At 42.8% G+C, this 285680-nt stretch overlaps 4 protein-coding genes and 1 long non-coding RNA gene across 14 annotated transcripts; 3 read left to right on the top strand and 2 right to left on the bottom strand.

The window, feature by feature from the left end:
* Positions 1-63625: 63625 nt before the first annotated feature.
* On the top strand, positions 63626-218798 carry LOC116277790 (adhesion G protein-coupled receptor B1-like). The gene is made up of 14 exons (XM_072951702.1): positions 63626-63818; positions 65800-65853; positions 71189-71243; positions 82487-82700; positions 100993-101053; positions 149501-149590; positions 151066-151213; positions 152422-152440; positions 152525-153212; positions 158116-158814; positions 181423-181551; positions 214191-214334; positions 215760-215886; positions 218517-218798. Exons 10-12 carry the CDS (start codon positions 158291-158293, stop codon positions 214195-214197), a joined length of 660 nt encoding a protein of 219 aa, XP_072807803.1. The 5' UTR covers positions 63626-63818; positions 65800-65853; positions 71189-71243; positions 82487-82700; positions 100993-101053; positions 149501-149590; positions 151066-151213; positions 152422-152440; positions 152525-153212; positions 158116-158290; the 3' UTR covers positions 214198-214334; positions 215760-215886; positions 218517-218798.
* Positions 114460-133693, top strand: LOC140690220 (uncharacterized). 7 transcript variants are annotated; one of them, XM_072951705.1, is made up of 12 exons: positions 114460-115299; positions 119855-120210; positions 120683-120895; positions 122974-123064; positions 123368-123545; positions 123729-123807; positions 124810-124949; positions 125272-125361; positions 128574-128618; positions 131680-131852; positions 132673-132864; positions 133567-133693. In XM_072951705.1, the coding sequence occupies exons 1-2, from the start codon at positions 114814-114816 to the stop codon at positions 120008-120010; spliced, it is 642 nt and encodes a 213-aa protein (XP_072807806.1). In that variant the 5' UTR covers positions 114460-114813; the 3' UTR covers positions 120011-120210; positions 120683-120895; positions 122974-123064; positions 123368-123545; positions 123729-123807; positions 124810-124949; positions 125272-125361; positions 128574-128618; positions 131680-131852; positions 132673-132864; positions 133567-133693. The 7 variants fall into 7 exon arrangements, with proteins under 7 accessions (XP_072807806.1, XP_072807810.1, XP_072807804.1 ...); XM_072951709.1 differs by lacking the exon at positions 128574-128618 and having other exon boundaries at positions 119921-120210; XM_072951703.1 differs by lacking the exon at positions 128574-128618.
* On the bottom strand, positions 181673-189656 carry LOC102543115 (rho GTPase-activating protein 20-like). The gene is made up of 6 exons (XM_072951701.1): positions 189582-189656; positions 188066-188227; positions 185016-185125; positions 184309-184498; positions 183032-183128; positions 181673-181940 (listed from the first exon to the last, which is right to left on the bottom strand). Exons 2-6 carry the CDS (start codon positions 188222-188224, stop codon positions 181786-181788), a joined length of 711 nt encoding a protein of 236 aa, XP_072807802.1. The 5' UTR covers positions 188225-188227; positions 189582-189656; the 3' UTR covers positions 181673-181785.
* LOC140690173 (uncharacterized) lies at positions 190801-195499 on the bottom strand. Its single transcript, XR_012065346.1, has 3 exons — positions 195027-195499; positions 193318-193384; positions 190801-191003 (listed from the first exon to the last, which is right to left on the bottom strand). It is a non-coding gene; the product is annotated as an uncharacterized lncRNA (long non-coding RNA).
* Positions 218799-219464: 666 nt separating the features above from the next.
* Positions 219465-267444, top strand: LOC116277347 (ankyrin repeat domain-containing protein 26-like). 4 transcript variants are annotated; one of them, XM_072951698.1, is made up of 27 exons: positions 219465-219582; positions 219734-219907; positions 222821-222927; positions 224238-225906; positions 227980-228132; positions 228743-228794; positions 229173-229242; positions 231879-231939; positions 232027-232214; positions 233492-233618; positions 234026-234087; positions 236568-236661; positions 239084-239112; positions 239296-239368; positions 241110-241364; positions 242970-243040; positions 243531-243672; positions 245839-246049; positions 247204-247387; positions 248232-248369; positions 249813-250325; positions 251751-251903; positions 258250-258615; positions 259195-259400; positions 261002-261254; positions 265961-266006; positions 267169-267444. In XM_072951698.1, exons 5-27 carry the CDS (start codon positions 228102-228104, stop codon positions 267222-267224), a joined length of 3381 nt encoding a protein of 1126 aa, XP_072807799.1. In that variant the 5' UTR covers positions 219465-219582; positions 219734-219907; positions 222821-222927; positions 224238-225906; positions 227980-228101; the 3' UTR covers positions 267225-267444. The 4 variants fall into 4 exon arrangements, with proteins under 4 accessions (XP_072807799.1, XP_072807798.1, XP_072807801.1 ...); XM_072951697.1 differs by having other exon boundaries at positions 242967-243040; XM_072951699.1 differs by lacking the exons at positions 219465-219582; positions 219734-219907; positions 222821-222927; ... (5 more) ...; positions 232027-232214; positions 233492-233618 and adding an exon at positions 238374-238455 and having other exon boundaries at positions 234027-234087; positions 242967-243040.
* The last annotated feature ends 18236 nt before the right edge of the window (positions 267445-285680 follow it).

Below are 285680 nucleotides of genomic sequence, written 5' to 3'. Positions count from 1 at the left end.
CTGTATTGGAATGAAGTCTGATACACAGTGTATAAGAATACCAGTACAATACGCAGAACACTTGCCTTTGACCAAGAAAAAGAAACTATTTACATTAGTATATGCCCAACCACTGCTTTTTACAAAAGAATAATGATGTCAGGAACTACAGGGTTTTTGTTGAAGAGTCTCTGGTCAAAAGCAAAGGACATTTGATAGTTAAATCCAAGGCGGGGACAGGAAATGAATGAAGACAAACAAGAGGAAATGATTATTTGATTGTGGCTGAAAGATTAGAGCACACAAAGCCACACAGATTAGCAAACCAAAGTGCCAGCATTCCTTCTGAGCTGTAATTTGCTGAGAACAAAAGAGCACTAACTGGGTAGCCTTAAATCACAATGCCTGCTAATTGCCAGTGACAAAAGTAAGGCTCCCGCTTCTAACCCCCACACCTCCTACCGCAGTTCTGTGAACATCACTCGTGAATCTGCCCACTCTGCTTCCCTATGATAAAGGCACTCCGGGAAGTAGCAAAGGTGTTTTGGATGCTTCTGTATTTAAAGATAGACAGATCTAATCAAAGCAAGGAACAAATGAATCAGAAAACTTTTTTTTTAACGAGTTATTTGTATTATAACTTGTCGGTCAGTCTTTCTAAATTATGCACCCATGGAGACACTTTCTTTCAATAAAAGCTTTATGATTAAACACCTGATAAAGTGCCACCACATGGTACAACCAATGCTTAATATTGTGGTAAACAGAAACACCTCATAGGCTTCATGGGATTTGAAAACAAATCAGGGAGTGCAATTAAATTTTTGTATGGGGCCCTCCTATTATGTTTCAGAATTCCATACTTACTACTTGTTCCTTTTAAATAAAGGGTACACTTTATCTAAATTAATCAATATACTTGTTTTTGGTAAGAAAATCTGGAGATACACGACAGGAAACTAACAAAAATGATTTTTTTAAGGTCTTAATATATACTCTAAAACTCTTCCTTGTGGTTGCTACTTATAAGTTAATAAATATTTAATAATCAGTTTTATTGTAAAGTCAGGGAAGTCTATACTCCCATTTAGGGAAAAATGTTCACTTTTCTCTTTTATTCCCTCAAATCTCAGATACTCCTTTTCTTTTTTCTGCCTCTGATAAGTATCCTACAACGTCTTATTGGGTTTCTTTTCCAGTATTGGTGCTTTTGTTTTTGGAAGTTTATTAATTACTAATTATAATTCTTTCATTGGCAAACGGCCATTCAGGTCATCTTTTTCCTCTTTGTATGCTTTTGTAGATTGTGTCTATCAAGACATTAGTTCATATCATCTAAGTTACCAAATTTGTGGGCAAAGAGTTGTTCATAGTATTTCTGTATTATACTATTAATGCCCATGGAATCAGTAGTGATGAACAATCAACTTTCTAACATTGGCAAAGATTTTTTATGTTCATAAAATCATGACATTTATCCATATGATAAAAATCACAAGAAGACCAAATAGGACCAAAATGGACTAATACTTAAAATTGTGCAAAATTTATCCAAATACATTGTCGAGTATAAACTCAGAATTATTCATTAAAGATCACTTATCATCCTCATTTTAAAGGTGAAGGAGAGGAGACCCAGAGAGGCAGAGACCTTACTTTGGTTCAAATAGTGATTAAGCAGTAAAATCAGGATATAGATTCAGATTTTTTTTTAATTGTTAATACTATGTGTGAACTTAGATTTTGTAATGCTGATAAGAGGTTTATTCACATTATTTAAACTGGAGATAAATAAATAACTGTATCATACTCCTTATTTTTCAAAGAAAGAAAATGAGGCCCAAAGATCTAAAACAATATGAATAAGGCCCAAAGAACTTTTCTAACACTGAGTGTTCAATAAATTAACCCACTCAATTCTACAACTAAAACTAACCCTAAACTTACCCTTGACAGTTTCTAACCCTTAGCTAAAACTGTATCTTTCTACAGCAATCTTAAAAATGGTGTCTAAAACAATCAAGTTTTCTACATCAAATCAAGTTTAGTGACTTTCTTAATGGAAAACTGCTTCAGCAGTTAAGCTTGCTTAAGCTCTTTCAACATAGGATGAAAGTTAGTATTAAAATATTTTAGTATTTTGAAATAAAATATCCAGATGACATTAGAAATGAGTTTCACTTTTGTTTACCCAGATTTCAGACAAATCAGTATTATAACACAATTTTAGCCAAAAAAACCCACAACAAACTTATCAAGTTGTATGTTTAAGTAATATCTAAAACTAATATTAATCAAGTGTTTTTTTTCTAAAAACTTAGTTAGGAGAAAATATCCTTTTATCTAGAAAATCTGCATTAAATAGATCATATTCAAAAGTACAGAATTTGAGGAAAGCACTATTTTTAAAACTTCAAAAAATATGCATGGGTTATAAAATATTTTTTATAGTTCTCATTTTTCTCTAACTTTGAAACAATATTTGATTTTTATATCAATGCCAGAAAAAAGTGGCCCATGATATTGTCATCTAATAATCTGAGACTTAGTCTAAAAACTTAATAGAAACTTGGCCTTTATAAGAATTATTTTCCTCCCAAGTTTTCTAATTGTGTTTCACTCACTGATTACTTAAAGTTAACCAATTATTTTTCCCAGAGCAAAGACTCATTTTGTTAATGGAGTTAAGACTCAGCCTTTTAAATACTGACATCAATATTTCTTACAATTATACTGAGCTATTTTTAAGTACTAATGTCCCTCTTGTCAATAACTTTAATCTTAGCTCTATATTAATGGATAAGACAATAGTGATAAAGGAAACTAGTTGCTCAAATCTGTCTTGATTCTTTGACTTGATCATACGTAGTTCAAATACAACTATAGCCACAGAAACTGAAAACAGTAAGATTTTAGTTATTAAAAGCTTGAAATGAAATACCACTCCTTCCATCTTGGTTTATTTCCTAACTCTTAGATAGGCTGAAAAGAATAAAGAGACTTCGTCACTCCCTTAGTTCACCTGAAGGGAATCCCTTTGTACCCAAACCAAACAGCATTAGATGAAACCAAGCAGAGAAAGTGCATGGACTGTGGCTGATTCAGCAGATAGCTTTCACTTCCATAAGAACAATACTCTGGCTCTCTGCCTTCCAACTTCTGAATCCAATCATGGCTCCTAGGCACTAAATCCATCTCCTGCAATTTTAAAGATGGAGAACCACATATATAATTGATAGCTTAATAACAAATGCAGGCCTCACAAACAGGTCCATCAGATGAAGAGTCACTCCTGAGATTCAGTCAACAAGCAATTTATTGCATTCAAATGCCTCTGCTTGTTGACAGGTTTCTGAGAACTCAGGAGCTATTTGGGATTCAAAATTTAATCTCCTTACGTGATGAAACAAGTAAACAGAATACAGAGGGATAAAAATTCTCTGAGTTATTTATTCAGTGAGGGCTAAGAGATATTCAGAAGACAACTATGGATGTAATTAATCATAGCATTATAAAAACTTGCAAACTTTAGATATGTGGACTTTTCTTTAAATAATGACAAACAGCTAATAAATGGAATAAACCCAAATCATGGGCTTAGATCTTTGCAGTCATTTCAACTAATACCAAAAGAAAAGATTATAGAAATCTAAAAATATCAAATTTGGATAAATAAGAAAGCTTTTCACAAATAATTTAAAAATTTTAAAAAATTGGAAAAATTGATCCTTGTATGCAGCACTTGGAAAAAAAGTTGTATTCTCAAAGGGATGGCATTATCCCTAATTAAATGAGAAAAAAATCAAAGTGCTATGTAACAGGCAAATGACTCAAAAGGTAACCCATATTTTAACACTGCATAATTATTTTATTCTCCTCATGTGAATGCATATAACTCTTTTTTTTAGTAAAGGTTTATTAAAATGATACTTGTAGAGTACTCTTGGTACATTATAAAATTGATTTGTAGGGCTAGACATGGCTATTAGGTAATTGCTAGTCTGCTTTTTTCAGAACATTTCATTTTTATCATTGTATTCTAAGATGAAGATTATACTGTTCTAAAATTCTAGAATGCATTTATTACTTCTCAAATGCATAATATGTTGATATTTTGTAGACATTAGGACACAGGGAAATAAATATTCAGGGAAATTAAGAAAAAAGTCTGTTTAAAGTATTAAAAACCAAATTCATTATGAAATTTGAAATATCTGGAATATTTTCTTAATATAACTACCACTTATCTTATTAAATCTCTTCTATAATTTAAACACAGGGTTACTCGAACATACACTAACCTCACTTTCCAAAAAGCCAGAACAATGAAGAGAAATTGAGATGTATAGCTAAGTACATTTTCTTCCAGAAATGCACTTATGAACAGCTGGCTGTGTTTACAAAATTAAATGAAGTGCTTCAGTGCAGAATATTGTGAGTCTTCACAACATTTAAAGGTGATAAGAAAAGTGAAAACTATTGGCTCAGTGACATAACTACACATATATTGGTTAGAAAATAAAAACAAATAAATAAAAACAATGATGCTGTGTTTTTAAACTTTGTCCTCTTTCAGATTACTCAACCAGAAATTTAGGTTGTTTAGAGAGCATCAGTAAATGTTCTCAAACTATGAACATGAATAAAATCTTGAAGTGGAATGCATAGTATAGAGGGTTAGATGGGAAACTCCAGGTATTTCCAGCTGAGGGATGGATGAACTGCAGGATCAGTGATCTCTACCATTTAAGGAAGTAAATAAAACATGGCAATGGTCAGTTACGCAGAAGTGCAGTTGTGGAGGTCTCTGGGAGAAGAGCTGATGACATTAGGAAATGAGTATAACATTTCTCTTACTATTAGACAGCAGCAGCCTTTAGGGGCATCCATGCACTGTCAGAACACAGTGAATAATCCACGGAATAGAGGTCAAAGTTTACTCAGTTGCAAAGACATCAACAGAAAATGGAAAGCAAGAGCAAAGAGTTTTTAAAATTAATAGGCCTGATTGTGTAAAGAGAGCAAATGCAGGGTAAACAGATGAAATAGAAGCAAAGGTCTTTGGACTGAGCCAATATCCTCTTTTTTTTGACTCTCAAGCTTCTATTACTTGGCAAATTCAATGCACGGGTTCCTTCCACTTGGCTTAATGCCATAAGCAGATTCACAGTGCAGTTGGATTAATGTGAATGGGGAACTCTACAGCAGAAAGCCTTCATTACATAAGTGGTGATATGCAAGTACCAGTGTGCTGATGAAATCAGAGTTGCCATAACACTAAAATATTTATGAAAAACTGGACTATTTATGAAACTAATCACTTCTCAATCATTTCTCCCCTTACTCAAACTGAAAATATAACCACACTTTCCAGTAATTTATACCTAGGTCATTTTCTACCTTGTTTGGAGAAACTACAGAAACAGGAAGAAAAAAAAACAACAAAACAGCAACGGAATAAAATTACAAATACCTGAAAAAGGTTTTGGATAACTTGAAATTTGCTGAAATGGTTTGAGGGAACAGACTATACCACATACAGATTTTGGCAAATGAACATCTGATGATGAAAAGAGTAGCAAAAATGAATATAAATAAGGATAGCTTTTCAAAAGATGGTTTGACTATCAAAAATTCGAGGAAATTCATTGATAAAATTGTGAAAATTCTGCACTTTAATTAAACTGATATCAAGCTATAAAAATCAACTATACAAGTATCCTGATACTATCATAAATTTTGCCCAAAAAATGCTACCACAAAAAAATCTATTCTTTGTTTGTGTTAAATATACATTTGTAGTTATAATCTTGACTTTATTTTTACTAAAGACCAATTTATACTTGTTGATTTTTTTCTAAAGTTAATTCTCAATACTTAAAAAAAAATTCTATTTGTTTAGCTTCCTCTTCCACCTTTTTTAACCTTTTTTTTTTTAAGTCACTTTGGATTCCCTTTTTGGCCCTTTATTCTGATATTGATCACAGGCCAATAAGGAGCTTTCTGTACTTTAAAAAATGATTATTTCACTGGTTAGAACCTAATTACATTTGATATAGTTTTGCTTATATTTATTTGGAATGGGAGTCTGGGACATTTATTTATATGTATTTACCTTTATAACTTTTATTTTTAAACTAACATTATTTGGTAGCTTGTTAGAAATGCAGAATAGCAGGGGCCACACCAGACATACAAACTGAGATTTTCCATTTTAAGTATATTCTCCAATGATTCTTGTGCACACTAAAGTTTGATACTCTGGATCAACCCAGAAGGCATGCAAGGCAAATCAGAATCCTTGTTAGTAGCTGGGCGTTAGTAGGTTTCATAAGCTATGCAGGTGATTCGAATACATAGCCAGTGGGTGAACCACCTGCAGGCAAGACCACACATTGGTTAATGTTATGACTTCCTCAAGGGCTCAGTAAAATATCTTGGTGTATATCAGTGGGTCTTTGTCAGGCCCGGAATGGCATTTCCTATACCTCAAAGGCATGATTTGATACAACACGAATTACAAGTACTTAACTTAATTTTGGGATTTCAATTCTGAAATGCCTTCCTCAGTTATGTTCTAAGGCAGATGCTATAATGAAAACATAAACCCCAGTGACCATGAATAAAGCACAGTGACCTTGAGTTAAAGCTGACAGTGGCCTTTTCTTTATGAAAATAATAGCTTTTCTCACTCACCTTATGAGATGAAATCAAACAAACAAATAACCAAGGAGTCTGCAAATATAAAATGTTTTGTATGGATAGAACAAAACTACAACCTCATCAATACTGTTCCACAGAACAAAGTACATTCTGACCACAGAAAATGGAAACTAAAATCAACAGAACTATATTTGTAAGGGTCCAAAGCTGGGTTCTCGTTGTCCTTAATTCACATGTGTTCCTCATTCTTGAGAAATTCTCAGCATGCACAATGAAAGACACATGTAGCTCTTCGTTTCCTTTCTCAGTAACTTTTTGACTAAGGGAAATTAAATTTCAACTTTAACCTAAGTTGAAATAAAATATTACTTATTTGAGTTTTTTTTCAAAATCACTTATAAATAATGCATTGACTTTAATTGGTTAAGATTCTTGGGCCAAAGGGCTGAGGATAAAACTAGAGCTAAAAGACAGCTCTAGATTATCACTATGCTACATAATACACAATTCATATCTTCTTTATATCACACAGCTGGCTGTTCCTAAGTATACCTGTAGATAGTACAGACTTAGAACAAACTGTAAAAACACTTTCTGTAATTTTTCTGCAAGTCTCTCTTTCTTAAAACTTAGTTAATACAGTAATACCTAGGGCTGCCTCACTGACATGATTTATGCTTTGCAATCATAACATATTGTATCTAGTCAACTGAATTTTAAGCAGCTAAATGCTAGTCAGAAAATTTTATCCCACTTAGGAATAAGTTCACAGTGACAGAATGTATTTCCCTTGCGAGTCCAGACATTGTCAGTGAGGAAATGCTCTTAGCTGCTTCCGGTCTGGGCTTGAATCTCTAAAGAAAAAGGCACTTACTAAAACTATTACGTGAGTCACTTAAGATATATAGCCCTGACTACCAGTACTTTCTCTATTTTTCACTTCAAAGATGAACAAATGAGAGCTATTCCTCTCCCAGAAAATCTAGGAATGTTTCTTAAAGGTGGGAAGAGCTGAAAGAGAAAGAAAAATCACTGATCACTCAATTTTTGTTGAAGGAGGGGGTTTATTTCTTCTGTTCTGACTTTTAAATATCTGTCCTCACTTAAAATAGCCACTCAAAGACAAGTCAAAGTTTTTTTCCATACTATTAATGCCATCATATGGAAATCCTGAAATTTGATGGAGACCAGAGAATGAACACTCTTTCATTTGTGTTTCTTTCCAGATAAACACTCTTCCAGTGTTTTACGGAAGAAAACTGGTCTTCCATTGAGTAGACCCAAAGTGCCTCAAACAAAATGGATATTTATGAATATAACCTCTTAGGGCGAGAGATTCATCATTTTGCTTTGTTTCTCTGAGAAGCTCAAGAGAGTTTTGTGATTTACTAGCCGGGGAGTAATTTATTTACTGCTGACAGTTAGGCCCTGAACAAGGAACCAGCACAAACAACAATGTGGAATGGCACTAAATACAGACTGCTAGGATATTATGTCTTCCCTCATGATATCTGGGGGATGACTAGTCAAAAACTGATTTGAATTAGTGTTTTGTTTTCTTTTTTTTAAATCAGGTTATCATGTCAGGGACACTGAGTCTTCAGAGTATTCCTAAAGATTCCTATATTAACTTGACTTCCAAAGAAGAAAACAAAAGAAAACAGAGATTACTTAGGTCTAAAGCTGTACTAGCTGGAAAGAGGTAAATGATTTTGTTGGAAGGATGAAAAAATAATCACGAATACTGACACTCTTACAGCACAGTGCAGGTTTACCCTAAAGAAAGTCCAAGTAGATGCAGGTAAGGGCATCAGGATAAGAAGAAGCACAAACAAGCAATTACAATCTTAGCGTGTACTGACTCGGTCACACTCAGGCACAGCTTCAATAATACGCTGCCTCCGCACTTCCGTGAGCAAGTTCTAATTTAGAAACTCATCTGTGTAACTAGGTCAAGGCTTGATTCCAGAATGACCCTGAAGTCGTCTTGGCAGGAAGCTCTAAATTACAAGGTATCTACTGTGTAGAGACATCAAGCGAGAGAAATGACATTAAAATAAAAATAAATTGTTTGATGTATGGGACTTCTTTTTAACTTTGTGTTGTTTGTTGACACAGCCATAGGTTTTTGTTTTATTTTTCAAATATCCAGCGTAATGGCCTTTATTTTTTCAAAGAATGGCTATAATTCAAGAGGAAATTACTCTCCTGTTTTTCCTCATTACTTTTCACTAAAAGTAGTAACTTATTATGTAAAAAATGTGGAAGATTTTGTTCAATCACTTCGGTTTCTCTCTAATGATATGAACAGCTGTTTTTGTTCGTATTTTATATTCCTAACTTTTTCTCCATAGGATTTTTTACTGAAGGTCGTTAGCAACTTCATTATTCAAATTCTGCAATAGTTAAAATATATATTTGAATAGCTTATATGCTAAAATGTCCTTATTCATACATTATTTAACTTTGGCACACAGAATATTGGTTTTATTTCTCTTAAATTTTTTACTCTTTTGTATTTTTTAACTATTGATGAATTACTGACAAATATAATTGCATATGTTTAAAGTGTATAATGTGGTAATTTGAGAAACATCTCTCTCTCTATATATATATCTCTATCCCATAGGGCATTTTAAACTTTAGATTCATGAACTTGAAAACAAGCAGGTAACAATTAACTGCAACTGATTTCGGGTTTTATATGTGCATGTACAATTAATCTGAATTTATCTTCAGTTCTTCATTTATGCATTGTGTGGCCTTAAAACTACTTGATCTCATTGATCTTTACTTCCCTCAATTACTATGTCATAAATCTTTTTTTTTTAACCATATTATTCTTCAAAGACATAATTTTATGGCCACATATAGTCCAACTGTGTACTTCTGTCCTTTCATATTAAATTGATCCCTTATTGCTGAGCATGTAGCTTTTCCCCCCACTACATAAAAATGTTACAATAAACATTACTGGACTTGCATCTTTGAATGTATATTATACAATCTTCTTAGGGTAAATTTTAGAAGTGGCATTACAGGATCAATGGATATGAAAATTGATTCTTTTTAATAGATGCAAATTTTTCATAAATTTAAATTTGTGTTTGTTCCTAATTGCTTGGCTATAGGCAGCATCTCAAACATTTAATGAATTAGACAAGATATTTTATGTACCTCTTTGTAGTTCTAGGAATATTTTGATATGTATAGAATATATATATATAATATTCTTTCTTTTTTCCCTTTATCCCTCCTTTATTCACACCTTTCCTTTTCTAGTTCTTTACACTTTTACTTTCAGAATATTTTATAGTATTTACTGAGTATCTATAATATTTGCAATTATTAGAAGATTACAAAATGAATATCATTTGACTTCAAATTGCTACTTATCTGGAATATGAAAAAAAAATGTTAATGGACTATTGTATCTCCCCGAAATTCATATGCTTAAATTCCAACCTCCAGTGTGATGGTATTAGGAGGTAGGGCCTTTGAGAGGTGATTAGGTCCAGAGGGTACAGTCCTCCAGAATAGGATTAGTGGTCTTTAAAATGTAACCCCAGAGAGCTTGCTAGCTTGCTTTCCGCCACGTGAGGATACAGTAAGAAAATGACCATCTACAACAGCAGTGGGCTCTCGTAAGAACCTGGCCCTGCTGGCACTCTAATCTTGAACTTCAGCCTTCAGAACTCTGAGAAATAAATTTCTGTTGATTATAAGCCACCTACTCTATGGTATCCTGCTATAGTAGCTTAAACTGTTTAAGATGATATAGATACATACCTACAAATAGCTACATTATAGGTAGAAGTGCTAAGCACCTTGAAAAAGGTTGTACCCCTCCAAATACCACCCTCCAAGAATGCTTGTTTTATTTTTAATAGTAGGTTCAAGACAGCACAGCAGTTTTACTGAAAGCCCCATCAAATATCCAGTGTCAGTGTAAAATGATACCAGACTCCTGACAGTCAGCTCCCACCAAAACTTAGCCAGGCTTCCTCTGATGAACACATTGTCTTTCTTACAGTTCACCCTGGTAGATACCTTCGGGAACCCTGCCATCTTTACAAGGACACCATGCCTTCAATCAGAAACTCAGAAATCATTTTAAAAGGTCAATGAGACAGGGTTAGTATTTCAGCCCTATTTCATACTGATAATGTTATCAAATATAATTCTCTGCAGAGTTAAAAAAAAAAAAAGAATGGAAATACTTATCTGAAACACTGTGTACAGTCAGGAAACACATATGCATGAGAACCAATGTAACTCCAACCAATACACATGCACAAGTGGATAAAAGTAATATTCACACTATTTAGTATATTCAAATTAAATGATTAAATCTATTAACATTTATATATTGAGTTAATTATTTTCTAGCTAAACAAAGTCATTTCATTATTTTAATGCTTTGGACTCAATTCCTCCCAGTGTCTGCTTTGTAACTGCCATTAACTCAGTCACTGAGGGCAAAAGTATTAAACTGTTTAAGGAGTTATCAGATATAATCACATTGGCAAACTTCTGGGTAGATACTACTTGTATTTTTAAAAGTTGAGTAACTGAACTTTGGTTAATTTAAGTAATTTCTCCTAGTTTATGAAGTTAGTAAATGTGAGAAAATTTGGCCCAAACCAGTCATTTGACTAAGGCAAAAGTTAACATGGGAAGGGTGGCATTCGGGCCTCAATCTGGGAAGCTTGATTTCTTAAAGGACAGCAGTGAAAGTCTCCTATAATGATTAGCTTATCCAATTGAGCATTTATAAATATAGATAACTCCTTTTTTAGACACTGAAAAAGTACTTTACAAAAACATGTTTTTATCTGTTACAGAAAAATGCATTAGAATGCTAAAATATTATATGTATGTTTGAAATTACAGAAACTCTAAACTTTTTTTTAGTTATTTTTGAATCATGTACTTACTTATCCACTATCAGGTCATCTAAAAAGCACAAAAGTAAGTGATGAGACAGACATATTTACCATGCTCATGAATGTCCAAGGGACATTAAATAAGGACTTTGAGTAATTTTAAAATAAAATAATACTAAATTTATATTTTTAAAAGTTCAATATAGACAGTAAAACAGCAAAACAAAATATGGTTTATAAGTTGAGAGAGACTTTTTCTAGGTTCAAAAATTCTAAAAATAACTAAATAGAACTTGTTTGTAAATAGCAAATTATTAACTGTATTATGTGGGAACAGCTATACACAAATGTAATGCATCATTCTCATAATTCCTAGTGCTATTTTACACATTAACATGGTTATGAGAAAAGATTAGCTCTGCTGCTGAGGAAGGAGTTGACTGAAGAGGCGGAAAAAAACGAATGCAGAAAGCAGCGAGTTAGGAAACTTCTAAACACTAAGGAAAAAGATAAGCTATGTTAGGGGAGATAACTTTTCTAAAAAAATCCTTTATATAGTTTCAAAAATACAATTAAAAAGTGCAAGAAGAATAAGAGTGTTAATAATCTGCTAAGATTCTTTAAAGTGCCTAGGAAAAAAAAAGTTGAATTAAGTAGAATACAAGCAGGTGCTTACTTTAAAAAGTGTATCAGAAATAAGGACTAATATTTTTAACAATGTGAGTATTTCTCTTTGTGGCTTCCAGGGAAGCTAGATGACACTGGCTGTATGAGTCCCAAACACCACGACAGCCATCTCCCTGACTAATGAAGGGATCACGGTATGACTGTTAAGGTCACTAGAAAACGTGAAACCACTGCCAATCACGCTGCTCTCTTTTTTTTTTTTCCCGATGAGCAAACATTCTGTTGTGTACTGAAGTTGTCCACCTAGAGGAAACTTCAACAGAGCTGGGCAGCATCCACTAATTTTAGATAGAAAACATATACTTCATACTTGATCCTGGAATAGGACCACATTAATTCTTTATGTTATTTACAAAAGGAAAGACAAACACGGAGCTCACTTTCACAATGTTTCAAATTCACTTCATATCATGGAAAGCAAGAATGTTGTGCTACATTTGGTACAACAGAAATTACTCAAAATCAACTGAACATGATTGAAGGAATCTGAATAATTATTTTCATGTGTTGTCTCCATAAAAAGAAATGTTCCAAGTAAAGGCCAAGGGTTAAAACTTTATTTCTCAAGTAACTTAATCTAAACTATATGAAGCAGATTTGGAGAAAACTATAGTGGCTACATCATTCTTTATACTTTCTGAATCTTTAAACTCAAACAGAAAAACTAAATGGAACAAAACAAAATTCATGAAATGTTTCATATAGAACTAGATGACAATGAATCACATAAACTCCAAATTGCAAGTAGGCAGAGAGAAGCACATGCAGCCGCAGATGCAATGTCGTCAGCCACAGTGCAGGAAGAGGCAGGGAGAAGCGGGCTAACATCTTATGCACCTGACAAAAAAAGGAGGCCCCTAAACAGGCAATAGGAATTTGTCAGTTTTAAAACATCACAGGTGGATTACAGAACTGCAGCTGCAACTGAGGAGGCTTCTCTCACCCTTTAGATGGTAAGTATGAAGCTTTCGGGTGATCATAACAGGGCTGGACCAATCTAACCCTTAAAAGTCCCTTAAACTGAGCTTCCAAGGCTCTTTCCAGGACCAGGCAAAACAGTGGGAAAAATATCTTTTTGAATGGAATCAACTAATCAATATAGAAAAAACAGAGACAAAGGAGTGCCACAGAAAGAACTTGGGAGATGCCTGAAAATAAAAGAAAAATCATTCCAGAAATGTAAACTTTAATAGCAACAGAGAAGTGCCTAAATACAACAGTAACAACAAAATGCCAATGCCTTCAGAAAAATAGAAGGTAGAAAGGAAAAAAAAATCAAGTAATACAGAGATAAAATAACTTAAGAGAAAGTGAAATACTGAATACAGACAACATGGAGATAAAAGGAGATCCTGAAGAAGAGATCCAAAGTACTGTAGTTAATACTAAAAATCATAGTAAAAAATAGGCTTTTCTGAAATACTAAAGAGTTGAAAGTACATGTTGAGAAAGTACACTCTATACTTGAAAATAAAAATTCAGAATAAACAAGATATTGTTAATACAGCAAAACTCCTGAATACTAAAGGGAAAAATAATTTCTATCTCTAGGCAAAAAAAGCAGATGACATAGACTTATAAACAATGGCCACATATAGCAATGAGCATTTGTGATCTAAAGACTGTGATCTGAAGTACCATTTCCTATTAAATAAAGATGGGGATTCTTGGAAAAATAATTATAACTTGCACAAGATAAGCTGAGAATTCTGACAGCCTAGGTAGTAAAACTGGCAAAGTAGCTTCCCAGTTTTTCTTTCAGATTAGAACACTGCATCAGAGCCAACTGGGTAGTGAAGTATCCTGCTCTGTCCCTTGCTGTCTTTTAGAAGTATTCATTATCACTCTCCAATCAGATTTCAAAAGCAACAGATTTATCACACTTACAAATATTCAAACCCTAGATCAGCACATTTTAGTGTATTTTCTTCACTTTTAATGCCTTTTTATGTGTCCATATACATATTGAATATGTGTACCATTTTGCAACTTGCATATCATGCAAATATTACGTCTTGGATATTCTTTGAATATAAAGATTTTTAATGGTCGTATTGAATTACATTACATGCATGCATTTTTAAACTAATCTCTAATTGTGTAATTGTCCTGTCATAAATTAGGCTTAAAAGAGTATTCTTATCTCTTGATTGTCTATGTCAGGGAGTCTATTACATGCATCAAAAGGATTATGTGATTTTCTTGTCTAACACTTTTTATATAATATAGTTATTACAACTAAAGTTGCCTATTCCACCATTAAATGAGAATGGTTAAAAAATGAAGATAATCTTGGAGATAATACAATTAAAATATTTTCCAAAGATCCAATATTACCTAATAGCCTGATCATATACATAAGCCTTTTTAAACTGGTTCCACCAATATTGCATTAATGTTAGAAAGAAAGGGCGGGGCAGGGGTGGAATAGGGACGGGACAGAAGAAAGAGAGAAGGGAGAGAATTCCTGCAAATAAAATTAAAAAGAAATAGGAGACCTGGTCATCAACTCGCAATACCTCACAGAGTGAGCCCACATCCCACTCTGGGCTCCTGCTGGAAACACTGCTCTCCAAGCTGGGGGTTGTTGGGGAGAGTGGCAAAGGTGGCTGGTCTCTCCTGCCAGGACATCACTCAGGCTTTGGCATTGACAGAGTGGCTGACAGTTCTCTTCCAACATGACCATTCCGGGAATGGGTAACATCTGAATCAGGAATTCTTATTTTCCTGTGGTTCTTGGACCTGGCTCTGTTGAGGCTTACCTTCTAACCCCTGACTATTTCTAGTTTTCTATATTTATTCCTTTCTCCTATTTCTTTTTTTTTAACATCTTTATTTATTTTATTTCTTTACAAGTTAAAGATGCATTGAAAAATAAACCAGTGAAGAGAAATGAGAGGGCCAGAGCAGGGGCATCCCAGGCTGGGAGCAGGCAAGCATAGCCTCCAAGTCTAGCCCTTGTCCTGCCTCAGCCAGGTCATGTTGGAAGCTCATTACATGTGTTAATTTTCAACACACAAACAGCAGACACTCATTTCCTTTCTACCTGTGGGAGGAGGGACTATGGCTCTGTTATTTAGCAAAGACACATAGAAGAGGACTGCTGTTCTCTCCCAAGAATAACTACACTAATTAAACTGAGGGAAACATCTAATCCTGGCAAACATTAATCCCGTCATCTACTAATGACTTTTCTTGTCAGAGGAAGTCATCCAGAGGATGTGACTGCCAGGTGACCCGAAAGCTGGACCTGGGCAATTGGAGGCTCCTCACCTCCTCACCCACTCTTCAGTCGTAGGAATGTACATTCTGCCCACCACTGCCACACTGGGAGCTGTTTCAAGGACGTGGCTTTGAGAGCGTAAGGTGATGCTGAGACCGTCTGGACTAAATACGTGGCTGAGCCCCAGTTAGGCCTCTAAATAAACTTTAAGATTCTGGCCTGGTGTGTAGAGATCTACTTGTAGCACCCAAGATAAGCCTTGTATGTAAGTTCCCATGCTTGTTAGACCTGCCATCTACTAGTCTGTGGTGGCGTGCCTCTTCCTTCGATCTCTCCTTACCCTCTGTGTTTCAGTTTCAGATTTCACCCAGGGGACTCCTGAGGCTGCAAAATAACACCCTTTCAAACTGCTTAAAAATTATCGAGGACTATAAGGAGATGTTGTTCATGTGTGCTATACCTATTAGTATTTATCATGTTATGTATTAACACTGAGGGAAATACTTATAAAATAATAACTACATTATATATTTGCATACATATTTTTAATAAAAATAATTATTTCTCAAATAAAAGCCTTTAGGGAAGGTGACACTCTATTAAATACTTTCACATATCTGTAATGACTGGCTAAACAGAAGACAGTCTCTTTCTCATATCTGCTTCTACATTCAATCTGCAGGAGGATGTGGTTGTCTTGGTTGAGGTAAATACAGAAACTAGCCTCACATAGATACTAGAGGTATGAAAATTGTGGAAACGTGATAATTGATACCACCATGAAAGTCAGCAATCTAAAACTCCATGAAACTGACTGATGTGTCTTGCACTTTACATGGATCTTTTATTCATGCATAATTTTGGTAACATCAGACATTGATTATTTTAGAAATACCGGTTCACTGAGTTATGCAGATCTTCCAAATGTTTGACACATTTCATTACACAGCAACAAAAAGCCATATTCTAAATATTACAACCAATCTTATTTGTCAAGTATTTAAGGTTCTGGAAGCTTTCAAGCCCCCAGGGAATAATGCAAGTTTTCCAAAACTCTAATTTTCACTTGAAGGCCCATATTTTATCATTGAAAAAGATACTGTCAGTTATTTTCCTTGAAGTTACAGACTCTTTGTTCATTGCTGAGAAAATGTATGTCAAATACTCAAGTCTGGTTAACCATGGGTTGTCTGTTAGTTTTCCTTTTTCAAGTAAAAACAACTTTTCATGAAAAAAAAGCAGTTATATAAGCTACTATTACAACTGCACAAGTGCTTGTCCTTGAGTTAGGCATCACACTTCATTATGTAGTAGAAATGATTTATGCATATTTTTCATTTTGTCACAAAATATTAAAAACGCAGGAATACAAACACTGAGATTTAATAAAATTGTTTTTAGTGTATCTTTAAGGACAATCTTAAGTGAAACTGAGTTTTAAATTTTTCATAGCAAGTTTAGGTTGAGGAAGAATATATAACACTAGTACATTTGGGGTCCACTGCCTTGTTTTGGGCTAATTTATCAGCAGGTTTTTCTACCACTGTTGTTTCACCATCAATGGAATTATCAAACAACGAAAAAGGCACAGAGAAAAGGTAATATAATGTCATCATATTACTGTATAAATAATTTTGACATTGCAGACCCTCTGAAAGTATTGCAGGAACCACCAGAAGGCTACAAAATGCCCTCTGGGGAATGATATCATAGTGAAACAAAGTTCTGAAAATACAGTTATCACCAACTGACAACTATTCATGAGATGCCTTCAGTTGTCTTTAAAGAATGCTACTTTGATATGTTTCCCTATTCCTAACAAAGATCTGAAAAATATATTATTATCACAACAGGACTGAGGTAAGAGCAGCTAACTGTGCCTCTGCTTCGCCCTGCTGTGAAAGGTGGTATAAGAGTGTTTGTAAGGGTCTGGGTGTTACACTGCATTCAGATTTTTTTCTTCAATTCCATCAAGGCTGTAATACATACAGCCTTAGTGTCTGATAACAGGCATTTAATAAATAATTATTAATTAATAAATATGCATTATCAATATCAATGTGAATTACTTATTACTATTTATGAGTATCAATTAATGAAGATGCATACACATGATTTGAGTCTCGGTTATGTAACTCTCCAACTGTATGACTTTGGGGAGTTTCCTTAGCATGTTTATTTCTCAGTATCAGTATATGTAAAATACGCATTCTATGAGTACCATCATCATAGACGTGTGATACTGTATGCTTATCTCAGTGCCTAGTTCATGGGAATGTCTCAAATATTTGTTCAATGTATTTAACCCATTGTCAATCAAACTCTTGAATCATTTTATTATATTAATTTGCTTCTCCTTATTTCCTAAATGTTATCACTGAGAAGAATTTTAAATCTGTGAGATGTTTCATACTAGTATTGTGTGTCATAGTTCAGTTACAGAAACGAAAGGAGGGAAAGAAGGAAAGAACCACGCTAAGGTCAAAGAGCAGAGAGAATTTAATAATAAGATTTAGGTCTAAAAAATGATAGAAGGACTAAAAGAATCAATGGGCGATCTGAGAGGCAGCCCTGAGATGGGGAACTGCAGAAAGCAGCTCTCAGCCTTTTGAACAAGAGAGGAAACAATCCTGAGAGAGATCACTCACCATGACACTGGCGGAGCCGTACTCCTGCTGTGGGAAGCATCCTGCGACGTGGTCAGTATGTACAACACACGCCTCACCTCCACCGAAAATAAACTTGCTTTGACTTGTTTCTGCCCAGCTTTGTCAAATTGTAATCATGTTTTTATTAAGAAATGCTACAAATATATTTATGGAAACTTCTACTTGAACATGTTTTTGAGGATTGTTTTCTGAAAAAAGAAAATGTCTTTACCCTCAAAAACAAGCAATGTAAACATGCTGTTTGTGTTTAAGAGAAAGTCTACGGAAGCACCTATAGGATGTTTATTAACACCCTTGCCTGATGTACTCCCAACCCCCGAAGAATAATTTCAGCACGAAAGCCCAGCTGGCCCTGCATCTCTGAGCACTGACTTCCCTGCATACCTCTAGAAAACACTGATCTACTTTCGTTATGGACGACCCAGTCAGCGGTGAGGCAACTGCAGCTTTCTTACAGGAAGCTAACTTGCTGTCAAAGGTCAGACAGTGGTGGCTGAGCTGGAGAGAGAAAGAGAGACTCACTGACTCCAATTAAGTAGTGAATACTTGTCACACGTCCTCAGAGCCACTAGGTCACGTCCTACTCAGCCTGGTGATGGAAATAAAATAATACGGCGCTAACCAAGTATGTGTGGGTCATCATTAAGTTTTCTTGGCACTACTTTCTTTTTGACATCCCATATCTTAGGTTTTGCTATAGAATGAATGTCTATGTCACCCCCAAATTCGTATGTTGAAACCTAAACCCCAGTGTGCGGTATTTGGAGGAGAGGCCTGTGGGAGGTGAGTAGGTCACTTGTGAATGGGATTGGTAGCCTTATAAAAGAGACCAGAGAGAGCTCCTTCACCCCTTCAACCACATGAGGACTTGGGGAAAAGACCGCCATCTAGGAAGCAGGAAGCTGGCCTTCACGGGACACTAAGTCAGCCAGTGCCTTGATTGTGGACTTCCCAGCCTCCAGCAAGGTAAGCAATAAATTTATGTTGTTTATAAACCACCCAGTCAATGGTATTTCGTTATAACAGAACAAACAAAGACAGGCTTCTACAATGACCTAGAGGTGATATTCAGAATAAGACCCCATGCCACCGATGAAAGTACCAGTGCTTCTGCCAGAACCACCAGAAGCTACCAACCAGCCGGCAGGACTAGCACAGCCCTCAGTGCTAGGGATGCTGGGTTCAGACGCTTCCTGCTGCTATGTGTAGTGGTCCACTCTCATCAGAACCATTGTTAAAATGGAAACAAATAATAGGAAAATAATTTTTCCCTCCACAATTTCAATTTCTTGCCAGTGACTCCCATTGGCAGAACCTAAATGGAAGTCTAGGAGATGGAGAATGAAGAATTCTAGCCTCCGCAGCACAGAGCTGAAGCCAGCACGGCAGAAATGGAACTGATAGGAAATAGGCAAATAAAGGGAAAAACAGAATAAATATAAGTACAGCCTCCATGCACGGTGTGCCGTGTGATTTAGCAATATCTGTGTCAGGCTTTCATCCCAGAAATCCTAATCCTCTCACTGAATTACTGAGTTCCCTGAAGCCTTCAGAAAACTGGAATAAAAAACTAAAAAAAACAAAAAAACAAAAAAACAAAAAACAAGACCCTGACAAGAGACCCAATTTAGTCAACATTTACTTTCACGTATTTATCAATCACTTGCTAAATGCCAGGCACAGTGCTACCTGTCGCTGTGAGAGACACAGCGATGAACAGAATAAGGCTGCTTGTCTTCTAAGAGTCAGAAAGTGAGGCGAAGTATGTTCACAAATAGCTATAATCTAGGAATCTACGTAAGTAGTGCAAAGTGTTTTGTGAGTAGAAGAATAGGTACAATTTTGACGAGTACATATGGGAGGGAAGATGTACAGCACAAAGTGAGCAAAGAGCAGAGTGGGGGAAGTTCAAGGCTTATTTGACAAATAGCTACTCTATCAGTTTATTTTTGTTCCAAATAGCTAAAGCTGTCTCCAGTCAGGCAGCTGCCTTACCTTTTTGAAATGTTACTGTATTTTTTTCCCCAGAAACACCAAAGTCAGTCCATAATTAATGTATTATAATTAGGGGATGTTCCCATCTTCTCCCTATTACCATTATTTCCCTTTGAGTATAAAGTTATTGTAACTGAAACTGAAAATATTTTAATGTTTTCCTAATTATAAAAATTACATATTTTCTCACATATGACTTATTAAAAATATTTAATGCTTCTAATCAAAACAGACTCTTTGGAGGCAATGTGGGAAATACCCTGTGGGATAATTTGATTTTCTCTAATTTATCATTAATTCATTGCAATTATTATAAATATGTGATAAAAATACTTCTATCTGATAATTAAGGCCATCTCTGATTAAAGTTCTAAAAGTAAAGAAACTGCACTATAAGGAAAAACATGTTTAAGCTTTATGTTCTATCATCCAAATTAATTTACACTCCTACCAACGATTATGGTTCTTTTGTGTTGGACTTGATTTTCATTATCTTCTTGAAAATATTTACATATATACTTACAGGCAATATTTCACCTTTAAGTTTATCAGGGTTTAGTATGCATATAATATTCACAGAGTGATACTGGAGATTTTTGCATTACTTTGCCCTGGAACAATCTACATGGCAGGAAACAAAGGTTTGAAAGAAATGAAGAGACCAGTAAAACTGTCCAGAACTGGAGATATTTTTCAGGGATAATTTTCTTTTGTATGGATTTGATTTTTACTTTGACAGACTTTTCTGTTTCTTTTTTCTTTCAGTTTTATTCAGGTATGATCGACAAGTAAAAATTGTATATATTTAGGTGATTCAATCTAACGTTTTGATATATGTATACATCGTGAAATAACCACCACAATCAAGCTAATTAATTAATGTATCCATAACCTCACAGAGTTACACTATTTTTTTCTTTTTTCTCTTGGTGAGAACACCTGAAATATACTCTCTTAGCAAATTTCAAGTATAAATACATTATCGTTAACTATAGTTATCATGTTATGCATTAGGTCACCAGAACTAGTTCATCTTATAACTGAAAGTTTTTACCCTTTGACTAATATCTACCCATCCTCCAGCTTTTAGTAACGCCATTCCACCCTGTTATTGTAAGTTTGACTTTTTATGTGTGTGTGGTTTCACATGTAAGTTAAATCATGTAGTATTTGCCTTCCTGTGTCTGGCTTGTTTCACCTAACCAAATGTACTTCAGGTTCAGCCGTACTGCTGCAAATGGCAGGATTTCCTTCTTTCTCAATGGCTGAATAGCATCCTACTGTATATTTATGTATAATCACATCTCCTTTATCCATTCACCTGTCAATGGACATTTTAGTTGTTTCCGTATTTTGGCTACTGTGAATAGTGCTGCAATGAACACAGTGCAACTGTCTCTTTGAAATAGTGATTATATTTCCTTCAGATACAAACACAGAAGTGAGAGAGCTGGATCATAATGGCAGTTCTATATTTAACTTTTTGAAGAATCTCCATGCTGTTTTCCATAACGGCTGTTCCAATTTACATCCCCACCAAGGGTGTACATGGGTTCCCCTTTCTCTTCATCCTTGCCAACCCTAGTTATCTTTTGACTCTGATGATAGCCATTCTAGGGTGTGTGAGGTGACATCTTCTTGTGGTTTTGACTTACATTTTCCTGATGATTAGTGATGTTCGGCATTTTTTGATGTATCTGTTGGCCATTCTAACTGGATTTTTATTTTTGTTCTTTTTCTTTCTGAGTTGTACAAATTTCTTATATATTTGGATATTGACCCTTATCAGGTGTATGACTTGCAAATATTTTCTTCCATTCCATACTCGCCTTTCATTCTGTTGTTTCCTTTGCTGTGCAGATACTTTTTAGTTTGCTATAGTCCCACTTGCTTGATTCATTTATTTTTATTTTTCTGACTTAAAAATGAACATCAATTAAAACTATTAATCTATATTTTTCATTGGACACTGTTTTAGCAACCTCTCCAAGTCTTAAGATGTACTGTTGACATGGCTGCTTTCCCCTAAATAATCTATGATTATTGCCTTAATTTTTTTTGACACCCAAATCTTTGTGCTTACAGTTGCTTTGGTTTAATTTATGTCTGGTGAGATTCAATCATCTCTCAGTTAGCCTGAGTAATGAGAACATTGTGGATTAAAACTGGTTTCAAATTATTTGGTATTTCATACATGTATAAATAGAGTATAATTTATTTTTCATTTTTAAATGTTTTAATTTTTATACAATTTTTAAAGGTTACTTTCCATTACAGTTATTATGAAGTATTGGCTATATTCCTCATGTTGTACAATACATCCTTGAGCTGATTTTACACTCAATAGTTTGACTCCCCTACCCTTATATTACCCCTCCCCTACACTGGTAACCACTAGTTTGTTCTCTGTAACTGTGAGTCTGCTTCACTGTTATGTTTACTAGTTTGTTGTATTTTTTAGATTCCACATGTAAGCGGTATCATACAGTATTTGCCTGATTTATTGCAGTGAGCATAATGTCCTCCAAGTCCGTCCATGTTGCTGCAAATGGCACAATGTCATCCGTTTTGGCTGAGCAGTATTCCATTCTATATACATATCACAACTTTATCCATCATCTGCTGTTTCCATATCTTGGCAATGATAAGTAATACTTCCATGGTTCGTTTTTTTGGTTTTTGTATTTTTAATGACTTTCTTGACTTCTGAGTGGTTGAAGTGATTCTAGGTGATTTCCAATGCCAGTTTAGAAAAAGCATTATTGCTTCTGCCTTAGTCTCTTAGAATGTTGATTCTCTGGATGCTTCATCTGAGAATGTCCCCACTTTGAACCAAGATACCAGGCTGCAAAAAGCTCAAGCCACATGATGAGGTCACGTGTAGCAGCTCTGACTGACAGTCCAGCACAGGGAGCATAAACTGCCAATCATATCAACGAGCCATTGTGGACACCCAGCTGAGGCATGCTGTACTCTGCTGACACTTCATTCCAACTGCATGAAGACCACCAAGTGGTGACCATCCAGCCAAGACCTTTCAATCCATTTTAATCCACTAATTTGCAACACAAAAATAGATAACTAGAACAGTTTTGTTTTGCATATTTTTCAGAAAAAGCATATTTTGTGAGTATATATCTTAGTCTTGACTTCAGAACATCTTCATTTATCTTCACATGTAAATCGGTATTTTTTCAATCATTTTATCATTTATACTGAAATCACTGTATTCTGTATTAATAAGGGAGACTCTGAGCTGAAAATGCTATGGCCACTTTAGAAAGGAGCTCTGATACAGGATACATTCCATTCCAGTGGTCACTGAAAGCTCACAGTAATCTATCAGGACAGGTTTCCATCAGGTAGGAATGAATCGATGGGCATCTCAAACTCTTCCTCTGCAGAACCCAAGGATTCTTCCTCAGATATTCACTGGAAATTTGGATAGTAAAGTCTCTCTTCCTATGTTACAGGTTTGTGTTCAGTGACGTAGAAGACATGGATCTTTTTGTAACTCCATAGTATGTATTTTAATAGCACTGTAAGTTTTTAAAAAGTTGACAAAGATTTTCTGTGGAAAAGACACCTCATCTTTTTATGATTTAACCTGTTTGGTTTCACTGTAGTCATTTTTTACACCTAACACTTTTTGGCACATTTTTGCCATGTACTCAACAGTTCCTTGAAAAATAAATCACTTAAATAATAGAGCTAGGTCTATTTTTTTCTTTCATGTTCTAGAAAGACAGCAAAACAGAAGATGGAAAAAAACTGTGGCCTTATGCATACAGAAATAGAAAGTATTTCTGAAAGATCAATTTCCAAACTCTCAGAAGCTACAATATAAGCATATTAAAATATGCCCTGATATGTTATCAGACCTCTGGCTATCTTAAAGTTTATATTTATGTTTATAGGACAGTTCCTATTTCCAAAATTTTGCCCACATTATTCTCTTATATACACAAACATGGTTCACAAAATGCCCAGGTATTTTATCACTCTCTCTCTCTCTCTCTCTCTCTCTCTCTCACACACACACACACACATACACACACACACACTGGACACTGCAATACTTTTGCTCAAATTTTCCAAAAAATTACTCCAAGACAGATGAAGCCAGATATCACAGCTACAATAGATTCTTTGTTTGTATTAGTTATCTTTTAGATTTGAAAATTTGAGAGTAGAAAACAGGAAGATGTAGGCACGTGCATGGAATACCACATAATTTTTCAGTTGCTCACCTTATGTTCCCTTTGTAAATTACTGTAATATTAAGAAATAACTATAATTATTCACAGAAGCCTGCAGACTTCAGACTAGCATTTATATGTTAAAGGAGAACTAGATAGCCCACCTTCTGAGAAAGATGCTGCTACCACAGTGCTGATTATTTAACTGCATTCTGGACATAGCCTTTAAGTATTAAGTCTCAGTGTCAGACATGAGCCTACAGTGAGCTCAGAGGGGACTGCAGCAAGTCTTGTGGAGCCCTTGCGTAGACAGCCTTCTCTGACTCCACACCTATGGCACTCATTTGTGTTATCACTCTCTAGAAGTTGACCTGATTTGGAGAGACACTGTAATCCACCTCAGTAGGACACTGAACAAGCAGTGCCAGAGGACATTAAAATTAGAGTCAAAACTACTCTGCCTAGCTGGTTCAGTTATGATTGTCTAATAAGTGAGGGATGTACTTTTAAAATTAGCCCTTAATTTTTTAAGTTAGGAGTAAGAAAAGACAACACATGTGAACTTCCCACAACCTCCTTACCAACAGACTGTCTAAAATCACATGAAACCCAACCAAAACAAAGCAAAACAAACAAAAACAAATAACAAACAACAACTACATCTTGCTTAAATGTCTTTGTTAGCCTACGCAGAATATCACAGATACCTCACAAACAATTTATTAATATTGGGTGCATAAGACCTACTAGGCCAAATTAAATGTCCTGCTTTCAACAGATGTTTTTATGACATCAGGTTTATTTCAAATTATGTTACTTAAAACAAATTTTTGCATGAAATGGCATGCTAGAACCAGCATATCACAGAAGCTAATGACTAAATTCTTAAGAATTCTGTAAGTTGGTTGAGGTCGATTTGGTAGCTTGAAATCAACAGTGGTGGGGATATTCATACCATGGACAAATGGTATAAATCAGGAATTTTAAAAATTCCCCACAAAGAGATAATTGTTAAACAGCTGCCAGAACACCATTGCAGCAATGCTTCTAGTCTTAAATTTATGAGCAAATAAGATAGGATTATTCTAGTATCACACCAAGTATCAGATCGCTGTCTTGGGTTGCATTGTAAAGCTATAATTCTGGCCAGCCAAAAGGATAATAGTTCTTAGGCCAGGAGAAGAAATTATTCCAACACCATCCAGATTATATATTTGGGGTATATTACAGTCTAGAAAATCAATCCAGGTTTTTAAGAGGGAGAATTCTCAATAAAAGTTCTCCTCCTTGAGTCTGATAAATACTTTATATTCATAAAGATTAAAAAAAAAAAGAAGAGTAGACAAATATCAGGGATAAGTATTTGCACAGATCACATCTCAGCTAAAGAGTGAGGTTCAGTCTATGCCCATATTACCCTGAAAATGCCCCATCTCATCCTATGTCAGAATCTAAGCAGGGTCAGGCCTGGTTAGTATCTGGATGGATAGTTTTATTAAAACAAGTTACTGGGCCCCTGACTGTACCTATATGACTTACATCAGGCAGTTATAAGTTTATGAATATACACTTATTTAAAATTATCTCATATATTTATTTCTCTGAGAATCAATAGCACTGTTTTCCTCATATACTTTGAAAACAGAGCAAGAAAAAGAAAGCACTTGCCAAAAAAATATATTACAATGATTTTAAGACCTTGATTATTAACACACATGGGTCAGAAAATTTTAGATCATGATTCCCAGAGTGAAAATATATCTGGTAGGCTACACATAATATATATATAAATATGTATATGTAATAGTACATATGCACTGCCAAAATGCCCCATCTGTGCACAGGGGCTGAGTTACGGTTGCTGGGGAAGATATAACTTCCTAATTTACTTATTTTCATATCTTTCACAATTTTACTATACAGAAGACTATTGTTTCTTATGTTTAAACTTTTAAAAAAATATTGGAAATGGTATAGGTGATATAGAAATAATCAATTCAGTAAGATTTTTTTACAGAAAGTATTAACACCTAAACACTTACTTGAGAAATGGATGATAAGAGAAAACATAGATAACCACCCGATAACTAGGAAATCAAGACACTGAACATGTACCCCATGTCTTACTGCAATGATTTTAGAACTTAATTTCACATGAAATTGTGTGTGTGTGTGTGCACGCACGCGTGTGTGTGTATGAAGTTGATTTGTGTCCAGAACCTAATTAACAATCCTATAGTTTGCATTCCAACCAGTGATAGATCCCTTCAATGTATTACTGTCATTGAAACTGTACCATAGTTTTTAAAGAATAATCTACATAATATGGAGAAGCAATTGCTACAAGTTATAATGCTGACATTTATACTTAATATTGTTTCTTTATAAATATCATTATATCCTATCAAAACTATCATACCTATCACACTGTATTGAAACGTTTCTTCATGTGATTGTCACCTCCCCCAACACAATAGTTTTTAGGTCCCTGTAAATAAAGAACTTTTATAGTTTATGTTTGTACATTTATCCTCTAACAGCCCCTGATACATCATATTACTAAGGTTTGGATGAAAAGTGAAAAATGAGTAATATAATTTTGGATTTGTAGATTTTTAAAAATTTTGATTTTTGTATTTATATTCAGTATCTGTACACTGTAATTATTCACCTTTTCTGATAGCAATCTTGTGAGACAAGTCACATCCTTTTTCAGGCAAGAAAATAAGGTCTATAGGACTTCCCTTAGGCAATGTGAGTCCATAGTAGAGGGTAATACCCTCATAGTTGCCTACAAAGTTTATTACATCAGAGTTCAGTTTTTTGTTTTTTGTTTTTGGCCCTACATGTCACTAAAAGTATTCACTATTTCTTTAGAGAAGCCTAAGGCTTTGGCCATGGGAAGATCAGAAAAATAAGAGGAAGAAGAGAAAGAAAGGCAAGAATGTAAAACAAAAAAGTGAAGACAATTAGGAGATGAAGGAAGTGAGAAGAAAAGAGAAAGAAAAAAAGAAGGAAACTGCTGGTTTTAATGTCTACTTTAAAATGATCATTATTTATTACAGAGAAAAGTGTCATTTCTCTCTATCTGGAAATGTCTGACAAGTTTGTATGAGGGAAAAAAAGGTAACTGCAGAAAATCCACATATATATTATATTAAATCCAACAAAGAGTATACACTCTACATTTTTATTCTACAAGGCATGCTTTTAATTGGGCAATTGCTAATGCTATTTATAGATTTGGAAAGCAGAAAAACAAAATAATTAAGGAATGGCTTTTATTGAATTTAATGAGGTAGTAAACAAGAAAATTAGCTTCAAACATCTTTAGTGATTTCTTGTCTTATTAGTTTCTACTTTGAGGTAATAACTACACTCACACATACACACAAAAATCCATGTAAATACATTTTACTGAACAATGAACAGAATTACAGGAGCCATCAGAGTTAACATAGTGCTCCTATTTTGCAATTTATGTCAATATATTTCAATATAATCATATTACTTTTTACTTTGCTAAAATAAAAATCTCCAGGTAGTCTTTGTGACCTTTCTTTTCAATATGTTGATCAGCAAAAATCTCACTTTTTATATTTCATCTGTAGACAAAATAATGTTTCACTTTTAGTTTCAGCTGTGAACTCAGATCTAGATTTTAGTAGATTAAGTGGTGAATTTAGAAAGATTACATGTTAAGATTGAAAAGGAGTTATACCTCCTCTGGAGCATAGGTGAAGTACAAAGACTGTAAACTCAGACAGTTTAGGATTCCCAGTTTTGACACTTGTGTAACCATGAACCAATTACTTAACATATGCCTTCAGTATCCTCTTTGTAAACTGGTAATTATAATATTGGTTATCTCATGATTGTTAAAGAAAATATTTAGACTAGTGGCTTGCACAAAATGATGATTCAAAAATACTGCTTTTATCTTAATTAGTATTATCTAATACAGAAACATCAAGTTATTGTTGAAGATATTAAAGCCAAACAAAAAGATGGGATGTTTTGCAAGGTCACAAAATTTAATAGTGCCACAAGCAGGCCTAGAAACTAAACAATCTATTATCCAGAATTTTTAAAATACAGAAGCAAAAAGAAGATGCTGGGAGAGCGGTCTAATCTTTTTATTGTTGGTGGTAGTTTCATATAAGCAGTGTTTAATCTCATAATTTGAAATTACCCTGGATGTACAGATAGTATTCTTGACCTGAATGCATAAAGTGATACTAATAAATTACAATGGAGAAAAGACAGTCTCTTCAATAAGTGGTGCTAGGGAAACTGGACGGCTACCTGTTAAAGACTGAAACGAAAACATTCTCTAATACCATATACAAAAATAAACTCAAAATGGGTAAAAGACTTAAATGTAAGACCAGATACTATAAAACTACTAGACGAAAACAAAGGCAGAACACTCTTCCACATAAATCACAGCAATGTATTTTTTGAACCAGCTCCTGGAGTAATGGAAATAAAAGCAAAAATAAACAAACGGGATCTAATTAAACTTAAAAGTTTTTGCACAGCTAAGAATACCAACAACAAAACAAAAAGACAACCTAAAGAATGGGAGAAAATACTTGCAAACGCTGTGGCCAACAAGGGACTAATTTTCAAAATATACAAATAGCTCACATACTTTAACATCAAAAAATAAACAACCCAATCAAAAAATGGGCAGAGGACCTAAATAGACATCTCTCCAAAGAAGACACACAGATGGCCAACAAGCACATGAAAAGATGCTCAACATCACATTTAGAGAAATGCAAATCAAAACTACAATGAGACATCACCTCACACCAGTCAGAATGGCCATCATTGAAAAGATTTCAAATGGTAAATGCTGGAGAGGGTGTAGAGAAAAACGAACCCTCCTACACTGTTGGTAGGATTGCAGATTGGTGCAGCCACTATGGGGGACAATATAGAGGTTCCTTAAAAAACTAAAAAAAGACTCATCATATGATCCAGTAATCCCACTCCTGGGCAAATATCCAGAGAAAAATACAATTCAAAAAGATAAATGTACCCCAGGGTTCACAGCAGCACTACGTATAGTAGCCAAGACATGGAAACAACCCAAATGTCCATTGACAGATGACCGAATAAAGAAGTTGTGTGTGTGTGTGTGTGTGTGTGTGTATACACATATATAATGGATATATATATAGGATGTATATATATATAGGAATGTATATATATATAGGAATACTACACAGCCATTAAAAAGAATAAAATAATGCCATTTGCAGCAATGTAAATGGACTTGGAGATTGTCATTCTAAGTGAAGTAAGCCAGAAAAAGAAAGAAAAATGCCATATGATATCATTTACATATGGAACCTGAAAAAAAAGGGACACAAATGAACTACTTATTTATAACTTAGATGACTGATTCCTTGAATATGTGTAAGCATATTTGACTGTCTTTTATGACTGGATTACTGCATTCTGTTGATTCTTATTTTGCGGTTGGCTTTATTCCTTTGATAACTATGTAAGATTAAATAGCTAAATCTCTAAACTGTTCTTATAAACAATGAATAATAGTACATATATGTAAATTTAAAAAATGGCTTTTTCTCATTAAAAGTGTTTTTGGCCAAAAAAAATTATGTTAGCTATAGGTTTTTCATAAATGCTCTACAAAGTTAAAAAGATGAGAATAGGTATTAAAACTTGTTAAATGATTTTGCTATATCTATTCATAGAATTATATGGTTTTTCTCCCCTATTTTCTTAGTATGTTAAACTATATTGATTGGTTTTGGAATGTTATACCACTCTTCCAATGCTGGAATAAAAAAATTATAAATTATATTTAGCTTAAAAAAAGGATAAGTGACGAGAGATAGCAAGTGTCAGTGACACGGGTAGAAAAGGCATCCAGAATCATATGTATTTGAATATGTCATATAATGTAAGATTTTTGAAAGTTCTTTATGGCAAGATTATATTAGGCACACTTTTGTTTTCATTATAGCTTTATTTTAGATCTGTATTAGGAATTTACCATGTGTTTTTGTAAACTATACTGATCACTGCATTTAAAAAATAACTTCTGTGTGCTTTCAATCAATGGAATCAAGAAGAGAAACAGAAAAGCCGTTTCTTTCATTTCCTGACTACACATAAGTCTCTTCAAGGAGAATTTTCATGTCCATTTGGTAAAAGGGATTTCACTGTAAAATTCTATCTGCATAATAAGAAATATTTATTATTAGTATTTTTGATCATTTGTGAGTAGGAGGCTGCAGAATTTAAGAAAGAATAGTTCACAAGATTACCCTCATTTCTGACACCAGTCTCAAGTTTAAGGGTCTCCCAAAACCTTATGTTCAATAATTTGTTAGAGGGCTCACAGAACTCATTGAAAGCTATTCTACTTGCAGTTGCAGTTTAGTGAAAGAAAAGGAAACATTAAAATCAGCCAAGAGAAGGGATGTATGGGGCAGAGTCTAGGAAGTTTCAATGGTGGTGCTTCCTGTGGTCTCTCACCCTGGAGTCATAAACAGCTTTACATTTCTGGCATTGATTTGTAACAACATGGACAGAGGATTTCCAAGAGGGAAAGTTCTCCTGAGCCTTGATGTCCAGAGTCTTTACTGGGGCTTGATCATATAAACCTGGCTGGCTGGCCATGTGGCTGGCTTCCATCTCTAACCCCTCTGTAAGTTCAGCTGATACCATGTGACCTAAAACCTCCATCCAATTACACTGTTACTGTTCAGTTGACTTAAGGCCCCCAAAAGGAAAATTCTGGAAAACAGTTTCAGAATCCATTCCAATATTTAGCAACACTCAAATGGTATTAACTTTGGAGTACTTCAGCTATCATGAAACGTATATTCCTATCTGGACTTCTATGGGAATTGTAAAACCTTCTTTAATATTGTCCATATAATTCTCACTAGTATTATCATTATTCCTCAAATTCCTACAAATCAATTTAAAAATTCTCAGCTTTTTTACCTTTTCGTATTCAAGAGAAATAGCTCATAGAAAACTTAAAGCTTCAAAAATCCAGTGTTTCATTGTTTCTCAAAGCAACTGTTCTCTGCAGGAAAAGAAAATCAGTGGGTGGGGGGACTCTGGTCTCCAAGAGTAAAAAAAGAAAAAAAAAATCACTACATATATTTTCTCTAATCATTGACATTTTGGATTAAAATTGCTAACTCTCCAGAGGAATTTTAAGTAATATGGGAGTGATGGCTAAAATTAGATCATAAAGAAACATTTCATTTATGCTGTTCTTTTTTTAAAAAAAATCTTATTTAATTTAATTTTAAATTTGGGGAAGCAACTAGGTTTATTAATTTTATTATTATTTTTGATGGAGGTCTGGGGGATTGAACCCAGGACCTTATGTGTGCTAAGCATGTGCTCTACCACTGAGCTATACCCTCCCTGCCAGATTTATGCTGTTCTAATTAACTAAATTCATATTGAAACTCAGTTTCTCTAACAAGTGACTTTTTATTTCACATTACTCCTGGGGAAATTTTTGTACGCTCACTTTTTAACCTATTAATCTGTCCTAAGTAATCATTTTGGCCACTCTGAACTGCTGAAATAATTTATTATTAGCAGGCATGTGTGTACTGTACTACTCATCATTAGAAGAAATGTTTTAATGTCCCATTTAATGTGCAACTACAGGGTAGCTAGACACTAAGGGTAGAAGCATGTGGACTTCCATCCCCATCCCAGATATTTTGCAGACATAATTATCTTGGAAACCTGTTAAGTGTACTCTAGAATAATCATGCAATCAAGCAGGAAGCTACACCATCACACAAAAATACTGATACCATGAAACTATGAGTCTTAAATTTACAAACTTGTGTGGACAAATATTTTAAGCTCATTTTCTGTGTTCACTAACTTAGAGAGACCTAAGATTTATCTAATTTGAGGCTACACAGAAACTGTGGGAAATTTCAGATAAAGAAGGCACGTGCATTGAATCAGTAAGAATACTCCCCAGTCAGTGATTAGGAAAGATTAGACAATGCACACTGATGAAGAACAGTCAAGTGCTAGAAATTATGCCAGCCATCTCCAAGTTGACAAGGAGTCATTCTTTCATTAATTTGTGCCTCAAAGGATAGAATGGAAGACTAAAGAAGGGTCCTATTCCTCGTTCCTCCTTGAAGATGTCTCTGTGGTATGTGGGAGTGATTTGTTATGTAATGGTTCAGAGCAGGAACTAGAGCTGAATGGTTCAGACTCGAAAGGCATTCCTTACTTATTAACTTTGTAACATTGGTACATTACTTAACAGATCTGGTTTCAGTTCCCTCACCTATAAAATCCAAATAATTACTGTAGCTTACTTCATAGAGTTATGGTAAAGCTTAAGTGAGTTAAAACATGCAATGCTATTGGAATAATGCCTCAAAAAGAGTAACATGGAAAATGTGCAATGATCGTTAGCTATTATTATGGTTGTTGCTGTTGTTACTGGAACTCATTTTTATGTGGTTTTGATCTAGATGGTGTTGCCGAAATAAAAGACATAATGAAGCTCAAAGGTGGTCATATTTTTTCAGTATATGACTTGACCAATAGCGTATTGATAAATCATTATGTATTACACATTTCACATAACAATCATTTCTTTTTTGCGGTGAGAACATTTAAGACCTAGCGTTTTTTTGCAATTTTGAAATATGTATAATACAATATTGTTGACTGTAATCGTTATGCTATGCAGGAGCCTCTAGAATTTATTCATCTTCTAGTTTCAAGTTTGTACACTCTAACAACCTCTCCCCAATTCCCTCAGCTCTATTATTAAGGCATCGAGTTACAAATAGTTTTTCCAAAGTTTAAGAACCTAAGATGTAAAGTGAACAAACAGTCAAACAAAGAAAATAAGAACTGTTCTTTATCGGCTCTTTCAGTTGCTCTCTAGATGATCTGGGTCAAATTATTCAATCATTCTGAGCCTCACTTATTAAACTCACACACAAGGAGCCATGCACGTGAGCCCTGGATCCCTCACCTGCGTGTTTACACATCCATTATTTGATATTACTGTTGAGTGACATGCATCACATCCACAGTAATTCTCTGAGACATTCTGTTTATTCTCAATTTACAAGTAAGGAAATTTGGGCCTAATGAGGCTAGATAAATTTTGCAAGTTTAGGCAAACAGAAAAGAGGTGAACTGAGAGTTTCTGCCTGAGAGTAGCAGACAAAAATACACAACTCTAATTCAAAAATTTTAAACTGTAGCTCCTACAGATTTTTATACACAGACTGAAAATACTTGCCAAATCATTATTACATGCTGCTCAGAATGAAGACAAGGTCAGATATTGTACCGACACTGTAAAGGGTCTTCCTCTTCTGAGAGGTCACGTTGTGAGGAAGCCCTAACTAATCCAACCAAGGAGCCCTCGTGGAGAAATCCTGATACTACACGAAGACAGACATAGAGAGAGGAGGCAGCGAAGCCCCGCTAGTCCCTGAGTGCTTCAGCTCCCAGTTATCCCGGCTGTAGCTGCCCTTTGACCACAGCCACAAAAGAAACTCAGACTAGAACCACCCAACCAATCTCTTCCTGTATTTCTGACCCATAGGAACCACAAGGGACATTAAAATAGCCGTTTTACCTATTAACTTTGGTGGTGATATGTTATAATGCAATAAATAGATATTTGGAATGTCATATTAGCCAGGAAATAACATAACTTAGGTCTTACTTGTAATCATCAAAAAAGTTTTTTATTGTATATCATTTGCCCAGAAGAATGGGCCTAGTTGGTTGGTTTTTGTTTGTTTATTTGTTCATTTGTTTCTATTTTGCTGGCCGCTTGGAGTTTATTTTCCACTTGGTGCAAGGCACACTGTTCAGGGGTATGTCCGTAAGGCTTGCCTGCAGCTTAAATAGTAAAGAGTGGGGTTCTCTCAACTTCCTGTTTGGTGCTTTAATATAAAAGAACCCAACTGCTTCTGCTTGCTGCAGCCTCCCTGATCTACGGGATGAGGTGGGCAGGCTGGGATGGAGAGGGGGAGGTTCTGACCAGCCTATCATCCCTGGAAGCCTGGTGCCTGGTAGTAGCCAGACAGGACAGGGTGGGTGATGGTTTTGCCCAGCTAGCCACCAGGCTGCTTCCACGTGGCTTTCTAAACTAGATTACAGGAGATCATGACTCTAGAGGCCTGGGGAGATTCTGAGTGCTCTGGGAACTCAAGTACCATGGCCATGAACAGGAGAATGGACTTCCTAAAGAAGAAGTTTGCCTACCAGCGACCAGTGGCCTGGGGATCACAGCAAGGCATCCCTGGACATAAGACTAGGTATTACTAGTTTCACTGAAATCTAGTAAAATTTGAGTGTAGGCTCATTAAAATATTTCAGGTTGTTAGTATAAACAAAGCTAAGGCAATCTGGTCATTTATAATTATTAGGTTCTTCTTGGGAAAATCTTTTTGATAGGCAGCATAAACATACGGGTCACTGGTTATCATCAGAGGCTTGGTAAAGAATGACTATGGATATTAAAATTTATTTTTTACTGATGAAACAGGAGAAAAATAATATATATGGACTGACTAAACACACTGGATAGTACTGACATTTACTCATGAACAAGGCCTAACTAAAGGTACCTCATATCCAGTTGTGCACATCCAGACCAACAGCTCCCTAGGTAGGATTCTGAAGAGGTCCTGGACAGAGTTTTTTTTTTGAGGATTCTGCCCCACTAAATAAATAGTTAAATCTTACCATCAGAATAAGCCTCTAGTGAAACTGTCATAGAAGGCCCTCTTGGAGGTTTTTAGAAGAGGAGGGGACAAATCTGGGATCTCTATCATCAAGCCCACAGAACATGACATTTTTGCACGAGCTTAATATGCTGCCTATCAAACAGATATACAGTGAAAGAGGCTGTCTTTCCTTACAACTGCCTTACCAGGTAACAATGAGATCAAGCCTCAATGCATATTAAAGACTTGTTTAAATTAAAAATATCAGCAGCAAACACTGGAAGAATCTTTTATATCTGTGGTATCATTACCACAAATGACACCACGCTGGGACTTCAAGGCAGTTTACTGATTCAACATGTCTCAATCTGTTGCAATCATTTTTCTTATTCTGATAATTATTATAACCTGACTACTATGGGCCCTTTCAACCTGGTTCCTAGGTTTCTTGACACAACCACATTAAAACTCCTTGCTTTCTGCTAAAATGAGATATACCAACACTACCTATATCTTTCCTGCCCTGCACATGAAATCAGCTATTACCTAAAGGAGAAAGTCATGATTCACCTTTGGTGGCAAATGATAATCTGGGCAGCAAAGGCATTATGTCAGTTCACACTGGTGGGATGGTATCTTTACTAGGTGATTTTATTACACAGAGCTGGGAAGATTCACAATATTTTAAAATCATGAGTGAATACTGGTGCTCTCAATTTTGTTCTAACATGAAATAATCATTCATTTCTTCGATGTTATAGTTTACCTTAATTTCTAATATATGGAAAATCCTGATTCTTAGTAACATTAATATAATTTCTTTGTTTTATTCAGTGATCTAAATTTAATTTTAAAAAGCATAAATAGTATTGCTAGTAAACCCATTCAATGCAATACAATATTTTGTTATGAAAATCAATCCTCATGGAAATTAATCTTCCTAGGATGTGTACTCAAAGTATTGGGTCCTTATTCTTTGCTCAGTGTGTTTACATATCAATTTATAGTTTCTTTCATTGCTCACTTTATTGTTAGTTCAAGAGTAGAATGCCAAAAGTTACAAGCTTTAAGAGGAAGGTCATTTTCAGAGATGGTCTTTTTAGGGGGGCAGTTTTAAGCCACTGAAGATGTCTGGGCAGAAGGGAGGGTCAACTCTCCCAGTCTGCACTGAGATGACGTGAAAATTCAGACAAGAGAATATTCAAGTCCTCTGCAAGTGTTTTATTTCAGTGACTTGATAATAGACATAAGCATATTCAGAAGGAACAGAACTGTCTTAAAATTAATATTCCTATTTGGGAAGTCCTGCCCCAGGAACGTAAACTCACTGATTTAACAATATAAAGACAAAACAAGAATTGACTGAATGTCCTTTTCAAGGCACCCTTTCATCATCAGGTAAACCAGACTAGACTCAATCCATTAATTAAGCTATGTATTTCAAAATTTGTAGATTTCTGTCTTCCATCATATGGCATCACAATATGGAAGTATATTTATAGCTCTGAAATTGATTAAAGGCCGACAAAAGTGTGCAGTCATCAGCACTAAAACAGGAGGAGCTGAGGTAACTGAAAAGCTTATTAACAGCAACAACAAAAAGTAGGCAACAGCACCATCTAATAATGCAAATATTTTTCTCTATTTACACATGGTTCCTTTCTTCTGTCTGCCAGTTCTGTGCCCTTCACTTTTTCCCCTTTCCTCTCAGAAGTAAATACATATGTTTCTCAGGAACAACAGAGTTCACCTTTTCTCACAAAGACAATTTGGGGAACGAGGACAAGTTTTAATTCCTATCTTCAGCATCTCGTCTGTGACCTCAAAGTGTTTATTTAAACATTTTTCCAAACAAAGGCATTTTTTTTCTCCTTAAGAGAATTTCTGGTTCCCTACATTGTTATGGACTTTTTTCTACAACCTTGGAGAGTCAATTTTATCATGCTGTCTATTAGAAGAGGAAACAAAATAGTGTTAACTTTCCAAGGTTTCACAGCTGACTGAAACATAAAAATGAAACTATATAAGTATTTCTAGCACTTCATATTATCCTGAAATTTCCTTCTCTTCATTTATTATTCTTCATTTCATAAGAGTGCTCCTTTTTATAAAGAAGAACAAACCATTAAATATGTTTGACATAATATAAAAATAATAACTACCATTTATCAAATACTTAGTATATGTCAAATACTGTGTAAAGTACTTTACATCTATTACCTCACTTAATTTGACAACAACTCTTTAAGCCATTTATTATTATTATTCTCTTTGACATTCGCATTTATCCTCCATGTGGTAAGAGTCTGAGTCTTACAGAGATGGAAAAACCTGTCAGAGATTGTGCCTAACACATTGCTGTGCTATGACAGTTCAAATACCTTGTCTGCATGCAGCCCTGTGATCATAATCCTATACCAATATTGATGCCACTGTTTGCCCTTGGTTGACTGACATAAAAATCTGGGTTGGTCTGCAAACTCCTAAATAGCAAGAAATTCTCTTAAATTTATTTTAAATTTTACCTACTAACAGTAGGTTTGCAATAAATACCTAATAAATGAAAGAATGAGTGTGTTGAATAAATGTTTCAAGCATCTAAATGGTCTCATACATTCAGACCATGACACTGTATAAAATACTAGGCTTTCCTTTTTCTAAATGGAAAAATAAAAAGGAAATAGATCATTTACAATTTTATTGTCCCTCAATTTGTTTTTCCTCTTGCCTTTTTTTCTGTCTGGGGTCTATAAAATATGGAAACTGGCCCTTTCTGAAAATCTAAACTAGGGGAAGCACAAGCTACCACTCACTATAAAAGGAAAGAATAAAGTCTCAACCAAATATAGGAATTAATGCATTCTAGTCAGCCAACATGCGTCTCTGTTCACTTGTAAAATATCACAATACTGCCTAAACGGAGTAGAGAAATGTGGAGTTTAAACATTTCATATTCTTTACTAGATTTGTATACTTAAGTCAGGTAGGCAGGGCCAGTATGATTTTTCTTCACCTTACAGATACAAAGAAGTTAAGGATCATCACATTATCAGTGATTTGTTTACCGACAATTTGCATGTAGCATCCTTCTTGAATTCTAAAGCTCTTTTCCATTTTCTCCTCCTCCCTGCCTTCCTCCACTTTCTTGTCTTTTTTATTAAAAGTTACCAGACCAGGAAAGGGATACTGCTGTCACTCTAGACATCACTGACAACTGATCACATGTGGTATGTGAAATACAGCTTCCTTTCATCTTTGTATTGAACCATAAGCACTGCAAGGATCAGTCTCATGTCCCATTCACTACAGTGTCTTCTGTGTTTTTCACAGTATATAGCATGAAATAGCTGTACCTACATACATCATTTAGTTGAAGGAAAGAATGCATTGTGCCTACTTGAAAAGTGTCCCTAATCTTATCACATAGTAGTGGAGCTGTACTTAGAGTGCAACTTAACTGAAATTTGGACTGATTTTTTTTTAATTTGTAAATGCAGTCACTCTTTCCAACTACATATATATAATTTTTAAATATTATATATAATATATATTATATTTCAATATTATATATATGTTTCATTTATATTAACCACTCCCATAAATGTTATGGGAAGAAACTAGTCATGCTTTTCATATGTGTCTAAGATATGACACTGTCACAGGATCTGTGGATGCAAGTTTTAAACAGCTGAGCCTAAGGCAGAAAATGAGTGGCACCTCCTGCATCCTCCTTTGATTGAGCTTTGCATCATTCAGAGTTGCTTTAAACTACCTCACATACTCTCTTCTCAGTACTTTTCTGCCAGTTTGGTAGCAATATAAATTTCCAGATGACAATAACTGTTAGATGTTATAAAAACCAAACAAAGCAACGGTACTGAGCTTGGATGAAATGAACATTTTTCTTTGAAACTGAGCATGGTATGACTTGTAATAATTCACCATGGACAGCATGAGCTCAGCAATACAGAAATGGTTCAAGAGACTGAGAAATAATATCTCTTGGTTCTAACTGTCAAAGTATAATCAACCCAAACTCACTTCACTTAATACTTTTTGGAAGTTTGTGGAGACAACTTTCAGTAATAAGGTTTGACCACTGTAACATAATATTCTACATTCAGCTTTGGAAATACTGAACTTTTTTTCTTTTCCTTCAAAACAAGTATAGCGGTGATTCTATAGTTACATTCTAAATAGGAGAAATTAAATGACCTGCTTTGTGGTGCCCCAGAAGCTTGCAAGTTTTTGCACATATTTCTCTGCCCCAAGCTGCTTCAGTGAACAAGCTCCAGGTAGTAGAGCTGGGCTTCCTTGCTCAAGAGCCATCAAACTCTCAATCCAGCCTCTTCCAAAAAGAGGCAGAACTACTTGCAAGAATAGTCATTTTGCCCTAAAAATGCACCATATCCTATATGATCAGTGATCAGATTCCTCCTCACTACAATTTCGCCAATACACTTGGATGGACTGTAGTTTTATATAAAGTGCTCAAAGTGTACATATTTTCAAAAAGAAATACATTTACTAAAATAAAGTAAATATATTAACAAATAATAATCACTAATAGGTCACAATGGATCATTTTCTGTTTGATCCCAGACTTTGTGCAAGGACTTTTTGTCTGAAATATACTGACTCCACTCTTTGTGAACTGAAAAATCCCCTTGATATGTTTTAATTCAACTAAATTTTAACCTCTGTAAAAATTTCATTGACCTTGCCTTGGAATGGAGAACTTGGATGTGTCCCAATCTACCATGACAAATTTATTACTGGCAAAGATAAAATTTAATTAATATTTTTTTTTCTTTTGACCTCTAATTAATTTAGTGCTAATTAAAGAAAGCCACCCTCTGCCTGTCAAATTAAGACAAGGTACTATCATACAATTCAGATTATATTGATGATAATTAGCACTTAGGCTTCAGTAAGAAATGAATATTTAAAATAGTGACTTTCTGTATTAAGTACACTAATATTGCTGGAGGTTAGGAGGAGGATGTGACTAGAGATTGCAATAAAATAATTTGAAAAGATGCATTTCTTTTAATTAGAACAATGCTGAGTACACAGAAGATGATCCAAGCAGCATCAAAAATATTTTCTAGTTGTGCAGTGTAAGAGTTCTTGAGTGAGTAGATCTTCAAAGTCTCAACACAAGAAAATTTTTTCTAACTATGCATGGTGACAGATGGACTTAGTGTGGTGATCATTTCTCAATATTTACAAATATTGAAACATTATGTTTGATAACTGAAAACCTGAAACTAATATAATGTTATATGTCAATTATACCTCAATAAGAAAAGAGTTCTAGTGGCACATGGGGATATATAAAAATGTCCATTTATGGAGTTATGTACATAAATGTTCATATAGTCACACACACACAAACACATCCATAAAGATGTCTATAAATGCCATAATATACATAATATTGTACTTATAAGAACTAAACATTTATAATTAAAAATAGAAACCATATTACTCTCAGCAAATCCTTTCCATCATCATTAAATTAAAAAAACAAACAAACACCAGAGAAGTTGGTATATAGAGACGTAGAAGTAGCACCAGCAATGACTAAAATGGCTTGAGCAGTTAGTTACTAGTTCATAGGCATTATGTTAAGAACTATAATGATTCTGTTATACATGTGCTATTTAACATAGTTTCATGCATAGTTCTGTGCTAGTGGGTCAGCTGGAGGCTGATCATTTTGTATGGCCTCACTCACATGTCTACCAATTAGTGAGGTTAGTTGCTACTGGCCTTCATCTGAGTTGACAGAATTGATTGGACCACATTATCTTCAACAAGCTTGTCAGGGTTTATTCATCTAAGGGCAGTTGCAATATTCCCAGAAGCAGGAAGAGCGCAAAACCCAAAGCATATGCACTTTTCAAGTCTCTTCTTGCAATATGTTTGCTCTTAGCCTATTGGTCCAAGAACCAAGTTCTTAAACAATTCAAGAGTCAACGTAAACTTTGGACAATGTCTATTCAATTCCTTTGCCCATTTTTAAATCATGTTATTTGTTTTGTTGTTTTTGACCTGTAGGGGTTTCTCATGTATTTTAGGTACTGACTTCTTATCAAGTAGGTAGTTTGCAAATAGTTCCTATCATTCCATATGTTGTATTTACATCCTATTGACTGCTTCCTTGCTGGGCAGTAACTTTTTAATTTTTCATAGTTCAGTATGATGTTGTCTTTTGGCTTGTCATTTACAACCTTTATTATGTTGAGGTATGTTCCTTTTATACCCAATTTGTTGAGCATTTTTATTATAAAATTGTGTCAAATTCTGTCAAATGCTTTTTATGCCTCTAGGGAAATGCTCATTTGATTTTTATCCTTCAACTGTTAATATGGTGTATTACAGTAATTGATTTGCATATGTTGAACCATCCTTGCATACTAGATATAAATCCCACTGTTCATAGTATATCATCCTTTTAATGTACTGTTGAATTCTTTTTGCTAGTATTTTGTTCAGTATTTTTGGCATAGGTTCATCAGGTAGAATTTATCAGTGAAGCAATCTGGTCCTGGGCTTGTCTTTGTTAGGAGGTTTTATAAAAAGGTGTTCAACATCAACAATCATCAGGCAAATACAAATCAAAACCAGAATGAGATATCACCTTACATCTGTTAAGATGGATATTATCAAAAAAATCAAAAGACAGCAAAATTTGGACAGGATGTGGAGAAATCAGAGCCTTTGTACAGTGTGGGTGAGAATGTAAAATGATACAGTTATATTAAAAATGGTACAGAGAGTACTCAAAAAATTAAAACTATAAAGCCTATTTCAATGTGTTTTCCCCCATTAGATTCTAGACATAATTTACTTAAAATTTTTTTTCTCTTAATTTGTTTATCTGCCCAAAGACTATCAGTAGGAACTCAATTTGATTATAAAATATTTCAAGAATATACTAAATTATTGTAATTTTTGGTTTTAAAAGTTCAATTCAAATTCCACTAAAGCTCTTTATTTGGAAGAGTTTTTAATTCTTGAAGAGTTCAGATGTTCAAAATTTTTCTAATTATATGATTATCTATTTTACCAATCAATTTAAATGGGAACATTTCTGGACAGCTGATGTTAAAATCCTTTCCATATAACAAAAGTATCTTTTCAAAAGTTGTTAGTAGTAACTTCTTGTTTGGAATATTTTCCTTTTCTGTAAGAAATAACTGAGTAAAACCTTACAGTCAACAATGGCTTCAACACAGTTTCCCATAGATTATCAGCTAAACTCAATCTGGTGTAAAAATGTTAGTGTTCATGCTGCATATTATTACAAAAGATTGAAAACATTATGTTATATTTAAAGATTATATTTCTTATGTTTTATAAACATATACATTGTGGAACCTGGTCAAAGGACTGGATGAAGAACTGAATTCTTCTGCCCTCTTCAGTACTGAGATATCAAGTCTTCTCCTCTAACTAGGAAGTGGAGGAAGGTGACAGAGAGGAACAAATGGGAGAAAAGAATTTCCAAGTTTGTATGTTAAGTCCTGAAGAGAACCACAACTTAACAATATATGAGTCAACCATAATTAACTACTTGAGAGTTTGAGAAGTGAACTACCATATGTAATATTGCCTAGGGTTTCAGATTGGCTTCAGGGTAACACACAAGCAGTGAAGACCAGAATAGCAAAGCAAAGGCTTTGAAAATTAAACTGGTATTTGAAATAAAGCATGTAAGAGCAGGGTAGGACATGCCTTTGAACCTTAACAGATTCTCTGCTTACTAAAATAGAAGATTTAAACAGAATCAGGGTCTCAAAACATACTACCTAAAATTTTCAGTATTCTGTCAAAAATTATTCATTATGTCAAGAACCAGAGAGATCTTAACTCAGATGAAAAATGACAACACATGTCAAGACTGAGATGACACAAAAGTTAAAATTTTCTAACATAGATTTTAAGGGAGCTATCATAAACATACTCTCAGAAACAATTATAAAACTCTTGACAAATGAAAGACAGAAATTCTCAACAAAGAAATAGAAGATATAAAAAAAGAACCAAATGGAAATTTCAAAACTGAAAAATACAGTAACTTTAATAAGAACACATTGGATAAGTTGAATATCAGTGTGTAGATGACAGAGGAAAAATAAGTGTACTTGATAAATCAAAGAAATGATAATAAATAAAAGAAATAACTCAATTTGAATAAAATAAATTTTAAAAATGAGCACGGACTCAGGAACTTATGGAGCACTAATGAAGGACTTATCTTTTGTGTCACTGGTGTTCTAGGGGAACAGAAAGAGTGTCTGAAAAAGCATTCAATTTCAAGTACATATGGACCAAACTACGATGCAAACACTGAGGATTCTTAACCCCGTTGTGTGTGCAAAGACAAGTTGCTAGGTAAGGTCACATATTCATAGATTCTTGAGATTAGGAAATGGCTATCTTTGAGAGCCAACCACAACATACATTCTGCATTAGTTGGCAAAACCATTAAACTGGAAATCAGAAAGCAATTAGAACAACTAAACAACACCATTAACCAACAGAATCTATAGATATTTATAGAATATTCTATACAACCAGAGCAAAACATACATTGTCTTCATTGGGATACTCACCAAGACTGCTCCTATCTTTCATCATAATAAAAATTTTAATGTATTTCAAAGAACTGAAACCATATAGAGCATGTACATTTTCTGACCATAATGAAAATAAGCTAGAAAATCAATAAAAAAGATAATAGGAAAGTATCTCAAATACCTAAAAATTAAACATCACATAAACAATTCATGTTAAAAAGGAAGTCTCGAAGAAAAAGTATAATAAACTGATGAAAATAAAACAACAATGTATGTCATATGCAATGAAAGCAGTACTATTAGAGAAATTTATAGCACTAAATTCTTTTGTTAGAAAATAAAACACTCTCAAATTAATAACATATGTTTTGGCCATAAGAAACTACAAAAAAGGAACAAGATAAAGCCAAATTAAGCAGAAGGGAAAAATAATAACGATTACAGTAGATCTCAACTAAATTGAAAAGAGAAAATCAAAAAAGAGAAAAATTAATGAAACATAAAGCAGTCTTTTAAAGAATCAATAAAATAAATAAACCTCTAGCTAGACTGACAAATGAAAAAAGGAAGACAGAAATTACCAAACTCTGAAATGAAGAAGGTGGTATCCCACAGGACCCACAGACATAAAAATATATTTAGGCTCAGATGGTTTCAGTGTTGCAATGTATAAATTATTTTAAAAAGAAACAACACTGATTCTATATGATCGCTTCCAGAAAATATAGGAGAAAGAAACATTTTCAAAATGTTTTTATATGGTCAGCATTATTCACATGCCAAAACACATAAATGCAGTAAAAAAAAAAAAAATCTACACACAAATCTCTCATAAACACAGAGATACCCAACAAATATTTTCACTTAAAAATCAGTAATCTGTATAAAAGATAATACACAGCAGTCAAGGGGTTTTGTTCCAGAATTTAAAAGCTGGCAAAATATTTAAGTATCAATTAATATAAAGCCCATATTAAGATACTAAAGAAGAAAGAGCATGTGATCATATTAACTGAGGCAAAAAAGCATTTGGAAAATTCAACATGCAGTCATGACCAAAACTAAGAGCAAAATAAAAATTTAAAGGAACTTCCATAATGTGATAAAATAATCTGCAATAGACAAATATGGTTGTTATCATACTTAATGGTAAAAGGCCGACTGTTTTCCCCCTAAATGTGGGTAATAAGACAAGGATATTAACTTTCACAGTTTCTATTCAATATTATTTGAATGTTCTAGCCAAGTGCATTAAGATAAGAAAAGGAAATAAAAGACATATCTATTGTAAAGAAAAAAATATAATTTTCCCTATTCACAAATGACATGATCATATGCATTGACAATCAAATGGAATCTATGAAAAAAATTCCTAAATCTAATAAATGAGTTTATGAAGTTTTAAAAATACAGATCATCAAATAAAAATCAATTGTATTTATATATGCTAGTAAAAAATAATTAGAAAGAAAAATTAAAAATAGAATACCATTTAAAATTACTGTGAGGATGGCATAAATATCAAATCCTATATACATTACTAGGATATTAAACATATATTTAGAGTAACTTCAAAAAACAAATATGTATTTTTATATGAAATATTTCTGGAAATACTGCATCCATTTAAAATATTTAATCACAAACATAAATCCAGGTTCAGATGGTTTTAACAATCAGTTGTCTCAAACATATATAGGAGATATGACACCAAATCTCCATAAACTCTTAAGAGAATAGAAAAAGAGGAAATATTTATGTCATTATGTTAGAGCAGGCAGACAGCTAGATATGAGCAGAAAAGGGGGGATGCAGGCCATATGGTAGGAATTGGGCAGCAAGTAGCAACAGAGGCCAAATGCAGGAATCCATACATCATGTAAGCACCAGGGGCCCTGGGCAGAGAAAGAAAAGCAGGAACCTTTGGGCTGATAACTGGTCATACCTTTAGGGGTGATGAGCAGCCTGGAGGCCAACAAAAAGTTGGGAAAAGGCTGTAATCTCCAATGTCTGAATGTAACCCTTTGCTCATTACGCCCTCATTTCCATAAAATTAGCCTTTCAGATTCGAAGTAGCCATCATGCACGGACGCCATGACACTGTGATCCAGATTAAATAAGGACAAAAATCCCTCCTCCCTTCAGAAGAGTGGAGTTGGGGTGAAAATCAGGGAATAGGACCCAAGCCCTTCTCTCCCTAATAAGCAGTCCACCCATTCATTTTTACACTCTATGTAACCAACTTACCAAAGAAACCCAGGGCAGCCACTCACCTGAGCCTGCCTGCTATCCACTTCAGAGTGCACTATCCATCTCATAATGCCTTTTTCCCTCATTTTAAACTAGAATAGTTTGTCTAACAAAAATTACTTTTGCCAGAGTATTTGACTAGTAACAAAACAAGAGTGATGTTTCTCTGTGTTTCATGGATTCTGAGTTAGTTTTGCTGTAGATGATTTAGAACTAATTTTGAATCACATTTACAGAATCTAGCAAGTGAATGCTTATGTAAAATCAATGTACTATGTACACATAATTTAACAGCCATAAGCTAAGAAAGTTAATATTTGGTTTGCTTCAGTGTCACAAAGTAGGTATATAAATAGATTAATTATAAAGCTACATAGATACTCATAAAAAGGTTTAACTTTGGTTTCCTAGGTACATATTGCTACAAGTTGGCAAAACCTACATTTTTAATACAATGAGAATTATATAAAATATTTCAATGAACCAAATAGTTTAAATCAAACACATGGCAGTTATTAAATGTATCTCAGATAAAAATGAAGGTAAGGCAGACAGAGGTAGCTATAAATAGAGGTACAGATATATAAGTATGATATAGACACAGATAAAAAGAAAACTCTCAGTAAAGTTACTTCACAGAAATTAACCAACTAAGTAATAAGGACATTTAGATTTCCAATAATATAGTCACACTAAAAGTTTACACATGACCATCCACTGTCTTTGTTGTCTTAAAATGCCAGTATCTAGAACACATCAACCACCTTATGTTCACAACAGAAATATAGCATCTGCATGTTATATATGAGTAAATATACATATATGTGTGTGTGTATATATATGTTAAATATATATATATATATTTAACCCAGCTAATATCTAATATATCAGATAATCAACTAACAGAATGCTATCTAAAGCTGAAATAATCTCACATCTTGTTCTTCATAGTTTAATTAAATAAATAAATAAAAATAAACTGATAGGTCCCATTACAACTGAGTCGCTGGATCTTCTCTAGGTTTAACAGAAGAATAGTTTAAGTCCATTTTTAAAATAGTGACATCACTCCATACAGCAATGATTTATGCCAGTGGATTGTAGAGAGGAGAAATTCATTTATTTAACCATCTTCAATAGTTTGGAAGATAGGACAGGGGAGTTCAGAAAGAAGTTCAAATGTTAATAACAAAACAGAATCCCCACTGCTCATTCATTTTAAAGACCATAATATGATTGGATCAGCAAGAAGACCTATGAAACCTCAGTGAAATGAAATAATATGAAAATAGAAAGAAGTGAAAAGATTTCCTGTAACTAGATCTATTTCTCTTAAACAGTTAATAATTGAAAGCCTTTAATCCTATAGAAAAATGAATTACACATTTTATGTTTCCATTTAACCCCAATTTAGAAAATGTAATGGGAGAATCATTTTTTCTGACAAGTGTAGTCATCTGAAACTGATAACTCTAATACTGTAAAGTCCCACTATTGGAGGCAATATATAAATGAAAAGTTATTCAGCTTTTGGCTAAAATGCTTGCCTCTTACACAACTTATTTTAAAAAGCAGTTTCTTATTTTCACTAATGCATCTATTTCTGATTGACTGTTTCTATTCTATCTTTTACAGTAGAGATTGATTTCTTGTGACAAGCTGTAAAGCAGTATTAGCCCACAGCAATTCCACATACATGTTAAGGTCTGTTTCGGGACTATTTTCCTATAATATTTTACTAGTGCTGTATTTAAATTGCTACAACTTGAAAATCTTTTTTTTGCCTTTAAAGCGAATTTATCTACTTGTTCCCTTTATTATTCTTGTATTCTTAATCTCATACGAAATTTAGAATCAATTTATCAACTTTTGTGAAAAAAACTTTAACTACTTTTATTGAGATAGCATTGAACATATTTTTTAGACTGGATTTACTTATTTATTATTTACTTGTCTACTGCAATAAAATAAAAGAATTATTAAAATATAACATAGTTATCACAGAAATAAAATCAATTAAATGGTTACACATAAAAGCAGTTACCTTCCAAATACACCAAATTATTACATTGAATTCTAAACTGCTTGGCATAGTATCCTTTTTTAAAATTATTAAAGCATAGTTAATTTACAATATTATATTAGTTTCATGTACAACATAATGACTCAAAATTTTTATTGATTATACTCCATTTAAATTTAGGATAAAATAATGGCTTTACTTCACTGTGCTGATGCACACTTAGTTTGCCTCCATATTTTGGTTATAAATAATGCTGCTATGAATATTGGGGTGCATGCATCTTTTTGAATTAGTGTTTTTATTTTCTTCATATATATACCCAGAACTGGAATTGCTGGATCATATGGTAGTTCTGTTTTTAGTTTCTCAGGAACCTTCATACTGTTGTCAACAGTGGATGCACCAACTTACAGTCCCAGCAACAGTGTGCTGAGGTTTTCTTTTCTCCCCATCCTCACCAACATTTTTATTTGTAGTCTTTTTGATGACAGTTCTTCTGACAAGTATGATGTGATATTTCACTGTGGTTTTTTGCATTTCTCTGATGATTATGTCAATTATACCTAAATAAAAAATTTTAAAAAATAGAGAACCAACCATAAAATTATATATTGGTAAATAATCTTTATAAAGATTTGAATTCTTAATATGTGCTAAACACTGTGCTTTATGCTTAATGTCTCATTCATTCTGTCCTGCTCAGCTGTGTCAGTGTATTAATCAGTATGTTCATTACCCTAATTTTTCTGTTGAACAAAGCAAACAAGCTTAGCGGGATTAAGTAATTTCCCCAAGGTTACCCAGTTAGTGAATGCCTAGTTCAGGCAATAAGGCAGGAGTATTAAAAGCTTTGGGGAAATATAGTAGGAGTGACATATTTTAGATTCATTCGACTCAAGGAATTAATAATTTAGAGAGGAGGAAATTATATCATACAAGGTAATTTCATGTTTAACAGAACAATGGAATACCTATCAACACTACTATAATGAACTTATCCAGGTGCTTTCCCCATCTTTAGAGCCCACCACACTTCTAAGCATACAATGAAATATTGTGCAGTTGATATGCAAGACCTGTTCAAAATAATGGAAAAATTAAAAACCAATTTTGTTAGTAAAATTCTGGTTTTATAAGTGAAAATGTTATTGTTATTTTACAGAATAGATTTTCTGTTTATAAATATAATGTTATATGTACAGGCATAGAAAATTTTAAAACACCAAAAATATGTAATAGAAAGGAAAACCATATATTATATCATATACTTCTACTATATGTATGACTTTATTTCTGTGATTTTTAACCCTGTGTATACTTTATACTTTTTTATAAAATAAAGAAATATGTTAAATATATGATATATATAAATTCCATATATAAATGATATAATATGAATAATATATACTATATATAATATAGTTTCTTAATAATCATCTTTGGATGGCATTTCCAAAATGTATATTTTTCTGTATTAAAAATATTACTATATGACTATTGTAGATGAACTTTAGAGTGAATATTTAATAAAGACTAAAGGGCTGATTAAATTGTGATGTCAGTATCTCCGGCTTGTTGCTTCCAGATAGGCCACCTTCTTGATCTGAATAGTCCCTTGATGACATGATATCAATAAGTAATCAGACAAAAACCAGTCCCACAAAAATACAACATAAAACAAGTAAATCTTGGAGTCTAGCAAAAAAAATCATGATATATCTTCATTAAAGTTTTATTTAACAATGAAATGTAGCATGACAAGAATATGGCTCTGTTCATAAAGTCAACTTCTGCCTTAAGCATAGGCTCTTGTTATGGTTTAAGAAAGATATATGAATAGTCTGAAGAAAATTACAGGAATAAATCTTTCTTGGCTGCCCTAAAGCTTTCTGGATACTTAAAAACAAGGATACATGAGGAAGTAAAAGGTATAAATTGCCTTGGGTTACTTAATCCTCCAAGTGAAAAGTCCTGCAAATTGCACTATCATATCAGTGTCATTAATATTTATCTTCATTGGCCACTACATTGTGAATAAAACTCTATACAATAAGGAAAAAGCTTAAGAAATGTTAATAAACCAAGAATAGAATTTAAATTTTAGTTGGCACTCCTATTGTGGTGACTAAATAAAAGGTCTGGAATAAAAGAAAAAACCCAAAGCCATATCCAATCAAACTAGTGTTTCTGTAATATTTCTACAGGTTAAGTCCAGATAGTCATGGAATGATTGGTTCTAGAAAATTAGTTTCTTTGCTCACCTACAACTGTCATGATCTCCAGTCCTCTCAATTTCTACAAAATGGAATTAGTGAAATTGAATTTTATATTATTTTCTTAGATTGTTGTTATTTTAAACAAAGAGTAAGAAGGTTTACTCCAGCCTTGTACAGTTGAAACACCTGGCTTACCTGGTACCTGATTTCTTGGGTTTAACCTCATTTCTACCTGAAATCCATATTTTGCTTACTAGCTTTGACCTTAAGTGAATTCTATAGATTGACTTAATTTTTCCTCTTCCTCTTGCTCACCTTATTTCTCACCTTGAATCTGACTAATTGAGATTTGATCTACATGTTAAACTGACCCAATATCAGCAAATTCTGGTACCAACTGCTCCCGAAGCTCTATACGTCCCCACGATTTTAAAAGAGTTGACAAAGGAATATAAGGGTGTTAAAGGAGCATGTTTTTCTTGATTTCCTCTGGTGTTTTTAGATTAATTTTATGGAGTTAAAACTCCCTTCAACTTTAATTATATTGTAGATGTTGTTGACATGGACTCAAGGTAGATACAGTCTTTCCACCGTGTAACAACAGGGGATACTAGTAACTGTCAGAATAATTAAAAATTAAATCATTTCTGTTTTATTCAGAAATATAAGAAAAAAAAACCTCATGAGAACCACACTGTCTTTACTAAAAGGTATAATTTTAAAACAGAGATAGATATAAGGTTGGAAATACAGGTTTGTTAGTAGTGTTGTAACATGATACATGGGAAAACTGGCCCATCGTATGAAAGTTTTAAAAGCTCATATAAGCCAGAACAGCCATTGTTTGATTTTTAGGAATAAGAAAATCAAGAGACATCAGATTCAAAGTCAAAAATACATTGTGAAGGGCAAGTCAGGAAAGCTTTCTGAGGTTCAACTCACTCATCCGTAAAATAAAGATATTATATGTTCTTTCTAGATCAATGTCATTATTAAGAAAGCAAGAAAATAGGTTCTAAGGATATTAGATGAAAATAATAGTTTATACTTTATAAAAACCAACCAAAATGACATACTGAAAAGAGATTATTTGGTATGACAGATTATTCATTGAAACTACTCTGCAAACATGTCTGTAGGTATTACATGTAAATAAATTTTGCATGAGATGCTTTATATGAAACAGTCTTATAGATGCACTCCTCTTTATAGAATAAAGGCAAAAATAATAAACTATTATGTATCTTGACTACATATTTCCAATAAAGTTACAAAGAAGGAGATGGGGGAATGAGTGAAAATATACCTCACCAATTATCACATTAAATGTATAAATAAGTTATCAAAGTCTTTTCATATAATGACATTGCTTGTAATAATATCAACCTTTCTCAAGGACTTGAATCTAGCACAAATTTTACCAAACCATTATACAATTCATCTCAAATATACTCATGTAGCACAGATATACATTTTGTACACAGATATGCATTCATTTTTTATGCTACACAAACAGAAGTTGACATTACTATGGCCATGACTTTCCTATAACCCATCCACTGAGTTTTCCTTTCCAGGAAAATGAATTAGCTCTTTGCCTCTCTATTGTTTGACATATTTTCCCCACATAGTAGGAGACAAATCGCAATATACCAGTTCTAGTTTGTGACACATATTTCTTTGAAGGAGTTAAGAGTATTTCATAAATACAATTTATTAGAAAACTCAGAACAATCCCAAGTCATCTATATAATTTGTTTTCAGTAAAAATGATATGTTTTATGCCATGATGTTGATATTACTTCTAACTTAGATTTTTTAAAAATTCCTCTGTGTAATGCTTGGAGAAGCATCTGCTTTGATAGTAATTAGCTGTGCATCTGGTCAAAAATACCCTCCACATGTTGGTTGCTGGAGAGGAAGTTTACAAAAACCATAACCCATGACTCAATGGAATATTGGTACAGTGTTTCAGTTGGTACAGTGCCATTTAAAATGTCCATATGGGTTTGTCAGTACAGCTTTTGAAATGTAACAAATTAAAACCCTTACTTTGATTTAATTTGTGAACAGATGGCATGAACAGGCCTGAATGATGCATTGGGCTATTCCTCAGCTTGTCCAGACTTATTTACAGCATAGGAGCCATCCTCCGATGGCTGATTATCTGCTTCATTTAGTAGGAAGGAAATTAACCTCTGGTTTATGTGCTGATGACTCAGCAGGTAGCATACCACTAATGCAAAAATAAATTATTATTAAAAAACAAAAAATAATTATCCCAAACAGGCACTGATCTTCAACTCTAATAAGAGTAATTAAAGAACAAAATTGTTTTATTGGACCCAAGAGATAGAACCAATTGTTTCAGCCCACTAGTGGAATTAATAATGTTTGGGAAAAGAAATGAACGTGTTTTATTTTCTGGTATAACTAAATAAAAGGTGGTATGTAACTGATATTTTTCTCATAATTCTATATATTTACATGGCTTAGTGTACCTAGTTTTGAAAAAAAAGGTTCAGTGCAGTTCAGCACATATTTCAACTCCATATATGACATGCCACATTTTCTTATTTGAAGGAAAGCACCCCCCCCACAAAAACATTAGTAGCTAAGAAGCATAATTTGAAACACAGAAGGTATGCTTTTTTTTTCAACATGAAAGGCACTTAAGCTTAAAGATAAACTGTTTCACAGTTTGAGTCACTTTAGTAAAAGGACCTTTCTTGATGTGGTAACATATCTTCATGTTAGCAAAAATGTAATGTTATAAGAAATGTGCTTCGTGTGATAATTTCATTTTATTGTTCTAAACAAATAAAAGTATTTGGAAGCATTAATATAGTGGCTATTTGTAAAAATGTGTATGTATATTTATTGATACATAGTGCTGAAATAATGGACATCAACATGTAAGTAAGTGGATCTACATACAAACCTTCCATCTTTCACAAAATTTATCTCAAACTGAATCACAGACCTAAAAGCAAGTGAGAAAATAAAATTTCTAGAAGATAACACAGAAGAAAAAACTAGGTGACCTTGGGTTTGGCAATTAGTTTTTAAATATAACACCCAAAGCACAATCCATGAACCAAAAAAAAAGTAAGTGGAACTTCATTAAATTTAAACACTTCAACTCTGCAAAAGACACTGATAAGACAATGAAAAGACAAGCCAGAAACTGAAAGAAAATACTGCAAAAGACACATCTGATGAGGTGCATGTATCCAAAATACAGAATTCTTAAACTCAACAATTAAAAAACAAACAACATGAGCAATAGAGCTGAATAGATACCTCACCAAAGAAATGTACCGACAGCATAAACCTATGAAAGGATGCCCAATATCATGTGTCATTAGGGAGCTGCAAAGTGAAACGACGCGATACCACCACACACCTATCAGAGTAAGTAAAATCCAACACACTGACAGGACCAAACGCTGGGGAGAATATGGGATTACAGAAATTCATTTATCACTGGTGGGAATACAACATGGTACAGCCACTTTGGAAGACAGTTTGGCAGTTCTGAAATGTCACATTTGGAATGTCACAACCGAAAATCTTAACCTGGTCTGTTCCTCAGCTTCAGATTTCCTATTAATATTCAAGTAGAACATTAGAATGTTCCTCCAGTGCATTAATTGTGACTCCTTCACCAAATGATATGTCCAAATACAAACCCCATTTATCTATTAAGGTGAACTTATCTGGAAATGGTCTTTGCAGACACAATTAAACTAAAGATCTTAGGATGAGATTATGCTAGATTCACAATGAGCCTTAGTTGCACTGATTGGCGTCTCTCCTCTCTCTCTCTCCCTCTCCCTCTCTCTCTCTCTATATATATATCACACACACACACACACATACACACACACATACACCTGGACTAAAAGGTAAATAAACCGATGTATATTCCCAATGTATAAGGTAATACCAAATCCATCTCCTTGTTAAAACCAAATAAACAACAAGAAGTCACTTGAATATTCTGTGAAACAGCATACAGGGCCTAGGAAACATTCTACATCACAAGGAAAGGATAGTTGTCCTGACTAGGGCATTTTTTTAATCTAGTAAGTCAGACCCGTGTTTTGGTATATAAATGGAGGCTGAAGAAATGAAGAAAATCATTTCCTTTCTTAAGGAAGTCAATATGCCATATTTCAATTATCCATTTATCAGTTGACGGGCATTTTGGGCCATTATCATTCATGTACAAGTTTGTACATGTCTGTGTGTGTGTTTCTCTTGGATGTTTAGCTAGGAGTGGAACTGCTGAGTTTTATGATTTAGTTTCTGTTTATGATTCTGTTGTAAAGTTTAAACACCACTTGTTAGCTTAAGAACCTTTGCCTTAATTAAACCATTATGTGACAGTATTCAGAGTTTCTTGTCTATGCTGGGAACAACAATTTAAAATATTCACACTGGAATTTGACACAACACTGTAAAATGATTATGAATCAATAAAAAATGTAAAAAAAAATAAATAAATAAATAAAATATTCAATATGGGAAATTCTACTTAAACTATCATTGGTTCCTCCCTACTAAAAACTGTAATGAAGAAAAGACTAAATCAATAGACAAATGAATGGAATTAAGTGACAGGCAGCTACACAGGGCCTTAATAAAAATGCAGATTTATTTTCCTTAGTGTTGACTTACAGATAAACTTGGCGTTCATTTGAAAAAGTTATAGTAATATGAAAAGTATTTCTAATAAAATAGACTAGTTGACAATGTAGGGACTATTATAATAAGTCATAATTGTCTTTAATTCAGATATTCATGTATTGGGAAGCCAAGTTTAATGGAGACCTAAGAGTAGATACAGGATATTCAACAAGTTGTGCTAGGGACTTCTAAAAAGTGAGAAGTCTCAAAATGTTTACGGTATTTTAAAGATACCTCAGGAAGAAATTAAGGGTGTTATAATCCATGTATGTCCCTGAGGTACCCCAGCTAGTCACAGCACAAAAGTCAGGAATGTGAGAAAGAAAGGCAAGAAGGGGAGCAAGACTGGGAGGAGAGGTTAGAAAGACGGTGAGGGCTGTTGCGAAAGGGGACATACAAGCCACAGGAAGACTCACACCAGGACTGGAAACAGTCATGGGGGAAGAAGCAGCTGTGGGCCTGGCTACCTGTAATTCCTATTTCATACTCTATGGCTTAGTTTCTCCCATGCTTTCTCATTTATAAACTGTGGAAGATAAAACACCAACTTCACAGGGGAGTTGTGAGAACTGAATATGTGTAAAATCATTTACATTAGTGCCTGGAACACAGTATCCATGTGCCCATTAAATGTTGCTTATAATTATCTATAATAGTTTCATTGTTAAAGGAACAGTAACTTAAGACAGAACTTTAGAATGTATTACAGCACATACTTCTAAAGCAATACAAATTGAAGTAAACATATGAGCCCAAATAAACAGAAAACAGCTGAAAATCACAGAAATTCAAAAGTACTCCAAGAAGTCTCTTAGAGAGGCATTCAAGACTAATGCTATATCTTTTAAGAAACACAATAACCAGTTCATTCTCCACTGTTGAAACAGAAGACTGTTCAGCTAAGCATCTGATACAGTACTTCGATAACCAAATGCCAACCTAGTCTTCCTATTAAATTAGATTTTAGAAAAGAATATAGAATTAACCTTATAGTAAACACTTATACCAAAGGGTACTACTGTCTCTCCTATAGAATTTTGTTTTCAACAACAAAATACTATTTAGAGAAGACACATATCCTGAAATGAGTTGTGGAGTTAGTAAAATACAGGAGATTTAAAAATTCAACATTATTTTAAGTGTTGTCTATTATTGTAAACACATCTTATAAACAGTATTTGTAAATATAGTAATTGGATATGATGTGGAGAATATGGGAAGAATGAAAAACAAAAATACACAAATCAAAAATATTCCACCATATTAATGTATATGAGTCAATTATCTATGCAGTGATCAGTCTCAGAGATTTTCTTTCCTCAATCCTATCACATCAAATCAGAGCCACAGGACTATAATGAACTACTAATGCTGCTTTAGAGTCACAGATGGACCAGAAGGAACAAGTTTAGTCTCAAAATATTTGACTAGGATGGTTCTATCAAATTACAGCCAATTTATTAAGATCCAGAGAGATTTGTACTACTCTGAGGAGGCAGACTCAAAAATGACAGAGGTTAAGTTTTTTGCTAGCTGCCAGGATTTGAGTTGAGAGTCAGAATTATTTTGACTTAAAAGATTTTTTAATGGACTATTCTTTGTGTCTCTGAACTTATGAATTGAATTCCTTGTTCATCAGAACTTCTTATTGGGTCAGACAGTAAGAATGAATTAACTGTAACTAATGCATTGACTGAAACTTCATTCTGAGGTCTTTGAAAACTCCACTTGTCTGGAAGAGTGTGAAACAAACAGAGCCCATCACAAAAATACATGAACAAGCAAACAAACAGGCAGCCAAGCAAGCCAACAGAATTCTGACAAAATTGTGGAGTTTGTATCTTATAATGCATTCCAATGGGGACATTAATGGCACCTTCATCGTGAGACCATTCAAAACATTACAGGAAGCAGTGCAAGTTCCTTCCTGTTCCTGTCTTGCACAACATGCCAGTAGCTCTGAGATTCTTGATCCCAACTCAGTTATCAGCATTGCCCAACAAGCACCTACTCATTTATTAAACTCACAGGGTAGATGGGGTTTATAAAGCTGGATCAAGAACTTTTGTATCTTCTGATGATGTAGAAGGCAGACATGCAGCTCTGTACACCCATGTTTTCTTGAGAGAAATGTTTGTTTTTTTAGAACTGATTTAGACTTTACTGAGCCTGAAAAGTGCTATTTGCTCTTGGGGAGATAGGTGTTTTTATTTGAGCCATTTCTCCCAGGAGGTGAGAACCCAAGAGAGAGACAGAAGTGTATAAAGACTTCTCTACATTGAAGATCTGTTAAATAGAACCTAGAAACCACTGGCTTGAAATAGATGATTAAGATAAATGATTCAGACTCCCTCCCACAATACCACTGACCTGATACTGCAAATATAAAAATAATAGTAATAAGTTATATCAATTGTTCAAGTATTCAAACACCAAATGAAGTGAACAAAACTAACTAAAAAGGAATTAGAGTAAAAGGCTTTACTTACTTCCTTTTGAAACATATATTCTGATCTCAGCTATGCTGCAGAGAATTGAAGAAAAATCTCTGCTTCAAAATGGGTTAAGGACCTGAAGCATCCTGAGACCAGATGAGTAGCAACCCAATCTGGTTTCTCAAATTAGAGAGAATGATTTCTGCATACTTCTGTTGATTGGGCAGAGATGAGAACCAGGCAGAACAGGGTGCAGACACTGATATGGAACTGGAATTGAACGTGTAAGACAACCTTCTATAGAAACAACTAGGTAAAACTTTACAGGCAACAGGGGTGAGTAGGAAGACTAAGATTTTGAAACCAAGCAGCTGGGAACTCAAAGTATCATTATTTGGAGCAGTGAAACAATGATGGCCTCAACTATACTTACTGGCTAATTATAAAGACACAGAATGGGGAAGGCTAAAGAAAACTAAAGTAAGTGTGTTACGCCTTAAAAAGGGTAAGCACCCTTTTTAAGCAGGCTGGCACCAGGACCCCAGAACCCGACAAGCAGTGCCCCATGATGCAGCCCCATCTACCTGCATGCTGCAGCCAACTTGGTGAAAGGACACTTCCAGCTACCAGCATACTCACAGCAGTCAACTCTGTAACAGAAGGGCTCATGCAGCCCACGTATGGAGCATCGCTTGAGCATAAAGCTCCTGTGACCAGAGGGGAGCATGCTGGGGCCCACACAGGATGTCTTCTGCATCACGTCTACTTCTCCAAGATCAAGAAACATAACTGACCTACCTAATCTGTAGAAATAAAAACAGGTATCAGGCAAATGAGGTGACTGAAGAACATTTTCACAAGGAACACAGTAAGACTCCTGAAAAAGCTAAGTGAACGTAGAGATAAGCAGTCTACCCAATAAGGAATTCAAGTTATTGATTATAAAGTTGCTCAGTGAGCTCAGGAGAAAAATGGATGAACACACTGAGTTTAACAAAGATAGAAAATATAAAAAAGAACCAAACAGAGCTGAAAACTACAAAAACTGAAGTAAAAAAATACACTGCAACAAATCAATAGTAGATTACATGATACAGAAGAGTAGATCAGCAAACTAGAAGACAGAGCAGTGGAAGTCACCTAAGCAGACTGAATTCATATCAAGTATCTTTTCAGATCACAAGAGTATGAGACCAGGAATCAACAACAAGAAAAAAAAATCTGCAAAAAGCACAAACATGTAGAGGCTAAACAATATGCTACAATATGCTACTAAACAACCAATGGATCACTGAAGAAATCAAAGAGGAAATGAAAAAAAAAATGGAGAGAAATGAAAATAAAAACACGATGATCCACAATCTGTGGGATGCAACAAAGCAGTTCCAAGAAGGAAGTGTATAGACATATGAGCTTGCCTCCGGAAACAAGAAAATTTTCAACAACCTAACTATACACCTGAAGGAACTAGAAAATGAAGAATAATCAAAACCTAAAGTTAGTAGAAGGAAAGAAATAATAAAAATCAGAACAGAAGTAAATGAAATGGAGACTAAACAGGCAGGAGTAAATGTCAATGAAAGTAAGAGATGGTTCTTTGAAAAATAAACAAAATTGATAAAACTTTGGCAGACTCATCACGATAAAAAGAGAGAGGGCCCAAAGAAACAAAATCAGAAATAAAATACAAAGGATTAGGTGAGATTACTACAATTATATGTCAATAAAATGAACAACCTGGAAGAAATGAATAAGTCCCTAGAAACATAAAATCTCCCATGTCTGAAATCAGAAAGATATATGAACAGACTATTTACAAATAATGAAACTGAATCAGTAATAAAAAACAAAAAACAAACAGAAAAAATTCCCAACAAACAAAAGCCCAGGACTGAAAGGATCAGATACCTTTGTAGTAAATTCTACCAAAAACACAAAGGAGAGTTAACACATAGCCTTCTAAAACCATTTCAAAAAAATTGAAGAGGAAGAAACACTTGAAAACTCATTTTATAAGGCCAGCATCACCCTAATCCCAAAACCAAACACACCACACACAGAAAAGAAAATTACAGACCAATATCACTGATTAACATAGATGCAAAATCCTCAAAAAAAAAAATTAAGGAAGTCAAATTCAACAGTACAATAAAAGGATCATACACCATGACCAAGTAGGATTTATCCCAGGGACCCAAGGATGGTTCACTATTTGCAAATCAGTCAACGTGATACATCCCATTGACAAACTGAGGAATAAATACATTATAATCATCTCAATAGACACAGAAAAAACTTTTGACAAAATTCAACATCTATTAACGATAAAAACTCGGCAAAGTGGCTATAGAGGGACTATACCTCAATACAGTAAAGGCCAAATACGGCAAGTTCACAGCTAACACCATACTCAATGATGAAAAGCTGAAAGATTTTCCTCTAAGATCAGTAACAGGACGAGGATGCTCACTATTACTACTTTTATTCAACACAGTATTCGACATATTAGTCACAGCAATCAGACTGGGGAAAAAAAAAAGGAGACAAGGCACCCAAAATGAAAATAAGGAAGTAAAACTGTTACCGTTTGCCAATGACATGATACTATACATAAAAAAAATCTAAAGATGCTGCCAAAAAGCTATTAGAACTAAAACATAAATTCAGTCAAGTTGTAGGATACAAAATTAACATATAAAACTCTGTTGCATTTCTTTATACTATTAACAAACGATCAGAAAACAAAATTAAGAAAACAGTCTCTTTTGCAATTGCAGCAAAAACAATAAATCTAAGAAGATAATACACATGTATTCAGAAGACTATAAAACATTCATGAAAGAAATTGAAGATAACATAAACAAATGGAAAGATGTAGCCTGTTCATAGATTGGAACAATTAATATTGTTAAAATGACCATACTACCCAAGGTAGTACACAAAGTCAATGTAATTCCTATCAAAATACAATGGCATTTTTCACAGAATTAGAACAAATAATTTAAAAATTTGTATGGAAACACAAAATACCTTGAATAACCAAAACATTCTTGAGAAAGAGAAACAAAGCTGGAGGTATTATGTTCCTTGATTCAAACCATACTATGAAGCCACAATAATCAAAGTAGCATGGAACATGAAAATTAATAAATGTATGCATATGCATGAAAGCAGCATTGTGCTGTATACCAGAAACTGACACACTGTAACTGACTGTAATTCAATTTAAACAAACAAACAAAAAAACACTACGGTGTTGGCACACAAACAGACACATATCAAGGGAACAGAACAGAGAGCCCAGAAATAAATCCACAAGCATACGGTCAATTAATCTACAACACAGGAGACAAGGATATACCCTAGAGAAAAGAGACGACTTTAATAAATGGAGTTGGGAAAACTGGATAGTTACATACAAAAGAATCAAACTGGACTAGTTTCTCATACACATACAAAAATATACTTAAAATGGATTGAAGAGTTAAATGCAAGACCTGAGACCATAAAAAAATGTTCTAGAAGAATCATAGGTAGTAAGCGCTTTCACAGGGGTCTTAGCAACGTATTTTTAAATCTGTTTCCTCAGGCAAGAGAAACAAAAGCAAAAATCAAAAATGAGAATACATCAAACTAAAAATCTTCTGCATACAGAAAATAATATCAACAAAATGAAAAGGCTGCTGGCTGAATGGGACAAGATATTTGCAAATAATGCATCACATCTGATAAGGAGTAAATATCCAAAATACACAACTCATACAATATCAAAAAACAAAGAAACCCAAACAATTAAAAAAGGGACAGAGGACATTTTTCCAAAGAAGACATACAGGTGGCCAACAGGAAGGTGAAAAAGAGGGTCAACATCACAACCAGCAGGGAAATGCACATCTAAACAACCAGCTACCACCTCTGACGTGTCAGAATGGCTATTATCAAAAAGACAGACAACAACGAGCCTGGGCATGGTTGTAGAGAAAAGGGAATGTAAATGCGTGCAGTCACTATGGAAAACAGATGCCTTAAGAAATTAAAAATACAACTATCATATGATCCAACCATTCCATTCGAGTATTTGAAGAAAACAAAAACATTAATTAGAAAAGATACATACATCCCTATTTTGTTGCAGCATTATTTACAAAAGCAAGATGTGAAAGCAATCCAACTACCCATCAACAGATAAATGGATAAAGAAGATGCGGTATACGTCTACAATGAAATATGAGACATAAAAAGGAATGAAATCTTGACAATTGTGACAACATGGAAGGACCTAGAGGGTATTAAACTAAGTGAAATAAGTCAGACAGAGAAAGACAAATTCCATATGATTTCATTTATATGTGGCATCTGAAAAATAAAACAGAGGAACAAATATAACAGAAACACTCATAGATATTCACAGAGCTGGTGTTTGCCAGAGGTGAGGGTGGATGAGAGGATGAGCAAAATGGTGAGGGGGATTAAGAGGTACAAACTTCCAGTTACAAAAAAATGAGTCACAGGGATGTAGTGTATAGCATGGGGAATATGGTCAATAATACTGTAATATGTTTGTACAGTGACAAATAGTAAATGGAGTTATCACAGTGATCATTTAGTAATGTGTAGAAATATCAAATCACTATGTGGTGCACCTGGCACTAACACAGTATTGCAGATCAATTATAGTTCAATTTAAAAAATTAAAATAGTTTTATCTGCCCTATGCTATAGTAAAATCTATTTTCCTAATTAAGCATTGTGTAAATGTTTTGGGTTTTTCCAGTAACTATCTATCTAATGACATTAAAGTTTGTTTTCCAGAGCCCAGTGTCAAAATTTTACATGTGTATTTAAGTGTATGTATGTGTGTATAAAGTATATGTACATATATATTTAATTATATCAAAGTACTTTTCCATAATTTTGATTTTTGTTTTTTATTCCCTATCAAATTTAAGCATAAGAGGAGGGCAGAAATTTTTGTTTTCCTTTTCTTGTTGTTCATTGCTGCCTCCCCAGTGCTTAGGTCCAACCGTTGCACATAAAATTTCAGTCAGAATATTTTTATAATGTGTAGATAAAATATTACCCCCTAATATCATCCTGTATCTGCCAGCGTAGGTAAGTAAATAAAAAAATTCTTGCCCCTCTACAATATGAAATTGATTTTTGCTGTAGGATGTCAAAAGTTAGTTAAAGTCTATGTACATCCCTTCATTTAATGAGCCAGGAGAACCCTCAGCTTTTGCAGCAAATTAGCCAGCAATAGGAGAAATTCATCTAGATATTGAAATAAGCCCCCTGGAGCTGGTGGATATCTGGGATGTGGAGCATGAAATGGGTCCATAAGTGAGGAGGCCGGGAAGATGAACTCCATCCAAGTGACAAATGCAGGAGAAAGAAGCTATAGGCTTGAAAGCCCTGGGAATCCCAGAGAACCTGGTGATCCAGAACTACTTTGCTTGTGGAAAAACAAAAAGCAAAAAATAAAACAAAACAAACCAACCAGAGACACTGGCTGCAACTTCCTCCTGAATCAGAACTTTGACGAGGAAACATACTGGGAGGGCAGGCCACTCACAGCCCCCATCCTAAGCTCACTCCACAAATTAGAAAACAATCAGAAGCCTTAGAACAAAACTAGCCAACTCCCCACCCTCCTAAAGTGGCCTCATTCCCACCTTCGCTTGAGAGAACCCATGCCAGACAGCTGTCTCCTATCCCCTGTCCCAGCCTAGCCTCCTGGTAGCACTGGGCCTCTGTCCCATTTTCCTACATCCAGATGGAGAGATGGGTGCTTGCTTCCCCCTCCCTCAAAGAATCCCTGAGACTTCCCCACTCCTCTTCCAAGGCGAGGGGAACCTAGAGCCCCAAACTCTCATCTTGCATTGGAGTGACCCAATCTTTCCATCTGGGGTGAGTACTCAGAGGTCCAAGGCCCCCTCCACTGTCTAGCATTGACCTCCAGCCCACATCCCTTTGCTGGGGAGTGAGATGTCTGCTTTGTTTCGCCCGGGGAAGGGGTAAGATCAGAGCTGCTCTGAAAGTCAAGGCCACCACCTACCCCGGAATACAGCAGTGTCTCTAATGAAGGTTTCTAACTGAATAAAGGTGTAAAAGCCAAAAAATAAAAATATAAAGCGAAGGAGCCAGCTCCCACAGAGCAGGGTGTCTGTACGCGAGCTAGGCCAGAAATCGAGACTATTACCCTGAAGCCGCTCTTGAAAGAAAAGACTTAAGGAACAGGCAGCGACGGTCTCCTACCTCGCAACTGCTAGGACGGACGTTCAGGCCCGGACATTCGGCCCCGACGATGTTTTCCAGAGCACCTCCAGGTTGCCGCAGCCACGCACCTCTGCTGACGATGGACGGCGGCCTCTGAAAGCCTCTGGAAGCCTCTGGAAGCCTCTGTTCCTGCCTCGGGCACTTCCGGCTCCCGAAAGACGCGAGATTTGCAACCTGCACATGCGCAGTCCACTTCTGCGCCAGCCTCAGGCGCGGCCTCTCTCGCCGCTCCGCGGCCTGTGTGCCGCGGCCCTTCCGTCGCACCTGACTGGGCCTCCGGGCCAGGAGCTGCTGCGCGGTGAGTCTGAATGTGGAATTGTAGAGGGGATAAGGGGAGACAGTCGTCTTGGAGGATTAGTGTTTGCAAGATAGGAGGAGATTCTGGCACCGGGGGTGGGGGGTGGGGGTGGGGGGCACGTAGGTGTTTTCTCGCCCCAGGATCCCCCCCCATCTCTCGCGATAACCCGTGAGTTTCTTTTGGGAGGAATGGTCGGGGTGCAGCGACTTGGGCCTGATTCTGCCATTCTCTGAGCGGCCTCTGAAGCTCAGCACGCCCCAACCGATCCTTTTCCTGCCCCTCCATCAGGACCTTCTCTTACTTCCCACAGCCTCCTTGTCACTCAGGTAGCCTGTGGGCTCCAGCTGTGACCTATTTGCCTTCTTGGGAAACTCACGTTCCTCGCACTCAGACCAGATCCTGGCTTTTAACCAGAAGGTTAATTCAAACTAGAGAAAACAGCATTTTGAAACGTTTTTTTCTTATATCTGGAAATAAATGAGTTGAAATTGCAAAGCCTTCTAGATTTTCATAGATAGAAGATTCATTCTGACTCAAGTAAAAGACAGATGGAAGCTTGGAGAAAGAAAACAAGGTCAATCAAGAAGGAAAGCAAAGGAAAAGAAACAGGAGGCCAAAAAAGAAAAAAAAAAAAAAGGTTTCTTCTACTTTGTCGTATAACCTGTAGTCTAGGTCTAGTAGTTAGTTATACGCTGTGACCTGAGGTAGGGAAGAACAATTACTGCACTCTTCCTCCCTAAAGTCATAGCTGTGCTGTGGCAGATGAGCATTTGCTTATCCCGCCATGACCATGTCTTCCAAATAGATCTATCAATGTAGAAATACTGGAAGTTTCTGTGGTTGCATTGACATACTAAGCAGCAACTCCCAGAAACATTTTTTTCAAACTTTTGAAAATAAGTTGCTTTAGTAGATTATTGTGTATTATCACGTCCTAGGAACTCTAGAATGAGCGAACCATAAATGGACGCCAAATGACCCACATAAAGCAGTATATAGCATGTTAAGACTCAGGAACACGCCTGTGGCAAATCCATTTTCAACAAATTAACCAAGTAAATTGATCTTTTTTACTTTACTAGAGGGGCAGAGAGGGGCTGGTGTTGGCAACACACAAACTAATAGCGCATAGCTATTACATGGAATGGGTCTTGGATCGTTTCATTTTTTTGTTAAATGAAGTAGTGATCACAGGATGCTGGGGCACCATGGGTGGCCTATCTAAACCACAGGTATTTGAATTACATGTCTTTTGATAAACTGAGAATACTGTTATTGTTTTACCTCCTGTGATTTTTTTTAACGTCTATTTAATGAGTCATTTCCTGTGCCCTGGGTGAAAATTCAAGCAAGGATATGACTTTGATGTCATAAGAATGTGTCATTCAGGTATCTTATTGTGGCAAGCAGCTTAATTTTCTGATGGCCACCAGCTGTAGCCCTTTTGGATCCAATACTGAATCGCACGGGCTGCTCATACTCAATGATTACACACAGCAGGTATACTAAAAAAGGGTAATTTATGCAAGATATAGGGCTCCTCTAATGGGCAACTTTGACTCATGGATTCTCAGTCAACCTGGAGAAAAGTTTCTTAAGAGAGGTCTGTGGTCTGAGATGCTTTCCTCTGTCTCCTTCAGGGAGACAGGCATATGGCTTGCTTCCAAGTCTGAAGGCTCTCCTCTGGCTCCAAGCTCTTTTTCTTCATAGGAATTTGCCTATATATATGTATACATATATATATATATATATATGTATATATAAATAATAGTTTAATTTTTGAAATAAGAATAAATAATTTATATAACAATACATAATAATTATATATATAAATACACACATTTAAAATCTTGGTGTCTGCTTTTTTAAGTGCCCAGACTAACAGTGGCTTTTCTAAAAATTACAAACATAATCTCAGTTAAGAAGTTGGAATTTTGAGTACAAAGTATTAATCTAAACTCTGAATTTGTTTTAATGGCAGATCTCTCAACTAGCTCAAGCTTGCTGTCAATAGAAGCCTTTGTCGGAATGAGGGGTAAGGGTTGATTTTTGTCTCTTTCTATTGTGTTTCTCCTCTTCCTCCCTCCTTCTCCCAGTCTCTAATCTCATTAGCCAGTTTCTCTCCAGGAGATTTGGGAAAGAAGTAGAAGAGAATAGGAAAGGATTTCCCACTGGAAGCTAGCTTCTCACTCTGAGACAGATGCATAAAGCTAACTTTGGGAAGAAGTCTTTCTTGGGCCATTTAAAGAGTCCCTTTTAGGCCCTTTTGTTCTATAATTTCTATGATCTAAGTAGATAAAATTTACCACAGTCTTTAGGAATTTTGGGTCACCCCAGTTCTTTTCTGCTAGAATTCCTCCATTATCTGATAGATGATACATCGTGATTATATGATTTATAAGAAATATGTATTTGGTCTTTATCTCTATTTGTGGCACAGAGCTCCTTAAAACCATAAGAATTTCCTAATAAGAGTAATAAAAGTGTCTTGATATTCATAACAAACCCCTTTCAACAACTCCTGAGTTTATGTTAATGGGGTGACTTTTGGAAAGCACCTAAGGATGCTAATGGGCATCCTAAGGAAGGGGGCTGGTTGCTAGGGGAGCCAACCATATAATTAGGGGTTGGAACTTTCAGTCCACCCCCTGCGCTCTGAGAAGGAGAGATGGGCTGCAGATTTAACCAGTCACTAAGAGTCAATGATTTAATCAAGTATGCCTATGTAATAAAGTCCCCATAAGAACCCAAAAGGTTAGGGTTCAGAGAGCTTCTGGATTGGTGACCATGTGGGGATGCTGGGAAAATGGTGCTCCCAGAGATCATGGAAGCTCTGTGCTCTTTCCCACATACCTTAGCCTGTGCATGTCTTGCATCTGGCTGTTTCTGAGTTACACTTTTTTTTTTTAATATTTTTACTGAAGTATAGTCAGTTTAGAATATTGTGTCAGTTTTTGGTGTACAGCACAATGCTTCTGTCACATAGGAACATACATTCATTTTCATATTCTTAACCAAAGTTACTGCAAAGTATTGAATGTAGTACCCTGTGCTATACAGTATAACCTGTTGTTTATCAGTTTTATGTGTTTTAGTGAGTATCTGCAAATCAAACTCCCAGTTTATCCGTCCCCGCCCCTTTCCCCCTGGTGACTGTAGTTGTTTTCTATGTCTGTGAGTCTGTTTCTGTTTTGTAGATAAATTTTTTTTTTATTTTTTTAGTCCCAACAGCAGTTTCCCAATTTGCTGAAGAGACTGTCTTTACTCCATTCTGTGTTCTTGCCTCCTTTGTCAAAGACTAATTGACCAAAAGTTTGTGGGTTTATTTCTGGGCTCTCTGTCCTGTTCTGTTGATCCATATGTCTGTGTTTGTACCAATACAATGGTGGTTTGATTACTGTAGCTCTGGTATTGTCTGAAGTCTGGGAGGGTTATTCCTCCAGCTTCATTCTTTTTCTTCAGTAATGCTTTGGCAGTCTGGGTCTTTTGTGATTTGGGATTATTTGTTCTAGTTCTGTGAAAAATGTCCTGGGTGATTTTATAGGGATTGATTGCTATAGGTTGCTTTCAGTTGTACGGCCATTTTAGCAATATTAATTCTTCTAATCCAAGGACATGGAATATCTTTCCATTTCCTTAGTGTCTTGTAGTTCTCTGCATATAGATCTTTCACTTCCTTGGTCAGATTTATTCCTAAATATTTTATCCTTTTGGATGCAATTTTTAAAAGGGTTTGTTTCTTTATATTCCTTTTCTGATATTTCATTGTTAGTGTAAAGAAATATCACTGATTTTTGTATGTTAATCTTGTATGCTGCTACCTTGCTGTATCATCTCTAGTAGTTTTTGTGTGAATTCTTCAGGGTTTTCTATATGTAATAGTATATCATCTGCATATAATGACAGTTTTACCTCTTCTCTTCCAATTTGGATCCCTTTTATTTCTTCTCCTTGTCTAATAGCTATGTCTAGGACTTCCAATACTGTATTGAATAGAAGTGGTGAGAGTGGACATCCTTGTTTTGTTCCAGATTTTAGGGGGGAAGCTTTCAGCTTTTCACCATTGAGTACTATGCTGGCTGTAGATTTGTCATAAATAGCTTTTATTATGTCATGATATATTCCCTCTATACCCACTTTGGTAAAAGTTTTTATCATAAATGGGTGTCCAATTTTGTCGAATGCTTTTTCTGCATCTGTTGAGATAATCATGTGATTTTTTTTTGTCCTTTCTCGTGTTATATCCTTTTATAATAAACTGGTAATCCAGTAAGTAAAATGTTCCTCTGAGTTCTGTGAGTTGTTCTGCAAATGAATCCAACCTGAAGAAGGGGTGATGGGAAACTCCAACCTATACACACACAGTTTCTTTCTCTCCTGTGTGGCTGAATCTGGTTTATAGGAAATCCTGACATAAGCCTCATGTTTATGAATGCATGAGGAAATGCAAGCCTGCCTCATGCAGCTGTTTCCGTCAGGCTGCCACAGTGCACTTGACCTTGTGCTAGCCTGAGACAGGGCTGAGTTCTCTTTGTCTTCCCCTACAGAGGGCTCCCAGGACATCATTTCACCACCCTTCTGGGGATGGGCAGACTTCACCTCTCTGCAGTGCTCACAGACTGCGAGAGCTCATATCCAAGAGTTCTCAGCAATAAATCTCCCCCCAAATCTGCTTATTTTCTAGCTACATCACACTAAAGGGTCTAATAGCTGTGAAAATAATTCTTAAATAATTATTTTGAAAATTTCCAAGAGATGATTTTCTCCCGTCACCTTCAAATGTAACATTTATTTTATTTGTAGTTCTTCATATACATTCACAATAAACATGTAATTATATTAACTGTAAATGATTAAAGGGCAGCTGGGGATAGAGAATAAGCAGCAGATTAGAGAGCTGGTATTAGGAGTTTCTTACTTCTCTCATGTTCACAGAAAATTGCTGAAATTACTTAGGAGTATTTTGTTAGGTAACTAGGCTTTAGAAATAAAATCCAGGGTGACAGGTAAATACCTGAGCCAAAAAGAGTTTTGTAAGTGTAATTGGATTATTATTTATTCCCTTTGTAATGAATGTTTTACCCATGGTAGTTAATCGTAATTAAAATTACATGTGATAATTTGGAAGCTTTATAAGCAGAGTACTTTGGGGTTCTGGGGTCCCCATGGGGATTGGGTATTAATTAAGAGAAAAGACAAAATGAGGGGAAAATAAGACTTAAGTTGGTTTAAAGGAAAGGGTAGTTAAATAAGATGGTGAGAATGATTGCAGATGGTTAATCATAACATCAAATTCTCATGTCTCAAGGAATAATACTTTTGTTTTTGAATAAAACTAATAATTTCAAGATTTTTAATTCTCTTTCCATGTGATGCTAGCAATTTAAGACTTCTAAATCTTATGATATATGGGTATATATTACTCTGAGAATTCTGAAGTATAACACTTTTATCACTTCTCTAAGCAGTTGTTTTATATTAGAGAAAAATTAAGATGTGCAATGTTTTCCAAGTTACATTTGTATGTATAAGTTATACTATGCACATGTGTGGAAACCTTCAAGTTATTGCCTAAAAATTCTGTGTAATTTTAAAGGTCTATTGTCTAGCAGCACTATATGCAGAATGCATATATGTGTGGTTAGTAAATTCAACGCAAGATTGTTCTTTAAAACATTTTCAATTTTTTGTTACTGAACTTGAGACTAGACCAGTATCTTTCCAGTTTGCAGATCCATCATGCTGCTGAACCTGATCTTTTCATCTTCTGAAGTTAAATTCAGATTTTGATAGTTCTCATATTCAGTTGGAGCAGATAATTGGCTTGACTTAGTAATGTTTACTCTTAATCTACAAGAATTTTCTTTCTAAAATATGCATCTTTTACATTAATTAATTGTACTAAAAGGAACTTTTGTCTAATCAGTAAAAGGAATTGTCTAATACATCACTAATTATAACAAAGTGGGGTAAATACTATGATAAGGATAGGCCCCAACTCTCGGTGAAGCACTTGGAAGGAGGGCTGCAACTCCCTTATTGTTATATGTGAACAACATCTGTGAGAAAGAGTACATGATATAGGTGCTTACCAACCGGAGGACAATTTCCCCTCACATACTTTACTTGTAAATAACAATCAAATTTTGTTGCATAGGTACATATGTTGATTTATGAGCTTACTTAGGGATTTATGCCCTTAAGTAAATACATAAAAATTTATTTGAGCTATCATGTACCTTCAGTAGAATGAAAATAGTGTGATATGGTTTTCAAAGCACCATTAATAGAAAGAAAGTAAAATTGAATTATTGATTTAAATATTAATATGTTTATCTTGAATGCTAGCAACTAATATATAGAAAACTAAAAAAGAAGGGTAGTGAAGGAAATATAACTTTCAAACACACACACATTAAAAGGCACTATTAAATAGTGTGTAAGTATTTAGGCTCTGGAGACATAGTCTGTGGTTTTCAGTCCTATCCCTGTAACTTACTAGCTTTGTGGCTTTAGAAAATTATTTGTTAAAGAGACTATCCTTTTGTGTGTGTGTGTTTGTGTGTTTGTAGTCTTGGTACTCCTGTTGAAGATCGGATGACCATACGTATATGGATTTAAGTCTAGGCTCTCTATTCTGTTCCATTGGTCTATTTATCTTGATGCCAAAACAATTGGAATATTTACTGTGAAATATAAATATATAAATATATCTGTGACTTATTTTTGTGTGCATCAGCAAATTGAGAGCAGGAACATGATGTGTGTGGGGGATGGGGTGAGAGAGAGATGTGTTACCACTGAAATCTGACAATTTCATTTCCACGTTTAGCATAACATCCCCTTCTACCTTTCTGTATAATGTTAGGACAGTTCACTTTCATTGAGTCTCTCCCATGAATTATCAGAAGTTTTGACTAACATCAGGCAAGTTGCCAGAAATCCATACAGATTCATAATGCACCAGAGGTTACATGATACTTGAGTAACTGTGCCAAACCCAAAACTGGGAATGAGAGGCTCTCTTTTGATTAAAATAAATTTGGAAAATAGAAACCTCTAATGGATGATCATTTAACTCAGGAGATACCAGAGGGATTGGACAAGAAGCTTTACCAATCCAGCCACCACCATCTCTTAGCTCAAAGATTTCAGTTAGTACTTTGTTGGTAAATGTTCACCATTTCCCAAGAGCCAATAAAATTTTCTTTACTCATTTTATTTACATTTATGTTTTATTTATCCAAATGCGTTTAGCACTTACTGTGCTAGATGCTCTGTTTTAAAAGCTTTACAAATATTAAATTATTTAGTTTGTTTAATCATTATAACGTTATGAAATAGTTACAATTATTATCCCTATTTTACAGAAAAGAAATCTGAAGCACAGAAGACTTAACCACCTGGCTGGAGATCACAGAGCTGGTAAGTGACAAAACAAGCATTCAACCTAAGTGCTTTAATATCGGATTTCGTATTATGGACAGTTTTACCTTCCAAAGTCCTAACTCTCTTCAAACTTCCAGTAGCTTCTCAATACTTACCATGAAACTTCACCTTCTCTAGCACGGTCCTCTAAGCCTTTCGTATATATGCTTTTACTACTACTTATGTCTCATCTCTAATTATTTCACTCCTTATTTCTATGTTATAACGATGCCTCATCTTTTATATATATGCAATTTTTATTGATTACAATACATTAAATCAATTATTTGCTTGAATCATACTAAATATTACTTTGATATTGAACTTGAAGTGTTTCAACTTCCTTTTTAATTTTATGTACATCTGACTCTCACATGTCCAACTTACTTCTGACACATTATTCATGTTTATCCTGACACCCTCTCATTTTCTTATGCCGTGAAACTGAATTGTTTGTATCACTCTGACTTATAATCCTGATTTTAGCCTGTGCTTGTGTCCTGTTGATGCTCAGTTTCTCTTTTCAGAGCATAATATTCTCATCAAGCCTCTAGTTTTCCTGTTAGCTTTGTCCCAGAATAACACAGTTAGTTATTTTCTTAGAAGTGCAGAAATTAAATGAGAAACTGTAATAAAACTAAACCATCATTGGACTATAGGAATTAAAATAGTGTCATGGAATAAATATTTGTTTATCCAGTTGCTGATCATTATTTATAATCACTCAGCAATAATGAAATAATCCCAGAAATGTCATTTATTTGGGATTAGGGAATGTTGTTTTCTCATGATCACTTTTTAATTGTTTGTTTTGAAAGTGATATTGTAAAAATTTGAATTTTTACTAAGCAACACTGAAAGTAATTATTAAAACTCTACTATGTTTCATTAGAAGGAAAAGTGTGCATTTTCAATATAAATTTTCAAATATGAATTAGAAATAGCCTGAAAATTATTTATAAATGAATATTGATTAATAATGTATGATAAATATTTTTCTACTGATAATATTATGCTAACAGATGATGTTGTTTTGCAGGTATTATTTTTATGATTTGCATTTTAATGAAACCTTTTTTCTTACATGTATAGACCTTTTTCAGAAAGCCATTTGTTTTATTGTTTCATATGTTTTATTCTTACATTAATTGCAGGGAACCAAGCATATTTAATGTCTATTATTTTACTTATCAAGATACAGTACTCTAAATTTGGACTTTTCTGTTTTATTTTGATGACATGGGTAGCAGAGGAGCTTTTAATCATGTACAGTGTGATCTTGAAGAGGTCAATAAGAAAGACTTTTTTAAAGCTGTTTTTGCACATTGGAGTTGTAAACTTGAGTGAAAATCAGTACTAAGAGGTGAACTAGCATACAATATTTAATATATTTTAACCAGCATACATTAGCATACTCCTTTTGCCAGTGATTTTTCATACATATATACATAATGCAGGCTTCATAAGTATTATATATTAACTCACACAAATTCAAACCTTGACAACTGTCTGTATGTCAAATATTTAATTTTGGATTTTTCTTTCTAAGAGAAGACTGAGAAAATTAGAGTAAATTGGAGAAGTGAAACAACCATACTTTTTTAGACTGAATTGTTTGTGTCCCCACAAAATTCTTATGTTGGAATCCTAACCATCAGGGCATTAGAAAGTGGGATGTTTAGTAGGCTATTAGGTCTCAAGGGTAGAGTCCTTATAAATGAGTTTTGTGCTTTTGCAAAAGAGGCCCCAGAGAGATCCTTCATCCCTTCCACCAGGTGAGAACACGGTGAAAAGATAGTCATCTGTGAACTAGGAGCTGGGCTCTCACCAGACGATGAGTATGTCAGTACCTTAATCTTGGACTTCCCAGCCTCCAGGACTATCAGAAATAAGTACTTACTGTTTATAAGCCACCTAGCCCGTGGTATTTTGTTATTGCAGCGTGAATGGACTAAGACATACAAATAACTCAAGCTTCTTTCAAATGCTTTAAAAAAAATCTAAGTATTCCAATCTAAAATTTCCTTAAAAACAACTCTGTGGGAAAAAGTGATAAGGCATAACAATTCTAATGTAACAATTTTTTTTTACTTTATTAGATGTAAAAATGACATGTAAGAAGGTAAATTTATGTATTTAGACAGGCATTGCAGCCTAATAGTTATGAACTACATTTACCATAAATTCCATTCAGATTTTAAAATGTGATCCATTTGATAGATTTCACTTGGCAGAGTCTTGAAAGTATTATATATATATTCAACATTTAAAAGGTAAATGCTTAATCTTTCAGATTTGGAATGATTGACATAAAATATTGCTGTCTCAAGTTTCAAAAACATAATTCAACAGATTTTGATATTATTAAAAATCAACCTAACAATATACTCAAACAGTGGTGTAATGTTTGGGAAGAAAAAGCAAAACTAAGCAACCAAAATATTAACAACAAAGACTAGTGCAACAGGATTGTAGTTTTAAATTTGTCTTTGTTATCTTGGAATAATATGTGATAGACATCACTATTTTCTAAGGAGAAATGCCAGACCCATTCATGAAAGATGTACAAAAACTAAATCAAAAATATCCTGATAATGGCTTCCTGATTACCCATTTCCAGCCTACGTATGAGGAAAAAATAGAAAAGAACAAGTCCAGGGTCTGTGATGTGCTGGTTTAGTGGATTATCACTACCTGTCCCTCTTCTTCTCTCCAGACATCTTTCTGCCCCACTTTAAACAAAGTTGGTTGGGAGAAGGAAGTATCTTCATACAGAGAAAACTAGTGTCTTTCCTCCTGGTTATATATTTACTGAGTGAGCAATAGAAAATTATATAACCACTTCTGTGTACCAGAAAGAGAACCAGTGAGAGATTTTTTTTTTTTTGGAGAAGTCACCATCTGTTTTCTGAAATAGGATGTCATGTATTACAACAAACTAAAAATAAACTGGGGAATTTTGAGAGTAATAGACTTGAGAATTTTGAGTGGCCAGCTGGAACTTCCTGAGATAGCTGGAATAAAGAAAGAAAAGCGTTAGAGAAGTCTGTTCCACATGTAATTTTCATGTCAGGAAATCCAGAATTTCCAGTGGGAAATGTGTATTTAGAAAAGGAGCTGGATGTTTGCTATCTTGATGGGGACCCAACCAAGGTGGCCTGGTTGGGACAGAGTAACTGCAGCAGTAAGAGGTTACAGTGTGTCACTGTGTGGGGACAGGCAAGAGTGAGGAGGTTCAAAGAGGTTCACCAGGAAGTGCATCACAGAATTGAAAGCTGAACAGTTCAGAGGGTCCTATGTGGCCAATGAATGACCCACATATCAGCTCCCCCAAGTGACTGAAGAGGAGGGCATCTGATGCCAGGCAGCATATGACTATGGAAAATTAGAAAAAAAGCATTTAGTAAAAAGCCAATAGTCACAATACATATAGTTATACATATACATATATACACAATGTGTATCTTCCCTGAATTCAGCCCACTCAAAAAAATTACACCAGACTTTGATCTAAAGCACTCAGAGAGAGATTTTCAGGTGGGAATAAATGTATCTCTAGTAGTAGTTCATAAGATGCACTCAGTGCTTCCTCATATACCTCCATTGACTTGGGACATTTTTCATGGTTTGGAAAATAATCTGGGGTAGTTATACTTAAATGAATAATACTGGGAAAATAACTGAGTTTAAATTAAATTCTCTCACCAGTTGCATACATCATACATTTTTCACCTCTATACACTAATGTAATAGAAATCTAGATCTGTGAAAATGTAAAAGAATCAAATTATTTTTTGGCTCTTGTAACATGTTTTAATTTTATTTCCGTAAAATTGACTTCATCATGCATATAATCATGAAAAAGATTACCAACCCATTCAGTATATTCTGGGCCGTTCATATGGATGCATAATTAATGGATTTAAAACGTTTTTAAACTGGGGAGATTTTATTGAGTAAGTCATAAAATCCTTCCAATTTAAAAATCTGACTATTTAGCAGAAAATGTCCAAACACTCTTGCACAAACAAAATAATATACGTGCATGTAGTTTTAAATGTACTCGTATGTATAAATACTGAATGATCTGTATTAAATCTCTTGGCACCCATTTGTCAAAATCCCACTGAATAATCATCCCCTGCTGTGTGTATGATATGTGTGTGGCTTTTTATTTACAAGCATAATGACATGCACAGGAAGAAGCTAAAGTACTTTAGCAGGCTATTTAGTTTGCTATCTGTGAAACTCATTTTAGTTAAAATTGTACTATTATTATAATCATGGATATGTAAGAATTCTTTTTCCCATAAAGGAAAGTGGGAATAGAAATTGAATTTCTTCTGCTGAATCTTGTCATTTCACAGTGTGATTTCTTACTAGGCTTGCAGCATCCATCGTTTCTTCTTTCCTTAACATAGGGTGAGTGCACTACAGTGATACTGTGTTTAAAGCCAGACTCATGATATGGCAGCTGTGGCTGAAATAATCCAACAGATTTGAATACAGTATATAAATCAGTGTAGTGAACGAATAAACTGTTGTAGTGTGAGATTACTTGTCACAGTAGTTTATATTAAAGGAAACATCACTTTAAACTAACTCTTCACCATCTGTTGTGTACTCTAATTTAAAAAGATCATAATTTACAATTGGAAAAGTAGGTAAGAAACAAATGATTAAAATGCATATTATGTGCTATATTCAGCTGAACATACATCTGTTCTGTTTATCTCTGTAATATTAGATGCTAATCGGGAGACAAGCTCCTCTCCTCACATAGGATAGATTTGGGGAGGGATGAAAGTAGGAATTATTACTTTTAGTACTGTTTAAAGCTTTTATTGAGAGATAGTTGGTGTACAACATAAATTACTGGTATACAACATAATTTTTAAAGGTTATACTCCATTTATAGTTATTATAAAAATATTAGCTACATTCCCTGTGTTGTACAATATATCCTTATAACTCATTTATTTTGTATATAATAGTATGTAACTCTTAATCCTCTATCCTGACCTTGCTCCTCCCCACCCCTTCTAACTGGTGACCACTAGTTCTCTGTATCTGTGGATCTATTTCCTTTTTATCAAATTCACTAGTCTGTTTTATTTTTTAGATTTCATACATAAATTATACAGTATTTGTCTTTCTCTGTCTGACTTATTTCATTTGGCATGACACCCTCCAAGCCATATTGCATTCTTTTTTAAGGCTGAGTAGTATTCCATTGTGCATGCATACGTATGTGTGGTATACATATATATACCATAAACACACACACACATATCACATATTCTTTATCCATTCATCTGTTGATGGAAGCTTATGTGGCTTCCATATCTTAGCAGTTGTCAATAATCCTGTTACGGACATTGGATTGTATGTATCTTTTCAAATTAATGTTTTGGGGGGTGGGACATATACCCAGGATTGGAATTGATGGGTCATAAGTAGTAATTGTTTTTAAGATGATTTCCTTTTACAGAGATTTACCACAAGTTAAATTGGGGCCCAGTTAATAATAATTAATTATTATATATGATAATTATTATTACATTTTACAAAAATGCTCTATCATGAAGAGGTTGCCAAAATTACTCAAGAGAGACCATTATTTTAATTACATTGTATTTAGGTTGATCCAAATGAAATTTTGAACATTGAACCATTTTTTTCCTACATAAAAACCAATTTCTTATGGTTTAATCTGTTAATTATGAGGAAATTGAGTCAGTCTGAAATTTAGCAAATGACAGAAGCCTTTTACATTAGACAATAAAACAAGTAGGGGTTATTGCGTAATCTAGTCACGATAGTTAAGTATTCATTTAGTTTTTAGATATTGAATAACTCCCAGGTAACTTGATTTTGTAAAGATATATAGAGTTCAGTAGGACTGAAAGTAGAAGATTATATATTATAAAAGTACCAAGAAGAAGCCGGACTCCGACGCTTTTTTTTTTTTTTTTTTGTCGTGTTCAATAATTTATTGATTATACAAAGTGATTCCTCCCAGGACGCGCAGCAGCAGCGTCGGCCCTGGGCCGACGCCCCCGCCAACGCGCCGGGGACGGGGACGCGGGCACGGCCAGGGTCCCTGCACGTGGAGCCGGAGCCGGGCCGCTTTATAACTTACTCTGTAAAAATGTATATACACACGCCGTCCGGCGCGGGCGGCTGGCGTGGGTCGCCGGCCCGCATCCCGTACCCTGGTTGTGCGGCCTCGCCGCCGCGTCCTCACAAGGCGTCCCCCGCGCCGCCGCCGCCGCCGCCGCCGCCGCCCGGGCTGCCCAGCGCCGCCGCCGCCGCCGCCGCCGCCGCCGCCGCCGCCGCCCGGGCCGACCAGCGCCGCCGCCGCCGCCGCCGCCGCCGCCGCCGCCGCCGCCGCCGCCGCCGCCGCCGCCGCCGCCGCCGCCGCCGCCGCCGCCCGGGCCGACCAGCGCCGCCGCCGCCGCCGCCGCCGCCGCCGCCGCCGCCCGGGCCGACCAGCGCCGAGTTCGAGGGTTTGTGCTTCTTGAGCAGCCGCGTGATCTTCTCGTCGTCCGAGTTGGGGCCCAGGGGCCGGTTGTACTCGTCGTCGTCCTCCGCGTCGGAGCCGCCCGCCTTCAGCTTCTCGGCGTCGGAGTCTGCTGCTTCTTGGTACTTTTATAATAATATATAATCTTCTCCTTTCAGTCCTACTTTGTCTCTTTTATATAGACAGAGGATCATGGGGAATTGTATTACATTTTCAGATTATATTGCTAGTCAGTCAGTACTTTCTCTCTCTTACACACACACACACACACGTAAATATGTGGTTGCAGTAGGAAAGATCAGAACTCTGACCTTGACTTGGCTGAAACAAACGTTAGGAAGATTTTTAAGCAATAGAGTGAGAAGGAGAACAACACAGGTCATTTGTGTTTGCTAATTTGCTTTACCCAAAGGAAAAGTCAAATTTCTTTTTGTGACAAGGAGTAATTTTACATCTTGGAGCAAAGCATTAGTGAAGTTAGGTTTCTCACCCATTAACAGGCCACTTAAGGTACTTAACCAAGTGAGAAGAAAATGTACTTTTACACAGTTATCTGCACATAAATGTTTATCACAGTCTTACTCATGATTATTCAAAACTGAAAACAACCAAGATGCCTTTCAATAGGTGAAGGGATAAACTATGTACATCCATAGTGGCATATTATTCAGTAATAAAAAAGAATGAGCTATCAAGTCACAATAAGACCTGGAAGAGCATTAAATGCATACTCTGGAGTGAAAGAAGTCAGTCTGAGAAGACTACAATAATGAATGTGTTTAACTGTATAGCATTATGGAGAAAGCAAAACTATAGAAACAGTAAAAAGATGAGTGGTTGCCAGGTGTTTTCTGGAAGGAGGGAATAGTAGGAGAGGAAAAATACTTTTCCCTCTCTCCTTCTAGGTTCTTGGCTGAGACACTCTCTGTAGTAAAAGAGTAATAGGCGAAAACAAACAGAAATTCAGTAACATGTATATACCTCCTGCATACGTGGGATTTACCCACGAAAACTGAAGAACTCTCCCAAATGTCCCAAGTCACCACATTGAATACCATCTCAAGCAAAAGACAAACGAAGATGTTAGGGGTGAGGGGAAGCCAGTTACAAGAGGTTACTAGGAAAATCACAAGAAACAAAGTTAAGGGTATTATGCAAATTTAAGTTGTTGGTTTCTCTGCTGATAAGAGTTTCTAGAGATATATAGTCACCCTTCTCTTCCTGGTACAGAAAATGAGAAAGTCTTATAAATGGAGATTTCCCTTACAATGTAAATATCTCTTACAAAAGGGAAATTCTACTCAGTTTTCAGAGCTCCTTTGTCTGCTGTTTCTTAAAAATAACCAGTTCAAAATATTCAGTATGCCAAAAGTGCCGTTTTTTGGAGTGGTGTATTTTGCTCCCCTTTGGAAAGGATGAGCAGGTGAAGCACAGGGAAGTTTTAAGATGTGAAACTATTCTGTGTGAAGCTGTAACTGTAGATACATGGCAGTTTGCCCAAACTCATAGAACTATAAACACAAAGAGTGAAACTTTAATGTAAATTATGTATAATATTTAATAATGTATTTTAATGTAATTAAATGTAAATTATGGATTATACTTAATAATAATTATCAATATTGATTCTTTATTTCTAACAACTATATAACACTAATGCAAGATGTTAATAATAGGGGAAACTGGATGTGGGGGTTGGATATGTGGAATTTTGTGCAATTGACCGTCTGGTCAATTATGTAGGTCTGAAAATGTACTAAAATATAAAATTTATTAATTATAAAATAATGGAAATACAAGAGGATTTGAAAATAATTTATTTGAATGAAACCACTTCTGTCTTAAGAGAGAGTTGTAATTTACCTTGAGAATTCATGACATTTGCTTTTGAAAATACTTTGATAATTGTTTTTGACTATAAAATATAAGGCTCGTAGGGCACAGCTTTCAAGGGAGCAGTGTAACAAATAGATGGCTAAAATGTTCTGTTACAAAAAGAACAGAATTTGGAATATAACAGAAAATAAAATGGGTGATTCTGAGAGATAAGCACCCAAGTGAATCTCTAAAATGACAGGTGAGGACTAAGAGGGCCTGCAGGGAAGGATTGGGGCGAGAGACTTACAATGTCCCAGTAGATAAAAGAATCATAAAAGCAGAGATGGTTAAATTATTTGCTACCTGATGTGTAAAGAAACATATTCCATTCCCTCAATTTTTCAGCCAAATCCAAAAACAAAAATACAGCCAACACCTGAGCTATACCAGAAATTATTTATCTTTATTAGTCTGTAGTTTATTTTATTCTGTTATAACAAATCAGTGCTAATCCATTCAAGACACCAACACTGAAGAGAATCTGTTTTGCTCTGTGATTGCTTTATGGATGTTGGAATATATGTTATGACAAAGTTTTCAGTATTGTAAGTTTAATGTTTTGTAAGTAACAGCTTTTTTCTTACATATGGTGACTTACATTTGTAAAAGCTACACACAGCTAAGTTTTGAGACAATATACAAGTTATTGTAGTCCACAATACTAACAATATTTCTGTTTTTTATTTTGGAGGAAAATCTAAATCTACTTTTATTAAATGACAAGTGCAAAACTCTGAGAATGTAATGAAATATTGTTGTTATTCCAGAGTTAACTGACGTGAAGATAAATATAGGTGGTTTGTTTTCAGGCAAACTAGTGTTTTGCTTCACATGCCAGGTTCAAGAGTTACACATGGTTAAATGAAACCAGTGAGCACCATGTGGGAAATTAACATTAAGAACATTATTTATTCACCCAAAACCTCAAGGTCATTTTTCTCCCCCCCAAACTGAATTTTTTCATTCTCATCTGTCATTTATACTCTATTTTCTTCTTATTTTAGACCCCCCCCCCCCGTTTTAAAAAAATGGAACCAAATAAGAAATGAAACTGCAGGCTTTTGGAGTTTAAAAATAACAGCAGTTTCATTTATTTTTGTGTGGAGTGTTCATTTCAGAGTAAAACATCCTAAAATATTTTCAGGTTCTGTAATTAGGTGACAGCTGGCTTGTAAAGTATCCAATGCCAATTAGCAGAAAAACTTTCATAAGAGAACAATTGTAATTAATCTTATAATTTTCATAAGGAAAAAGTGAGGAACTTTTCTGTTCACTTCAACTACAAGTTGATATTTTTAGGATACAAGGAAACTTCTTTCTCTGATTATGCTTGAATTTTTTAATGCCCATCATGTATGTATATACACGTGTCTGTATTAAAAACTCAAGCTTAATCTGGGAAAGAAGCTTCCTTGTACCCTCTCTGTGTGTGCATTCATGTGATGTGTTTATAAACCCCTTTTAGTTTAGAAATATACGCTCTGTGGCTAAGAGGTTCATTACCATGATGCGGTCTCTGTAGTATCTATCACGTAGATATGTAAAATGTAAATGATTTGCTCACTCTTTTCTCAAGATACTTAAAATTGTGAGGGTACATAAGTGACCATGGGGAAGAGAAACAAAGGTTAGTGTGTCTCTATCATAGGAATAGGGAGAGCAGTGATACAAAATGTGACTGGGGAGATTGTCAGAACTTTCCAGGTTGTCTAAAGGTTAGGGATTTTTTGTTTTCTGAATATAACTGAAAAACCTACTAGAAGATTTTTGAAATTTCTAATGCTTGGACTTTGAAGGAGTTGTGAATTTTCTATGTATTGATACTTTGATAGGAAACTGGGCATGAGGCCACAGTGCTCAGAAGGGATGACTCAGAGAATATTATCTGGGGTCCTAGGAGTAATTACTGATGCCCAAGGAGTGGTATAAGAAGTAATGGTACTCCACAACTGAATTAGGCACAGGTTTTTATTTTTAACTCATCAGTAGAATTGTTAGAGATATCTATATATCAGTCATTTCAATTTTGAAGTAATTACTCTATGTCTCAGAGTTCTAATTGCTATGAAGCGGTCTCTTTGCACTCTTCCCTTTGTCTATTTTTAGTTTATATAATTTCCTCATTTTCCCCCTGAATAGTAGAAATTTACAACTGAGGGACTTTATACTAAAATTAGGATAGAAAAACAGAGCTTGTAAAACAGAAGGATATTGACTCAGATGTCATAGAACTTATAACAGTGGGTCCATAACAAGTGTTTCAACATTGGTAAATTAGATAACTTGATTTGAGGGGAAGAAATAAGCAATTGCAGGTTTGTTGGCAGGTATTAGTCTCTAAAGAGTACCATCTACCATGCAAATTCTTACAGATCATATTTAAGATATAGGTATAGGAATATTCTTATAGAATGTTCAAGCTGTAGATGGTTTATATTTATTACTTTACATTTCTTAAGGTCAAGAGAGTACATTTTCTTTTAAGTTTGGAATATTGGGTTTAACTGTTTAAAACCAGTGGGTTTAAAAACACAGGTAATATATGATATGCTTCCAGTTATCTTCTTAAAATCGATTAAGTGCTGATTGACCGAAGGAGTGGGTCAGAGGCAGGAAAGGATCTAGTAATGATGTGGTAGGCAGCCTCAGAAATGGCCCCTGATGATTTCCACTTCCTGATATTTACCGCTTTGTGTGAATCTCCTCTTCTGGACTGTGGACTAGACCTGATTATTGATACAACAAATACAGCACAACAAAAATATGTCACATTAGAGATTGGGTTATAAAATCTGTGTCTTTTTTCTTACCCTCTCTCACGATCTTTCTTGCTTTGAAGGGAAGCCGTGCTATGGGCTGCTCTCCTGGGAGGCCCATGAGGCAAGGAACAGATGACTCTTGCCAAGAGCCAGCAAGAACCTGAGGCCTTCAAAAATACTCTTAGAAGTGGATCTTCCCCCAAGTCAAATCTTGACATGACCACAGCCCTTAATTGCAGCCCAGAGACAGAGGACTCAGTTCAGCTACTCCTGAATTTCCAACCCACAGACACGGTAAGATATTTTGCTGCTTTAAGTTGCTACATTTTGTTTATACAGCAACATATAACTGTTACAATAGGGAAAAGCCCAGTTGATTTGAAAATATAGTTTGAATGATTATCTAAGAATAAGTATCATTAAAGAATGATGTCACCTGCACTAGTTTTTTAAAAAGGGTAGCTGTATCTGTATTAAGAGACATGGTTGTTTCCTTGGCTTCCTCTTCGTATCATTCAGAATAGAAATGTAGAGATTTGTATAGTTGTGTATTTTTTCACTCGATTATGCCACTTGCACTGCAGGTTAGTGCAGAGTGGGTATTGGACACATGTTCATCATAGGAAGAAACCCAGATTATTACTGAAGCACCCATCAGTCTCAAACATTGCTGATCAGCATGCCAGAAAGAAAATGCCATTCTGGAGAGTCTTCTACTAGGAATTAAATATTTTGGCCCAGAAGTGGCATGTATCTGATAACAACATACTGATCAGAAGTAGCACTGGTAACTGTACTCAGCCAGAAAGGAGACAGGATTTATAATCTTACCATACACCAGGGATGGATTACAACTGGAAGTACTTAGCACCAGTGTAATTGGCTACTACATTGTTAAAAGCTTCTTGATACTCTCCCACTGTAAGACTGATTGCTTGATTGATTTTAAAGATACATCAGAAGAAATCTTCTAGGCCTATCTTGGAGTATTATAAAAATTCATTGAAATTAATTGAAAAGCTAAGCATGGCACATTGAGTTGAAATATTTTTTCACAGAATTTCTGGTGGTATTTCATACCAGAGTTGAGTAATTGATCTTTAAGGAATATAGCCTACTATACCTTCCAGCACATACCTCCGTTTGTTGTTGTTGTTGTTGGTTGGTTTTTGTTTGTTTTTTTGTTGTTGTTCTCTTCTTTCTCTTAAGTAACTCCCAAGGTTGTGTGTGTTGGGCTTTGGACATGGGGAACACAGTGGGTATCTGCAAGCTAAGCCATCTTTTTTTGCTTTTTATTCCATTTTATCTGTGCAGGTTTCCCCAGTACTCATTTCTTGTTTGTTTTTGTTGTATTTATTGATGATTCTCTGAAATTACCATACTGTATTAATCTGGATATGTAACAAGGCACCTATCTATTTTGTTCTTAATTAAATTCAACAATGTGTGGTGCCTTTCTGTTTTAGCAGCATTTTTCTAGTGACAGAATATAAAAATAAAAAACTTTCAACATTTCCTGCCATCACAGTACACATCTTTATGAAGGAGATAGACAGTAAACTAACGAAAAGTAAAATATACAGTATGTTAGCTGGTTAAGAGTCCTGTGAAGAAAAAAAATAAACAATGAAGAGTGGAGCCAGTTATAAAGGCTTTGCTAATATACTGATATTTAATCAGAAAAGTACAAAAGATGAGGCAATGAATGAGTCATGGATATAAGAAGAAAGAGCATTCAAGGATGAGAGGACAGCAAATGCAGAGACCCTGTGGTAACAGCATCCTTATTATATTGATATTGTAAAGAAGTTTGGATAGGGAAGAGTATGCCAGGAAGAGAATGGTAGTAATTAATCTATGACAGATAGTGTCCTGCTTATGTAGGGCATTATATCTCACTGTAGTTATCTTTATTTTACCATTACACAAAAACTCCTTAGAGGATATTGGGCAGTTTGATAGACATGTTTTAAAAATATCAACGTGACTGTGAGGCAACAAGTATATATCAGACAGCACAGGGTAATATAGCCATTATTTTGTAATAACTTTAAAGGAAATATAATTTATAAACATATTGAATAACTATGCTGTGTGCCTGCAACTGACACATATTGCAAATCAACTATAATTCAATTGAAATAAATATCAATATGATGGTAATATTGAGAATAGGTAGTGGGGATATGATGGTAGCTTGAACACATGGATGGAAGCAATAGAAGTAGCATGATGTTATGTTACAGATTTATTTCAAAAGCAGACTTATTTTGAAAGGTTGGCTGTAGAGTGTGAGAAATAGGAAGAGTCAAGAGACTTCAACATTGTTTGCCCCACAGCAAAGAACTTAAACTGTAGAGGAAGAGACTGGAAGAGTAAGTTTGGATAAAAAGAGTGAGAATTTAGATTTTTGTATGTTAGGTAGAAGAGGCCAATTAAATACACAAGTGGAGAACTGAAAGCATAGATATATTTATATAAAACAAAGTGAAGAGTTACAGCTGGAGACCTTCTTTGGGGAAGTTGTGTGTAAATTATTTTTAAAGCCATTAAGACTATATATCATTACTGAAGAGTGAATTGGGTGAAGTCAAGGAGACAAGAGGTCTAAAACTTAAAACCCCAGGGAATTCCAACATTTGAAGATCAAGAGATATGAAGGAACTAGCAGAATGCACTGAGGGGCATGATTAATCAAATACAAATAAAATCAGAGTGGAATCTCCCCTAGACAGATTTTTAAAAAATCAGGTAGTCAATTGTGTTAGTTGCTGCTGACCAGGTAAGATGAAGACTGAGAATAGACAACTATATTTTACAATGTTGAGACCATCGGTAACTTAGACAAGAATGGTTAAGTTGTGAATTAAGAGTCTGCTTCAAATGGCTGATGCAGGAGTGGGAAGAGAGGAGTTGGAAGGGGAGCAGAAAAAGTGATGTAGTAGCTAAATGAATATTGGATCCAGAGAAAAGAATTGAGGTGAAAAAAATTACACATACTTAGAGGGGCTGGAGAGATTCGTCAGTAAATGGAAAAAGCTAGTGTTTATTGCAAAAGTGAACATACTCTGTGAAGCAGTAACGGGAGAGAAGGGAGAAAATATTGTCGAAGTTGCAATGGAGAACAAGGGCGGTACTGTGAACATAGAGTTGCAAGATTCACAGCTGAAAGTGGAAAAATGTGTGAAATTTGAACACAGATAAGAAGGTGTGAAACATTCCTGTGAATTTGTAGGCTGGGAAAATATAGAATGGTGACTGGGCAGCACTTAGAACAAGTTGAAGTGTTTATCAGTTTTCAGTGAGGGTAGTTGGCATGTTGTGGCATACATTTTTGTTTAGTGTAGGGTTTTGGTTTTATTACCTCAGTTCAGGTACTTATCCAAAGCAATAAACGTACAGGTGAAGAATAGGAAGAGGGTGGAGATTAAGTGGTTCTGAGGTTTTGCCAGGTAGATGTGTTGGAAGTAGACAGTGACATAGGAGGTGAGGATACAGTGAGGGGAATAATGTAACAGTGGACTGTGGGATTTTCACTTGGATGGGAGGGAATTGAGGATATGGATCAGTTAAGCAATAATGAAAGATTGATATAGTAAATGTACTCTTAGTCCCAGAGGGTCAAATGATTTTGCAGACAGGATACTAGCAGGAGTAAGCGGTGAAGTTAAGTAGTGCTGGTTGAAGAGTGGGATGCTTGCAGTGAAGATGTAATTATGGGTATAGACATCTCTACTGTAGTCTTCTAGTAAATGGTTGAAGCAGAATAGAGGGCAAGATCTATGGAGCAGGCAAGGTCAAGGTATTGAAATGGCATTTCCAAATGTGACAGCCAAAACAAAGAGGAGCTATATAATTTCTGTCTCTAATTTTTTTTAACATTTTTTATTGGTTTATAATTATTTTACAATGTTGTGTGAAAATTCCAGTGTAGAGCACAATTTTTCAGTTATACATGTACATATATATATTCCTTGTCACATTTTTTTCTCTGTGAGCTACCATAAGATCTTGTGTGTATTTCCCTGTGCTATACAGTATAATCTTGTTTATCTATACAATTTTGAAATCCCGTCTATCCCTTCCCACCCTCTGCCCCCTTGGCAACCACAAGTTTGTATTCTATGTCTATGAGTCTGTTTCTCTTTTGTATTTATGCTTTGGTTTTTTGTTTTTTTGTTTTTTTGTTTTTTTCAGCTTCCACATATGAGCGATCTCATATGGTATTTTTCTTTCTCTTTCTGGCTTACTTCACTTAGGATGACATTCTCCAGGGGCATCCATGTTTCTGCAAATGGTGTTATGTTGTCAGTTTTTAGGGCTGAGTAGTATTCCATTGTATAAATATACCACCTCTTCTTTATCCAGTCATCCGTTGATGGACATTTAGGTTGTTTTCACATCTTGGCTATTGTAAATGTGCTGCTATGAATATTGGGGTGCAGGTGTCATCCTGAAGTAGGGTTCCTTCTGGATATGTGCCCAGGAGTGGGATTCCTGGGCCATACGGTAAGTCTATTCCTAGTCTTTTGAGGAATCTCCATACTGTTTTCCACAGTGGCTGCATCAAACTGCATTCCCACCAGCAGTGTAGGAAGGTTCCTCTTTCTCCACAGCCTCTCCAGCATTTGTCATTTGTGGATTTTTGAATGATGGCCATTCTGACTGGTGTGAGGTGATACCTCATTGTAGTTTTGATTTGCATTTCTCTGATAATTAGTGATATTGAGCATTTTTTCATGTGCTTTTTGATCATTTGTATGTCTTCCTTGGAGAATTGCTTGTTTAGGTCTTCTGCCCATTTTTGGATTGGGTTGTTTGTTTTTTTCTTACTGAGTCGTATGAGCTGCTTATATATTCTGGAGATCAAGCCTTTGTTGGTTTCATTTGCAAAAATTTTCTCCCATTCCGTAGGTTGTCTTTTTGTTTTTCTTATGGTTTCCAATGCTGTGCAGAAGCTTGTAAGTTATATTAGGTCCCCATTTGTTTATTCTTGCTTTTATTTCTATGCAAGAAATAAAATGGATCAAAGACTTAAACATAAGACAAGATATAGTAAACGTCCTAGAAGAAAATATAGACAAAACATTATCTAACATACATCTCAAAAATGTTCTCCTAGAACAGTCTACTCTGTCCCTAATTTTAAGATTTTGTTTAAAGGTATTGTATGGCATAATGACTGTTTGAGCAGGTTTTAAACTCAATGAATGGCGTGGGTTTGAGAGACATGGATGAGCCACTTAATCTCTCTATATCTAACTTTTCTCATGTATAAAATTGAATTAAACATAATACTAAACTGTAAAGGATGAGGGTGTGAAGTGAAAAAGCTAATACTTTTGCTTAGCTATTCTGAAGCTTTCAGTAAATGTTAATTATTATTTGTAGCATTGTTATGATTTCACTGAATGAGTTTGGTTCATATAGCAGAGATTCTGAAAGGAAAAGATTTCTACAGATGTAGTAAAGCCTACTGGTACTACTTTAAGTTGTGAAATTCAGAGCCTTTCTAATGACCTTCAATATGCATGGAAACATAAAAACTTCAGAAAGATTTCAATATTATTCTCTTTGGCAAAATTTGAACAAATTAATACTCTAGATTTGTTGCTTTCTCCCATATGCCATAGGCAATCATGGAACAAACTAAACAGCAAAAATGGGGAAAGTGGTTTAGGAGTAAAGAATTTTAACTATAAAATAAGAAAAAAAAAAAGAGTCTGCAATGGGAATGGGACAGAAAATAAACTTAGTGTCCAGTTTGTAAGGATTTCTTCCATGATTTAGTGGTAAGAAATGACTAGCTGGAAGCACAGCAAGGTGAGTTCTGCATATTTTCTATTCTACTTTGCATAATAATATATAAAAATTCTACAGTTGCTAAGTGTGTTATGCATTCTCTAGCATGACCTTAATTTTTCAAAACATAAATTGTCTTTAGAAAGATCAAAGTCTCTTCAGTTACGCTGAATAATTAGCACTAGTTTAAAGTGTTTTTGCATCCTAAATTGTGTATTATCTAATAAGGGCTTCCAATTCCAGGAATCCATTGAAACAGTCTCATTTGGTTAAATAAGTATTTATATTTTTATACAGTAAATTTGAATATATGTTACTTTGATATATAAATTATCAACATGTAAGAAATTTCTGTCTATAATATTTGCCTAGGGATCCTGAACTTAAGCTCAAGATTGACACCAAAGCCACATGAGTTTTATTATTGCTCTTTTTATTAATTGGAAAGTCTCAGTTGCTCCTAAAAATATATTTCATCTTCCCAAAGTGGGAAAATTGTAATAATGAGAGTTTCTCCCATAGAGAATCCCATACCTCTAGCATATTTTATAATAAACCTTGAGACCATAAAAAGGAAGGATCTGATTAATTTTAATTATGATGAGCAGCAAAAAGATATGGATGATTCCTAAGGCAATGAGTGTTCTAATCAAACTAAAATAATCATATTAAGTCTAATACCTAGGAAACCAGAAAGCATTCAACACAGTTTGAGGAGTACCAAGGTAACTTTTGACAGTACCTCCACATATGGTTTAATAAAAGATACAAGTAAATCAAGTTATAAAACTCTTCTAATGGAAAAGCATAATCTGAATTAAGATACTTTAATTTATTGGCAAAAGTGAATATTAAAAATGTCCATTTCTTTAAGCACCAAAAGAAAGTGAAATGCATGAACATCTCAACAAGTGTTGTATCTTTTAACACCCAGGGTAGCTGGTGTTATAAATCAATATGTGTATTAGTCATTTGAAAACATCTTTAGTTCCTGTGAATAGATAGATATTGTTCTCACTCCTGGAAGACTAAAACTAGTCTCTTTACCTATGTAGTATTTTTACTTACTAAGAATAAAATCCTAAGTGTAACTCAACACAGGCTTGGCTAGAATGAACAGATGAAAGATATTTTCATCACAATATCATCAATATCATAATAATCAGTAATCAAAGAATCACCTACTCTTCTCCCATATTACAATTTTTTCCTTTTTGTTTCAGTTTTATTGAGGTATAATTGGCATACAGTTCTATATAAGTTTCAGGTATACAGCATAATGATTTGATTATGTACAGCATGAAATGATTACCATAGTAGGTTTAGTGAACATCCAACATCTCATATAGACACAAAATTAAATATAAGAAATACATTCCTTCTGATGAGAATTCTTAAGATTTGCTCTCCTAAAAACTTCATGTATAACATAAAGCACCGTTAATTATATTTATCGACTTATACACGATATCCCTAGAACTTCCTTATCTCAGAGCTGGGTGTTTGTGTCTTTCTCCTATCTTCATCTGTTGCCCTTCTCTCCACCCTTGCCTCTGGGAACCACAGATCTGATCTCTTTTTCTATGACTTTGTCTTTGAAATTAAATGACTTACAACACTGTGTTAGTTCCCAATGTGCAACATAGTTTTTGCTGTGTCTACGTATGTCGGAATGATCATTACAATAAGTCTAATTAACATTTGTCACTATAGAGAGATGTTGCATAATTAATGACTGTATTCCCTACACTGTACATTTCATACCCATGATTCATTTAATTTGTAACTGGAAGTTTGTACTTCTTATTCTCACTTACCTATTTCTTTTCTCCCCACAACTCCCTCCCCTCTGGCAACCATCTGTTTTCTGCTTCTGTTTTCCTATATTTGTTCATTTGTTTTGTTTTTTAGATTCCGCATATAAGTAGAATATAATCATATGGTATTTGTCTTTCTCTGACTTACTTGACTTAAGATAATACACTCTAGGTTCGTCCATGTTATGGCAGTGGCTTCCTGTACTTGGATATCTGTTTCCTTCCCCAGGTTAGGGAAGTTAACAGCTATTATCTCTTCAAATAGTTCTCTGTTCTGTCTTTCTCTCTACTCCTTTTGGGACCCATATAATATGGATGTTACTACATTTGATGTTGTCCAAGAGGTATCAAGCTATCCTCATTTTTTAAAATACTTTTATTTTCTTTTTTCTGTTCAGCTTGGGTAATTTCCACTCTGTGTTCCAAATCACTGATCTGTTCCTCTGAATCTTTTATTTCAGTTACTGTATTCTTCAGCTCTGCTTGGTTCTTCTTTATGTTTTCTGTTGTTGTTGACATTCTCACTGGGCTCATCCATTCATCCCTCGAGTTTGCTGAGCCTCTTGGTGATCATTGCCTTGAACTCTTCATGAGGTGTATTGCCTATCTTCACTTCATCTAGTTGTTTTTCTGAGATTTGTCTTTTTAATTTTTATTATTTAGAACATACTCCCTTATCTCTTCATTTTGCCCAATTTTCTGTGATTATTTCTGTGTGTTAAGTAGGCCGGTCACATTTCCCAGTATCAGAGAAGTGACCTTATGTAGGAGATGTCCAGTGGGGCCCAGTAGCACACTCCCCTCTGGTCATCAGAGCCGTATTTCTAGGAGTGCCGCCTGTATAGGCTGAATGTACTTTTCTGTTGGGACCAGGCTGACCACTTTGGGCTGGTAGGTGGGGTTGGCTCCAGGTCCTATTGGCTGTAAGGCTGTGCCTTATGTGGTGGCTGTGGGAGGATGTGAGTTGAGGGTTTTCCTGCTCTGCTGTCTTGGCCACCTTCCTGCAAAAGCCAAGTGTTTTTTTTTTGTTTTGTTTTGTTTTTTTACTATATAAATAATCACTGTGAAAAATTTTGAAACAGAAATAACTCACAGAAGTAAACCAAGTAATATGATTAGAAATCAGACAAAAAATACAGTATTTTCCATTTTTTCTTTTCATATGAACACCACTTAAGGCAGAAAATAATAGCCTTCAGTAACAGTCAACACTGGCTAAAATTCAGTAAGATGAAGAGCCAAACAATGGTAGTGAAAGTGTAAATTGTTTAAATTTTCTTTTCAACCATTTTTGAAAATTTTTAATTTTTTCCCATTGATGAGGTAGTAATAACTTTTCATATTCCACTTCTCAAAATCTAGTTTGAGGAAATAATCATAGATGAGTATTTTGAAAATGGTCATGATCCATTCTTTTTGTTGGGAAAATAGAAGCACTTTAAATATCCATATTTTTATGTAACAACACTGTCAAATAATTTATTATACATCCATTTAATGATGTACTTTTTCTGTCATTGAAAACCATTTATGATCATTCTCTTTTACCTTTTCCCTAGCTAGCTGCATGTCTAATTTTTTCAGTTTCTTCTTGTCTCCATTAAATGTCATGTTAATAGAAAGACATTTCTTGACCACTGTTGGTATTAAAAAAAGTAACCCTTTCCACAGTTATCTTTCTCCACTGACCTTCTCCCTCTTTATTCCCTTCATAAAGAGAATGGAACTTAACATTGCATCTCAAGTTATTTTACTTTCTCTTGTTTATTTCCTATCTTCTCTAATAAAATGTGCACTGCTTGAAAGTATACACTTGGTTTTATTCAAAACTGTCACTCCGTGCCAGTAATTATGACTAATACCTGGTAGTTCAATAAATATGTATTTTGTGTGTGTATGGATGTAATAGAGTTCCTTATTAATGGACATCCTTCAGCTTACTTTGTGCTTAAAAAAAATCTGGTGAACCTCTAAATATGTTTTAAAATATGAGAAATACACAATTTGGAAGGTTATTTTAAGTGGTGAATAATCAAGAGAAATGACACAATTACATGTCATTCTTTGCACGCATGTTCATATTTTCAAAGAAGCAAACAAAAAATTGCAATTTACAATTTAATATTCATTTCCTTAATTCACTATATACATAATTTAGTTTTAAATTATAGCTACAAATTTACTTTAAAATCCCAAATATGTTTTTATCAACTAAAATTGAGGAAAATATGCTAAATGGCCTTATTGCAGTCTAGACTATGAACATGGTGTCATATACTATGTCTAGGGAATACTGAAAAACATAATATGACATTACTTTTTTAACTCCTGGGAAAAGTATGAATGATCCAGTCTTTTTAATAGTCATGTTTCTCATTTACATTCAGGAAGTTGACTTTCTGGGTAATTCATTCATCTTATTTAAGTTTGGCTAATGTGAGTGATTCTTTCTGAATCTAGCCATCTTCAAGTATACTGAAAGAATCTTATCCTTTTTCAGATAAGGTACAACTGAGAAACTATTCTCAACAAGGGATAACTTCCAGTAACTAAATTTATATTTACATATACATAGTGATAAGAATTATAAAGGATTCTGAGCTGTACGTAACAATAATAACCTATAGCCCATATATTTCAAGTAATATGCAGCTCAAATATTTGTGTAAGATTTACATTTTAAATTAAGAATTTGTGTTTTTTAAGCATTGCTTCAATAGTGCTTTTGCATTAAACTTGAGAAGGAAGTTATGGCTAATCAGTATATATACTGCTTTTTTCTCTGTGTGTATGCATATTTGTTTCTTTTAAGTACATTTACTTAATATATATAATTTTATTAGAAAAATATTTGGAAAAAATGTTCCCCTAAACTATAGCTTTTCACCCTATCAGCCCAATAAATAGATGGATTTAATCACCCTTGAATACATAATTGTATCCCCTAAACAGAGCCACCTGAAACTGAGGTATATAACTGAGAATGAGTTGGCTAAGGCTGTGGGGATCCTGTTCCTCTGTTTAATTCCTCTGAGGTCAGCAGACGTCATACTTACCCTTTTTATGAAATGTGATTTCTTAGAACAGTCCTGCAAATGATATGGGGTTGAGTTAATATTGTATAGTATAACTGATTTGCTTATAAATTTTCCTGTTGTATCCAAGGTGTATACCAACTATGTGAGTTGTACAAACCTTGCTGTGGTCATTATGGCAGAATTATTTCATTATGTGGTTAATAATGATAGAGAAAATCTGTAGGCCTCATAAAAACTAGAAATATTTTGATAGAAGTCATTCTCTTTTATTCTTCAGATTAATGAGGTTTTTATTCATCTCTGTAAAAAGATCTATATACAAAAACGCCTTTGAAAAAAAAAACCCAGAAAACTAAGTCATCAGTAATTACCTTAACTGCTTAAAGAAGACAGGCAGAATCAGGTTAGTTCTTCCATCAGTCTAAAAGATCTATCGCTAGGCTTAGAGTAAATTGTACTGTAAGCAGTAAGGGAACATCAGATTTATCTGGATAATTTATTGCTTGATCTCTCATACATTTTGTCATTTCTGTGAATATTTATAAATCCCTGTTTATTTAACACTGAGATAAACTCTAAGGGGAAAACAGCATGTGTTTCAAATGGTACAGCGAATGTTTGTGGAGTCTGTGAGTCTGGATCCCTGGGTACATATGTAGAGTTCTTGCACTGGATGTGAACTTTGAGTGAGATTGTCATGTAAGCCGTTGAGATGAGTGTGAATTTGTAGTACAGTATATCCTAGCTTCTCTGAAAAATATGAACATTTCAAGGACAAATTGTATGACATCTACTCTTAAATGTGTATGAAAAGAGAGGTTACTGGTACAAGCAATCTTTCTCATGAGACAGTGAAGATTTTATAATTGACGAAAAGTTTCTGTGATACATTGTAGTGTCTGAACAAGTGTGTGTAGCCTCCTTCTGCGAAGGACTTTCTGTTTTGGTTTCTGGGTCTAAAATACATCCTCATCTTTGGAAATCTACTTATTGAAACTTTTAATAATGCCATCTGTCTTCCTTTTCCATTGAAAAATGATATCTATATTCAATTATACAAGATATTTTTCATTGTTTAACTGTGTCATTACCTATTTCCTATTACTTATGCACTTGAAAATAAATATAGATCTTATCTTAGGTCTATGGTGATCTCATTATGCTCAAATGAATTTCAGAAAGCTGGTGGTTATCCTTTTCCCTTCACTGATAAACTGATACTTTAAAAAAAATCACATCATATCAAAGAGTAATTCACTTTAACTTTTTGTTAACTCAAAGTTTTCATCCTCTCTTTTTTTTTAATCTACTAATAACTTTCTTATATCCTGGTGGTATTTCTAAAATGTTTAGAATTGAGGATTTCTCTCTCTCTACTGTTTCTGTAGAATAAACAACATTATACTGCAGGAATCTAAGATCTTATATCTCTTAAAATCATGCTATCTGAGCCATAATGCCATTTCTATGGACATATGCATTTAATGAATATATAATTATGTCATTTTTCTCTCTCCACATGCATATATATATTATTTGTTATAAAATTACATGTATTTGTTTATAGATAGAGGTACATATATATATATGTGTATATATATATAAAGTATTTCTGTTTTTATTCTCTGCTCTAACATTAAACACAGCACTGAACTCAAAACAAATAATTCATTGAAGTTGGTACATTAGGTTTTTATTTTTGAACTATGCTATAAAGGTATTTTAACTGAAGGCCACTGTTACCTCTCCATAAATCTCAACATTCTCCTGAAGTGAGATTCAGTTGTCTCTTTTGCCACTTGGCCTAATGGAGTATTTATTTAAGACGGCACGTGAAGTATTTCAGAGTTTTCCTTACGCTCCTTGAATCCACCTATGCCTATTCATAATTACAAAGGCATTAGTGATCTTCTTCTAAAAATATAAGCCATATTGTGTCTCTCTTTTGCTCAAAGCATTCCAAGAGCTTCACATCATCCTTGGAATCAAATCTGAAATCCTTGTAATGGTTTTAGTAGGTAGATCTTATACTATTCGATCCCTGCCAGTTTTTCTACTTTCTAACCATGTTTCCCTGGTACATTCCAGATGAGCTACATGAGAGTACTTAGTCTATGTCAAATATACCAAACTGATTCACGCTTTACAACCTTACCATTACTGTTTCTTTTACATGAAATTCTGTCCAATTTCCATATCTCCTAACTGGCTCGTTTCTTCACATTATTCATGTCTTTATTCATGTAAGAAATATACATGTTTGTCTCAGGGGTCTTCTTTACCACATGTCTTAGTCTGCCTGGCTGCTATAACAAGATGCCACAAGGCTGGATGGCTTAAACAACGGAAATTTAGTTTCTCACAGTTGTACAGTCTGAGAAGTCCAAGTTAAAGGTGTTGGCAAATTCAGTTTCTGGTGAGGAATTTCTTCATGACTTGTAGATTATTGCCTTCATGCTGTGTCCTCACACAACCTTTCCTCAGTGCCTGAATGTAGAGAGAACAAATTCTCTGGCAAGTCTCTTCTTGTAAGGAAACTAATCGTTTTGAATCAAGGCCCCGCCCTTCTGACTTCATTTAACCTTGATTACTTCATTTGAGGCCAAATACAACTACACTAGAGGTTAGGATTTCAGCATATGGATTTGAGGAAACACAAATATTCAGTCCATAACATCACTGAAGTAGTATACTTTGTCATCTGCTGTTCCATTCCCTAATTCTGCTGTGATTCTTCTGAATTCAAAACTATTTAAAATGGTACTTACACATTTGTTTTCTTGTTTATGAAATCTCAATGAAGCCAGGTATTTTGTCCTTTTTAAAAATTCGTATTCCTAGGATCTAATACTTGACAAGAATTTACTAGAATAATTAAATATTTTAAAGACAATTTAATTCATTACTGAATAATGATGAAAAGAGTCAATAACATTTGGGAAACAAAGTTAGACACCAGAATATGATGAGCACTTAAGCCTTGTGACTTGTTAAGTCTTATGTTGACTTCCCAAATGAAATGGAGGATTGGGGATGTAGTCATATAATTAATATTTAACAGAAATTTCCTAAAACAATAGTTCATTTTTAAAGCATCATGGAAATTTTACTCATTCTTTACATACACATGAAATCACATGATGAGCCATGGAAGCTCACCTCACTCCTATTATAATTTGTGTTGCTCAAATTTCTATTAAGAAACTCTTCTGACTTTTTAAGCTGTGTTTCTACATAGTTCTCTTTCAAGGTGTCAACAATATACCCCCTTTGATGATTATAGGATGCAAAGCACATTCTTATATAATTATAGAAGGTATTTAAAATGCAAATACCCTTAGGAGAGAGGTAACAGTGAAATTACTTAAGAGAGAAACGGTTTGTAAAGCAACTTTTTTAGAGTTTTACAGACAAAAATATTAGAATTTTCAAAGAATGCATTTTTTGAAACTAATGAAAAACTAGTGTATAATTTTTTCATTGTACCATTTGCATTAATCAGAATGCATTTTTATTTAGACATTTTTAATTTTTTGTTTTGTCTTAGCACTGGTGTTCTCATTACTATGTATTGCCTATATGTTTAAAAAATAAAGATGTCTTCTCTTCACTTTCCCCCTCACATAGTATAAAACAAATTAATTAGTGCAAAATATTCATATTTGAACATATATTTTTCTTCCGTGACTCTACAGTGCACTCACTAGGGGGAAAGATTGGTTGGGAAAAGTCTTTAGGATGAAATTATTACTTCTTATATGATAATGGATCCCTTGAATCTTGTGACAGTTTCATCACTTGGTCCATTGATTTCAGGGAACGTTTCTAGTACTTAAACAAAGCTATATTTTCAGTGGATGTTGGAAAGGATGTCAAGGAAAGCCACTCCTCTAAGCATCACGTCTAACCTTCAGTATCTCATTATTGACCAGATGCTGGCTCATTCATTCAACTTACTTAATTGAACAATTCAATTCTAGGCATAAAGTAGACAAATTAATTTAGTGATTGTCAATAAGCTGACATTCCCTGTGAAAATTTAGAAACTTTCCATATGTTTTGCAATAGTATTCAGTTGACCCATTTTAAAAACCCATTATTTGAATAAGCCTTACTTTAGTTAGCTTTAAATTCTGCTTCCAAACACTATTTGTATTTTATGTTAGTTTACATTTTCTTTTCCTTATTCATGAAGAATTTTACTCTTGTGTTAGTATCTTGACTTGGATCATCTTACAAACTTTATTTTGGCTTTATTGCTTACTAGTGTGGATTCAACTTCACCATATAAATCAACATTTCTAGAAAAGTATTCAGTTTAATCTTGATGTAAAAATTTTAGATGGCAGATAGGACATTGCAATCTAGTCCTTGCTGAAAACAGCGCAGGGTTATGTTCTCAGTGCTGCTGTCACCACCATTTCCAAAGTTCCTTCCGTTTTTCTTCACAGATTCTTGGTTTTATTCACAAAGAATTAAGAACTTATAAAAATATTTTTCTTATTGAAAAGAAAATAACTCTAGAAAAGTGCTTAAAGTTAAAGGAAAATAATCAGTTTCCTTAGATATCAGTTTTAATTTGTTTTTTTATCTCAAGATCATAAGTGATATGATGAATTTTGCCTATATATTCAGTGATTTCCTAAGAATATCACATATAAACAAAATAATCTCTGTAAAGTGTATACATACATATTTAGGAGAGTTCTTTGAGCTTTTTGTAGGACAATTAATGATAAATTAAGTTTGAAGTTATAAAATAAAAAAGTTTATATGTTTAATATATTAGCAAAAGTGAAGTCTAACAAAGAGCTAAAGTCAAGAATGGCATAGTTTTAAGTTTGGCTAAGTGAATTATAAGTTGTTTATACCTCTTTTTATGTAGGAGAGTATATACTATGTAATTAATTTTATGTAAGTTTCTAGTCAGTTGCAAAGAAGTCTGTAGTCACAGAAAGCAGGTGAGTGGTTGCTTGCAGAATTAGAGTGGGTAGATGAAGAAAGGTGGAGGGACAGATGTGCACAGGGGCATGAGGAAATCTGGGAAGGTGAGCTACATATCTGTGATCTTGATTTTGGTAATGGTTTTGCAGTTGTACACACGTGTCAAATCATATCAAATTCTACATTTTAGATTGCTGCAGATTATTATATATAAATTATATCTCAGTGATGCTGGAAGTATACTGACAGAACTGAAAGAATTAAGTAAAAAATACTGGGGAGCTTTAACACTGCTGGATAGTTAATAGAACAAACAGAAGGTACATTAGTCAAGGTATAAAAGATTTGAAAAACTATTAAATAATCAGAATAACCTAATGGAAATACAAAGAACATTTCACTAGACGAAAAAAAGGACAGAATACATTCTCAACCACACATATAAAATTTACCAAAAATAACTATATACTGGGACATGGTATCAATAGTGAATACTTTTACATGTTTAAGGCAAATTTCATATTGATCTAAAATAATTATTCCAGAGAATAGAAAGTGAACACTTTCCAACCACTTACATGAAACAACTATAACTTTTTTTTAATATTTTATTTATTCATTATTTTATTTTGGTGGGGGTGGGGGAGGTAATTAGGTTTATTTCTAGAGAGGGTACTGAGGATTGAACCCAGGACCTGTGCATGCTAAGCATGCAGTCTACCACTTGAGCTATATCCTCCCCCGAAACAACTATAACTTTAGTTAAAAGTCTGAGAATGATTTTATCACAAAGGATTATTAAAGTCCATTTTTTCATGAACATAGATGCAAAAATTCGAGTCAAAAGATTATCAAAACAAATTAGAGATACAAAGCAATAGGGCTTTGACCGAGATTTACTTTTGAAGTAAACTCCCAAATTTATCCGTTCCCACTCCCTTTCCCCTGGTAACCATGAAATTTGTTTACTATGTCTGCGAGTCTTTCTGTTTTGTAGATGAGTTCATTAGTATTGTCTTTTTTCTTTCTTTCTCTTTTTAGATCCACACATGAGTGATATCATATGGCATTTTTCTTTCTCTTTCTGACTTCAGTTAGAATGACGATCTCCAGGTCCATCCACATTGCCATAAATGGCATTATATTATTCTTTTTATGGCTGAGTCATATTTAATTGTATAAATATGCCACAAATTGCTTTATCCAGTCCTCTGTCATTGGACATTTAGGTTGCTTCCATGTCTTGGCTATTGTAAATAGTGCTGCTAGATCCTATATCTTAGTAGTGCCAGGTACACGAATACATGGTTCCAATTATTTCAAAGAGGTGTTAAGTATGTGTCTCATCACAAAAATTTGGATATATTATAATATTATACTTAAAAATTATGTGACTTAAAAAGTTATATCCTGTAGTTAGCCTTTTTTCCCTTTTGTTGAAAGATTTATTTTTTTGTGGAAAAATACATAGTAGTAAGGACAATGGTTCATGACATTCCAAAACACAATTTAAAGGCAATTTGCAGTTATCAATCACTTTTGATTACAAACATCACTGATTTGCCAGACTTTCATTAAATATTTAAGAACATATAAATTCCATCTTTTTAAAAAATCGTTAATTATCTTTGGATTGTCTGCAAAAAAAAAGACAGACAAACTTATTTACAAAACAGAAACTGACTCACAGACATAGAAAACAAACTTATGGTTACCAGGGGAGGAAGGGGGTAAGAAGGGATAAATTGGGAGTTTGAGATTTGCAGATATTAGCTAATATATATAAAATAGGTGAACAACAAATTTATACTGTGTAGCACAGGGAACCATATTCAATATCTTGCAATAACTTGGTGAAAAATATGAAAATGAATATATATGTTCTTATATGACTGAAGTATTATACTGAACACCAGAAATTGAAACAATATTGTAAACTGATTGTACTTCAATAAAAATGTATTTTAAAAAATCAGTTGCTTCTGCATTTGGTTACTGTAAGTCATCTCCCCAAAGTCTGATTTCCCCTGGATGTACCAGAAATTAAAACCTCAGACATCCAAAACTGAACTGGAACCAGATGACAATCCCAAGGTCCTCCTGCCTGCGTGGCTTGTTGGTAAGCCAACTGATCTCTTCCAAGAGGCAACTGACTTCACAGCCATATGTTCCATTCTCACTGCAAAGCTCACTGCCCCAAGTATGGGCGTGCTCAGACTTACCCTGTGTTTGATTATTAGAGGGGCATAAATCAGTACCTTTCCCCCTAATTTTTCATAGATTTAACGATAAATAGATTGGACCCCTAGTACACTGTTAGGATGGCAGAGTATTAAGGTGAAATAAGAATTTCCAGAGTTTCAAACAATTTATAGTGTAGAGGTAATTGAACAAGTGAGTAATAGTACAAGACAATACTATTGTATGCAAAACAACCTTGAAGAACTGTGGCAATGTTTTCAGAATCCAATTCTGTTTAAAAATTCTTTCCTCCCCCCAGCACATATTCTTATGCCCCTTTGCTGGCTTCCTACTGTTTAGAAACAAAGGCAAAAATATTTAGCATGTCTGTTTCTCCAGCTTCATCTTGTCCTGTGCTCTCTGCTAAGCAGTACCTTGGCCTTATTTTGCCTCCTATATAATGCCATGCTCCCTCCTGCTGTAAGGACTTTGGATATGCCACTCCCTCTGCCTGAAACCCATCCACCCACCATCTCATCTGTATTGCCCAGTCAGCTCTTAAAAAATCTCTTGGTTTCAGTTATAATTTATCTCATCAGACAAAATCTGCTTGTTATATTGCAAATGAGATCCACTTAATAAGTGCTGTCATGTATCATTTCACTCTTATTCCCAATGCATATGTTGTGCTGTTTCACAGTTCTACTTACACACATTTATATGTGATTATTTGACTGCAGTCTGAACCCAAATACTCCAGATTGTAAACTCAAAGAGGGTTGAAATCGTATTTTTTTTCCTTAGCGTTGGATGCCTACCAACCCTGCATACAGCCACCTACCACCTGACACATGAAAGCTGTGCAGTAAGTATTTGTTGAATGAATGAGAAATTGTTTCAGATTGTGGACAAAGTACAACCCAAAATACAGAGGTGAAAACAGCTGTCCAAGCTCAAGGACATGGGAAATTCTGCTTTAATGCAGAGAGTTAGTACTGAGCTGCAGGATATATGAGGAGTTAATGCCTTAGGAAAGGACTAAACCTCACTAAAAATACCCCTTGCTACTGACCAGACTCTTGACAAGAGTGGTTTGTTGTTTATCAAATTGTAGAGAACTGTGACAAAAGTCTAATCCCTTAGAGAAACAATCAGTAATGTTTTAAATATATGTGTTAAATGATTGTATAAAATATGGTCAAATCAGGTACCAATTCAAACCAAAAGCCTTGACAGAAGTAAACAAAGCAACTTCCCTGAGCATGCAATGACATTGCTTTCTTTTCAGGAAGAACTGTGGTCTTAGAACAAGTAAGAACATGTGGATAAAATTTCCTTTTTTAAGAAATTATAATATGCAATTTATATACAATGAGATGCACATATCTTTAGTAGATAATACTAAGTCTTTCAACGAGTTCGCATAAATCTAACCCACATTGTTTTCAAGATAATAGAATTTCCCACTTCATCCCAGAAAATTCCTTCTTGTCCTTTTCCACTTGTCTCCCTTTCCTACAGGAAAATACTGTTCTGAAACCCAAACCCATGAAATAGTTTTGTCTGTCCGAATCTTTATATGAATAAAATTTTATACAGTAAGCATGATATCGTATCTGGGTTCTTTAGCTCAGCTTAATTTGGAGATCCCCCCATGTGGTTGCGTACAGCAGTGGTTCATTCCTTCATGTCACTGCACAGTACTCCATTGTCTGAATACACCAGTTTGTTTACTCATTTTCTTTTTCACATACATTTGGAATGTTTCCATTGGGGCTTATGAATAAATAATATGAATTATAAATATTAACTTCATATCAACTTATGAATTTGCTGTGAACATTCTCATACAAGTATTTGTGGACACATGTTAATCTCAGGTGTATACCTAGGGAATTGATGGTACCTAGGTAGGAATTTTATTAACTTTATAAGAACCTCACAGCTGTTTTCCAAAGCTTGCAGCATTTTACCCTCCCGCTAGCATCCTGTGAGTGTTCTGGGTGTTCTCGCCATCACTTGGTGGTGTCATTGTTTTCAATTTGAGTCATCTTAGTGTGCGTGTAGTAGTAGCCATTTTGGTTTTAATTTTAATTTCCCTGATGATGTTATATGCACTTTTCAAGTCTTATTGGTCATTCGTATACTTTCCTTTTGCCATTTTTTTCGAATTAGGTTGTCTCATTAAAAGTGGTTTGTAGGACTTCTTTATATATTTTGGAAACAAGTTCTATATTTTGCAAAGATTTTCTCCTGGTCTGTCACTTGCTTACTAATGCAGCTGCAGGCCAAGATAATGGCCAACTTATGTCCTGGAGAACCATCTTCCCCAAATTAGACTTCAAGCTCCTTTTCGACTAAAAAGGGGAGGAGGTGTGGTTGGTTGGTGCAAACTTCTTCATGTAGGATTTCTGCTTTCAGGGTGCGGGGGCAGCGGCAGCATTAGCGGCTGCAGCAGGGAGAGGGGTGTGCTCCTGGGAGCCTGTGGATATGCTGCCATCTCCCCCGTCCCTGTCCTGGGGACGGACTCTGCTGCCCCATGTTCGGGGGACGCAGCTTACAGGTCAGTCAGCTCCTGGGAGGCGGGCGCGGTGCGGTAGTGTGTGGGGGTGGCGGCAGTGACAGCGAGAAATGGAAGCAAATCCCCTCGGTAGCACGGGGCAGCCCCAATCCCGCCGCCGCCGCCCCCGTCCCGACAGCACAGCGCCCGCCTTCCTGGTCCAGGCTGTCCTGTAACAGGAGTCCCGCGTACGTGGAGCAGCAGAGACGGAGGCCCGGGTAGGCTGCGGGGGAGTTTGAAGCAACTCCGCAGGCTCCTGTGCAGCCGGAGCCCCAGGCCTAGGGTCCGCGTTTCCGGCGGGTGGAGGAGGGGCGCGCATTCGTGGGCGCGCAGACGCGGGAGCCCACCCAGAGCTAGTGGGAGGCGGACGGGAGCCCGGCGCTCCTGGGCCAGCTCCTGAGGAAGAAGGCGGCTTGGGGACCGGACCGCCGCTTGCCGTAGCCCCCGCTGCCGCCGCCGCAGCCGGGCAGGTAAGGGGGCGCTGTTGGAGGAGTGCAGGTCGTGGTGCCGGCGGGTGAGGCCTGGGCTGTGCAGTTAGGCGTGGGTGAGGCCCGGGTCGCGGGGCCTTTCAGGACCATGAGGCGGATGCGGGCTGCCGTGGTATTTCATGGTGCCCCCCAACCCCCGTTAGTAGTCTCTGTACCCCGATTCTGCGCTGCCATGTCTATTCGGGCTGGAAAGCAGGGCACCCTTGGCAGGTGGGAAGGCGCTGGACGGTCCCGGAACACCTGCTGGCCCTCGGGTTCTGTCCTGCTCCCAGGAGGCGGGTGCGGTGCCGTGCGGTCGCGGGGACAAGGCGTCGGTCGCGGTGGTACGGTCTGCCCCGTGGTGGCCCTGAATTTGTTCGGTATTCCCCCGCGGCTTGGGGTGGATTTTGTTTCCGCATGCCCGCGTGGTGCACCTCTCCCTGTGAGCCTGTTCCTGGGAGGCGGCCGCGGTGCTGTCATGGTGCGCTGGCGGGATTTGCAGCTGCAGCCTTAGCTGCAGTAGTGTGGAGAGGGTTGTGCTCCTGGGAGCCTGTGGATTTGCTCCCCTCTCCCCCGCGCCCTGTCCTGGGGGCGGCCTTTCCTGCTCCAGGTGCCCAGGACGCATGATACGAGTCAGTGTGCTTCTGGGAGGCGGGCGGGCTGCGCGCAGTGTACCGAGGCGGCGGCAGGGAGAGCGTGAAATGGAGGCATACCCTCCCGCTAGCACGGGGCAGCCCCAATCCCGCCGCCGCCGCCGCCGCCGCACCCTACCCCAGTCGCCCACAGCACAGCGCCCGCCTTCCTGGGCCAGGCTGTCCTGTAACCCGAGTCCCGCGGACCTTGTGCAGCAGAGACGGAGGCCCGGATAGGCTGCGGGGGAGTTCGAAGCAACTCCGCAGGCTCCTATGCAGCAGGAGCCCCAGGCCTAGGGTCCGCGCTTTTGGAGGTAGGAGGAGGGGCGCGCATGTGCGGACGCACAGACGCGGGAGCCCACCCAGAGCTAGTGGGAGGCGGACGGGAGCCCGGCGCTCCTGGTCCAGCTCCTGAGGAAGAAGGCGGCTTGGGGACCGGACCGCCGCTTGCCGTAGCCCCCGCTGCCGCCGCCGCAGCCGGGCAGGTAAGGGGGCGCTGTTGGAGGAGTGCAGGTCGTGGTGCCGGCGGGTGAGGCCTGGGCTGTGCAGTTAGGCGTGGGTGAGGCCCGGGTCGCGGGGCCTTTCAGGACCATGAGGCGGGTGCGGGCCGCCGCTGTATTTAATGGTGCCGCCCCCCCCCCCCCGTTAGTACTGTGTGAACCCGGGTGTAGCTGCCGTTTGTATTCGTGCTGCGAAAGCAGTGCACCCTCGGCAGGTGGGAAGGCGCTAGACGGTCCAGGAACACCTCCTGCTGGTCCTCCGTTTATGTCCCGCTCCCCGGAGGCGGGTGCGGTGCGTTCGCGTGGCCTTGGCGTCGGTCGCGGTGGGACGGGCTGACCCGTGGGAGCCCTGAATTTGCTCGTATTCCCCCGCGGCTTGGGGTGGCCTTTGCTTCTGCATGTTCACGAGGTGCAGCTCTCCCTGTAAGTCTGTTGCTGGGAGGCGGCCGCGGTGCTGTCAGGGTGCGCGGGCGGCATTTGCAGCGGCAGCATTAGCGGCGGCAGCAGAGAGAGGGGTGTGCCCCTGGGAGCCTGTGGATATACTGCCATCTCCCCCGTCCCTGTCCTGGGGACGGACTCTGGTGCCCCATGTTCGGGGGACGCATCTTACAGGTCAGTCAGCTCCTGGGAGGCGGGCGCGGTGCGGTAGTGTGTGGGGGTGGCGGCGGCGACAGCGTGAAATGGAAGCAAATCCCCTCGGTAACACGGGGCAGCCCCAATCCCGCCGCCGCCTCCCCCGTCCCGTCAGCACAGCGACCGCCTTCCTGGAGCAGGCTGATCTGTAACACGACTCCCGCGAACCCTGGGACAGCGGAAGTTGAGGCCCGGATAGGCTGCGGGGAGTCTGAAGCTAATCCGCAGGCTCCTATAGGGCAGGAGCCCCAGCCCGAGGGTCCGCGATTCTGGCGGGAGGAGGAGGGACGCGGACGCACAGACGCGCGGACGCGGGAGCCCACCCGGAGCGTAGGGAAGCTGGGCGGGAGCTGGGTGCTCTTTGCACCAGCTCCCGAGGAAGAAGGCATCTTTGGGACTGGACCGCCGCTCGCCGACGGGTCCGCTGACGCCGCCGGGCAGGTAAGGGGGCGCTGGTGGGGGCGCGCAGGTCGTTCAGCCGGCGAGTGATGTCTGGGCTGCGCAGCTGGGGAGGCGCACAGGTAGGGGTGCATGGTTGAGGCCCGGGCGGTGGGCCCTTTAGGACCCTGAGGCGGGTACGGGCCGCCGCAGTGGTTCCTGGTGCCCCCCCCCCCGAATTAGTTAGTCCCTGCACCCCGCGTCTGCGCTGCCGTTTATATTCGGTTTTGGGAAAGCAGGGCTCACCCGGGAGGTGGGAAGGCGCTAGACGGCTCTGGCACATCCCCGGCCGGCCCTCAGGTCGTGGTCTGCTCCCGGGAAGCGGGTGCGGTGGTACGGGCTACCCCGTGCAGCCCCTGAGTTTGTTACTTACTCCCCCGCTGCTTGGGGTGGACTTTGCTTCCCCATGTTCGCGGGGTGCACCTCTCCCTGTGAGCCTGTTCCTGGGAAGCGGCCGCGGTGCTGTCACGGTGCGCTGGCGGGATTTGCAGCTGCAGCCTCAGGGGGAGGGGTGTGCTCCTGGGAGCCTGTCGATTTGCTCCCTTCTCCCCCGCGTCCTGTTCTGGGTGCGGACTTTCCAGCCCCAGTTTCGCAGGACGCAGGTTACAGGTCAGTAGGCTTCTGGGAGGCGGGCGGGGTACGCGCATTTTGCCGAGGCGGCGGCAGCGAGAGCGTGAAATGGAGGCCTATCCTCGCGCTAGCACGGGGCAGCCCCAATCCCGCCGCCGCCGCCGCCGCCGCACCCTACCCCAGTCGTCCACAGCACAGCGCCCGCCTTCCTGGGCCAGTCTGTCCTGTAACCCGAGTCCCGCGTACGTGGTGCAGCAGAGACGGAGGCCCGGATAGGCTGCGGGGGAGTTTGAAGCAATTCTGCAGGCTCCTGTGCAGCAGGAGCCCCAGGCCTAGGGTCCGCGTTTCCGGCGGGTGGAGGAGGGGCGCGCATTCGTGGGCGCGCAGACGCGGGAGCCCACCCAGAGCTAGTGGGAGGCGGACGGGAGCCCGGCGCTCCTGGGCCAGCTCCTGAGGAAGAAGGCGGCTTGGGGACCGGACCGCCGCTTGCCGTAGCCCCCGCTGCCGCCGCCGCAGCCGGGCAGGTAAGGGGGCGCTGTTGGAGGAGTGCAGGTCGTGGTGCCGGCGGGTGAGGCCTGGGCTGTGCAGTTAGGCGTGGGTGAGGCCCGGGTCGCGGGGCCTTTCAGGACCATGAGGCGGATGCGGGCTGCCGTGGTATTTCATGGTGCCCCCCAACCCCCGTTAGTAGTCTCTGTACCCCGATTCTGCGCTGCCATGTCTATTCGGGCTGGAAAGCAGGGCACCCTTGGCAGGTGGGAAGGCGCTGGACGGTCCCGGAACACCTGCTGGCCCTCGGGTTCTGTCCTGCTCCCAGGAGGCGGGTGCGGTGCCGTGCGGTCGCGGGGACAAGGCGTCGGTCGCGGTGGTACGGTCTGCCCCGTGGTGGCCCTGAATTTGTTCGGTATTCCCCCGCGGCTTGGGGTGGATTTTGTTTCCGCATGCCCGCGTGGTGCACCTCTCCCTGTGAGCCTGTTCCTGGGAGGCGGCCGCGGTGCTGTCATGGTGCGCTGGCGGGATTTGCAGCTGCAGCCTTAGCTGCAGTAGTGTGGAGAGGGTTGTGCTCCTGGGAGCCTGTGGATTTGCTCCCCTCTCCCCCGCGCCCTGTCCTGGGGGCGGCCTTTCCTGCTCCAGGTGCCCAGGACGCATGATACGAGTCAGTGTGCTTCTGGGAGGCGGGCGGGCTGCGCGCAGTGTACCGAGGCGGCGGCAGGGAGAGCGTGAAATGGAGGCATACCCTCCCGCTAGCACGGGGCAGCCCCAATCCCGCCGCCGCCGCCGCCGCCGCACCCTACCCCAGTCGCCCACAGCACAGCGCCCGCCTTCCTGGGCCAGGCTGTCCTGTAACCCGAGTCCCGCGGACCTTGTGCAGCAGAGACGGAGGCCCGGATAGGCTGCGGGGGAGTTCGAAGCAACTCCGCAGGCTCCTATGCAGCAGGAGCCCCAGGCCTAGGGTCCGCGCTTTTGGAGGTAGGAGGAGGGGCGCGCATGTGCGGACGCACAGACGCGGGAGCCCACCCAGAGCTAGTGGGAGGCGGACGGGAGCCCGGCGCTCCTGGTCCAGCTCCTGAGGAAGAAGGCGGCTTGGGGACCGGACCGCCGCTTGCCGTAGCCCCCGCTGCCGCCGCCGCAGCCGGGCAGGTAAGGGGGCGCTGTTGGAGGAGTGCAGGTCGTGGTGCCGGCGGGTGAGGCCTGGGCTGTGCAGTTAGGCGTGGGTGAGGCCCGGGTCGCGGGGCCTTTCAGGACCATGAGGCGGGTGCGGGCCGCCGCTGTATTTAATGGTGCCGCCCCCCCCCCCCCGTTAGTACTGTGTGAACCCGGGTGTAGCTGCCGTTTGTATTCGTGCTGCGAAAGCAGTGCACCCTCGGCAGGTGGGAAGGCGCTAGACGGTCCAGGAACACCTCCTGCTGGTCCTCCGTTTATGTCCCGCTCCCCGGAGGCGGGTGCGGTGCGTTCGCGTGGCCTTGGCGTCGGTCGCGGTGGGACGGGCTGACCCGTGGGAGCCCTGAATTTGCTCGTATTCCCCCGCGGCTTGGGGTGGCCTTTGCTTCTGCATGTTCACGAGGTGCAGCTCTCCCTGTAAGTCTGTTGCTGGGAGGCGGCCGCGGTGCTGTCAGGGTGCGCGGGCGGCATTTGCAGCGGCAGCATTAGCGGCGGCAGCAGAGAGAGGGGTGTGCCCCTGGGAGCCTGTGGATATACTGCCATCTCCCCCGTCCCTGTCCTGGGGACGGACTCTGGTGCCCCATGTTCGGGGGACGCATCTTACAGGTCAGTCAGCTCCTGGGAGGCGGGCGCGGTGCGGTAGTGTGTGGGGGTGGCGGCGGCGACAGCGTGAAATGGAAGCAAATCCCCTCGGTAACACGGGGCAGCCCCAATCCCGCCGCCGCCTCCCCCGTCCCGTCAGCACAGCGACCGCCTTCCTGGAGCAGGCTGATCTGTAACACGACTCCCGCGAACCCTGGGACAGCGGAAGTTGAGGCCCGGATAGGCTGCGGGGAGTCTGAAGCTAATCCGCAGGCTCCTATAGGGCAGGAGCCCCAGCCCGAGGGTCCGCGATTCTGGCGGGAGGAGGAGGGACGCGGACGCACAGACGCGCGGACGCGGGAGCCCACCCGGAGCGTAGGGAAGCTGGGCGGGAGCTGGGTGCTCTTTGCACCAGCTCCCGAGGAAGAAGGCATCTTTGGGACTGGACCGCCGCTCGCCGACGGGTCCGCTGACGCCGCCGGGCAGGTAAGGGGGCGCTGGTGGGGGCGCGCAGGTCGTTCAGCCGGCGAGTGATGTCTGGGCTGCGCAGCTGGGGAGGCGCACAGGTAGGGGTGCATGGTTGAGGCCCGGGCGGTGGGCCCTTTAGGACCCTGAGGCGGGTACGGGCCGCCGCAGTGGTTCCTGGTGCCCCCCCCCCGAATTAGTTAGTCCCTGCACCCCGCGTCTGCGCTGCCGTTTATATTCGGTTTTGGGAAAGCAGGGCTCACCCGGGAGGTGGGAAGGCGCTAGACGGCTCTGGCACATCCCCGGCCGGCCCTCAGGTCGTGGTCTGCTCCCGGGAAGCGGGTGCGGTGGTACGGGCTACCCCGTGCAGCCCCTGAGTTTGTTACTTACTCCCCCGCTGCTTGGGGTGGACTTTGCTTCCCCATGTTCGCGGGGTGCACCTCTCCCTGTGAGCCTGTTCCTGGGAAGCGGCCGCGGTGCTGTCACGGTGCGCTGGCGGGATTTGCAGCTGCAGCCTCAGGGGGAGGGGTGTGCTCCTGGGAGCCTGTCGATTTGCTCCCTTCTCCCCCGCGTCCTGTTCTGGGTGCGGACTTTCCAGCCCCAGTTTCGCAGGACGCAGGTTACAGGTCAGTAGGCTTCTGGGAGGCGGGCGGGGTACGCGCATTTTGCCGAGGCGGCGGCAGCGAGAGCGTGAAATGGAGGCCTATCCTCGCGCTAGCACGGGGCAGCCCCAATCCCGCCGCCGCCGCCGCCGCCGCACCCTACCCCAGTCGTCCACAGCACAGCGCCCGCCTTCCTGGGCCAGTCTGTCCTGTAACCCGAGTCCCGCGTACGTGGTGCAGCAGAGACGGAGGCCCGGATAGGCTGCGGGGGAGTTTGAAGCAATTCTGCAGGCTCCTGTGCAGCAGGAGCCCCAGGCCTAGGGTCCGCGTTTCCGGCGGGTGGAGGAGGGGCGCGCATTCGTGGGCGCGCAGACGCGGGAGCCCACCCAGAGCTAGTGGGAGGCGGACGGGAGCCCGGCGCTCCTGGGCCAGCTCCTGAGGAAGAAGGCGGCTTGGGGACCGGACCGCCGCTTGCCGTAGCCCCCGCTGCCGCCGCCGCAGCCGGGCAGGTAAGGGGGCGCTGTTGGAGGAGTGCAGGTCGTGGTGCCGGCGGGTGAGGCCTGGGCTGTGCAGTTAGGCGTGGGTGAGGCCCGGGTCGCGGGGCCTTTCAGGACCATGAGGCGGATGCGGGCTGCCGTGGTATTTCATGGTGCCCCCCAACCCCCGTTAGTAGTCTCTGTACCCCGATTCTGCGCTGCCATGTCTATTCGGGCTGGAAAGCAGGGCACCCTTGGCAGGTGGGAAGGCGCTGGACGGTCCCGGAACACCTGCTGGCCCTCGGGTTCTGTCCTGCTCCCAGGAGGCGGGTGCGGTGCCGTGCGGTCGCGGGGACAAGGCGTCGGTCGCGGTGGTACGGTCTGCCCCGTGGTGGCCCTGAATTTGTTCGGTATTCCCCCGCGGCTTGGGGTGGATTTTGTTTCCGCATGCCCGCGTGGTGCACCTCTCCCTGTGAGCCTGTTCCTGGGAGGCGGCCGCGGTGCTGTCATGGTGCGCTGGCGGGATTTGCAGCTGCAGCCTTAGCTGCAGTAGTGTGGAGAGGGTTGTGCTCCTGGGAGCCTGTGGATTTGCTCCCCTCTCCCCCGCGCCCTGTCCTGGGGGCGGCCTTTCCTGCTCCAGGTGCCCAGGACGCATGATACGAGTCAGTGTGCTTCTGGGAGGCGGGCGGGCTGCGCGCAGTGTACCGAGGCGGCGGCAGGGAGAGCGTGAAATGGAGGCATACCCTCCCGCTAGCACGGGGCAGCCCCAATCCCGCCGCCGCCGCCGCCGCCGCACCCTACCCCAGTCGCCCACAGCACAGCGCCCGCCTTCCTGGGCCAGGCTGTCCTGTAACCCGAGTCCCGCGGACCTTGTGCAGCAGAGACGGAGGCCCGGATAGGCTGCGGGGGAGTTCGAAGCAACTCCGCAGGCTCCTATGCAGCAGGAGCCCCAGGCCTAGGGTCCGCGCTTTTGGAGGTAGGAGGAGGGGCGCGCATGTGCGGACGCACAGACGCGGGAGCCCACCCAGAGCTAGTGGGAGGCGGACGGGAGCCCGGCGCTCCTGGTCCAGCTCCTGAGGAAGAAGGCGGCTTGGGGACCGGACCGCCGCTTGCCGTAGCCCCCGCTGCCGCCGCCGCAGCCGGGCAGGTAAGGGGGCGCTGTTGGAGGAGTGCAGGTCGTGGTGCCGGCGGGTGAGGCCTGGGCTGTGCAGTTAGGCGTGGGTGAGGCCCGGGTCGCGGGGCCTTTCAGGACCATGAGGCGGGTGCGGGCCGCCGCTGTATTTAATGGTGCCGCCCCCCCCCCCCCGTTAGTACTGTGTGAACCCGGGTGTAGCTGCCGTTTGTATTCGTGCTGCGAAAGCAGTGCACCCTCGGCAGGTGGGAAGGCGCTAGACGGTCCAGGAACACCTCCTGCTGGTCCTCCGTTTATGTCCCGCTCCCCGGAGGCGGGTGCGGTGCGTTCGCGTGGCCTTGGCGTCGGTCGCGGTGGGACGGGCTGACCCGTGGGAGCCCTGAATTTGCTCGTATTCCCCCGCGGCTTGGGGTGGCCTTTGCTTCTGCATGTTCACGAGGTGCAGCTCTCCCTGTAAGTCTGTTGCTGGGAGGCGGCCGCGGTGCTGTCAGGGTGCGCGGGCGGCATTTGCAGCGGCAGCATTAGCGGCGGCAGCAGAGAGAGGGGTGTGCCCCTGGGAGCCTGTGGATATACTGCCATCTCCCCCGTCCCTGTCCTGGGGACGGACTCTGGTGCCCCATGTTCGGGGGACGCATCTTACAGGTCAGTCAGCTCCTGGGAGGCGGGCGCGGTGCGGTAGTGTGTGGGGGTGGCGGCGGCGACAGCGTGAAATGGAAGCAAATCCCCTCGGTAACACGGGGCAGCCCCAATCCCGCCGCCGCCTCCCCCGTCCCGTCAGCACAGCGACCGCCTTCCTGGAGCAGGCTGATCTGTAACACGACTCCCGCGAACCCTGGGACAGCGGAAGTTGAGGCCCGGATAGGCTGCGGGGAGTCTGAAGCTAATCCGCAGGCTCCTATAGGGCAGGAGCCCCAGCCCGAGGGTCCGCGATTCTGGCGGGAGGAGGAGGGACGCGGACGCACAGACGCGCGGACGCGGGAGCCCACCCGGAGCGTAGGGAAGCTGGGCGGGAGCTGGGTGCTCTTTGCACCAGCTCCCGAGGAAGAAGGCATCTTTGGGACTGGACCGCCGCTCGCCGACGGGTCCGCTGACGCCGCCGGGCAGGTAAGGGGGCGCTGGTGGGGGCGCGCAGGTCGTTCAGCCGGCGAGTGATGTCTGGGCTGCGCAGCTGGGGAGGCGCACAGGTAGGGGTGCATGGTTGAGGCCCGGGCGGTGGGCCCTTTAGGACCCTGAGGCGGGTACGGGCCGCCGCAGTGGTTCCTGGTGCCCCCCCCCCCGAATTAGTTAGTCCCTGCACCCCGCGTCTGCGCTGCCGTTTATATTCGGTTTTGGGAAAGCAGGGCTCACCCGGGAGGTGGGAAGGCGCTAGACGGCTCTGGCACATCCCCGGCCGGCCCTCAGGTCGTGGTCTGCTCCCGGGAAGCGGGTGCGGTGGTACGGGCTACCCCGTGCAGCCCCTGAGTTTGTTACTTACTCCCCCGCTGCTTGGGGTGGACTTTGCTTCCCCATGTTCGCGGGGTGCACCTCTCCCTGTGAGCCTGTTCCTGGGAAGCGGCCGCGGTGCTGTCACGGTGCGCTGGCGGGATTTGCAGCTGCAGCCTCAGGGGGAGGGGTGTGCTCCTGGGAGCCTGTCGATTTGCTCCCTTCTCCCCCGCGTCCTGTTCTGGGTGCGGACTTTCCAGCCCCAGTTTCGCAGGACGCAGGTTACAGGTCAGTAGGCTTCTGGGAGGCGGGCGGGGTACGCGCATTTTGCCGAGGCGGCGGCAGCGAGAGCGTGAAATGGAGGCCTATCCTCGCGCTAGCACGGGGCAGCCCCAATCCCGCCGCCGCCGCCGCCGCCGCACCCTACCCCAGTCGTCCACAGCACAGCGCCCGCCTTCCTGGGCCAGTCTGTCCTGTAACCCGAGTCCCGCGTACGTGGTGCAGCAGAGACGGAGGCCCGGATAGGCTGCGGGGGAGTTTGAAGCAATTCTGCAGGCTCCTGTGCAGCAGGAGCCCCAGGCCTAGGGTCCGCGTTTCCGGCGGGTGGAGGAGGGGCGCGCATTCGTGGGCGCGCAGACGCGGGAGCCCACCCAGAGCTAGTGGGAGGCGGACGGGAGCCCGGCGCTCCTGGGCCAGCTCCTGAGGAAGAAGGCGGCTTGGGGACCGGACCGCCGCTTGCCGTAGCCCCCGCTGCCGCCGCCGCAGCCGGGCAGGTAAGGGGGCGCTGTTGGAGGAGTGCAGGTCGTGGTGCCGGCGGGTGAGGCCTGGGCTGTGCAGTTAGGCGTGGGTGAGGCCCGGGTCGCGGGGCCTTTCAGGACCATGAGGCGGATGCGGGCTGCCGTGGTATTTCATGGTGCCCCCCAACCCCCGTTAGTAGTCTCTGTACCCCGATTCTGCGCTGCCATGTCTATTCGGGCTGGAAAGCAGGGCACCCTTGGCAGGTGGGAAGGCGCTGGACGGTCCCGGAACACCTGCTGGCCCTCGGGTTCTGTCCTGCTCCCAGGAGGCGGGTGCGGTGCCGTGCGGTCGCGGGGACAAGGCGTCGGTCGCGGTGGTACGGTCTGCCCCGTGGTGGCCCTGAATTTGTTCGGTATTCCCCCGCGGCTTGGGGTGGATTTTGTTTCCGCATGCCCGCGTGGTGCACCTCTCCCTGTGAGCCTGTTCCTGGGAGGCGGCCGCGGTGCTGTCATGGTGCGCTGGCGGGATTTGCAGCTGCAGCCTTAGCTGCAGTAGTGTGGAGAGGGTTGTGCTCCTGGGAGCCTGTGGATTTGCTCCCCTCTCCCCCGCGCCCTGTCCTGGGGGCGGCCTTTCCTGCTCCAGGTGCCCAGGACGCATGATACGAGTCAGTGTGCTTCTGGGAGGCGGGCGGGCTGCGCGCAGTGTACCGAGGCGGCGGCAGGGAGAGCGTGAAATGGAGGCATACCCTCCCGCTAGCACGGGGCAGCCCCAATCCCGCCGCCGCCGCCGCCGCCGCACCCTACCCCAGTCGCCCACAGCACAGCGCCCGCCTTCCTGGGCCAGGCTGTCCTGTAACCCGAGTCCCGCGGACCTTGTGCAGCAGAGACGGAGGCCCGGATAGGCTGCGGGGGAGTTCGAAGCAACTCCGCAGGCTCCTATGCAGCAGGAGCCCCAGGCCTAGGGTCCGCGCTTTTGGAGGTAGGAGGAGGGGCGCGCATGTGCGGACGCACAGACGCGGGAGCCCACCCAGAGCTAGTGGGAGGCGGACGGGAGCCCGGCGCTCCTGGTCCAGCTCCTGAGGAAGAAGGCGGCTTGGGGACCGGACCGCCGCTTGCCGTAGCCCCCGCTGCCGCCGCCGCAGCCGGGCAGGTAAGGGGGCGCTGTTGGAGGAGTGCAGGTCGTGGTGCCGGCGGGTGAGGCCTGGGCTGTGCAGTTAGGCGTGGGTGAGGCCCGGGTCGCGGGGCCTTTCAGGACCATGAGGCGGGTGCGGGCCGCCGCTGTATTTAATGGTGCCGCCCCCCCCCCGTTAGTACTGTGTGAACCCGGGTGTAGCTGCCGTTTGTATTCGTGCTGCGAAAGCAGTGCACCCTCGGCAGGTGGGAAGGCGCTAGACGGTCCAGGAACACCTCCTGCTGGTCCTCCGTTTATGTCCCGCTCCCCGGAGGCGGGTGCGGTGCGTTCGCGTGGCCTTGGCGTCGGTCGCGGTGGGACGGGCTGACCCGTGGGAGCCCTGAATTTGCTCGTATTCCCCCGCGGCTTGGGGTGGCCTTTGCTTCTGCATGTTCACGAGGTGCAGCTCTCCCTGTAAGTCTGTTGCTGGGAGGCGGCCGCGGTGCTGTCAGGGTGCGCGGGCGGCATTTGCAGCGGCAGCATTAGCGGCGGCAGCAGAGAGAGGGGTGTGCCCCTGGGAGCCTGTGGATATACTGCCATCTCCCCCGTCCCTGTCCTGGGGACGGACTCTGGTGCCCCATGTTCGGGGGACGCATCTTACAGGTCAGTCAGCTCCTGGGAGGCGGGCGCGGTGCGGTAGTGTGTGGGGGTGGCGGCGGCGACAGCGTGAAATGGAAGCAAATCCCCTCGGTAACACGGGGCAGCCCCAATCCCGCCGCCGCCTCCCCCGTCCCGTCAGCACAGCGACCGCCTTCCTGGAGCAGGCTGATCTGTAACACGACTCCCGCGAACCCTGGGACAGCGGAAGTTGAGGCCCGGATAGGCTGCGGGGAGTCTGAAGCTAATCCGCAGGCTCCTATAGGGCAGGAGCCCCAGCCCGAGGGTCCGCGATTCTGGCGGGAGGAGGAGGGACGCGGACGCACAGACGCGCGGACGCGGGAGCCCACCCGGAGCGTAGGGAAGCTGGGCGGGAGCTGGGTGCTCTTTGCACCAGCTCCCGAGGAAGAAGGCATCTTTGGGACTGGACCGCCGCTCGCCGACGGGTCCGCTGACGCCGCCGGGCAGGTAAGGGGGCGCTGGTGGGGGCGCGCAGGTCGTTCAGCCGGCGAGTGATGTCTGGGCTGCGCAGCTGGGGAGGCGCACAGGTAGGGGTGCATGGTTGAGGCCCGGGCGGTGGGCCCTTTAGGACCCTGAGGCGGGTACGGGCCGCCGCAGTGGTTCCTGGTGCCCCCCCCCCGAATTAGTCCCTGCACCCCGCGTCTGCGCTGCCGTTTATATTCGGTTTTGGGAAAGCAGGGCTCACCCGGGAGGTGGGAAGGCGCTAGACGGCTCTGGCACATCCCCGGCCGGCCCTCAGGTCGTGGTCTGCTCCCGGGAAGCGGGTGCGGTGGTACGGGCTACCCCGTGCAGCCCCTGAGTTTGTTACTTACTCCCCCGCTGCTTGGGGTGGACTTTGCTTCCCCATGTTCGCGGGGTGCACCTCTCCCTGTGAGCCTGTTCCTGGGAAGCGGCCGCGGTGCTGTCACGGTGCGCTGGCGGGATTTGCAGCTGCAGCCTCAGGGGGAGGGGTGTGCTCCTGGGAGCCTGTCGATTTGCTCCCTTCTCCCCCGCGTCCTGTTCTGGGTGCGGACTTTCCAGCCCCAGTTTCGCAGGACGCAGGTTACAGGTCAGTAGGCTTCTGGGAGGCGGGCGGGGTACGCGCATTTTGCCGAGGCGGCGGCAGCGAGAGCGTGAAATGGAGGCCTATCCTCGCGCTAGCACGGGGCAGCCCCAATCCCGCCGCCGCCGCCGCCGCCGCACCCTACCCCAGTCGTCCACAGCACAGCGCCCGCCTTCCTGGGCCAGTCTGTCCTGTAACCCGAGTCCCGCGTACGTGGTGCAGCAGAGACGGAGGCCCGGATAGGCTGCGGGGGAGTTTGAAGCAATTCTGCAGGCTCCTGTGCAGCAGGAGCCCCAGGCCTAGGGTCCGCGTTTCCGGCGGGTGGAGGAGGGGCGCGCATTCGTGGGCGCGCAGACGCGGGAGCCCACCCAGAGCTAGTGGGAGGCGGACGGGAGCCCGGCGCTCCTGGGCCAGCTCCTGAGGAAGAAGGCGGCTTGGGGACCGGACCGCCGCTTGCCGTAGCCCCCGCTGCCGCCGCCGCAGCCGGGCAGGTAAGGGGGCGCTGTTGGAGGAGTGCAGGTCGTGGTGCCGGCGGGTGAGGCCTGGGCTGTGCAGTTAGGCGTGGGTGAGGCCCGGGTCGCGGGGCCTTTCAGGACCATGAGGCGGATGCGGGCTGCCGTGGTATTTCATGGTGCCCCCCAACCCCCGTTAGTAGTCTCTGTACCCCGATTCTGCGCTGCCATGTCTATTCGGGCTGGAAAGCAGGGCACCCTTGGCAGGTGGGAAGGCGCTGGACGGTCCCGGAACACCTGCTGGCCCTCGGGTTCTGTCCTGCTCCCAGGAGGCGGGTGCGGTGCCGTGCGGTCGCGGGGACAAGGCGTCGGTCGCGGTGGTACGGTCTGCCCCGTGGTGGCCCTGAATTTGTTCGGTATTCCCCCGCGGCTTGGGGTGGATTTTGTTTCCGCATGCCCGCGTGGTGCACCTCTCCCTGTGAGCCTGTTCCTGGGAGGCGGCCGCGGTGCTGTCATGGTGCGCTGGCGGGATTTGCAGCTGCAGCCTTAGCTGCAGTAGTGTGGAGAGGGTTGTGCTCCTGGGAGCCTGTGGATTTGCTCCCCTCTCCCCCGCGCCCTGTCCTGGGGGCGGCCTTTCCTGCTCCAGGTGCCCAGGACGCATGATACGAGTCAGTGTGCTTCTGGGAGGCGGGCGGGCTGCGCGCAGTGTACCGAGGCGGCGGCAGGGAGAGCGTGAAATGGAGGCATACCCTCCCGCTAGCACGGGGCAGCCCCAATCCCGCCGCCGCCGCCGCCGCCGCACCCTACCCCGGTAGTCCACAGCACAGCGCCCGCCTTCCTGGGCCAGGCTGTCCTGTAACCCGAGTCCCGCGTACGTGGTGCAGCAGAGACGGAGGCCCGGATAGGCTGCGGGGGAGTTTGAAGCAATTCCGCAGGCTCCTGTGCAGCAGGAGCCCCAGGCCTAGGGTCCGCGCTTCCGGCGGGTGGAGGAGGGGCGCGGATTCGTGGGCGCACAGACGCGGGAGTCCACCCAGATCTGGTGTAAGCCCTATGAGAGCCAGGCGCTCCTGGGCCAGCTTCTGAGGAAGAATGCGACCTGTGGACCTTGCCGCCGCTTGTCGTAGCCCCCGCTGCCTTCTTCACCCCTGTGTAGATAAGTGGGTGCTGGTGTAGGTGTGCAGGTTGGGGTACCGGTGCGTGAGGCTCGTATCGCGTGCCCTTTTAGGACCCTGAGGCGATTTTGGGCTGCTGAAGTATTTCCTGGTGCCTCCCCCACCCCCGTTAGTTAGTTCACGTAATACTGGTTAATTTGATATGCTGACTATGAAACCAACTAAAATATTTTGTGGTGCTTTGATTTTAATAAAATTTCACTTTTAAGTTTATGCAAACAAATATTCTGAACAAGTATTAAATGTGATGGGGAGGCGACTAACCTTACTGTTACTAGAATATAGTGGAAAGCCTTAAAATTTATATAGCCGAACATATGTGAAATTATATAAAAATATGATTAAACCAGCATAGAACTGTAAAGAATGGAGAAGCACTCTCGGGGCGGGGGGAGTAAGGCATTAGAGAGGTGAATATAAGGGTACTTAGAAAAAAGGGGGGTGGAACCAACCCAGTGACCCCAGTGCGGGGAAGGTGGCTAGAGAGGCAGGGACCAGGATATGCAGTAGATTGAATGCACTGTTCAAGGTCTTATCCTGAGAAGGATGTGAAGTCATTGAGAGAGTTTAACAGGGATATGATCAGAATTTTCTCTGAAAAATCTTAGCCTTGATACCACTTAGTATGAGAAATAAAGGTGAATTAAGACAAAAAATTGACAAGAAGTCCTAGAAGTTTAAAAGGATTGTATATTTTTAAATATTTATTTGAGAGAAATCTGGCTTTTACATTCAAATAAGGAATACAAGTGAATTGAGCATAGGATTTTCTATTTCTCAGTGCTCTTAAAAGTTGTTCTTTTTTGACATTTGATATAGTGGAAATGTTTTAAATATATAGATTTTTGTTCATGAAGATAATCTGTTGTTTTTAAACATGGATGTGTGTAATACGTGATTTCAGAGTTTTAAAATAAAATTTTTACCAGAGTATATCCAGTATGGATATCTTTTTAGCTGTTTTTCCAAATACATGTTTAACATTGATTTTCAAACTCAGACTTACTTTAGATTAGAAAGCTTCTATTTTATAATATTTCTTTATAGTTTTTTAAAAAACCTATGGGTCAGCTGTTTCTGTAATTACTAAATACAACTTTTAAATTATTTGATTTGTTTCATAGTTTTCCTGTTTTCTTATTTTTTTGGCTTCATATTATTTGAATTTTCTACAATTTATTGCCTGCTACTTTACTAATGGAAATCTGATTTAATTATTGTTTACTTTGGTTTTCAGTTTAATGGAATCATCTTGACTTAATTTAACATATGTCTATCACTTTTGCTTTTATAGAGAGCATAAAACCTTTTTATTAGTCTCCTTTAAACAGTTTTTGATAAGATTGATTTATTCCAAATATTTGGCTCCTTCTCTGTTCCTCTGTAGCCTTTGTGGCCATATCACTCCCATGTCTATCTTTTGTCTTCACATCATCTTTTCTTCAGCTCCCTCAAAACTGCTTTACTTTTATAAGGATACATATAATTGCATTTATGGTCACTCAGGTAATCCAGGATAAGAAGATCCTCTGTTGGCCCTTAATTTAATCATCCCTTTTGTCCTCTAAGGTACAATTCACAAGTTCAGTTGATTTGAGTACCATTTGGTGGTGGTGGGTGGGGGTCGTTTCCCGCTGACTTCCCCAAGTCAGGATGTTTTTCTACTAAAAAGGAGAAGGGGTGTGGTTGGTTGGTGCAAACTTGTTGGTGTAGGATTTCTTTGTTCTGGGAATCCTTTGCAGCTGTCCACGTGGGTCAGGTCAGGGGGCCCCTGTAAAACCACCAAAAAAACAAAGGTTGTTTTCTATTCTGCAACTTGTTACCTTTGTAGGAGTGCAGAAGTGTTAACATCCTTAAAGGTCAGAGCCCCAAGAATAGGCTCTCCTGTCTATTTCAGGCTAAAGGCAAAATTGTTTTACAGAAGGTGCAGAGCTGGCAAGACTAAGCCTAGAAAACAGGGCACAGGGTTAAAGGAAAAGGAAGAAGAGATCTAATATGGAGCCTGGTTTGTTCCTTTCTACTACAGTGACTTTTGGTAAGAGGATGTGTCTGGGTGGGTCCTCCTCTGCCCCAGGCTGGGGTTTGGGCAGGAGCCCTGCCAGGTTCAGGTAACTTGGACCTGATCTCCCACAAAGTAACAATTATAGGTGGTTAAGACGACCTGTCAAAGTCCTTTCAATTGCCTGTAAACTATATAGGGGGGAGGAGGGCAGGGGAAGTCTCACTGGCCAGTCAACAGTCTCTCCAATGCAAGGGACCAGTGTCGTGGCAGGTTCAGCTGTGGGCTCCTAATATGGACACTTTTAAATCTACCATCCCTTTTTCCTCTGTCCCAGAGCCTCGTGCACACGGCCCACCTCCTCTGTCTATTCCCCCTGGGCTCAGCCGCACTCCGCCCCCAGCCCCTGCAGGTCCGTGTGCCCAGTGCCTCTGGCCTACGGGTCCTGATCACCATCTGGGCCATCAACCACCCAAAGCTCACAGGCCAGTGATGGGCAACCAGGGACCACCCTGACCCGCCAGCTCAGACGAGGCACAGGGCGCCATGGTCAGGGCGCCCTGAAATTGGAACCGCCTCCAGCCAGGCCAGTGGAGCCCTGTAGTCTCTGACACCAGCTGTACCGGATCCCCGCTGGGGGCCGTCCTATAGTGACCCGAGCCCGGACTTCCCTGGCCCACCTGGGGGTGAGAGGTGAGAAGGCGGTCAGCTCCGGGTAGGGGTGGACTTGGAGAGTGGGGGGATCCCGCGGTGAGGAGTAAGGGGCCGGTCTGGGTGGAATTGACCCAGCTCAGGGTCCAGTTCGGATGGACCACTTCGGGATGTTGGGGGTCCTTTGGTGAGGCATGAGGGGTTAGCTTGGGGTGTGGGGGCCAAGCTTACTACCTAGCAGGGTGGAGAGTGGGGACAGGGAGCTCGGTGTGAGGAGGAGCCCTGTCTTGGGGGTGTGATGGGAGACTGGGCCTGGCTAGGGGTTGAGGGGACAGTAACGGGGTGGGGAGGGGAGGCGAGCAGGGGGAGTGGGGTTGTGTGGTGTAGTCTGACCCGGGGCGGGTGATGGTTTTGGCTGACTTCCAGGACCTGGTCGGTGCTGGAGTGGGGGCATTGGGGGTGGAGACCCGCCCCTTCTGGCCTCGCTTGGCCTGACTCGCCAGGTCCTACACAGCAGGAGCCCCAGCCGGAGGGTGCGGGCTGCGGCTTGAGGAGGAGCAGCGCGCCTGCGCGGACGCACAGACGCACAGGCGCGGACGCGGGAGCCCACCCAGAGCTTGTGGAAGCCGAGTGGGAGCTGGGTTCTTCTGGGCCAGCTCCCGAGGAAGAAGGAAGCTTGGGGACTGGGCCGCCACTTACCGCCGCCTCTGCTGCCGCCGCCGGGCAGGTAAGAGGGCGCTGGTGGAGGCGTGCAGGTCGTGGTGCCGGCGGGTGAGGCCTGGGCTTCGCAGTTGGGCCTGGGTGAGGCCCAGGCCGCGGGGCCTTTCAGGACCCTGAGGCGGGCGCCCCTCTCCCCCCGTTAGTAGTCCCTGAATCCCGCGTGCGGTATTGTTTATATTGTGGTTTGGGAAAGCAGGACACTCCCGGGAGGTGGAAAGCCGCTGGACATTCCCGGAACACCTCCAATCGGCCCTCAGGTCATGGCCTGCTCCCGGGAGGCGGTGCGGTTCTGGGTCTGCGGTAGCGGCCGCGGTGGGACGAGGTGCCCTGTGGGAGCCCCTGAATTTGTTCCCTATTTCCCCACGGCTTGGGGTGGCCTTTGCTTCCCCATGTACGCGGGGTGCACGTTTCCCGGTCAGCCTGCTCCTGGGAGGCCGACGCGTTGCTGTCAGGGTGAGGGGGCGGCGGTGAGAGGAGTGTGCTCCTGGGAGTCTGTCGATTTGCTCCCATCTCCCCGCGTCCTGTCCTGGGGGCGGACTTTGTTGTCCCAGGTTCGCAGAACGCAGGTTACAGGTTAGTCAGCTGGGAGGCCGGCGAGGTGCGGTAGCGTGCCGGGGCGGCAGCAAGAAATGGAAGCAGATCTCCGCGCTAGCACGGGCAGCCCCAATCCCGCCGCCACTGCCACCCCCGCCCCGACAGCACAGCGCCCGCCTTCCTGGAGCAGGCTGACTTGTAACCGGAGTCTCGCGCACCTGGGACAGCAGAGACGGAGGCCTGGACAGGCCGCGGGGGAGTCTGAAGCAAGTCCGCAGGCTCGCATAGGCAGAACCCTAATTCTCTAGTGCCGCCGCTGCCTCCAACCTCACCGCGGCCGCCTCTTGGGAGCAGGCTGACCTAGGGACGTGCCTGGGGCAGCAGAAGCCCCCAGGCCATGCCGTGGGGGAGACGGGGGTAAACCGACCAGTTCGCCAGGAGCAGCGCTCCTCTCCCCACCACTGCCCCAGGTTCGCAGGACACTTGTTTCCGTCTCAGTGGGCTATTTGAAGTCAGGCGCGGTGTGGTCAGGGGGCAGCGGTGAGGAGGGGTGCTGCCTCCCCCAGCAGGTGAACTTGCTTTCATCTCCCCTGAGGCCTATCCTGGGGCGGCCTCTGCTGCCCCAGGTTCGCAGGACGGAGGTTACAGGTCTTTCTGCTCCTGGGAGGCGGGCGGGGTGCGGTGGAGGGGGTGCGGGGGCCACCTGACCGCTACCAGCTGACCCTAACTCGCCAGCCTTCTGTAAGCAAACTGGGAAATGTGTGTCCCGTCACGGGGTGGGGGCAGCAAAGGCTGTCAGCAAGCCAGGTGTGGGAGAGATGGGAGCCTGGGGCAAATTCTCTGGCTCCTCCAGGGCAGCCCCCCTTCCCCTTCCATTAGCTATATATTCTTGCTTGATTTAAAAATTGTGTCAGTCTGGTGTGTGTGTAATGATATGGTATTTCATTGTGTTTTAAATTAGCATATCCTTAATTACTAATGGAACGGGTAGCCTTGTTGTATTCATTGGCCATTTAAATTTCTTTTTTGTGATGTGCTTGTTCAGTGTGCTGTGCCCATTTTCTGGTGGAATGTCTCTTGTCCTCATTGATGTGTAGGAGTTCTTTAGGTGCCTGTATGTTGAATGTTTTTTGTCAGTGATACCTGTTGCCACTTTTTTTCTATGGTTCTTTTTAATAAAAGCCTTTTTTTCCTCAAGTAATAAAAGTAATTTTTTTGTTTCCGTATCGGAGAAATCCTCCTATGTTATCTAGAACTTTTATTTATCTTTAAATCTTAGATCCATGTGAAAGCTGTTTTTATATATAGTTTGAGATGGAGATCCATTTAATTTTTAAAAATATGGATGCCTGGTTCTCCCAGCAGCAGTTGACTTGAAAGGTTGCCTTTCCCTGTTGCTCAGCAGTGCTACCTTCTAAGTTTGTCAGGGGTCTAAATGTTTGGTCTGTTTTTTTCTGGGCCCTCTTCTGCTTGTTTGACCTTCGTTTCTGCATCAGTACCACACTATCTTAAATATTTTTGCCTTATAATAAGTCTGTGTGAATGTTGCAGGTGGACCGCATGCTATGGCTTTAACTGTCGATGGGAAAGTGTTTTCTTGGGGTGAAGGTGATGATGGCAAACTTGGACACTTCAGCAGAATGTAAGAATATTTTCTTCATTATGTGCTTGTAAGTAACTTACTGATCATAAGAATCCAAGGCCTTTTAAAAGTTATTTTGTAGAAAATTGAATAGGAGAAGTTATCTATGAAAATGGAACTGGAAAATACATTAAAAAATTTCTATGGCTGTAATTTGGCCTCACATGTTCTGTTTTAAGATTTGATAGTTCAACTAGTCTATAGCTGTTTTGACTAAGTGTGGATCCATGTAGATGTCCACTTTTTCCTATTTTCCAGAAGGTTGAATTGGTTATAGGGAATATTATTTGATTTTTACTCTAGGAACTATTACAAGCCTCAGTTGATAGAGGCCCTGAAAACCAAGCAAATCCAGGATATTGCCTGCGGGAGCTTGCACAGCACAACCCTGACGTCCAGCAGTGAACTCTACAGCAGGAGCCTCGGAGAGTACGGCCGCTTGGGACATGGGGATAATAGGACACAGCTGAAGCCCAAAATGGTGATTACACACATTTCTGTTGCTTGCAGCAAGCTTCCCATCTGATTTCCAGAGGAGATGAGCTCCGTGTCTCAGTCAGGTCACAAAGACCTGTGCAGTATCGGCTCTCAGTCTGTGGGAAAAAATTCCCTTGCTGTCTCAGTGCCTGTGCTTGACTCTGTTTTTGTGTTTGTGATTGATTAGGTGAAAGTCCTTGGTCACAGAGTGATACAAGTGGCGTGTGGAAGCAGAGATGCCCAGACCCTGGCTCTGACCGATGAAGGTGAGTCCTGTCCTGACCCCACTTTGCTCTGGGGGGTTGGGGGCCCCAACATGAGGCACAGGACTAAAGTGTGTATTTTTAAACCTAGGTTTGGTATTTTCCTGGGGTGATGATGACTTTGGCAAATTGGGCCGGGGAGGCAGTGAAGGCTGTACATCCCCTAGAACAGAGAGGCTGAGCGGGCAGGGAATGTGTCAGATCGAGCCCGGAGCTCAGTTCTCCCTGGCCGTGACCAAGTCGAGAGTGGGGTGGACGTGGTACGTGAATGCCTGTCTCCCGCCAGCGTGTCTGCGTGAGGGCCACAGGGAGGGGGGGAACGTTCATGTTCTTACCCATCCAGGCATCTCTGTCCTTTTTATTTATGTTGAGTTGGGATTCATGGCAATATTATCAGAAGACATTTCTCATTATAACTGGGTCGTTTCTGGAAGAAGCCTGGAGAAACGTAGCTTGTCTGTCTTGTTTAGGTGAGGTGTGTGTGTAAAGGGTTTCTCCCTTTGTTGCCATGCAAGAAACCTAGTGGTCCAATGGGTGGGAAACAGATTTCTGATTTCTTGGACCCCTGGAAGAGTTCAGGTGTGTTTCAAGTGAAGGGTTATTTTATTAAATCAGAAAGGAGTGGATTTTCCAGCTGACCACAGACAGTGTAATAATGGTTTTCTCTTGAGTGTCGTGAACCAGAAGCAGGTTGAGAAAGAATTAGAGCGGAGAGGTGTTTTAAGAGCCGTTTGAGGCTGGACGTCATGTCATGTTTTCTATCTGTTTATGTGAAACCTCCATCAGGAGCTTCAATACTGTAAAACAGGCATTCAGGATCTTGCTAGCAGAATTAATGAACTAATTTCAGTGAATGGTATCCTATTTTGTACCGTGATTTCAAAGACCTTGGGTATTGTGTGTGACATTGTCAGTGAGCCGCTCCAGCACCGTAGCAATGAGTGTCTTCTGGTGGGCCATCGCCAGACCGCAACCATCTATTAAAATCTGTTAACCTCCTTGCAGGGGAAAGAGGGATTACTTCAGGCTGGGCCATGGCTCTGATGTGCATGTGAGGAAGCCGCAGGTGGTGGAAGGACTGAGTGGAAAGCAGCTCATTCACGTGGCTGTCGGGGCCCTGCACTGCCTGGCAGTCAGCGATGCAGGTAAGTGAGGTCGTGACAAATCTTCGTTTCAAAAGTGCAGCTTGTGAGGAAAGGGGGTGAGTCCTGGTCCTTGAAGAACCAGGAGGGTGGGCTTGGTCCATCGTGTTCCTGTGTATACCTGCCCAGGAGCCCGTGTGAGTGGAGGCACCCGGGAAAAAGTTGCTGACTGACACAGGTCCCACTCGAATGTTTGATGGGGAGATATATGTCCTTCATGTCAGAAGTAAAGTTACCCTTGACAGGTGTTGCTTATACTTCTGCCATGAGGGGCCGTGGGCTGACAGGCTTACAGGTGATAAACTCGTTAATTTATTTCTGACAGCAAAACAGCCCACTGTGCTTCAATCAAAATGAATTAAAAATGAATTCTACTTCCTAATTCTAAAAAGTCAAGAAGTGCATTACTTGAAAAGTGAGTGTATTGTTTTTGATCATTTTTCTTTGCAAAGTAAAGGAAAAAATGTTACTGCATTTAGTTGAAGAGGAAAACCTCTCTGCGTCCTGTAACAGAACGAAATGAGTTCAGTGGGTTGATATTAAGTAAATACTCATCTGTAGTCATTGGCAAGAATTTTGAAATAAATTTAAAGAAAATCTTCTGAAATGTTGAAAAATTCTGTCCCCCCCAACCTTTAGCAGGTATATGCTTAGTGTGACAGTGTCCATGGGCGACAGGGCAATAGCACGACGACGGTTCATGGAAAGCCCACACTCGTGCAAGGCTTAGAAGGCCAGAAGATCACACGAGTGGCCTGTGGGTCTTCGCACAGCGTGGCGTGGATGATGATGGGTGTGGCAACACCCTCTGTCCACGAGCCTGTCCTCTTCCAGACTGCGAGGGACCCCTTAGGTGCTTCCTATTTAGGTAACACAGGTCTGTGTTTCGTATGAGACCCTTCTATACACGGCCCCAGCATCACAGATAGAACATTTAACAGCACTCCCAGGTTAGAGGCTTTAGCGCTGTGTGAGCTGCACGCTGAACCAAAGCCACAGACTCGTATTCCTGCTGGGATGAAAACTCGAGAAGAAGCTAGACTGCGGGTTCTTGTATTATGATCAGGCCGGCTCTGGCCATGCTGTGCACCTTTGCCAACAGAGGAGACTTTTTAATAACCACTCAGTGTAGGCACCGTGCTGGGCTGCTTGGTGTTTTCAGCAGGTCTATTCAGGTGTAATCAACACACAAGGAGACACACGTATTGAAAGTATCATTGCCATCAGCTGTGACACGCGTGCACCTGTGACAGCAGCACCACGGTCAGGATAATGAACAAACACACACACCTCGTCGAGCTTCCTTGTGTTGCTTCATGGCCCATGCCTGCCTCCCACAACTGCTGACCTGCTGTCCCTGTAGATCAGCTGGCCTTTTTAGAGTTTTACGTAAATGGAATTACACAGTGTGCTTTCTTCTGAATCTCACTTTTTTCACCATTGTTTTGAGATTCATCCACATTGCATCAAAATTCCATTCTTTTCAGTTGAAGAGTATTTTATTTATGGGTGCACTGCAGTCTGTTCCTCCATATGCCAGTTGACGGACTCGGGTTGCTTCCAGTTTGGGGCTATACAAACAGAATTGCTGGGAATGTTTGCAAGTCTTACGGGGACATGCACTTGCATCCTCTAGGGTAAGGGCCTGGAGGGGCATGATTGGGTCACGTGGGAGGTGCGTGTTTATCTTAAGAGACCTACAGACTGTTCTGCAGAGGGCTTGTTCCAAAGCTCCTCCGTGTTCCTGTCTGTACGTGGTATGGCCAGTCTTTAATTTTAGCCTTTCTTACAGCTGTGTAGTGGTATCTCATTGTGGTTTTACTTGGCATTTCCCTTAAGGGTAATGAAGTTGAGCGTCTTGCTTATTTACCATCCAGATAAATACGTGTTTTGTTGAAGTGTCTGTTCATACCTTTTGCCTGTATTTAAACCTAGGTGGTTTGTTTTATTATTACTGAGTTTTGAACATTCTTCATGTATTCTGGGTACCAGTCTTTCATCAGATACATGATTAACACATATTTTCTCCCAGTGTGGCTTGTCTTTTCATTCTCTGAGGTGAATTTTAAAGAGCAGAAAATTTTAATTTTGATAAAGTCCAGTTGATCCGTTTTTATCTTTTATGGATTGTACTTTGGGTGTTGTATCTAAACAGCCTCTGCCTAACTCAAGATCATAAAGATTCTTTTCCTATGTTTTCCTGTGAAATTTCTAGTTTTTGACATTTAGGCATATGTTTGAACTTGAGTTACATTTCATCCATGATGTGAGGTATGGGTTGAATTTTATTTATTTTTGGTGTAGGGATACTTGGTGGTTTCAGTTGATTTGTTGACAAAAATTATTGTTTCTCTATTGAAAGAATGTGCACTTTTGTCAAAAATCAGTTTTCGTGTATGTGTGGCTCTATTTCTGGATTCTCAGTTCTGTTTCTTTGATTTATATTGTGTTTTGTTGCCAATACCACAGGGTCTTGATTACTGTAGCTTTATAAAAGACTGAATTGAGGCGTTGCTGATTCTTCAGCTTTGTTCTTTCTAAAATATGTTTCGGGTATTCTAGGCCCTTAGATTTTCCATGTTACTTTCGGAATCAGCTTGTCAATTTTTATTAAGTAGCCTACTTGGGATTTTGATTGCATCGACTATAGATCAGTTTGGGACAGCTTCACATTATTGAATCTTGCAACCCATGAAAGTAGTATTTCTCCCTGTTTGTCAAAATCTACTAGTTCTCAGCAGCATTTTGCGGTGTCAGTGTATAGATCTTGCATATCTTTTGTTATATTTATTCCTAAGTATTTCATATTGTTTATCCTGCTATAAATGGTATTTTAAAAATGAGCTTTATTCTTTGCTATTATCTAGAAATACTCAAGTTGCTCTGCTAGTGTGTAGAAACAATTGCTATTTTTAAGGACGGTTAGATTATTTCTAGTTTTTGGCTATTACAAATAAAACCTGCTATGGATATTCATGTACAGCATTTTGAGTCAGTCTTCCATATGTTGAATAAGCCCCACTTGGTTTTGGTGCTTTTTGTTTGATTTTTGTCTGTTGTTTATCTGTTTTCAGTTTATTGGTTTATATTCTCATGCTTGCTTTATGTTTATTTTCTATTTTTTCAAGTTTTTTGAGGTGAGAGTTTAAATTATTGATTTGAGACATTTTTCCTAATGGAAACTTTCAGTACCATGAATTTCCCTCTCATCACTGCTTTAGCTACATGTCTCCAATTTTGGTATGTTGTATTTTGTTTTCATTCAGTTTTATGTATTTTCAAAATCTCATTTCAGACTTGAATTTTGACCTATGAGTTACTGTCTTGTACCTTATATTCAGTTTGCTAAAAAAAAGTAGTTTAAGAACCCTTAACCTCTCTGTTCATGATAGATATTAGTGTGTAATTTTCTATTAATATTCTCTGGCTGGCTGGCCTCATAGAATAAAGTGGTAAATGTTCCCTTTTCAATTTTCCTTTTTAATTTGTGTAGAATTGGTGTTATTTCAGTAGAATTCACCAGTGAAGCCATCTGGGTCTAGAGTTTTCTTTCTGTGGTTTCTTTTTTGTTTAAGTCACAAATTTAATTCCTTTAAATAATTCCAGGGTTATTTGTTTCTCTTCTAGTAAGGTTTATATCTCTTTGATGGAAGTTGAAGTTACTGACGTCAGGTAGGCCTCAACATTTGCTAATTTTCCTTTTAATATTTGTTGACTGTAGTGATGTCAGTGCTCATTCTGTATGCTGATAATTGTGTCTTCTCTTTCCGGTTTGTCTAGAGGTTGATCAATTTTATTAAGTATTTTCAAAGAGCAAGCTAATGGTTTCCTTGATTTTCTCCATTTTTTTTTGTTTTATATTTCACTGATTTTTGCTCTAATCTCTGTTAATTCTTTTTTTCTAAGAAGGTTGGGTTATTGGCTTAAGCTCTTGCTACTCTTCTAAGTAGACATTTACTTTTCTTGATTAATTGACTGCTGTCATTATGACAGATTATCCTCTTTATCCGTTTGCTTTTGAAATTTTTTGCTTTAAAATCAGATTTGTCTGATACTAATACAGATAATATGATATAATAACATTTCTTTTGATCAATGCTATATAGTATTTAAACCATGGTATTCCATATGCCATGATGAACAATGGTACATCTTTTCCATTCTTTTACTTTTAACCTCTTTGTCTCTTTACAGTAAAAGAAGCTTTGTTGTAGGCAACTTATAGGTGGGTTTTGCTTTTTAATTTTTTTTGCTGACAGTCTCTAGCTGGAGTATTTATTCCACTTACATTATTATGATTATTGATGTATTTGTTTTCTCAGTATCCTGCTATTTGTTTTTTATTAGTTCTAGCTGTTCGTTGTGCTCTTCCTTCTCTTTTTCTGCCTTTCTTTGAATGGATTATTCTTTATAATTTTTTTTGTTTTCTTTGATCTCTACCTTAGTATGTTATTTTAATGATTGCTTTAGGATGTATATTATGCACATTTCATTTATCATAGACTACCTTCTGGTGATACTACACTATTTCATGTCTAGTAAATGAATCATAGCTAGTATATTTCTATTTTTTCCCTCCCCGCCATTCTGCAATTGTTGTTACACATTTGTATGTATGTTGTAAACTTGATACTATTTTTTATTAATTTTTTTACATGTTAGGTTATCTCTTTAAATAAAGTAAATAATAAGAAAAGAATGTCTCTGTACTTGCTCACGTAGTCAACCTCTTCCAGTGCTCTTCATTCCTCTGTGGAGACCCATGCTTCCGTCTGGTATCATCTTCCTTCTCATTGAAGGATTTCCTTTGTTGTATCTTGTAGTTCAGATCTGGGGTTGATTCTTCCAGCTTTTTATGTCTGAACTAATCATTATTTTGCTCTGTGTTTGCAATATATTTTAGCTGAGTATAAAATTTGGGGTTTACATTGTTTTCACTGAGAATTTGCTGTCATTCTTATCTTTGCTCTTCTGTACCTAACACTTCTTTTATCTCAGACTACTTTTAGGATTTTCCTGGTTTTTGTCTTCATGGTTTGTGTACTTGTATAGTTCTTTATACTTCTTGGATCTTTGGGTTTCTAATTTTCATCAAATTTGGAAATTTTTCAGTCATTGTTTCTTTAAAATTTTTTTTCTGTACCTTTCTCTTTCCTCTCTTTTGAGAGATCTAGCTTCATGTATGTTAGAGCTTTTGAAGTTATCCCACAGACAACTGACACTTTATTCATTTTTTAACGTTTTTTTCTGTATTTCATTTTGGATAGTTTCTATTGCTATATCTTCAAATCAACTAGTCGTCTTCATTTTCTAATATGCTGGTAATGTGACCAGAATATTTTGGTCTCACATTGTAGCGTCCTCTCTAGAATTTTTTTTAAGGAGGTAAAACTTGCTCACTTAATAGCTCTTTGTTTTTATTGAAGTATAGTCAAAAATTCCTATTTTTAAAATATGTTGTATTTTTTTATTTTTATTTTTTTCCTTGGAGGTACTGGGAACTGAACCTGGGGCCTTGTGCATGCTAAGCATGCACTCTCCCACGAAGTTATACCCATCCCCCCATCCTCCCCTAGAAATTTGATTTGAGTGTTGTTCTTCCATGTCTCTGGTTCTCTTGTTGAACATATGCAGTACAGATATAATAGGTGTTTTGTTTTGTCTGCTGAGTGTAACATCTGTGTCAATTCTGCATTCCTCAGATCTGTTGATTTTCCTTATTTGTGGATCGCAGATACTTCCCTGCCTTTCTGCCCACCTGGTAACTTTTAGTTAGATGCTGTACATTATAACTTACTGTGAATGCTTCTGGAGATTTTTGTATGTCTATGAACTTTTTTGAGCTTACGTATAATTTACTCTGAAGTCGTTTGATCCCTTTGGATCTTGGTTTTGGATCTGTTAAGTGGATTCAGACCTGATATTAGTCTGGGGCTAGTTGTCCTGCACCACTGGGTGTTCTACTCAGTGCCTGGTGAACTGTGAGGTCTTCCCATCTGGCTGATGGGAGCAGGCACCGTGCCGGGCCCTCTGTGCCCTCCCAGCTGGCGCATCCCAGCACAGTCCTTTCCTGCAGTTCGTTCTTTGGCTTTGGGCAGTGCCCTCTCATGCAGGCACCCATCAGCTTCTGCTGCACCCTCAGCTGGGTTGGGGGGCACCTGCATGTCTCCAGGGGGCTCTCTGGGCAGCTCTCTCCTCTTGTGTCCAGTCCTGTGAGCTTGGGCCACGTCGGACTTCCTGGCTCTGAGCTCTGCCTCCTGTTCAACAGAGACCACTGGGTTCCACCTGGTGCCTTCCCTCTGCTGAGGTCTGGGAACCCTCGGAGCAGTGAGCTGGAACACGTGTCCACTAGGACTGTGTATTGTGAAATCTGGTCTTTTCAGTGTTGTTTTGGATTGCTTTTTGTGCCATTTCAATGACAGGTAAATTTACAGTTGTTGTAGTAGTGTTTTTACAGCTTACGTATGTACAGCTAAATTGCAGTAAGTGCATTCTGCAGAAGATTTGCATCGTTTTGTAGTTACAGTGAAATGGTTACTTTGCTGAAAGTAGCATCTTTAGAGAAGTATAATTTGTTCTAACTCTGAAAGATAATAATGAACCTGATAGTTCATCTGTGAAATGGGAAAATGCATAGTGCAACGTGTTTTACAAATTACAGGAGATCAAGTTACAGAAATCAAGCAAACGGTTATCTGAAAAATTGAACCCAAACTTCATTTTTCTTTTTCAGGTGTGCCTTCGGATGCTGATTCTTCTGCTGCCAGTGATAAAGTCAGTGGTGCAGATAATTCGAAACCAAATTTGCCCTTCTCTTGCCACGATTCTCTTGTCACTAGGTGGAAATCTGGCCAAACAGCAGGCCTTGTCTCCTATGCTTACGGCCCTGCAAATCACGTGTGCCAGGTAGGCTTGATTGCTGACTTTCAGAATCCCACAATGATGGGAGTCTAGGAGAATGTTAGGTTACCGTCTCTAAATATTGTGAGTTTTAGGTCAGATACCCTTTGGTGAATGAATGTACCTTTGTGCTTTCTTGAATGAAGTTGAAATACGAATTAGAAAATCAAGTTGAAGAACATTTTCATTATTCTTAATGGCCAATAATCTCTAAACATATTTGGGAGTGTGGTGAGAGGAAGAATTAGTTGGTACTAATACACAGTAAGGTGTCAGGCCCTTCCCCCCCCTTCAGTCTTGATAAGGCAGAGTTTTGCCAGTGTTACCTTTTTCGTCCTTCTGCTCCTGTTTTCTCACAGCCTGAGGAAGTGGCCCATCTGTCTGTATATCCTGGTTACGGGCTTGATGAATAGAAGGCAATTCTCACACAGGGACTTGACTCAGTCGTTGAAGGACGCTTTGCTTCGTCTTTGCTGCCTCGCGTGAGGCACCCTTGGTATTCGGCTTTCATTGAACACAAAATTACTCTCGACCTCCACCAACCGAGGGAGATTTCACAGGGACAGTCAGAGGCTTTTTCTGCTTAGATTTTTATGTTGACAGTTTTTCTCCTGTCATCACTGTGGTGATTCAATAAATAAGATCAGCACTGAGTATTGTGGGTTTTAGCCAGAGGATACGTAGTAATAACGTTCAATGTTCCTAAAACTCTTCTATACTTATCCTATAAAAGAGAGTGCTGTGGTGAGTGCTTGTCCTGCCGTGACCCTGCTGCCCCGCGGTGGTGACGGGCAGCTCCCCCAGGCCTGGCTCTCTCTCGTGACAGAGACGCCGTGGTTGGGGCCCTGATGCCCGCCAGCATGGTCACCCCAGTGGAGTGTCCCTCATTCTCTTCCTCGGCACTCTCTTCTGGCGTGTGTGCCGTGGCCTGTACCGTGCATGGAGAGGAATGTGTGCTGGTTGTCGTTACTGAAGACAGAGGCTGGATCCAGCTCCATGGCAGGAGAAGAGAGGAGAGGTAACAGTGCATGGGAGAGCGATGACGCAATCTCAGGTCAGGAAGGGGAAGGCAGCTGATTCACGTCCAATGACGTGCACGTCACTCTTTCCCTTAATGCAGAGTGTTTTTGTGCCTGCTGCTGTGATTTTTGGCTTGAGTGGAAAAATACTCTATTTTAACAGGAGGCTTTTTTAGTGCTTCAGTGGAAAGAGATTATTCTTCTAAAAAGTTGCTAAATGCAAGTCCACAGTCCTTTCTTTAAAATTTATTTTTTGGGGGGATTAGGTAATTAAGTTAATTTGTTTATTTTTGGAGAAGTACTGGGAATTGAAGCCGGAAGCTTGTGCATGCTAAGCATGCGCTCTGCCAGTTGAGCTATACCCTCCCCTCAAGTCCTCGGTCCTTTATCTGCAGTTCTGAAACCTGAAAGCTTTGAAAGCTAAAGGTTTTTATAACTTACTTCAGAGGAAGAGATGTGAGCTCATTTTAGTCCTCTTCATGTGAGCTGTTGTGAATATTAATAGATTTTCCTGGAATATGAATGTACTTGGCTTTGCAGGGCTGTCCCAGACTCCACTGGAGGTGGTGACAATGCCTCGTTATGTCTATAAAATCTGAAATACTCCAGCTGGCCCAAAGGGTTTTATTTAGTAAGGCTTTTGGAGGTGGGTGGGAAGTGTGCCGTGTTGCTGAGTCTCTCCTCTTCTGTTTTTGAACTAGATTGTTTCTTCTGAGGATGCTGTGACCCCGTCTGCTTCCTCAGCTTCTTCTTGGCCGTGTATCGCAGTGACAGATGACCCAGGAGCTGCCAGCATCATTGCAGAAACCATCACCAAAACCAAAGAGGTCACGGGGCTTTCTTGTTTACCATTTTATTTTGAAATAATCTTAAATGTACACACAAGTTGCAGAAGTAGGTCGCAGAAATAGAGCACGGTACATGCCTGCGTACCGTCCACCTATGTTCTCTAATTGTACTCAGATTTTGCTCACTGTCCCAATAGTGTCCTTTATCAGTTTAGGACCCAGCCCAGGGTTGAGTGTGGTCTCTTTGGTCTTCAATATGGAACACTTTTTCAGTCCTTCCTTTTGTCAGAAACACCACAGGAATGATGCGGAGTGCTTTCCAGTGCATCCCAGTGACGTGAAGTCTTATCACTTGGTCAGGTATCTGCCAGGTGTCTCCGCTGGAAGTTAGTAGAAGAATGGTAGTAAGTGTTCATGGGGAGATGCTTGGAGGCTGTGCTGATACCTTGTCCCTCGTTGTGTTTTCACCTCCCAGTTTGTAGTGTCTGTGATGATTCTAGCTGAGTCCATTGTAGCCCTGGTAGTTCTGTGGTCATTTTTCAAATTTCATCATTCTTTTCGGACTGTCACTGTTCTTCTGTAGGGGAGGACTTTGCCTTCTCATCTCCTCTGTCTGTGTTGGTATAGATTCATGGGATCCTATTTTACTCAGATAATGACACACATCACTCATCATTTGATGCCCAAATTGTCCCAGACCTGGCCATTGGGAGCCCTTTTCAGCTGATTTATATAATTCTTTGAGCATTTCCTTCCTTTCTGGCACGGTAGTGTGTTCCACACGCATCTTTCACCTGCCCTGGCCTTGTCCCGGAGTCAACCATTTCTCCAAGGAGCCCTGGTTCCTTTTGGTGGATCATAGGATTTAGAAACAAGATCTGGGAGCTTGGTAAGCTGATTACTCTGGGGTGTCCTGGGTTTAAGCTCTCTTAGCAAACAGACATGCACACATGCCCACTTAGTCCAGAATTTCTCCCTTGACATCTTATCTATATAATGAAAACCAGGAGTGGTTCAAACCAATGCTTTCAATTTCAGTCCAACACCACAGAGTTTATGCTTGCTTTCTTCTTTCTGTATTTTAGATGTGTAATCTTTTTAGATGTTGCAGGACTGCTTTGCTGTTTTGCTGATTTTTGTGCCTGTATTCGTAAGGTATACTGAGCTGTAGTTTTCTTATGATGTCTTTGCCTGGTTTCGGTAACAGTGTAAGTAACACTGGCCTCCTAGAATGAGTTAGGCAGTGTTCCTTACTCTTCTGTTTTTTAGAAGAGTTTGTGAAGGATTGGTGTCAATAGTTTTAAAAATATTTGATAGAATTTTATCTGTTCATTTAACATGTTCCCATCATTCTTTTATTTCCTTGTTTCCTGGCACAACACAAAAGTCTAGGTTCAACAATATGTTTTACGCTGCAGCACAGAAATTAGGTGTTCCTCCATGAAGTGTTGGTTTTTTGTAGTGGGCAGTGGTATTTAGTAGCCAAGATCTGAGCCTTTGCTCACTGCTGTTGGGAGGTTGCTGGTCACAACTGTCTTAGTAGACAGACCTAGGAAGTATGTGCGTATGAGCGCGTGCACGCATGTGTGCGTACCCACACAATAAGTTAGTGGGTTATATTAATATTCTTTTTGTTAGTTATCTACATGTATTGAAAACCACTAGTTCCTAGCAGTACAGTCAATTCTAATAACTGCACAGGATTCACCTTTCTGTTCCACATTTCTGTATGTATAACTTTTCTCTGAAAATGAGAAGCCCGTCCCCTTACGGACAGTTCCATAGCTTCCCCTTAGGTACCCTGCCTCCCATTTTGGCTGCTTGTCCTCTCCCACGTGGGCACCCTCCTTCCACTGCACAGCTTCTGGTGCTCAAAACCAGTTTGCCCTCTGCAGGGATGACCTCTCACCTGCTTGACCTGTAACCTCTCCCACCCTATCCCCCAGGCCAGCTGGCCCAAAGCAGGGACATTTTCCACTTAGCTTGGCTCTGTCACACCAGCCACCCTCCCAGGCAGGTGCCCTCCCAAGCCTGCTCAGGTGCTTCCTGTGCCACTCCCTGCCCGCACTGTCTCCCTGCTGGCACATCCAGCTTGGGAACACACATGCAGTATTGCCGATTACATTTGGAACTCTTGATTTATTGTGGTGTTGCTGCTGACAGAAATATGTCCTATGGGAAGTATTCATAACCATCTATGGTAATAAAATTGCTATTTATAAATTAGGGGTCTGAACTCAACTTGTGATACTTGGCAATCTTCTAGGATGAGAGTTTAATGCAGAAATTATCCTGAATTATGGGAAGTCTTTGCTTTTTAGGTAGAAGAAGGATGGTATCATTTCTTTCCTACCAATTCATGAGACATAGGCATTATCCAGAGTATTCCCCTAAATTCCTACCATTGCAGTTTTGGTTTGATTCATAAATTATGGCAGAGTAATTTTCATGTTAGTTGTGGGTTATAACTCACATTCAAGGAGATGTAGCTAGTGATTTTATTTTTTAGCAATTATCTTGTTTTTCCTAATACCCCCACCAAAAGTTGTTAGGTACTGTTTCTTATTGTATATAATTCACATATTCCACTGAATGCTCTTGCTGCTCTTCAGTGAGTGAGATTCTGGAATGTCATTGCTTCTGTGAATTTCACAAGCTGATTCCCTGGGTCTCCGCTTAGAGGTAGGAGCAGGGTCTGTTTCTTTCCAGGAAGAAACCATGCTGCCACCTCAGAGAGCGCTGGTTTCTAGGGCCTCCTTGGGCACTGATGGCACTTGCATATTGGATGGGTCCCATTCCGCTGAAGGTTCCTAAGTGGGGCTTGTGCTTCCCCCAGCTCAGTTGTGTTTGGCAGTCAGGTTTCACTGAGATCCCAAAAGCAAGGGAGGAGAGAAGCTCGCATCTCCGGCATCTTGTTCTTCCTCTGGTGAGCTGGACTCTGCCTGTGGGACTGAAAGGAACCAGGACCACCCCTGTTCAGCATGGAGTCTCAGTGATTGCCACTCCTGAGCTCAAAAGCTACGGGGTTTCCCAGCTCTGATGGCTCCCTGTTCCTTTCTATAGGCTGAGTCCCACTGCCAGTGTCCAAGAGGCTCTTGTGTGGTGGGCAGCAGGCTGGGGACGGCTGTCCTGGGTGGGGCATCCTCAGGAGGAGGGGTGGAGGGGGCAGAGATGCAGACAGGCGGCCCCTTTCCTCTGCTGATGTGAAAGAGAGGTCAGTGATCGCAGGTGTGGTGTGTTTTAACTGACACACTGTGAATGGGAAGTGAAAAAGGAAGAGAAGACTCTTTTTCAAAGAGCCCAGGGAACAAGAGATTGTGGGCAATGTGTTACACGCCAGTGAGTCTCTTAAATAAGATTCTGGGAAGGAATTATGAAGATCTAGAAAAAAATATGTAAAAGTACAATGCTCAAATGAGAAAACTCCCATCATCCCCTGTGGATGGGAGCAGGGGATAGATTTTATGTGGTGTGACTTCATTCCAAGTCTCCACTTATAAGGAACAGCTGTGCTGTGAACTTGATCACAGTGTAAATTGTCATTCCTTCTGAGAGCTGCTGTGGGTAATTTGTAAAATAGTTACTTGGTCCTGAAAGCGTAGTACGTGGTGGTGGCGATTTTAGGGGCCTGTCATGTCTTATTTCATGGTGTTAAATGCCTTATCAGGTCCCTTATTGCTCCGCCGTCATCATGTATCCTTGGAGTTTATGGGTAAACTGGTGACTGTTTATCTCTGGACACATCTTTCCTGATTTTATTTGTTGGACTTTTTAAGGATGTTGAAAGCCAAACTAAAGCATCAGGCCCAGAACGTCAGTCCTCGGATGAGTTCGCCAGTCTGCTGGGCACGGACAACACGCGTACCTTGGACCTGCTCAAGCCGTCTGTGTGCAGCCGGATGGGGGACAAGGGCAGGGACGTGCTTTTGGCCATGCTGTCTGGCATGGGCACCGCCTGCCCCCAGGTGAGCCACGGGTGGGTGGGCGGGAGGTGCTGCCCCCGTCCTGGGCTTGAAGGGCTCCTGGGAAACATGAGTCCCTTCTCCGTCTCCTGTGCTGCACTTGATTCTCACTTAACATTTTGAAATCAATTTGATATTTTAGAATTTAGAAATGTCTAATGTTTACAAAGTAGGATCTGCCAGTTTTTTTCATTTATGACTTCTGGATTTTGTATTCTGCTGAAAATACACTACCAACATGATACTGTTTAAAGAATTCTCCCAGGTTGCTTCTAATTGTTTTTATTACTTAATTTGTTCTTAATTTACATTTTTGAGAGATGAAGTAGGGATTCAACTTTATATTTTCCTAGATGGTGAACATGTTGCCCCAACATCATTTATTGAATCATCCTTCTTCTTCCCCAGTCATTTGAAGACCACTTTTAGCATATTCTAAATTTCAGTGTGTATTTGGGTCCCTTTATCGACTCTCTTCTGTTCCATTAATCTAAGTTTTATGCTTTAATGCCACAGTATTTTAACTATTAACTATTTAAAATAGGTTTTAGTATTTGCTAACACTGGGTTCTGTGGGACTTGCGGCCGTGGTGATGTTCTGTACCTGGCAGTCACCAGCCACATAGGCTGTTGAGCACTTGAAATGTAGCTGGTGCACCTGAGGCAGTGAAGTTTTCATTTTATTTAACTTCTTAATGGATTTAAATTTCAGTAGCCACATGTGGCTAGTCCAGGGTGTACGGTCAGTTCTATGTTAATATCTCTTAGAAATAGAACTGAGCAGTCCAGAAGCCCTTGGGCTTCCTTATCAGTGGCCTTGTTCTCTGCCTTTTCAGAACTGGCCGTGTCAGGGAGGCCGATGCTCTGTACAGGTGTGTCGTCAGTGTTTCTGTGAGTTCCATATCACCACCACCACCACCAAAGTACTTAAGTATGGCTGAGTGGTCTTGAAATCATAGTTACGGTTTTGGAGCTGTTTTAGGGGCATGTTATTTCTTAATTGTATTCAGGAAGAACAAAGTGGTAGGTTTCCTACTTCTAATTTTTTGAGGCTAATTCTTAGAGATTACATCAAGGTGGCTTGCCATAAGGAAAATACTGCTTTCACAAGTTTTCTGCATTTGTGAGAGGAAAGGATGGAATGAGAAGAACTCGGATCTAAAGTAGTAATGCCCCACATTTGTTGTACCCACAGCTACGAGGCCTGGTTCTCTGTGCGTTCGCTCAGTATGGAACACAGGTGTTCCCTTTGTTTATAGATAAGGCAACTGAGGCTCTGAGAGGTCGTTAAGTGCCTCAAAGACAATTGGGTTGCTGGTGGGTGGGAGAAACGATGTCGGATCCTGTGCACTCTTAGGGCAGAACCACAACTATGACCCCTCTGTCACCCTCTCCTCAGAGCTTGTTCGCCTCTCCTGGGGGTCTGACTGGCTTGGCAGGGAAAGTTTCTAAACCCCAAACCCCAGAAGACCCCTGGTGGGCGGTGCATTAAGGTTTGATGATGTCAATGTCTCAGATTCAGGGGGAGACAGAAACAAAGATGGGATTGTCTTCCAACTTTCCTGGCCCAGGGGCAAGATGGTACTCCTGTGTCCTACACTGACCTAATTTTGGGGGCTTTTTTTAAAAAAGAGAAACATTTGAATTTATAACAATAATGCCTAGATGGCAGTGATCTTAGTTTGTCATTAGTAAAACTACTTACTAGGCTAATCTATTTGTTATCTGATGTGATGAGAGAAAAAAATAGATAAAAACAATCATTTATTTCTGAAAAGTACAGAATAGAAAATAGTTTGATTTTTTCTAAATTAAGAAAGTTGGCATTTACTGTGTTACTACTGTAATAACATTCTCATTTGTTTTTAAAAATTGCAGTCAGGGAGTTTATAGTCAGCAGTATTAACCATTCCAATGGTGTGAATAACTAAAGTTTTAAAATGCAATCAACATTATGGATTGTAGGGAGAATGTGGTACTGGAGGCTGACCCTCAATGTCTCTGGTCAAGAGACACCCCCAGGTGTGCTCGTATTTGTAGCCCTCATTTCAGACAGTCTGCCGCTGTTTGACCTGGACGGCTTGGTCATTCCTCTTCATGCCTCTCCTCTCCTGCTTGACCCCAGTGCCTTCTAGGATCTGGGTCATTTTTATCACCGTGCTGCTGCTTCGCTTGATAGTGTTGTTCCTGAGGCCGACTTCCCTCACCAGGTTGTGTATTAGGAGAAATTCTTGTCATTAGAGGCCTTTTGTTTCATCGGTTGGTATGTGTTGGGTATTTTGTGTGTGTCAGGTGCCTCCTGGCTACTTGTACCTAGGGCGCTCCAAGCATCTCTGTGAGCTCTGGGCTGTCTTGATTGTAAAGGTCAGGAAACCGAGCCCTGATTAAAAGTAGATTTCTCAGTCTCCCAGATGCTCCACTCTGCCTCATCCCTGCAGAAAGATCTGGATCAGAGCTGGCATCCTGACGTCTTCTGGCTTTTCCCCCCGCTTCCTCCCACAGGTGGCTGATACGTGGTTGGAGCTCTGGGTCACTGAGTTGGAGGACATAACCACGGACTCAGAGTGGCCGCCTGTCCTCCCAGCCCGTGGTGGTGGAGAGCAGCCATCCCTACACAGAGGACACGTCCTCCGGTGGCTCAGTGCAGATACCAGGTGCTCGGGGCTGGTCCCAGGGAGGAAATGGTGGGGGTCCCTGCCTGTAGAACAGCTTCATGTCTGCCATCGCATCAGTAGAAGCAACGTTCACTGTTTCATAGAGAAGCTGCAGAATTGCACAGCTCCCTCCTTGGGTTCAAGCAACTTGCTAGAGCGTCTCGCAGAACTCAGAGAAACATTTATTTGTGTTTGCTGGTGTGTTATAAAGTATAGGAAAAAGGATACAGGCGAATGGTCAGTGAAGAGGTACACAGGAGGGTGTTTTGTAAACGTCTGTTGAGGTCAAGGAGGTAGGTGGTCTTGTAGAAGTCGTCTGTATCTTTACTGATTTCTGTCTACTTGCATGAGCTGTTGCAGGCTGGGTTTTGAGATCCCCAGCTGTCATTGTGGGTTTGTCTCCTTCTTACTTTTCTATCAGTGTCTCCTTCATGTGTTTTGGGTCTCTGTTATTAGGTGTCGTAGCTTTGTAATTGTTACATATTCCTGATGGTCGACCCATTTTTCACTGTGAAATGTGCCTCTGTCTCTATTAACACTTCTTAAAGTCTATCTTGTGTAATGTTAGTATAGCCACTCCAGCTCTCCTAATGATTACTGTTGACATGATGGATCTTTTTCCATCCTTTTACTCCCAGCCTTTTATGTCTTTTGAGTCTAAAGTTTGTCTCTTGTTATGCATCTTTTAGTTAGCTCTTGCGTTTTCTTAAACCAGCTGGATAGGCTTTGCCTTCTGGTTGAGATGCTTAGGCCATTCGCATTTGATGTAAGTATAGATGTTGGATTTACATGTCTTTAGTATGTGTGTATTTGGGGATGTTTTTATTTTGCCTTCATTTTTGAAGGATAGTTGTGCTGGATTTAGAATTCTTAGTCGATAGAATTTTTTTCTTCTTATCACTTTAAATTTGTCACCATCCTGGTTTCTTGCATTCATTGTTTCTCAGGGGAAGTCATAATCGTATTTTGTGTGTTTTTTCCTCTTGTGGCTTTCGTGATTTTCTGCTTGTCTTTGGTTTTCAACAGCTTCAGTCTAATGTGTGTGGAATGTGGATCTCTGTGTTTATCCTACTTAGGATTGGTTAGTTCTTGGAGATGTTGATTAATGTTTTTCATCCAGTTTGGGGTTTGCGGCTGTATCTGTTCAAGTACTTTCTCTGACCCTTTTTTCTCTTCCCTCCGTTTTGTGTGGGCATGGTGCAGAATTCCCATTATGCGTGTTGGTATGCTTAATGTTGTCTCCCAGGTACTTGAGACTTTATTTTTATTCAGCCTTTTTTCTTCTGTTCTCTGGATAGAGAGTGATAGAAATTGTGCAGTTTTGAAGTTGTATAGTGATTCTTTTTTTCTGCCGTTTCAGAGCTGCTGTGTCATCCAGTCGGTCAATTTCTCCTTTTGGTCATTGTGCTTTCTACCCCCAAAACTTCCTTTTAGTGCTTTTATCATTAAATCATTTTATCATATTTTCCTTTGTTACCACGTTTTCTCTGGTTTTCTTGAATGCTTTGAACATACTTATTACAGCTGCTTTGAAGTTGTTGTCTGCTAAATCCAGCATCTGGCCCATCAGAGTTAGTTTCTGTTAACCGATTTTCTTCCTGAGTATGGCTCACACTTTCCAGTGTTTTTGCATAGCTCCTAATTTTTTATTGAAAACTGGACTTTTTAGATTTTGATGTGTCATCTGGATTCTGACCTTTTGTTTTTGAGATCTGTAAGTGTGCCTACAATTCTTGGACTGTTTTGTATGTTTTGTAACAGCCCTGGAATGACTCTTTGAAATCTCCCTACCAATGTCACATAGCTGCTGATGTCACGGCTTCACTCTTCTATTTTCGTTTTTGTTTTCTAGCCTGACTTCTAGGATTTGGTCCATGTCTGCTTAGCATAGTTCCGAAGCTTGCTACATTTTCCCGTCTGTGCGTGGATCTCTGCATGGGTGGGGCAGGCAGGGTGTGGAAGTCAGTGTTCTGGCAGTTTCATGTTTTCCTGATTTCATGTGCCCTGGGTCATCCGAACCTCCAAGATGTCCTCCCCGAGCCCTGCTCTGCTCTCTGACTTCAGTATTTTCCTGCTAGATCTCTGGCTAGTTCTTAGGGCTGGGATCAGGGAGCCTGGGTGGGAACGGGAAGCGCCTTCAGCCTAGCACACAGAGCCCTTGTAGCCTCCAACACTGGCTGTGCCAGATCCCCCGCTGGGTGCAGTTCTATGTGACCGGACCCCGGACTTCCCTGCCCCACCTGCGGTGTGAGGGGTGAGGGATGAGGGGGTCAGCTCAGGGTAGAGGTGCATTTGGATTGAGGGGGGATCCTGAAGTGAGGCGGGACAGGCTGAGGGGTAAGGGGCCGATCGGAGTGGAAATGACCCAGCTGAGGGGCAAAGGGGACCATCTCGGGATGTTGGGGGTCCTGTGGTGAGGCACGAGGGGTGAGCTTGGGGTGTGGGGGATATAGGTTAGTCCTTAGAGGGGTGGAGTGTGCTGGCTGGGACTGGGACCACGGTGTGAGGGGAATCCCCATCTTGGGGGGTCTGGTCGACGGCTGGGCCTGGCCTGGGATGGGACGGTCATTAACAGGAGGAGGCAAGCAGGGGGAGTGGGGGTGGGGGGTGTGGCCTGGCCCAGACGGTGGTGGTTCTGGTTGAGTGTCAGGACCTGGTTGGTGGCCGAGTAGGGTTGTTGGGTATGCAGACATGGCTGGGCGGGCAGAGGGTGCCCTACCACTCCACCGCCCCACTCAGCTTTGCTCATCGCCACCTGGCCACGCTTGGGCCCCACTCGCCACATCCGGAACAGTAGGAGCCCCAGCCCAAGGGTCTGTGCTTCGGGGCGGGGGGAGGAGAAGGGGTGCGCATGCGCGGACGCACACACGCGCGGACGCGGGACCCACCCAGAGGGTGTGGGAGCCAGGCGGGAGCCGGGCGCTCCTGGGACCAGCTTCGGAAGTAGAAGGCGGCGTGGGCCTTCTACTTGGCCGCCGCTTGCCGTCCTCTCCGCTGCCACTGCGGGACAGGTAAGGGGCGCTGGTGGGGGCGCGCAGGTCGGGGAGCCGGCGGGTGAGGCCTGCGTTGCGCAGCTGGGGAGGCGCACAGGGAGGGGTGAGTGGGTGAGGCCCTGCCGCGCGGCTCACTAGGACCCTGAGGCGGGTGCCCCCTCCCCCGTTAGTAGTCTCTGAACCGGCGTCTTCGCTGCCGCTTCCACCCAGGTTTGGGAAAGCAGGCTACCCCCGGGAGGTGGGAGGGCGCAGAAGGGCCCCGGAGCACCTCTTAGCGGCCCTCAGTTCGTGGCCTGCTTCCGGGTGGCAGCTGCCATGCCTTTGCGGGGCCGCGGTTGGGTGGGGGCTGCCCCATGAAAGCCCCTGTATTTGTTCCCTATTCCCCCGCGTCCTGGGGCGGCCTCTGCTTCCCCATGTTTGCGGGGTGCATCGCTCGTGGTCATCCTGCTCCTGGGAGGCGACTTGCTGCTGTTAGGGTGCGGGGCGGTGGCATCTGCGGCAGCGGCAGGGAAGGAGGTCTGCCCTTTGTATCTTGATTTGTTCCCATCTTCCCCGTGTTCTGTCCTGGGGGCGGTCTCTGCTGCCGTATAGGTTTGCGGGAGCCAGGTTACAGGTCAGTGTGCTCCTGAGAGGCGGGCGCGGGTGCGGTCGTGTGCAATCGGGGCGGCAGCAACAGAGGGAAATGGGACCAAATCCCCGCGCTCCCTTGTGCGGGTGCAGGCTGGCCTGGGGCAGCAGAGGCCGCCCCCTGGCCCTGCCGCTGGGGAGATGGGGGCAGATCAATCCCCTCTCCATGGGCAGCTCCCCTCTCGGGCCGCTGCCCCAGGTGCGCAGGACACTTGTTTCCAGGTCAGCGGGCTGCCGGGAAGCTGGGGCGGAGCGGTTAGAGGGCGGCGGCTCGGAGGGGTGGTGTCCTCCCCCAGCAGGTGACTTGTTCCCGTCTTTCCTGAGGGCGGCCTCTAGGACCACAGGTTCACAGAACACATGTCTTAATGGCAGCCTTGTCCTGGGAGGAGGGCCCAGTGCAGTTGGAGCAGCGTCAGTGCTGGACAAGGACTTTCCGAGGACCCGGCTCTAGCCCAGGATAACTAACTCTCCTTTTATTTGCTTCCTCAGTTGGTGGCTGTAGCAGCTTTTCCATTATAGGTTTTTTTCAGATACTGAACGTAGGTTTCTGTGCTATACAGAAGAAACATTTTTAAATCAATTTTTATATATAGTGGCTAACATTTGTTAATCTCAAACTCCCAAATTTATCCCTCCCTGCCCCCTTTTCCTGGTAACCATAAGATTGTTTACTAAGTCTGCAAGTCTGTTTCTGTTTTGTAGATGAGTTCATAGTCTTTTATTTTTTTTTAGATTGCACATGAGTGATGTATTTTTCTTCCTCTTTCTGGTTCACTTCACTTAGAATGATGATCTCTAGGTCCATTCATGTTGCAAATGACATTATTTTATCCTTTTTTATGGCATAGTAGTATTCCACTGTATAAATATACCACAACTTTTTTATCTAGTCATCTGTTCCTTCATTTAGGTTGCTGGCATGTGTTGGCTATTGTACATAGTGGTGCTATGAATACTGGGATGCAGGTTTTTTTTTCACATTGGAGTTCCCTCTAGATTTATACCCAGAAGTGGGATTGTTGGATCATAGGTTACGTATTTTAAGTTTTTTGAGGAATTTCCATAACGGTTGTACCAAACTACATTGCCACCAGCAGTGTAAGAGTGTTCCCTTTTCTCTACACCATCTCCAGCATTTATCTTCATGAACTTTTGAGTGTTGGCCATTCTGACTGGTGTGAGCTAATACCTCATTGTAGTTTTGACTTGCATTTCTCTGATAATTAGTGATACCGAACATTTTTTATGTACCTGTAGGCCATTTGTAGTCTTCATTGGAGAAATGCTTGTTTAGATCTGCCCATTTTTGGATTGGATTGGTGGTTTTTTGTTATTAAGTTTTATGAGCTGTTTATGTATCCTGGAAATTAAGCCTTTGTCAGCTGAATTATTTACAGATTTTTCTCCCATTCTGTAGGTTGTCATTTTTGTTTTGCTTATGGTTTCCTTTGCTGTGCAAAAGCTTGTAAGTTCACTTAGGCCCCTTTTGTTTATTTTTGCTTTTATTTCTGTTGCTTGGGTGGATTGCCCTAGGAGAACGTTGCTGAGATGTATGTCAGGTAATGTTTTGCTTATGTTTTCTTCTAAGGTTTATGGTGTGTTGTCTACATGTTTAAGTCTTAGACATTTTGAATTTATTTCTGTAGATAGTGTGAAGGAATATTCTAATTTCATCGATTTACGTGCAGCTGTCCAGTTTTCCCTACACCATTTACTGAAGAGAGTGTCTTTAGTCCATTGTATGTTCTTGCCTCCTTTGTCAAAGATTAATTGACCAGAAGTTTGTGGGTTCACTTGTGGGCTCTCTATTCTGTTCCATTGAACCATAGGTCTGTTTCTGTATCAATACCATGCTGTTTTGACTGCAGCTCTGTTGTATTGTCTGCAGTCTGGGAGGGTTATTCCTCCAGCTTCATTCTTTTCCTTCTGTAATGCTTTGTTAATTCTGGGTCTTTTGTGATTCCAAATTTTAGGATAATTTGTTGTAATTCTGTGAAAAATGTCCTGGGTAAGTTGATGGGGAATCACATTAAATCTGTAGATTGGTTTGGGCAGTGTGGCCATTTGAACAATATTAATTGTTCCAATGCAAGAACATGGGATATCTTTCCATTTCTTTAAGTCCTCTTTAATTTCCTTACTGTTTTGTAGGTCTCCGCATGTCTTTCACTTCCTTGGTGAGATTTATTCCTAAGTATTTTATGTTTTTGGATGCAGTTTTAAAAGGGATTATTCCTTTCGTGTAAAGAAATGCCACTCATTTGTATATGTTGATCTTGGATCCTGCTACCTTGCTGAATTCTTTCCTTGGTGCTTACAGTTTTTCTGCGGAGCCTGTAGGGTTTTCTGTGTATAGTACCATGTCGTCTGCATATGACAGTTTTACCTCTTTTCTTCCAACTTGGATCCCTTTTGTTTCTTCTTGTTGTTTAATTGCTATACTAGGACTTCTGATACTGTACTGAATAGAGCTGGTGAGAGTGGGCATCCTTGTCTTGTTCGAGATTTGAGCAGAAAGGCTTTCAGCTTTTCACTGTCAAGTATTATGCTGGCTGTAGGTTTGCTATTGATTTTACTATGTTGAAATAATGTACCCTCTGTACCCACTTTGGTAAGACCATGGGCTCAGTGTAGTCAGGGGGCTGGAAGGATGGTAGCAGCAGTGGCGGCAGGAGGGGGGCTGCCCTTTCGAATCAGTCATTTGCTCCCATCTCCCCTGTGGCCTGGCCTAGGGGTGGCCTCTGCTGCCCCAGGTTCACTGTAGGCAGGTCCCCAGGTCAGCAAGCTCCCAGGAGGCGGGCGTGGTGCAGTCAGGGAGCAGGGGGCAGCGGGGGGAGGGTGTCTGCCTTGTTGCCTGGCTTGGGGGTGGCCTCTGCTGCCTCAGGTCGTGGGACACACATGTTCCTGTCTGCCTGCTCCTGGGAGGTGGGCAGGGTGCAGTGGAGGCGGGGGTTGGGGGCTACCTGACCGCTGCCAGCTGACCACATCTCACCAGCCTCCGGTAAGCAAATCAGAAAATGTGTGTCCTGCCCCTGGGGGCAGCAAAGGCTGCCTGCAAGCCAGGTGTGGGGGAGACAGGAGCCTGGGGCAAATCCACCAGCTCCCTAGGGCAGCCCGCCTCCCCCTGCCATTAGCTCTATTTTCTTGCTTGATTTAAATATCTTATCAATCTAGTATACGTGTAATGATACAATATTTCATTACATTTTAAATTTACGTATCCTTAATTACTGATGAGATTGGTAGCCTGGTTATATTTGTTGGCCGTTTAAATTTCCTTTCTGTGATGTGCTTGTTTAAGTCTTCTGCCCATTTTTCTGGTGGAATGTCTCTTGTCCTCATTAATCTGTAGGAGGTCTTTATGTACCTGGATGTGAAGTCTTTTTGTGACTGATGCTTGTTGCAAATATCTTCTCTGTGGCTTTTTTCTGTGGTTCTTTTTAATAAAAGCTTTTTTCTTTTTCTGAAGTAGTCAAAATAATTTTTTGTTTCCATATCAAAGGAGAGAACTTCTCCTTCATTATGTAGAAGTTTTCTTTTTTTTTTTTAACTTTTCATCTTTAAATCTTAGATCCATCTGAAAGCAGTTTTTGTATATAGTGTGAAGTAGAGGTCCATCTAATTTTTAAAAATGTGGATGCCCAGTTCTCCCAGCAGCAGTTGTGATGAAAGGTTGCCTTTCCCCATGCCCAGCATTGCGGCCTTACCATGAGTGTATCAAGGGTCTACATGCTTGGTCTCTTTACGGGCGCTCTTCTGTTTGATTGAGCTTTGTCTCTACATTAGTTCCACACTGTCCTAAATATTGTTGCTTTATTAGAAGTCTTGATAGCTTCAGGAGAGTATTGGCTATTCTTGACCTTTGATACTTCGAAACACATTTTGGAATCAACTTGTCAAGTCCCCCCCAGAAACTTTTTTAACCTTACAGTTCTGATAGGGATTGCATTGAATCTGTCATTCAATTTCAATTTCAACTGACATCTTTACATTGTGAGTCTTCTATTTAATGACCACTTGGCATAACCCTTTATTCAGTTATCGTTCTATAAAGTTTTATAATTTTCTCTGTAGAGATTTTCACCTCTAGATGGTTAGATTTACTGTCACAACTTTACATTTTTTAGCACAATAGTGGTATTGTTAATATTTAAAATATTTTTATTTCTGACATGTGCAGTATTTACAATTTTTTTATGGAAATCTTCTATTTTTTGTATGCTAACAGTTTTCCTCAAGAGTAAATTTTATTACATTTGCTCCCTTATTATATTTTCATTGTAAATTTTATGGATATTAAACCAGCCTTGAACTCTATGGATAACTGTAACTTGATCCTAATGTAGTATCTTTTTTATACATTTTGGATTTTGTTTTTATTTAGGATGTTTGTATCAGTGTTCACGATTAAGATTGATCTGTAATTTTCCTTTTCTTATCTTCTGTTGGATTTAGTATCAAAATTTTGTTAGCCTTATACAATGAGCTGAAGAAGTTTCTTCTTTTCAATTTTTTACAAGAGATTTAATGCTGGAAATACTCCTTCCTTACATGATTGCGAGGACTTAACAGTGAAGCTGTTTGGGCCTAGAGTGTTCGATGTGGGTAGATTTTTGACTATTCAGTTTCTTTAGTGGTTAAAAATCAATGCAGGTTTTCCATGTCTTACATCAGTTTAGTAATTTATATTTTTCTAGGAATTTACCCATTTTGTTTAAATTTTCAAGTTCTCAACACAAGTTTATTCATAATAGTTTCTTTTCAATGTCTGAAGATCAATAGTAACATTTCTTTTTCATTTGTGATACTACCTTCTCTGTTTTGAGGTGATTGCGTAAAAGTGGTGTAAACTATACTTATTTCTGTCAGCTAATTCTTATCTACAAAGTTACTATTTTTATCATAAGTTTTGCAGCCACAATATCTTGTATTTTTGACAATATAACATGTTGCTCTGTAGACAATCTTTGCATTTTAGCAATAGAATATGCAATTGTGAAAAGGTGGAATAGGGTCATAGAAACCAAGTATGAAGAGAGTTTGGAGAAGAAAAGGAGAGCCAGTGGTATCTAGGGAAGTTCAAGGGGAGGGCAGATTGAAAGTCTTCAATTTGACAGAAATAGGCCTTACGTAGAATGGTCAACCTTAAGTTAGTTTCTTAAGACACTTCTGATTTCAAAGTCCACCAGGCATCAGAAGTAAAATTTCAGAATTGTTAGTCAGAGAAATCACAACTATATTCTTTTTTTCATGTCTTTGAAGTTACTACTTTAATATCAAGGGTGAAATTCCCTGAGGGGAATTTGGGGAGTTTTTTTTTTCCTTTTCATCCTGTAGATATCATCGCTGAAATCCTGAATGTTTAGTGCTTTGATTTTCTAAGAATTCTGAATTATGTTTTATATCAAAATCTGATTTTTTGAATGGTACTTTAAAATTTTTCTTATTTGCAATATGCTTTTCATTAGAATTGAGGCCCTGTATTGAGGTCTCCTGAAAGGCAGTGTAGAAGCTCATGAAAATTTTGGAGTAGGTGCTCATGCTGCACATCTGTGGAAATTGTATTTAAATTTAGCATTAAAGATCATTTTACCTTTGTCTTTCATTCCAGGAACTTGTGTCCCTGAAGCCTGGTAAAGCTGCAGTGCTGGTTGCCACTCACTTTTCTGAACAGATTGAAACAGTCATTAAAAAATTTCAGGTAAATTTTACAGAATATATTGGGAAAGAACATCTAGTGGGAAGACAGTTATTGAACCTGCACTGAAGAACTTTTGATTGTGATAATTTCTTCAGTTGATAGTTCCTTTTAGTAGCAGTTTCTACACGTGTGTGTGTGTGTGTGTGTATTTGGGAGCAGTTGTGACTCTGAGTCTGGACATGAGGGTGCTCTTCTTTGTGCATAAGAGAAATTTTTGGAGCTGGAACCTGCACTCACCCTAGACACCGTCACCACAGAGCCCCAATACCTTCTGCTGTAGTAGCTGCAATGGTATTCTCTTTGGGTTTCATGTTATTTGTTGAGACTTCCGTCATCCTCAGAAAGGGTTAATGATGACTACAATTTTTCTTGGAAACCCTTCCCTAGAATACAGCTGTATTAATGTTGAGTAGTGAGAGGCCCAGGTGGAAGCCCCGTGTCACGGAGCTCGCATTCCCCTCATCATCACCACGGGAGGGCTGTGCTTGCTACCTACCATTGTGGCCACGAGTGACAGAGATAGGAAACAGGACAGTGACAGGGACACGTAGCACAACCCAGGGTCCCCGCGTGGCAATAATAGTAGTAGGAGACACGTACACGGGATGGAAACCACAGCGTGAATGGGAGGCAGCTGGCATAAGAGAGAGAGGTACGGAGCTCATTCATTCACACACTTCATTTCGCATGACTGTGGCCCCCCATATACCACAGTGTGTTAGGCTCTAGGGGGCACAGATAAGTGCACGATGTTTTCTTTTAGTTTTTCATATAGAGCAGAGAAGCACTTGTATAGGCATAGTAGAGTGTTAAAAGCTCTACACCAGACATACGGAAAAAAGTGTTTCAGGAACAAGAGGAGAGAGGGATAGAGTGTGTGAGAGAGTCAGACAGGAGTTCCCAGGTACACGTGGACTGGGCTTAAATGATTGGTGTCAGTTTTCTAGGCAGAGAATTGGGAAGGGGTTCTAGATGAAGGGTCCTGGGTGTGCAGACACTTAAAGGCACAAAGCAACACACATTGAGAGGATGATGTGGGGACGATAGTAGAAGATTAAGTTATAAATAGTGTGTCGGGGGGAGGAGTCAGAAGTATAGAGACTGGAAAATAGGTTTTGGGGCTTACATTGAACAATTTAATATGTAAAGCTAAGAAATAATATACTGAAGCTTCTGTGTACTGGAGAATGACTAAAGTTTTTTAGGCAAGGAAACTACACCATTAGATTCCTTTTATAGAAAATTAACCTTGTAGTGTGAATACGACTTAGAGGTGCCACCACTGAATATTGTTACTGAAGATTGTTTTTCCATGTAAAGTGAGAAAGAATGTGATTTAGAAGGTCTCTGATGTAATGTGCACTTTCACCTGGCCAAAAAGTGGTCTTGGTTTTAAGGTAACATACTTCTTATCTGTAGCCTTAATTATAGATGTGATTACGTTATGCTGCTCTCTCGCCTTTTTTTGTTTTCAGAGAAGATCTCCATGTAAATGAAGAATTGCTGCAAATGTCTCACTGTGTCACAGAGCTGTTCACTGAGCTGTTGTGTCTGTTCAGCCCCAACCGGGTTATAGAGGTGCTGCCAGGCCTGGAGTGCTGCCGCCTAGAAGAAAGCATTCCGGTAAGACCAATGGTGTAGAGGAGGCAAGAGTCCACTTTCCTTAATCATTCACCATTGTATAAATGAGCAAAGGGAGACTCATATATTAAATCACCTGTCTGCGTCCATACCTGGTAAGTGCCAGCACCTGAGATTAAAGCCAACAGTCTGACCCCGTGGTGCATGGTCTCCATTGCTGTGATAAAGTAGTTCTCCATTTGTTCCAGTAAAATCAGGAATGGCACATGTCCATCATTGTTATTAATCAAGGTTCACAGACATTCTAGTCAACGTGATAAATGTAGAAAAAAGAATACCATAAAAATGCTAAAAGGAGAAAACAAACTCTTACTTGCAGGCACTGATGTTAGATGGTCCTGCTGTGCTGGGACTCACAGGCTGAATGGCCGCTCAGGAGCCTTAGCACAGGCGTTGCCTGGATCCTCTTTCCTCCTTTTCTTCTGTTTCCAAATGAAAATGAATGTGTGTGCAAATGAATGTGGGACGGGTCGAAGGAAGAGAAGCTTCCTGGCAGGAGCTCAGGTGGGAGGCTCAAGGGGGCACCTGAGCGGCCATGACAGGCAGCAGAGTGGGTGGGGACAGCGAGGAGGCAATTGGATGTCAAAGTGATAGCGAGAGACCGAGGTCCGACCGCACCCTCATCCCCCATAGAACCAGTCACTCCTGCTGTGAGGAGGTAGAGATGAGAGGGTTCCCTGCACCCACATGGGCTTAGGTTGAGAGGGTGGGGCTGCAGGGAGGGTGGGGGGTGGCTGGAATGACCTTTCTCCTCTGCTCCCCTCTCCTGCATCCCCTCTGGCTGGATTTGCAGATCCTTCCCTGACAGACGGGGTTGGGGAGGGGTGAGGTCAGAGAGGCCCAGAGTGGGGATGATCTCTATGGCCACCATGGGGCTTGCAGGCAGGCCCAGAGCCCTGGGGGCCATGCCAGTCTGTCTGTCGAGCTGGGCACAACCGAGAACCCTGTGGCCTATGATCCTGGATGGGGCTGCCCACTGCTCCCATCGGGGAGAATGTGCCTGGACCCCTGGCTCCCTGCTCCCCTGGACACACTGACAGGTGGCAGACAGACAGGTACAGACAGCAGTTGCCTGAGAGAAAGATCGAGGCCTGTGTCAGGGCCCAAAGCCCGGGGTTGTCAACTGCCCCCAGCAGCCCGAATCCGAGACTCCCCACCACAGTCCCCTTTTCTGCTTCTTTCTCTTGCAGCCTCTGCTGGCAGCCCCAGGTCGGTGTCAGGGCCCTGGATGTTAGGAGATACTGCTCCCTCTTCGGTCTCCTGAGCCCTCTCTTTCTCCTTGCTTCCGCTCAGAACCCCTGCGCCCTGGTCCCAGCCTGGCCCGACCCCACTCACCTCTGGACTTTGGTATGTCAGGGCCTGGCCCGTGCCTGCCCGCCCAGCCTGTGAAACCCTGGCGGGCCCACAAGCTTGGATGATGGGCTAGGCATCTGCCCCGGGCTTCCTCTGGATCTTCCTTCTGCTACTGCTGCTGCGACTGCTGCCAGGGCACGAGGTGTGTGTGCTGCTGCGGCTGCTGCCAGGGCACGAGGTGTGTGTCACCGTGGAGGCAGATGTGGGGCCGAGCTGTGCACTGCACTGGTGCAGGGCAAGTTCTTGGGTTCTTGTTGGCGGTCGCTGAGTTCCCCGCCAAAGCTTCGTGCTGCTCCTGGACCCTACGCAACCCGGACACGTGCTGCTGCATGTTCTACACGATGGTGGCCAAGGCAGCCAAGCCCGCGTTCTCATCTGCCAGGTTGACTCCTTCCTGGATTCCACGCGCACCCACGTGGGCCTGGAGAGCTGTGACGAGGTGCTGAGGCTCTGTGACCCCTCGGGGCCCCTGGCCTTCCTGCAGGCCAGCAAGCACTTCCTTCCACTCCAGCGATTACTTCTCCATGGAACACCTGGTCACGGGCGGTCGTGACCCCAGTGACGTGGCTGGTGGCCCTAAGAACTGCCTCGGCAATGTGATCCAGGATGTGGCGGGGATGCGCTCCAGGTGAGTGATAGCTGGGGAGAGATCCGGGGGGGGCAGCACCCTGGGCAGAGGGACTGGGGAGAAGGCCTCCACTGCAGGGCTGCCCTGACCACCCGTCCTTGAGGGCTCCGTCAGGGAAGCCAGTTGCACAGAGAAATGTTCATTGCAGGCTCACTGAGGGGATAAGGACATGGGGTGCTTGCTTCTGGCCCCCAGGGGCCTGGCGTGGTGCCGGCACACTGGGAGGTGCTTGCTGAGTGTTCAGGGAAGGGTGGGTCTGGTTTCTCCCAGGATCAGGGAGTTTTTCGTTTCTGGCGGGGGGAAGTTCCCTCCTCTTTTGCAGGTAGGACGATTCTAATGGGTTAGCAGGCTGCTGTGGTCTGTGGCCAGGGTCTGCAAGGGGCCTCCTGGGAGGTGGGAGAAAAAATGAGCGTGGGCTGTCGGGAAATGTTGTCAGGAGATGCAGTTTGGTGGTTGCACTTGGTGTGGCTGCATAAATCCTTACCCAGTAGCTGGTTAGTTACTGATTTCCTGGGAGGTGTTCCGGTACCAGGGACGAGGAGTGGTGAGGAGAGGCACAAGGAAAGTTCTTTGTGTCCTGAGCTGCCTTTCGGGTCAGGGGAGGGAGGAGGCACTAACAGCCAAATATAAGATGAGGTGGGGCCCCTGGTGTTAGGGTTGTGTGTCACCCCTAGTTAGGGGCTCATTTGGTCAGGGGGCTGTGTTCATGTTCCTGGGAGAGGTGCGGGCAAGCCTTGTGGGCATCGGCGACAAAGACGTTGGGTGCTTGTATGCTGGGTTGGAACCAGCAGGGAAGGGTTCAGGCACAGTTCATCTTAGTAGTTTGGTTTCCTTGGTGAGAGGGACAGCCGCACAGGAGGGCACGATCAGTGCGCTGAGACACTGGGCCGGGCTCCATGGCAGCAGGGAAGGTGGGGGGCCTTGCAGACCCTTGGAGGGGAGCTCTCCTTGCAGGAAGCCCAGGGAATCACGGGAGGCTGGGGCCGCAGCCAGGGCAGGGAGGGCGGCAGGGGCCAGGCTGGGCTTTCATGCCAGCAGGTCATCGCGGGGCCAGGTGATGAGGTCCAGGGCTCTTAGCCCCTCCTGAGCTAGTGGGGCTGATGGATTCCACTAAGTAGCATCTGCAGAGGCACTGAACAAGCTACATGGGGTTACAAAGGAAGCTGGTTATCCTGGACCTGATTTTGTTCATAGCCCCAAAGCTGAGGATCAGGAGAGGAGGAAAGAGGTGGCAGAGTCCTGGAAAGAGGGGGCAGGAGTGGTGTCCAGGAAACCAACAAAAAACCCCGCCATCTTTCAGGGCCTCCAGTGCTGGGGCGGGAGACCGGGAGGGCAGATCTTTGGGCTGGGCAAGGTGGAGGTCAGCTCCCCCCACCTCCCCGGGCAGCGTGCTGGTAGTACTGATCCTTGGCAGGTGGGGAGGAGGTGAATGGAGCAGAGTACGGAGGGCTCTTCTGAGGAGCAGAGATGCAGGGCACCGGCAGGTTTGGCAGGTGGGAGGGTGCAGGAGCTGTCCGTGCTGGCCGCCTTGGACCCTGCCTAGTTCTGTCCCAAGATCCAGCCAGAAGAGGCGGAGCGGGCCAGTTCCATGGTGCTCAGCCTCATAGTGGGACCGCTTTCTTGCAGAGCCTGCCCCAATGCCCAGGGCGTGGAGTGGTTCAAGTTCTAGAGGACGGTCCCTGCTGTGGAGACCCACGGCTCCAAGGAACCTTGTTTTAGAACTTCACGGGTGGGCTCTTCTGGGCTGTTTTCTGGCCCCAAGAGCAGTTGAAATCTCTATCCAGAGCCTCAGTCCTAGGGGCGTGGCTGCCTGACGGGGCTTTGCCCTGACCTACACCTGAACTCCCTCCGCACTGGTACCTCCCACCTCCTCAGGGTCCCGCCATGCACCATAGCCCAGCTGGGGCTAGAGGTTCTCTCTTCTGTGTCCTGAGCATCCTCCCCCTGCTTCCTTCCTCCCGAAGGCCTGCTCCCCTGTGCAGCCAGGGCGGGCTTTCCAAGGGGCAGTTCTGATTCGGGTGCTGTCCTGCTTCTAATGCTCACTGCCACCTCTTGTTCTCTGTCCAGGACGGGGTGGGCCTGGCTCCCCCGACATGGGCTGAAGGAGAGGAGTGAGCCTGTGCAGATGAGGCTGTTCCACAGGGATGTCAGGAGGGCCTCGAGTCGGTCCAGCTCCCATAGACCCTGGGACAGGGGCAGACTTCAAATCGGTTATGCCTGTCCTGGGGCAGTGCCAGGCCGTGCAGAGGGCAGGGACTTGTCCAACAGACCTGGGCTTGGATCCTGTCTCGGGCTCCCAGGATCTGGGAGTCCCCACAAGGGTGGCTTCTGTATGGCCCCCATGTACTCATCTGCAAAGTGGAGCCGTAGCAGGTGCCCCAGGATTGCTGCTGTGGGGACCCAGCGCCTGGAACATGATGGAGCGCAGTGGTGGTCCCCTCCCTCCGTGAGCCTTGCTGTTCGCTCCAGGCCTGCGAGTGCACAGCTTGGTGGAGGCGGCCTTGCCCACACCTGCCTCCACCACCTTCTCACCCCCAGCACACAATCTGAGCGTCCACTCCAGGCTGTAGCTGCTTTCCAGACAGGAGGGCTGTGGGGTGGGCTGCCAGGGGCTGGGATGAGGAGGGAAGAGTGTGGGCCCACCCTGGGTCATCTGAGACTGTACAGGCCCCTCAGAGGGAAATGCTCAGTTTGAAATGGCCTTGACCCCTGCATAGTGAGGACAGGACAGAGTGAAGCGGCTGTCACTTAGAGTGGTGTTGGGGGAGGCACTGGACTGTGATGAAGCTTTCTGCTGGGGTTCTCCAGGACATCAGAGAGGGTCTGTTCCTGGGCTGGGGCCCTGGATTGGGGGCTGGCGGCTACATTAGGTCCCACGTTGAGTGCAGCGGAGCGTGTGCTGCAGCTGGGGCTGAGGCTCAGGTGAGATTTCAGGTCCCACTGCCACCCTGCCGTCAGGCTGAGCGGGCACCCTCCCAGGTGTGTGATTGGCCTTGGTACCTTGGTCCCCGGTCTCTGTCCCCAAACGTTGATGAGGAAACCAGGGCAGGTGTCTGCCCACCACCAAGACTGCCCCTAGAATGGTCCAGAGGCAAGGCAAAAGAACGGGATTCCCAGTGATAGGGGCCAAGTGCAAGTTTGCCCAGTACTGCTTGGTGGGGCAGCATCATGAGTTAGCAAGTTGCATCCTCAGAGGAATGAACATTTGGCACTGAAGAGCCCCCACAGGGCCGCCCCTGATGACCCAGCATCCCCAACCGGCCTTTCCCCACCTGGGGTCCCCTCCGGCCTCATCTCTGGGTAAACCAGCAGGTCCAGCTCACCCTTGTGTTGAGTGTGTGAAGCCTCACTGCCACCTTGCAGATGGGGACACTGAGGCTGGGAGGTGAGGGACGGTCCCAAGCCCACACAACCATGAGAGGGGCAGCCCGAGTGCAGCCGTCCTGGCCTAGTTCGTTCAGAGCTGGAGGCCGCCCACGCTCGGCTCTCGCCGTGCCTACAGACCTGTCAGGATGGACGCCAGGAGAGGACTGCAGAGCAGTAACCGACCTTATGTCGCCGGCAAGCTGGGCCCAGGCAGCAAGAAGCAAGGAGTCCCTGTGGGCAGGAGGCCAGTGTGTGCATGGTCCGCAGAGCGGAGGTGCCAACACCAGGAGGCCGGGCCAGCTCTGGGGCACAGCCTGCAGTCTCCCTTCTTGGTCGCTTGCCTCGCTGCTGTGTGGGGTGATGGCCGGCCAGGGGCTTTGGGAAGGGTAGGAAAACTGAGGCTTGGAAGCAGAAGGAACTTCCCAGGGTTCATGTGGGGGTGAGTCCAGGAAGGGCGGTGCTGTCTTCCTGAGGCCAGGACAGCTCTGCTGCATCCCTGCTCACCTGGGCCAGGAGCTGCCCCCCTCCCCTGGGTGTGAGCGGTTGGCACACAGCCAGCACCCTCTCCTGGTGCAGGGCAGGTGACCCCAGGGTCATGAGATTAGGGTCAGTCTTTGGGGTTTAGATGTAGATACTCTTACCTTCTTACTGTGACCTCATCTGAGCCTTGGTTTCCTCACCATGAAATGGAGGGAGGGCAGCCTTGCTGACCTGGCCAAGGCAGGATGCAGGGGTCAGTCCAGGCAGAAGCCTGGACCCAGTAGCTGCAGGAGAATCTGGATGGTGGGTGTAGGAGGGGAGCTGCTTGTTAGGAGCTCAGGTGGGAGGCTGAAGAGGGTACCTGAGGGGCCCTGTGACAAGCAAGAGGGTGGGTGGGGGCCAAGAGAAGGCATCTGGATGTCAAAGTCACAGCCAGAGACCTGGGGTCTGACCCCACCTTCATTCCCCAAAGAATAGGTCAATTTTTATGTGAGGAAGCAGAAATGGGAGGAGAGTCTGCAGCCACATGGGCTGAGGTTCAGAGAGTCAGGCTACAGGGAGGCTGCAATGACCTTTCTCCTCTGCTCCCCTGTCCTGCATTCCCTCTGGCTGGGTTTACAGATCCTTCCCTGAAAGATGGGGTTGGGGAGGGGTAAGGTCAGAGAGGCCACAGAGACCCAGATATGGGAATGGGCCCCATGGTCACCACGGGGCTTGCAGGCAGACCCAGAGCAGGGGGCCCATGCCAGTCTGTCTGTCCAGATGGGCACAGCTGAGGCCCATGTGGCCTGCGGCCCTGGCAGGGACTGCCCACTACTCTCACCCAGGCCTAGGTGGGAGAGGACGTGCCCGGGCCCCTGGCTTCACATTCCTCCTGCTCCTACAGGTGAACACACTGGCAGGTGACAGACAGTTACATAGAGCAGGTGCAGGTGCTTGAGAGCAGATGCAAGGCCTGTGTGAGGGCCCCAAGCTCGGGGTGGGCACCGTCCCTAGCATGCGTGAGTCCCAGCCTCCCCATGTGGCTGACAGTCCTCTCTTTTGCTTTCTCTTCCAGTCGCTGCTGGCAACCCCAGGCTGCCATCTGGGCCCCGGATGTTATGAGCCAGTGCTGCCCCCTTGGTCACCTGAAGCCCTCTCTTCTTCCTGCCTCTGCTCAGAGCCCTGTGACCTGTCCCTAGTCCAGCCTGGCCCTACTCGCCGCCGGACCCTGGCATGTCAAGTCCTGGCCCATGCCTTGCTGCCCAGCCAGCAGAATCCTGGCGGCCCCTCCAGCTAGGATGAGGGGCCAGGCTGCTGGCCCGGGTGCCCTATGGATTTTTGATCTGCTGCTGCTGCTGCTGCTGCTGCTGCTGGGGTGTCAGCCATGTGTGGCCTCGAGGCTGAATGTTCGTCCTGGGACCGGGCCATGCCCCATGCTGGTGCAGGGCGAGTTCTTTGGGTACTTCTTGGTGGCTTCTGAGTTCCCCGCCAACACCTCGTGCTGTACCTGGACCCTGTGCAAGCTGGACCCGCGCCATTACAGGCTCTACATGAAGGTGGCCAAGGTGCCCACCTTCAGCAGCCCTGCCAGCATCTGCATCTACCAGTTGGAATCCTTCCTGGAGTCCACGCCCAGCTACCTGGGCCTGGAGAGCTGTGATGAGGTGCTGAGGCTCTACAACCCCTCGGGGCCCCTGGCCTTCCTGCAGGCCAGCAAGCAGTTCTTGCAGATGAAGGGACAGCAGCTGCCACCAGACGATGACCTCATCCCCAGGTGAGGCCCTCTCACTACAGCAGCAACTCCGTTGACTACCTGGTCATAGGCAACCATAACCCCAGCGAGGTGGCTGGTGGCCCTGAGAACTGCCTCACCAGCCTGACCCAGAACAGGGCCGGGATGTGCTCCAGGTGAGTCACCGGTGGGGAGACGCCTAGGGGGCAGCCCTCTGGGCAGAGGGCAGGGGTGAGAGGGTGTCCTTTTCAGGTCTGCCCTGGCTACCCGTCCCTGAAGGCACCCTTGGGGAAGCCACTTGCACTGTGAGAATAGGGACCTGAAGGTGCTTGCCTGTGGCCCCCAGGGCCGGGCGTGGTGCCAGCACACTGGGAGGTGCTTGCTGAGTGTTCAGGGAAGGATGGTCTGGTTTCTCCCGGAATGAGGGAGTTTTTCATTTCCGGCTGGGGGAAGGTCCCTTCTAGTCTGCAGGTAGGACTATTCTGATGGGGCTGTAGGCTGCTGTGGCCTGTGGCAGGGTCTACAGGGGCCTCCTGGGACATAAGGGCAAAATGAGGAGAGTGGGCTGTTGGGATGTGTGGTCAGGAGATGCAGTTTTGGGGCTGCATGTGTTGTGGCCGCATAAATCCTTATCCTACAGCTAGTTCTGCAGCTCCTGTGAGGTGTTCTGGTGCCAGGGACGAGGAGCAGTGAAGAGGCACAAGGAAAGTCCTTTGTGTCCTGGTGCTGCCTTCTGGGTCGGGGGAGGGAGGAGGCGCTAACACCCAAACACAAGAAGCAGGTGTCAGGTGCCAGGTGTGGGGTGCCTGGTGTCAGGGCTGCGTGTCATCTGCAGTCGGGCTGACTTGGTCAGGGCTCTGTGTTTTAAGATTCTGGAAGAGGTGCGGGCAAACCTCGTGGCTGCCGGAGGGAAAGGCGGGTGTACCAGTGTGCTGGGCGGGTCCCAGCAAGGAGGGGCTGGGGCACAGGCCACCTTCTTAGCCGTTTGATTTCCTTGGTGAGAGGGGCACCTGTGCAGGAGGGTGTGATCAGTGGACTGGGACCCCAGACCGGCCTCCTTGGCCGCAGGGCAGGTAGGGAGCCCGGCAGACACTTGGATGGGAGTCCCCCCTTTGCAGGAAGCCCAGGATGTTTCGGGAGGCTGGGGCCTTAGCCAGGGCAGGGAGGGCAGCAGGAACCAGTCTGGGCTGGGCTTTCCTATGAGCAGGTCATCACGGGGCCAGGTGACGTGGTCCAGGGCCCTTGGCCTCTCCTGAGCCAGTGGCACTGATGGATTCCCCAGAGTAGCATCTGTGGAGGCACAAAATAAGCTAAGTGGGGTTACAAAGGAAGCCAGTTATCCTGGACCTGTTTCTGTTGATGGCCCCCAGGCTGAGGACCTCAGATTAGAAACGTGTTGAAGCAGCGAATTCCCGGAGAGGATCAGGAGAGGAGCGAAGAGGTGGCGAGATCCCCGGGATGAGGGTGCAGGTGTGGCATCCAGGAAACATCAGAAAATCCCGATCTTACATCCATGTATCAGGGTCCCCAGCGCTAGGGTGGGAGGCTTGAGGGCAGATCTTCGGTCTGGGCAAGGCAGAGGTCACTGCCACCTTGGCTGGGGCAACTCCCCTCCTTCCCCCAAGGTGTTGTGTGCACAAGGGGTGTGTGTGTGTGAATGTGTGCAGTGCATGGGGCACGTGTGTGCACATGGTCACGCCTGCCCCCTTCTAGCATGTCAGTATGTGTGTGTGTGTGAGCATGGGAGGTACCCACATCTACTGCGTGTGAGTGTGTGTGTTGGCTGATTTCAGCATTTGTGAGAAAGTGCGTGTTGAGGCTGTGTGGCAGGGCTGGGGGCCTTGGGGGAAGACGGCTTGCAGGGCATGCACGCTGGGGCTGCCATGTTCTGAAGCAGGGAGCTCGACTGCAGGACAGGACACGGTCACCCGGCCCAGAGACAGATCAGACCCCCATGCGCATGCCCGGGACTCCGAAGGCCTTGATGCTTTGAGACCTTCAGAGTAAATATCACCTTGGTAGTGGTGACCACAGCCGCGTCTGAGTGTCTCCATTGTGCGGGAAGCACCGCCTGTCAACCAGTTTACACCTCCCAGCAGCCCAGGGATGGCTCCTCAGCGAGGTGGCCACCTGCACAGGGCCTTTTCACAGGCTGTTCCCTGGGCTGGAACACTCTTACCCATATACCCACACCGCCCCTTCCCTCAGCTGCTCATGTCCTGGTCATCCTGAGCCCCTGACCATGCTGCTTGAAGTGGCAGCAGCCCGAGCCACACTGTCACTGCACCCTGTGTCTTTTTCCCGTCCCACATGGCATTACCTGTGAACACTGGATAATTCCTGTGTCCTTATTCTCTGTCTTGACATGTTGTACCCCCCAATAGGACAGAGGAGTTTGTCCTGCTGGCTGATGAAACCTGACACACAGGAGGCCCTGGATTAATACTTATGTGTTGGAATGAGGCACAGAGAGGTTAAGGTAGCAGCCAGGGTCACACAGATTGCAAGGGGGAGACAGAAGGCAGAGCCAGCTCTTGTCACCTGGTGGTCCCACGAAGGGTGTCTCCTGCACAGCACTCTACTGGGAGGGTGTGTGTGTGTGTGTGTGTGTGTGTGTGTGTGTGTGTGTGTGTGTGTGTGTGTGTGTGTGTATGCATGCATATGTGTCAGGGTGGGGTGGCACACAGACCAGAGAGGTCCAGAAGTCATTCAGAATACACACAGCTGAGCTAGGCAGGTGCTTGGCCCCAAATCTTGCTGGCTGAGCCTCTGCTAGGGAGCTTCACCCCTCACACTGGTTAGGGGAGGCTGGGTCACATGTGTCCTTCCATCCCCAGCCCAGCTGGGAGCCAGCAGGAGGCCCAGGCCAAAGCATGGCCCATTTTCAGCCCTGTGTCCACCTGTCCTGTCTAAATGTGACATGGCCACAGCACTCATATGGCTGGGAAGTGTTTCTTGGGCCTGAGCAAGTGTCCCCTCTCCTCCACCTCCGTCCCTGCCTGGCGGCACCTCTGCAGCTGCCCTCCCGCTCCCCCAACCTCTCAGCTCCCTGCCCCTCTCCCTCTGATGGTAGTTTTCTCTGCGTTTCCTTGCCTCTGGACAGATGGCCCAAGTCAGGACCCATGGGGGCTGGGGTGGGGGAATTCAGAGAGCTGTCCTATCCCTTTGTGGTCCTCATTTGCACATCCATGTAATGGACTGAGGAGGAACTCCCATGCCCCAGAGGAAGTGGAGCACGTCCTGGATGCCTGGGGAACTGGCCTGGTGAGTGAGGACAGGGCAGGAATGGACAGGGGATGACCCAGTGCCTCTGCTGCCCCACCTGCTGGGCTGGGGAGAGCTCTGCCCAGGAAGCAGGAAGGCCTAGCAGGATGAGGGCCTCTCCCAGGGTCCTCATCCAGGCTCACTGGGGCCACAGGGACCAGGGATGTCACAGCTTCCAGGCTGGGGCGCCAGGGTGGGAAGGAAGCTGGGATCCCTCCTACCATGTGCCCTGTCTGCTGGGTGGCCAAGGCTGCCTGGCCACCATTAATTCGCTCTATTTGTCAGGTAATGAGATGGAAGTGAGGCTTCCAGACAGAGGGGGCGTTGAGCCAGGGAAGAATGGCTGCTTTCTTCTAGTCCTGGAGGGGCAGCCCACCCCCCAGCCTTGACCACTCTCCTGCTGCCCCCCCATAGGCCACCCAGCAAAGGGTTCCTGAGAGCCTCTGCCCAGCCCTGTGGGCTCCAGGATTCCTTGCGAACCATCCCTCATTGTGGATGCATTACTCTGAATGACGTTTGTCAGCTTGCAGCTGTGAGTGGGACGCATGTTAAAGATGGAACGATGATAACAAATAGCAGCCACCACTTGCTGAGTGTCCCTCCTTGCTGGGAGTGTGGGCAAGGTCAGGCGGTGGTCTGTGAGCAGGAACAGGACTTGTCTGTGTTGAGGGCCAGGCACCGTGTGTCCAGGATGAGAGGTCAGTGTGTGGTGAAATTCATGGCTCAGTGTGTGACCAGGGTCATGTCTAGGCCTGGGGGGCAGTCTGTCCTCTGAGCCGGCCGTGGCCCCCTGCCTGGCCTCTCCTGATCTGACCCCTCCTCTCCGCCCCCTCCTCCCACCACATTCTCACCACCTGGGTCAGCGAGGTAACCAGCCCTGAGATAATGGGTGTTGTAGCAGCTGCGGCCTAACCTGAGTTTATCCTGAAAGACTCAACTCTGCAGCAGTTGCCATGGAAACTAGGTGGCATCCTCTCTCTCCCACCCACTGCCAGTTTCCACGTGAGTCAGGCTTCCACTTGACACCTGGGCTGTGGCAGCAAAGGGGGATGGGCCGGACGTACCCACCCTGGCCCTGCTACCAGTCCTGTCTCCTGGACCCCAGGCCTCTGTCCCTTTGTCTCAGCATGACAGGATGGGATGGGAGAGCAGGGGAGACCACTGAGGTGTAGAGTGCCAGGCAGGGGCCCTGTGGTCAGTTTTGGCAGGCAGCCTTAGTCTGGGGGCCAGCGAGCGGAGCACTTGGAATCTGATCCTGGATTTGATCCCAGCTCCTCTTCTTGTCAGCCTGGTGGATAACTTGGTGTGTCTGTCTGCATCTGCCAAGTGGGCGTGGTCATGGGGTTGTTGATGTCACCCAGCAAAGTGGTAGTGATGAAGGCCCCCTGGGCAGCCTCGGCTGTCATATCTTCAGAGCCGCTCCCCTGCCCTGTCCCGAGGGCATGGAGGCATTCCTGGGGCTCCCCGCCTTCCCCTGGGCCCTGGTCTGCTTCCCATCTCCTCTGCCCTGGCCCTCTGGGTCCTTCCACAACATTCCCAGTTCAGAGTGAAGTCCTATTTGTGAAGTATCCTTGAGACCCTGGCTTCCCCTCTCTTCTGAGACTTGTGCCTTGATGCCGTCTCCAGGGCAGACCCTCCTGGCTGTCTGGAGCATGCCGCTTTGAGCCTTAGTTGTCTCTGCTGTAGGTGGGGTGAACATTTGGTTCCTGGGTGGACTGAGACTCAAGGCTTCTATGTACTGAGGTGACCAGCACAGAGCAGGGGCAGGGTAGAGTCAGGACTCCCTTGCCCAGGATGCTCCCCAGAGAGCCAACCTTGATGGGAGCAACCTTCCTTGAAGAGCGTGGGGCCCAGTCCAACTCGGCCTCCTCATCCATGAGGGAAGCAGGGCGTCGCTTCACGTGGGCAGGCTCACGTCTTCCCATCTGAACAATGAGAGCAGAGAGGCGCCTCCCTTGTGGGATCATAAAGCATCGTGCCCAGACCAAGGATGGGGCTCAGAACCATACCCCTCGGCCCCCCAGAGTCACGGTACATGCAGAACTCAGCCCTGTCCCTGCCCTGTGGCCCTCCCAGGCAAGTCCTCCCTGGGCCTCTGCTGCACAGCTCGGAGGTCAAGCACACTGCACGCCCACCGCAGTAAGGTTGGAGCCACCCCTCCTACCCATCCCTTGTCTGGCAGAGGGGCTCTGCCTCTGGGTTCAGGGGAAAGTGGGACCCGTGGGAGGGTGGGCTCTGTGAGAGGAGAGGAGAAGTTTCTGCAAGGGCGTGGAGGGTGTGGAATTCTCGGTTGGTACATCACTCAGCAGGAAGAAGGAGCCGTACCTTCCCAATAGGGGGAATTAGGGGTGTCCCTTCCTAGCCTGCAGTTAATTTATCAGGCCTCCCTTGACAGTGAGGTCCCAGCACAGGCACGGGGACCGCTGGGAGGGGACTCTGCACCTTTCCAGCTGCCCTCCCCAGAACAGAGCACCTGGACACTGAACCTGCTGCCCATCAAAGTGGGTTCCCTGGGATCAACTCTGATCCCAGCAGCGTGCCCACACCTGTCACATCCCACCATTTCGGGCATCAGTCCTTCCTCAGATGTGGGGTGTTAGGCCAGGGTGGGATGTACTTTACAGGCCCACCACGTGAACCTAGCCCTTCGGCTCCAGAGCCCACCCTCTGGGGTCTGCGCAGTCCTCATTCTCACCCCAGGAGGTGAGTCTGCTCCCGGGCCTCTTCTGCTCCCAGAAGCCAGGCTCCAAGAGGCATCGGAACCCTCTTGCCAGGCCAGGTGTGACTTGCCCTCAGGCAGCCCGGCTCCCCTGCTCCAGCCCCGGGGGAGTAGGTGGCGTGGGGCAGTGGCCCAGGTTTAGCGTGGGTCCCAGAGCTGGGCCTTGGCAGTGCCATCTCCTTCGTCCCTGGTATGTGGGTGCCGTGTCAGCACATGCAGGGTGCCCGGCCCGGCCTGAACCTGGCCCACAGTAGGTGCATGGTGAGACTGCGTGCCCTTGTTGAGATCGCTCTGACCCTGCTTTGCTGGGAGGGTGGGGGCCTCAGGGCCACCCTGAGAATATTATAGGATAGTGGTACCAGGGTTCTTCGCAGAGGTAGTGATCTGGGAACCTTAAGTGTGGCCTTTGGACAGAAAGCCTGTGTAAAGCAGCCTCTTCCCGAGCCCATCAGCATAGACTGGAGGGAGTGCAGGCCTCAGATGTGAGGCCTCTCTACTCCTCACTCCTAGATGGCTCCCTAGTGTTTAGGGGCTGTCCCTTATCTTGTCCTCGGTGGTACTGGGGCTACTAAGGGGCTCAGGTCTTCGGGGGCATGAGGTCATGACTGCTGGGGGGACAGGGCCAGAATTGATAAGACCCAGGAGAGGGCTGAAGGAGGGTGGTCGGAGGGGCCTGGAGGCCCTCAGCAGCCAGTCTGCTGGGTTTGCGGGAGGCTCAGCCTGGTGCTCAGCCAGCAACTGTGAGACCTTGATCACTCCTGCTGTCCCTGGAGGGCATGGGAGAAAGAGCACACAGGTCATGGCTGGGGGAGGAGCAGGATGAGGAGACTGAGGCGCAGAGGAACCTGGACCAAGGACCATGGGGAGAGGATAGCAGGGTGTGAGGACCAGTGCCCAGGAAATAGTGCCTGAGCACCATCCTCAACCCTATTACCCCATCACGCTGTTGTGTAAGGCAGTGCTGGGGTGGGTCGGGGTGCCTTTCATTCGTTCATTCATTCACTCATTCACTCTAGACCTAGCTGGGGCTGCAGCTTTGTTATCAGCCCCCACACTGGGAATCTGGTTGCAATGCCAGTGCAGACCCTGGCCCAGCCTGTAGACAGAGCTGGAGGGCACCGAGCCTCCAGGGGGAAGTGGGTGGGCACCGGACCCCAACTTCTCTGACATCTCTGCCCCTCCCTGCCTGGCCGGCCTCTGTGTCACACCTCATTACTAATCCCGTCTAGGCCCACACTCGCCTCCTGACTGCCAGGCTGCTGTGTCCCAGATCCCTGCTTGGGAGGGATCATCCCCTGAAAAACAAGTTGTATCTTGTACTCTGCCAGCTGCTCCCTGGGCTGGCTGCAGGGCACACGGGAGTGCAACGGGCCTTCATACAGGGGCGCCGAGTGCCAGGGCCACTGGGTGGAAACTCGAGACTGCTTCCTGCGGCAGTGCCCAGGTCAGGGCCGTGCCAAGGGACCTGTGCGTGGGGGACCTGGTGGGCTTGAAACACGAGGTGGGGGTGAGACCCGGTGGGGGCTGATTGTAGGACCTTGCAGTGTCCTTGGGGATGCTGGGAGCAGTGGGGTGATGGTGAGGGGACAGGTGCATGTGAGGCATTTGTTTTATCCTGTATTGAGGTGAGCTTGGCTCCCACTCTCGGGGTGTCAGTTTCTTCTCATGGCTTCCTGCGTCTTCGTCCTTGTGTCTGCATCCCTGTGGCTCCTGTACCTGCATCTTCCTTGTCCGCATCTCTGGTCCTTTGTGCATGGTGGCATCAGCAGTGGATGTAAAGTGGCAGCCTGGGCGTCGGGGGTGTCCAGACACAGTGTCACATGTGGTGGTGGCACACGGCAGTGGGAGCGTGCCTGCTTGGGGCCCTTTGGGGAAGCAGCTAGCCAGAGCCCCCAAGACGAGCACGAGCATTGCAGCATCCGGCGGTGTCCCAGTGAGGGTCCCCCCCACCCCATTGGTGGATTCTGGGGAGGTGTGTCCTGAAAGACTGGGTGGGCTTGGGGCTCAGCTCTCCTAGGAAATGACTCCGCCTTGTGACGGTGGATTTCTTGGAGGGGTCTTGGCCTTCCTGGCCCTGCTGCCAGCTCCCCACCCCTCTTCCTGTACCCACCCCGACTCATGTCCCTGGCCCCCTGGCAGAGCCCTGTGAGATCTGTGATGAGGACAGCTTCGGTGCTGTGCTCTGGAAGGAGATACTGGCCAGAGAGGTGGTCGCAGTCCGGTGTCCTCACAATGCCACAGGTGAGGACTGAGGGCTGGGTGTCGTGGGGGACTCCTGTCCTTGAGATGCCGGTCCAAGCAGCTGTCAGTGCAGGACACACAGTGCAGACCATGCCCAGGCAGACCGTGCTCTGAAGCCGAGGCTGTACAGGTGGGTGGGGGCGGGGGCTCAGGACCACCGTGTCCTGAGAGTTCAGCAGGAGCCAGCGCCTGGTTGAAGCCCTTTAGTGTGATGCCTCACGGAGCCACCCATTGACATGTGGGAAACTGAGGCACAGAGAAGTTAACACACTAGCCACGGGCTTGCAGGACCACTAAGTGGGAAGTCGACTTTGAACGTGGTGGTCTTAATCCCGTGCTGCCCTGTGGAATGATGGGGGGTGTGGAAAAGGCAGAGTGGGCTCCCAGAAGGGGCTTCGTACATCAAAGGGTTGATTTCCTTTGCCCCTCTTTGAAGAGTGGATGCAGGTTTGGACTTGTGTTTGCTGTGCCACATTCAGGAAGTGGCCCTCTCTGAGACTCTGTTTTTGTTTTTTGTAAACCAAGTGTATTGTGGGTCCCTGTGCCCCCAGGGCTCCTCCCCCTCGTGGGGGCTGTTTGTTCCCAGCTGTGGTTGCTGCCCCCCCTGCCATGTTTTGTTTATAGAACAGTACATGTCTGGGTAGCGTATTGCAAGTCCACGGAAGTAAAGTGAAAAAAACCGAGGTTGCTGGATGGTCTGGCCTTTTGTCTGCGTGTATGACCATATTTTCCCTCATTTTGATTCTGCACCATGCGGTGGAGCAGGTGTCCTGTCCTGCCCCGTGGCTTCTGTTGGGTGACAGGGTTGTGGCAGTCCCCTAGGGTCATCGCCGCTGTGTGTGCGTGCAAGTGTGCCTGGTTCTGGGTCACAGTCTGTGCCCGTGTTTTGGCAGTTGACACCTGACATCAGTTGTCCCCGAGGCTGCCCAGGGTCTCCTTTGGGACACCCAGGCCATCGGGTAGGGGTCGTGAGGGCGGGGGCTGTCTCTGCCCTTCCCCAAGTCTTTCCCCTTTGTTCTGCTCTTTGCTGGACAGAAAACCTCCTTCTGTGCCCAAGGTGGGCCTTTCCTCACATAAACAGACTTAGAGAAACCAACCGTTTTCTAAAGTGGGTACCAGGGACAGGATTCCTGAGGTCTGTCCACCAGTGAGCCCAGAGGTTGATTCTGTGCTATCGTGGGCCTGTGTTTGTGTGTGTTTGTATGAGAAAGGGTCTCAGGTGTCTCCCGAATTTTGTGTGTGTGTAGGGACCACAGGGGTCTGAGAGGCATCAGTGATGTGACTATCATCTGAGCAGTAGTTGATCTTTTGATCCATGACTGTGATGCATGACCCTGTCCCTGGTCACTGATGGAGCCTAGATTCCAGACTCAGACTGAGCCCTGGACCTGGCCACTGGCCACACATTGAGCCCTGACCCCGTGTCTTACCTGGAGTCCCTTGTGCGCTTTTGTGTGTAAGTATGCGTGTGTTATGTGCTTAGACGGCCGCCCCCTCTTCCAGCCATGTGCAACTGTCAGCCGTGTGACATGCTCGTCTTGGAAAGTCTGAGTCAGAGGTTTCCACCCACAGCACAATACCCCTGCCTGTCTGATGACCAGTTGTACACACACACTTACACACACGGGCTCAACATGTACACATGAGTGACTTCTCCCAACAGGGCTGACGTCCCGTTCCCCCAACACCGCTTCACCAGCTTGGCCGATGGCAGTGAGGGCCCTGGGAGTAGGGCCATTAGGAAGGGAAAGGGGGATCTTTGCAGAATTCCCAGATGTTTGGGTGGGTGAGTGGAGGACGGCCCCAGGAAGGATGGACTAGTGCCGCTGTTAAGGAGGGCCAGGAGCGCATGCAGGGAGTTCATTCCTGTGGTTCTGATCGGACAGCTCGCTGGGTCTTTCACTCATGGCGGCTGCATGTGTTGTGCAGTTTCCATTTAAAAACAAAATAACCCAGAGTTACATAGAGTACAAAAGTGAGAGCTGGCAAGATCCGTCGAAATCACCTGCTGTGCCATCACTTGAAAACGGTGGAGGTGAGGCCCAGCGTAGGGACGTCGTACAGGCCATGCCTGGGCCAGACACCCTGCACGGTGCTCCTCCTGCTATGCTAGTGTTTCAGAAGGTGTTCTGCCTGACGCTAATCCCACGTCAGCTCCAGGAAGGACACAGTTCCATACCCACTGTGTCTTGTTCTCCTGGATCGATGTGCTCGGCAACTGTAACTCTGAGAAGTCCTTCAAGTGGCTCCTGTTCTGTTGGGTCGGGTTTTCCCTAATTAGTGGCACTTGGCACCCTCACTGAGCTGGCAGAGCAGACACTAGGACTGGCTGGTGGAGGGTGTGACCTTCCCGCACAGTCTGTTGGGTACTTTCTCAAAACCTGACTCCACTCCAGGCACCTTTAGAGCCACCTGGCTGAGGAGACTGGGACACGCAGTGCCATTGACAGGCTCAGGGTGGCCGCGTGGGTCATGCCAGTCTGTGCTCTCTCCCTGCCTGGGCAGACCCCAGCCCTGTTGGATGCAGCTGTCCTGGGGGATGCTCAGGACCCAGGCCCAGCCCCGTCCCTGGGGTCCTCACCCAAGTGCATGTCCTGGTCCCTTTAACAGCCTTGCCCCGTCCCTGTCCCTTGTTTCCTTGGAGAGTGCAGTTAGGGGCAGGCCAAGGAGGGCAAGTGGAAGGGTGTCCAGCTCACTGTCAGAGGCTGCCAGTTCCCAGCCCGATTTCTCCCGTGCTGGCTAAAGGGCACTGTTGGCTGCTGCCGGGCCAGTGGTGGCCCTGGTGTGTACAGGGCTGGGGCGGCGTCCTGTGTGGTGGGACCAGCACAGACACGTGCGTGAGGGTCGGGATACACTGGTTTGGCAGGAGCAGGTGGCATCTGGGTGTGGGGAGCTTTCCTGGGTGGAGTTCAGGGCACAGGAGTCTCCTGCAGGGCTGCGTCTGGCTGCGTCTGGTCCCTGTGTTTTCCGACCCCTGTGGGCCCCGTGTCAGTCATGGGGGCGTGCAGTCCTGAGTGGGGTGTTCACAAGTGACTTGAGTGTCAGGGGTGGGCCTGGCAGTCAGCGTAGGCAGTGAGTGTGGATAGCCCTGAGCTAATGGGATCTGCTGGACAGTCTGGGGAACAGTGCAGGGCAGCTCTGGGAGGATGCCTGCCCAGTTGGGGGTTGTGCAGGGCAGCTGTGGGGTGCTCGCCATGGTAACGGTGGTGGTGGTGGCGCTGGTGGTGGTTTCAGTGAGAGCCGTGATGGTGGAGGCTGTGGTGACAGTTAAGGTGGTGTTGGGGGGTCATCTCAGCAGTTTCGGGGAAATTGTTACAGAGTCGAAACTCGTTCTGCTCGTTGCCTGACGGGCAGTGAAGTGGGATACGAGGTTTTGGGGCAAAGAATAGTGACTATTCGAAAAGCCAGCTGACCGAGAGGATGGCAGAGCAGTGTCTTGGAGAACCATCCTGCTCAAGTCAGAATACAGGCTCATTTTATACAAAAAAAAAAAAAAGAGAGAAGAGAGCACGAGTGGGTAGGGTTCATTGTTGCAAACTTCTTGCTGTAGGAATGCTTTGTTCTTGCAGCCGTCCATGTGGGTCAGGCCTTGGTGTTCCTTTAAATCTCCAACAAAAGAAAGTTTATTCTCTATTTTGCAACTTGCCATCTCTACATCAGTGCAGAAGTACTGACATCCTTAAAGGTCAGAGCTCTGAGAATAGGCTCTCCTGTCTATTTCAAGCTAAAGGCAACATTGTTTCAGGAAACATGAACAAGCAAGGCTAAGCCTGGAAAACAAGACACAGTAGTTAAAACTGAAGGAGTAGTCCCTATATGGAGTCAGATTTGTTCTCTGTTACAGTGTGAAGGCGCCTCCTCATGGGAACCAGGACACACCCCGGGCAGTTAATGAGGCCAAGTAGGTGAGGGGGCTGGGTGGGAAGTCAGAGGGGAGAGCTCATGGGGTCTCGCAGTCTGGGAAGGTGTCTTGGAGGAGACAGAGCTGAGCTGGCATGGGTGGGGAGGTTTGGGATCTACTGGCACCTGTGCAGGTGCCCAGCACCCAGCATGGAGCCTGACCAGGCAGGCCAGGGATGCACTTGCTGAGTGACCTATCGGCTTGAGGTCGAGCTGCGCCAGTGGTTGGAGTGTGATGGGGTGTGGGTGTTGAGGCCCGACAGCTGGCATGAGTAGGTGGCAGGCCCGACAGAGGTGGGCCAGACGTGCACCAGGTGAAGGTCTGAGTGAGGGGAAAGGGCCAGGCAGGGGTGCAAGCCACTCAGCTGGGCATAGTCAGCAGGTGCCCTGGTGTTATCGGGACCCTGGCTCCCCCACTGCAGCCCATTTGCTTGCAGGAATGGGGAGCTGTGGTGCCCCACTTCTGCAGGGGCCCTGCTCTACTTGGCAGGCTGCGTTGGGCCTCTGTGGACCTATCCAAGTGGGTGGGGTGGGTCAGGTGAAGAGCCACCAGACCCCGAGGATGGCCAGGTTTCCAGCCTTGGAGCAGGCCTGTGGCTGGAAGCTCTGACTCAGAGCGTGGCAGGCACCAGGTGGGAGCCAGGAGATTGGCATCCTGGGCTACATGAGAATCCTTGCCCTGATCACAGACCTGTGGATGCTCATTGAGCCTTAGAGATTGTCAGTGCCTGGAGAGCCCGCCCCCATGGGCAGGAACACAGGCATGAGGGTGCATGGCTCTCACCCAGCAGCTCACTCAGCAAGACCGAAGTCAGGCAGATTTCCACCCCCCAGGGTCCCCTTGGTTCACAAGCATAGCCCCCAGCCATCTACAGAGAGAACATGGCCCTGATCTGGGGAAGCAGACATGGGCCTGCCCGGGGAGGGGAGTTCTCACAGACTAGTGGTCAGAGGGGAGCTGGGCACAGAGTGGGGGATAGAGGAGGCTTCCAGGAGATGGCAGGGCCTCGGGAGAGCCCTGAAGCATGATGCTGAGTCAGTCAGGGGACAGAAGGGGATGTGCTCAGAGGGAACGGCCAAGATGAAGGCCTGGAGGCAGGAGAGGGCCCCTGTGTTCTGAATCCCAAGTGGCTCCATCCCAGCTGTCCTGTGTGGGGGCGGGGCCGCCAGGGCTGCAGGAGGGACCTGAGAGCCCTGAGGAGCTCCAGCTGCTGTGGGAGGTGGGCCCCAGGCAGGGAGCCCAGCCCAGCAGCCGGGCAGGAGCTGTTGGAGGAGCCAGGTGCAGTGCTCAGAACTCCCAGCTTCTCCAGGTGGGTTCCGTGGAGGAGGCAACCCAGCACAAGCCTTGGTCTGTGGGTTGGAAGTCGATAGGCAGAGGTGGGCGGTTGGCACTGTGGAGATGTGAAGCGCGATTTAGCGGGGCTTGTAGCTGGCATGGGTGATTTCGGGAGCCCAAAGGCCCAGCTGAGGAGTTTTGAGGGGCTCCTAGAAGCCTGTGCCTAGAGAGACACCTTGCCCACTCCCTGTTCCCTCAGCGGGGCTAGCTGGCCCACTTTGGCTTCCTTGTGCTGTGTGGGAGGACAGATAGGAGTCCTTCCCACTCCAGTATGAATTAGCCCATGAAACCCCAGGGGACCCTGATGCACACAGTCCTAAAATAACCCCTGCTTCGCAGGCCTGCAGGAGGCATCCTGAATGCCGAGAAGGCCCAGGCTCAGTGGGCAGGCAGGTAGGCTGCACTCTGCACACACAGCCTGCATTACTGTCCCCTGATCTCCCATGAGCGTGCCGGGCCCTGTGCTGAGCCCTGTATCCCTGTTGTGTCCCTGAACAGCACGTGGGGCCAAGATGTGTGCCTTCTTTACAGGGGAGGCACTTTGGTCCTGAGTGGCCAGCAGTGGCCTCGGCTGGGCTGGACCAGCAGGGAGCTCTGCAGTTAGCAGGAGGGCAGCGGAGCCGCAGGCTGAGCCTCCTCCCAGTCTCTGACACACCAGGGCCCCAGGGGAGGTCCCCTGGGGGGGCATTCTGAGCTGGGTGGGGGCCAGGCTACTGCCTTCTGGCAGCTGGTGACAGGAGCCAGGCTGTCTTCTCTGGGCGACCTCACCTTGGACCCAGGGTAAAGCTGTGGCCCCACACGGGCTGAAGTCGGAAGGAGGCAGGTCTCCGAGGGTGGGGTTGCAGGGAGCTGGGGTTCCCTTGTGAGTGTGGCTGGATGGGTGTACTCGAGGGGGAAAGTGGGGAGGGTCAGGGAAGGTGGGCCAGTCCCTGGGGCCTGTGGGGTCCCTGAGAGCAGCATGACCTTTGCTCTGAATGAGGAGGGAGCTGCAGGAAAGTTTTGAGAGAGCATGTGTCCTGACATATTTCCAATGATGACAGTGAGCTGGGGACAGGCAGAGGCAGGCAGGGCGGAGGCCGGCAGTGGGTCCCACCAGGGTGGTGACCATGGATTGGAAAGCAGCAGTGAGAGTCGCGGTGCATTTTGACAGGACGGCTCGTTGCTGATGTGTCTATGGGTATGAGAGGGAGGAAGGAGGGAGGGGTCCTGGAGGTTGCCACTAGGTTGCAGGGGCAGAAAGGGGCCATGCTGCCCAGCTGCGGGGCCTCACTTGTCCCTCCATAGCAAGTGTTGGCTGGGCAGTCTGCCCCTACTGGGGTTCAGGCAACGGGCTGAGCAAGCCAGATCCCGGTCCCTCACTCCCACCGGAGGATGCCAGCAGGAACATAAGGCCATCACGTAGTGGGAGAACTGGGCAGAGGTGGGAAGACCCACGGGTGGTATGCAGCTGGCGGGTGTGCAGGCCTCAGATAGCTAGCAGAGGGACAGCTTACCATAGCAGTTACTGGCCTAGCACGCTTTCAAGGACAACTTGGCATGCGGGGATGTGGAATCAGGAGACCGGCTGTCCAGGGAGCGCATGGGTGGATGGGCGTGGCATGGGGGTGGAAGAAGGTTGCTTGCTGCATTCAGGACTGACCAAGGGATCCGAGGGCTGGGGAGCATCAGAGGAAACTCGAGTCTCAGCCGACGGTCAGGCCCTGGGGTGCTGACTGAGGGCAGAAGAAGAGCTCAGAAGTGGAGCAAAAGGGACAGGTGGTTATTTACCCCTGAAGTGTCGTGACATAGGGGGTTTTGTGACATGGGGGCTTTGGCCAGAGCAGGTTTGGAGGAGCCTGTAGTGAGGAACTGGTGGCTTGCAGACGGGTGGGCAGTGGCTGGGCCTCCCTGTAAACTTTGGTCTGATGGGAAAAGCACAGTCTCTTGTCTGGGAGCTCTGATTTGAGGGGTCCGAGATCCCTTACAACCTCCTCTCATGCAGGGTGGGGCTCCCTGCTCCTGATGCTGGGAGGAGCCCATGCCCCAGCTCCTTGTGTCACCCTGAACCTGGGGAGTAGGGAGGAGCAGATGTCACTGACGTAGATTCCTCAGGTCTGAACCCAGGAGTGGGAGCTTGGATGCATGACCAGAGCACTGCAAGTTTATGAAGTCCAGACAAGAGGCAGCAAATGGTCTCCCACGTGTGGGAGCAGTCCCTGTGTGCTCGAGGAAGGAAGGAGCTGCTTGTGTTGCAGCAATGGTAACAGGTGTCCCTTGCAGCAGGAAGGACCTTTGCCAGGTCAGGTTATGCCTAAGATACAAGTGAGGGTTCTCCGGTCAGAGACCACAGCCCACATGTCCTGCTTGGGGCCAGTCCTTGGCTGAAGCCCAGGGAAGCCTGGAAGGCTCTGCACATGGCCTGGGAAACCTCCATTGATGGGGCTCTGCCCTGGTGTGGAATTGGCCTTAGGGAGGCCCCCCTCCACCTGGTCTGGGTGCTAGGCCATCCTTGAGGGTCCCTTTCAGGTCTGGGTTTCCCAGTCCTGATTTTACAGCTCAGATGTTGTAGGCTTTGGTGGGGTGGAGGGGATGTGAGTTGGTGAGACATATAAAAAGTGGAATTCTTCCCCTCCTACTGTCTTGCTGTGTGGCGTCTGGCAGTCCTATCACCTCTCTGAGCCTCAGTTTCTATATCTACACAGCTGAGCTGTGGACTATTTCCAATACTAAATGACAAACTGCACAGAAAGGTGTTAATATTGAGATGGGGAGGGGGCAAGGAGAAGCTTCCTGTCCATGTGCTGAAGGTCAGGAGTCCGTGCATGTTCCCCTGATTCTGGTCACCAGGGCCTGCAGACCCAGGGGACGCTGGATAGGGGAGAGGCCTTGGCCGGGGGGACTGTGTTGCCGTCCTGTAGGTTCTGAGTGAGCCCAGCAGCTGCCTGCCTCCTGGGCCGCCAGCCAATCAGCTGGTTCTCTGGACCAGGGGTGGAGGCCTCCTGGTGACCCCTGTGGCTTGAGGCTGCAGGGGTAGATCCTGCCTGAACCCCTCAGCAGAGTGGGCAGTGCTTCTTGCCCTCTCCTCCTCTGCGAGACTGATGAGCTAATTAGTCCTCAGAGCAGGAGCCCTGGGGGGCAGCCAGTAGCCTGGGCTCATGTACTCCCGGGAGGTGGCCGGCAGCGGGCAGCCTGGTGCTCTGCAGACCTGCCAGTGCTGTCTGGGAACCTGCCAGGCTGCAGGCCCCAGCCAGCCCGGCTCCCCTCCCCACAGGCCTCAGGGTGCTGTCCCCTCCTGACCCTCCCAGCAGCCTTCAGCTGACAGAAAAGGTGGTTTCCGGGTCCCTTCCTCCACAGGAAGAGGAAGGTGAGACAGTGTCCAGGCCTGGACCGTGAGAAGTTGAGCTGGGATTTGACCCCAGGGTCGGCCAGCCGCAGACTCCTGCTCTGAGGATGAGGAGGATGGTGGCCTCCGGGCTGGCCTGTTGGGCTCTCGGCTGCGGGTTGGTGACTTGGCCCAGCTGCTGGCCCCCAGAGGGTAGGACCCCCGGTCAGGACCAGTCTCCAGAGCAGGCCTGCTGAGCGTGGGGACGCAGACGCCACCACGGCCTCAGCAGCCTGTGCCCTGAGGCCGCCTTGGGCACCGGTGTCTCCGGATGGTCGAGGAGGTGCTTGTTGTGGTGGGATGCCCTGTGCCGTGAGTTGGCAAAGTTCTATTCCCCCAGAGTTTGTAAGCAGCTGGTCCTGGGAGGGCCTGCTCTCAAGGCACGGGATGCAGGCTGCGGGACCACGGGAGACAGCGATGCAGACCCAGCCCCTCAGAGGGCAGGGAGGGCCACAGCTCCTAGGGGACCAGATCGTGTGGGGGACAACAGCCCAAGGGGACTCCCATTTGTGGGGACCATAGCCCACAGGGGGAACAGTGGCATCTTGCAGGCAGGATGGAAACCCAGGGCATCCACCCCGAGCCTGGAAGTGGTCAACAGGTGCAAGTGCAAGGTCACTTCTGTTCTGCCTTGGTGCCGGGCCAGGAGCAGTCCTTGCTGCGGTCGGCCATACAAACGTGGAAACGAGTGAGAGTGGAAGGCGGGGAGGACAGCAGCTTCTCCCTTGCTGGGTGGGGCCCAGTGTTGTCTGGGATGTGCCTTATTGTAGGTGGGGAAGGGGCCCCTATGAGTGAGCATCACCCTCGCCCCCACCTGCTCCCTCTATGGCCACCAATGCCTAGGATGATGTCAGCCTCGTGCAGGCAGTGGCCTCCCTAAGGACTTGGAGATGAATGTCCCCCAAGTAGGGGGTGGACTATTGCTTGATTGCAGGGGACTAGGTCAAATGTGACAGCAGTGTGGCCATAGAGGGGTGTTCCCAGGAGAAGGGGTGCCAGCCATGTGAGGCCTGCTGCTAAGCCTCTCCTGACACATAACCCTTGCCATCGCATTCCCAGGTCCTGTACGCCACCTGCAGGTGACCGCTGTGTGAGGACCTGCCCTGCGGCCCTCTGCCCAGCGTCCGTCAGCCCCAGGTTACATGGTTTGGAAATGTCCTTGTCCCAGTGGCCTCCATGAAGGATCCTGGGGACCATTTGTTAGGTGGGTGGGCTAATAGCATTTCGGGGGGCAGACCATGCTCAGGGTGCTGTGGTTGTGTTAGAGGTAACGGGACTGGGAGTTGGGACCATGTTATCAAGCGGGTAGGGCAGGGGGTCGGCAGGTATTGAAGGGCCTAAGAGAGCGACGGCAGCAGACCTCAGAGTTTGAACGTCCTCTGCTCCCGCTTCTACTGAACTCAACCCCTGCCCACGTAGCTGACCCTCCACCACCATGGGGGCCAGTCCTGCCTGATCAAGGGACACCTTCCAGGGGGCACCCAGACCCCTGCCCCATCTTCCTGTGGGGTCTCCTGGGCTGGGCGCCATAAGCCTGGGGATCCCCATGACCCCACCGCTGAGTCTGTTTAGGGACTGTCGACTGAAATAAAACCACACAACGTGAGAGTTGTGGGGTAAGTTTTATTGGGGGTCAAATGAGGACTGCAGCCTGGGAGACAGCACCCCAGAGAGCTGTGAGAAGCTGTTCTGAGGAGGCAGGGGAGAGCAGGGTGTTACATGTGGTTTCAGTGAAGAGGGGGTTGTGTGTGCAGTCAAGCACACACATAGGCAGAGGCTAGCTCCTCATCAGGGAAAGCAGTTGTCACCACTGATGAATTTAGTGTTTTTCTAGATTGGAGGAGACACAAGAATTTAGGCTCATAAAATCTCATGAAAACATCTATCTGAAGGCCTGTTCCACCAGTGTTCCCAGAGCACAGAGCGCCTCATTCCTGACCTCCATCCTGAAGTCCTTTCAGGGTGTGTCGGAGGTCAGAGGCTGCAGTGGCTCACAGTTGAATCCAAGCAGAGTTAGTTGGCAGTTGGCAACATGATCCAGTCCTTGTAGAGGCAGATGGCGAGTGCCAGTCTAGTTAGCAGGATGCTCTGTGCATCAGAAAGCCTGGGGCTGCCCCTCCCAAATCCCCCCAGATCCTGGCCCCCTTGCCCTTCCCCACTCTCCCCAAGGCAGCCAGGTGTGCAGGCAGGTGAGGCCTCAGCTCCTCTCAAGCGCTCGCAGGTGCCCTTCCAGCAGAGGAAACCTGTGAAGCCCTCAGAGTCCGCTGCCGCTGTCTGTGCCTCCAACACAGCCAACATCGGGGGTCCTTGGCCACGGGATCCATACCTTCCCTGTCCCCGTTGCAGTGACAAGCCTTGTCCTGATGGCTGCAGGGATGGTCCATCACTCGTCAGATGTCTGTCTGTGTCCCGAAGTCCCCAGGCTCTGCCCTCTCCCTGCTTGAACACCAAGTTAGACTCCTTTGCTCCCCAGACTGACCCCAGCCGCCCCCCACCCCCCACAGGCCCTCCCCCTGCCCAGGGGCAGGTCCCCCTGCAGTTATGCTGCTTCCAGCTGAGCTGAGTGGCTTTGGGTTAAGCAGTGAGCAGGCAAGAGAACAGCAGGTGTGGAGGGGGCAGCACCAGGGTGGGTGGTGAGCACCCTGGTTGCCAATCCCCCCCGGAAGGCTGATCTTGTGGCCGGGCCAGATCGGACTGGTGCCGACACCTCCCACCACCCCTCTACTAGTCTCATTCCTTTACGTTTTGGAAAAACTCCCAGTGTTACAATGTAGTTTCTTTTTCCGTTTTAGGGAATTTTCTCTCTCTTTTGACAGTTTTGTTTGCTAGTGTTTCTTTCATGTGACAGAGGAATGGTTTTGTTCTTTGGAAAGGCTAAGGGAACCAAATGAATATGACATTTAGGTCTAGGGCCAAAGAGAAATCAGTTTCTTCCTACCACCAGTTATGCTGCGGGCATGAAAAGTGTAAAAGTGGAAAACAGTCACCATTGAATACAGATCTTTAGAGTACTTCGTGGCTCATTTGGCCAGAATAGAAGGAGTTACAGAGAAACAGGAAAGACAACGCCTAATGTTTTCTGGAAAAAGATGGCTTTTTGTACAGCTACATACTCTATCCCCCACGTTCTTACATGTTGCTTTTATGGAATAAAAAGTTGAGTGTGTAAGTATATATATGTATATTTATGTATAATATATATTGTATAATATGTGAATATAATATTGATATATTACATGATTATAATATATGAATATATTATTGAATGTGTATATTGAGTGGAATATATATATACACACATATATATACCATTGAGTATATCACAGTAATTAATGACCATGAAGAAAATTAGTTTTCTCAGATAAAAATATTGTATGAATAGCTTTCTTTTTGGAATACAATTTTCAGAATGTTTAACCGTAATTACACCACAAAGTGCAGGTTGACGGATGATTACACAGATCTTAGGAGGAGTGATAAAGACCACTATCAGAAAGTCTAATTGCATTACATTCATTCTAGATTAGACAGTTTGGTCGTTGTACAGTTTATCAGTTTGTAGCATGTTTCATAAGAGTAGTAAATTGACTTTTCCAAGGATGTATTGTGCTTGAGTGTCCTGAGGGTGAAAGGAACATTTATTAACTATGTTCCCATGGCAAGAATATCCTGTAGGAATTGCATTGGACAAAGTAGTTGAATTCCAGCTTTTCTTTACTGTGATTTGTATCTCCTTTTCAGATTTGAGGGAGTTTTGCATGTTTTTCTTGGCTCAACATCTGACAGGTGCATTGTCCAGCCTTAGTTTTTATCCCTTTCATTATGGAATTGTTGCTATTTAATAGAAATTTCACACACGGATACAATTCTTCCCAAATACATCACACCAATAGCTCATTTTTTACATGATGAATAGAAACAGTACTTCCCAGGACTTGTGAATAGTAAACACTGTGACGGGCTCTCTAACAAACTAACTTACTTAGACTGATGTCTTACTGCTGCCCACTGAAATTCCGTGTGTGCTGTGTTCTGCCTCTTTAGTTTTAAAATTTGCAGTCATTCCCAATGTGTGAAAAGTTTCTCCTCTCAGAAAAGTGCACATGTTCATTCATTTTTAGGGGTAGACATTTAGCCAGCCACTGAAAGTAATACAAAACTAACGCAAAATACAATCATTCACCACAGGAGTTTGGATTTGTTGAATGATATGTAAACGTACTGGCATAATTCCTGCCGCAGCAAAGCACCATAGAAGGCGACTTGTAACAGGGTGACATGCTCGTGCATTATCAGAGAACAGCTACTTTGAGCTGAGATGGTCAGGGGCAGCTATGTGACATTTCTGGGAGAGTAGAACCCAGATGGCCACCTAGTTTGTGGGCATGTAGAGACCAAGGGGAGTTGAGGAATATACTTAGCAACATGAATGTAGCTGGTTAAGGAAAGTGAAGAGTTTGTCTTAGCTAAAGTAAAGGAGCTACACAGCGAAACAGTGACATCTGATGACCAGGGCACATTGCATTGTGGAGGCTCTTAAAAAAGAAATTTTTGTGAAAAGCAAATCTAAAGATCCATTGAAACTCATTGAAGGTTTTTGAGTAGGTGAGTGGAACAGCAGAATTCTGACTTAAGATAAACTGAGAGCACTGCTTACTAATAATGTCTTCCCAGGATCATTCATGAACAGAGTTTCTCCAAAAGGCTCTCCTAGGTCAGATAAATGGGGAAAATACTGGGTGTCTGTACTGTGGGTCTTCTCTAAGACATTAATATGTTAATGGGCATTTTGATGTCCTAAAGGAAAAGACAGCATTTCCCAAACCTATTCGACCATGGGACACTGTCTAGGAAAACGGTGCGGGGACCGCGTTTCCCATATACTTGTGCCAGTCTGACTATGAACTGATATATGTAAGATGGGGACTGGTCTGTAATTTTAAATAACTCACTTGATTTACAGCTTAATTCTTTGTTCCCAAATTGGTAGCCATGCAAGGTCTCTCTCCGTTTTCTCCATGAGTGTGTCTGTTGTTTTGAGTCTTCTACTGCCAAGGAGTTAGGAGGTGGTGGGTTGTGGAATGATGCTTACCTGGCCCTCTGTGTCATCTGTGTACGCTGGGCGCCTGCTGAGCTTTTCTAGTTGTTGTCTGGACCTGGGGAGCTGGCCTGGACAACTGTTGCTGGGACATGTGTCATCACGTCCAGTGACTTTATTCCTTCCCTACTGTTCTCAGATTGATGGAATCATTTCACTGATCTGTTCCATGTTGAGGTGCAAGAAGTTCTGTGTGCCTCTACCAGGCTCTGTCCTAGAGATGCGATTTAGCTGTTCTGTGAGGGCTTCCTGATTTCTCTTGGTTTCTATTCAGAAAATGGTGCAAATGTCCTATACGCCTCATTGTTGGGGGCTTTCCCCATGAGATTCCCACCTGAATCTTAATGCCATGAAGTGTTTTTGTTTCCTGCAAAACTGAATGTTTTAAAACTCACAGGCAACAAACAGCTCTGTTATTCCTCATATTCTTGTGTAACTTCTGTTCTCTGAGGAAATGATGTGTCTCTTAAGACAGCTTAAGACAGGGGGTAAGATAGAGGCAAGAAATAATGGGGGGGGGAATACGTGATTATTTCAAAGATACTCCCTACCAAACTTCTTAATACCCTATGGAAAATGCTGGTCTAAAGAACGGAGGGTTAACAATTCATGAAGAAGAGTAGGTGTGTGGTAGGAATGCCGTCTCAGGTTTTAAGTATCGTGTGTGGTCGATGAGTCACAGCCCTCAGTAAGTGATGAGTAACTCATTGTCTTTGTGGTCCTTCATGCAGTCCTGCCCTACATGGACTCTTGAAAAGCGTCTTGCTGTTGGGAACTCTTCCTCCACCATATGAAGAAGGCCGGGCTAGCTTGCTGAAGAGATGGGGATCCACCTTGAGCCAGCACCAAGCAACAGACACGTGAGTCAGCCCCAGCTGAGCTGCCCGTCGACTGCCACTGCAGGAAGTGACCTTAGTTGAGACGCAGACTCCCCAGATGAGCCTCCACCAAGGTGTTAATAAGGGCCATATGCAACTAAAGTGGTTCTCTAATCCATTTTTATTAAATGAACATAAACATGCAGAATAGAGGAGGAAGAAAAGTGAAACAGTATGTGAGGAATAAAGATAGAGCACAGGAAGGGTCGCATGAGATTATGGCCACTCCTCTTCTTCTGGGACTTCAAAAATCGTGGACAGACAAGTGCGTCGACCTGTGCTGGATGGGCACTTGGCCTCGTACTGCCCTTGTGGGTTTGTGTAAATGACTGCCACCATCATTCGTGTTGATTCCAGGCATCCTGTTGTCACTGATGAATTCAAAAACAGTTATCTTAGTAAAGCGCATTCTCAGGTACTAGACTCAACTAAATTCCTGATTAAATAGATTTTCCTAAAGATTTGCTCAAAGCAGTGAGATGAATGTCATAAAACCAAAAACTGTCAAAACTGCAAAGGGGTTGGGAGAGGCTTATAGCTCCGTGGTTCAGTGCGTGCTTACTGCCCATGAGGTCCTGGGTTCAAGCCCCAGTACCTCCATTAACATAAAAAACAAACAAACAGACAAACCAACCTAATTACCTGCCCCCCCAAATTCAAAGAGTCTCATGATTCATGTCCCCAGGTGCTGAGTCTAACCTCATTCATGAAATGGGCGGCGGCCAGTTTAGCTGTGGTGCCTTGGGCTCAGACCGTCCTAGCTCAGGGTTCTCAGAGGAACTTCTCCTGGCCCTAGTAATTGCTTTTTTACAAATTTAGTTTCCATCCATGATTAATCTTGACAATAATCTTAAAATTTAGATGTTGTTTTTATTCACATTTTAAAGATGAAGGAACTGAAAGTGAGCTAAAATAGCTGGCCAGAGGTAACACAGCTGGTGAACAGGGGCCCAGGAGCTGACAGTCTGGAAAGGTGATTTCACATCAAACCAAGTCCTTTGTTTCTGTCTGGTGCAGGTTCTTGTCAGCCTGTTTCAGAGGCACTGGAACCTGTGGTACCTCATGTGCCATTAAGCAGGGAAAAAGGGGGTGGGGAGTAAACAAGGCAGTGCTCTGGGCCCCTCACTCTAGTTTCAGCCTGAGCACATCTCATATATGTGAGGCCCATTTGAAGTTTTGTTTGGAAAACTTTCCAAACACCGTAGTATACCCTGATGTCTCCTAGTGCTGTGCTAGCAGCTTCTGCTGTCAGGCCTGCCTTATCCTATCTGTGGTCTCATGACGGTGTGAAAGCCGCCCTGACCTGAAGCAGGTGGAAACCACTGCTCTTGGATGTGATTTGGGCTCCAGAACAGCACTGAGTGTCTCCCATGAGCCCTGGCAGCCTTGCTGCCTTTCTCCCCAAAGCCAGTCACATGCTTCCCACACCCTGCAGCCTCCTCCCTGGTACTAGTGACGTCACCTTCGTCAGGAGTGGCCGCGCGCCCTCCCCAGAGGGGAGGGGTGTCTTCTCCCCAGAGCTGGAGGCGGTTCTCGAGGAGGAACTGGACCAGAGAAACCTGAAACACATGAGGGCGAAACGGGGTGTTTTCCATACGGCATCGTTATAACGTCAGTTCACACCTAACTCGTGGAGCTAAAAACTAAGAGAATTCTGAGGAAAATCCGGAGTTGATTGAAAAATGAGTCTACAAATCAGTTTTCTATAAGAAATAGTGATACTTTCAAGAGTACTTTGGGTACAGATTTTAAACCTTTTAATCAGAGGGTTAAAGTTAGAATTTGTGGCCTCGTTCAATAGCGAACATTTTTGTAACGACGGTTACATCTTTAAAACTAGGACAGTTTTCAAGTGACCCATGAAGGATGCTTGAGGTGAATCTGTGTATTGTCTTACTGAATTTCATTTGTTCATTATTGTTTCATTTTCTCCAGTTTCATTGAGATAAGTTGACAAACATCTTACGAAAATTAATAAAGCATCCAATAGACAGAAACTTGAGAAATTTACTTCTTAAGTGAGGAAATATGTGAGAGTTCAGAAGCAGAGATTTGTGTGATTTTTCTTGGGAAGGAAGGAAGCAGCTGGAGAGGAGACGTGTCTGTCTCCACTGCCTCGTGTCATGCTGGTTGTTGGGTTTAGCTTGGGGCAGAGCTGTGATCTGATTCGGCCTGTTGTGGCTCTGTTCGGATGTTCTGGAATGTTTTACTAGTCCCCTCAGCCTGCAGTGGGGGTGAAATAGGAGTCTAGTGTCCTTGTGAAGGACCACAGCTGGCAGAGGAAGGCCAGTGTGTGTGGAGCCGTGGGTGCTCATCTTGCCCAAGCCGCCGCGATGTGCCAGCAGTGAGCAGAGGAGCTGGGTGGTGGTGTCATTCTGTGATGATGAAACGATGGAACCTTCGCCGTAGTTCACACTCCCTCAGTGATTAGGCTGAGAGTTGAGCCTCGGCTGCCAGACCCCAAAGCTCAGGTTCTGTTCTGTCCCATCATCCTACTCTTATCACTCTGTGGTTGAGTCTCCTGGATGGGAAAGGAGAACTGCCTGCACTGCTCTCAGTTTCCCATGTAACAACCCACCACATCCCCACACCCCACCAGGTCAGTGACTCTGCCCCTCCAGGGGAACGTTTTTAAAATGTGCACTTTAACAATCTGGTACATCACGGTTAGTATTTCATGTTTGAGGTTCAAAGTGGGGACCGTGCCCCACAAGACATGAAAATGAGAGGTCTCCTTACCATTTTTGTCAAGTCCTCTTGCAAGTGTGAGCTGTTGGCATTAGGTGGACCCAGAAGGCTTGGGGCGATGCACTGTGCTAAGTTATATGATGTCATGTGATTGAAAGTGGAGTGATGCTCGATGTTGTGGAGTGCTCCGAAAAGGTGTCTCAGGAGGTCAGCGTTGGCCTTTGGCAGCTTGTCCAAAAGTCTACAGACAGAAAAATGCACTTTTAAACAAAGCATGTCATTTTGCTTAGGAAGTGGAAATACAGAGACAGAGAACCGGGTACGTCTTTGTGAACCGTGCACACAGTCCTCTCTCGCTGAGTTCTAAGCATGAATGCATACAAAAATGTTGCATTGATTTCAATTTCTGGACCAGATCCTAACTTCTGTGGTTGATTAAGTGTTTGAAAAGTTAAGATCATTACACTGGCAGATTGGTTCTCTAGCGTCTCTGTTTTGACCAGTGGATTTCATCTGCAGCCGTTCCGTGTCTTCAGCAGGTGGTAGCTAGTCTGGAGTCCACATTAATAAGATTAGGATGAAAACAAGAATTCAGTAACGGTTATAATGCCTGCATCTGTTTTTCAAGCGCCTCCTGTGGGTAGCAAATGCAGCCCTTTGAACACTGGTCATGAGTTTAGTAGACAGAGCTGTGAACTATGAGCTGATGTTTTCCTAAGAGGGTGTTGGTTGTGTTTTCGGGGTGTGACCGTCATTACCTCCTGATTGCAGTTATTTTTTCCTCTGGTTTTCCGTCATCAAGGATTCTGAGCCATTTGTCGAGGAGACTTGCTGTGAAAATCCCGCCTTCGATGTTCTGAAGGAAATCCTTCCGCAGATTAAAAAACACATATATTATTATGATAAATACATATTGGAGAAATAACAAAGAAAACATTAAGTTGAAAAATTCTGTTCAGGCCTCACTTTGTTCACAACTGCCAGTTTGTGACCCAGGCAGAGCTGGGCTCTGACTACAGACTCGCACACCCAGAAGGAGGGGCTTGGACTCTCTCCATCTAAAATTAGAAGCATCACAGCAGAGTCTGGACGGCAGTGAGAGTGGTGAGAGCCCCCGTCCACCAGCTGGGCTTTGCTCCCTGTGTCCACGTCAGCACCAGGCCCAGCTGGCCCTGTCTGGTGCTCACCCACCCCACATCCTGTGAGCGTCTGAGAAGCAACGCGCTCGCCCATGTTACTTGTTTACTTCACGCAGCGCTTGCTCTTAATTCAAGGAAGAGAGGTTCTGATGTAGAACACACACCCCTCACACTCTTGCACACGTATTACAAGAGAGCTGGGCTTTCTGACGCGAGGTGTGCCTGCTTCGTGGGGAAAAGCTACTCATCATAGCATCAGTCTTCTTTTTTAAACTGTATAAAAGTTCAGTTTGCAGCCTTTTAAGCAGCAGATGCTAAAAACATAAAAATCCCCAGTGGGTGGTACCTGCATGTTCCCCCTTCCAGCTCCTTGAATGGAACATACCCTCCCAAATAGGACACTTAAAATTTCGATACATTGGAACTTCAGGCCTCTGAGTATCAGGGCCAGAGGTACGCAAATGTCAGCTTCCTACGTGGGGGCCTGGAAAATGTGTCAGTTTAGAGGGCTGGTGAAGACATTTTTTTCTTTAATTAAAGTATGGTCAGAGACAATAGGTCAGTTTCTGTTGTAGAAGCCTTTATGTCACAGAAATGGGCCTATTTATGAAGTAGTGATTTTTTTCCCCTTGTGAGCAAGGTGGTAATTGCGTTGTTTCATGTATGTATTGATGGAGATTCAGGGGAGTGAACCCAGGACCTCGTGCGTGGTAAGCATGCGCTCTTCCGCTGAGCTGCACCCTCCCCACCCCTGAAGTTGCCATGTTTTGTGCCAGACTGGGGGAGTTTCTGCATCACCGTGGTGGTTCGACAGGCACACCGCGCTGGCGCTGGCCTCGCTCCACGGCCCGAGGCTTCTCTTGGTAGGAGCTTGTCCAGAAAGTGCCTCTGGGCAGCTGTGGCGCCTGCAGTGCGGTCGGCGTTCTCCTGCTGCAGTCCTTATGGAGCTGCTGTGTGCGCCAGCCTCTCTCCTGAGCACTGCCGACGGAGCAGCGACGGCAGGGGACAAGGTCTCTGTCCACTCATCCTGTAGTGTGTGCTTGGTGTGCGGCACCTGCTCTTGCCATTAGGGCTTTTCTCCGTGTTCCCTCTGGAGTGACCCCAGTGTATTTGGAGGGAGGAAGCTCTCCAGCTGTGGCTGGTTGCAGGAGTCTGGAAGGGACAGCAGGGCCTGTGCCTCATGTGCACAGACTCCCTGCACTGGGGGCACGTGTCTCCTCCTTCCTGGACCCTGTGCTGTGGATGCCACGGGTGAGGCTGCGTGCGTGAAGCCTGAACACGACTCAGGCAGAATCTGCCGAGGGTGTTGCTGTGGGACCTCTGTGTACAGACAGTTTAATGGCAAACTCAGTGTGGTGCTGATAGACACTCATTTCTGGTTTAGACCAACTCTCTGGTTACTTGACACATGGTATTATCACCGCCAAGTTTGCAAAGTCTGATTCCCCATTAAGAGCAGTCAACTTTAGGAAGCAAGAGCGTTAGGAGGGTCTAAGACGTGTACCCACGAGTAGCCAGCCTCGTGCTAGTCTGTGCTTATAATGGAAAACAGACGAGAGCCTCACTCTTCCTAGATGATGGGGTTAATTCCATGTGCACTGAGATACGGCAACACTCATCTTGCATTTGCACAGCTAGTGTGTAGTGCTATAGTGCGAGTGTGGTAGGGGTCAATCCGAAGTCATTTCTGAACTGTTGCTATTTATCCCACAATCAAATTATGATCCAACATTAATAGGAGACAAGGAAAGACCAAATGTAATGGCATTTCTAAGATAATTTTCATAACCTGTTTGTAGTCATTACTACATTAATATACTTTCGTTCAGAACTGATAATAAATACCAAGATGGATTCATTAAATCCTTTTTCTGTTCTGTGAGTCCCTTTGTAGAAATGTAGCTGGATACCTGACTTAGGTGTATAATTTCAAAATCAATGTATTTCTTCTATAAATTCTTTGCATTTTGAGATCTTGAAACTAATTTTGACTGCTGCACCCACTTCAAAAGGCAGATTTATGAAATGAGGCTTGTGGTAGGAGCTGCTTACCATGGAAGTCTAGCCACGGGTGGTGGGTGAGAAACATAACAGACATGAACAAGGGAAGCCAAAGGCGGGAAAGGAGGTGACAGGAGGCACACACGGAGCCGTGCTCCCTGCACTAGCTTCAAAGTAAGTGCATTAGCAGACGGCGGAAGGGAGGACAGATTTCAGTGGCCTTACTGAGCATGTTTTGATTTATTGTAAAGTAGATGTTTACTTACTTGATAAACTTGTATAAGTATTTCCAAAAGCTTACTGTGAATTCTTTTTTGGAAAGTTCGGCTTCATTAGGAAGGCGGTAAGGGAGTCCTCAAAGGCGGAAAGCTTGTTTTGGGACATTCTATACAGGTGTGTGCTTTTGCATTTGTTACTTAGTTTTGTATTTGCATGGATTGTTCAGGAGTGAAGATGGGGAGAGGGTTGTGATGAAAAAGGAAAGTATACCTAGCATGGGGTTGCTAACACCCAGAGTAGTTTCCTTAAATTTTGACTTTGTGTGGTGTTCTCCAGTTTCTCAGATCCTTCATCTAGGATGCCTGTTGCTCTTGGGCAGTCATGATGAAGGACGCCTCCTAGAGTTTCAGAGTCACTGTGTGTGCGGATAATGCTAGACGTTTCCCTACCTTTAAGACGGATGCCAGCACCAGGATGGACTCATCCTCCATGTTTACTGTGTCCCCGGAATCCAGCCTCTGCTTCAGGGCCCTGCAGGATGTTTTACTGGCATTTTTGAGGAAAATGCGCTTTGTGAGTGGCCCTTTCTGACTGAGAGTGGAAAGCATCTCCTAAAGGAAGGAAAAGAAAATATATGGCATTTCCTATCTCCCAGCCCAGAGCACACGCTTCTCCTCTATTGGAGAGACTGGTGGTGTGTGAGGGCCCAGTGCTGGAGCTGGAGGGACTAAAGCCAATTTAGAATTTTTTTCAGTGTCTCTACATGTATTTTCTACCCAGCAATCCATTTAACATTCATACGCTGAAACATTTTAAACGCTTGTTTAATCAGATTTTCCTTTTCAGTGAATGTACACTGTGAAGTCAGACATCTCTGCTTTGAGGCCTTTGTAGAGTCACCCTCTCCTTTCCAGTCCTGCCTCATTCTTCCCTGATACAGATGCTCTTGCCCAAGTATGGACATCTTTGCCTCATTCATTTTCTGTGTGTTTGTACCCCTTTTGGTGACCGTGTACCCCAATTCTGCTTTCTGTATTCCTCGCCTCTTTGAAATTGGGCTGAAACCCCTCTCCTCCCCTCTGGGTGCATCCGCTGCTCATCAGTCTTTCCTGTCCTTTTGCTGTGTGGCCTGCAGCACAGACAGGTGACAGGTGCTGGAGTCAGGGAATCCAAGGAACCTGGAATCTGTTATATGCTGTTTATGTGACCTTGGGCGCAGCACATAGTTTACTGAGGCCTTTTTGTTCTTCCTTTTTGAGGATGGTGATCATCACAGCTACTCTAAATTTGCTGTGAAAGATGCAAGGACTGGGGTAAGCGGTAACATGTAACTAGTATGATACATTTCTTCATATCTAGCATAAAATTTCTGACATCTAGTGTAGTGCTCTGAGAAACACTGAATGGTGAATAAATGTTAATGCTGACATTTTGGTATACAAATTGAACAGAACACAGACCAGACTGTGTGACTTTCACTTGACACCCTGTCAGGATTAAGCAATTCATATTTGCCAAAGAATGAGTCTTTGTATACTTTAACCCTCGTGTTACAAATCAAATGTATGTGAGAGCTGAGCTGTAAGATTGAGTAGACTCAGATGGAGGAGACTTGAGACTAGTGTGCAGTTCAAGGAAGGAGACGAAGAGGGATGATGAGGGTGACGGGGACTCGCAGCATTTCATACCCGCAGAGCCTGTTGTAATGGGTCTGAGCAAGTGGATGTAGCTCTTTGCTGAAACCAGTGGAATGAACAAGAGCAATTTTTACTGCTGTATGTGCTTTCTGACTCTGCGGTATTGACATCAGATTTTATTCTCTGACATAATACGAAGAAACCTTCTCAGCCAAAGGTAAGGGCTGTCTAAAGAATGCTCCACTTGGTGATGAGTTTGGATGAGAACACGTGACCTGTGAGTGCTCCCCTTGTCAGGAGGGCTACAGAAGATCAAAAGGAGACCCACCAGAACTGGGGCGGGCAGCTTGTCGTCCACACACACTTCCCCCAGTGGAGCTCCAAAAAGCTGTCCTCGCTTTGCAGATGGCAGAGGTGGGCGCTGGTTGTCCTGGCGAGGGCGGGGGCGCCGCCAGCAGGCCCAGTTGCTGACATAAGTTCTCTTAGCTGTTTCGCGAAGTGAATGTAATGAAGAAGAGAGATTATTAGTAGTAATAGTTTAATTCACTTAACCTTATTCCCACTATTTCCATGTTACAGCACCTTTCTTGTCACAGCTAGAAGCGAGAGAAACTGAGTCCCTTGTATAGAATTTCCCGCATGCTGACATTGGCTACTTGGCTTCTTGTGGTGTGCATGTGTCCTCCTTCCCCAGGCCCTGCAGACTGCTAGTGAAGCCGAGAGGCTTGATCAGTCTCCGGGGTGACTGTCCCAGTGACAGCGCTTCCCTTTACAGCGCTCTCTCCTGCCTCTGCCCTGCGTCGTGGGGGGTCACTTAAGCTGTAGTTACACAAGGTTCACAAGGTTCCTGACAAGTATTGTCAGCAGATTCTAGTGTCAGATGTCACTGTAAACGCTAAAAAGTTTGATATTCCCTAAGAAGCAGAGTGTGGTAATCAACGTACTTCTGTAAGAGGTTTCCTCCCACTCTGAGATTTTTCTGTTTGGCTTTCTGAGTAGCCAACGACGGTCAACCTCCTCCCATCGAAAGGGTCTGCCTTTCGTGACACAAGCTGCCTGGCCCTAGAATCCTCAAGGCCACTTCAGCCTAAGGCCATAACGGAATCCAGTTCAACTCCATAACTTTGCACCACTGGAATTCTTCCATTGCAGCTGCATCTAAGTCCTACAGTCATCTGACCACCTCCCATGAGGGTCTGAGATGCTGGACCAAACACTGGGACAAGTACGATGTGTTCCCAGGCTGGAAAAAGCTCATGTGTTATTAAGACACACAGTAATGAACACACACAATTTTATGTAGGAAGAGTTCCAGGGAGACACAGAGAAGGGCAGTCGGCCTGGAGGAATGAAAACAATCAAAAACTGAACCTTCCTAGACATGAGTTGGGTCTTGGTTTCAGACATTTAGGGTTTCTCTGAGCTTGAGCTTGGGTGGGTACTGGGTGCCCCCCTATACTGTCCCTGCACCCCTACATGGAGAAGCAGCTCTGCATGAGTCTGGTTTCAGGAGCAGAGATGTGGGCCGAGAGAAGACACCTGAGGGAGGGAAGGAGCTCACCTCTCCCCTGCTGGCTCCTGGCTGGGTGCCTGGGCTTAAGGACGAACTGGCCTTGGGTGTCTGGGGACCTCTTCTCCAAGAGGATGGCCTCCAGGAGGGCAGAAGGAGAGGCGGAGTCCTCTGGTCCCTGTGGCAGGAGCGCAGTAGCTGGAAGGTGGCTGGTTTTAATGCCAAATGGGTGTTCGTGGCCTGTGTGGAGATAAAGTAAATATGGATTCAGGCTGCTGGCGATGGGTGTGATCAGACCCACCTTACCATGAGCGTGGGCAACACACTGATGTGGCTGCTGTTCTCCTAGGGGCTCTGGGCAAAGAAGTCTGTGCCTCCTGAATGAGCATGAAGTGGGGTGACCTGAAGGACCCCCTGCAAAAGCCAGGTGCCCAAGCAAGAGTTTGAGATGGAAAGAGAAAGCTGTTCTCAGACACGGTGCTTGGCTTGAATGTGTAGCTGTGTCAGTGTGTCGCACAGCGTTGACTTCCCCTGTGTGTCCCTCTGAGGGTGCTGCTGGCCTCCTAGTTCCTGCCTTGACAGGTGCACTAGGTCTGTATGTCTCAGGCAAGTTACTGGCCTCAGATCCCTCCTTTCAACCGCTTGACCCCACTTAGACTCATAAGGGCCAAAGTAATTCCTTAATAACAATTGGTGCTTAATGTTCTTTACAGAATGGGGCTGTGTGTGTGAGGAATTGCTATGCTCTCTGTCGCCTCACGCACGTCAACTCAACAAACAGGTTATTCATTTTGTCAGCTCAGTAGCCAGAGCTGCTCAGCAGCAGCAGGGAGGTTTGTCTCTGAGGTTCCCTCCCACTGCTACCTTCCCCTGAGGGGGCCCTGCCGGGGAAGGATTAGACATGACGCTGCAGGTTGTTGGAAACTCAGAAGCCAAGTGCAGATCAGTGTTTACAGAATGGAAAACTTGGCAGGAAGTCACTGGGAGTTGCCAAGTGATTTGTTTTGCTCGTTTGTGCTTTAGTATCTTTGGCTCCATGGAATCCTCAAGGCCCCTGTGCATTGATGTGGATTTCATTTTTAAAGAATAGAACGAATGTTCCTTGTCTTCGAGTTCAGACTTATTGTTGAATGTAACTTGGGGAGCTCTTGCCTTTGCTTTTCATGTGGTGCAGATGCAAGTTCGGTGCTCTGTTCAGAACAAAAATCATAGTGACTTGCAAGTTTTAGTACAAAGGAAGCTTCCATGACATCAATAAAATACAAGCAACTGACCAGGATTGAGAATTCAGAGCGTGTGAAAACTGCCCGCGGAGCGACTGCTCAGGTGTCATCATGAATGACAGGCTCTTAGGGATTCTTAGAGCAGCCGTGCTGTGTGAAGCCATCCTCAGGCTACAAGTTGTCACATATGTTGATTGTATGTGATTAATGCCTTTTATTTAAATATACCTAAGTATTCAGTTTTTTTCACTTTATTGCTGACTAACATTTACAAAGATGTCGACATTAAAAAGAATCATGTATAGTTGAGGGGACTTGAGTTCTCAGCTGTGTATTGGTGACCCCATATATTCTAAGACTAGGAATGTACATTTCATAGGAAAAGCTTGGTGGTTTGGAGTTTCCAGATCATTTGAAAGTGTACTTGAGATCGCTAGAAAGAGAGTAATAGCCCCGTAGGATTTTTTAATAGATTTAAAAGAAAGAAAGAAAGAAAGATACTGCCTGTAAGATGGGGTGCCCTAGGTTTTGTAGCAGAAGTCACGGTTCCCCTGACTGTATTGCAGGGTCTGCTGCAGACCCTGTCCTTCCCCTTGTTTTAATCCCTCTATTTTCACGGACCACCCTGCACAGACTTCCTGATCCAAGGAGAGGTGTCATTATGTCAGCTCATTTGCTCTAGTAACTGTTTTAGGAGAAGTGTGATCTATTTATTGAAAAGCTCAAGGGCAGTGCTGGTGAAGTCAGCTGGGGAAACAGCCAAGTGCAGGTGCTTCAGGCCTCGAAGACTTGAAGCGTCTGAGTGTGATTATGTCAGTTTTTCTTCTCTGATGGTGAGAAAAGTTTTGGGCATGAAGGAGATACTCACTAAATACTGGATCCATAGGCACAGCTGGATCTTAGAAGATTCTTGTAAAATAGAGGCTACTTAGTGGTTAGGAAGTGGAAGAGAGAACTTGAACACTGGAATGTGGAAAATAACGTGTGAGAAAAGATACTCTGATTTGTGTTGTTTTCATGCCTATGTAATGAAGGAAGGAAATGAGTAAGTAAATTAATAAAGGTTTTCGAGGTAGCTGTGTTTGTCAAGTAAAAAAAGTAGTGGGGAAAAATTCCCTTTCTGTCCCCAACTAGACTATAAGCTGGAGAAAGAAGAGATGTTATCCATGCCGTAGAGCAAGTGCCTGGGGTCATTGAATAAATGTATGAGTGAGTGTTGCATGAGAGTTTCATTGTTGAGGGTACTTAAGCTTCAGGCTGACTGTCACGTTGAGACTTGAGGGTTAGTTTTTTATGCAATCAGCCCACCTTAGGTTTCCCCTGACACTTACCAATGAGTGGGTATGAGGCGTTTTTCTTGCCAGCAGTCACCCACAGCTGGTAGTCTTTCTCAGAGCCCTTGGGAACAGAAAAGAACTATGTGTCACTGCAGATCTTTCCCAGTAGGTACTTGAACACATTCCTTTAGCATTCGTTATGTTCCCAAAAAGGAAGAATTTGGGCTGTAGAAATGGTATTTCATCCAGGGGGGTGAAACAGTTTTTGAGTTAACAGTCCTGATATCAGTACTAACTCCTGGTCCTTCTTGCAGCCTCCAATAGTCCATGTGAGATTTTTGTCTCTTTTGATAAAGGCTGAGGATCTGTGGAACCACAGTGCAAACAGCCCTTTCCTTTGTGGGCGGTCCATGACATAAAAAATCACAGGAATGCCCCTCCACTATGAACGGAAAGTCTAATCTCAAGAATCCTCCCTTTTACTGTCTCCAGACTCCTTAGAGAATGTTAGCTTTTCCTTTAAACACCCCTGCCCAGACTAGCATGTCGTCCAGAGCCACGTACTCTGCCAAGACTGTTCTTGAGCAAGACAAACTTGAAAGGCAGCATCGGCTCAGCAGCTGGGAGCAAAAGGAGGGAAATGCCCAAGAGGGCTGGAGACGGGAGAGAAATGTCTGCCCAGTGGCTTTGGTGGCGCCCAGCCCCGTGCCATGGGGACAGGAGACAAGGACTCTGACCTAGAGCACAAGTGAGACGCAGAGAATACTCTCTCCCAGCAGAATGACTGCCTAGAAATGCTGGAAATCCCATTGGACACAAGGTTAGACCATAAGGGCTTCTGCATTATTGTAGAGAGTCCTCTACGGGAAGGTAAAGCAGAACGTGTGTGAAACAGTGCTGGTCGCAGGTCCTGTGCTTGTCATGTCTCAGTAGCAGGATGTTTTCCCATTTACAGAGAATCGTATGTAAGCAGGGGTGCGTCCTTCAGTTCTGTCCATCTGAACGTCAGTCTCCCCCCCGCCTTTTTTCCCTTGCACAGCTTCATCCTGTAATGAAGCCGTGTCTTTCACCAAAAGCGTTTTACGAGTGACAGCAGACATAGCAAAACATAAAGGAGCAGAGACTGGAAGGCAAGACAAGGTGAAAGCGCTGTGTACACGCACGTCCCCAGATCCATGGTCTTACCACAACTGGTTTCCTTTACCAACAGACAAGAGGCATTAGCCGCCGCCTCTGCAGGACCTGCCTCAAGGGGATGTGGCTTCTAGGCAGCGATCCTTATGCCAAACTTACAGCAAAACAGCTCATGTAGGATTTATCATAGCAAGATAGAGTCCTCAGGTGACAATCAGGAGTCGGGGTATAGGGACAAAGATATAGAAACAACAGTCCAATAGAGTAGGGACTATCTGGAGTCATGGACATAGTATACTGTCTGGTATATAATGTACACAATAAAGAGGGTGTTATTAGTTCTCTAAAGTTACCGCCTGCATTCGTTATGTTATCACTTTGAACTCGCACAGAATTTTAACGGGAATACAAGACTAACACTGTTGTGCAGGCTGATAATCCAGCTCTGCTGCTTTCAGTTTCTAAATTCAGGGGGACAGAATATGACTTACCTGTTTGTAATAGTCCGCTGTCTCATGATGGGAGATACACCACACACACACACACACACACACACACACACACACACACACACCCGTGTCAAAAATAAAATTTGGTTTCTAAGTAAAAAGAACTTGCAGGTAACTTACAGTGATTCCCAGCTTTGACAGTGAGAGGTTGATGACATCATTCACTGTGTGTGTATTCAGTATTTTTATTGTTATAGACTGTTAAAAAAATGAGAAACATTGCTCTAAATTAAAAAAAATTAAAACAGGTGAGTAGATAATTACTGTAATATTATGATCTATATTCTACAGGCAAAGCTTGCATTGAGGCAGTGACACAGTGCAGTACATATAGAGCCCAGCCCCCGATTATAACTGACTTTCATTTGTTTTTGTAACACGAAGCTAGTAAACAGCATTCCAGTAAAATAGGTGTTTCTTTGAAAGGATTTGTGGGTCACAAAATATAACAGCTTAAGCTAGAAAGAAAGCTGAGAATTCCAAGAGGGCACACGGGTTGTCCCGCAGCGCATCACAGCTGGTTCAGTTAATGACACGGTGGGGACATGAGTGGTCAGTGTTAAATTTGCTGAAACTTGGAGCTGTCTGGTGGGTATATGAGAGAATATCCTTAAGTGTTTAAGGATATTGGGCCATGGTGTGTCTATGATCCTCAAATACTTAGACACATACACGTACAGAGTGTAGTAGAGGGGACAGCAAGAAATCAAGCAAAACGTTGCTAAATAGGTTTATGTAGGTAAAGGGTATTTGGGGTGATCTTTTGCATATTGTTTTCACTTTTGTGACTTTTCTGCAAGTTTGCTATTTTTGCAAACATTACATCACAGGAAAAATAAAAACTGGAAACAACCCAAACTACAATTATATAAGTGGTGGTACATTTAGAAAACAATGTTTAATTCCAATAGGAAAAACCTGCTTGTGAAAATCACTCTATTACCAGCCAGTGTAGTTGCTGTTAGAAGGACCTGGAGACATAGTACGGACACTTCACAGGCACTGTTCTTCCCATGCTGAAGCGCTGTTGCTGTGGTGGGCTCTCCTTGCTTCATCTTGCCTAGGGCCCACTGTTTATATATGCAGGGACACACTTTCCCAGGGAAATCCATGTTCCCACATAGTGCTTTCTAAATACTCCCTCCTCCCCTGCCCTCTCTTCCTTTCTCCCTCCCATTCCCCTGTCCTCTCTTTCTGTCTCTCTATCCCTTTCATTTTACTAAGTCAGGAACCTGGAATTTAAGTTACTGGTCCTGAAAGCACTTACAGAGGCACAGTTGTTGATGTCCTCGGTAAAGATTTTAAGTGGAATGGTTTTTGGCTGCTCCTTCTCCTTGGCGAGATCGATGTATCTAAAGTGGAGTCAGTGAATTAGCCCTTAGCTTGTTTCAAGTCAATCCTTTAAGTATACTTTGTTATTTTTGAAAAGCGTATGGATAGATTCAGCAGAATCAAATCAGGGGCTGGGAGAAAAGATGCAGAAATATTTCAGGAAAATAAGACGTGACCCAGAAAAGAATAGGTTGCCTTGTCATGTAAGATTTGGGCAGCAGAGCCAGTCCTCAGCTTTTCTTGCCTAGATGAGAGGGCCCCCGGCACCTTCCGGGGTTCCAGGGGAGGAAGGCACAGTTGCTTTGAGAATCACTCAGGACAGTAAGTAAGCTGCGTTTCTGGAAATTGAGTGTATATATTGAGAATCGTGTTAGCGCCAAGCATTAGGACGGAGAGAAGGGGAACAGGAGAGATGAACAGTATGAGCAAAACGAAGCAGAACGTGCTTGTAAGGGACAGCGTGTCAGTTACAGGAGCGGCCGGGGCAGAGCTCCAGGGGTTTGAGGGCCATCTGACAGTTCCCACCAAGCGGAGGAAGGAGAGTGGGGGGGCCCTGCCTGGAAGGGATCTGTGCTCTTTTCTCATGGATTAAAGATGTGCAATACGCGTACTGACAAAGTACCTCTCAAGGAAGGCGCGCCATTTGTCCCTTCTTTCTGAAGAACTGCAAGATTAAAAATTGAGAGAAAGAAATTAAACCGCATAAAATTCTTGTACTGACATGTTAAACACTGTTCCGATAAATGTATCAGCGTCCTGTGGTTACTGATGGGGCTGCATGTGTCAGTGTTACCTCCTCATAACTGGGCTTGTGATGGGCCCTGCTCTTTTATAAGCAGTGCTAGAGCAATGGGAAGTAGGTCTTAGAGTGGGAGAGCAGTTGGTTTGAAACGTAAACCCCTAAGTGCAGCTCTGTATGATGCAAGCTGTGTCATCGTGGGCGAGTCACTTAACCACTCTGAGCTTCAAGTTCCGACACTGAAAAGGGGTTAATCATACCCCAGAGTGTTCCCTCAGCTGAGGTGCTATTTACAGGTAAAGAGCTGCAGTATTTGAGTTACATCATACTTAAGAATTGGCGTTTGAATGGAACTCTTGTGTTCCATTCACATCTTTTTATGAAGAAACCCTGCCATACTGTATTCCTTTATGTGTAGAGCATCTGGCCAGTTGTAATTCATTAAATGAGTGCTTCATGACTGTAACCCTCTGGTGAAGGTCAATCTGCCTATTGCTAAATTAGAGATTCCTGTTGTCTCTGCTACAGTCTCTGCAGCATTTTAATCTCCAAAGCTGAAACGCTTTAACGTCCATTCCCACATGGACTTACCTCCTACTAGGCTTTTATTTATTGTGATAAATCACACGTACCGGCAGATTGCCCATTCGTGACCTTCAGTACATCAACAGTGTTGTGCAGCCATTACCACGGTCTCGTTCTGGACTGTTTTCATCACTCAATAGCAAAAGAACTCTTGTGTCCATTAAGCACTGACTCCCGATTCCACCCCGATCCTCAGCCCCCACCCCACCTTTTGTTTATCCATTCCTCAGTTGGTAAACACTTAGGTCGTTTCTAATTTTTTTTTTTTTTTGGCTACTGTGGATAATGCTGCTCTGAACATTTCTGTATAAATTTTTGTGTGGATGTATCTGTTCATTTCTCGTGGCTGTTGTAAAGGGGCTGCCACATTTTATTTTCCTGCCAACAGCACTGCTCCTGCCTTTGCCATCACCGTATCAGACCCAGTTCATCGGGGAAGTAGAATGCCCACTGATCTCCCCACCCTGCATATGTGCATGAACACAGCTTGTAATGACTCGGGCCAGTCTGCAGAAGAGTAAAACAGCAAATAGCCAGGCACTGGGTGCCAGGCAGTGTTACTGCTTTATGTGTGTTTATGCAGCCTTTATAACCAGTATAACATGTAAACATGGCTTTTTCATTTCCCCCCTTATTAGAAAAAATGTTTGTTGGACATTCCGTTATCAAAACCTTTGTATATTCCCAATTGAAACTGCCTCCTTTCACTTGCAACATGGAAACGGTATTAAATAATAGCATTAATCTTTAGAGAAGTAATTCATTGAAAGAAAATATGTAGAGAATGATACAAAGACATGATTCTTCCCAGAAAGCTTTGGGAATTTTCTTTAAGTCAACAGCTGCAGTCTAGAATTTCATACATTAACAGCCTGGTAACATTGTAGTTGTCTTTACGATGACAGGTGAGATTTTGGTAGCACGGGGTGAGGAGGGCAAGACAGAAGAGTTGCGTGCGTGTGACGCACACTCGATGTGCACGAGGAGAATGAGACTTGGGCTGTGGTTGTTGCAGGTGGCACGTGTGAAAGTTGCATGACCCCCGTGAACGCAGAAGTGCTGACTCAGGATGGCCATGTTCCCTGTCCTCACTCTAACCAAGAATGTCTTGGTAAACTGACCTGCTCTCCATGGAATCATACCTTTGTTTGAAGATGGTGACCTGTCTACAGACACCAAAGAAGATAGTCCGTGCACAGCAATTAGGACTATCTAATATATGATGATTCATTTTATTTCTATAATTAAATGCTGTCTTTAAAGGAATTCACTTGGGAGTGTAAAGACAATTTTTCAAATGTAATTGGACTACTTGATAGTACTTGGTCAAGAAAGACATTGCGGGGATTTAGAAACAGAGATGCTCTCTGGGCATCAGGGGCAGGCTGTTAGAGAGGGCCCTGGACACTTGACCTCGTGATCCTCCTTCCACTTACAGGAACACCACAGACACGTGACGGTCCCGCTCCCCACGGGGCTCCTGTAGCCCACTTGAAAAAACCACGGATCAAAACTAAAGGAAAGTCCTCCAGTAGCTCCCCCTATTTACCGTCAGTTGCACCTAAAACCCTTTTTGAGGGGCACGGTGTACAGCATAACACGTGTCATCATGGGAGGTCAGAGAGTGAGTCACTGACTGAATATATAATCTAATTAAAATATTTTCCTTCCAAACTCATGTAATAGACAGGACCAAGCTATAGGTCTTACTTAAAGGTGGCCACAAAGTTGACCGTGGGCCAGCCCAAGACGAAGGACTTGGGTGCATTGATGGCTTCCCCTGCTTTATTTGTGCAATCGCCCATCCACACGTTGTTCAATGGGATTTCGTATTTGATTTTAAAGTTCCATCTATACCTGCAAAGATAACCACACAAGACTTCTGTTAGTTTGTTTCTTAAACGTAATGGAGCCACTGTGTTCATGCTGAAATGCTAGTTCTTGCTGCTGCAGGCAAAGCATGGCTCCTTCATCCCTATGACCCTCTGTGCACAGCCCAGGGAGTGGTTAGGCAGGCCTGTGCCCAGTGTGTGTTGAGCAGAGGCTGGTTGAGGAAGGCTCTGAAAGTACTTTGATGGCAGCAAATAGGCATTTTCTGAATGCTGAGAATTGAGAATGGACCATGGTTTATATTGTAGAAATCAGAGAACCATTAAATCATTTATTCTTGTATTTGTTATTATATATTTAGCTTTTATAATTATTCTAATTAATGTATTATTCATTCATTTCTTGCTTCAAAAAGTATTGCAGGGACTGAACAAAGTTACATGATACATGATTTGTAAAAATAGTTATGCAGTCTTTTTGACAGAGACAAAGGGGTTTAGAATACATTTTTGACCTTAATGTTTGAGATTTCCTAGCTTTTGAAGGATAGGTTATTTTAAATTTCCTTCCTTAAGATTTTGTCCATACCATTTTCTCTTAGATTCTAGCTAAAGCTGAAAAAATGTTAGCAGACAGACTAAACCCAACTTAAAAATCAGTGAATCAGTCAATCCCAGACCGGTGGCCAGGACGTCTTCTGTGTAAGTGAAGGTCATGCTTCTCATGTGCCTCTGAGGGGTGAGAAGGTGATTGTCACCAGGAAACCTGCTTTCTGACTGTTTCTGCCTATTCTCCTTCGACTTCTGACATCAGATGACCATATCTTTTGGTTAATTCACACGTGTACCGTTCACGGAGGCGTAGCATTTGATTTAATCATAGCTCCACACCCTGTGAAGGATGCCGAGAGAACTTGGGCCCAGCGCTCTAGAAGCCGTGCTGTTCAGAACCACATGTAGAAATACTCAAGGTTAAGTCAGCTCAGAGTCCCCTCATGTGCAGGAATTCCTATGACTCCACTGATTCATGTAGTTAAGCTACAACTCTTCAGTGTGATTTATGGAATGAAAATAGTTTCTCAGGAAGCCCACCTGAAAGGTGTAGATACAAAGCTTCGGGCACCATGAGTGTAAATGTGATGGAAACTCACCTTCTGATACAAGATGGTCTTTTGCTACATTCTGTTTCATCAGTTTTACTCTATGCGTATTTGAAGATTTGCATGAAACACAACTGTCAGATAAAATTATGTTTCTAGACAATGACTAAAGTCATCATCAAGATGGAATTATGTGGTGGTGGGATTGATAGATACATACCTGCTAGATGTTACACATTATCCTTCTCATGTAGGCGTCTGTGTGTATAGACTCTCAAGGTACCATGTGGAAACTTTCAGATATACTGACCTGGGAAAACTTACTTCAGTAATTCTCTCCTTAGTTCCATCAGGTGCCACGATTATGCACTCCCTTGAACGTAAACCAGGAAGTTGTCCAGAAACCCAGAGCATGGCTTCACAAATGACTCTCCTGTAACCCTGAGCACTTACCATATTGCAAGCACTGGTCTAGATATTTTATAAATGTTATTTCACTTAATTGCCAAACAACCACACCATATAGTCATTATTTGCCCCATTTTATAGGTGAGGGAACTCACAAGAAGCCTAATAAGTAAATTGCCAAAAGCAACGAAAAAGGGGTTGGAACCCAGACAGCCTAACTCATGAGCCTATTCTGACAAGCACTTGGCATCCATGGTTGTTGACCTATAGTTCCCTGAAGTACCCACCTCTGCCTCCACCTCCTTCGTCCTCTTTGTGCAGAGCCACCAGCTTTTCTGATGGCAGTGTTCTTTGATTTGGTGAGTGAGATGGTAAATCTTGTTACATGGTATCAAAAAGTCAGATGTTAGTATGGAAATACTTAAAATGTACCACAAGAAAGCTTTCTGCTCTAGGGGATTCTCCTAGGGCCTGACTGTGTTCCTTCACATCCAGTCACCTACTCTGAGATTTTCCCAGTAGGAGTTAGAGGATGAATCTCATGTTAAGTGTCTCAGGAAGAGAAGGGTGAACAGGACTCAAGTTTGCATTTCTATCATGTGTCCCGTATTACGATGTATTGACAAGACAGGTACCCCTCCCTTCTCCTCCCCCTTAACCTTTATACCAGAGGGTGAGCCCCAGTGAGCTGTGGGACTTACAAGGTCCTAGGAAGATTCCCCTTTTCTAAGGTAGGGGTGTTCCCTGAGATGCTTGGGAGCTGGGGTCGTGAAGTATCCTGTAAGTACCTCTGTCCTTTCACTGCTAAGTTTTTAGTAATCTTCATCTTTAGAGTTAAATAAAGTGTCTTTCATTGTCTCTGCGTTCTTTACTAACTAAATTTGAGGATAGTGATGCGTCAAGATGGGCGCGCTCTGTGCAGTCCCCGTGTGCAGTTCTTCATGGGCGTCTACTAGTATTAGTATCTTAATGTTTACCATAGAGATCCTGTTGTAAAAACTAAACTAATAGTTTGGTAGAAAGTAACTTCCTGAGCATTCTAGTGAATATCAGAAGTGATAGTGAAGGCTGTATCTGGCGGCAAGTCTTGAGAACAGAAGTGTCTAATGTGTGTAGTAGGAAAACGATGACAAAAATCTCAAGAGGATTCTCACTGAGTTTCAGCATCTCCCACAACTGGAGAAACATTAGTGAAGAAGGAAACACTGAAGCCCCGTGTATGATTACATACAAACTGAAATACACTTCTTATGACCAGATACAAAGGTAGCAGTTAGTCAGCTATTCCGTGTGTGCTGCTTTCTGAGGGAGAAATCCAAGGATGGCTCAGTTTCCAGCTGCACTGCAGGTGAGCTGGGGAAGAGTGGAAGCTTAGTTCCCCCCCTTCTTCAGGCTAAGTGGAAACACTTGGTGGTAAACTCAGGTCATTAAGTTGAACAGATTGATTCAGGACATAACACAATACTCCATCTAAGAGTGAGGCCTGGCAGGGAAGAAAGAAGTTTCTTGTTCCAGGATGCTGTATAATTAGCTGTTGTTTCTTTCTGGAAAATATGCAAAATTCTTCATATGCATAATGGTCATGAATATACTCAAATGTTGTTATGGGAATGATCTTGAAGGTAGTTTGCTAAAAATCATGAGAACTTGTGCAAGGTGGCAGCGCTCGGGCCTGCTAGTTACAGCTACCGACGGAATTGCACCTCCCCCATCTCTGCCAGCGCCTCCTTTTATCCACTGAAGCCCTCACTCACAGTAAGACTGTATTCGCAGACAGAGCTTTTCTGGTGTGATTAAGGTTAAATGAGGTCATCAAGGTAAGAGTCTAATGCAATCGGATTGGTGGGCTTCTAAGAGGAGGGAGAGAGACCTCCCACGTGCAGAAAGTTTTGCAAATACAAACCAGATGTGGTGACTGCTGGTTACAGCCCTTCAGCATAGTGTTTCCACCCCTTCCTGTGGCCTGTGGGACCCCATGTGACTAGACCCCCTGAACACAGTATCCTGCCAGATACGCCCCATGCTGTGGGCTCCTGTCACATTGGCCTTCAGTGCACTTCTCCCTTCCAGGGTCCAGGCTGTTCCCCCAGCCTACAAGGTGCAGGCGCTTTGTCTGGGAATGATGGCTGCTGCTCACCCTGTGGGTCTAGCTTAACGGCTGCCAATTGGAGTGGTCCTGCTGGACACCCCTGTGTCATACGGGCTCATCATCTTTACATGGCATCCTGCCTACCTTTTATCAAAAGCAGTAGTAATGGTCAGTAACTTCCCCCCGATTTATCGTCTGTCTGTAAGCCCCATACAAGAGAGCCCCTGCCTGCCACATGTTTTACTGTAAGGGGTAGTGAACATGCAACTTGACGATTATCGAGAGAGCATAGTATGTGCATACTTGGTGTTGGAGATCAGTAGTTTGTCCCTGTACAGGAACAGCTGCCTCTTCTTCTTCCTCCAGCCTGTTTGGAGCTTGGCTGGGCCGAACATCATCACAACACGTTGGGTGCCCTCATATGGTGACGCGTTGTCCCTGTGGGCGTCCACCGGAATAGAAGGGCTTTCCCTGCAAAACATCAAACACCACAGAACAGCTAGTCACTGGTCAAGTATTTGATGGAGTTTATGTTAAATGTCAAGGTGGACACTAAAAATTAGCCTCAGTCTCCCGAACAAGGCTTCACAGCTCCCAATCAGGAGTTGGTAAGTTATAGAAAGCAACTGAAAGAAATGAGGTCGCTTAGGGGGTTGATGTGGATGGAAAACAGTTTATCAGGGACAGAGTGCCAAGGCATGGCACATTTTGAGGTGGGGAAAAGGAGAAAAGAGCAGAGTTGATTTGTAAACTATAAGGAAGAGGAACAAACTTAAGTGATGAGTGTATTACAAGAAGATAAAAAACTAATCAAAAGCAAGGAAAACCCAAATAGGATAATTTGTGGGCTAACACAGATAAAGTTATATGAAGGTTACAGAGAAGTAATTACAGTTTGGTTTCATTTTAACACAAAAATTATTTTAAATAAGTGAGGATTGTGGTAAATTGACTATATTGTAAATCAATATTTAGATATTTGGGAAACATTCTCAAAGTTCCGGAAATGATACTGGAGTCATTAAAAAGTTTCTAAATATGAGGAAGTGCTTCGCTATTACTTGGCTTTGCTACAGCTGAGCTCTAACAGAACTTCCGATCATAATAGGTAAAACACCTGAATTCAACTGAGCTTAAAAACTGATATGTAGACCAGAGATTATCGTAAATCTACAGAAAATTCTTTCCCATGAAGTCAAGAAAGTGAGCCCCCCCCCCAGCCAAGAACGTCAAACCTGCTGTCTGGTACTCAGCAGCGCTGAATCTTATGGACACGAGTAGCTTTTCATGAAACCAGTGCTGAAGATAAAAAGTAGTTCCTATATTTTAGAGGAAACAAAGCCCCTCCTGGGACCACTAGTCTGCTCTGATGATCAAAAATAGTGTCTGTACGTGTGTGTGTGACTGCACTGCTATGCTGTACCCCAGAAATTAACACAACATTGTCAACTTACATTATATCCTGGACAACTTTTTAGTTGAAATATAGTAAGTAAATGGAATGTTAACAGTGAAAAAATAGCGTATGAAAAGATTACCTCATATAGTCAAACCTTGAATGATCACCTGCAAGCTCATTGCTTGAGGTGAACATCCTGTCGTCTTCAGCTCTGTGCTCTGGAAACCGAGTGTGTCTCCAGCACTTGGCAGAGTGCTGTGAACTCCTCGACGAAGCCTGAGCTTCTGCCGCAGGCAGGGTTCTGGCCATTGTGATGTCAGGGTTCTGAGGCTCATGCCGTAACTGACAAACTGACATACTTGTTTCCCTGATTTTGCCTCCATCTTTTGACTTTTAAAAATCAACCTCTTCATGTTGAGATAACTGTAGATTGCAGTGTAGCTATAAGAAATAGCAAAGAGGGCCTATAACCTTTCACGCGGTTTCCCCAATGGTAGCATCTCTCTAGGTTTTACTGCAGTATCATAACTAGGATATTAACATGGATACAGTCAAGACGCAGAACATCCCCTCGAGGATCCTTCCTGTTACTCCTTCTCAGCCGCGCAGACCCCCCCCCACTCTGCCATCTCTCAGTCCCTGGAAACCTGTGATACGTTCCCCATTTCTTTAATTCTGGCATTTCTAGAATGTTGTGTCAATGGGATCATACAGTGCATAACCGTTTGGGGTTTGCTCTTTTGCAGTGAGCACGGGTCGAGATTCGTCAGGATTGAGGCGGGTAGAAATAGTCGGTTCCTCTGTAACTCCTAGCAGTGGTGCATGATAGGGATGAGTCACAGTTTGCTGAACCGACTGTTGAGGGACGTCTGGGTCGGTCTTCAGTTTGGGGGTCTTACAAACCAAGCTGCAACCAGTGTGTGTGTGCAGGTGTTTGTGTTAACACAAGTGTTCATTTCCCTGGGCAAATGCTGGGTGGTGGTGTAGCTGTTGTGGCTGTGCTTTGTGTTCTAAGCAACTGTCAGAAGTTGTTTCCCCAAGTGGCGGCACCGTTTCTCATTCTCACCAGCACTGTATGCCTGGGTCAGTTTCCCCACCTGCACACACACATCAGGTGGGTCATTTTTTATTTTAGGCATCTGATAGCTGTGTGGTGCCATCTCACTGTGGGTTTAATTTGCATTTCCCTCGTGGTTAGTGATGCTCAGTATCCTTTTGTGCTTATTTGCCATCTGTGTGTCTTCAGTGCTGTGAGACCTGTAGTAACCTGCTACAGACTTTGTATGTAGAGACAGGATTCTCTCTCCAGTAGAAAACTGACCAGGGCGCAGATGAGGAGGCTGCTGCCCAGATGGTTTAGACGCTGTCAAGCAAGACCGCCGTGATAGAACCAAAGGCTTCAAATCCAATTGACTCAGGAGTTCACCTAACGTCTTTTCATAGGAGCAGGCACATTGACAACTGCAGAGGACTGAAATTCAACCATAGTAGCAAAAAAGTGTGTGGTTCCTTTCGTTGGCTCGTAATGGTTACCTGAATACATATGTTTTATCCCCCAGTAACTTCGAAGGACCTTGAGGAAAGAGTCTCTCTTATTTATCATTTAATTCTCACAGGCCTTGACACATTGGAGGGATTCAAAACATTTTATTGAGTAAGCGAATGAAATAAGTTTCTGCCACGGAGGAAGGGAAAAAGGGATACTCTGAAATAGTCTTTCTTTAATTTTATTCATTCAGCAGAGGGTTTGAGCGTGTAATTAAAGAAAGACACCTGGTTAGGTTTGGAGAGCAGGGAGCAAATGGACTCAGACTCAGTTCTCTCAGAAAGCCTAGATTTGCATGGTGGAGGCAGAAATTAAACAGATTCCCACCAATAAATGTGTTAACACGAGACTTTTGGGTATGAAGAAAAGTGGTGAGATGAGTAATTAAAAGAGGAACACCTGTGTTTGATTGTGGAGCGGTCTGGCAAGGAAGGGTTATTTGAAAAGCTCATTTGAAATGAATTTTAAAAGGTAGTTTTGAATTATTTGGAGAGGATGCGAAAGGCAGGAGGAGAGAGAGGAAAAGAAAGGAGAGAAAGTCAAGTTCGTGTGTTGGGCAGGATGGTGTCATATTTCCATGTCGAAGGGATAGGATTTGAGCTTATGAAATTTCAGAGACATGCAAGAGTTTCCTAGAAAGTGAAATAAGTCTGAAAAGTAGGTGGAGGCCAGAAGCACGGGTCTTTTTAGTCCTTTGGGCCTTGTTCAGGCTTCTCATTTTCAAACCAATCTAGCGTGAGTGGCATGTAGATAGTGGCCTCCAGGCCCTTCTCCCCACTTGTAAAGGGAAGTTCTGGTCTGGACCTGCTTGCCTGTCTTTACAGCCATGGGAGCTCACGGGGCAGCAGTTTCCGGCCCCTCATCCAGCATCTGCCAGAGTCTGTCTAAGGCAAGAAATGTAGGCAGACATGTCTCTGCACCTTCCCCAATTCCCAGATCCTGTCCACTCTCTGCCTCTCCCCTTTGGAGAGGGAGGTTAGAGGCCAAGGAACCATGTCCCCTTCTGGAATCCAGTCCCTGGTCATCAAGACTGATGTATCAGAATGGCTTTGGGGAGCTTTTCAGGCAGTCCTCCCCCAGAGGTTCTGAGTCAGCAGATCCCGAAAACCTGTATTTATAAAAAGCCTTCAGCATGACTAGTGTATGTAACCAGCACTGTGATTGTGTTTTAGGCATCCACTGAGAAAGAAGTGGGGTTCTTATGCCATGTTCCCCTTCAGTGTGAAGCAAAGGGGAGAAAACATTTTCCTAGAAAGACCAAAGGAGCTTTCCTTAGTGATGTAATAGTTTTAAATCTTACAGCTTACTTTCTTCCAAAGTACAATTGTCCTTTTCCTTTTATGAAAGCGCTATGAGTGGAATGTCAGTGACTGGGTCTGTTTTCATGTATTTCATTAAACACTGAACTTTCACCCTAAATACCCAGTAGAAGAGGTGATCCTGTGTCACTAGTACCAGCATTTAAGCATGTTGCAAAATCAGTTTTCTTAGTTCTATTTTTTCCCTTAAATTTCTAAATATTTGGTTAAATATCTGTACTCGAAAATGGAGTGTGTAGTGTCAGGTGTATACATTCTAGAACCCAGTTACCTAGTTCTCAATCCCTCTTCATTATTTACTACCTACCTGACAAGACTAGGAGAGCCAGGTCCACTTGTAGAGCCTCAATATCCTTATTTGTAAAATAGAGGTCATGATAAAAGTACCTTTCTTGTAGGGTTGTTATGAGAATTAAATGAGATAATACTTGTGAAAACTTAATACGGTACCCAACACCGTGACCTCTCAATTCATGTTAGTTATGCTTTTACGAGACAGTGAGACTTTATATTCGGAATTAGCAAGAGTCATCATGTGTGATCTTCCCTGATCAAAGAGGGAGACAGAACAGGGAGTGGTGTTGACAGAGTAGCTACCAGTTGCTAAGCTCTTTGCCAGGCAGGTTCAATACCTCGTGTCGTTTTTTTGCAGCCGATTTGTGAGTAAGAATCCTTATTTCTAGTTGTCCTGATGGAGAGACTGAGGCTCAGTAAAGTTAAGTAGCTGAGAGCCACATAGCTAACAATTCGTAGAGTCATGTTTGTCTAATTTCAAAGTCATACAGTGTTTCCACAACTAAGCAGTGTTTCCCTTCTGAAGGACAGAAGAAAAATACGAAGCCACATCATGTGTAGGTTGGCTCTGTCAGTGTTTAGTTGGCACGTGTCTGAGTGCTCTCACTGACTGCGTTTGCATTTGGTGCCCAGACCCCACTCTCTCCTCAACATGGCTGGTTGTGGACCCTTAGCCTCTGCTGGTTGCATGACAGGAAGTGTGAGCAGCTCTGAGCATGGACAGCAGGTGCCTGTGACTTTAATGAGTGAGTCTACAGGCTGCAGACAGGCTGGGAGGAGCGGTCTGAGGTCTAGTTGCTCACAGGTACTCACTGTGAACTGTGGCTAAACCTTTCCACTGCCTCCTCAGCCTAATGTTCATTCTGGGTCACTGTCTGTGTGAGTAATTTCTCTCCTGATTGCAGCATTCTGGACTTCCTGCTACCTGCCAGCTGATTTTTACCTCCTGAAAGACTGTCAAGAGACACTGCCTACCCCTCCTTAGCACTGGCTCCGCTACCCTTTGCTCCCTGGAAATGATGTTTGACTTGCATGCAGCCCTTGGTGCAAGGCAGATACATAATTCTCTGGAGGTTCATTCAGATTGTTACTTCTATCAATAGTTTATTTTTACTTACAGGTGGTAGTTTATAGTATGAATGTATCAAAGCTTATTTGTCCATTCACCTGTTGAAAGAAATGTGTTGTTCCAGCTTTTGGCTGTTACAGGCAAAGATGCTGTGAACACTCACATGCAAGTTTTTGTGTGGACGTATGTTTCATTGCTCTTGGGTGCGTCCCTAGCGGGGGAACTACTGGGTCCTATGGGAACTCTGTCTTTAGTCAGTTGAGGACTCTCAGATTGTCTCCCTGCGTACTAAGCATGCAGGGAGACAATCTGAGTTCAATCCCCAGCACCTCTGTTAAACAGTAATATATGAGTAAATAAATCTAAGTAACTTTCTCATCAAGAAACCATTTTTTTAAGGTTTTACTTTAGATGAGGTCCAATTTTCTTTTCTGTATCTACCTTTTGGTGACAGTTCTCAGGATGTATTAGCCCTTGTTCCCAAAGATAGTATCCTGGGTTTTTTTCCCTGAAGGCTTTACAGCTCTGCATTTTACACTGTATCTGCCAACACCGCATCGTCCTGCTGACTATAGCTATATGATGATAGCTACACTTAGGCAGGCAGATAACTTGTTTTAAACATTGTTTTAGCTATTGTAGTGCCTTTTTCAATGGAAATTTTAAAATACTCTATATCTACAAAGAAATCTTGACAGCACTTTGATAGGAGTCGGATCAAACGTGGGTATCAATTTGGAGAGAATTGGTAGAGGATGAGATGGAAGCAAAAGGGGGTTGTGCACCTCTGAAGGGCGGGAAGCAGCTGAGATGGAGAGGAAGCAGGGCAGGATGAGACTTGAGGCATCGCACACCTTTGGAAGCACAGCGTTTCCTGGAGGCTGAGGATACAGGTGTGCCTGGCACATGAACTCTTTCGAGATCGGTTTCCACAAGCCTAGTGATTCTTCCAGGTGTGTGGTGTTTCACTCACACCGCTTTTTCTTCTGCCTGTTAAAAATTTATTTATGTTTTATTCAAGTATAGTTGACTTATACAGTGTTTCAGGGGTACAACAAAATGATTCAGTTACACATTACATATATTCTTTTTCAGATTCTTTTCCATTATAGGTTATTATAAGATACTGAATCTAGTTCCAGGTCCTTATTTTTCATCTATTTTGTATGTAGTAGTGTGTATCTGTTAATCCCAAATTCCAAATTTATCCCTCCCCCCTTTCCCCTTTGGTATCTCTTAAGTTTGTTTTCTGTCTGTGAGTTTGTTTCTGTTTTGTAAATAAGTTCATTTGTATAATTTTTTTAGATTATACATGTAAGTAATATATGATAGTTATCTTTCTCTGACTTACTTCACTTATTATGATAATCTCGAGGTCCTTCCATGTTGCTGCAAATGGCATTATTTCATTCTTTTTTTACGGCTGAGTAGTATTCCATTGTATAAATACCACAACTTCTTTATCCAGTCATCTGTCAATGGACATTTAATTTGCTTCCATTTCTTGGCTGTTGTAAACAGTTCTGCTATGTGCACTTGGGTGCATGTATCTTTACAAGTCAAAGTTTTGGATGGTTGTACTTCCTGGGCCAGCAATTTAAGTCCTGCTTGTTTACTCTATAAGTTTGTACAGTTTTATGAGTTTGAAATAAGTTTGTGTAGTTATACAGGCTTCTCTCTAATACTCTTAAATTGGACACAGTTCCCGTGCCGCTCTGTCTACTTCTTTAACTACCACATTGAACTTCCAGCCAAAGAAATGATGTGAGTGTGTGGGGCGTGGGGTGGGATGACTTAGCCCAATAAGGAGAGTCCTCACTAGGGGGTAGGTGGCACTTGTTTTCCCTCCAATAAGTTACTTTTTTACCAGCTACCTGATCCACTAGTACTTCCTCTCCTTTCTGTTAACACTCAGAACTATAGAAAAGTACAAAGAATTCTGGATGTCCTTTACTGAGAACCAACTGTTTACCTGTATCACATTGACTGTGTATATAGGGAAAATAGAGTTTCATTTGAGGGAGTTGTGAGCTGTTTGTAAGTAAATTATAGACATCAACACTACATAGTTCAGCACGTTTCTTGTCAAAACAAAGGCATTTTCTTACGTAAAAATCCACATTATAGAAATTATATATTTTTGTGTGTGTGTGTGTGTGTGTGTATATATATATATATGCTGATTTACAGTATAGTCCGTGTTAAAATTTTCCCCACTGTCCTGAAATGTTCTTTATTTAATTTTTAATTTTATTTTGTGGGGTGAGGTGTTTGGATTTATTTATTTGTTTATTTATTTAAATAGAGATACTGGGGCTTGAGCCCAGGACTTTATGCATGCTAAGCATGCTCTCTGCCACTAAGCTATACCCTCCCGCCACCCCCCAAAATACTCTTTCTCTGTCTTGGATCCAGAGTTTGAATTATGCACAGCTTTGATAAATAACATAGTCTCTCTGTAAGACAGTCTGCTGCTTTGTTTTCATGAAATTGATGGGCCAGCAGTCCATTTGTCCCATTATTAGTGACGCTAACTTTAGTCTTTGGCTACAGTGGTCTCTGTCCTTCAAGTCTCTATTATAAAGGAACTTTATCTTCTTTGTAATTCATATCTATGGGCTAGAACTTCCAGGCCTTTTGAATATCCAGTTAATAACGTTTCATTTGCTAGTTTTAGCCATTCCCCGTTATCTCAGTTGATTACACTGGTGATTGCAAAAGAATAGTCCGCAGGTTTTGACTGAACGTGAAGAGGTCTGCACTAAAAAGTGGCCATAAAAGCCAGCCGAGGGGATATTAGATGTGACCGAGCCAGCTTCGTCTCCATCAGCAGAGCCATGTAGCACTGACATCACGCCCCATCGGGGGGATCTAGTACATTACTTAAAGCAGTGTGGTTTTGTTTGGGTTTGTTTTTTAACAGAACTACTAGGGACTGAACCCAGGGCCTTGTGCATGCTGAGCACGCACTCTAACACTGAGCTGTACTCCCCCTCCACCATGGGTCTTTTTAAATGAATAAAACAAGTTTCTTTAGAGACGGAAACCGGGGTCACACAGTTTGGGCCAGAGTGGCCAGGCAGTGCACACGATGTGAGCTTCAAAATCGAGGTAGATTCAAAAGTTCAGACTTAGGGCCTCAAGGACCTTGAACTGTGGGGCCCCTTTAGAGCCCCAGTCATGACCCTTGAAGACAATTTCTGAATCTTTTTCCTCTTCGTTAAATGGCAGGAATTACTCCTCATGCCTGATGGTTACGGGGTCACCAGTCAGTGAAGTCCCCAGTTCCCGCCCCAGCATGCTGAGGGGAAACAGACACCCCCCCTTTAGACTCAGTTTGGCAGCCATGTAGTCCTCGCACCCCAAGCCTGGCCTCCTGCCTTCCAGGCTCAAGCCTAAGCACTTGTTTCTAAGGGAAGAGTTGACAGCATCCTCTCCCCTGGCGTTCCCAAGGCCAAAGGGTTCTGGTGCCAAAAGAAATGAGTCAGAGCACTGCAAACCCCTGTAAACTTGGAGCCGGCTGGGCCCACCAGGGCTCGGGGGAGGGCCAGGGAGTGGGAAGGTGGGAAATGGTCCTCAGGGGAACGGGATGGGGTGGGCGGGGCTCTGTGAGTTCCAGATTGGACAGCCAGGCCATGGGCCTGACCTGGGGATGGTCCGGGCTGGGATGAGTGGGCTGAAGCTGAGGTCGGGTGGGGGTGAGTCCTGTTGGGTTGGGCAGGGCCCACCCAGCAGCTCTGCTCTGTCTGCGCAGTGCTTGGCCACTGTGTGAGGCCCGGCCCAGGTGTTCAGCGGTCAGTTGAGAGTCCCTGGAGATGGTTACACCATCTCAGGGGAAGAATCTCCCACCAAGGGTGGAAGCTCCTGGGGACCTGAAGAACCCTGGGGCGCTCCTGGTCCAGACACGGCTATTTGAAGCCTTATTTGGTGTGTGAGCCTGTCCTGCACCGGGGTGGCTGGGTGGTTTATCATTGTCATTATCATCACATTTCCTTGTGAGCGTCATCCATTGTGCTAAACGTCCCATTTTGGCAGGAAAACTAGCCAGTTACTCAAGTCCTCCTCCTGCTCAGTGTTATGGCTCCACTGAAGAATACTTAGAGAATTTCTATGTGCAAGTAATGCCTCAGTCTGTTCCAAGCCATCTTTTAGAGCATAAATTTAAACCTAATGTGAATGATTTTTCTTCTTAATAAATAGTATATATGAAATAACCACTTTGGCTTAAAATTAGCAACAACAATTTCAGTAATGAAAACAGTGGCAAACATTTATTTGGTGTTTATGTCAAATTTTGTGTAAAACATTTTTCACAGCTGGGATGGAATTCTGTGATCCATGATAATTGTGTTCCCTTAAAAAGGTGAACTTAACCAAATAATCAAGATGTATTTTTGTTAAAGATTTAATCATTATATAGCTAATCAAAAATTGTCCTGTAACATTAGTCTTCTATTTGAATCTGAGTATTTGACGTTATTTTTCTCTTCCTTTCACGTCTTTAATTTGAAATGCTGCTAAAATATACTACAGCTGGTAAGTGGCACGTGTTCTTTGTCTTGGATGGCTTTGAAGGTCTTCTCAAATCGTGTTTCCCTTTCTTCAAATTTTATTTTTGCATTCTTTGAGGAAGTGCAATGAATAAGGATATTTGCACTCTTCACGTATAGTATCATAGATAAAAAAACAAAAAATCAATTCAAAAGAAATAAGGCAGATGGTAAATGAAATTCAAAAGTATCTTTTTAAAAGACATAAATGAACTTACTTACAAAGCAGAAACAGACCCACAGACATAGAAAACAAACTTCGGCTACCAGAGGGGGAATGGGTGGGAAGGGATAAAATGGAAGTTTGAGGTTTACAGATACTATTTATTATACACACAATAGATAAACAGTTTTCTACTGTATAGCACAGGGAACTATAATCATATCTTATAGTAACTAAAGAAAATAAAAAGGAACTTACGTACGTATTTGGATGACTGAAACATGATGCTGTACACCAGAAATTGACTCAACATTGTAAATTGACCATACTTCAATAAAAAACTTTATATATATGTGTATAGTTCTGTGATTCAACTATTTAAAAATATTTGCAAAACTGGACTATCTGGATGTGTGTCATTTATAACTAAATATATGATATACTGAATTTAGGAAGCTTATTAAGCTTATTGGTTTTTATTGCAAATTTGAGACATCAACAGGAAGGAAATATTAATCCATACAGCACAGAAAAGTTAATTATGAGCTTAAAATAAATATAGAAACAATATTCTCACCTTGATGGTCCCTAGATATAAGGCAGTACAGTAGGGAATCTGATACATCAGTTCTTTTCATTCTTAGTTGAAAAGCTAAAAATGTTTTACCTTTTAAAATTATTAAATGAAATTCAATACATCTTTATTGAATGACCCTTCTGAAATACACTGTACTATGATCTAAAAAATGAATGAATTTTTAGTTTCAAGGATCTTTAACCATAGTATGGAAAATAAAAAACCCCACAAACATAAAACTCAACACTTTATGTCAAACTTTGTTTTATTCTTTCACCCGTGAAGCTTGTGACCGTTCCTGTCGAAGTGATAACCGTGACCCTGAGACCCTGAGGCTGGTCGGTGTGCTTCCCTCCCAGCACCATCAGAGAGAAATGTTCTGCACGTGCCCCTCATGTCTGGGGCCACAGCGTTACCCCTGGCTGTGAGGTGAGCAAATTGCTTTATTTCATCTGATAATGTCTTTTGCGGATTTCTATTTTGGTAGGACTCTGTAGTCAGCTATTTCAAAAGCCAATATTTTACAAAATAATATAGAAGCGTCACTGTAGAGTGATTGCAGGAGTTGGTCAGTATCTTACGTTGTACTTGCAGGAAAGCTGGGCGGCCTGCCGAGGGTGTTCCTGCCGCTGTGCTGGCCCTGGGTGGGGATGTGGTGGGACCAGGGCTGAGCCAGCGGGGCAGAAGGAGGAGGAGCGGGGAGGAGGGCACCAGAGGGTGCACAGTGGACCGGTCACTGGGCATCTGCAGCTTTGGATGCGCTCTGCTGTGTGGGGCTCCAGGCCTCCCTGGGTCTGGGGACATGGGTGTGATGTGACTCGGAAGGAGGCCGGGTGCGCTTCGGACAGCACCCCCCATCTCTCCCACCCAGGCCCAGTGCTCATGGTCGTGTTGCAGCCTCAGTTTTCTGTCCACTGTCCCAGCAACCCCTTGGTGGTATTCTGAGCAAAGACAAGAGGGTGAGAGTCCTGACTTGGCTTTCCTTCCCTGTGTTTCCAAGTCCACACTCATTCCGCAAGTCGCATGACAGGCCAAGAAATTGGGAGACGTGGTGTCGGGGTAAAGAATAGTGAGTTTATTTGGAAAGGCAGCTGACCGAGAAGATGGCAGGCTAACGTCCTGGAGAGCCACCTTCTCCGAGTGAGAATTCAGGCTCCTTTTACACTCAAAAGCAGAGGGGTTGTGGGTGGTTGGTGCAAAGTCCTTGGTGCAGGAATTCTTTGTTTTTGCAGTTGTGGGTCAGCTCCTGGGGCCCCTGTAAAACCTCTAACAAAACAAATGTTACTTTCTGTTCTGCAGCTTGTTGTGTGTATAGGAGAGGAAAAGAGCTCTTATCCTGAAGGCTGAGAGCCTTGAGAACAGGCTCTCCTGTCCATTTCAGGCTGAAGGCAACATTGTTTTTTTACAAAAGGGGCAGAGCTTGTAAGACAGCCTGGAAAACAGCAGAGGGTTAAAGGAAAAAGAACAGATCTAGTATGCAGTCAGATTTGGTCTTTTCTATTACACCTGCTGCCCCAGCAGGGCTGGCCTCAGTGAGGAAGGGCGCCCCCCCAGCCACGAGAGCTGCCTGCAGGGGGTGGGGAAGGCAGGGGGGGATCCTGCCGTGTTGGTGAGATAAAAGTAGACATGGCTGATATATGGACAGTGACTGCAAAGTTAGAAAACCTCTGGGTTTTCCCTCTTTAGGAAGGGAGAGGGAGCCTCAGCATAGGTCCTTGAGCTTCCGCAAGGGAAGTGGCTCTCAGCCCAGGTCGGCTGCGGGCGCCTCTGGGGGTGTCACACCTGAGGGGCCCTCTGTGGACAGGTCCTGTGTTCTTGGCACTGACGTGAATTTTCCTCCTCCTCTTCCCCAAGGGGCGGCAGTGGCTCCGGGGGCAGCTTCCAGCCGATCACGGCCATCCTGCTGTCCTCATGCACGCTGGCCCTGCACGCCCGGCAGCTGGACGTCAGGCTGCAGCTGGACCACGGCTCCGCCTGGCAGGTAAGAGGAGCCCCGCTGCTTCCCTGGGGGCCGGCAAGGGGGTCCCTTGGGAGTGGTTTTGGTTGGGGGCTCCTGGCTAGACGCCGCAGCCGTGTGAGTGGCACCGTTGGGGTGAAGGAGGCTGGTGCCAGGGACAGGGCAGGCTCAGGAGTGTGCAGACCTGGAGAGGGCAGGCCCAGGAGTGTGCAGGCCCAGGAGTGTTGAGGCACAGGAGGGAGCAGGCCAAGGAGTGTGCAGGCCCAGGAGGATGCAGGCATAGGAGTGTGCAGGCCCAGGAGGGTGCACGCACAGGAGTGTGTAGGCCTAACAGTGTGCAGGCCGAGCAAAGGTCTGGCCCCGGAGTGTGCAGGCCCGGAGAGGTCAGGCCCCGGAGTGTGCCGGCCCAGGAGTTTGCAGGCTAAGGACGGAGCAGGCCCAGGAGTGTGCTGGCCCAGGTTTGCGCAAGATCAGGAGTGTGCAGGCCCTGGAGTGTGCAGACACAGGAGTGGGCAGGCCCAGGAGAGGGCCGGCCGAAGTGGGTGCAGGCCCAGGTGAGAGCAGGTCCAGGAGTCTGCATTCCCAGGAGAGGGCAGGCCAGGAGTATGCATGCACAGGAGTGTTCAGACACAGGAGTGTGCAGGCACAGGAGTGTGCAGGCCCAGGGGTGTGCAGACACAGCAGAGGGCAGGACAGTTGGGGGCAGGCCCAGTAGCGTGCAGGCCCAGGTGTGTCCAGGCCCAGGAGTACGCAAAGGAGAGGGCAGGAATGTTGAGGGCCGGCCAAGGAGAGGGCAGGTCCAGGAGTGTGCAGGCACTGGATGGAGCAAGCCCATGAATGTGCAGGCCCAGGAGTGTGCAGGCCCAGGAGTGTGGAGGCAAAGGAGGGAGCAGGCCCATGAATGTGCAGGCCCAGGAGTGTTGAGGCACAGGAGGGAGCAGGCCAAGGAGTGTGCAGGCCCAGGAGAGGGCAGGCCAAGGAGAAGGTAGACCCAGGAGTGTGCAGGCCCAGAAATACGCAGACACAGAACTGTTCAATCCCAGGAGTGGGCAGGCGCAGGAGGGGGCAGGACAAGGGTTGTGCTGGCCCAGCGGTGTGCAGGGCCAGGAGTATGCAGGCACAGGAGGGAGCAGGCACAGGAGTTTGCAGGCCCAGGAGTGTTCAGTCCTAGGAGTGTGAAGGGCCAGGATGAGCAGACCCAGGTGTTTGGAGACCTAAGTGTGTGCAGGCACAGGACTCTGCAGGCCAAGGGGTGTACAGGCCCAGGAGTGTGCAGACACAGGAAAACTCAGGCCCAGGAGTGTGCAGGACCAGGAGATGGCAGGCACAGGAGTGTGCAGGCCCAAGGGTGTGCAGGCCCAGTCGTGTGCAGGCCCATAAGAGGGCCGGCCGAATTGGGTACAGGCCCAGGTGAGAACAGGTCGAGGAGAGTGCAGGCCCAAGAGAAGGCAGGCCTAGGAGTGTGAAGACCCAGGAGTGTGTACGCCCAGGAGTGTGCAGGCCCATGAGTGTACAGGCCCAGGAGTGTGCAGGCACAGGAGTGTGTACAGGCCCAGAAGTGTGCAGGCCCAGGTGTGTGCTGGCACAGGAGAGAGCAGGCATAATGGTCTGCAGGCCCAGGGGTGTACAGGCCCTGGAGTGTGCAGGCACAGGATCAAGCAGGCCCAGGAGTGTGCAGGCCCAGGAGTGTGCAAGCCAAGCTGTGTGTAGGCATAGGAAGGAGCAAGCCCAGGAGTGGGCTGGCCCATGTTTGTGCAGGATCAGGAGTGTGCAGGCCCCGGAGTGTGCAGACACAGGAGTGTGCAGGCCCAGGACTGTGCAGCCACAGGAGAGAGCAGGCTGAGGAGTATACAGGACCAGGAGTGTCAGCCACGTAGGAACTCTGCCGGCCCCTGCAGTTTTGATCCTGACAGGGCTGGAAGCCGTAATTAGCCAGCTGAGGGAGGAAGGAAGGAGGTGGCCAGGAAGAAGAGGTATGCCCTGCCTTCCGCCCCTATTGCAAGTGGTCAGCCAGCAGCCTGGCCTCGCTGAGTAACTGACATGGTGTTTTCATAATCATGTGGTTAAAAAGTTCTGAAGTGTTATACCATGCTCCCACATAAATCTCAAATTGATTCAAGTTTTAATTGGTGGCAATAAAAGCTAAAGATAAAATAAAGTGAGGAAAGCGTGTAAACATCAGGCTGAGCCACAGAGCAGTGTCAGCAGACGTGCGGAAACACGTTTCCATTTCATCTGTAGAGCGTGTGTTGGTTTCTCAAGTTTGTACTTAATGAGACGTATTGCAACAAGCTCTGAAACCATGAAAACAGCTTTTTGCTGTTTGCATGTGCTAAATTCCCTGGAGACTGGCTTGGGCCCAGAGGGATGGGGAAAGGAATGAACTGAGGGATGAGATTTAGAGATTTTTGGTGGGGAGCTCTCTGGGGTTCTAGGCCTTCAGCATCCTGTGGTTCCACCCCACTCTAACCACAGTTGCATACTGGGCACACTGGCCTCCTGGCCTCTGTGCGCACTCACAGGGACACTGGCTCTGGAGGGACAGTTGAGGGTCAGTGCTGTTGCTAGGCTACGACTGTTCCGGACCAAACATTCCGAGCCGTTGAGCTTTGCAGCCAAGGTGTGGCAGCGAGACCTCTGTGGCTCTTCTGCAGCGCCAGCACTGAGATTGGGAGGTGGCAAGCGACCAGGAGGGAAGTGAGCGGTGTCGGAAGGCGATAAGCCAGATGAAGAAGAGACTCACTAATTTCGTGAACTGGGTGGACTTCAGCATCCATGAGAGAGAGCGCAGGAATCGTGAGAAGCCTGTGCCTGGGTATCATGTCCATAAGTGTGAGCTAAAGGAGTTCCACAAAGCCGCATATTTAGGTGACAAGTGTACAGTGGAGGAGTTGCTGACATATAAGAGAAATGTCATAGACAGCAGAGACAGGAAGAACAGGTAACAGCGGCGGGGCGGGCCTGGGAGGAGCTGCCAACTATGGTTGTTAAGACGTGAATTTTAAATTGCCTTCCCACATGAGAGATGTTGAAGTGTGAGACTATGAGCATGTTAGAATCACTGAAGTACAGCGTTTTCTCTCATCCTTGCAGCAGCAAAGTAGATACACTATCATTTTACTTCATTGAAATGTTGTCTTTGTAAAATAGTAACGGTAACAATTATAATATTACCAACGATTATTGAGCTATTATTTTGTGCAAGGAACTGCCAGACATTTTGCATAGCTTTTCATTTAAGCATCACAGTGGGGTCCTGTAAGATAACTACTACTTCACACCCATTTTGTTGATGAGTAAATTGAGGCACAGACAGGCTAAGTGAGAGCTAATAAGGACAGTGTTAAAGTGGAAGCCAGACCCAAGTTGATCTGAATCTCAACGGCATGCCCTTTCTATTCAAACAGGTAGTTCTCCCATTAATGCGGTGAGTAATAAGAGCTAATAAATATTATTCTTTCCCCATAGAAAGAAGTAAGATAAGACTAAATGTTAGTTTTCAAGGGGTAGGAATAGCATGCTGTTGAATGTTTACAATTACATGAGTAACTGTACCTTCGAACTAGTTCACTCTAATTTCCTAAAAAGTCCTCTCATGTTCGCAAGACTGCTCTACACTTAGCCTGCACCAGCGGCCAGTCACCAGTGGTGGCTCTCCTTACACAGTGGTGGTGTGATCTGAATGCTCGTGACAAGGAAGGCAAGACAGCTCTCATCAAGGTGTGTAGCAGCACATGAGATGAATTGGATTTAATTACTTAGAATAAAAATGAATTTATCTGTTTTAAATATAACAAACTGCTGGAACTTGAGGAATGTTAACTTGGAATGCCTAGCACTTACAGTCTGTTTCTTGGTGTGATACCAACAGGCTGTACAATGCCAGAAAGAAGCATGTGTCACTATCCTGCTGAAACGGGGTGCTGACCCAAATCTTGCGGACGACCATCAAAACACTGCTCTGTATTACGCCGTCTTGGCTGGAAATACATCAATTGCAGCAGAGCTGCTCCGCTATGATGCAAATATTGAGGCGATAAACAAGGTATAGCAGCTCGACTGACTTTATTTACAAGATATTTGAAATACAGGGTCTTTTCTAGCTACAGGTGTTTTATTTATAGTAATATGTATACTGAATACAATACATCAGGCCCTGTTATCATGGAAACAACTCCAAAGCCAAGGCCAGAGGCTAGAGGTAGTGCCCACAGAAAGGGCAGAGCTCTGTCTCCCAGCCACACTTGTACCCCAGAAGGAACAACTTCCCATTAGGAACTACCTGGGAGTGGGTGGTAGGCTCAGAGCCTACAGAAGATGAAGGCTTGCGGGGAGTGAAGTGATGGCAAGGGCGGGCTGCCTGCCTGGGGATGGGTGGGAGGAGGAAGGAACCCAGTACCCAGCAGGGGGAGCTGGGTGACTGCAGCTGGGCAGGGGAGGCAGCAAGCCACAGGCCCTGAGCACCCCAGGATCCCAGGTTCTAGAACCTGGGCAAGTGAGGTCAGGTCATGTTTGACAGCCAGCAGGGGCATTCATTTGTGCTGGTGGCCACATGGCCCTCCACGTACACCTTCACCTTGGGGTCTTCCATGCTCAACCTGGTGTAGCTCCCCTGCGGGGCTGTGGCTGTAGGTGGGGAGCAAGTGATGGTGAAACTGGTCCGCCTGCTTTTTCTCCTGGCTCTCCCCTGAAGATTTTGATTGTATAAATGTACTCAGGTCTAGACACAGGTATTTAGAAATGCTTCCCTGAGATTCTGATACAACCCTTGGTTAAGGACTATTGAATGGATTCGTGTAATACATGTAAATTCACAGATCTCAAAAGTAAGACATCTCTGGAAGAGCAGGGGTTTGATAGATGCTGCTTCTTTCAGTGCTCTCCTTTCCAGCCATGTTAGCCTGACTTTTATCCGTCTCTTCCTGGCAATATTACCGGCAGCATCTATTGCCTTGAAGAATGGCTTCTTTTCCGTTCTAACCACTGATCATTCAGTGGCACTCAGACAGTCTTAGAAACTTGCTTGTGGTGAGTGATTCAATAAGTAGAGTCGGACCCTTTAAAGATTTTGCACCTTTTGTTCCCATCCAGGTCATTAGGTCAACAGGGTTTTTCTGATTGCAGTAATAGGAAATCATGAGCCTTCTTTTGGTTAAAGCTGTGTGATGGACTCTTGCAATCTATCTGTTAGATTCACTGAGCCCTAGCATAATCAAGGTGACAGTTTTTTTTAAATTAAAATCTAATGATTTACAGTGTTGAGATAGTTTCTGGTGTACAGCAAAGTGATTAAGTTATATGTATATATACATATATATGTGTGTATATATTCTTATTCAGTTATATATATTCTTTTTCAGTTATATGTACATTCTTATATACACACACACACACACACACACACACACACACACACACACACACATATTCTTTTCCATTATGGTTTATTACAGGATATTGAGTATAGTTCCCTGTAGTATATACAGTAGGACCTTGTTGCTCATCTATTTTATATGTAGTAATTTGTATCTGCTAGTCCAAAACTGCTAATTTATTCCTCTCCCACCCCCTTCCCCCTTTGGTAACCATCAGTTTGTTTTCTATGTCTGTGAGTCTATTTCTGTTTTGTAAATAAGTTCATTTGTATCGTATTTTAGAATCCACATATTAAGTGATATCCTATGGGATTTCTCTTTCACTTTCAGACTTACCTCACTTAGTATGATAATCTCTAGGTCCTTCCATGTTGCTGCAAATGGCATTATTTCATTCTTTTTATTGGAAATGTTCTAATAATTTAGTTTCGGCCATCTCATGACCTAATTATCCATTTGATTAACAATCAGGGAGAATTCGATACAGATAGATTGTAGTTTTAGTAGGCATTGGAAAAATTCTTGAAGTGGGTATTATGAGTCTTAATCACGATTTTTATTACATGTTGGGGCCCAGTGTTTTTGTGCGTAAGACATATGATTCTAAAGAAGGGGAAGGTTTTACATACAAATACTTGATTTATACCCAACTGTTTGGAAACACAGCAAACATAAAAACACAAGTGGGCTATAGACCAAACATGCCTGGATATGTTCAGTTTGTCTCCAGACATTGAGTCAACATTTAAAATTTAGGAGACTTGCACTTCAGAACTTCTCCTAAAGAATCAAATCTGGTCCCCCTTGAGCCCAGGCCTATGTGGTCTGCCCTGCAGAGATGGCCCCTTCTCGGCGGGGCGTGTGTCCTCCGGTGTGCTGTCCTCACTTGTGACCTTCACTTACTCGGGCCGCCTATGTTGCCTCTGTAAGCATTTGAATTTCCAATTCCTGTTGTATATTTTGATAAATATTTCAAGATTTTAAAGACAGTCTATATTAACTTATAGTCTACTTCGTATTTTATAATAATCCCTTAAGAGTGGGATGGAATTTTTCAAATTAGAATTTATAAGTTGGTTTAAGAAAAACTTTTTCTTTACATGCAAATAATCATGTTCCTAGTGGAAAGTCTGCAAGCTTTATGAGATTAGTCGTAGTTGTAATTGGATAGGTTATGCATGTTGCAGACAGTATGGCATCTTTCTCCTCAGCGTGGTTCCTTAGAAGTGTAGTTGATTCAGTAGCTAAATGGTTCTCTCTGGAGCAGTGTTTAGAGTGTCAGGAGTAGTAGTTGAGCAGTAAGGTAACTAGAGAATGCCTGACACACACTGCAATCGAAGTGAAGATTCTTGGAACCAGCAAATGTCTGAAGTGAGTGTCAGAGAATGACTTCACAGGGAAACTTTGGAAGAGGTCAAGGAGGAACCTTTTAAAGAGCAGGAGCACAGAGGGGCGAGGAGGAAGGGGCTAGTTTTTATTTACTTTATAGTGTATGTTTAAGTTCAGAGACTTAAGTTTTTAAATTCAGTTTTGAAATTTGTATGCAATTTTGTACATTGTCAACTGTTTTTACTATTTTACAGTATAACTTGACACCATTCTTACTTGCCGTCAGGAAGAACAAAGAAGAAATGGTCAAATTTTTGATAGAGAATGGGGCAAATGTACATGCAGTCGACAAGCTGCAAAGGTACAATAGTTTGTTCTCTCTCTCTCTCTCTCTCTTTTTTAATCTTAATGTTGTTCTAGAGTAGTAACAGCCAATCAGGAAGATTAACCTAATAAGAAGAGGATTAACTTAGAATCAACACATCATCAGTTAGGTAGAAAAGCAATTATTCTGCCTGGTGTCACAAAGAGCAGTATGCAGCAGGATTCATCTTCCTTTATGATAGTGACTGATGTCATTTGCAACCTGATTGTTTTGGTCATACGATCTTACAATAGTTCAGGGATTTCATTTTAGTTTTATTAGTATGGACTCTAATTTTAATTTACCTTATGAGACAGTGTTGAATTTCTTCATTCTTTATAATTTGTTTTAACCTTTTCTTGGTATATATTTTTTTCTTAAAAGACGCATATTAAACCAAGAGGAGTTTGTTTTGTCTTTTGGATGACTCTGCTTTAAATTACTTTCTTTGAAGGATACTGATGTTATTAGGTTATCACTAAGTGAGTATCACTAAGAGAGTAACTATCACCAGATACTGTGGGCTCATCAGTTCTTATCCTTTTTCATTTCTAGTACATTTTGATGTTTTTATTTTTAATTGATAATGATAGAAGGAAGAAAAATAGCTTTAGTCATTGAATAAACATTCCCTTCAAAGAAGACAAGTCTTTGGTGGATGATAAAGAGGAAAGAGCTGGGCTTTAGAGTCAGACGAGGTTGAAATCCCAGCCCTCCTGCTGGTCAGGGGTGTTACCTGGGGGACATGACTTAGTACCACCCAGTATGTTTCCTGACACGTAAAGGAGGGTCGTAGTACATCCTTCAAGGGTGGTTGTGCCTGAGAAAGACCATACGTAGACTCTTCAGGTTAGTGCCGGGCACATGCTCCTCAGCGTGATTCACTGCAGCCGTGACTATTTTTGTTGCCATTTTTATTCATATTACTGTTTTCAGCCTGCAAACAGCTTCTCCTTACCTGACCTCTAGCTGATTTTAAAGTATTATATTTCAGACTAGGGAAGAAATAGGGAAGCCTTTATTTAAGCCTTTTCCTAGTTCAGACCAGTGACCTCAGCATCCTTTCTTGTCCTTCAGAGGACTTTAAATTAGCAACTTCTACTATGTGCTACCCAAGTAAGACAGGAGGCTTCTTTTTTGTCCCTCCATTTTGGCCTTGGAGGTCATTTGCAGAGATGAGCACTCGAGCATGTACATGGTCAGTTCTCCGGGGGTGGGCAGGATATTAACTTGGTAAAATAGATCAAATTAACTGTTTAAGCTAAATAACTAAGTTCCTAAGAGTGAAGTTGTCTCTCTTATTTTAGATCAGCACTGATGCTTGCCGTATATCATGACTCACCGGACACAGTCAAGCTGCTTCTTCAGAAAGGTGTTAATGCCTATTTGCTGGATGTACACGGACTGTCTGCTGAACGATATGCTCGTTGTAATGGTTTTAAACAGTAAGTGTTTACATTAAAGTGCCAGTTATCTCTAAACTGAGGTTGGAAATGACCTAACTGTGACTTGTTATGTGACAGGTGAGAGTTCCTAGTTGGGAGCAGGCACTTTGGGGATGGCAGTGAGACCCTCCCCATCACCAGCTGGAAACCAGCAAAAGGCCAGACTAGTGAGATGGAGCAGTGGGCACAGGGTTCTTTATCTCAGGGTTTGTAAGACCTTTATCCTTAGGATCCTACTGGTCTCCATTTCATCCCAGTGTAACCCCTGTGCATGGAGTACAAATAATGCCACATATCTGATTTTTCTAACTAGTTATTTGGGTCTTGAAATGTTTAGTAGAGCAGGAAATCCTGTATTTTCCTTTGGGGACTTTCTTCTATAATCTTCCTCTTGAATTTTCCAGGAACCTAAGGGATTCCCTAAGATCACAGTGACAGTCCTCTCCCACAAGGCACTGGGGCAGGGCGAGGGCATGCTAATCGTTCTCTTGTTTCCCTTGATTCTGTTGCTGCAGCGTTGGTACTAAAACTGGTTTTAACAGGATCTCCTCGGCAGCTGGGGCTGGGGTCTGGATGTTGCTCTCTAAAGACCTTTAATAAAATTTTAGAAGAAGAAAAGGAAAAAGAAACTGGTCCTGCAGTCGGGTCGTGATTGACCTCTGCTCCCGGGATGCCTGTGCTGATCCAGTTTCCGCAGCCTTCGTGGCGATGGACACGTAAACTTCTGCGTGACGGCTTGTTTAGTTCTCATACATGTGCTTGTATGAGGTCATGTATTTATAAATAAGTTTAACTGCAAGTTATATAGTAGCTGAGGTGCCCTGAAGTATAAACCATGAAGAACAGCTAATCACCGTAATTTGTAAAATTTTCTGAAAACTACCACATTTAAATGTTACACCTGTGAAAGAAAACACACATTGGGTTTTATTTGGGATTCTCAAATAGTTCCAGCATTAAAGTTCAAGAACTAATTATTCCATTCTTCCACTATTTCTCTGAGCATCTGGGGGATACATTATCTCATTAAATCTTCATAATACTCTTATGAGTATTAATAACTAACTGCCTGACAGTAAGATCCCAGTTTTATAAAGGAAGACTTTGAGCTGAAGAGAAGCACCTTGTCCAGGAACAAATAGCTGTTGGTTATAGAGCTGGGACTTCTGAGTTCAAGATACTTTGTATATGTCAGGCTCGCTCTAGTTAACTTACTGAGCTGTAGTGCCCTCAGTTCATGACTACTTCACCTTACTTTTTTTTCTTTTTGAATTCTACATCCTAAATTTAAAAGTGTAGGTTGCACAAATTTGAAATACATGGGGCAATTGAAGTTTTGATATTACCTGTGATACTGTCTGAAATAACCTAAGAATTTAATACATTTGGTAATTGTTTTTCATATTAGTATTCAAGTAGTAATATTTATCACATTTTTTTATACATAGCCTCTCCCAACTGATTGTCGACTACAGAGACGGAAAGATACCAGCTATTCCCCCTCAAAATAGTGACCTAGGACAGAGTTCTGGTAATAAGTTACTCTTGTTGGCCCTACCATAGATAAAGAAAGTAAGATTGAGGAAATTTTGATAATGAAAGAGCAGTGAAAAAAGCCAGTGTGTAAATTTTGTGTGTGTTTTTATTTTTTTAATTAATTTTTTCTTAATGGTCTAGTATTCAGAATTGTTTAAGAAGTTAATTGTAGGTAATTTAAAATCTGAGACAATATTGTCTGAAAAGAAAATCATTTATTTAATCATGGCCCCTGAAATCCCATATTATATCTTTGTGTAAATAAGAAAAACAGGTTTTTAACTTTGTTGTACATTTCCTGTAACATTATAACAAGTTGGCCTTGTTACAGAACTGGCTCTTTAATTTTTACAGCAAATGGATTACATTGGGTAAACGAATGCTACTTATTGCATAGTGATTAGTCTCACTAAAAAGTGATTGTCTTTATAACTGGGAGCTCAGCGTTACCTTCCTGGTGCTGTAAACAAATGGCCAACAATTAGAGCTGCACAGCTGGGCCAGTGTGCAGCATACTGCACACTGTTTTTTAAAGGTACCTAGTGATAGGGCAGAAGTCAGGAAAGCAGTGCCTTGCTGAGAAGCACTGGTTACTTTTCACATCATTACACCAACAAGGGCTCGCTCTCACCAGTTTCATTCCTCAGAAGTGCAAACAGAATGAGATACGTTGTCTGCATGAGAGCCAGATGATTTCTTCTTTTTTGGGGATACTTGTCGTGAAACTATTTTGTTAGAACAAGATTTTCTATTGCCATTAGTTAAAGGATTGTCATAATAAATACTCAGCACAACTCAGGACAGGACTCAACAAATTGTAAAAAAAAAAGCACAGAAGTGCTTCACATAAAAAAAAAAAAGATGATGACTGTGTTGCCTAGATGTGACTCCTAGCATGCTGTTCAGTCTGAACTGTATGAGGGCACCTTTAACTTAGTACACCTTGATCAAGCAAAGAACTTCTGTTGTAGGAAATACAAAGATGGAAAAGACAGAGTTTTAGTCTTCAAGGTGCTCATAACACAACAGAGTTGTCCCTGGTTAATGTCTGTATATTTTTTAAACAGGATTTTCAAAGAAAACATTCTTATCTGTTAATTCATCCACTTAACAGATGACTATCAAGTGTCTTTTAGGTGCTAAGCACCACTCTGACGTTACAGAATGCAAACAGGTCACAAGCACAGTTCCTGGCCTCCGGGAGCTTGCTACCGTCATCCTCATTTTTATGATTGGCTTTACTTTATTCTGTGCTTACTGTGTCCCAGAGCCCACTAGGACTTTGTAACTGTCTTTATGTATTTTTTATTGGTATTTAATATGTACCAAATACTTTTAAGTCCATGGTGAGGAAAGAAGTTTTTTAAAAGTGGGTTGGATGTCAGGTAAGCCACGCAGAGCGAGTAGAAGTTTGCCAGGGAAGGAGGCAGAAGTTCAGTGTTTGGTGGGTGGGACATCTTTGAAGATTACATTTGGCAGAAAGGACAGCGGTGCAGAGGCTAAGATGTGCCAGTGAACTTTGCAGGATCGATGAGTTTCATTTTGTTGGTGCAGAAAGGATGCTGTAGGAATGGTTGGGAACGAGGTGACTACCTAGCTCAGGCACGCTTCTGAAAGCCTTTCTGGTACTATAGAAAGTAGGTCTGCTGTAGACCTTGGGAAATTTGTCAGAATGCTTTTAGGTGCAAATAATAATAGGAGCCCTAAGTAACTGGCTAGAGCAACAGGAGTCAGGATTGTTTAGAAGGTTCGGTGATGTCATCAGGATCCCAGACGCTGTCCCTCCTTCAGCTGTGAGGCTGCTGGTGTTTGATGTCGCCTTTCCTGGTCTGCTGATTGGCAGCAGCTCCAAGCGTCATCTTCTCACCTGACAGTATCCGCAGGCGAGGAGGGCTGCTTCTCTCTGCATGTTTCCTGTTAACTAGGAAGGAAACAGAGACGCTCCCGGTAGACTTCCCCTAGCATCTTATTGGCTGGGCTACATCACATGCTCATTCCTAAAGCAGCCACTGGGAAAGGAAATGCAGTTACTGTGATGACCGTAAGACAATCATTTCTCTTTTCGCAGCTAAGGAGAGCTTACCTTCTTCGCATACTGGGGCGGAAAACATCGAAGAAAAGTTGCAATTGTCCAGCAAGGACAACGAAGAAGAAAAGGTTGTCGAGTTGGGAACCAGCAATGGCAGCCACATGGATCCACTGAAGAATGTTGAGCAGAAGAGTAAGAAGATTCGGCCCTTTGAGTCTTAGGGTTTCCTGTTATGACATAAAGCAGGGATGCACAAGCTTTTTCTGTAAAGGGCCAGAGAGTCAATATTTTAGACCATGTGATGTCTGTCACATCCACTCATGCCTGCCATTGCAGTGTGAAAGCAGCCCTAGACTGTATGTGAGCGAATAGGGATGACCGTGCCCAGACAACATGAGGTTGACAAAGCCGAATGGCAGGGTGGGTTTGTCCCATGGGTATCATCCAGAAATACCATGCTATGTAAGCTTGACATTGTCAGTTTATGATACTGATTCTACTAATGATTATCATTCTTTTGTGAGTCTCATAAAGTTTGGGATTTTGGTCCTTGTAAACAGCAGTTCACTTTAAAATATCAAATTTGGATAAACACCCTCTTTTTTTGATAAATATAAAGGAGGGGAAGTGGTTTTTATGCATTAATTACTTACCAGGAGTATACTCCGTATTCACTCAAGTGTGTAGTCTCCAGGTGTGGTCCCAATGGAATGCTTTTTAACAAAACAGTGATCTCATACTTTTAATATTCTGTATTTTTCTATTGCCCGTATAAACTCTATTTTACTTTCTTCTTTAATAGAGATTTCAGTGATTAAGATTGCACCGAGGCTTGAAGACGTCTCTGTAAGCCGGTAGGATTTTATGGATTTTTAAAAATTACATGCTGACTGAGGGAACACAGAGAAAAGAAACAAGGCTTGTTGAGTGTCCTACTCTGGCTTAGACACCGTGTTATGTACTTGACATTTGTTACCTCGTACAGTCACCACAACAGCTTTGCAGAGTAGCTGTGCTGTTATAGCTTACTTCTAGTTAATTAGGCAGCTGTAGCTTAAGGAGGTTGACTAGTTGACCCATGATTCCATGGTTAACAAGTAGTTAACCTGTGACTTAACCATCAGGCAGCCTGGCTCCCAACTCTGCTTTCTCATCCCTCAGCATAGACTTGTGTGACTTGTTTGTTTAAAGAAATGAACTCACTCATTTATGATGTGTATTTTTCTTCAAAGTATTTCACCCAAACATGATATTGATGATTCACGGCCTCCATCAGATGGTAACTTAGATCTTGCTGCCAAGGTAAAGTGTTTTCTTGTGAAATTAACTTTTCTGCTCTGAATTTAGTTTTGTGTAGTATTTACTCTTAAAATTTAGCAGTGTTCTGCCTATCATTGTTTTATGTTTGTATGAGAAAGTTGGTCTGAGTAAACCATTTTATTAAAATATGGCAGGTTTTTTTCTTTTCTTTTTCTTTCTTTCTTTCTTTCTTTTTTTTTTTTTACTTTGGTAAGTACTGAAGATGAGGCTGAAGCAAAATGGACTAGAAAATAGATCGTGACAGGAAAGTTGTACTGTGGAAAGGTTTCCCACAACAGAGGAGGTGTGAAGCTTGGCCAAAGATAAGGATTCTTTGACTTTCAAACCACACTGACGGCATTTGTATAATACTCGTGCCTCAGGGACCTCTTCAGTGCACACAGCTACTTACTGTGATAGCCATGGCCTCTTCCTGGGGCCTTTCAGTTCCAAAACTTACGTAGCATGTATCTTTTTTTTTCCCCCTTGGACACTTATTATTTTGGTATCAGAGAGTTGTGAGGAAAGAGGGTTGTTTTGTTTTGTTTTGTTTTTTACTTTATTTCTATCTCTGGTTCTGCATTAAGACTTAAAATAATAGTTGAAATTCTAGAAATTTAGAAATTAAAATTCTGTTTCTCAAAATCCATATTATAAAGAGATTCCTCTGTGTTTTCTAAATTATCCCATTATGAATATATTCAAAACTCTGCATCTAACTGAAGAATACATGTTTTCCCTAAAATAACAGCCAGCTTTAAAAGTAGACTCTTAATAACAACCATATGATGAAACCTATTTCAGAATTCGTTCATATTACAGTTTTAAAAAGTATGTCCAGTCCCCGTGTCCCATTCTAAAATTTCAAGTTTCAGACATTTTGTAGTGTAGTTGTTTACATATTCATCTTATAGCCCCTGCATCAGTATACACCGCTAGAGATTAGGGAACGTAATTGTGCATTTCCTGGAGCACCTAGAATAAGGTCTTAAATGTAAGAAGCATTTTAGTATTTTCTGAATGTGAGTGCATGAGGAGACATGGACTTCTGCACCATGCTGCAGGTGATACAACATGCACACTCTATCATAATGAAATCTATTTGAATTCTAAAAACATGACTTAAATTTCTATTCCCTTTGCTTAGGCTGTAAAAGTTCAGTTGTTATGAGAGGAAATATGTCATAAATGCCGAGGAAATACATAAGAAGTATATGATAAATAGGAAAAGGTTACAGTCTGGTTTTCAGTATCCAGCAACTGTGAGCCTAGAATTTGAGATGAAAACTTTTTGACCTTCTTTTAGCCCCCTCTCATGTTCCATGAAATATATCTTTTCAAGCTATCTATTATCCTTAGAATCCTGATTACCAGTTCTTTGTCTAGGTGGAAAGCTGATGTGTTAGGAACTTCCTAAAATCTATTTTTCTCTCCCTCTAGTAATAATTTGCAGCATTCAGGTAGTGAGAGATGACCATGTTCAATTGAGTGACTTACAGTGACAAAATGTAACTGTTACTTATAGCAGTGTTTACAAACAAACAGTTGTGGGGTAATACAAGTCAGTATTATTGGGGATATACTATGAAGAAAGGCCTTTGTTTTATATATATGTTTTATATGCCATATATTTTCATATTTTTATAAAATTTGCTGAATAATATATATACTTGCATATATAACTTATATATTTTTATATATATATAATAAAAAGGTAAAACAGAGGCTTTCACTCATCGTATATCCCTAACAATACTGATACATCCCTGATCTATTATATATAAATGCTGAAATATATATATTTCTCCACATGCCTTGTTATACTTACATTTTCCTTTTTACTTGCCTTAAGTTTGTACTTCACTAGTCATGTCTCATTTTTTCTTTTCTTCCTCCTCCCCACTTTTTTTTTTAATGATTTTCCCCAAACCTAATATTTCTCTGCAGAAAACACTTCCTCGGTGTCTGCTCTTTCAGTCCATCTCAACTCTGCCTCTGTGAACATATTTAGTGACAGCTTTCTGTTTACTATGTGTGTGGCTTTCACTCATGAGTCATTGCCCCTCAGAATTACTTTTGTTCTTATTCCTCTTTCTTAGAAGTAACTGACTATGAACAACCATTTGTCTGTAGCTTCTTGGCGAATGGAATAGAAGTAGCTTATACTGTTTGCTGTTCTAACTCATCCAAATAAGATACTGCTAAAAAGTAAACTCTCATATTTCCCCCATGAGAGATCATTCACACATATATAAATCATGCAAACACATTTCAAAATACAACCACCACTTTAAATTTCTTAATGTGAGGTTTTTCAATACGACTCTAAACTATCAGGTATAAGATTTTGTTCTAGATCATTTTGGTCAAGAAAGTCATCTAATGGATACCATAGTGTTTGTATAATAATCAATGAGGGGTAAAGAAAGTAACATTTTGGGACCCCTGAGGTCATCTGTCATAATCCTCACCCCATGAGAAGATGTAGGTTGGTAAATGACAGACCCGGGACTTGAATCCATATCTGAATGACTCCAAAGCCAGCGCTCTTTGTTAGATCATCTAGGAATGGGGAATGTTACAGTTACTTTATTCAATTTCATATTTGTTGTTCTTAAAGCTGCAATTTTCTTCTCTAGAAAGTCCGGCATCCAAGATTTGCCAAGCTAATTCGGGCCTGGGAAGAACCCGTGATAAACAGTAAGTTATTTGAAGACTGTCTTTTTGTGTTTTCACTGATGAGAAATTACAGATCATTTCATCTACTGTACCTTGTTTTCACTACAGCAGAGGCAAAAGATGGTGTTTTGAAACCAGGAACTAGCACCGTCTTTGAGGACCATAATTCTAATAGTGAAAATGAAGATGCAGTTAGAACCTTTTCCCAACCATCCACTGAAGTTTCAGGCTTTTCTCATCCTGCCTTCCCAGCACCGGAACCTCTCACGTCTTCAGTAGTCCTTGGTGTTTCAGAGGTAAGCCGTTTTGTTTTTAACTTTTCCTTCCTGTGCTTTTTCACTTACCGTCCCCCTGATTCTCATGGGGATGAAAAGGATCCTACACAGGAATGGAAGTCCTCAAGATCACAATAGAAAACAGTGTGACAACAAGAGAGGTACACGTGCAGGACTGAGATTTGTAAAGGTTGGTGGCAATAAACAGTTCTCAGATATGCCATTAAGAAAAGAAAGAGTAAGAGAGCAACAGGGAAGAACAGCTGGATGAATATGAAGATGGGCAGGGGTACAAAGGGGAAGCGTTCATCTAATAAGGACAAGATGAATGAGTGTCAAAATGAGAGAGATGATTATACAGACACAGCAGAAATAGTGGGGTTAAGTGAGAGCAGGAACTCTATAGCACACATTATGACAGAAATTATCTCTAATTCAAATTAAGAGAAGGAAAAGTCAGGTCATGGAAGAAAGTGCTCAGACTCTTCTGAAGGACATAGAGCTGATTTTATGAACAACAGAAAGAAAATTTGACCCTCACCTTTTTTCTTTTTGGTTATAGAAGTTTGTTTTTTAATTCAAATGTAGTTGATGTACAGTATTGTATGAGTTACAGGTGTGCAGTAAAGTGATTTGGTTATATATATATATATATATATATATATAAAACCAATTTTTCTTTCTTTCCCATTATAGTTTTTTTGTGAGATATTGAATACAGTTCCCTATGGAAGCTAGTTTTAACTTGAAGTTATTTTTTTAGATAGCCTCACATTTAAATTAATGAAGTGATGTCTTATATTTAATCTAGCAAATTTTGTCTCTCCATTCCGTCCCCAGTAACTGAGTTCTAGTTTTCCATGTGACTTATCATGCTGTTTCACACCTCGACCTTCGGCTCAGGCTGCCCTTTTTAGAACCCCCTTCACATCTGCTCTTTGCACTGGGTCTGTCTTTTAAGACACAGTCTGGTCTTCCCAGCATTCCCGGAGCTATTGGCATGCAGCAAGTCTCTTCTCTCCTTTGTGCCCTTACTGTATCTGTTCACTTCAGGTGTAGAGCTGTTGAATGATAACTTGTCTGTGTTGATTCATTTTCATGTGTCTCTACCTCCCCTAGAGTATAGAGCAGAATCTGTCTTTTATGTATATTGCCAGCTTCTCCCAGGAGAATGCCTATGATTTGATGGATACAGTAACTATATGTTGTCTTCCTGACTGATTGATTGAATGACCAAGTGTAGGAGTATGATGTTTTCTGATGTTGGGTTTTTGTTACATTGTGTTTTGTTTTTATAGGGAGAGGCAACAAAGCCAAAAACTGGGGGAAAAGAGAAGGGCACTGGGACAATTAACAGTGTTCTAAAGGAGCAAGCAGATCAGAGCAAGTTGATTTCTACTGCCGGAGCACACAAAAGTGACAGAGGTGGGAAGTCAGGGAGCATCTATGGGTTTTCTTCTCTGCTTAAAAGCTAGTGTGGTTGGAGGGGGGAGGGTATAGCTCAGTGGGAGAGCACACGTTTAGCATGCACGAGGTCCTGGGTTCAATTCCCGGTACCTCCATTAAAAAAAAAAAAAGTAGTGTAAAAATTCTGAAGTGTGTAGATCCAAATCTGATATCCATTTCTTCTTAAGTGTTTTTCTTTTGCCATCTTCCTTCATAAATATCCCAACTACGACCAAGTTTTCTTCCAGAAAATGCTTCAACCCTCTGAAATTCTTCCGTGCCACTTTAATTTATTGACATATTCATGAATCCAGATAGACTTACGTGTATTTAAACTTCTCAGTGGTATGTGTTCTCATTAATGTATCTGTGACTGCATTTTGTAGATGCAACACCAGCATTAAGATTCAAAGGAAAGAAAGATGCAGAATCATCCCGGGCTTTTGAGGTACTGTCTTGTATTGTTATTATGTTCAAATGTAAGCATTGCGTGGTGTTGAAACATAAATGGAGGGATGTTTTGACTTCACTTTCTCACTTTTACATTTGCCCAGCAAAATTTTGGTTCCTCACGTTAACCCTCACTTAGTAAAGTCATTCCGTGCTACATGTCATGCCACTGCAGAGTGCACTTGTGTTAATTTTCCAGACTCACCTAATGAAACTGCTGTATGTAGTGCAAAAGCCAAGGCTTAGAAGTCACAGGGAATCGGTTTGGGTTCTGAAGTTACATTTTCTAAAAACTGAAGAAAATAATTCTTGGTCAGCCTGTGACCAGATGTTTATTTCTTTGTTATAAATGAATGTGTAAAACTCTTAGATTCAGAGAGAAACAGGTTGTACTAAAAAAAAAAAAAACACAAAAAACCGGTGTTTTTGTTTGTTTAACCACTTTGACCTTGGAAAGACAGTGCCTGCGACTTGAAAGTATTATTATATTTGGATTGTCAAGTAGATCTGCAGCGAACATTTCAGGAGAAGCAAAAGCATGGGGACTAGTAATAAATATGTGGGATTAAAATACCACCAGCTTGGTTTAGTGATGTTTCACTGAGGACAGCCCATTTTGGGTAGAAAATAGCAGGCACTGAGTCCCTTTATGGCGACCGAACTTGAAGGAAGCTAAGGGCAAGGTAGTGATGACCTATTGCAAGGTGATAGCCCTGGAAAGAGGTCAGAAGAGCCTGAACTCTTGGATCTCGGCAGGTCCTGTACTTGAAGTCAGCAGACGTGGTAGCATCCTGGTTCTGACCCACTGTGAGATCTTGGAAAAACTTGTCTGACTTGTTTGAATGTCAGTGAGCTCGTTCAAAAACATGGTACTGATGCCTATCTCTCAGGTTATGTGTCATGAACAAAACTGTGGTAACAAATCTGAAAACACGTTGTCAACTGCAAAGGGTGCTATAGAAATGTAAGAATGATCACAGTGGCCACTAGTGACCTACTGAAATGTTGAGGACACCTTTTTAAAATCTGAAGGACAATAAAGTGGGAAAGTTAGAGCGGGCACGGGGATTTCTCACTTGGGGTATGTTGAGTGTCGGTAGGCTATTGTCGGAGATCTCCGATAGGTACGTAGTGCTTTGGTACTTGACGCCTTCTGGGGATTTTCCATGTTTTGACCTTAAATAAATTCCTGTTCCTGAACACCAACTGGCACCAGGCGGTTAAGACACTGAATGTAGCAGCTGAGGGGTTAGGCTGTAGTGGCAGGAACAGAAGAACAAGTAAACAGGAACCCGGTATCAGGGGCAGTAAGTCCTTCACATAAGGAACGTGGAGAGCGTGAGGTTCGACAACAGTGGGGGAGTTTATAGTTAGGACGGGGGTGGAGTAAGGCTGGAATTTAGGTAGTCAGGAAAGAACTGAGTGTGACCAAAGCTGCCAGGTGACGGACAGGAAGGAGCCAGTCACACGAAGGTCCAGGGGAGGGACGTTCCAGACAGAGAACAGTGGGTGACATCTGCTCATCACGGTACTCCAGCATCTTGGAGCGGCCAGGAAGCAGCAAGTGAGTAACCGTCCTTAGAGTCACTGTTGCTATTGTTGTGTGTAGAGAAGAGAATGTGCATCATAAGGGCCTGGCACATGCGGGTGGTCACTAAACGGTGTTCTTATTCTTCCCTCAGTGAAGTAAAGCTTATGGTACTTCTTTGAAGAGCTGCATAGCTACATTTAAAATTTTTCTGCTGTTAATTTAAACATAAATGTTTTTCTTTCTACTTTGGTACTTTATTCAACTATTTTCCCTATCGATAAAAGTTTTATCAAATAATAGATTCGCTAAGCCTTTGTTTACTGAAATGTAGCAGTTTCCACAGTGTTCTGTTAATACTCAACATGACAGGCTCCAAGGCTTGTTTTCATGCCATGTATGTTATTTTAATGCTAAAAACAATATTTGTCCTAAGAAACATTTTAAATGTATAGCATACTTATTAAAGAATATATTTTAATATGTATTTTAATTTTTTATTGAAGTGGAGTCAGTTTATAATGTTAGTTTCAAGTGTACCTGCAAAGCAATTCAGTTATACGTATAAAAATACATATGTTTTTTAAACGTCCTCTTCTTTTGTCAAGGAATGCAAAATGAAATTAGGTGCTTTGAAGTTAATTCTTTGTTGAAATCTGCATGTAAGTCAGTATTTTGTCTGTGAAAATATTTGCTCTAGCTTTCCATGCTCAGTTTACAGACGATCAAAAGCCAACTGAAAATAAAAGATAGACTTGATCTAAAGAGTGCATATGAAATTTTCTATTTAAATGTTTGGGTTTCCAGGATATGCTTATTTTGTTTTCGAGTCTAATTGCTTTTAAAGTAGGAAATTAAAAAAATAATAATAAGATAGGAAACGCAGGTATTTTCTTAGAAAGGGATCAGGAAATCTTTATGCAACTCATTATTAATATTAATTTTAACAGAGTATCTCCGAGATTGAACTACCAAACTGTGTTGATCGTTTATCTGGAGCTGCAGATCTAGGAGAAAAGAATACATTAAATGGACAAATAGAAAGTAAGTACTGTATTTTATTCCAAAAAAAGTCATTTTACAGAATGTTGATTTAAAACATGGATTTGGATCTATTCTCTCAGCCAAAGAAAATCACCTGTTGAACATACAGTGAGGAAAAAAGAGGAGAAAAGGAAGTAAATTGTATATCTTACCAGGTGTCAGCAGCAGATTAAACTAGAATGCTGTTTAAGGAGCTCAGTTGTTAGTTTTGTTTCAAGATGCTCTGTGACCTGAGGACAGTCAGGAAACCAGGAGGAGGGAAGGAGGGAGTGAAGAATGAGGGAGGTAGAGAGGAGGGGAGGAAATGAAGGAAAAGGAGGGGGGTCCCTGGCAGGAGGTGGTAATGTAGAATAGTTCTTTAGAAGAAGGAAGGGAAGAGTGTTTGAAATGAGACAGGTATGAAGTGAGCTCCTTCCAGCACCAAACCTTGTCCGGGAGGCACAGCAGAATGACCCACTCGCCCCTCCCCTGACCGTTAGGAAGGCGGTGAGGACTGCGGTACCTGATCACGCAGAGCTGGGTGTGGCTGCCGGTGAGCACAGGCCGGTGTGGTCAGCTGTCAATGTCTGGACCTTCGTGTCATGCAGCATGTTGCTGCCTTATAGGATGGTGTCTCATAGGCCAACAGAAGAGAGTGGGAAAGAGGTGGAGAGCAGGGTGCGTTCCGGGGAGGTCAGGGGAGCTGGAGCCTGGTAAAGAGTCCACTGAAAAGTCTGCAGATCCTGATGCAGTTTTTGGGGAAGTGTTACTGGGAGACGCGTGCGGCTGTTTCAGAGGGATCAGTTAAGTCCGAGTGCTATAGAAGCAGACTCGGTATAGACCAGAGTTTCTCAAATTTTAGTCACCTGGGGACCCAGTGAAAAGCGCACATTCTGAGCAGTGGGTCTGCGTTTCTAACAAGCTGTCAGGTGATGCCCATGTTGCTGGTCTTCAGATCACGCTCAGAGGGTAGACTTGTGTTTAAGGGAATCTGGAAGAAGAGCCACTGGGGAGTTAAAGACAACAGCAACAAGGAAAAGCACGATTTTGTTTTTCTTTCTGAGCACGTTCATAGTCAGAGGGAGGCAAAGAGTTGAAGTAGAAATTAGAGGTGTAAGCTACTGCTGCTAAGCAGAGAGGGAAAAGAAGTGGTGGGGATCGTCCATCAAAAGAATAGAAAAGGGGAAGAATTAAGACCACAGATGTAGAGGTACCTTTGAAGAGGAAAGTGAAAGGAAGGAAGGAGGAAAAAAAGCCGCAGGTAGGTGATTTTGGAATTGAGGGGAAACTTGAGAGAACTCCTTTTCGATGGCATCAGTGTATTTGCACTGAAGCCAGGTTAGATCATTGCCAATCCAGAGAATACTGGAATCAGGAGGGGGCCTAGAATTGGGGTAAACCACAGCCTCTCCTCCTGTCAGGCTTCAAAGATAAATGTTGTATTGGTATTTGTTATTCAAATGAGACTAACTTGAATATGAAGCATTGGCTGTGTTGTTGTTGTTGTTGTTTTTAATATATGTTATTTTTTGATAAGATATTTATTTCACAAGAATCCTTTTATACATTAGCCTGATTTACCAAACCAATTTTGGAAATAAAAGAAATTAATAGGATTCATTCCATAAATGCTAAAGTTGTTATTTTCAGTGAATACTACACAGGTTTTGAAACATAAAAGACTTTTAATGTCTAATAATTCTGTGGCAATGAAATTTTTTTTTGATCACCAGATTTCAATATTGAAAGCTCAGTATATATTCTTTCTTGCATGAGTGGATCAAGAAACTTTGATGGCTAGAGGATCCAAGAAATGTAGGCATACCGGTAGCCCATGTGGATATGGGAAAAAATGAATATTTTTATGAACGATTATTCTACAAGTGTGTATCCAGGCTGATCAATTCATAACACTTTCTCTGACGAGAAGTGAACTGCACATTCAAATGAACTGCCATCACAACTGTGGACTTCCTGAATCACAGGACAAATTGAAGAGCATGATAAACACTTGTAGTCTAATGGTGTCAGTCGCATGAAAGATGTGCTGTTGCATTTTACCATCAGCTTTCACTTTTGTCTTCTTGGAGCCGTGACTTGTTCCTCTGATTAAAAATCGCTTTTCTCCTCCTCAGGCAGCATGTTCACACTTGTATATGTGCACGTTTCTATTTTATAAAGTCATTTGAAACGTACTCGTAGTTTTGACATCTTAACTGCATGTTTTGTTAAACCTATATTCCTGCTCTTTATTCAGTATCTATCATGGATTCATATGCCTGTCTTGTTGCTCTCCTAACTGCCCCTGAAAAACAAAACACCGAAACCTAACGTGTTCATTTCCAAAGCAAGCATGAGGATTGCGCTCAGTACTAACCGCATGACTGGATAGTTGGCTTTCATATTTACTTATAATTGATTATGTGTCCCTTTTGGCTTTTAGGTTCTACTGAAAAATATCCTCACCTGAAGGTAAAAACTTTTATACTTTTATCTTGAATTTTTTTTTAATGAGGGTACTGGGAATTTAGCCTAGGACCTCATGCACTGCTAAGCAGGCACTCTGCCACTGAGCTAGACCCTCCCCCCTTGAATTATTACTACAGATTGTATCAAATGCACATGATTAATCAGTTTGTTTCAAAAACCATTCAGCCTGCAGTTGGAGTGAAAGATTCTGTTCCTAAAAAAACACGAGCAATGAAGAATTTACAAAGATTCAAATCAGGTAAATTTTGCAATACAAATTTAACTATGAAATGAAGTACAGTCTTCTTATTCCTAATTCCTTTTACTTTTTCTAATTTAATTGAAAGATGATATAAGTAAGGCAGGTGTTATGATCGGTATCCATGTTTGAAAAATATGTATAAGCATAAGAAATAGAGTTTTAAAATGTCAGCTTTGACTTGGATGTTTCTATTGATGTTGGGAGACACCAAAGTGCTCAGTTTGGAGTCCCTGTACTTCTCAGGGATTCTGAGAAATTATTAGGTTCTAAGATTTTTCCAGAGTTTTAAAATGCTTAATTGAATTCTGACCTTTACGTAGAGTAAAGCTTCACTTGCTAACATGTCAGTCATATTTCACTTTATTTCATCTAGTGCTATCACATTGATGATATTTATTTCTGTATTTATTTATTAATGAAGGTCCTAGGGATTGAACCCAGAACCTTGTGCATGCTAAGCATGTGCTCTACCACTGAGCTATTTCCCTAGCCCAAAGGTCTTAAGGCAACTGGATGTTTTGATTAGCGCTCTCTCTCTCTCTCTCTGTGTGTGTGTGGTGTCTTTGATTATTAAAAATGATGGAAGTAATTAGTCCTGCCTTAATGTTTGGTAGGTATGATCTTTTAAACCAATAATCCTAAAAGTTTTTGGGTTTAGGATATTTTTTATACTACTAAAAATTATTGAAAATTCTGAAGAACTGTTAAGTGGGTTGTATCTATTGATGTTTAGTATATTAGAAAATAGAACTGAAAGATTTAAAAAACAAGCACGCACAAACATTCCATTAGCCATTAGAGCTATGATGTTCTCAAATGTCATGTATCTGGAAACCTCCACTGCACACTTAACAGAGAATGAGAATGAAAATAGCATTCAGTATTATTGTGAAAATAGTTTTGACCTCCTGGACTCCGTAGATGGAGGGAACATGGGGCTTCAGGGCTTCTCAGATGACACTTGAGAACTGCTGTTTTAAACAGGGTTCATGGGTGTGAAATAATAAAGGGGCCCTTGTGATGAGGTGGGCTTTAAAGTTCACGTCTACATTTCTTGCCTTTTTTTCTTTAACTTGCCTTAAAATTTTTGAATCTGACAACTTAATTCTTTTTAAAAAAGGAAAACATTTTTGTTATGTATTTCCTGTCTGATGGCACTCTGTACTCTTTGGATGTAGTTTGTACCTAGATTTACCCTATTTTTATATGGAAAAAATTAGTCACTCAAGGCTATCCTTTCTTATATAAATTTATGATGTTTATCCAAGGCTTAAGGTAAGAATTCTGAAGATATTGGTACATTGAGGAAAGACTGCCTCATTGTAATTTAAGTAGTACCATTCAGTAGAAGTTTTCTTAAAGCCCGCATCTCTAGGACTCAATACTGTCATGCATATTTAAACGTCCAGTAAATGGCTGGTTAGGCATACATTTTGTTAATGAAAAACTTCATATGTTGAAGAGTCGTAATTATTCATAAAGCTCTTACAGAATATAGACTGTTTTCTAGAGAGTGATGAGTGAATCCAAATTAGTAATACTAGAAAAGGTAGAAAAAAGAGAGACAGTGGTTCCCTATATGAACAGCAATGACATGTAAAGTGCAACCAGCTGGGAAGGAGCAGTGTGTTTGGGGGAGAGGAGGGCATGGGGCTGCTGCTCTGGGAAGAGAATTCGTAAAAGTTAGTCAAGTTTGTATTGTTATTCACATTCTAATAAGTGGAAACTTTGTTTTCAGGTCCTTCAGAGTGGGTTTCTACTAGTTTGAGCCTCAATAATGAGGCTGGTCAAAGAGCCAAGCATTTGAAAGTTGACAAATGTCCGTTGGTATCACAATCAGTGACCACAAACCAGTCAGCACCCACAGAACTGAGGCAGACGGCCCTGGTAGATAAAGACCGGGTGAATATTGGAGCCGTGTCTCTGTCAGAAAACGCAGCGCTCCATGGCCTGTGTGAGTCACAGCTGCCAGAGAACAGAAGCAGCAAAGAAGGTAATAAAGCAGCACAGAGAGCTAGCCATGGTCTACCTGTGCGTGGCTTCACCGTACTCTGACTTTGCAGAAATCATTTTGTGGCAGGATCTCCTTTGTGTTTACTCCTTTTATGCAACCTACAACCGGACAATACCTTTTTGCATGACATTTACATTCAACCTCTGACCAAAGCAACATATTAAATAGCAAAGAGAATTAGGAGAAAGTAAGTTCGTTCAGAATAGTATTTAGCACACTCCTGAGAGCGGGTAGGAGGATGATGTCTAGAGCTTTGTGAGTAGTTGGGAAACCTAGGTGGACATCCAAAGATTCCCTTCTCAAAGTATGATTTCTTAGCTTTATTTTTATCTAGCTCTGAATTTATAAATATTTGTTATAGCTGTATTCAGTGTAACTGAAAAAGCACCTCTGCGACTAAATATCAAAGTATTTCTAGTATATTCTCTGCCTTTCTGTATGTTAGAAGTGGCTTTCCCAGCGGTAGTGGCAGACATTGGGAATTTGCTACACAGGACCTCCTTCTTAACTGTGTCCGCACAGTGTATCAGCTTGTTTTATTATTTTTAATGGATTGATGGGTCGAAAAGGATATTGGTTTTTAAGGAGTGCTTGATCACTTAAAAATAATATATGGAATATCAATTCTAATTCTTCTAGGATACCCAGTCTGTTGATTAACCACATCTAATACGTGTTCTACTTTATATACCAATTAATTTAGTGCCTTAATCAGTGATATAATCAGAGCTGTAGTAATAAGTCTTACAATGTTTTTTCTGCTCCTGTAGTTTTATCTTTTCTATCCTTACCTGCAGAATTAATGTTGTATTTGGAAAAGATTCTCAGTTATCTCCTATAGTAGTGACTACAAGCTCAAAACTGAAAGTTTTTCTAATAAATAGTTTATACACAGATACTTTTAAGAGAGTGTCCTCTACAGCATGGGAGCAAAGAGGATAGACATGTAAAGAAATAGTTTACAGTTCAGCTGGTGAAGACACACTAGAAAAATCTGTGAAGTACCAAGGTAGCTCCAAGGAAAGAGATCCCTGTGTCTCTGTGGAAAGAGAGCTGTAATCAAGGAGGACTTCACAGAGCAGGCTGAGTCTTCAAAGAGGCAAAGGAACTTGTCAGAACAGTAGAGGGAAACGTTTCAGATAAAGGAAAGATAAAAGCATAAAAAGTAGCAATAATTTTGGAAGCCATGAATGACATTGCTCTTGAAGCTTGGTATGTTGTTAAAAAAGGTACTGTTAGGAGGTAGAGAATAGTCTGTCGTGACTTTGTGTATTTCTACTGTATTTTTAAATTTTGTTTTATTTCTCTTTGTTTTGTTCATGTCTGGTGAATCAGTTTGTGAGTGAAACTTTGAGATGTTTGTATGCCTTTAATCTGGTAACATCTAGTATTTCCCAAATAGTTTGTTGAAGTTTTAAATAATTAGAAGTATTTCTTAAAGAAGTAAATATCCGGCTAAAGATGAAGCTTAATTTAAACTGTCAATTGATGAAATGTGTTTTATGTTTTTATAAAGATGATGCCTTTTATCTAGCTATTCTAGATAAAAATGAATTTTAACTAAGCATATTCATTTTTCAGCAGACCTAGACTTAGAAAGGACATCTGAGGAAGAGGAAGAAAGACTTGATGGAAGTGAAAATAACCACTCACAGGTATGTAAAAATGTAAATTTAAATTTCTGGCTTAATACTGTTCTCTGTGCTTTAATAACACAGTTCAAAAGAAATTGCCTTTCAAACTAGACTTTTAGAGTCAATAAATAATTATTTAATATTTAGTTTTTAATAGCATTCTATCTAGTTACAAAACTTAAAGTATTGTTAGGATCTATAATCATTTATAGTTAAACTTTATCCTTGGAACTGAGGCAAAAAAACCTTCCTGAATATTGTTTTCCTATGGTAAAAAAAAATTATAAAAGATAGAGTGGAAAAACAGAAAATCCGCCTTTGTTGTAGAAACATTTACTTAAAAATCATTTAGAAACACTATTGATAAAGTTAGCCTTTTGACAGAAATCAGTTCTTTCGAGAAGTGTCTGTGTTTTTGCTCTCATAAAAAGATGGATATCTATCACCTCTGTACACTGAGCATATTTTATAACTATGTTGGACACTGTGAAATAGCATTATTTATTCCTAGGTCAAAGAGCAGATGAATTCTGTGGATGGCCTCGATGACTTAACTCTGTCACCGGGGACAGCTTCCGAGGATTCTGAGTCGCTTTTCCATAACTCTAAGAACACCCTGAGGCCAGTCAAACGACTTGGCCCGGAGAGTGAAGGTAGGCCCCCCCCCGTGTGACTGCACAGCCTGTTTAAGTGTCTCGAGGTGACGTGGGCACACCCAGCGCTGCCCGGGGAGCGCGGCTGCGTCACAGGCCGCTGCGTCTCAGAAGCCTGCTCTGTGTTGAAGCAGAATCAGACGTGTGCGCTGCCAGCCAGGGGCTGTGGCCGTCCCCTCTCCCTGTGCTTTCTGTTGCCTCTGCTGCTCCTACGCCTTCACCCGGGGTCAGGCCATCGCTGCTTCCCTCCTAGAACGCTGAAATCACCTCAGGACTTTCTTGGCCGCCGCTCCGCCTCCTGGGACCTTGGTCTACACCGCAACCGTGATTACTAGACAGTTTTTAAAATTCAGGTCTTTGTTACCTCCTTGCCTAAAATCCAGCTCCTGCTTCTGTAGCTCCATGGTTAAAGGCCACAGTCCTCTGGCTTCATCTTGTTTCATTTTATTACCCTTCTTTCCACATGAGTTTTAGAATCAGCTTGTCAACGTAAAAAAAAAAAAAAAAAAGTCTGCTAGTGTCCTGGAAATGAGATGTAGATTATGTTGAATCTGTAGATTAATTTGGGGAGAATTGACTTCTTAACAATACGGAATTTTTAACCCCGAACAAAGTTGATTTCTCCGTTTACATAGGTCTTCCTTGATTTTCTCAGTAATATTTTAGAGTTTTTAGTGTCTGGGTCTTTCCGTCTTTTATGAGTTTACCTGTATTTCTTATTTTTCAGTGAGGTTATAAGTTGTATATTTTTATTTATTTGTTTTAAAATAATGTATTTTAAATTTTAGTTTCTGATGATAGAAATACAGTTGATTTCTGTATGCTGACTCTGTGCCCTCCAACCTGGCTGAACCTATTTGTTAGTTCTAGTAGCCTTTTTATGGATTCTCTCAGATTTTCTACATAACCAGAGGTGGTCAAGCTTTTTCTTCTTTAAACTACTGTCTTACTAAAGATAGTTCACATTTAAGACTTGCAGCCAATAAATAAATACATTCCCTGTCACAGCTAATCAGCTGTGTCACCGTTGCAACAAGAGTAGCCATAGACAATACACAAGTTAATGGACGTGGCTGTAATGGATGTGGTAAAAGTTTATTTACCAAAGCAAGCAACCCAGCCCACAGGTTGGAGTTAGCTGACTCGCACCATATAATCATATTCCCCACTGATTAGCTGACAGTTTTACCTCTTCATTTCCCATCCAGATGCCTTTTGGTTCTTTATGTTGCCTGATTGCACTGGCTCCAGTACGGTGCTGATTAGAAGGAGTAAGAGAAGCCACTCCTGTCCGGTTCCTCACCTTCTGGGAAAAGCATTCCGTTTTTCACCGTTGCGTATGGTGTCAGCTGTAGGCTTAGCACAGATCTTTGTCATAGTGAAGATGATCCCTTGGTTCTTAGTTTCCTGGAAGTTTTTATCAGGAATAGGTGTTGAGGTTTGACAAGTGCCTCTTTTTATCCACTGACATGATCATATGGTTTCTTTTTTAGTTTGTTAATATGATGAATAGCATTGATTTTTAAGTGTTAAAACAGCCCTGCATTCTTGGGATACACCCGACTTGGTCACAATGAATTATCCTGTATTGTTGGATTTAATTCGCTAATGTCTTGTTCAGAATTTTTACCTCCATTTTCATGACATTAGTTTTCTTTCTTGTAATATCTTTGTCTGGTTTTGGATTCAGGGTAATGTCAGTTTTAGAGAATGAGGACATATTTCTTCCTCTTCGTTTTTTGAGGAGAATTTGTGTAGAACTGGTATTAAATTTTCCTAAAATACTTGGTAGAATTCACCAGTGTAACCATTGGGACTGGAGTTTTCTTTGTCGTAAGGTCTTTAAATAGGACTTTTGTTTACGTTTTTAAGATATAGGGCTTTTTTAGCTTGTTTGTTCTTTCTTAATTGAGCTTTTGTAATTTCTCTCCTTCAAGGAATTTTACCCACTTCATCTGAGTTGTCAAATTTATTTGCGTAATGTTCATACTACTACTTTGTCACTCTTTTAATATCTGCAGAGCTTAGAAGAATGTCTTGCACGTTATAGATGCTCAATATCCATTTGTTCAACGTATGGATGAATGAATGTGAAAATGCACAGTTCTTTGTACACAAAAAGTATTTATGTATTTTGTTTCTGTTTTTGTTTTCTTCCTAATGCAGATTCTGATCGGTTATTGAACATTCAGGATCCAGTTGATTCAGTCAGATCAATAGAACTTAAAGAATCTGACTGTGCAGTACTTAGAGGAAAACTTAAAGAAATGGAAAATAAGGTGAACTGGCTACACACAGAGCTGCTGAAAACAAGAGAAGCAAAATCACAGTTAAAACTTCAAAATGTGGAGTGGGAACGAGAGCTCTGCCGCATGAGGTACTGAATTTCTTGGTTTTAAAGAAATATTTGAACTCTTTATATTTACTTTAATACTGTAGGTATGTAGGAGAAGTCTTATAATTGCTCACTTACCTTTTGGGATTTTACAGGGGAGAAAATTTCATTAATATTGTGGAATATGAGACTCTTGGAAATAACACAGCCATATATATATATATATATCCTCCTATATTTCTTTAAAACAAATCTTTGATCCTTATCTCTCAATTGTCCTCCAGAAAGTTTGTATTACTTTACATTCCCACTTGCAGAATTATGAAATGACCATTTTTCTCCAGGCAGAAACTTTAAAAAAAATTTATGCAGTTTCATTCTTAACATATGAATGGATGGACTGAAAAGTAAAGTGGAAAGTGATTACTGGTTAGTTTATTCAGCATCGCTCTCATACAGAGATAAGATTAGTTCAAAGGTCTATGCTGAAAGCATGGATTACTCTTTATTTTTTAATTACTTACTGTGGATCCTGCCTTGTACCAAAAGGGATTTAAAAATGATTTACTAAATAAATAATATTCCACAAGGTAAGTTCAAAGTGTTGCAAAAGAAGAAACATAGTGTAGGGCATCAGGGAGTAGACTCCCCAGCCTCGCCTTGGATTATGCTAATTAGCAGGTCTGTGTTCTGGAAAAGACACCTGCAGATGTTAACCTTCTGCTGGAGATCATGTAGGAGTCCCTGTAATACTTCAGGAAGTTGAAATTTTATCTCTCATGAACTTATAAACTTGTTTCTAAATAGCAACTTCTCTTCTAACTAGTAACTAAATTCTCTGTCCCAATGAAGGAGTAATTTATGACTATATGGGGAAAAAAGGGTAATTTTCAACTCAAACCTTACTGAATAATTGCAAGATTTCTTTCCTACACTATTGACCAGAGTTATTCTTGTCTGAAACCCAGTAGCATTTTGTCTTTTCATTGCTACTTTTCAAACGTATGTGTGTGTGTATATCTTTATGAAGAGATTGAAGTGAGGAAATTAAAATGTGAGACTTAGAAATGAAAAAAAAAATTGAGAACATAGAAATTCCATTAGGGTAATAAATGAGCATGTGAAGAATCACATCATAAAGTGAACTTTTAATTTTCTAACAAAATAAATTTTAAGGTAAGCATATTTCACTGCAGATGCACATTAGAACAAGAAAACAAGAAGAAGAAAAATGCTTATACATTATATGAAAAATGTAAGGATGATTTAAAAAGAAAAGAGAAACAATACAATGAGCAAGTTGACCTGAAACAACAACTTGAAAGCACTGCCCGAGCACTAGAATGCAAACTGAAGAGCGTAAGGAATAAACCAAATCAGGTAAATTAGTCATAATGTGAAAGTTTCGTACCTCTAACACTGTTTCATCAATATTATTTATAATATTCTTTTGAATTAATCTATATTTTCATTTAAAACAAATAAAAGTTATCTCATCCTAAATATGAACGATGACATTTAGAGCTTAATTTACTAATTTCTTGGTGTTCTTGGTATCTAATAGATGCTCTGTGTCTTTTCTGAATGAAGGAATGGAAGTTAAATTGAGCTTCATCATTAACATAAGGATTGACGGTTTTGGTCCATTGAACAAAGTAACAAGTCTAATTCAAATCCAGGTGTTAATTTTGGCTTTTTGAAGTTAAAATCCAGGCTAAATCACCTTGAGACTATGATGGAACTGGTTAAATGCCTTATAAAGAAATTTTCTGTCACTGGGATTTCAAAATTTGTAGATACTGACAGGCATATGCAGAATAGATAAACAAGATTATACTGTACAGCACAGGGAGATATATGCAAGATCTTGTGGTAGCTCCCCAAAAAAAGTCACAATGAATATATATATGTTCATGTACAACTGAAAAATTGTGCTCTACAGTGGAATTTGACACAACATTGTAAAATGACTATAACTCAAGTTAAAAAGTGCTAAAAAAGTTTTTCTTTCATGATACTACATCCCTTGTGTTTTTGCTCTGTGATACATTTAGCTGTCATGTGTATTAGAATTTGTTATTTATGTGCATTAAAGGTCCCTGTGCTTAAAAAGGCTACTACTTATTAACAGGTTTTAAAAAATTTTTTAAAGATTCCCCTCCTAAGCTTTTTTTGACTTTTTTTCATGGTGTAAAACCCAAACCCTAATGTCATATGTCTTCAGGTTTTAGAAGAGCGAAATGACGCTCAGAGACAACTTTCCCGAGAGCAGAATGCCCGAGTAATACAAGATGAAGTCCTGGCCCATCGTCTTTCCCAACAAAAGGAGGCAGAAAAGGCTAATGAGAAAATGAATGCTGAGGTATTTTCTTTAGTCATCTTCAAACGTGTGTGTGTGAATTTGTATACTTATATAGTTTAAAAACCAAAACTGTAGGTACAGAAAGTATAGAGGGTTTTAAAAGCCTGCATATGTAAAATACATTTTCTGGGGGTTTCATTTCCGGTCTATTGGATAAAGCAATATTTTGAATTCAAATCCACTTGCCAGCAACAGTGATGTAGTGACATTCACAATGGCCTCATCCAAGGAGAGGCTGTTAATATTGTCCATAGGAATTGATGAACTTTCCATGATCCAAAACTGTTGCTACTAACGGCAAGCATTCTAGTTTCTGGCAGTGATCTCACTCCTTTGATAGACGAATGGAGAGGTTACTTTATCATTTCCACTGATGGTAAGGAGGAAAAAGTATAGCCAGTTCAGAAACCGTAGTTTGGGTGTCATTCTCCTACGTGTGATAAAAGGTAACGCTCTGCTCCATGTGGTATCCGATTTCAGTACAAGGAGCTTTCGAATACAGTGATAGATACGCCATAATCTATTCTTAGTGATAATTTATTGATCAGGACTTTATTTTTAATAAAACAGTTCACTGTATTTCCCTGCTGTTTCACATCCATTACTGTTATAAACAGCATGAAGAAGAAATAAAAATTATTGCAGAAGCAAATAGTCTCCTGATTTTCTAAGAAGAGCTCTGTAAATTTGACCTTCTTTACCTTTAGTGTATTCACCATTAGGGAAATAGAAGGCTTCTCTTGTGTTTATGTATTTATCCTAGAGAAGTAGCTTTGGTTTGGTGTAAGAGTCATAGACTCAGAAGCCCTGGGGAAAACCCTGCAGCTTGCTTGTGTTTTTAACCCTTTATTCCAGAATTGTCACAGCTAAATGAGTTAACTGATGTTTGTAGACGTGCTTAGTACAGTGCTTAGGTTTATCATTTATCCGTAGATGTAATTCTTATAACTCGCTCTAAAAATGTTAGAAAGGGAGAATGTTTATGGAATATTCTCAGGAAAGAATTTTTTAGGAAATCTAACCTGTCCCAATTTCTACAGAGCTAAGGCTCTTACTTTGGGGGTAGCTGTAAAGGTTAGATGTCAGATATAATTTTTAAGTGTAGTCAGATTTATGCATTTTTTATTTTAAGCCTTTTGGGTTTGTTGTATTTCAGAGAAAGAAAGGCCTTTCCGATTCTGAGCTTCTTAAACATCCTTTTGTGGTTTCTTTTTAGCTTTCATGGATTCACTGTCTTTAATTAAATTTTTGAACTTTGGGGGATTTCTGGTTGAAGTTTGAGATTTGTATCCACCTTAGGTTTTTCCAGTTGGATACCCAGTTACTGCAAACTTTTTGTTGTATAAACTTAAGAGATTAGTCTTCCACTTCAAAGGAAATTATGATATGTCAGTTTATTGCGTTACAGTTCAAAGAGTAAGAGATGAGGGGTTTCACTTACAGGACACAATGGATTTTGAGCTGTCTGACCCAAAAGATAGCAGCGAGGTGCTTCCTCAGCAACTTGCTGAAGCTGAACGTCAATTCCGTGGCCCAGAAATTGAGCTCCATCCCAGGAGAGATGCTCTTAGACCAACGACATTGGTATTACAGTGTGTGCACAGAGACCGAGGCCAAGCCCAGCGTTCAAACAAGGAAACTGAACCCTTGTCTCAGAGCAAACAAGGGGACGTCATCAAATACATTGCAAAGCAGGCACTCTTGAAGGAGACAACATGTAAACTACAAAGTGAAAACACGTTGCTTCGACAGCAACTAGAAGTTGCTCGAAATGAAGCCAGAAGCGAAAAGACAATATTTAATACCCCAGAGCCATTTCTGGATCACATGGGGAAACTTGAAGCCATGAGCAGACGAGTTCTGATGCTGGAGGAAGGAAACAAGGAGTTAATTAAAGAATGCAGATGTTTAAAGGACAGACTGTGTCAGTATGAAACGGACAGAGCAGAAATGGAAGTAAGTACCCAGAAAGGGAACTAATTTTCAGACTTCCTCAAAGAAAATTCAAAGTAGTATCTGATGAAAGCTAAACATTGAAACTAGTTGAATATAAAAAATGTGTGGGCTATAAGTATATACACTGTAAAGCAGCATAAAGGCATTTTTTGTATGCAGCAAACAAAAATTAGACCTGAGAGGTGCTTTACTTTGAGTAAAGATGCCGTGTCACCTGGAATTCTAAGAGATTAAGCTATAAGCTGTTGACAGATACAGGCAGGTCTTAGTAATTTATACTGCCCAAATCATTCTAATCTTTCTGTCACCACATTTTAGTATCGTGAAGCAGATAAATGAAATGCTTAGACCTAAAATGAGTTATTTGAAATTAAGATTCAGTTATGTGAACAAAAAAAGTAAACAAAAAAATGTGAGAAAGAGAGAAAAGATTCAATTGTGTGGATTACCTTGATGGTTAATGTGTAAATGCTGTATCTTGCAGCACTTTTCCTTCAGTAGCTTTTCATACATTTTTAGTTGATATTACTTTATTTTTATTCATGTCAGTTGGAATTAAATTTAGAAATACTTTCATCTCAAATCATGTATTGTTATGACCTCTCCATTCCTTAAAGGCATCTACTTTTCATTCAGTCATAATTTGGGACAAATGTAAATTTTAGCAAAACTGTGTTTGACTTAGTCTCCCCTGTTCTATTTGTAATTTACTTTGAACATTTTTTCAAATAATGTGCTCACAGTTCTCATTGCAAGGCTCAGTTACTGTCATTCAGATCTAAGTTTGTCCAGTACAGAGGAAGTGGGGCGCTCTGTGATGTTCGAGTCTGGCACTGGGGTCCCATTTTCAGACTGAGGAGGAGCAGCCAGAGTCCTGAGTGGCAGGAAGGGAGTGCGTGGGACGGGTTGGGGGAGCCGTAGGAGCTGCAGTCCAGGAGGCAGGGGACGACAGGTTGTCTTGGGTCCCCAAAGACCATTGGAATATCCTCGTTTTTATTGTGAGATGGGAGTCTGTTGGAAGGATGTAAACACCAGATTGAATATGTGAAGAACTCTGAACTTAAGCCTCTAATGAGAAAGAGGGAGAATGTTCCACAGTGTGGAACTGACCACCGCTCATCCCACCCGCACACCCCTTCCTGTCTGAGACTTCAGTGGGGGTGAAGCTCGGCCGCTTCCTGGGAGGGGCAGGGAGTGGCTGGTGGGGCTGCCTCCATTGTCTAAGTTAACTTCCTGTCGGTAAGGCAGGAGGGTCACACCTGTGTGTTTAATGAAATTCAGCAAACAGGAATGTGTGTCTATGAGGAAAAGGTGAACTGATGTCTGTGGGGATAGTTCTCAAAGCCCATTTGTTGGAGTTATATATTATTAATGTAACTTAATGATAAGGTGACTGAAAATTCAATAACAGAGTTATCTTTTTAGGCCCGTATGAGACAGCTTCAGCAAGAGCTGGCTGACACCCGAAAGAAAGTGTCCATGTTGGAAGCATCCCTGGAGGTGACAGCACATCATCAAACTACTTCAGAAAATAAGAGACAGGATGGAGAGAGGAAGCCACATCAAACTGCAAACCCAGTATGTATGAAATCCAGCACATCGGCCATGAACGTGCAGCGCAGAGTGTTGCAGGCCACCAGCTTTTCAGGGACAGCTTTCTTTTGCATCTTCATTATAATTTCACTTTTATTTATAATGCACTTGTTTCTTAAATGTTGACTTTCATTCTGCCATTCTTTTTTTTCTTATAATATTTACCCTTAGAGAAGTTGAGAATTATACCTCTTTTCTCACAGAAGTTAACTTTTTTTCCCTATTAAACAGTATGTTTTAGTGATCTCTCGCCACAATGAGGCAAGCTAGATAAAATCAGAGGATAATGTTTCATGGAATGTTCCAGAAAATTGTCATGTCTCAACTTCACTTTTGTGAATGGATATAGAACCTGTGTGTATTTATTTCATGGATCTCAGAATACCTTGTGCAGAAAGGTCATACAAACCAGTTGAAGTTAGACATTGCCTTCATTTTCTATTCATTTTAGACATGTTGTCAAAGCATGGAGAATTTCAGATCACATCTGTACACCCAACGTAGAGAATTAAGAAAATTGTCTGGATCCTGCCTTTGGATTTTTTTTTTTAACTTTGTTGAGATACAATTCACATATTATAGGGGGATTGCATAACTCAAGTGGTAGAGTGCATGCTTAGCATACACAAGGTCCTGGGTTCGATCCCCTGTACCTCCTCTAAAAATAAATAAGTAAAACTTAATTACTTTCCTCCACCAAAAAAGAAAAATATTCACATATCATATAATTCGCCCATTTAGGATGCATAGTTAGTATCTCCTAGTATATTCAGAGATGTGCAGCTGTCACCACAATCAATTTTAGAACATTCCCATCACCCCAAAAAGAAAGCCTGCATCCCTTGGCCATCACCCCCAGCACTGCAGCCCCCCCATCCCCCGGCAACCACCAGTCTGACTTCTGTCTCTATAGATGTGCCTGTTCTGGGTGTTTCCCAGGAATGGAATCACATGCTGTGCGGTCCTTCATGATTAGCTTTTTTCATTTGACAGAACGTCTTCCAGGTTCATCCATGTTACAGCGCTTGTCAGTATTTCCATTTCTGTTTATTGTCGAACAGTACTCGGTTGTGGGGCTAAACCATTTATCCATCCATCAGTTGATGGACCTTTGGGTTGCCTCTGCTTTTTGGCTCTTGCTAATAATGCTGCTGTGAACATTGGGACCTGCTGTCCCAAGTTTTGGTGTAAACATGTTTCCACTTCTTTGGGGAATATACTTAAGGATGGAAATGCTGTCACATGGGTCATATGGTAACTCTGTTTAACCTTTTGAGGCCCTGCCATACTGTTTTCCAGAGTGGCTGCACCATCTAACATTTTTATCCAAAGTGTATAATTCTCCCAATTCCTGTGCATTCCTGTCACCACTGGTCATCAGCTCTCCTGGTAGGTGTGAACTTGCATCTCGTTGTGGCTTTGATTTGCATTTTTCTGATGACTAAGAATGTTGGGGATCTTTTCGTGAGCTTATCTATTTGTGTATCTTCTTTGAAGACCTGTCTGTTTAGGTTTTTGCCCATTTTCAAATTGGGCTGTCTTTTTATGATTGAATTGTCAGAGTCCTTTTTGTATCCTGGGTGCAAGCCTTTGATCAGATGTAGGATTTTCAAGTATTTCCTCCTGTTCAGGAGCTTGCCTTCTTACCTTCTTGATGGTGTCTTTTGAAGAGTAGAAGTTTTTAATATTGATGAAGTTCAGTTAATCTATTTCTGTCTTTTACTGCCCTAAGAAACAAGTGCCAGATCCAGTCATGAAGACACATGCCTGTGTTTTCTTCTAAGAATTTTGTAGGTTTAGCTCTTTCATTTAGAGTTAATTTTATATATATTGTATGAGGTAGAGGTCGAATTTCGTTCTTTTGCATGTGGATATCCAGTTGTCCCTGTACCATTTGTTAAAAAGACTATTATTGTCTCATTCAGTTATTTGACACTCGTATTGAAAATCAATTGACAGTAAATGTGAGGGTTTCTTTTAGATTCTCAGTGGTGATGCATTGATCTATGTCTGTCCCATGCCAGTACCAATTCAGATGTTATGAGAACTCTTTCCGAGTCTTCTTGCATAGTACCAGTTGTTTTACATCATAATAAAATGTCAGTGTCACGGAATGTCTGTAACTCCACTTCTGTGGAGATCTGCTGCGTCCTGAAGGGGCCTGTGGCCAGCTTATGCCTTGCTGACTCTGTGACATGACAGAAAGTAGGCTTGCAAAGGTAAAGTCCATTCCTTCCCCCCGTTCAGACCTTTAGTTTCTCACCCAGTGCCTCCCACTTCACTCCAGTTTCCATCAAATCATGGTCACGGGATCTGCTGACTCAGTCTGCAATACACTTCATTATGTTGCACTCATTATAATTCATAGACTCATCCATAGATTTCACTACTAGAGGCAAAAGATTAAGCCTGGAGAAGATTAATTCAGCCTTCCTCTTTGGAAGCCTCTCTAATCCATCATCTTGCGGTGCACGATGAAGTCCTCTTTCGGCTTGGTTCCTGTGTGTCACTCTGGTGCCGATCTTGTTCTTGGTGCAGATCCTGCATTCTCAGCTCCCTGTGTCTACCTCGCTTTACTTAAAAGGAGAGGTGCCTAGCTGTATTCTATAGCTTAATGCATAACGAATGAAATAAATATTTCATCCCATCCAAGGACAATTTTCCCAGAGTACAGCTGTTAAAGATTAGATAATATTCAGTCAGTTTATCAGAAACAGATAACAGATTCGTAATTTGAATTTCAAAAGTTCAAAGCCAGTCTGTGTTATATGGAGAAGCATTGTGCTACAACATGAAGCTGAGACAGTCTTACCTTCCCTTACCAACGAGCTTTTAAGTAAGGTAAAGGAAAAATTGTATTTAATTTAAATACTGCCAAAGGACACTACATTTATGGTTCCATAATACTTTATTTTCTCTCTGAGGAAAGGAAAATGAAGAGTGAGTGCTAGATTAGTAAGTTCTCAAAGCTGCCTGTCACTTAGAAGTTCAGTTCGTTGAAATGAGGTAAAAAGGTTGATTTTGGTAAACTATTTCTAGTTGTTTTTCAATTATTAGACATCAAATCCTGTGTCTCCTTGCTTACCAGGCTTCCTTATCCTGAAAGTTGAGGGGAGACTGTGAAATACATGCCTGTTTGTAAGAAGCTATAATTGGAGGGAACTCTGAAGTACCTTCCTTCTCACTAGTTCTGAGGTCTTTCAGTTACGTGCTGTTTCTCATCAGCACTTTGTCATTAATAAGTTAATCTCAACGTTTGTTACTTTCCAGTTTATAGGAGACCAATTTCTACTCTATTCAAGTTACATTTCATACTATCTTTTTTTATCCACTCTTCTGTTTATCTGTTTTTGCCTAACAAACTCCCCAAAGTTCAGTGGCTTAAATAAGCATTTATTTTGTTCACAACCTACCCTTAGGAATAGTGTGGCCCAGACAGCTGGCCTCTATTCCTCTCAGCTTCAGGTGGGGCAGCTCGAAGGCAGGGGCCTGGAATCACGTGAAGGTTCATCCACTGATGTCTGATGGTTGATGTCGGCGGTGGGCTGTGGCTTAGGTGGGGCGGGCAGATGGACCACCTCCCCTGGAACACGGAAGCTGTCTCTGTGGCCTGAGCTTGCCCGCCTGAGACTGGGTTCCAGGGTTAAGAGCGAGGCAGAAGCTGAAATGCCTTTTCAAACCGAGCCCTGCAGTTCACTCGGTGCCACTTTCACCATTTTCTGTTCATTAGGAGCAGGGCACTTAAGGTTGGCCCATATTCTACCTTTTTAATAGAACTAATTTTGAAAATTTATGGAGACATTCAAAAACCAGCCTAATCTACTCACTAGCCAGAATGTTTTGTTACTGCTTCCATACGAGAAATCCACTTGTCCCTACTCGGTCGTGAGCAGGTCTCGGTGGCTGTGGTGTTAGGCTCAGGCTCCAGCCCAGGGTCTTACTTTCCCATCTTCACCAGGTCCAGGTGGGGCTGAGGCTCCTGGGCGTGGTTTCTGGAGTACAGCCCTTGGGTACACACCTCTCAGTGCTGAGGCTTGAGGATAAGGAGACACGGGTTATTTGCCGCCCCACGCCCGACATTCTGCTGAATTGCTGAGGACTCCCTCGCTCACAGATGGAAGATGGGAGGCACGCTGGCCCGTAGCAGTTCTGCAGTGCAGCCTGATGCTGCCGGCTCTTTGATTAGGACTTAGTCCTAACCCTGGGAGGGGTTCTCCTTCGCTGCCCTCTCTGAGCTCTTTGTTCTGTCCTTTTCATGAGCAATGACCCCTGTTTGCAGCTGAGCAGTTCTCTCCAGCCAGCTTCGTCCTTGTAGACCTTCTAAGAAAAACCCAAAGGCCTCTTCCCATTTTGCACTGTCTTGTCTCTTTCAGTCCAAGCTAGCAAGCAGTAGTTTTGCTAGCACAGTTCTCTTTAAAACTTTGAATTTCCTGTGAATTTTATTGGGGTTCCTGCCATTGGAAAGGCTACTCTCACGTCTTTTTGAGATAAACTCTTCACCTTGGGCTTCCTGTGAAGCTGTTGGGGGGCCATGCCTTTGAAATTCTTATGCTTTTAAGATCTTTAAAGGAATTTGAGGCAGCACGTTAAATCTTTCCAAGGTCTTAACAAAGTCTTGGCTTCATCTTTAGACTGCTTTCCTGGCAGCACCCTAGGTTTGATCCTCGCCCAGAAGCCGTTTCTCTGCTTACCCATTATGTGACCATTGGGCATGTGGAGATGCTTTAAATGGGATACAGATATTTGAACCCAGTGAGTCCTGGTTCCTTTCTATTTAATAATTTTTTTGTTTGTTTTAGCGTATCTCATCAATTTTACTTTCAGCTGTTCGGTAGCAAGAGTCCCGTTGCCTCCGGTTTCAGGGTCGTCATTTCTTCCCTGGCCTAGAAGCCTTCACTCTCAGCCCTTCAAGGGCCCTCAGGCTTCCACTCACAGTCTCGTGGACACTTTGGGTTTTCACTCTTACTCTTCTCTACATCTGTTCAGGTTTCGCCTACCTCCAGGTGCAAGGGCATCCCCACATTTTGGGTTCTTTTTTAATGGCTGTGCCCCATTTTTAATATCAATATCTGTGCCGGTTGTTTATTGCTAATAATTTATATAATAAACTGCCTCAAAACCTGGTGACTCAAAACAGCATTTGCTTGGTTCCCAAATGTGTGTTTAGACAAGGCTCAGTGGAGCCAGCTCATATTTTCTCCACTTGGCATCAAGCGGGCTGTAGAATAATCTAAAGGCTTGTTCTTGCCCATGTCTGGAAGTTGGAGCTGGCTTTGGTTAAGGATATTCCCTGGGGTCATCAGCTGGGACAGCTGTGTGTACAAAGACTCAGTAGGTGGCCTGGGCTTCACAGCGTGGTGACTGGGTTCTAAGGGTGAGCATCCTTATGGAGTGAAAGTCAGAGGCCATTTAGCCTTAGAAATCACACAGCAGTGCCCCCACATTCTGTCCCCTAGAAACCAGTTAACTGAGGCCAGTACCTACTTCAGGGGAGGGAATTTCGCAGGGGAAGTGTCAAGGAATTTGTAGAGATGTTTTAGAACCACCACCTCCGCCTGCCTTGTCTTAGCAAACAATCCTTCTATCTGAAGGAGAGCAGTTCTTCCCAAGTCAGTGTCACTGAAATTCCAGCAAGTTTTTTTGTTTGTTTTTGTTGAGTATGTTCTCTTGTTTTGTGGAGAGCCACACAGGATTACAAGAATGAAGGCTGTTTTGTTTGTTTAGAAAAATGTATGGGTCATCTTACTAAACCACTACACTAGGAGATGGATTTCTCCTTAACTCTGTGAATCATTCATTGCTCCTTGGAGTGCAATTCAAACAAGCATAAGATATTTGTAGTTCAGAGAAGGGCTTATGGCATTAGAATCCATATTTGTAAGATGTATTAATTGCAGTCTTTTTTTCAAAGTCTTGTTTTGGGAGGCATTTATTAATTCAGCCCTAAGTAACTCAATATGATCTCCCTAAAACTTTAAAAATCATGAAGAGTTAAGACTTGGGGAAGGAAAGGGTAAGAGACTTTCTACTAAGAGTTGCCTTGTAGTCATTTTATGTAGGAAAGACATGAAACAATTACAGAAACATAAGAGTGTAAAATCAAGTACAAATGTAAACAAAGATGATGACAGTAAACAGTATATTATTGTGACTCTTGGTGGTTTGAACTTTTTTTCTTGATTTTCTGAGTAGTTTGAGTTTCTCCATTCCACAAGGTAGATATACCATTTTATTGTAACTGAATTTATTTCAGCCTTTGATGCTGGGTTAGAGTTAGGCTGTTCTCAGTCTGCTAACCTCATTACCAAACAATTTTACCTTTTTCACGCAGAATGTTGATCTTCCAGCAAAAGAGGAATCTACGTCTTCAGTACTTCTCCATCTGAGTGCAGAAACTCAGCTTCTTCTAAAGGAGATACTATCTGTGAAACAGATGCAGAAGAAATGTGAAGCACTAGAGGAGGAGAAGAAGAAGTTGGAGGAAGAAGCAGTAAACCTCAAACGTCACCTCGAAATGAATACAGTGGGACACAGTCAAGTGGAGCAGGACAAACGGGAGACTGAAGAGCAAGCAAGACGGGCTGTAGTAGAAGCACTGAAAGAGCTCAGGCGAGCTATGCAGTACAGACGGGAAACTGAAGAGCAAGGAAGACAGGATGTATTAGAAAAACTGAAAGAAATCAGCCAGTTTTTACAGGTGAGACACTGATCTGTAAGGTGCTTTAACTCACTTCGCTGAGAATTACAGTTCGGATGTGTACATTTTATGTGTTCCCTCTACTTCCCATATAGCAGTTTGTTTTGTAGATTTCTGGAAGGAAGGCTGCATTTGTTACTCCCTTTAAATAATTCAGTTTCCATCATTACTATCACTAAATTGATGTTTCAGAACAACTCTCACTAGACAATCATTATTAAGACCAATTGGTGTAAATCAAGACCACTAGGAGGAAAAGCATATGTTGTGATGTAAATACTGTGCCACATTCTTGGATTACTCCTAGGTTGTATTCTTCAATTTTTAAAAGTTTAGATTGATCCTATTATTCTTTGAACTATCACATTACATGAGTACTAGTATAAGGGTGATTCCACTTTCATTTCATAATTCAGATTTAATTCACTTGACATTGATGATAAGTATTTTAAAGTTCAGCTTTTTTTCACACTTAAAATTGCTCTCTGAATCACTGACTCAAAACTAAAGGGAACAAATATACTGTAATTACTCAGGTTGTAAGTATTTTTAAAATTGTGTCCTTTTAATTTGCTGTAGGCACAAGCAGCATCTCAGGAAGACTTGCTCAGAGAGTGTAAACGCGCTTCAGTCAGTCAGATGGAACGCAGAGTTCAAGACCTGGAAATGGAACTGAGAAGGAAAACTTCTCAGTTTGATTGTAATGAAAAAGAATTGGAAAAATACAGGCAGCTATACCTGGAAGAGCTAAAAAATAGAGTGTCACTGGCAAATCAGCTAAACTCGTAAGTCAAAACATAGAATGATACAAAATAATTTAGGTCACTAATTTGCCTCTAAGGCATAATTTTTATTGAGCCAGGTTCGTGAGGTGAGTAGCAAGTGAACGCTGACTAGACAGTGTAATTTTGGGAAATGGTGTTAGTAAATGAACTCTCGTTTAAAATGTCAGTCCAGGGCAGTTTGCATCTCCCTGCCTTTTGCTGCTTTTACATGACTTTATTTTTTATATTTGCATATATTTAACCTGGTCTAGTCTTTAAGCTAGGGGTTTTGCAAACTTTGTAATTTAGACAGCCATATTATCACAAAATTTCTAGTTGGACTTCCCATAAATAGAAATGTTAATGAGTTTAAAGTTAACTGTGTTTTGGAAGAGTGCAACATAAACCCAAGGGGCCCAATTCTGGTGTTTGGTGAATTTACTTTCTTGATTGTGATATTTGGTGTCACTGTTCGTGGGCACCCTGAGACGAAGTACTGTGTCCTTCTAAGTTTGTCTCCGCTACGTAAAGGCATGCTTGGGGAATAGGGGGAAGTTCACATCGGGGTGAAGGACAGTATAGTGGTTCACAAAGTGGCTAAAAAGAATATGGTGGCCTGCCCGAGGGGGTGTGTGGAAGACCGAAAGGGCAGGTCCCACCTCCGGTGCCTGAGTAGCAGTGTTATGAGCTACAGGTCTCCCCACTATCCAAAACTAGAGTGTTCCTATGAAAGTTGTTGGTGTAAAGCAAAAAGGCAATTACCTTAGGACACATCTTGCTGGTGGATGCATAAAATAAATAATGCATAAAGCACAGGTGCTCACAGACACAGTCCGAAGCCGTGGCGGCGTGATGCCGGGATACTGAGCGTGGTTCTGGGGAAGGAGCTCGGTGGGGCCTCCTCTCGCTGCTCGGGGTGCCCATTTGCCCCCCTGATGGCTTGGGCTAAAACAAGCACCCAGTGCTATTCTGGCTTTTAGCTTTTTTTTTTTTAATGAAAGTGAAAATCCGCTTGAGGTTTTTTTTTTGGTTATGGAAAACAGGTGCTGATGTAGGCCTCTGGTAAAAGCAAAGTAACAAAGTGAGCTTTGGGACATTGGGGGAACCTTGAAATTGCCCCTGGCGCTGTCGTAGTTCTTTCCCACCATCGACTCTGCCGCCTGGTGCCCCCCAGAGGGTGGTGGCTCTAAACTGTTCCTCAGTGCCGCGTGCTTGATTTCTCCCAGGTAATGCGTGAATGTGTATATAAGGGGGGTGAAAGCAAATGCTTGAAAATGGCTTTGAGGGATGGTTTAGTTTTTATTTCTGAACTGGTTTCCTGAGGGTGAGTATGTCTAGGTGCAGCCAGTGCAGAAGGCAGTGGGGGTCCTCTGTGGGGGCGTCTCCATCTGACTCTCCCCACTTTGAAGTACTTGTTAGTTAAGGGCCCCGCCAGGGACATGCGTCCTTCTTTAGGACAGTTTTAAACTGTAATCGTTTACAGTAGGTCTTTGCTGACGTATTTTTGGTGTTAAAACGCAGTTTAATGGGACAATCTGTTTACAATTATAGCAACTTCAGAAATACACATCACTTAGGAAGAAAACGAAATGAATGAAATCTGTGCTTTGCGATCCTCGCAGGGTTAATGAGAGGCTGGCTGAGATGAACACTGAACTTCAGCTGGAGAAACAGCACAAGAGTTCTTTCCTCGGCTCTGTTCCCGCACAGCCTGTTGACAGACCGCCTCCTGCTGAAAGTTCTAGTACTGCTGAAAGTTCTAGTACTGCTGAAAGTACTAGTACTAGCGTGGAGCCCGAAAGGAGTCGTCCTACTCGAAAAAGGCGCTTCAGGGATTTTCTACACCCTACAACCAGCATGAGCGATGTGTTGAAGGTTAGTTATGTTATCTTCTTTCCTTTGGGTTTCAGATTTCTGATACAATTCTTGTTTTTAATTTGATGAGATTCTGAGTTGTTTATTTGACTTACGCACACTAAGTAAAAGCCATAATTAATCGTGCTAGTAAAGGAGACAGAAATTTTATTTTTGAAGTCCCAGGACTTGTAATTTTCAAGAGATACCTGTCATTAACTTTATTCAATAAATGCAACTTAAGTGACAAATTTTTAAATTCTTAAAAAGCTCCATTTTAAATTCTATTTTAGAAATTAAGTATTATTGCCTAATAACTAGAGATACACTTTCCAATGTTTGGCGTAGCTTCTGATTGATTTCGGTTTGGCATTGGTTCATAGTCATTTTCAAGTTTTGCTGCACCCCAGTTTTCCTATCCCTCAGCATAAGTAAATGATTGGCATCGAGATACTTAACCACATATGGATGTTTTTTATTTAAAGGAATTCAAGGTAAATTCTTTTTGTGAATTCAATAAACTTGTAACACTAAAAACATTAAGTTCTGTTTTTAAGTTTAAAATTTTTATCATTTTCTTCTGTAAGAGTACATTCTTACTTGCTATTTTACTTACAGCATTGTTATTTTAATGGTTATAAAATGTCTTACTGAGCAATTGTAGGACATTTCTAAAGATGTAGTCAAGTAAAGCAAATATTTAAATTTTTAAAATGAAGTTCGCTTATGTCTCTGTCTTGCCCTCACCTGCAGGAATACCGAGGTGGCAATGATAGGGAGTCTTTAAATTACAACCAGTTTTCGTTGTGTATCGTTGTTAAAATAGCCATTGAAATCGGTGCACGTGGGTTTCTGGTTTGATGGTGTTTTCGTGATCTTAATGCAGAGAAGGGTAGCACGGGCCCTTGTTGAGTGAGGTCTCAACCTGCTTTTTCTCACTTGGCTTCATGTCATAACAAATCAAAGAAGAAAAAAGCTCAGGTTTCATAGACAGTGTTGTGGGTAAATTGAGCCTAAGTGCTTCAGAGTCATGAAACCGGACTGCATGGTGTTAAAAAAAATGCATGGCTAACACTCCCGCCAGTGGCTAAGCATGATGCAAACTCGAAATGTTTTCATTCGTTGTCACCAAAAACTCACGAGTGTGTCACTTTACAGGATGATGGTGAAAGAGTGTGAGTGCAAACGCAATGCAGGAGAAAACTCCTGAGGACAGTAGTTTCTTTTAATGCTTTTGGAGGAAAGAGGTGTCTGTTTTTTAGTACTTGTAGGTACACAGGAAAATAATTTATTTTAAACTCTGTGTTGTAGTTCCAAGGTATACGTAGTTCTTCTGTGGGGCCGTGGGGCTGTGGGGCCGAATCATGCTGGGTTGAGCAGGGAGGTTAACAAGCCCCGCTCTGTCCGGGTGCAGAGACATGGCTCCCTCAGCGCTGCCGGGCACCTCACAGGAGCTATTATTGTACTGTTACTGCTTACAGATTTCTTAGTCAGACTTAGAGAAAGAAGATGCCTTGTGGAATTGCTAGGGAGGTAATTACTTCTGCTGGGAAAACATAAAGTAATGCTATGCGAGCTGTGAACATACTGTTTAAAATGACAGAAAGGGATGGGTTTTTGCATGGGGCTTAACGAGACAACAGACTTCCACATCTTTTCAGCTATGGTTCTAGAAAGCAAAATGTCAAAAATGGCATTGGGATTGAATGTAACATTCTCCTTTATGTGCAAGGTTTTAACATTTTGGACTGTTCCTACTGTGAAGTTCTAGCTTACTCAGCATTTTTTTTCTAACTTGACAGAAGTATTGCTCTAAGTCTGTGATTTTAGTGGTGCTGGTGGTTGAAGCAAGTTTTTTCCAGTTGATAACACTTGGGTTTATTGCCTCTCTTACTGCTGCATGAAGTACAGCCTTGTCCCTTGACATTGTTGTAGTGGTAATAGCTGGACCCCATATCTGCTTTGCCAGTTTGTACCCTCAGATTTCACATTCTAGTTATTTCTGGGATGTTTTGTCCTACATGTCAGAAGCAATTTTACAGTTTTACTCAATTATGTTACTCAATTATATTACTATAAAATACAAAAAGTTAAAATTAGCCTGAGCAGATACATCACTGTTAGATTTTCTTGCACATAGAATTTTTTTCTGAGAACTGAAAACTTAAAAATTGATCCCAGACAGTATTATAACAGACAAAATTTCTCTGTTTTAAAGACTTTTTTATGTTCAAGAGTTTTTAAGTATTGGTGGGCCTAACATGAAGCATGGCCACAATAGTTAATAAATGTCCTTCAAATCTATTTTAAATAGGAAGACTAAATTTTACACTCACCGATTTTGGACTTTTGGTGTATTACTGACACTTTCAAACATTTTCTAATGATTTATTTAACTAATTTTTAAATTTCTCAAATGTCCATTCAGTTTAGCAGCCCCTTTTCTAAATGGGATTATACCAGTGCACCAGAGCTAAAAGGATTAATATTCCTAAGACTTTAACTTTTTACATGACATGACACAGCACTGCATCTCAGCAGGATCTGGTCACGTTTCTTTTAAAAGTAGGCTTCCAAGGCAGGGCACACCCACTCTGAATTTTAATTCTAATCAAACTATCACAGTAGTTAAGCTCACCTCTCATAAGGCAGGAGCAGAGTTCAGTAACCTTGTTTCTGCTATCAGCTCTCTGCCCTGTGGACTCCCTCCTGCCCTCTTTCCATTTTGTCTGAATGGACAAATGAGGAAGCGTGTTATCTTTTGAAAGCCAGTCACTCAGCTTCTTCCAGTTCTTTTTCTTTCATTCACTTTTTTCTCTGTAGTTAATTTTTTAGCTCCTTGATCAACAAATTCTTTCTCATTTCTTTTCTCTGCAGCAAAATACATGTATTTAATAGTTACATGCTGACAAGTGTCATTTCCTTCATTAACCTATTTACAACAGTATGATGAATCAGAGTGGTTAAATGACTTGATTTTATTACATTTCTGGACTTGTACTTATTTTTATAACGTTTAAAATAAGAACGATACCAAGTTTTAACTTAAAAGTATCAATAATCTGAAAATATATTCACTTTGGTAATGAACATGTGTGTCTACGTGTGTGACAAGTCTGTTTTTATCAAATTGATCTCGGAAAGGGCAGCATTATCTTCCAGCCTGTGACCTCAGTTTTGACCTCAATCCTGCAGTGTCCCCAGTGGGACCTTCCATTTCTATGGGACATAGTCTGCAAACCGCCAGTTATGAGAGAATCCTCCTAATTAAAAATCATTAGAATTAAAACTTGCTGATACATTGTCTTCCTGTGTATAATTTTCTCACCTTACTGTGTTTTTGTTAAATGGAAAAGTTTAAGTAAAACTGCAGGTGCCTTCTCCTTATTAATGTTGGACTTCAGACCACTTCCACCATCTGGACATGGGGGTCCTCACCTAGAAATAAGCATAAGGGTCCCAGAAGTACGTGTTTAGGAAAATAGCTTTGCAGAGGAAAAGAGAGTAATCTACATTCAACTCGTGTAAAAGTGTGATCTACATTTTGCATAGTGTTTATTAATGGTTATATGAAATTATTTCTGTCAAGGCTTCTCCCTTCATCTGCTAGGCGTTTTTCACTTCACAGGACCCTCCTGGCACTGCTGTCATGTTGTTGATGGCATAAGGCCTCTCTAGAACTCTCTTGTCAGACAGTGTTATGGAAAACAGTCTCTGAAAACATTGGCAAACGGTAGCCCCAAATTTTGTCTTTGCACCTAACATTTACAGAAGCCTCGGCTCTCATGTCGCTGTTACCACCACAGTGTTTATGTCTGGTGTACTGTTTAGAACCTGTTTAGTGAGCAGGTGACTTTCATAAGAAAGGTTTTTAAAAGAGCACTCTAGATGGGGACACTTGTAGTTTGAAGTGTCCCCACACATTTCATAATTAAATACGTAACTAATTAAGTCAAATTTCAAAAAGTTGGCCCTAGTCTCTAGAAGGGAAACAAAGTTACAGTTAAAGAATTAGGAATTGTTTTCCTTGTTTCTAGCTCTAGGAAGTTGTGAATCAGAAACCAACTTTGAAAACTGGCGCTAGCCTCTCCTTCTCTTCAAGCAGATTTTCTGACATAAATATTTTAGTCATCTACAGAGAGCAAAATACATTTGCTTAACTTGTCTGCCAGTAGAATTTTCACTTGACATTATAACAGAACCCCTTCCTTCATTTTATGTGTCTAAGATTCTGTGCTAGAAACATTAGCATAGAACAGACCTTAAAATTTTAGTTTTCTAAAAGTGCAGGAATGGAAAGCTCATTTTAAGGAAAAATTCATTCAAGTTAAAAAGAGCTAAACTTTTACAAAGGGCAGTTTTTCTAAGAACTGCAGAGCAATGCATTCAGTGTGAAACATGACTTGAACTGTTGAAACTCTTCGTGCCAGTAAGATCGGGCGTTGCCCTCTGAGATTATGTGCATCGGACAGGGCAGGGCTCACTGTGCTTTCCATCAGGGGAATCTAAGTAGCCTCACAGATATGTGTTCTCTGTTATCTAAAATCAAAGTAAGTAGGAATTTATTTCATTTTATCCATGTGATTATTTTTCTATTTAAGCAATCCCCACGTTAAGTCAAGTCTCTAAAAGTATTATTTAAAGGCCACATTTCATAAGCTAGCTGTCATTCCTATGATCGTGTTTCTTGTTTCACTTAAACATTAAAAATATTTGACTTATTGTAGATGCGGAAGAAGCTGATAAACAATGTATCTAGAGAATTAAAAGAAGGTATGTTGCCAACATTTCTGAATTAAATTTAGACGTTGATTTCTGAAATACACTCTAAACAGTAAATGGCACCCCTTTCTATTGCTTGAATAACAGATACCATGTTAAGCTTTTTTCTTATACATAGCTGATGAAAAATGTGAGAGCATAATTTCATTCATAATGATAAATATACTTATTCCTCATTTATTCATCATGATCCATAGCTTTAAAAAAAAAAAAACTCAAGAAGTCTGTGTTCTCTATTTCTGGCTGTGCCCTTCCTCTCCTGCTGTCCCCATGGGCCTGTCACCTGCACACGGACCTGTTCTCAGAAAGCGTGGAGGTCATCAGCTTCTCGAGTTTCTGGTAGTGACTGAGGCCAAAAACCCAGACTCAGGCAATCTCGGTTCATATAGCTGTCACCTGGTGGGTGACAATTTCTTGTCATTCTCTTTGTCACTGGTTAACCTTTTGCCCTCAGGAAAAATCCCAAATTCCTTAGCTTGGAAGAAAAATACCCACATCGATTTGGCTCTTGCCAGAGTCTTCAGCCGTATCTCTTTTCTCCCCTGCTCTGCCCCTTGGCTCCAGCGACTGGTCAGACTGCGTCCAGCTCCGCGGGTGCCCTTCCTGCCTCTGCTCTTTGTGTTTGCTTCTTGCCTCTCCCTCCCACACTTCCTCCTCCTTCAGGTATCTGCTTACACATCACGGCCACCAAAGAGGGGACAATATTGACACAAAGCTGGACGTCCTTTCTGAGTGTTCAACTCTGCCCTCTTTTATACCTGTCATGGCATTTATGTCTCTGTACCGAAACTGCCTGTTCATCTATTTTGCCAGTTTACGGTACATGATCTTTCAGTTCAGGGTGGACTGTCATCTTCATCTTGTGGTTCCAGTGCTTGTCACAGTGCCTTAGCCCATGGTTGCTGAGTAAATGAATGAAGAATGAGAAAACCAGGCGCTCTGATCCTTAGCCACAAGAGCAGTTAATTCAACATGCAGCCCTGGGCAAAGTCTAGAGTAGTAATCTTGTGTTTTGCGTTGTAATCGTATGTAGGTATTTTTCATTCTTCTTAAAACTTGGAAAAGTCTCAGCTTTTCTTAAAAAGTAAGCTGACATTGAGTTACCTATGAAGAATTTTAAGTAAAGAATCTAATTCTTTCATTTTCTTTCCAGCTACTACTGAACTTGAATCTAAGTCCTATGGACTCTCTCGTAGGCTTGATGGATGAGTCAAGTCTGAGTGAAGATCTGACTTCGAAAGCACGTCAAGAATATGTGGAGATTTTGAAGAAAAAGTGCACGATCTACAAGATAAATAGTAAACGTTTTACCTGCTGGGCTGTTTGCTGAACATTTTAGTTATTTCCCGTTAAGAGACTGACACTGTTTATTAAGGGAAAATACTCTTGCATTCTATGTGCATGATTAAAATTTATGAAGTATTTTAAACCACGTTTTTCTGCATCTCATTGACTTTCAAGCAGATTTTGGGAATAAAACCCAGCACTTTGGAGTATTATATACTCAAACCGAGCCCAGATGCCAGCTGTTTAAACAGCACCCAACCACCCACAAAACTTGTCGTTGATGTTGAGCAGTGTTGATTGATAGCTTTTTTGAATTTTCCAGTGTTAATCACTGTCTATAGACCTAGAGATTTAGACGGACAGCGTTTGGATCTGCTGTGGCTGTTCCAGTGTTCTGATGGATCCCAACAATCGTTACGGTGCCATCAGCCTTTCTGCATGTTACCTTAAACACTGATTCACAGATGATTCCTCTGTGAATGAAGAGAAATGAAACCTGCCTCAGGCTTTTCATCTTCTCTTATTTATTTACTTACCTTTTGGAAACAGTCTTAAAATTAGAGACAAGTTCTGAGCACCAGACGCAAACGGACGTTGTCACAAACCTGTCATCTCTCCCGTAATTCTCCTAAGGCGTCATTTCTCTTTCCTAAATGCACTTGTTCTACCGTAAGTTCTCTTGCTCTTCCCTCTCGCCAAGAAGTCATTTGTTTTTCAGAAAGTGCCTTTCTCCTTTTCCTGTCACGTGTTAAATTGTATGTAAGCCCCCACTTGTAGCCACCCCTTCAAGTCCCATTGCTTTGTGAACTCTTGCACGTGTCCATACGTAATTTTTTCCTCACAGTAATCTGCTTTAGTCAGTTTAATTTGCAGGTTCCCAGTTGCTGAACATAAGACGGTAAAGGAAATACTCTCCTTCTCGACAGTTTCCAGAAGCTGAGATTTTAGTAACTCCTGCTTATACCCTTTATTCCCTTTTCCGTCCTTTCAGCGCACTTGGCAAAACTCCCAGCTGCACAACAGACTGATTCTCACTCTTCCCCCTTACGTCCCCCCAGGCGTCTAAGTGCTGCTGAAGAAAGTCACGCACTGCCCAGCCGTCCTACTCCTTTTACTTAGTTGATTTGCACCTTCTTCCTTCTCAGCGATGTTTTCAAATTCCCCTCTCTGTAAACACCTCCCTGTTGCTTTCCTCTCACTTGAACCAGACAGTCTTACTTCTGACGACAAACTTCCTGAGAGATCTGCCTGCTTCCCCACCAGCAGTCTGTCCCCACCCACCCTGGTGTGTCTTCCCCTTCCTCCATTCCCACGCAGCGAGTCACTGGTGACTCCCACGTCTAAACCAAAGTGACACCTTTCCGGCCCTTGTCTAACTGGGCTTCTCATGCCTCCAGGCGTTCCATGTGACCAACCTCTGGAACTGACCGCTGCCTGCAGCAAGATGACGTTGAAGGTGAGGGCCGCAGCCTTCTTGGTGAGCTCATTCCGTTTACCCTGGCTGTCTCCCATGGGTAAAGACAGGAAGTACACATGGTACTCAATTTTTGTTTATTTTTCTCGTGTTAGTCTGCCTCACATCAGGTTAATTCTCAGACCACCCAGATGAGCCTAGAAGGGTGGAGGAACGCTCCCCGCCTCCACCCCAACACAAGCCTGAGCACAGGTAGCTGCCACGCCTGCAGGGAAGAGATCAATGGCAAACTCCGCTATTCCTACTGCACTAGCCAGTGAGCTGAAGCTCACCTGCATGTCCTCCAGGCTGAGGTGGGGTCGCTGCTCCCGGCAGCAGAAGACTGCCTTTGTGAAAGGAAAATAAAAATGGAGTCTGCGTTGCTCGAGAGGGCTCACTAAGAAGGTGTGACTTACGCACATCTCAGCCCACGTAGCATCCGGCCCTGTGAGCATTTATGGCCCTAATGAAGCCATCCGGAACGCCTGCCAGAAGCTGAAGATACTTCCTAAGCCCCCACCCTGAAATAAGCTGATTCCTGGAGAGGGTCACTTGGCTTCCACGGCCCCGCCTGGCTGCCCTGTGGCTCAGCAGGAGCCAGGTGGTGTGATGGGAGGGCTGAGTGGCCATGGGACTGTGGGAGGGGCAGAGTGATCAGGGACATGGGACAGTGATCAGGACAGGGACATGGAGCAGCAGCCTTGGAGGGCCCCACCCCGAGGTCCCTGTGGGACCTGAGCCTGAGCTTTCAGCTCTGGAGCTCGGAGCTCAGCAGGGTGGGGCGGCCCCGGCAGGGCTGTGGGGTCCCAGGGTGACTGTTGTGAGGACCACCTGCTATCCTCGGGAGACCAGGGCCAGGGTCTAGCTGGCCACCCCTCTCCAGGTGACCTCTGGGGCCTCAGTGTTCCCATCTGAGAAGCAGGGATAGCATGTCTTAAATTGGAGGGTGGCCGTGAGAACTACATGGAAAACGGGTGCAGAGGGCTGCAAATGGGTCTGGCGCAAAGTGCCCAGTAAACACTTGTGGGAATGACCCCTCTCGGGAGCTGGTAGCCTTTGGAGACCCCGCTGAGCCGTACGTGCTCTCCTCCTCCATCTGTGCGTGACAGCCACCACGTCCCAGGAGGGCATGCAGGGAGCCGGCCACCCTCCTGCCCCCAGGATGGCTCAGCGGATATTTGCTTCAGGAACCAGAGAACTTCTTCTAGACTGTTGTAGGGTGATCACACAAACGCATCCACATTGAGCTTGGGGCGAGGGAGCCAGTGACTTCGGAGCTGCAGGAGGTGCAAGGCTGCTGTATCCCTTTGCGCTCACCGCAGGCACTTGAGAAAAGGAGAAAAGGGGGCTCTAAGGTCAGGGGCTCGTCCGGGTCACGCTGCAGGATTTGACCCCAGGCCGTGTCCCTGCACACCCAGCCTTCTTGGCCGGCAGAGAGCCTTCTGCAAGAGAGATGGATGCTGTTTTAGATGCGATCGCCAATTTCCTCCTTGTTCAGTTGCCACGGAAACAGTCGTGGTGGCCCCACAGAGGCGGGAGTGAAGGCGAAGCCTGCCCCCGGGCCCTGGTCATCTCTGCTGGTGAGGGGGTGGGTGGTGTGGGGCCGGGCCTTGAAATTTCCGTGGCATCCTGGTGTCGAGTGCCCGCCTCCCTCCATCACATTCACCCCGAGCTCTTCCTCCGCAGAGAAGAACGACAGCCATGGGAGGGGTGTTTCAAGGGGACTCCCGTGGAAACGGAGAGTAGCCTGCAGCTCCCTTTCCTCTGGCAGGTGTTGAGCTGCAGCCAGCGCAGTTCTCCAGCATTCCCTTTGCAGGGCCTCGGTGCTTGCAGCCCGTTAATCAGCCGTTGCCTGGATAAATCCACACACCCCTTAGTTTTCTCCTGCAGCCCTGGTGCATCCTTCCACTCACTCCTTTATCCAGCAGGTTTGCATTCTCACCTGCACAGCCTTTTGCTCAATGAGAGAGGGTTGACGTGGACTGTATAACCTCTCTGAGCCTCACCTTTCTCATCTGATAAATGGGAACATGGGCGCCTGCCTTGCCAGCCTCATAGACGGCTGGTGAGGGCCAGTGAAAAGGTGGGGGTGCTGTGTAGGGTCATCAGCATTTCCACGGCCATGGGGCTCATGGCTGATGGACAAGTTTTCGTTAATCCTTACATCAGTTCCACAAGGTGGGTGGTGTTAATTTCCATTTTACAAAGGAGGAAACTGAGGCTCGGGAAGGTGGCATGATCTTTGCTTACACCTGGGAAGAGGTAGACCTGGAACTCAATCCCAGGTCTGACTCCAACTCCAGTGCTCTTTGCAAAGGTCCAGTTGCCTCCGTTGGGCTGGTTGCCAGGCCTGGCAGCGGGAGTGGGTTAAGACCACATTGAGGGGAAAATTGGTCTCAACTCGGGGGTGGGGCTGGGGAAGGAATGTCCCCTGCTATTCCGAGTCAAGTCGTGCTTAGTGGGGGTGGGGTGGGGGAACTCTGTCCTTTTGGCCCGGGGTGGTGGTGGGGTTGGGTTTGGAGATGCGGCAGGGACTCCTCAGGATAGTCACCAACATTTTCTGGGCAATCCTCTGGGTCAAGTACTGTTCCGAGCAGTTTAGCTCAGTCTTCAACATGTCCCTGTAGGGTACATCCGTCTTCACTGACTTGTCACAGGTGAGGAAGCTGAGGTGCAGAGAGGTCAGGGCATGTGCCCGGAGCCCCGCAGCCCGGAGGTGGCAGAACCCACGCCCAGGAAACACTGGCTCTTGAGGCCCAGGGTGTGGTCCTCGGGGAGCATCTGGTGCCGTTCCCCCCCCCACCCCCCGCTGGGCTTGAGCCCTCGTGGCCCCTCAGGGGCGGCAGGTCTGCTACTCCCGCTTCAGGTTCTGGGACACACGAGGGCTTCCCTGGGAACATCGCGTCAAGGTGAGAACGTCTGGAGCGAGCAGGAGCCTTCGTGCTCAGAAAGGCCCGCTGAGCCGCTTGGGTTCGTGACAGTTGTCCATTTAGAACTTCATTTTTCTAAAACTTTACAATCTCACCAGTCTATTTACAAAGCTGTGCTTTTGTAGGAGATGAGCCGTCACCTCACTTGTTCTTTGAATATTTGATTAACAGGTGAGCAAGCTGAACTTCCTCTGCCACGCTGTCTTTTTGCAAATTTAATTAAATTCCTCTGAATTGGTTCCATTCAGATTAAAGTGCATGGTTGCTGGTGCAGACGTGCAAATGATCCCAAAGTGTCATATCTCATCTAGGCGGTGAACACTGGAATATTCTGGAATGTTCTTAGGTGTTGCAGAGAGATTACTGGGAGTCACTCTGAAAAGGCCTGAGGAGAGGTTTTTGAAGCTACCAGGCTGTGGATGTGAAGGTACCGCGCAGAAGTGCTCCTTGCAGCCTAGCTCTCAGCCTAGTGGACATTCTCTGGCTTATGGAGGGTCATCAGAATATGTCACAGCAGAAACTGCTGGGTGCAAACCATCTGCCCAGCTAGTCATCGCTCAGAAGCACAGAGACGTTTTTGTCTTTTTGCACCATGATTCTCCTTCCATATGCAGCTTCCTTGCACTCAAAGAAGTGAAGAAACGAAGCCCTCACCCCACCCCCAGTTAGTAAAAACCTCTGAAATGCACAATCCCTGTCTTTTTATGGTCAGGTGTTTGGGTCCCGATCATTGGCAAAGGGCTGCAGGCAGCTCACATACGTGACTGGGGACGGTGGCTTGCGCTGCTGTTGTGTTGGGCTGAAACAACCCCGGCCTCGTCACACTGCCTTCCAGCCTGCGTGGGTCAAGCGAGGCAGCCGGGTGCGATGCAGCCAGGAGCCATAGGTTTGCAGCCCTTGGGCCAGATGTTCTGCAAGGACTCCTAGGGGTGGAGTCGGGAGGGAATACACTTACCCAGCACCCAGCATCTTCCAGAGCCTCTTTATAGCGCTACAATCTGGGCATTGCCGTGGTGTTTATACAGACCAGGAAAAAGAGGCCCAGAGTGGCGGAGTCACTGGGGAAGGTCATGCAGCCAGGAAGAGGCAGGATGGGGTTTGAACTCAGGACTTCCTGAACTTTTAGCTCCTGTTCTTGCCACCAGGCTGCTGAGGGTCACAGTCACTGTTCCAGCCACGTGTTGCGGTGACTTGTGGAAAATATCCACAAATAGGGGGTGACTCACGCAGGAGCAAGCTGGCTCCCCTCACCGTGCCTGACGACCCTGGGGTCCCTGGGTGTCCCTGGGCTCTTGCACGCCTACTTGGACTACTTCCTGCAGCAGTGTCGGCCAGCCCTCCGGGAGGGTTGGTTTGGTCTGGAGGGCAACCTGTGTATGTCAGAGATACCTTTGCCCATAAAAACCTTTGCAATAAAATCAGTAGAAGACAAAGAAGCCAAATTCAGTTTTGAGAGATGTCACTGAATCTGTTAAGGCTGATCAGTCAGGAGCAGGCACAGAATTAGTCCTGCAAGTGGCTGCTGGGGGGGACCTCATATCTCCTGGAAGTTTAGAAAGTTGGGGACGCCGTAGGGCTTTGTTCCCCAGGATGCCGGAGTTCACGGTGTGTGGAAATGGTTGAGGGATGATGGTAACCATGCAGGGAGGCTGACAAGCATGGGGATTCTGGGCATGGGCTTCGGAGCCCAGCAGACTCAAGGCCAAGTCCTCCGAGCACGCTGCGGGGAGCGCTGGGCCCAGCCATGCAGCCGGCAGCAGCTGCGCGCTCAGGGCAGCAGTGGGAGCCGGACTCTGGAGCGCATCCACACGCCACTGCCCTCACAGCTCGTGGCCTGGGGTGAGCTGCTTAATCTCTCTGTGTCTCTGTTTCTTCATCTGTAAAATGGAGATGATAAAACTGACTCAGGCCCTGGGGTTGTGGGAAGCTTCAGTGAGTTAATGCACATGAAACATTTAGTGAGTGCTCGGGCCGCAGCCAGTGGCGGCCCTGGTCATCGCCGTGGTCATGATCATAGTCCCCGTGTCCTCTCTCCAGCCCACCCGGCTGTGCTGTTTGCGGTGCACAGTGGGGCCTGACGCAGCCTGAACTAAACTGAGCTGAACGGTCAGCAGAGCATCATGGCCCAGGGGCTGAAGCAGGTGACTGGTCGTAGGCTCAGCTTCCTGGTGTGGGCTCCAGAGTGTCCAAGTGTGGGGATCTAAGAGCAGGCAGGAGCTGACGCCCCCTCTCCCACCCTCACCCCAGGCAGGAGAATCATCTGCAGCCCGAGGCCTGGAGGGGAGCCAGGGCTTCTGCCGGCGGGGGCAGACGGCCGGGAGTGGCAGGCCAGGTGCCGGGAACCAGCGTGGGAGACGGCCTGTTAGACTGGTGGCCTCCTTGCCCTGGGTCTGCCCAAGCCGCTGGCGGTTTCAGTGCATGCCAAGATGCCACATGTCACACCCTTTTGAGTCAAATGAGAATGTGACCGCCTGGGCTCTGGCTCAAGGAACCAGATGCATCCGAGAGTGAGGTGGTCATCTTGGCAAGCTTGGCAGTCAGTGTTTGGCTCAGATGGGACTTGCGCTGTCTGACCAGGTAGGCGGTCAGTGGCTTCTGCCATGGCCTGTGAGGTGTGCAGGGAGGCAGTATGGTGGAGAGGGAGGGGCCATGTTTGGCTGAGAGCTGCATGCACCAGGCATTTATTTCTGATGGTAGCGCTAAGAGAAGGGTCTGTGACCCCAAGTTACAGATGAAGATTTTTTTAAGAGATTATTTATTTATTTAAATGGGATTGAACCCAGGACCTTGTGCTGCTAAGCACGCGCACCACCACTGAGCTGTGCCCCTCTCCACCCCTCCCACCTGCGCAAGTGCAGACACTGGGACTCGGGGGCTGTGTCTGTGCACCGAGACGCACGGTGCCAGGTGCTGCCATCATCTCATGTGGGTGGGGGCCCTGTCTCCTCTCTTTCCAAGACATCACCCTTTATTACATACCCAGTTCACCCCTGACGTTCCTTTTCTCCACTTTGGGATGGTAACGAGGGGGGCAGAGGCCGGGGCTGAAGGATGGAGGTCGAGACATGAGCGAGGGGCAGGGACCCAGGTGGGCTGGGTGGGTCACAGGGCTGCAGAACTGAGGGTGGTGCCTGGACCATGAGCCAGGGGAGCACCCCTGGGAGGACTCTCTGGCAAGAGGTCACAGCCTGAATAAAGGCCAGGCAGTGAGAAAGTGAGTTGGGGGTACTGCAGGGCCTCCACTGAGCAGGAATGTAAGTGCAAGGTGGGAGTTGGGTGCAGGTCATGAAAGCCTTGAAGGGCAGGCGGAGGAGCCTAGACCCTCCCTGCAGCCAGTGGGATCAGGCGGGGCTTTGAGCTGAGCGAGAGACCAGAGCTGGGTCGAGAAGGACCACTGTTGTGATCACTTTGGCATCGGTATAGAAGGGGGCTTGAAGATGAGGAGGTTGGAGGTGGGGTCTGTGGCCAAGGTCGTCCAGCCTCTGCCTGTGTCCCTTCAGACCCCTGCACTGTGTTTATGCAAAGGACCTCAAAGTGTTTTCTCTTCCAGGAGCCTGCACCTGGCTCTCCCTCCCTTGCTACATCTTCAAAGCACCAACCTGAATTCTTATATGGTCCCTGTCAAGTAGACACTATGACTTCAATTTTAAACTTGGAAAAGCTAAGACAGGAGTTTGGTGACTTTCACAAATTCACAGAACACATCACCATTGCACTTGTCAGGATACAGTGCGCTTCATTCAATACCCTGATCTTGCCATTCATTCAATGAACTTAAAGTCACTAATCTTTGATCCTCCATCTTCCCATTGGCCAAAAAGTGAGTTATTCTAAAACCTAGTCAACAATGATCACTAAACTCTGCCTAAAGCTATACTATGGTTTATTTATGCATCTAATTTATATATACCCATCTTTGTAATGTGAAGTATTTTTAGGTGTCACGTTTATGGTGTAAGTCTTACTACCTTTTCTTCTCAATTAGAATTTGATCTTAACCTCAGAGCTCTGAAATAAGAAATATTAAGACCAATTTGAATGATAAAATTGTTTTTGATAAAATATTAAAAGTATTCATATAAATATTAACACAGTGATATATTTGGGCTCTTTTGGAAATAAATATGTATATTTGAGAGCCCTTTCTAAAAAGAAACAAAAATGGTAACTCTCTATGTGTTTTTATTTCACTTTTCATTAGTTATCACCTAGAATAAATATGACAGTAACTTCTCCTTGCAACTGAATAAAACATTATAGTTCTAAAATTGCTTTCACATATCTGTTTTTCTTGATCCTAACATCTTGATCCCTGTAAAGTAGGGATCACTCTTCTGTCTTATGACTGATTTACAGCTAAACAAAATACAGCCCAGTGAGTGTAAATAAATGCAACGTAATCTGAGTTCAAGACTTTTGTTTCAATGAACTTTCCCTCATAATATAAACAATATAATAATATCAACAACAATGAAAGAGAGCATTTACTAACCTTTGTATGATTTTTCTACACGCCAGCTACAGTTCCAAGTGATGTGTGTGTGTGTGTGTGTGTATGATCTATTCTTACCAACTACTCTATGTGACAGGTACTCAAGGAGCTCTGTTTTATAGAAGTGATTTAGGAATAGAAGGATTACCTACTGCCCAAAGTGGCACAGCTAATAAGTAATGGAGCTGAGATTTAAACTAAAAACTCAGGCCATCTGGTTCCCATCAATTTGCTCCTCTATAGTAGCATAAATAATTCTTATTCTTTAATTTAAGTATTCAATAATTTTTAAGTATGCAGGCATTGTTCTAGACTTGATATGAGAATCAGGTAATACCAGATTCTGTAGGAGATACAAAGACATAATCCCTTCCTTCAAAGATGAACAATCTGATAAATGCCAGGCTACTTTCACAAGCTACTTTTAAATGAAATATGATCACAGGTCAGAATACATAAACAAATGACAACGATTATTTGGATAAACGGTTAATTGATCCAAAAGAAATGTATTTCTTGTGATCACAACAAGCAGCAGAAGACATGTAGTGGACCTGGAAGTGAGCAGACGTGCTGGAATGCTAGCTGAACACTGGCTCGTTTTCCTTCTCTTTTTCACATAATAAAAGTTACTAACAGTTTGTTAAGACTAAAAGAATCATTAAACTTAATGTAAGAAGAACGTACAGTGTATACTATCCATCTTGACTGTGAAGTTACAGTTCACTATTTAGTTCAAGACAGATTGTTTGTAAGGAACACTCATACATTCAAAAATATTTAAGTGAGCATCACTATATGTCCAGCTGGTGCTATAGCGCATCTCCATGTGGGAGTTTTCAATCCAGTTGAGGGACTCAGAAATAAACAAGTTAACAAAAATAAGTAAAACATATAGTATAAGAGATGTGGATAACTTCTTTGGAGAAAAAAATAAAGTGGAAAAAAGGAAGGGGAGTACATGTACGTTGGGGTGACGATTTTAAATAAGAAAGCCTGGGATTTAGTATTCATTACTAAAACTTTGGTAAATACAGAAATATAAAATAATAATATAAAATGATATATAACCTTACTAACAAGGTGGCCATCATAAGCATTTCGCTGTGTATCTTTTCTGAATTTTTTAAAGATAAGTAGGAAGACATTTTATCTTTTATTTTTATAAAATAAAACATTTTATAAATGACTTTTTCATCTTAGTAGTATATTATAAATGCCTTTCTATGTTATTAGAATATTCTTCTAGAACAACAGTTCTTTAACAGCAAAAAGTAAGGAGCATTTACCAGAATAAACTAGAGCTGGCTGTTTTGGGAACAACCAGTGTGAAATGAGTTAAGATCTTGGTGGACACCTCTGAAAATGTGTTTTGAAAATCCCACCAGGAGATTCTGATAGCCAACCAAACTTCTCACTCCCATTAGAAAACCTCTTTCTAGAATATGTTTAGTTATTGCATTTCATTAAATGGACATGTAATAATCATTCTTCTACTGTTGTACATTCATGTTTTTTTAAGAGCAAAGGTGCTCTTACAGTGACTTTGAAACTATACGTTGCAAATATTCCTAATTATTAATATTCTTAGCATGACAATCAGAGAAAAGGTGTGAGGAATTCTGTGCTTCTGATACATACTTTCCAGTAGGTTCCTCCATTAGTAGTTCTCTGGGTTTTTTGGATTTTTTTAAATGTCTCTCACATCCCAGTATTAATTTTTAACCCTTTTGAATTAAACCTTTTTTAAAAATCATGTTAGCATCTAATTTGAATTTCTTTGACTACTGAACATTTTTCAGTGTATTGACCCTCTATATTTCTTCTTTAAATGATTTACTTGTGTATGTGCTTTGGAAGCTTTTCTTTGTGCCTTTTGCTTTTTAAAATGTTTAGATTTTCCATATACTAAAGATAATCATTCTCAGTCATACATGTCACCTTAAAGATTTCCTTAAGAGAAATATATTAATCCCCTCCATACCTTTGCGTAATATACATATAAGCTAAACTCATTCTAGTTCTCTGCCTTTTTAAAAAATATAGAAATAATTTTTGTAACAGGCATTGCTAAAACTCAAATATATGGAAGTCAACAAAGTACGATGGAATGTGCTATTGGATAGCATTAATTCCTGTATTGTTCTTATTCTAAAAAATAATTTAAAATAAATCCATATTAAAAATAAAATTATTTCATATTAGTACTAACTCACATTTCTCATTTTATTTTTCTGTATAATGCCAAGAATTCTATATTTTGAAAATTCCAATTGTAAATTACTTCCTTGACATTTCTTAAAATTCAAGCACATCTTTTGGGCTGAGCTTTTTCTCTCTGGGCTCCCCAGTAGTCCCCAAAGTCCTACCTTAGTTAAGTGAAAAATACTAACAATGGCTGGAGATGGTTTTAAACAGAGAAAGTGCAAGGGCTTTCTTATGACCTCTGTTCCAAGAACTCTGTGTTGTATCATGTATTCATTCATTCGTTGATTTTTTTCAGCAAGTACTTATTGAACATTCTGAAGCACGCACTCTCCCATCCTTTGTCTCAAATGGGGTTGAAACAGGCTTGCTGTGAGAAAGGTATGATTTAATATAAACTGAGAACAATGAAACTCTTAAGATGGGATGCTTGGCTTGGAAGACTTCTTCACCACTTAGCTGAATCCCTCCTGCATCTTGGCTTTGAAGCTCACAGTGTATTTTCTTGGCCAGAATTACAAATGAGCTTTCTTTAAATGTGTTTAAGAAAAAAACTGAGCACTGTGTCATTGCACAGCAAGATTCAACAATATTCTAATTCTCTCTCACACACACACACAAAACAGAATGAAACTATGCCCATACATCCTAACAAAAATACTTCAATTCTAAAGTAAAATGAAATAATGGAATCGGTGGCTAAGTATACAGGGTGATAGTTCTTTTCCAAGCTAATACAAGTTGCAGAGCACAAAACAGGAATTTTTTTAGGAGATCTTTCTGTTACAAAATAGAAGCCCATCATGAAATATGAAAGCCAAAGGTGCCTTCAGCCACAAGAGATGCTCACTGATTGCTACGATTATGTATTTAGCTTTGTCTTGCTAAGGACAACCATTTTAGAAAGCCCATTCTTAGTTAAATAAACAGTAGCATTTTGCCCAGCATTCTGTGTTCAGCAAGGTCACTGAAGATAAATGGTATTAGCCTAAAGGTCAAAACTATACAGTTGTGCATAGTATGACTCAAAGGTGACTCTACATATACAGAAAGCCATCTCTATGGGTGTCAGGCTAGGGCAATGCTGTTGTTAGCTCCCAGTCTGTCCCCAGTGCTCTGTCTCCTTGGAGATGAAATAAAACACATCGTCCCACAGCTTGACTTCAGTGAAGCACTGTGTTCCCAGAGCACAGCTGGAACCCTGGTGCTGCTCCCTGATACCTTTCCTCTCCTCTGGTTGTGTTCATTTACTATTCCTAGAGCCTTAGCCTCTGTGGACTTTTCACTTCCATAAGCCCTAACCTCAGCCTGTCCTTGCTCATTTGTCACATCAGCTTGGTTCTTCCCTCAGGTAACAGAATTCTTTCAACATTTACTGAGAGGTATTACGTACTAGGCACTGCACTAGACACAGGAGAAGCCAAGGTAAATAAAATGTGTCCCTCCCTCTCAAGAGGTGCTGGATGGAAAAGAGGGGAACTGTCACCCAGATAGAATGTGCATTATGCACAAGACGTGATGCTCAGGGCTTAGTGTAAGTAAATGTATTATCCAAAATACCTGTTAGGTTGAGCTGAAGACCAATTCTTCCTATCTTCCTTTTCCCCGTCCAGCTATTTGTGAACTTAAACCTCTTGGTCACCCCTGTGCCTATTCATTTCTTTGAAGATGGTGAGAGGGAATGACTCCCCTGATTTGCTGGACCCAGTTTTAACACAGTGGCTTATGATTTAAACAGCATCAGCAACAGAGAAAGACAAGGACGGAAAGGAGGAAGGAAGGAAGGAAGGAGGAGGAAAAGGAAAGGGAAGGGATGAGAGAAAGACAGACAGACAGTTGGACGGAAGGAGGGAGGGAGGAGAAAGACAATCCTGCTGGAAGTATGTAATATGGCGGAGAGTGTGGACCAATCAGTCAAGATGACTCACATAATTTTTAGCATCGTCCTGAGGAATTAAATATTTATTGAATGACTATGTGCCAACAAATATTATGTGCATTATAAACAACTCACAGAAACTTTATAATCAGCCTATGACCTAGGCAAGATTATTCTTATTTTACATCTGAAAACACAAAGAACAACAGATTAACACTTAGGTCCTCTGTCCACCAACACATATTAAGGAAGGGCACACCTGTGTCTACCGACTCCAAACCAATGATTCTTTTAGATTTTTAATTGGAGTTTTTGTAAACCTTGAAAACTTAAGAGGCTCCAAGATACCAAAGGACAGTTGGAGCTGAAAGGAACTGACACATCCTAAGAAGAACCTCACGGTATTTAAGGACACCATTTGGAGCATAAACATGGAGCTCCACACCACTGTAGGACTCTCCTTCCACTCATGTGCTGGGCAGCAGCCCTGCTACATTATATATATAGTGTTACATGTAATATTTGTTACACATAACATTTTATATACCAATATGTTTGTTATTCAAGTAATATTCCCTGAACCAGTTCATCATAAAATTATTTGTCTATCTCCTCCTCTCTCCATCCAAGAGGGAGCTGTCTAGGTTTGAAATTTGGGGTACCTCCTCCAACCCTAATCCTATAGCTGTCATCAGTAAGCCCGGAGGAACAGCAATAGCCAGCCTGTCCGCTCTTTGCAGAGAACTCTTGAGAGTTCACAACGTGCCGCCACATGCATCATCTCCAGTTGGAGACCATGGTGTGTATAATTTAACTTCATCATTCAGAATCTTTAGGAGACTTGAAAAATAGATGGTAAATCATGTAATAGTGGCTATTTAAAATTTTTCTTTCAAAATCTTAGTATTTATCTTCTCTAAAATCTGGTCTCTCTCTCTCTTTGTTTTTATCAATTCAGAACTTTTTCTAAGCTGGGAAACAAAGACACAGTAAAGCTTCTAAGGGGAACAATTGGGATCTTTAGGCACTAAAAATCCAAACCGTAGATATCTGAGAGCAAGAAATCTCTTAGGTTATCGGTTCTGCAATCTTCCAGGAGCAGTAACTGAGCCAACAGAGTCAGTTGCTCAAGAATAAAATGCCTGTGAATGTCCATTTCATGCCTGTGCCCTGGAAACACAATTTGCTTTTGAGTGGACGCTGCGGTTGTTTCCACTGAGGGGTAAATAATCTCTCCTCTCCGGAAACATGCATCTAATAAAGAAGAACCCGCCCATGGCCGGACTAATGTGCCCCCCACACGTCCACAGTCCTGTGGCTAATGAGAAGGGTTGTCAGGCAGACAGAAATGTTGTTCACAGTCACAATAGCTCGCACCATTATTGTTTACCTCAATAAGTAAAGCATTTATGCCTCAAAACTATTTAAAAGCCGACTTTTCAGATTCTGTATGCCTCTGACAGCATATAATGAGTAGTTTGTCATAGCAAGTAACACATTTTATTATAGCTCTAATACTGAAAATTCCATCTGTTTCCACAAACAGAACATGAACACAGGAAAGCAACCATCAATCTCAAAATACTCTTAAAAAATCCTCCTAATGAAGGGCTTCTAAAAGGCATTTTAAATATTCAAGGCCTGTTGATGATGGATGCTGTGTGTGCCTGACACCTCGGTTTCCACTCACTGGTTGCTCAGAGCCCATCCATGTTTATTCTACAGATATCTTTTCTAAAAGGGCACTTTCAAAATAGGAAACTGCCTAATTTGGTAGTAGGATAAACAAGATTCATTTGCAATTTCATCTATAGTTTTGCAAATGCAGGGCAGTGAGCAAAGGACCTCGGTCCAAGAATCACGGGATTTTTTTTCATCAAAATTCTCATCCACTCATGTATTTTTCAGACATTTATTGACCACACTTTATGTGTCAAATATTCTGCTCTGGAACCTTAAAAATGAAAGGCATAGCCTCTTCCTCAAGTACAGTAAGTGGATATCCGCAGTGCAGTAGGCAGGGTGCAAGGCAGACAGAGAAGTGCACTCTCTTGCCAAGAAGAAAATCAACAAATATGTCTCCAAATATGTTAGCATATGAAGAGCTTTAAATAATGACTAGGCTTTAATGAGGCAAAAGAGAAGATAAGAATTATATTCAGTATTATCTAGCTTAACTTATACATTCCCTGCCATTTTAAATTGAGAATGCAAAATCTAAGAAAAGTTAAGGGACTTAAAATAGGGTCATTCTGTGAGTCAACCTGCCACAGGCAAGAATTACCCCACTGAAAGCACCTGTGATTTCCACACACAAATACATACACACAGATTACTGAGTAACAATTATTACTACTAATAATTGTACTTTTATAATTATTTGTTTATAAGTTTCCTTGATCAAATAATTAAATTATTGGGGTTATAATTCTATATTTTGGGGATTATTTTTATTTTATTTTTTAATTCTTAATTAGAATTAAGAATCCCACTTGGCTACGGCACAACATCAGGAAGTGTTTCTATTTGTTTGTTTATTTCAGAATTAAACAACTGAATAATTAGCCCATGGAATGGGAAAGTACGAACTTTTTAAGGACAGCATCCAGTTGTACTGCATATTCTGGTTAAAGAGCAAAGGCATGTGGAGATGAATGCAAATAAAGGGTATGGGTTTCGCCAAGTCATAATCGTGTCAACCCTCCTGTAGCAGACGAATCCCTGAGCTGCATACATGTACCCATATGTAGTCAGAATTCTCTGAGATGAGATTAGATTGATACGATGTTGGTAGTGAAGATGTAAAATATATAAAAGATGCATCCAAAGTATACAGGTATATTGTTAACAACTCGCTCCCGGGGCAAAATGCTCCAATTTGTAGCATTGCTCAATTTCATGATATAAGTACTCATAGTGACTGATTTTAAGCCAACAACATGATATCACTGAACTGAATTCAGAACTGGAAAAAGGTACACACAACTGGCTTTTTAAAGCCAATATAACTCTAATTTAGCGTACTAATGGAAACATCCAAAGTATATTAACATAATTACTCAAGGCAAAAGAAGATTTGAATTGAACTTCAACAAAATTATAGGACGTCACAATTCAGAAAGCCTTAATTAAGGTCATTATCCTAACATAACAGTTCTCAAAATGTGTTCCACCAAACTTTGGGGGTCCCCAACTACCTTCCAATGGGTCATTCAGACCAAACTACTTCAATGACAATTTTGCAATGCTTTTTGCTTTCTACTATATAGACATTTGTAATAATGGTAATTTTTTTCTTTTTGACAGTATCTTTTAAACTAAATTACATATATTACCTCATATACATAAAATAAAACTTTCCATTTGGAAATGGAATTCCACTTGAACACAGAGATGAATGTTATACATTGCAAGCACATTTCTCCCTCATGGAATATTTAATTCAAAGAACTATCCCTCAAGATGTGAATTAGCTACATGATTCCTTTCAAGGACAAAATCTTGGCAGCAGATCCAAAGTATCCAAATAACAGACAGGATCTATTTAGGATCAAGTCCTAAGCCAGACACACCTAATTTTGTTCTTTTCCTTCCCAACACTCACCAATTATATCGAAATTTTGAGACACTAAGTAATTCAGGTAGAAGATACCCGCACCGCTCTCTGACAGGGCTTTACTGACATGAAATAAACTAAGAGAATCTGAAACAAGGGAAGCATGGCCAATAGAACATCCTCTGATGAACTTTATAAAGGAGCCAAGTTGTCCATTGACTTTCTTCACACATAATCGTGATTATGTGGAGGTTTCACTGAGTGGTGCTGCTCCTTTCTAGGTGCTGGACCACACTCTAGTAGCATTCTTAAACATCTGCTTTATAAATCTTAAATCTTTTCATTTGGATTGTAATATCTAGGAACTTCATCATTTCCCGATCATTTACAGTTAGTAAAACACTTGGAGCTCGAACACAACTCAAGGCAGAGACACCACAATGAATGATGAGTTTGTGTTCTTCAGTGCCAGTAATTTTTGGTAATTGACACTTTTATTCACAAAAGCTTTCTTTACCTGAAAGAATAACCTACAAACTACAGTTACTCACATTGGGATAACTGGCAGAAATTTTCTCAAAAAATGTGCAAAGTGAGCCTGCCATTGCTACTAAAGTAAATAATGTTATTTGTTGCTGATGATAAAATTTGAACTTTCAAGAAAAAGTAGAATTTTAGAATATTTGTGTATACCACCATGTACTTTACAGCTTACCAATATTTCAAACTTTTCTGATGAGACTGGTGGTAAAATTACTTAAAGCAATCTTTATAAATTATAACGTAATGTGTCAATATTTGGAAGATCAGTACAACTCAGGGTACCATTGTTTTCCAAATGACAAGTGAGTACTGCTATAAAATAATAAAAAGGTAAAAGATCCATTCAAAGTGCAAGATAGATTAATGCCTTTTAATGCAACAGAGAACAAAAAATTTACTAATATGGAATCAGTTCCACATTGCAACTAATCTTGAAGAAATTTCACCTGGTTCAATTTTTGTGTAGCATATGCGAAGAATCCACAATTATCTGAGAAGACTATCACTATTATTATATCCTTTCCAACTGCATATCTGGATGAGGTCAGATTTCTTTTTCATATTTTTCAACCAAAACAACACAAGCCACAATTTGAATGCAGAACAGCTATAGGAATTTAACTGTCTTCTATTCTGTCCTTCCAGTTTTATTGAGATATAAGTGATACACAGCACTGTATGTGCGTATGTTTGACGTACATACTCCATGAAATGATGACCACAATTTGTTTAGTGGACATCATCATCTCACGTAGAAACATTTAAAAATAAAAGTTTTTCCTTGGGGTGAAAACTCTTAAGATTTACTTTCTTAAAGACTTGCATATATATGTACAACAGTGCTATCTATATTTATCATGTTGTACATTACACCCCTAGTACTTATTTATCTTGTAACTAGAAGTTTGTACTGTTTGACTATTTCAACCTAATTTCCCTTCCCCTCACTCCCCACGTAGTGACCTAATCTCTCTTTCTGTGAATTCATTTGTTTGTTTTTGAAGTATAACTGACCTACAATTCTATGTTAGTTCCTGGTACATAACATAATTATTCAATATTTATATACATTTCAAAATGATTACCATGATAAGTCTAGTTACATGTCACCAAAGATATTACATAATTATTGACTATATTCCCCACACTGTAAATGTAATGTCCATGATTCCTTTATTTTATAACTGACCTCTTAATCTCCAACACTTATTTCTCCTCTTCCCCTACTCCCCTCCCCTCTGGCAACCATCTGCTTTTTCTCATATCTATGACTCTATGTTTAGTTATGTTTGTTCATTTGGTCTGTTTTTTAGAGTACAC

This window comes from Vicugna pacos, chromosome 29 (genome assembly GCF_048564905.1).
Source record: "Vicugna pacos chromosome 29, VicPac4, whole genome shotgun sequence".
Lineage (NCBI taxonomy): Eukaryota > Metazoa > Chordata > Mammalia > Artiodactyla > Camelidae > Vicugna > Vicugna pacos.
Note: the sequence above shows the minus strand (reverse complement) of the source record. Positions and strands in the feature narration are given on the sequence as shown.

Excerpts from the sequence above, each read along its gene's own strand:
- LOC116277347 (XM_072951697.1), top strand. The coding sequence starts at position 228,102 with ATGGATCCACTGAAGAATGTTGAGCAGAAGA. Across the intron at positions 246,050-247,203 it reads CGAGAGCTCTGCCGCATGAG|ATGCACATTAGAACAAGAAA; the intron begins GTACTGAATTTC and ends ATTTCACTGCAG. Across the intron at positions 247,388-248,231 it reads TAAGGAATAAACCAAATCAG|GTTTTAGAAGAGCGAAATGA; the intron begins GTAAATTAGTCA and ends ATATGTCTTCAG.
- LOC140690220 (XM_072951703.1), top strand. The coding sequence starts at position 114,814 with ATGTTCGGGGGACGCATCTTACAGGTCAGTCAGCTCCTGGGAGGCGGG. Across the intron at positions 115,300-119,854 it reads CCGCTGACGCCGCCGGGCAG|AGCCTCGTGCACACGGCCCA; the intron begins GTAAGGGGGCGC and ends CCTCTGTCCCAG.
- LOC102543115 (XM_072951701.1), bottom strand. The coding sequence starts at position 188,224 with ATGCTTTCCACTCTCAGTCAGAAAGGGCCACTCACAAAGCGCATTTTC. Across the intron at positions 183,129-184,308 it reads AAGAGGACTTGACAAAAATG|GTTTCTCTGGTCCAGTTCCT; the intron begins GTAAGGAGACCT and ends CATGTGTTTCAG. Across the intron at positions 181,941-183,031 it reads CGCGGCCACTCCTGACGAAG|TGACAACAGGATGCCTGGAA; the intron begins GTGACGTCACTA and ends TGAATTCATCAG.
- LOC116277790 (XM_072951702.1), top strand. The coding sequence starts at position 158,291 with ATGCCTTGCTGCCCAGCCAGCAGAATCCTGGCGGCCCCTCCAGCTAGG. Across the intron at positions 158,815-181,422 it reads GACGATGACCTCATCCCCAG|TCCTGCCCTACATGGACTCT; the intron begins GTGAGGCCCTCT and ends TCCTTCATGCAG.